This window comes from Nipponia nippon, unplaced genomic scaffold (genome assembly GCF_047370975.1).
Source record: "Nipponia nippon isolate SJK-2023a ecotype South Korea unplaced genomic scaffold, ASM4737097v1 scaffold_9, whole genome shotgun sequence".
Lineage (NCBI taxonomy): Eukaryota > Metazoa > Chordata > Aves > Pelecaniformes > Threskiornithidae > Nipponia > Nipponia nippon.
This window is the reverse complement of record NW_028262413.1, coordinates 36,320,086-36,560,552: the sequence shown is the minus strand read 5'-3', so window position 1 is coordinate 36,560,552 and position 240,467 is coordinate 36,320,086. Positions and strand designations below refer to the sequence as shown.

The 240,467-nt window shown below is 38.1% G+C and overlaps 1 long non-coding RNA gene across 3 annotated transcripts; it reads right to left on the bottom strand.

Moving 5' to 3' along the window:
* Positions 1-51,357: 51,357 nt before the first annotated feature.
* On the bottom strand, positions 51,358-237,851 carry LOC148050275 (uncharacterized). 3 transcript variants are annotated; one of them, XR_015701330.1, is made up of 5 exons: positions 237,787-237,851; positions 203,650-203,737; positions 82,482-82,559; positions 56,319-56,473; positions 51,358-51,476 (listed from the first exon to the last, which is right to left on the bottom strand). It is a non-coding gene; the product is annotated as an uncharacterized LOC148050275 (long non-coding RNA). The 3 variants fall into 3 exon arrangements; XR_015701329.1 differs by lacking the exon at positions 51,358-51,476 and adding an exon at positions 56,077-56,184; XR_015701331.1 differs by lacking the exons at positions 51,358-51,476; positions 56,319-56,473; positions 82,482-82,559 and adding an exon at positions 178,937-179,558.
* Positions 237,852-240,467: the final 2,616 nt, after the last annotated feature.

The window sequence follows — 240,467 nt, the reverse complement described above, 5'->3', positions numbered from 1 at the left end:
ACTGTGTATAAACGCATATATACATACAGCTATATGTATACATACATATGTGTGTACATAAGTATAAATGTACTGGTGTGTGTATATATATTCATACAGTATGCCAAATGGAGAAGATGAAGGAAGATGCTCTTAGAAAGGTCAAGCCACTTGTTTGGCTGAGAATGTGCAAAAATCAATCTACCAGTGCAACTCTCTGGATCTAGGAGCCTAGTCTGGCAAATACTCAGTACGTGTGTTTTTAGTAGGCACCTGCAGTCAGTACTTTTCAGATGGGGCTTCTGAGTCCAACAATGCAATCCTGTATTCAGCAGTAGTCTTAAAACTTATTGAAATATATTAAAAATTATTAATTTACAAACGTGATCAACTCTGAGACTTAGACACTCATTTTGCCCCTAACTTCATATCTTCTATGGGTTAAACTTCATTTTATGCAAATAGAGAGGAAAAAAGAATTGGTTCTTTTCTAATAGAGGGAACATGCCACCATGGGGAACCTTTGGGAAGTTTCTGTAGAGGAACCTGCTTTCATTTCCTGGTGTTCATCTGCTACGAATTTGGGGATAGAAGATCCCCTATATTCATTCATAAACTGTTTTATGAATGACTCCACAGTACTTGTGGTGACAGCTGGAGGTGAAAAATGCTTGCCAGGAGATTCCTTCCTTTGAATACAATTTACAAAGGGAGCCATATGCAACCCAATAACAGAGGGCAAGGCAAACCCTAATCTTCCTTAGGAAGACGACATCTCTTCATCTGCACAAAAACCAAAGGGAAAAAAAAAAAATCTTAGGCAAGAGATTTAATTCTTTCTTGCTTTTCAGAGAGATTTTCCAGAAATCATTCCAAGCAAATCAAAAGCATTTTATGCTGACTGCTCAGTGAATGTAATTATTGGTGGAGTCTCTGTACTCAGCTAATTATTCCACCATCTTTAAGCAAGCTGGGGAACTCGGTGCTGCATTCACCATAGTGCTCAGGAAAATTCTTGAAATTTTGCACGGCTTCCTCTGCATTGTGTGATGCAGAAAAAAAGACAGACTTTTTCCCTTCTGCTAAGAGATGACAAGATGTATGCTGCATGTGGCACCAATTAATTTTTACCATAGAGAACCACATAATCGTTCACAGTTAAATGCTGAGTCCTAAATGTGAACTCATTCAATTTCTAGGAGGCTGCTGTCTGCATACTGTAATGCATGCACACACTCAGTAATCTCTGAAAAATTTCCCTTTTGTATTTTCTTATATTGTTCATTTTGTTAAAAGAGCAATGATTTAAATATCTTTATATTTTGTTGATAAAACTATTTATCAAAGCTTCTTATAGGTAAAAACATGAAAGTTTATTAACAACAAAGGATTAGGAAAAAAACCCATGGTTTCTGTCTTTCAGTTTATCTTAAGGAATCATCCATGCTTGCATTTTCATTGTTACTTTTCAATTTTCAATTTATTCAGCTGGATTACCATGGTTTTTTATAGGGGCCTTTTCCTTAATAACAGAGGTCAAAATGACAAAGTAGAGTTTCGTCAAAATGACAAAGTAGAGTTTCTCTTCATTTATGAAAAATATAAACAGATACATTTCCTAGGTGGTTAAAAGTCTATCCGAGTTCATCCCTGTGATTCTCCTTCACTTTCACATGGCATATCTCAGTGGTCGCTATTACTGATTAAAACCGGCCAGACATCTGCCTGGAACACTAAGAGTGGTCAGTATTTCCTGATCCATTTTTAGCAATTTATGAAAAACAATGAACCAGACAGCTCATTTTGAGAGGTGAAGCTTTCAAGAAGGTGTCAATGTAAAACTTTGCACTGTTTCAAGTTAGAAAAGGAAGATGCATTAAACCAACACATGAAGGATATTTCATTTACAAATTCTTCATTTCTGACTGACTTAAAAAAAACAGGCCTGAGAATAACATGGTAGTTGCAAGAGGCCGGTGAGGTCAACAGGAAAGATGATGCCAATGCAGAGTTTGAAGACCAGAATATCGAGGTAGTACGTAGACTGAAGGGGTTCAAGTATAACTACTCTGCAAACAAGAGTCACCTTAACATATTAGGTGCAACATGACAAGATGCTCAAACAGGCAAGATGACTACATTAGAAATGGATAGATTCTTTTTTCAGCATAAGCTTCTGAAAGTTGAAGTATGGCAAAGTGACAGCAGACAGATAAGGCCTTGCTATGCCAGAACCCTTCCCAGCCCAGAGCAGTTTTCAGCTGCTGTCATCTGCCATTGTTTGACATGGCAGAAATCAGTTGAAAAAGTAATTATTTGTGTCAGCTTGGGTGAAAGGAAGAAGAATGTCCACAACAGACAAGGATTTTAAATAGCCTACTTCATCATAATACTGTGAACATATACATATGTGTATATGTACATCTATTTTAAGTGATTCAGGGCAAAAACTGGAAGTCACAACCATGGTATAAATCATCCACCTTAACAATCTGTGTTACGTATAATGAAGCACTATCAGCTCCGTTAAACTGTAATTGAGGTGACTTAGGAAAGTCTTTCTAATTCCTAGCTGTCTATTTACATGAATCCAACCCCAAAAGCACAATAGGGCACACTGGAGGGTTTGACTATGTATCTCAAGGAAGCCATTTTACAGTTCTTGGTACACTGTTACACTTCAGGTGACTGAATCTGAAGTTAGGTACTGGGAACTTTAAGCTGAGTTACACTAATTAAAGCCGCTTCTTTCTTTTAAATTCATGGAATACTGCGTATGTGCTTTTAATGATGGTGTTAAAGTCAGCTTGAGCTCAGTAGGCAAGCTGGTAGTTTATCATGCATCTGAAGCCGTCATATTAAACAAATGAGCATTAAACACATTAAACAAATGAGCCACAAGATCTGCGCATAAGTATAATGCAGTACTTCATAATGAGGGGATTTTGTTTTATTTTGTTTTCATTTAGTCATTGAAAGAAGCACAGGATTTCTTAATATTTGTCTTCTGTTTTGATAAGCTCACTGCCCTCTGTGAACAGCAATGTCATCCAAACACACCGTATCCAACGTATTATTCACACCACAGTCAAATACGCAACAAACGTCAGAAAAGGTTGCTTTTTTTCCCACCACACTACTTAATTTGTGGACTTTTATTTTCCTAATAAACTTTTTTCCTGGCTGAATGTATCACTTGCGTAAGTACAGCCTTCCTCAACTTGAGAATTCTTGAAAAAGACCCCACATCAGTCCAAAATCTTTTGCATCCTTTGCAGGCACAGCCAAATAAGAGGTCAATGCTATAAGTGGCTTCAAATTGTCACAGTACCTTCTCATATTTCTCATATATGCCTTTCCATTTCTAGCCAACATTCTCCCTCTATAGTGCTTGCAAGAAACTGTAGCATGTGTGTACTGGCCCAGTCCGACTACTACCATGGGAGAACTCTTCTCCAGCCTGGCATGTCTTTTATTTCCTGCATACTGTGGATGTACGTCAGTGAGGATACAAGGCAAATCCACAGAATTGCAAGTCAGAGTCTATACAGGCATTAGGTAACACAAGCCCCACTGATTACTGCATTAGCGTTACACCAAAGCTGTGCTTAGTCCCTTTCTCTGAACAAGAGAATATTATTACAAGAAGAGCTCTGTGCAAGACTCAGACTGACCTTGGCCTATCAATTTTGGCTGTAACATGTCTCAAGCTGAAATGGGAGCTTATCTCTGAGCATTAAACAGAGAACAAATGATTTTTTTTTCTCTTAATTATTTATAGACCATTGTCCGTTTCCCTTTTTAGTGTCAGTGTGGATGTTTGGATTATTACAGTCAATGTTACTAGAACTGCTATATTGTCTCACAGCAATGCAAGAACTTGGGGATATCAGTTTATTGTGTGCCTGTTTGATCTCTGCATACAAGGCACCTTCTCCCCTTACTTTTATATAAAAAAAAAAGGGGGGGGGGGGAGGGAGGGTTGTTTATAACAGGAAAAAAAATACCTCTTTCTTGGACATAAACACAGGGTAATGACCCCAGACCAAAAGAAATGGAAGAAAGTGGTAAAAGTCTTTTGTGTTACTATAGTTTATGAGACAGTAAGAGAGGAGGGTTACAAGATTAGAAACCTAAATCACATGAGAAATATGTTACAACTGTACCATTCTCTACTTCCGTTACAGTCATGGAGCTCTATAATAACTTCATTTTATCCTGTATTTACAGAGACATAATGACTTAGTCTGTGTAGGAGAGTCAAGAAATCATTACAAAGGGGCAAGTATCAGAAATTGATGAAGATCATGCATAAACCTGGCAGACTAAATAGATGCTTAACTACAATTTGGTGAGAGCTTGGGGACATATTAAGGAAAATCTAGGGAGCAACTCATCAGCAGGGAAGGGTTCAACCATATGGTGACTTTGCATTGAAACAGACACCAAAATGCCTAATGCTGTTAAGAGCAAGAGGATTATTTTGTCGTTTAACTGACTATGCATTATCTTCTCAGAAAGAACCAGCATAAGAACATTTTTAGGGATGGAACCAGAGCTGGATATACGAGGACAAGGATGGAAAATGGGATGTGGGAAATCTGAATATTCGAGCCTGTGGCAATTACTTAATTCTCTCCTGCAAGTAGGCTGACAGAGATGATACCTGGAGGAAAACAGATCTGAAATGTAGTGGTGGTAGTAGATGGGTTAGGAAATCTCCATTCTCAGGTATGCTGTTCTGTTTCTTGCTATACTTTTCATCTTCTCCTACTCATGGTTCCTTACCATAAATAGTGATAGAGCATGCAAAAGGAGGAAGCTCAGCTGGGTTGGGCCAATTTTTGACCAAAACTATACTCCTATGCAATTAGCATATACTGGGCAGCCTAACACCTTGTCCACACACGACTGTCACCCCTCCTTGCTCAGCCACATAAGCTATCTTTTCAGAAAAGTAACATGCTTCCACAACTTCTATCAACCTGGTCTAATCCCATCTTTCCCCTTCAAGGCCCAGCTTGTCTCCGATGCCCTCTGTCTTGTATTAGTACAAAGGTGTTAAAAATAACATCAAATCACGGTATTTTACACCAGTGTATCAGTAAATCATGGGGTTTGGTGAGCCTGTTCTACACTTATGCTTCCCCACCAGGCATGCACAGGACGAAGGCTGTGTCCACCAGTGAGCATTTCCTCAGGTCCCTCTGTGGCAGTTGGCTGAAAACTGCAGTAGGCTTCAGCTGCCCCTCCGGCACCTCCGTAGCACTCCCTGCTCCAGTCACTCAGAAGAGAGGCAGGAGGCTGGCTTGCAGCTGCAGCATGCTTTGAGAGGAGAGCACTTCAGAAACTTTTAGGAAATATCAATGAGCATTTTCAGAAATACTAACAAGTGCTCAATGAAGCTGACAGTGGATCTTCCTCCATTCCACAACTGAAAAAAATAAAGTCAATCTAACATTGCTTAAGGTTATACAAAATTTCATCTTTGTTATCTAATACTCCCTCCTCACACACATCCACGAGAAGGTTATTTCATAAATGAAAATACCATATTTGTCCATCACAATAGAAAAATGCAACAAGAATGGTACTTTTTAGAATAGCCTGTATCCTGAAGTCTTACTACATCCTCAAAGAAAAAGAAAAAAAGAAATTAAGTAACAGGAGTTAACAAGCAGTTTTGTTTTGTTTTTTTCTTTCAGCAAAGGTCGGCAATCCCACAGCAGCAAATTAATCCCAATTAGTAATGATATTTTGTCTTGATATATCATGACACTTTTGATTTACTGTGTTTCCAGGATGCAGGCAGCAAATGTTAATGATTCAGTTTGCTGGGAATTTATACTCCTGCTCATTTCCCATTTGCTGATCAGTTGCAGCTCGTCAAGAGTTGGCTGCTTCAACTAATGAACTGACGGCCTCACAGGAATAATGGTGTGTTCTGCAAGCTTCATTTTTTTTTTTCATGCCATCTGCAAAAATGCAGGTTCCTCTCTGAAAAAAATATTCCTGGCAGCCAGGAAGGAGTGATTATGATCATATAAATGTCACTTGTAATTTGTATTTCACTTGTTTAATAGTGTTACAACTAAATGACGGTTTCTATAGAGAAGAAAATTAATTATAGTAAATTCAGCATTTTTAGGGGAAACTCATGAAGGGAAGCATACCTAGTTTTGTTCATTTCTATAAAATATTCTGATAGAAATTATGTATTTTTACATTATGATTTATCTGCCCAGCTGGTCTAGTTTGAATTAGAGCTACACAGAATGTTTCTCTGGAGGCCTGTGCAGGCAGGAAACATCACTTTTCTTATACACGGTAAATGCAAACCCCATTCAAACCTATTGCAAATGTTTTACCAAAGGTGTGGGGAAATCTTCAATACTTACAGCAATAAAAGTTTTATGACAGATTATTCTGTGAAATGGTTTGTTATCTAATTGCTGCTTACTGAGAAAGTTTGATAAACACCTTGCTGAACCTATTAAAAGAAAGGTCACTGCAATTTTCACACAGACTTCATACCACACTATGCTTGCATTTAAACAGTACTTAAATCAGCAATAACAAAGAAGTTTAGGCACCTACATCCCTGATAACCTAGCTTTAGTGAAATGGAAAACCTCCAACTACGTGATGTTACAAAAAGACCAGATTTTTTTACTACTACAGAAGAACTCAGTGAAGTTCTTACAGATTGCACCAGAATGAAATCTGCTCTGAGCTCCAGAAGGAGCCTGCATTCTTTCTTTAAGTCTAAATTGTTTATTCTACAGATTTCACCCCAAAGCACAACAGAATTAGGAGTCACTTTCCCATGGCATTTCATGAATATGAGAAGGGAACTGCCTTCAAACTTTCAAAATTAATTTCTTCATATGTTAACACAGCTAGATGGAAACTTTGTATGGAAAGTAAATGAAAAAGTAGCATCTTTTTAAAGCTCATTAGAAGAAAGATGGTAAAAAAAAACATCTGATGAGCTTTTTTCCCCCTTCTCCAAAAAAAAAAAAATTCCTGCATGCAGCCAAAAACAATACAGTGTTGCTGCACTGCTATAAACAACTAATTACAAAGTACTGATCTGCACAGTCTGTGTCTTGAAGCTGATCAAATAGCCCAAACACCAGTTTGTCTGCATTAGGCAAAGTGACTGTCAGTTAAGGGTGCACAGTGTTGCTTTGGCCCTGCAGTGATACTTGGCTGAAGGCTGTCTGGGTTTAAGGAGAGAGAGGCAGTGAGAGGAGGGCTTCCATAAAGAAGGTGCTAGCAAAGGAAGGAAATGTCAGAAATACAGCACTTGCTAGAAAGACAACTTAAAACCTCTATAGTGTGGAACTAACATCAAGACAGTTGCAAAATTATAAATAACAACTTCAAGTAATGCAAGCCATGAAGCAGCTTGAGCTGCTGGGATCCCGCAAGCAGATGGCCTGACACATTCAAAATGTGCATCCTTCAGAGAATATGCAAAGCTTCAGAAAAAGGATATCTGCAATCATAGTTTTTCTGTGAAATGATTGCTCTGACTGCTTTACTGAAGATTGATGTGCAGTGCAGATCAAGTCTGATAAAGATGCACTTGATATGCTTTAGGACAACAGTTCCTTATCTTCACCATGTAATGCCATATCTGGCAAAGCCCTGGCTAGCATAAGATGCCCTCCAATCAGCTCTACTCACCTTAACCCATAGCGAAGGTTGAGCCGCTGCAAATCCTGGTCTCATAACCAGACCAAGTTCTGCTGGGAGTTTCCTCCCTTCCCTCCCCCATCAGAATTTCAGGCAATGTCAAACCACTGCAACAGTACAGTTTACACTAAGGCATCCACTATAGATTGTTCCAAACAATGTGTTCATCCTCAGCACAGGGGCTGGAGAAAATACTGCTGTGTGCATATGTGTGTAAAAAAGTTTTAAACCATGTGTAAGAGAATGGGAGGTTGGTTTTATAGTCCCTCATGGAATGAGGGTGGGGGGTTGTCATTAAAAGAGAAAGAACAGAAAATATTAAACGACATGCATCTCATAGTATTCAGGAAACATTTCCTTTGAAATAATTGTACAAGATCAGTCCTTCAATATGTACAAGCAGAAAGCTCAGGAACGGAGATAATATTATGGATGTAGACACACTATATGGAGTATGCTATATTGCTTATGTAGGTAGTGTTAAAATCTCTGCAAAGGGACCATGGGATGGCAGTAGTTAACACATTTTGAAAATCTTTTTTCCCCCTCTTTTTTTACCATGTGCTGAAAACCAGACTGGAGCTAGTCACACCCAAGATCAATTACAGGACATGGTTCTCTTTCAGGACATACTACAAACCTTACAGAAAACTTAGTTCATAGCTTGCTTTCCCCCCCACCCCTCTTTCTTTTAAAAGAAAAAAAAAGAAAAAAAAAAGGAAAGAAAAAGTAAAGAAAGATTTTTGTCTACTAGTATTCCAGCTTTCCATGTTTAGAAGCTAAACACCAAAAATAACAAAAACGTATGTAACTTTAGAAACTCCAGCTCTAAGTATAACAAATTGAAAATACAGGGACTATATAGACCTTGGTACGCACTGTATCTAAAGAGATCATTCATGAGAATGAAACAAAAAAAAAAAACCAACAAAAAAAAACCCCAAAAAAACCCAAACCAAAAACCGAACAGGCCTTTGACAAAATGTTTTTTCTTGGATTGGCAATTTAAGGAAAGGTGTCCAGAATATAAAATATATCCATTTAAAAACAGTGTACATTATTTACCATTTAGACCCCCCCCCAAACCACTTAATTTTTTTTTAAACTTGCAAAAAACTGTAAGATAAAGTAGTTTCTGTGTAATTCCTGACCTATCTTGTGCAATAAAAAGCTGCCAATATTCCTTTTTGCTCTCTGCCTTTGAGGAGAAAATTCAATTCAATTTTTAATGTAAAATGTTTAAATGTCTTAATGGAAATAACAACTTAAGAGTGTGAAATACCCTTTAAAACAATTTAAATTAAATATCATTGTCCTTCCTTCAAGGCATTACCTTTAATTGATTTAATCTTAATTTGTTTCTTCCTAGCACAGTAATTGCCATTGATTCCAATTAATATTCAGCTGGCCTTTCTCTATAAATAATTACTGGCCAACTTATTTCTTTCAGATCAGACTTTCTTTTGCTGTGGCCATTATTTGTGGCTCTGGGATATTATATTGGAAGTGCAGGAGCACTTGCATTCCGAGGCTGGGTAAGACTTCAGCTATGGCAACACCTACTACTTTCATGAGCTTACACCCAGGTATAACACAAAGATCTAAGCAAGATGATGTGCATAGCCTCTCTGCACAATGAATCCAGAGGGTACTTACACAAGAGCAGAATTCATAAGGCCCAGACCACTGCAGAGCACAGCTTGAGAGGAGGCAATAAGCTTTGAAGAGAGGAGTTTGTCTTAAATTTTGCCCTTTCTACACAGAGAGATACTGGCCTTGGAGAGGTACTGGTGTCAAATTGGCATTCCAAGCCCTGAATCCTCTTGCCATACCAGTGCATAAAACAGCCTGTTTAAAAAGATTGAGTAGGAGTCAGGGAATGAGATGGTCCTGTTTATTTCCCATTCAGTGGCACTGTAGTTAGAGCACTTGCCAGGATAAGGGAGACCTGGTTTCAACCTGAAGGGACTCAAGACCATGTCTGTCAAAGTGGATACACCATACTCCAGCTTTTGCTTCTCAGCAGTCCACTGTCTCAGGACCTGTCTCAGCTCTTCACACTCCATCCTGGCCATATGTCATAAAATCTGACTAATCAGTGAATTGTATTCTCCTCATGTGTAAAATTACTCCCCGCATGCACCAGTCCTTTTGCCAGTCATGTACAGGAAGATATGCCAAAACCCCTTCCCAAACCTTCAGAAGGTGCCAAGCTTCTCTGGCCTGCTGCTCAGTGGAAACAGTTCTTCTGCTTGGTGGCAGCTTCACTGTACATATGCATGCAGGGTTGCTAACGTATTTAGAATTAGCCACAGAAATTATTATACTTTTGGACCTTGGGTGACTGGAGCACACAGGATTGAGGTGTTTCCAACACACTCTGCATTTCTATTCCTGCCCATGAAAGCCTTTTTATTGCTAACATTTCAATGTTTTTCTCCCTTATTCAATTCTTACTCATCCTCTGACCCCAGATCTCCTATGTATCCTGGCAGACAGGTCTCATGTCCTAGCTATTCATTCAGTACTTTTACCATTACCATTAAGTTTTCAAGATTTTGTCCAGTTCCTCCATTTCAGTAAAATTGAGTCAACCCTCTGGTTTTAGATTATTCCATTTTTTTTGAGCAAACTGCAATATAGGACATTAAAATAACCAAACCAAAACAACACACTTGTTGATTTTGGACACAACAACATTGATTTTGGACACAAGATTATGAAAAAAAATCATAAAATGTGCTGCATTGATTAGTTGCGCTATAACATGTAGATTTTGGCTTTCAAGTAAGGTTACCCGGCAACTCTCTTCTGAATGTCTGTTTAGAGTGAAGACATAAGCACTCCCTTGTTAGTGTAAATTATTTGCTGTGCTTGCTGATGCTTTTTTCATTTGTCCTAACAAGGATGAGCTGAGCATCTTTTATAAAGCAGTTATGTGTTAAATAATAATACAGAAAAAACCCCAACCAACCAACAAAAAAACCCAACAAAACCCACCAAACAAACCAACAAAAAAAAAAACAAACCACAAAACCAAACCAAAACCAAAAAGATGAACAGGCAACTGAGGTGAAGTCTCATATCAAGAAGGGCTCATATAGAAAAGGCTGGATCTTCACCTGGTATAAACCAGCATAATTCCACTGGCTTCCCAAGAGCCACAGGTGAGGATCTGACCAGGAAAATATGCATCCAGTACTCTGAGGGCTTTACAAATGAAAGGTTACAACTTTGCTAGTCAGATCACAGGTCTGCATCTTTATTATTATTTCACAGGGTTCTTGTAGCATCAGCAAAACCCAAAATAGAAGCAGAATAAGGAAAATGGATTGAGCAGAAAGTTTTAGGCAATGCAACTGGTAGAATAGCCATGCCATTTCTAGGAAACAGCTTAAATTTGGAAAATAGTCTCTCAGGTTTTAAAACTAAGGTATGGGGGGGATGGTGCGAGGACCCCTGCTCCAACGCAGCCTGAGTGCAACAGCATCTCTGAGAACAGTTGCAGTGCCAGCTCAGTTTGAACTTGAAAACACTGTCAAGAACAAAGCTATTAGGAGAGGTGTGTCAGGTAAGATTCACATCGTGTGCCCCAAGTAAAGCTGATAGTGACGGTGCCACCATTGCCTCTCTGACCTTAATGACACTGAGACTGGTAATAACGGAGAGACAGACTGTTATCCCCAACAGAGCAAACAATTATGGTGGCATGTAAGGTTGGGTATAATTTACCAGCACAGGAATGATCTGCTAGTGATCTGATATGATGTCAGTGACTGAGTTTGTCCACACGGGGATGCTCAGGAGAGTTAATCCAATTTACCCATAGAACTTGTTTAACAACTGTTTGGGTTGGGTTATTTTTTGTTTGTTTGTTTTTTGTTTGTTTGGGTTTTTGTTTGTTTGTTTGTTTTTTGTGGGTTTTGGAGTTTGGTTTGGTTTTGTTCTTTTACAATACTGGTATGGACTTTCATTCAGATGTGAAACAATCAATTCAGTTTTTGCCTAACTCATTACCACAATGAAATTAAGGCCAGTTTAACTGACATTAAGCTGGAGTAGCTAAGATTTAATTAATACAATGATAATCACATATTAACTCTGATTAATCTAGAAAAACATTGGTTTGACCATCTGGGTCTCCATGAAATCCTTGCCTTCTTCTCTGCACTGTTAACTGGAGAATTTGCTCCTCTACCTGCTCATTTTGGAGAGAACCTTTCCAGCTCCCTAAGTCTGGCACATGGGGACAGGGAGAGTAAGAACAGACCTATAGCACTTCAAGAGTTGTGGATGGATTACTGACGTGGATAAAGTGGCTTCAGCCCTACTGCTAGCAACCAGAGGAAGGCTTGGAGCATATCCTGTCCACTAACTCTTCTGAAATCCTGGTGTTACCAAATGTCATGGACAAAAAGAGCACCAGGATTCCTCTTCACATGTTCCATGCATTTTAATAGACTCTGAATAGACAAAGATTTAATATCATAAATGAAAAGTGCCTCTTTTTCTTGTGCTCTAGCTGACTCCATCTTATTAAAATATCTTATATAACTTCTGGCAATATGTATAATATACAGAACAATTATAATGGCTATAGATAACTTTCTTATTTTGAAGACAAATTTCTACTATCACCTGCATTTTCATAGTGCCTAGAATATAATATGTCATAGTCCAGGTCTAAGGATGGTATAGAGTAGGACTTCATTGTGCTAGGGTCTAAACTAATAAACAGTCCAGTTTCTTTACCCAAAGACATTTCAGCTTAAGTCCTCATTCATTTCCTCTTATTTCCTCATATCCTCAGCTGGGATAGAGTTAATTTTCTTCCTAGTAGCTGGTATAGGGCTGTGTTTTGAATTTAGGATGAGAATAACGTTGATAGCACACTGATGTTTTAGTTGTTGCTAAGCAGTGCTTACACTAATCAAGGACTTCTCAGCTTCCCATGCTCTGCCAGGTGCACAAGAAACTGGGAGGGAGCACAGCCAGGACAGCTGACCCAGACCAGCCAAAGGGCTATTCCATACCATATGACGTCATGCTCAGTATATAAGCTGGGGGAAGAAGAAGGAAGGGGGGATGTTCAGCATGATGGTGTTTGTCTTCCCAAGTAACCATTACGCTTGATGGAGCCCTGCTGTCCTGGAGATGGCTGAACACCTGCCTGCCAATGGGAAGTAGTGAACAAATTCCTGCTTTGCTTGCGTGTGTGGCTTTTGCTTACCTATTAAACTATGTTTATCTCAACTCCTGAGTTTTCTCACTTTTACTCTTCTGATTGTCTCCCCCATCCCATTGTGGGGGAGAGAGCAAGGAGCTGTGCGGTGCTTAGTTGCTGGCTGGGATTAAACCATGACACCTCTCTAAGCAGTAATTCTCATTCTGTCCTTAGAGCAACCCATTGGGTTTTCATTTCTGCTTCTAGTCTGCTATGTGACCTTTGTCACTCTGTGCCAAACTCACCTACATGGACATTGTGATCTCCTTACTGCCACGATTGCGTGGGGCCAACTTTCTGCCAGGTTTGCAAATGGCAAGTGCTTTGCATGGAATTATATGGATATAGCATCAAGAAATTGCAAGTTCCACAAATGAAGGAGGGAATCCTACTTCTTAGACCTCTAGAATTTCTGCAGCAAGAAACATTTAAGTCTGGGCTATCTACAGCACTCACATTTACAGAAACTGAGGAGTTCCAACCATATTTCGTAACTATGACATATCTATTATTTCAGCTCAGAAATTCAGGTTGAAAGGCTAAATCCAACACAAGAAATTCTAGTCAGATGACAGGCCCATCTAGCTAGAAAATGCACCTTCAAATTGACAGGTCACTTGTCACCCAAAGAAAGATAAGTAGATCAGAAAAAAGATTTACTGCCTGCAGTGATGAACAGAAAAAAAATATACCCAAGGATGCCTCAATTGTAAGTGTCATCAGGGAGAAGAAAAAAAAGTCCTTTCCCAATCATGCTCTCTCATGTTATTTTCCATCTGATGTATGCAAGCTAGCTAAATTCTCCCAGGACTACATTTGTGGCATTACTGAGGTAAGGCGGGACAGAAATCACTGTCTGAGGTAGAGGAAGCAACCAACTTCTATTTGAGTCTCACACTCCCTGAAACAGGGATGTTGGGGTTTCTTTCAATGTACCTTAATCAAACTGACCAATCTTTGAGATGATAACCATGGTATGGGGCGAAAGCACAACTTCGAAAAATAATTAGAATCCATAGAGAGAGCAGAAGATTAATAGAGCAGAGTTTGCCTTATAAAGAAAAATCACACATGCGTTTACTTGTGCTTCAGATTTCCCTCTGGAAGCTCTCACTTAGAAAGAGACAGCTGTGACATGAACTAGACATCTCTATGCCCAAGCCAACTGGAGATTATAAAGTATTTTTCATGGTCTTGTACAATTTGTTCCCTGGAAGAAGAGGAAGTATATCAAATTAGTCATGATTTGGGAAATTCTAAGGTCTTTCATAGATTATAACAGGCTGGGGCTCAAAGTCCTTTTACTGTATTTCTTTTCTGAACAAGTTTCTAATGAAACTAACCGACCAAAGTATCTGCAGATTGTGTACCAGAAATCCTCCATTTCCTAGCTGATTGCTCCAGAACCTGCCGAGCTTGTGGGTAGACAACTCATTGTAATACCTGCAATCATTTGTCTTCTGAACATTCACATCATCATTTTTGATTCTTAGCTGTGCTAATTCTTAATAATAGGCATAAAGTGAGTTATAATGATACTTCTTCATAGCAAAAAAATTAAAATGGGTGGGATTCTGGGTAACCAGTGGTACCCTAGCACAATGAAATCTTATTTCAATATAAGTAGGTAGAGAGACAATAGTGCTAGGGTCAGAATATTGCTTGTTATGAAATACATCCAACTTATTTATATGAAACAATTTCATTCCCTCCTCTCCTACCCCCAAAATAACTGATGCAAGCAAACGTGAATATGAAATAAGATGATGTGATTCTTTGGAATCATTTCAGGAAATTGCAAATGTTTCTGAAATGAAAAATCCTTGCAAAGTCAATCAGCTGTTGCTGGGAGGTCAGCAGGGAGCTGTGCTGTGTCAGCCTGTTTGCACAGTGGTGCCAGGAGATGCAATAATGCACCGACAGACCAGGTTTAATCACAAGGGTCTTTATTAAAAAAAAAACCAAAAAAAACCAAAAAAAAACCCAACCCAACCAAAACCAAACAACAACAAAAATCACAATTATTTCAGACTTGCAACAGATTTTCTGAGGTATTTTCTCATTGGAAAGTTAAGCTAAGCAATGATTCCATGGCAGTCCTGTCATCTGTTTTATATTTTATCATAATCTACTGCCCAAAATTATTGCATTTAAATTTCTTGCTCCTGCTCATCTTAAGATCAATAGTAAATCTACCACTGACTTCAAGAAAGCAAGAGGAGGCATTAAATATGCCTTTTGTTTTATGTGTGCAGTGTATTCAAACTAAACCTATGGTTTCTAAATTTTAGAAGTTTTCAAACATTTTACATACTGGGATCCAAATGCAATTTATATGAATAGGAATAGACTCACAATCTGTTTTCTTTCAGGCACACAAAGGGCTAAATAATAATTCCAGGAGAAGAAAACAAAACAAAACAACTTTCAAAAGCAAAAGAGACAGCACCAATTAAAACAACATGGATGTAGAGACATAGGTACATAAGAACAAGAGAGCAGAAAAAAATGAAATTAAACAGTATTCAAAAGCAAACAAATTTGAATGTAGGTAAGATTTGCTGGAAAAGTATCTCCGACTCATCACTGAAAAGGGAATAAATAGATTGCCTCTGACCAATCCTGTACTGCCTAGTTCCCTTTGGTAATCTTGTATGGCAAAGTGTTACCCATCAAAGTGAAAGGGTTGCTGGAGCAATTCAAGGTATCTATTGATAAAAACAAACAAACAAAAAACCCACAGCTCCCTAACCTATGCTGAACCATGCACAGAGCACTAAAAGAATTGATGCTGATGAGACAGTCACATGTAGAAATCCTACCACAAACGAATTACGTTGAGTTTAGATACAGAATCCTTTGAAGCAACAGAGAAACAAATATTCCTTCATCTTACCCCATCCATAGTCTGTGGAATATAAGAAGAAATGCCTGGAAGCTAATTAATATTGGCAGCTAAGCTATTCAAGCCTGATAAAAGGAAGAAATTTGCCTAAGATAATATAGCCTAGTAGAGTCAATATAGGTGGTAATCTTTCCCCTTCTAAGACGTCCTGAGGCATGAATGCCTTTCAGTGCTGATACTGAACAACGAATAAGCCATATAGCACTCATAGACAGTAACATCACTGGAGCAAGGACCATCCACTACTCTGTATTTGTATAGTGCTTAACAATACAATTTTATTCTTGTCAATTCTTAGTCACAGTAAGCGCAATAAATAATGTTATAGAAAATTGGGACTAATGTTCTTGGCAAAGTAGACATTATGTAATCCTATATTGACAAAGGTAAATTGATCCGTATGTTTAAAGAGAAATACATACATTCCCTAGGAAGGCTGCTATTAAGATAAGTAGCTTGAACATTAAGCAGTCTAGATTCTAACCCGGTGAGCAAAATGGTTTCGGTCCAGAAACAGAAGACTAAAGGTTCAACAGCTGAAACAGCAAGGACTTTGTTCTGTTATTCATTATAAGGGCAAGCATTTATAGTACAAACTGCCTCAAAACTAAGGCCAAATAGAAAGGGGCACACATAACTAAACTTGTGTAATAATTTTACAGTATCAGCTTCATAATAAGGACTGGGACATGCAATAACCTGTAGCCACATAAAACAAAACAGTCCTGTTGGGGAAGCGTTACTGTTCCCACCAAACTGGTGATCAGAAAAAGCCATAAAAAGGGAGGAAGAAAAAGAATTCCCCAAACAAAAACAGGTCTCCCAGTTTCTCAGTGGCTTGCCAGTTTGCATTCCTGGATACCTGCACAGTGGTTAGAGACCAACAGCCTACCATTCGGGAACACCCACCTCATCTCTATACAGCAATTTTCCCTCTCAAGTCTCGCACGTTCCAAATCTGAGTTCATCAGCAAACTTGATTTGTACCTCATTCCAACCATCAAGGTCTATGATGGAACAAATTTGGAACTAGTGAGAGCAAAATCAAGAAAAGTATGATTTCTGAAAGACATAATTCAAGCAAAAAAGCCATAAGAACATCTGAAAACTTGATGAAAGTCTAATGGGAGAAGGAAGCTCTTCCCTCTGGTATTTTCACAGCTCTAAGTGAAACTCGGCAGCTTTGGAACATCCAGCTAGCATGCCAAGTTCTTCCAGATATCCCCTGACTGCATTACTAAAGAGAAAGAGCTATCACCTAATCATTACTTTTAGAGAAGTTACCCTAGTTTCAGAGGAATACAGTTTCATGGATGTTGTCATTCATCTCCACACAGCCAGGAATAATCTCTCATAGGAGAAATTATTAAACACATAATTTGACCTTCTGTTTGTTTGTTTACTAGAATTGAATTACTTTGCTTCCCTCAAAATTCGCAAAAGCAGGAACTTTATGAACTGTGGTCCTTGGAAGCACATTTAACTTGCAATCACATTAGAAATTTGAAGAACCAAAGCCATCCAATTCAGGCAAAAGAATGCATAGGTGACTAAAGCAGTTATCAAATACAGCACATAATTTAAGAATATAAGCAAAAAGATGAAAATAAATTCAAGAGGCAGATCAGTTTGGAAAAAAAAATAATCAAAATCTATAATGATACATGGATAAAAAAACAAGGAATAAATAATAGAGCTCTTTGTAATTCCTTTACTCAAGCCTTACTGTAAAAGCTTGTAAGGAAAATGAATATTTCTGGAAGCAGGCATCTCTCACCATGGTTTACAGTTTCCTTTATCACCTAAAATGGGATCAAGAATGGCTTCAACTGACTGATAGAAGTGTTTTACCTCTTCTGAAAATATCTACTACTCAGACACTTTCTGCATGTAGATTCCGTTCACTTCAGCATATACAAAGCTCACAAATAAATCATTTATTTATTTTCTCTTAGTGATGGGTAAGTTCAAAGAGTACCGAGAGAGCAGACAGGTGAGAATAAAAAAAACCCCAGCATTTTCCAAGTACATAGGTCTGGACCACAGATTTAAGGTTCACAGTCATAATGCTGCTGAAAGGCCTGTATCATGTGAAAGGAACAGAATCTGGAGCACAGACTAGATGGTGCTAACAGCTTCCCTCCCTCCCCCCCCCGCCTCAGTAGGATTATTTTTCATTCTATGGACCACCTCTTGATTAGCAAAGTCTTTTTATGCATTTGAGATGAGACTGACTTACTCTTCATGTTCTGCCCCAATTCTGAGATCTTTTCTTAATATCCTACAAACGATTATCATCCATGCTCTGACTTGGAAACTTGTAAACAAAGATGATTGTCACCTGTGCAACATTTAACTCTTAGTTGCTTCACATGGTTGCAGAGAAGCAGGCAGGCAGCTGTGACAGGTCTGAAACAGAAGGCAGCAAGAAAGATAGAACACAGTGTCATGCTTGACAAAGGGCAGCAGGAGATTTCCAAGCTGTCCAAATTCTGGAAGAATTAATTGTACCTTCTTGTTATCTGAACTTTGGAAATATCACCGGGTACCGAAAATCTAGCAAAGACAAGAGACCTCCCACTATTTTTCTTCAGCCTAAACAGAAGAACAACAAGCTATTTAATGAAAAAATACTTGAAATGTTATACCTGTGGCAGTGGGAAGAGTGTGAGGGAAAGAGAAAGAAAAATGTTAGTTGCAAAAGCCTGCAATTGAACTTCATCTTTTGCTAAGATCGTTGAAGACCCTAGCTACACACCTAAGCAGCTTGATCCTCAGTTCATGTAGAAGAGGATCAGTGGCACTGTAAAATTCAGCTCTGGTAAGGAGCTAGTCTAATTACTGCACTTTTACAGAAAAACGGCGACAAAATTAGAAATTGAGAAAAATCATACCAAGGTGCTAGGAGAGGGATGCCAGTGCTGCCTTCTTACCAGTGGAACACATCTTTCAAACGGGTCTTGCTGAATTTAGGGTTCCACTCAAAGGGAGAGCCTCAGCTATAGTGTAGTATGACAGCACTTCTCTTACTCCTGAACCCATATATTGGGTGAATCTGAAGTTAGATAAGCAGTGCAAGATGCAAGCATTTCAACTGAGGTGGAAGAAACTGAGTAAATCTAGCACTTTGTGTACTGTAGGGGGTTGCTTGATACTCTCTTTTAGTATGAATGCTGACACTATGTTCATTGAAGGCACAATTTCATATCTAACTTTAATATTCTTACTAAAATGATGATTTTCACACTTTTACTTCTAAAGTTATTTTTTCCTAATCTCACTGAAAAGAGGATAATAATAAAAAAAATGTTAGCAGCCATTGCAGTGTTTAGTACAGGGGTGTTTTTTTGATGTGGTGATGTTTTGTTTTTGTTTTTTATTTTGTTTGTTTGTTTGTTTTTTAAACTTAACACCCTGAAAAATCACCAGGGAATTTGAAGCCATAAACCCAGACAATACATTTGGACATGGAAAGAAAGGAGAGAAAAAAAAATACCTGAAATCTCTCATGATAAAGTTTTCCATTCCCAACAAATTGATCCATTTCAAACCTGTTGATGTTGTGGGGTACAAAGCTAATGCCCAGCAGGGCTGTTGTCAGCATTAGGAGAGGCTATGACTTAGGGTGCCCAGAAGAGACCAACAACAACAACAACAAAAAAACCCACAAAACCCAAAACAATAAAAACAAACAAACAAAAAGTAAAATGTGAAAACAGATAGGATGAAAATTGCTCATAGAGACTGTAGAAAGATGGCAAGGATGAGTGAAGAAAACTTTCAAATTAAGAAAAAGATTCAACAGCTTGAATCTGCTACTGCAAATATCATCCCCCATCCCTCTCCCTTGGGAGGGCATAATTTTTAATTTCTTTAGCCAAATCCCGTTACTCAGCAGTTATCATGTTTTGAGCTCTCCCCAGGAGATGGGGGAACAGGCATTTCACACTATTGGTCCAATCCATTTCTGGGCAGACTTGCCAGCCACTGTGGTTTCTGGGATTCATGCCAGCAGGGATAAGTCTGCTTGTCAGTATAAATCCCATGTATACATAGGCCATAAACTTGTGCCAGCTTTTGTTTGTTTGTTTGTTTGCCCTTCCATCCCAATTCAATGAAGCTCTCCTATTATCTAGTGTTTTTTTCCTTTTACATTGAATTGTCCTTAGAAACCACAAGGGTTTATAAGTTCAGGGAAAGAGGAAGAAAAATATAGCATGGATTTGAACTGGTTTTGCAGACCCTGTGAAATTCAGCAATAGTTCAGGAGGTTTGAAAACCCCCAAACTCCACAGGAATCCCTCATTCCTACTCAGGATACAAAACTGACAGAGCTGCATTTTATTGGTTGCTACCCTCACCTGGTGCAATTTTTCTTTGTTAGACTTTTCCAGAGGACTGGGGTGGTGTTTTTTGGTGCCAGAAGCTGGGTTTTGTACTTGCCACCCACACAGAAGAATCAGTTTTCATATGGTATTTATGCCACTTTTGCGTGACATATGTTTGCATGTCTCACTCCCAGAATGGGAAGTCTCAGGCAGTGGGTAGGAGGAGGAACAGCAGGCCAAAGCCTTCTGCTTTTGAGTGGAAAAGAAGAGTTATGAAGCTCCAAACAGTTTCACTTTTGCTTTTCTGAAGAAAAGGATAAACAAGGGCAAAGTATAAAGAAGGAAGAGGCAGTGGTGAGTAGGAGGACTTTATGTATATATGTCTCTGTGTGCATGTGTGTATGCACACATATGCTTATATATACACACACACACTCCCATCTTATGAATAAGAGGCCAGTCTCGAGAACCCAAGATTTCTTTAACTCCTGAATGTTACAGAGGTATGAATAAAAGGAAAAAAAACATCCAAACAAAGCGACAGCAATTGCACTAGAAATGATTCAAAGCCAGATTCACTGCTGATTGCAGTAAGCTCATAGAAGTAGCTCTCTGCTTTCTCAGAGCCATTTTAACTGCACCAACTTTTCTTTTTTTGCAATCCAATGGTGGGGGGGATAAATAAGGAAAAAAAAAAAAGATTCTTCACAGAAAAATGAACAGCCTGTTTTTTCCACAAAAACAGTTAAACAACTATTTTTGAGTTGTTTCAAGTAAATGCAGCTTTGGTCATTTCATTCCAGTTGTTAAAAGAAAATTTAAATGTTATTGAAGGTGGTTTATGCAATGCACCACCCTTCCTGAGCACTTCTGGCACAAGGCCCAATGGCATAAACGCATACATACACATTTAATGTTATTACTCTGAATCACTCTTCCAGCACAACTATTCATATCAGTAAGGCTAGACAGTGTAAGTGTTTACAGGGTGACTGGAGGGTCACTCTATTCCCCACACCAACCAAATCTAAAGGAAACTTATCAGATTTACAGACCTGTCCCTTGATATTTTTGTGCCTTACATTGCGACTTATGCTATAGCGATAACTGGATTTCATAGGAGAGCTGTGATGATAAATAGCTGAGTTACTGTGATGCCCAAGAAATTGATGTGGTGGGTCACATGAGCTTTGAAGATATCTCAGACATGCAAGTTTCACTAGACCTGCAATAACAACAGTATTTGAAGTCCTTTCGTAATTGGAATTGCCCTCTGTTGGAGTTCTCTTCGTACGTTATTCAAATTTTGTACTAAAAGATTTTCTCAAAATATCCATTGTCTTTAAGACAACAGAGTCTTTTTTTTGTTTAGTAAATTACATATTTTGATGTTCTTTTCAACAGAAATAGAGGGTATTCATTTAAATTCACCCCAAATTACCATCAAAAGACTGAAGCTTGTGAAATTGAAGCATTGGTTTTGTGGCAAAACTCTTCATACTGTTAGCATTTAACCACCTATCAGTTGCAAAGACATGTAGGAAAGAAGAGGTGGGTAAATTAAAGGTTTGAGAAGGATTACTAAGGAGGACTCGGAGCCAAACTCTTCAAACTTTACTCTGTCAAACTCCTAGTAAATGGCAATTACACTCATGTAGGGAAGGCAGGGGAAAGGGGCTTCGTGATGGGTACAAGGCACAAGAATAAGCAGGGAGCAAGAGCATATAATGGAAGTTTTCTGTGACAGGGAACACCATTGCTGAAAGTGGAAATACAACTGCATTCAGTGTCTTGAGGTCAGCATGAAAAAGCCTCAGAGAACATATTTGTAAGAGCAGAAAGGTTTGTGTTACAAATCAGATGTACTGGGAAAGCTTCCTACTATCCCCCTGCAAATCATCAGCAAGCCAGTAGGGGAAGAGGAGAAGCAATCAAGTTCTTGGTATATATCAGTGATAAGAACATCTGTGGAGTGAGTTGATAGCCACTATTTCCTTCCTAGCCACCTGCGCCATGAGTGTCATAGAGGCATGTGATGGGCCAGGCCCACAGAAGAACTGTGTATCACTTGCCACAACCTAATATTTTAGAAATATTTGGAAGAGTGAAAGCATCCAGTAGGGACTGTCTAGGAATTGATATGGAATAAATGCCATTCCAGCTCAGCTCTTGCTTTGCAAAATATTTAATCTAGGATGTTTCTGTGGCTGATCTGTGCCACTTGTGTCAAGATAGCATTATTCACTAAAGCTCTACCCACCATTGATCCCCACAGATCTTTTACAGGCAGACTCTATCTCTGTGGAGTGAAGGGGAAAGTGGGGAATTTCAGAGCAAGGCCAGAGTACACAGCTATGCGTGCCTGGCATTCACATAACTTAAAAAGCTGAGGATGGTGATACTGAAGAAAAAAGGAAGAATGATGTTGGGAGACATGAGAATTAATTTCAAAAGGGAAGAGGACATAACAGTTATAGCTGGTTCATGACATAGATGGAAAATGATGGCAGCCCAGTGGAGAACCTGTTTACTTAATAAGCTTGCTCCATCATTTCTTCCCCTACCCATCACACTGCTCCTTAATCTCTCCAAATCCCTCTATCCAGGGATTCTTTCTCTCCCATTTCCTCTCTGCTACATGCTTAAAATCCTCTCTCTGTATTTTTTATCCTCTTTCTCACCTTAACTTGGAGCATTTTATACTACAGCTTTTTCACTGCAATCACAGATAAGCAGGGGAAGATAATACTGTTTTTGAGTGTTTTGTTCACCAGGGCATCTTCCAGCAAAGTACAGTTCCATGGACTGGCTAGTGAAGTCTGTGCACCTCAATACAATAGCAAAAATTATTCTACTACTCCACAGATTATGGATAGGAGAACATCTCAGATGCTTTTTTACCAGTGTCCTATATCAATACCTTTTCTGGTTTAAAGTCTATTCAATGATTTTTTTTTTTCCCTCCTATCCAGCTGTAGCAAGATCGGGTTTGTGCCATTATCAGTCTCAGATTTGCAAGCTCTCCATTTGCAAATGAGCATTTCAAATGAGTGGGAGGTATGTTAGGTAGGGTGAGGACAATATCTTCCTTTCTAGTCGAGAGCTTGCCAACAGAAGCATATGTAGGTTGGGCTCATTCCAAAAGTCTCTTGAGCATATGGAACACCAGTTTACACTGCACTCAGACCTCCCGCTCGATTTGGTATGTTGGCAGAGCTCCCACCACAAGCACCTCATTTCACAGTCAAAATTCTTTCTGCCATTATGGCTATTAGTCAAAGCAGCCATAATTCATGTGCGATACCAGGAACATATTTTTGTTCTACGATTAGTGATGCAGGGAGTTATAGACATCCAAGTTTAAATTACAAAGTGTAGTGAAGGGGTGTTGCCACTGCTTTTTATTTTATGATGGTGCAGACAACATTAACTTCGACTTTGCTGGCATAAGTGAATCCAAGAGGCAAGCATGGGCATGAAGCTCACTCCAGGCAGGTGCTGAAACTTTGGAAGTGAACTGCAATGTGATCTATTTCAAAGCCTTTAATAAATGAAGCTAAACTGTTCTCAATGACACCAAACTTGGAAAAGCACAAGGCACAATTGGCAGATGGGTACATTCTCCAATCTGTCCGAAACTGCCATCCAGCATTTAATCTGGAGTCTGTATATTACACATGCTGAACTGACCTTGAAGTCACTTGGTTTTCCTTAGAGTAATAGATAGGAATGAGCTAATGCTAGGGTGTGAGGTGGGGCATTCATACCTGAATCCCTTTTTTCTAATTGGCTTTTCTCTCTATGACTGTTCACTCTCTTTTGATGGCTTTCAAAATGTAAAGCGTTGAAAAATATTACTCCAGGGTTGAATTTCATCCCACAATTTCATCTCTGCACAGTGAAGTCCCTATCTGCAGTTACTGCAAATGAGCATTCCCACATGAAATCAGTGTTGATGTACTCCAAATGAGAATCTGCAGCAATCTGCATCACACAGTTCCATATCCTGAAGAATAACCCATTAGGTTAAAGAAAGAATATCTTTAAAGAATCAAGGTAACATCGATTGCACTTATGATTTTTTCCTATGAATTCTTCATATTGTAGCCTGCCATGTCTCAGGAAGGGCATCAGCTCACTACACTCTGGGCTGGTACTGCCGTTACAGTCTTCCTTTGTGTTACAGAAGGCATCCTGGTGTCTGTGTTTTGAAAGACTGAAACTGTTTTCACAGCGCAGGTTATGGCAAACAATACACAAGTAGGAAATGCTGAGGAAAAACATCTCTCCCAAGATTTAGGATTATGCCCTCTCCACCTTCCAAAGATTGTGGATATGTTTGTTATTGGTTCCTGTTTTCCTATAATCACTGGTTTTGCAGGCTTTTCCCATTGTCTCCTTTATTTTACCCTCTTCTGGTGCTACAAAAACAGCAGTCCCAAGCTTCTATCCCTTTTTCTTTCAGTTATTCTAATGTAGAAAGTGCAAACGGTAAAGGTTATGTTTTCTGGATTGCAGGAAACTATCAGACTGCTTTGGCCTTGGTCTCATGGCCATAAAAAGCTGGTAGGGGAAAGTGAATTCACATGAAAATACTTCAGATTGAAATAACCCAGATTTTTGTATGGGCAAGACTGCAGCATGGTTTTTCTTTACCTGTTTTACTCGTCTAGTTTCACCGTTACCCTCTGTCACATGAAAGATTCTGTGTTTTACTACTGTCTCTTTCCTTTCCCTAATTACATTGAAATCCTGAGACTGCAAATGTCCAACTTTGTCTTTTATTACTTTCTCTGTCTCTCTTTTAAAAAAAAATAAATTCAAAGTACGAAAGGTTTCAGAAGTTCATGAATAAAATAGCATTTTGTACTCTGTTCCTAAGAGGTTTACAAGATCTTGCAAAAAAACATTAATGAATTAAGACTTATTAGAATACTGTGAGTGGTGCAGTGTGATCCAGTCCTTCAGTTAGGAGATAATAGCTTGGAGAAATAGCTCACTATATTTTCCTATGTCTCTTTGGGCAAATCATTTAGTACCAGGCCCATAAAGATACAGAGGCAATTAATTCTCCATTGAAACATATGGTAAGTTAGACACCAAAATAGAAGCTCAGTGTTTAAAGACCTCTGTGGATCTCAGACAGTTCATGTGTAAAAGGCAAAAATCCAAAAGTTGCAGGTAATGGGAACAAACGCATGAATAAATGAATAAGAGACACTCACAACATAGGGCACACATAGGTTCCCACTACCAAAAGCAAAGAAAGGAATCATATCCCATTCCCAGAAGGCAGAAGCAAAGCCAAGAGAATCAAGCCATTACAATACAGGTTTGGAAAGCCCATTGTTTTGGAAAACACAGTAGTCTCCTGCTTCTTTATCAGGTGCTTATAAGATGTGTGTGATATCTCTATAACTAATGATCATTTCTCTAACTTTTTTCTGTTCAGTAAAACATGTTCTTTTAAAATTTATTATATACTAACCAACTGCATGCATTTGCCATTTAGAAGTGTCAAGGAAAAAAAAAAAAAGTAGAAATAGTCCTTGGTGTCAGCACAAAAGGACTACACACCCCTCTGGCCTTTCACCCAGACAAACGGAGTAGCATTACATTCCAGCTCTTCCCTGTGAAATGCTAACTGTTTCTACAGCAGGAAGTCTTCTCAGTCAGGTAAAGTAAGCCAGGAGATAACCGTTACGTAGCTATGTATGCCACCAACCCCATAATGTTTAAGTGGCTGCAAAAACAAAGAGGCAGGGTGGAGGACCAGTAAAAAGAGAAACAATTCTAACTCAGGTTTGATGGAATAATTTGTAGAATCTGGGGCAACTGGATCATTTTATTACATTTTCCTTTTTCATTATAATTATCATTTCTGAAAATGGGCTGTGCTTGCTGCTCTCCAAGCTCCTATCATATCACAGTGAGACATTTATGAACTAAGGAAAATAGGCAACGCATCCGATCCAAACAAAAGAAAATGAGCAGAAAATTGAAACGCCAAGGCTGTGTGGGCAGCCTGTTTTGGTTGATGATAAGATGGTTTCTTTGAAACACTTTCTTTTGCTGTGTTACAACAAGATTTGTTCCATATGTGTCCTATCGGACCTTTAACACCTCCCAGCCACCCCCCGCGCCCGCCCCCCCGCCCCCCCCGCACACACAAATTAGGTTATTTCTCTCTTTTTACTTGCTGTACTTTATGTTAAGGATGTTGCATGTAAGCACAATCAATACAGCTTGTGATGAGGGAGTAAAAGGCATATTTAAAAGCTGTGCTTATTATTGGACTTTGTGCAGTACAGACAAGGACAATACAGGTGACAGGAGACTACTGCATTAGCTAGGTACTTGCGCTGGTTTTATCTAGACAGTTTATATATAAAGCACAAGGCACCTCCGAGTCTGCAGTTTTCTTGTTTTACGCTGAAGTCTTGCATTTTGCTCTATTAGCGACCTAGCCTTTTTACTTAACACCATACAATATGTTTTCAGAACACTGAAGTTAAAGCTTGAAGTGAAAATCTCTAGCTCATGTTTCTATTCACACCTACAAACACACACAACCCTAGCTGCTAGAATTGGCACGATTCACTACAGAGTTATTGGCCCTCTAGAGAAGAAGAAAGTGGAAATTGTCTTGCTGTCAGCTTTACATCCAAGGTTTTGGACACAGCAGAAACGTATACAACTGTTAACTCCTCTGGCCTGCTGCCCTTACCAACAGCAGTTCCTCTGACTGAAAAGGTGGTTTCTTTGAGGTCACAGCAAAGCAAAGTCTGGCTTTGTATTGCCCAGGCACTACTAAAAAACTTTAGGAGAACACTGTCCTTCAAATTCCTCTGTTCTTTAAGAACTAAGAAATAAAAATACAAGCCCATTCCATAACAGTATGTAATAATAAGCTACAACAATATTTGTATAGTGATTTGCAAGGAATTGGAAAATCAAAATATTTGTCTAAGTGCCAACAGCTATCTTGCAACCTCACTGTCTAAAGGCTTTCTGGGCCTTCTCTTGTTCCATAGCCTGTTTTTTTTTTGTTCCATGTTTGTACAGTTCTTCGCACAGTGGGATCTAGTTGAGTAACAAGGGCTTACAGGTGCTACTGCAGTACAAATAGTAAGTAATGATAAAGTGCTTACACAGATTAGATTTATTGAACTTGTAAATATAGTCTGTTCTGTACAGTCTGTTCTGTACCAGAACTAACTTGGGAGTCAATATCTGAAGAATAGTCCCACCGGAGCTTCTATATTTTATCTATTAGAGCATCTTATCCTTCAGATGCGATCAGTCTTTCATGGGAGAAAACTCCCAAATAAGTTCAAACTTCTTTTGATTTTTTTTTTTAAACTATCACATTATAATTGCCGTAATGTTCCCTAGTGCCTGCCATTTTGCACTCTAATGATACTTCTCAAGTGATCAAAGGCACAAAGCTAAGTACACCCTCTGGGGAAAGGAATGTGTTTCCCAGCTTCCTGCACTGCACCTTTTAGTCCCCTGTTGTCTTTTATTATTGAAATCAGCCATTAGAACAGTCTATGCTGCTTTGAACATCATCTCGTACAGTGGCATGAGATTATTATTTTTTCTAAAAAACATTCAAAAAAGTGAGAGAGTAAAAATTTACTTATAAAATGAAAAGGCTGCAACTCCCATCTTCCTAACAGATGCTTGTGTGGATGCATTCATTTCCACCTACTTTTAAACCACAATTGAGTCATTTTCCTACAGCTTCGTAAAATAGGCATACACGGCATATGCATGCATGAGTGTGGGTGGGTGGGTGCGCGTGTTTGCATGGGCATGTGTTGTGTTGTTATAAAAACAAGGAATGGAAAGCAAAAACATGCAGTGGCAAAGCGCTACACTTCACATGGTCGTCATATTGTATGCAGTGGTCGCTAGATAACTCCCTATCATTTCAGTATTCTGCAAAGTGACATTGACAACTAATGATATCAAGATGAACTCTGCACAGCTCTCTGCAGCTGATTCGCACAGAGAAGACAGTCCGACTCATCAGACCTGTGAAGCTGTCAAGCTAAAGCACAGGCCCAGTTCTCAATATGCACAGATCAATGTAGTTTCATCCTTTTCAAGTGAGATGCACAAGCTCACTCCAGAGAAGTACAAGCTGGACATGTCTCTCCTACCATTTAACCAATAAGCTGTAGCTGAAATCTATCCTAATTGGCCTTACACACTATCTTACAGTTTAGCCCCAGTTTGATATTTCATTCTGGAAGGGGATAAACCTACACAACAATCTCATTGAAATCTCCTACACAGCAGCAAACATATTGGGACTAAGGTAACTGAGGAACTCTACCAAAGGGAGCCAAAAAACCCCAATCACTCACACACAACCAAAAAAAGCCCTAAAAACCACATCAGTATTTAAAAAATAGCCCTGCATCATCACCATTCTTTACAGGTTAGGAAGTACTTACTGTATACGTTATTTTATACAGGCATAGTCTATTTTATTCTGACTAATCCTTTGAAAATTCTCAGCTGTGAAAGTTAGGCAAATATACTTCTCATAGTCCATTAAAGAACAGCCTAAGGAGATTAGTCTTAAAACACTAATTATTTTCTCCTGTGGAAACTGGGGAATAGCCAAACAACAGACTATTAATACAACACCCTAACACTAGCAAATGTTCATGATGAAGCTGAAAATATTATTATTTTTTGCATAGTTCCAGTATGTCTTCATTTGTCACACTGATCACAAAAGTCAATAAATCAGAAAAGCTAGTAGAATCCCTGTACATAAGAACTAAAAGCTGTAGCCCCTTTGACCCCGGGCACTTTGTGTTACCAGAATTCTTGACTATAAATACAAGGCTGTGACAGCATCAGTGAGCTTTGTAGCTTCCCTATGGACACTGGCATAGCAATATGTAACATGAAGACATTATTCAGCACCTGTGAGAATTATAGCTCAAAGGAAAGACTAGAAAAAAATAGACCAAAATGCACTTAAACAGGATTAGGTAAGGGAGAGAATCCAGGGCACTTTGCAATCATAGGCTGGTAACCTTCATTAATCACAAGGGCAGAAATGCACAGCAGAAGATGAATTGTTTATGAAACCAAAACTTGATCAAAATGTTAAATAATATATAACTGTAGCACACTCAATACCAAACCAGCATAAGATGCATATGATTCTATAGACTATTTGTGAGAAGATAAAAGAAAATTATGTCCCACTGGAGACTTCTGAAAATTAACAAGACTTTTGAGTACTCCCATAGCTGAGAGGGTTTCTTCTTTTTTTTTTTTTTTTTATTTTACAAGGTGGATTGCAAGTGTGCTTGAGCAAAATGCACAGTCATTTTTATACTCTGCAGACTAAAATCCATTGGTGTGAGATGTAAGGAGATAAACCAGGTTGTAGCCAAGAACCGCCAATCAAAATGGGACAATGTGTGCGAGCACTAGTGCATTTCCACAGGATTATAAATCTCCACAGTATTTCACTGCAGGTCTTTGCTGTTGTTTTCTCTCTTGTATTTCAGTATGACTCATTATAAAACCAATAAACTATCTAAACAAACCAAAAAATATAAAAGCAATTTTCTTTAGTCTGTGTTGTTTCACAGCACCTTACAACTACCTTTTTTTTTTTTTTTACCCATTTTGTCCTTTTCCCTTCAATAACTATGCCCCCTCCCTTTTTTTAGCAGTACTTTCAATTAAACTGAAATCAGCTGGGCTTCTTGTTCTGCTGGTTGCTTCATTATTTACCTATCACCACTGATAACACTTCTAAAACAACTCTGGAAGCAGAGTTTCTTCAGTTTGTAAATACCTTATGTTAATCTAGTCTTTGTGAGTGATGCTTTGAGGTTGCTAAAGGACTTTAGGCATAGAAACAGCAGATAAAATACAAGTAACAATAATACAGCTTCCCCCACCCCCCCCGCCCTCTTGCCAATATACCTCACACCTGACCTAAGAGGTTGATTTTCTATGGTACATTGAATGCTTCACTAGCAAAGGCCAGCAAGGGTGCCAAATGTTACATGGAAAGCAGTCCACAGAAAAATTGACTGATACTCCAAAACCTCATTTCACTTAAACCACTCAGTAACAATCAACTGATAACAACCTTTAGTCATTACTGTTCTTGTCCCAGAGTTGAATAAGCATCTGCTTCAAATCAGACACTAAATCCACTTTCTAGTCAACAGATCAATTTGAGGTCCTCCACTGAAAGTGCACAGGATTAAAACACACCATATGCAGTCAGCGTTTGCTAGAAAATATTCAAAATAACAATTCTAGTGAAAACTGCTTTACAAGATGAAACTTTAAAAACATGATAACTCAATATCGCTATTTATGTCCTGTAAAAAGTACACAGTTATAACTCATTCATGAGGTGCTACCTGGTATGCCAAGTCTTTATAGAAATACTACGCGAGAAGGGATCAACTTTTGCCCCAAACACAGAAAATTTCACAACAAGAGCTAAAAAGTCTTACCAAAAAGGAGCAGCAGTGTTGAAACCAGCTTTGAAACAAGCCTTTGAGAACTACAGCTGCTTGTCTCTGCCAAATTTAAAGGTACAGCCCACACAGAGGCACACTGGGTAAATCATATCTGTTCTGTTAATGATTCCAATTATATCAAGGATGGATCCTATAGTGAGGAATTTCACTTTCAGACAGCTTTTTAAAGCAAGCGTTCATTTCAGGTGTTTAAAAAAACTGCCTTAGTATTGGGAACTTTTAAAATTCTGTTCCTATCCCAAGAGTGAAGCTACAAATTAGCCACTGCTAAAACTCCAGACTTGCCCCTGGCTGCCTCCTGATGGATGTAAATTTATTACAAGACCTAGTAAATTACAGCCTCTTTGAGTATCTGTAAACAAGATCTTTTTTATTGCCCTAATTGCTCAATAAGGAGTGGAGGAAAAGGATTAACCCTGCCACACTCCTCCTCTGTGCTGGCCAGCTGTAGATTGCAAAGCATCCTGCAGCTCTGTACAGAATAAGCCTCTGTACCGAGTGCAAAGAGAGTGAGGGAAAATGCAGTGGGATGGCTGCAGAGTACATGGGCTTTGATGTCAGGGGCAAGAATGATTGTAGGCACCTGTGAAGATGATAGGAATATTACAGGCAGGTGAGGGGACATTGTACCAAAACCTGCAAAGGCATAAGACTTAATATTCAAGGACAAAAAAATCAAAACAGAAGTGTCATTTAAATGTCCTAGAGTATGCTAAACATCTGGATATAGCTAGCAGATATGGCACAAGACCCAGGGGAAACCCACACATTTCTGAGATGAGAGTTGGCAGCCAAACGACTCCATCTAGGGCTCATAAAACACCACTGGAAACCTACATTTGGGCAACGGAATCTCATACAAGGAGCCTTGGAGAGACAATGTGGCTCTCCGTGTAGAGATATGAGGTTTGGTCTTGTCTGCAAGTTATGTCTTGATCTGAAGGCAGCTCTTTGTTGGACTATACATGGGTGACAGGCATGTGGACTAGGAAGTCAACGGCAGCAGCAGCATCCCTTGTTTGCTACTGGCCGCAGAAACAGCAGTGCCTTTGTCTTCCATGCACACATGTACACATTTTATATGTACTCATGAATTTTTTTTCCCTTCATTGGCCATAGAGTCAAATCTAAAGAGAAGAAGTTTGAAAGTTGGAACTGGATGATTGAATTAGAGGGGATGAGGAGGAATTGAGGAGTAAAAGTGACCTTCTTACTGACAATCCAAAAAATTGCCATATTTACTCAGCTCAGCAGAGCAAATGATGGTAAAAAGCAGACCAGATCCTCCACCAGAGCATAGCAGCACCACTCCACTGACTCCAATACACTTTAACATAATAGTCATGTAGCTGGACTCTAACGGATTGCAGCCACATTACACCACTAAGGATCTTTACCTGGACAGAAAGACTAAAACACTGACCAATTTAACAGTCTTAGTTTCATTTTATCCTGATTTTGCTCCAGTGTCTTCAAACATACAAAACTGCTGACAACCTGTACAGTGTATTTTGCAACACAGTATTAATAGACTTATACAATCTATCAGACATTAAGACAGGCATGTTATACTGATAAATACATTAACCAAAATTAAAGTGACACCAGTAGTATATGGGAAAGAAAAACAGCTGTGTTCTAGGTTGGAAAAATAGCTGGAAAGGCAGAGGGAAATCACTGTGCAAGAGAGGTCACGCAAGGCCAACTGTCTCTGGGTAATATCCCACTAGACAACGGCAGACTAAGGAGGTACTTTGAGACATAAAAGAGACGCCTGCCTCTCCCCAGCCGCAACACCTGGCAAACAGGAATTACAAGCACAGCTGACTTTTCTGTTTTGCTTTGATGTATGGCACCTTTCTCCCAAAATGGGGTCCAGTCAAACTCATACCTCATTTTAAGTATGAGGGTGGGTGAAAGAATTGTTTGTGGTACTTATGAAACATTCCATTAGCCCTAATGTGAAATATTTTGCAGTGGTTTAAGGCTTTGTTTAAACTTTGACTTGTGTCAATTTTTCAACAAAAACCCAAACCAAAAATCCCAAAATACTTCTTTTAAAACATTTCAGCTTTTCCATATGCTAATCAGTTTGTGGCTTAAACTATTCTCTGAATTCAAATTGAAACTAGTAGGAGTTTGATCTCCTCAATATTCAACTGTCTCTGAATTTACTATTCGTCAAGAAAAACAATCACTAGGATTTTGTTACCAAGAAACCTAAAGGAGAGGAGTGACACAGCAGTCATAGGAATTGAATGCTGTAGGAGTGAAAAGAAAGAGAGATTTATAACAAAAAATATTGACAAGCATGACACGTGCTAGTCCCCCTGGCATCAAGAAACAAGAAGGGGGAGACAAAAGCCATGTGCAAATTAGGTACAAGGTAGCCATCATTTCAGATTATATCAAGAAAAATAGTTCACACTAAATAACAGAAGGACTTGCTAGGAAAATTAAAAGGTATATAACACAAAGAATGGATTGGAGATAATAGCATCACTCTGAGAATTATATTCATTTAATTTGCATGAAATCCTGAAACATCCCAGCCTGGCCTCACTGGGATAGACTTTTATACTGATGGTCAGCAGATACTTATATTGCCAAGGGTACAGCTGCAAAAAAAGGAATTAGTTGTAATTCATGCTTCCTCTTCATTCTGATAAATATAACCAGTGGGTTAATAACTTGAATTTTACCTGTGTAGACTTTGAGTTTTCCTGTTCTGCTTCAGTAGATAGTGCCAATGATAGCAGAAGCTCATTTCTAGAAGTCAGGTACTTTGTGTAAGCACCTAAATACTTAGAGGTATTTGGAGCTTGTGAAATGCCGAGGATGTTCAGTGTGCAGGTGGAAATGCTGCAAGGACATCTTATTCCACAGTATTTTGTCATACTAGATGCTGCCAAAGCGGCGCCGAAGCAGCGCGGGGATGGAGGCACATAGCTTGTTTTGCTGAAGATTTGGCCTGTTCTTCATTCACTGAAACCCCCACAAATTCATGGGCTTTAATACTGTGTCCTTGTCCCAAATTTCCCTTCCTGCTGTTAAAACACCTCATTTGTTTGTGTTAGGTGTCCTCAGATGGCCTGCTCTTGCAGGTAAACACACGACTGGCGCAGTCCCTGCTGGACGAGGCTGACCGCGCCGCGTAGCCGAGCTGCAGGGCTGGGGGGCACAGGGACGGGCCACCACGCAGCATGGCCACAGCACTGGGAGAGTTTCTCTGTGACCCACTGCTATGGCAGGCAAAAGGGCAGGTTTAATTCATTCCTTGCCCACCAGATCAGGAGGGACACCGCCAGCCCTGCTGGTGGTGACGCGGAGGGGAGGCCTGTGTGCTACCCTGTGCTGCGCCAGGGAACCCTCTGGGGAGAAGGGGCCAGGAGGAGACATGTCCTCTGGGTGCAACAGTGCTTCACTGGCTTCAGGACCCCTGGGGCACCTCACACTTTCCTGACATTATTGGGGTGCAGGTCACCATGTTGTCCTGGTGGAGCCCGTGGGCCCCCGAGAGCCTTCCAAAAGAGAGAGAGCGGCCGCCATCAGGGCCCAGTGGAGGCGCTGGGGCAGCGGGAGCCGCCTGTGGCTGCAGGCGGTGCCCTTCCCGCCTGCAGGGTACAGCTCAGGGGGGCAAAGCCCCACTTGAAATGCAGCGTCCGCCTCAGCCCCAGGAAAGCGCTGAGGGGCACTGACTGAACTCAACATCACGGGTCAGGTAGAGAGGTGCTTTGCAATTTGTTTTGAGTCTCACAGAGCCTGTATCACCTGCCAGGGCTGTTTCACCTCCTGAGAAATCGTCTTGCAGCTTATTTTTGTGCTCTTATACAACATCACCTGAGGGCCTAGAAATCTTTCCTGAGGCAGTTTTGCCTGACAAGGCCAGTTGACCCAGGCTGGGGCCTGTCTTGGAGCAGCAGGGGGCTGCCTGATAACCGAGCGGGATCGTGCGTGTTATCATTTACCACATCTTTGCCTAGCAGTGCAGCCACGATTTACGCAGATGCAATAGGAACAGAAACACTCCTCTGGCCGTGACTTATGTGCTCCAATGCCCACAACCTTGCTGCAACCGTGGGCAGAGGAGGGTGGGGTGACAGCGCAGCACAGAGCAGGGACACTTTGGCGAGGTGAAGGAAGGGCCGTGGTGACGTCCTCACCAACGTGACACTGCTGGGAGCAGCTGATGTGCCAGCTCCAGTCTCCGATTAGCGCTTCCCTGGCCCAGATGGCGTGGGGAAGAGCAGATGCTCTGTGATTCCTTGTGCTCCCAGAGAGGGTCATCTCTTCTACATGCTTCTGGGTCTGGGGAGAAAAGGTGACCCCAACTGGGGCCTGTTCTACTGCTGGCAGCAGACCAGCGGCTGCTCTCTGGATCTGCTCTGCTGACTCAAGTTTCAAGCAAAGCAGTACTAATTTGTTTCGTCTCCTGATGATCAGTCTCATTACGCATGCCGCTCTCCTCTTAACTTCCTTGAGCTGTGTTTTACAACACAAGGGCCCAAATCCCTTTCTGCCCCTTTTGTGTATGTGTACATACACATCTTTCCAACTAGACAGGTGCTGATTTAGCAGAGCTGGGAGTGAAGAAGAGGAAAGGGAGAGGAGATGGGCCTTCAATGCAAGCTGGTGTACCCCAGCTTGTCTTTCTTGGGCCAGAACTCACAGAACAGAAACTACAAAAGACTCTGAGAGTGATCTAACCCTGTCCCTAGGCCAAATCACATGATTATCTCTTTTGCTGTGCCCAAGAGTCATTTATCTGACGTGATCTTAAATGCATCTGATATTCCATTCCCTGCAAGATCCCCAGGTAACCAGTTTTAGTGCTTACTTATTTTTATTGTTGGAAGATGTTTCCCTATGTCTAAATTCCCTTGCAAGAATGACACATTAGTCCTTTTGCCATTCACAGGAGTTGTGGAGAAGAGTTTAATTCCTTTATTTTTACAGCTTACAGTAAAATGCTGGTCGTGTCTGTGTGGTCAGCCATCAGAGTGCCTTGGGTACTCAGACCCAGGGCCGCATGTACAGGCTAGCTGTGTCCTGACTGTGTGGCAACTACCCTCCCATGCCTCTGGTTTCTCCAGCATGGACAAACGTACTCAAACCTCTCTCAGGGGCAGCTCCTGCTGCTGCCACAACACAACAGCAACAAATACAGAGAAAGTGTTACCTGGGACCCCAAGGATGCATATCTCTTGCTCTGTATATGTCATGCAAAATGGCAGAATTCATTTCCATGGAAGACAGTCATTACTATGTATTTTCCAAAAGTCTATGGATTAATCTCATCCTCTTGGTCTATGTACAAAGGTGCATCTGTAAATATTGCTCAAGACAGCACTCTTTATCTTCATAGTAGTAAAGCTGCTGTGATTTAATAAAGTTTTCTTTAATTTTATGAACATTTAATATAACTCCTTTACAAATTTTGTGTATGTATAGTGTGATACTGCAAACTCCAGCAATTTACGCACCCTCGTTGTGCAATCATTTTTTAGATAGTTTTAAAATTGAATAGAAACACTTTATCCATATGATGGAGGTACATATATTATGGCTGTAGTCCTTTTTGCTGAAAGCTTATGGCTGAGAAAAGTCACAGAAAGGTTTGGTAACTGGACACATGTTTAATAAATGTAAAGTATTGCTATTAAATAAGATAGTTATCCATGCTATATTTTAAGTACTTTTTATAGGAGCGGTCTGTAGTAATTTATATAGATATAGCTTTCAAATGTCTGGTTTTGTTATTAAATAATAACAAAAAATCCTCTTACATAAAAAGTCAGTTACCTGCAGGAAGAGGTTTCTATTAACCTATATAGAAAGCAGAAGGTCTAAGGCCATACTCCTGTGAAAGATCATCAGCTTCAGTACAGTGCTACTTGTCTGCTTTCATGTCATCATCTAGTGGGAGAAGAAATGCAGTGATATTTTCCTGACCCACTCAAAGGGTGTGTTGACCTGACATGTATTGGTGAGCAGGACTTTGGAGGACTGTATGAAAGTGTCCCAATAGAAGTACATTGTTTAGAGGAAAGTTACTTTAAGAACACATGTGGGAATCTTCAGATCCTATATGCCAAGGAATAATCTGCTCTGAATTTAAAAAAAAAAAAAAAAAAAAAAGGTGAGTTTATTGCCTGGAAATTTATGAACCATTAAAAATTAAAGTTGACCAGCCACTTTAATTTTCTTCCTTAATTTGGCTACACCTAAACTCAAGAACCCCTAGCCTTTCCTTAAATACTGCAACTCATCAGCCTGTGAAATAATTAGGCTGAATTTTCTGTGAATGTCAGTGGCATATTTTTTTCTTGAATCACGAGTAGTGAATAAGTACACATAAACATTTCTGTGCTGTGGCTTGTTTTAGCAGTTAAAAGTGTGGTTTGAGAAAAAACTCTTAAAATGCTCACCTAAATACAGTGCTGAAATAGCTTCTAGAGATTTTTTTAATTACTTTTCACTTGTGTTTTGATGAAGCTCAGCTAAAAGTTGGGACCCATGCATAGCCCAATGTCTTTGCTCTGTGTACGTGAAAGCAAAACAACATGCAAAGGCTGTTCCTAGGGGCTGAACTCCCCAGCAGTCCTAATGGCCCACATAAGCCCTCTAAAAATGGCTTGAAATGGGTTTGAATAGCACATATGTTTCTTTCTGGCTGTTCGTGAAGTAGTACACTTCACTGAAAATCAAATTCAACTATGCAATTTTGAATAATTGTAGATATTACCAGCAAAAAAACCATTCTAAGCCCGCAGATCTCATTTGCCTGTTTAAGGTTCCACTTGCCTCTTTGCCCATGGGTGCATTTCATTCAGAAAATGAATTGCAAGTAACTATTAATATTGGCTTCAGAAGCCCAGATTTAAGACCTAAACCCATCCAAACAAAGTGTAATACTATCATTTGACAGATAGTGTTACAGACTAAATTTTGTGAATACTCACACTGCCAAGAATGCTTGGTAGAAATTGTATGTTTGTGAGTAACACTGAATGCGACATCTGGGGAACTTGTATATAATTTGCAGTGAAGCAAGGTCATATCAGTCAGTTAATCGCTTTCCTCTAATCACTATTGTCATGGTTTGTACCATTTCTGATAATCTTTCAGTATTGTAACAGTCACAAGTGCTGGACTAGAGCATGACTATTTAGTGCACAGGAAACTGGTGCACAGAAAGAGAGAGATGTGCGCACGCATATGCAAACAATTTCTCATTAAAATCAATATTGGAACCCCTGTTATTAAATCTGAGTATCAAAATACACTCAAGGCACGTTTCTGCAATTGCAAGCAGCAAAATTGTTCACAGGGTGCAATGAAACTACTAGGAACATCACTAGTATTGATTAATGCAATATGACTGAGGGCAGAAATTAAGCTGGGGATAGGGGTCTCCATTAAAAATGTTTATTGCCAAGTGCTCATGTATCACTTCAGTTCCTCTGCAGATCTGAAAAAAAAAAACCCAAACATTATAACCTTCTTCAGGGAAAAAGACAGACGTTTAGCTGACGTATCCATCAGAGAAATTTTACTTCCTTTCTTTACTTCAATCTTATTTAGGGTGCTAAGAGTGCTAATAAAACCTGAGAGAAGTACCAGTTTGGGAAAATAGTTAAGTACATGCTTAACACAAAGCAACACTTTAAGCAAAATATATGCTTTTCCAGTCAGCTCTGTTCCGGATTCAGTGGCCTGAATCTCAGACTGGGAAAATCAGATCTGTTATGATATTTCAAGTTGGATATATAAAAACTGTGCCAATCCCCCACCGGTATTCTCCCTACCCCACTAAATTCATTAACTTAGCCAGCAGCTCCACCAGGTTATAATCAATTCAGGAAAACATCCTGTAATGAAGAACAGAGAATGTATGGACACCATCCACTCATCATGCTACTCTCCAAGTTTGACAGCAACTTCAGAGCCTGATTGTCTTACAAAGGGTTTTCAGAATGACCCACTTTGTTCTGCGTTACTCTGTGGGTATCTACAGCTGCTCCAAGGTTTCTTGGTTTTATACCCATCTCTTTCCCTTGCTGTTCCAGGCTCATCCAAATGAAAAACCCAGATCTGAGCCTAAAATTTTACAGCATTTAAACATTAGTAGAACTAAGATGGGACTCCACTCTATAAAAATCAAAACACAGTTCCTGGGTTTTTGTTTGTTTGTTTGTTTGTTTGTTTGTTTGTTTGTTTGTTTGTTTTTATGAGACCCATTGAGTTGTATCAGCTTTGTAATAAACTTGCTATGTTTTCCTTTGTTGCTAGCCAGAGCCAGAAGGAAGGGCAAGAATTAGGAAGAACTCTGGTGAATCTTTCTCTGAACTCCAGTAAGATCTGGGTTTGGTTCTTACGTGTTCCTTACTCCTATGGAGTCCTTTGACTCTAAACACAGGGATTTGCTTCTCTTTAGTGATTTGTACTTTCTTTTCATGTTAAGTTTTGTCTAAGGGTTGTTCTAAATTGCATGAAATAGAGTGATGGGCCTAGGAAGAAGAACATGTAGCTAAATCTATGGAGGAATAATTTCTGGCATTAAAGAGAAATTTCTGGATCATTATCAGATAATAGAGACAGTAGGATGCTATTGGCACAATACATATATAAAGAACTTAAGATGGAGTATCCAGGAAAAGCTCCCTATGCCCTTGCACTGATAAGCAATTACTGGTGCAGTGGCACAGTCCCTACTCACATCTCACTGATGAAAAAATTCCATTTCACTGCCTCCAAGGGAAAACTGTACACAATTTTGTGTGGACTCCTGTCTCCATCTCTGGCAGGCATACCAAAATCTGCATCACTATAACCCATACTCATACATATCCCAAGAAAACAAGAGATCAGTTAAACCAGGACAGGAAAGCCCAGAAACTTGCCAGTGCAATAGTCTGCACACTGCTACTTACCTATCCTAATCCATCTTAGCAGAAAGGTTTGCTATCTGGTAAGGGTCTTGGCTTACATTCAGCAAATGTGTTTCTTCAGTCCAAAGCCAGTAGCATTAACCACAATTCCAGTTTTCCTCTCACGGTTCTAACACAAACATGCACACACACACACACACAAACAGGGTGAAATTTTCTTTTTTTTTTTTTTTTTTCACATCCCTGAAAACAAAATAATCTCTTAATGTGCCTTTATTTGTTAATGTGTTAACAGAATCAGTAAATATGTACCAGGACACCGTTAGTCCATAGATACTGCCTGATGTTAGTGCACAAGCCCCCAGTGCTTGTAGCAAGTATGGCAGAGCAAGGAACAACTAAAAAGCTGGAAAAACAGCAAAGGAAGCAAAGTATGTGCGAGTGAATGAGAGTGAGAGAAAAATCCACAGTCAGGCCAGAATTCTGCTTGCCAAAAACAAGCTAAGAGATCTATTTCCAAAAGAAATGAGTCAAACCAGGGAAACAAAAATAATAATGCTGTGTGAAACTTAAAGCAGCAGCTGCTATCTGAGAGAAAACATGAGATGAGTTAGAAGACACAAAAGATTAGTCTTTTTTTGGTTTTCAAATTATTACGTTTGTGAAGCTTTTGGCTCAAAAATGTTTGACCTAATCACATCTGTTTTAACAACTTAAATGAGAGGCCCAGCAGCTGTAGCTGGCAAAAGAATCTCCAAATCTGCAGACACCATTCCAATATTTGGGCTCTTGTCTGAACAATCTAGGGATAACATAAACTCTATACCCTAAAATTTCCTATGCTGCGCATAACCACTTACAGACTGATGCTGCAGCCATCCTGCAAACAAGCCTGCTTCTAAATTCAGCTGTTCCTTGGCTTAGCCTCTGGAAATGGAAACCCATTACTCTGATGAATGTAAATTTATTTCATATTCTTGCAAACAATCAACTGAAGCCTCTTTGTCTACACCCAGATACAAAGGCAAACAATGGGTGCTGTAGAAAAGTGAGTGCTGACAAGTTAGAAGACAGCATAGAAAGTCTCGCAAGTAAGGTGAAGCCAATCTGGCTGAGGCTCCAGTGAACAGAGAAAAGATGTTTTGCAGGAGGTTATAATAGCATACAGAAGATTTCTTTTTACTACATAAATACACATATAAAAAGTAAAAAAAGAAAAACCCCATTAATATGGTTACACAAAAATGAACTGGCTAGATGATCTAAGCTATTTTTTTTGTGCCCCTGTAACCTGCTGTGTTTTATTTAGTGAGAATTTCCTGTCTGTCTAATTTTCATTGGCACATCAATTTTCTTGCAGTGCCTGATTCTTTTTCAACATCTGCTGCTCAGTTTGACAGTATTAATTTTGGATTTTTCCCCAGATCAGATTAGTTGAAGATTGTAGTGAACGATGGCAAAAGATCTAAGTTTTCTGTCTGTCTTTTCTCCTCTCCTTATTGAAAAAATGTTTTCTTGAGATTCATAATCATTGCTATTACTGTATCTGATACTGAAAATCATAAAATAGTCAGAGAACTATTACACATACTAATAGAGACAGGTTTTCTTCTCCCTCCAAATTTCTCTCCACCTGTCCATACACACACTTCATTATTCATGGATATTGTATCCATGAGTTGTAAGCATAATCCTCTAAGCATACATGTTGAAAATGTTCAATTTTTCATGTGCGCAAATGCTGAAGCATTATTCTATAAACACTACTGAAGCAGGGGGGTTTGGATGGGGCATAAACCTAACACTTGGCATGCATGTGATGATAGATTGCATATTTTGCATATCTAGAGTCACAGAACACCAAAATAGGAACATACATGCCAGTACATTGTATTATTTTTTTTTGTTATAGTTAGTAGTCGCAGGTGGGTGCTCTGCTCCATTAGCCATGTCTCAAACATAGTCCTTACTCCAAGGAGCACACAATCTCTCTTTAAGGAAAGAGTTGAGGTGGTCTCAGACAGAGTGAAGGGAGATGTTCAGGAAGTAATATTTGTCAGTATGATCAGTGGCAGCATCATACACCAACAACATAATACTATTTTTGTACAGATTATGGAAATTTAGATATTTGAGAAGAACAATGAAGCAACTCTGTGAAATCCCTTTGACCATGTTGCCTGTGTATAAAAAGAACAGAGAAAAAGCACATTGAATGCTCATTTGAAAAGCACAAGGGTTGAACTACCACAAGCCAGCCTGTAGAAGGAAGCAAGGGATGCAGGAAGTGAATGCAAACTGTTCTGGGTGTGTTAGGAGAAGGAAACTAGTCAAGTAGTGCTAAATAAAATAGAGTACCTTCATTACTTGGTGTAAATGAGATATAAGGAACTCTGTGCTGCCCAAATTAAACTCCACTGCCTGCATTCGTCCTGCAAGGATATGGTTAAAGCAACAAGCTAGGAAAACAGTCTTGGCAACAATGTTCTAGATGGATATGGACAGAGAAAAATGCATTAGCAATGCCAGTAAAAAGGATGTTGCAGTAATCAAGATGTGAGATGAAGAGTCTCTGAAAGACCATTTTAGCTGTGTGGGCAAGATTGGAGAGGCTATATCTAAGATTTAAAAAAAAAAAAAAAAAAGAAAAAAGAAAAAAAAAACCCAAACAAAAAACCTTGCAGGATTTAGATATAATGTGACTGTAAGGAGCCAGAAAGCATTACAAGACAAGTATGATACTCCGGTTACTGGCCTAAGTAACAAGCTCGATTGCAGTTTTGTCCATAGTGATTAAAGAAGAACATGACAAGGAGGTAGTTTAGAGAGAAAAATTAAAACTCTGGTTTAGTCTTATTCAGTTCAAGCTGATGGCCAGACAACCAGAAGGCAATGCTAGGAAGACAGACCAATTTTATTTTGAGCAGAATGAGACAGGTCTGGAATACAGAGATAAAGCTGTGAGTTCTCCACAGAGAGACTGAAAATTTAGATTAGGTTCAGAAGGGTTAAATAGTTTATGCACAAATAGTTTCTAAATATCTGCAAGTGATAAGAAGGAGAGGCTCTTTACATTTAAGTGTACCATGTATAAACACAGACACGATGAATGTACATCCCCTCCCCCCAAATCTAGGACCTATATAATTGCATATGCATTTTACTTCATTAATGAGATGCCCTTATTCTAAGCACTGTTGATGCTGCCACTTTTTATAAAGGGGAACAAAATATAGCTGCAGCTTGGTGTAGGTATCTGGTATCCTGATGTGAGGATGTTAGAATAAATCAAGCTGATCTGAAAAATAATCTCTTTGCAGACTAGGAAATCCTGATTAGCATAGAAGCTGCTTTTTGCTCTCACTTATGATCAAACAAATAATAGATATCCATCAAGCTGTTCTTCCTACAGGTTCTGAAAAAGAATTATTTTGTTTTTAAAATACATGGGAGGTGTTCAGATGCTGTTAGTCAGAGACATCTGAGAACTATCGGCTGGTTGTGGGTAATTTATTGCCTGCATTTGGGTATTAGCAAGATCTGTCATTTAGCTTTGTAGAAACCCATATGCTTTCATGAGGCACTTGACTTTTATAGTCATTCCATTTAAAAATCAGCTGTCCTCACTATTTCAGTTCTAGATCTTTTGATCCTTATGCTTTAATGTACTGGACTGTTCAAAGTTAGCAGGGAGCTGTCAAGTGTACAAATGATGTTTTAGCTTGATTAGCTCTGGCTTACCCTCCTTAGCATGAACTACACATAAGTGCATGCAAATATTATTGATTCAGAGTGACTGATCTATAATATTGCTCTGGAGGTGAATTATCACAGACAAAGAGCCAGGAGAACTAAGTGCTCTGTGTAGGCTGCACCATTAACAGCAAGACTTCGGAAGGCTGATTTTTAAACTACACTCTCCCTGGATTTGGGGGATTAACTTCCTCCTCTGACTAGGCACAGACAGGCTCACTTCATAGGAGTAAAGCTCCCATTTACTTATGTAACTTTGTATGAAACATGCATTTTCTCTTCACAGTTGGCACTTTACACATCTGTACATACTACTGATAATGTTTAGACCATCTTCATTATGCCACAGTCACAGCAGATATCTTTGCATTTTGATGACACTGAATGAGCATTCACAGCAAAGGATATGCCTGCTTATATCATCTTAAAGTTGTGACAACTGCTTCTGTTCTACAGCCACTTTCCCACCCATAACTCGTTTGAAAACATGCATTTTTATCTCATCAAGTACTCTAGAAATTAGCTGGTAGATGTTTTTATGTGTATGTGAGTTTTAAGTTTGATACAGAGCAATCCCAAGTTCTTTGCAATCCTTAAACACTGCTGCTGTTCAGTTACCTCTGCTGACCTATCCTGGAATGGGCAAACCAGCCAGCTATAGTTGAAGTCACTTTAAATACATTTCAGAGGCAGAATTTTAACACAGGTGGGAATGGTAGTGCCTCCTATTATTAAGTGTGCTGATGTTTCCCATTTTAACACCCCATTTTCAAATACTGTTTAACTCTGCCAAACTTTAATCATTTGGTCTGAAGTTTTATTTGCCAGGTGATCTGCATCATAGAAAAGCCCATAGGAGAATTATTAATTTTACCTCCAGACCAGGGTCTGGACACGTTGTCAGCCATGAGGAGAGAATAAAGCACTGAACAGCTATTCACATTCACTGCACTAAGAGTGGCTGGGTTCCAGTTGTAAAAATATTACCGTAAATCAAAATGCATATGCCTGAGGAGGAAGTATACAGAATTAAAGCTGGACAGCAACATGGGCTCTGGAAAGCCTGAACACTGGAGTTTCTGTCTCTGCTATTTGTTCTTGGTAATGTTATTTTTGTATGCAATTAAGCACAGGAAATAGTCATCTATGCTTTCTTTGGTAATAGTTTCAGCATCATTTAAAAACTCCTTTTTTTCTGGCTGAAGAAAACATTACTGCAGGAGATATATAACCTAGCAATGTGTCACAGGATGAATGTGAAGGGCTTGCAGCAACACCATTTCATGAGAAACTATGCCATCTGGAGCATTAAATATGGCCATGGCACAACTTCTTTCTAGCAGGTACCTCAAACACAAAGGATCACATTTCCCTGAATCTGGTCATAGCTGACTCCACATTTCTCAGTAAATTGAATGGCCTTTGCTTGCAGCTGTATCTGTGCCGTCATGCAAGGAACAGATTGGCTCTGGCTTGCAACTGTTGGATTATTCCCTGGAGTTGACAAGCATTCCGTCTTAGCCACATGCGCTTTGTTCAGTCTTTCAAAAGCCCTTTAAACTTCCACTGATTAGAGGTGGCTGAACTGCAAACAGAGCTTTGCTCTGGTTTTGATCAGCAAATAGTAGCTCAGGTGCTTCTTTGACTTAAAGTTATACGTAAAAATCTAGTCTGGGAAATTTACAGGATGCGCTTCTATCAGGAGGCATGAAGTACGTACTGCTTTATTTTGGGACACAATGAGATGAGTCATTTTTTGTAAGTGTTCTGGCTCTTTATCTTTGGGATCTGGCTTGAACCTTCCTTTGAAAAGTAAAAATGTAACAATGTTCTCCAATCTATTCTTCCATTTTAGTATCATTAAACTATTAATATTTTAAGTTATTACCATTAAATGCATGCGGAGACACATAAAATGGCAACACAATTTCAAGGAAATACAATTTGGGAACTTTTTTCTGTCTAAAGTTTAGTTTCAGTTTGAGGAGACTGTTTTAACTAATAATCTGTTGAGCTGAATTGTGGACCATTTTAAGAAATATTTCATATTCTGAGATGGCTATGAAAAGCGAAAAGAAGTTAGTTTCCGGGATTTGTTCTTGTGGTAGGTGATGGAAGGAGAGGAGCATACCATGTGTGAATGAATACATTTCTCATGGTTCTCTATCCTGCGGCAATCCAGGATCTGCATGAGAAGCCTGGGCACAGTTAAACGATTGATTCTGTTTTCTGAGACAGCAGAGGTTTCAAAGATTTCCCTATACCATGGACAGCACAGTCAGAACCAGTAATTCCTCTGGAACTGGAGTACAGTTCGAGTGTGGTCATTGTTATATTTATTTATTCACTGGAGGCCATCTTTTGAAAAATCTTTCTTGACACACCGCAGTATATATGGAAAGTTGGAATGCAAAGGACTAAGTGTCTCTTGGAAAAATGACAGGATGCCAAAACACTTGTATTGACAAGCTAAAGACCTGTTGGGAGGTAGGCAGATCATGAAACATCCCATAGTCAAGAAACTCAGGGTTGAAACCCCCTCAGGAATAGTGTTTTTGCCATTCAATTCGGACAATGTTTTGCATTTATTCTGTCTGAAGGGAACTGGATTGTCACAGTATGAAATGCTTTGCCATAATAATGAAGTTTCATACCAATTCTGTTTTCGTTACAAAACATATTTAAAGGGGAACCAGAAAGGTCGCTTAAATTGCATCTGTGAAAGGCCCTAAAAAGTCTCTGGGGTAAAATTCACTCGATCTGTTTAGAATTACACCTATTTACACCTGGCCTGAATTTGCTCCCTGACATCCTTTTCATGTCTGTCTTATTTAAGCAAGCATGAACACTTATTCTCAGCAGGGACCAGTTGACTGTGTCAAAAGCAGGAACAGAATTACTTCATTTTTGTCATTAGACACAAGCCAAAAACATTAGAGATTTTAAAAAAGGTTACTTTTTTGAGAGTTGTTCAGTGTTCTCATTTTCTGATTTGTCTGCAGACAGCAAAAAATGCAATATGAAAGAAGCATAAGTGCTTCTCATGGTATTTTCTGAATGACTGAAATCATGAAGTCTCAGAAATCCTTTGTTTTTGTGAGATTTTCATCATCAAGAAGTCTAGATGGATCAGATAAGCTTCCTGACTTCGGGGTACTTAGCCAGACTGATGAAATGGGTTTGCAGGTAACCCCCTTTCAGACTACAAGCATTTTAGTATTTGTCTGCCTGCCTGCTCATGCATTGATTTTTGCACATCTTGAGTATATAAAATGTGAGCTTTTAGTACAGGCTTGTGCTAAATTGCCATAGTTTCATAAGAGAATAACAAAAGCGAAAGATTTGGCAGTAAGCCTCACTGAAAACTGTTCCCACAGCTCAAGCAATATCATGAGTTGTGAGGACTATTTTAAAGTCATTAATGCAGAATTCAGTGTGCTGTCTAATATAATGTGGTCTCCATGTGATGGAGATGTCTGCCTCAAAGGTTGTGCAGTGTAATATAAAGATATACTGTTGAATTTTTTTAAGACCATTGCTAAGGGAGCTATGAATATTTGCAGTCATCTTGTCTTCTTCAAGTTTCATTGTTTTTTAAAAGATACTTTTACTAAGTATCTGAGGCTATGTTCATTTTGTAATAACAACTATCTCTAAAACAAAGAACTGAGTATGCTTTGCACAAATCTTTCCCAAAAGCAGCTGGAATAATCCTGCAATGATACACATTCAGGAGAAAAACCTGGAAATTGCCAACTGACAGGAGGGACCTATAGGCTAGCAGCCTCCATAAAAGAGCAGGCCCATATAGACCTGAACAATTCTCAGTATGTTTCCAATATTTCCCTTTTCCTGAATTAGTAAAATTAGATATCTTCTGGAGAAGTCGCATATTCTAGACAGTAAATGGGATGACTATGCTTTTGCTTAAATTGGTAGAATGAAATTTACAATCAACGAGACCATTAATACCATCTCTATTCTTTCCATGATTTCCAAAAAATTCCAGCACATATAAGAACAGAATGTAGGCCCACATTATCATCTCTCATAAAAAACCTGCCCGGAGAAGGAAATCTCTGCAATGTTTTCACTGTTCATCTCCCATTGTCTCTGTCACCTATATTAGCACATCTCCAGGAAATGCTGGAAGACTACCACAACTGCATAGACAAAAGACCAGCTCCACGTCATGGCCTCTGTCTACCACAAGTGCACAAAATTAGTGGGGAAAACAATAGATGCTTTGACACCTTCAGGCGTCTCCTGAGGGCTTTTACTACCTCAGGCTGCCATAGTGTTCATGTTGCTAGTTCAGCCTGTTCAGCATTTAAGCAATACTGAAATGGTAGGATACATTTTGCTCGAAACTTTAAAACATGGCCAAGTATTAGCTGTGCTCTTTTTGGCAAACAAACATGTACAGACATTTTCTTTGACTGCTACTTTCTCAAAATCACCATAATTTTCAGCAGTTGCAAAGTAATTAATCCTGCTAGCAACCCCCAACCCTCATTTTCAGAGATAATTAGTGGATAGGGGGGCAGCTAGTCCCTACTATCATAGCTAGAGAAATCCATTGTTCTCAGTCTGCAGCTTACATGGCCAAATGTTTCATGCTAAATTTATCACTGTTGATTACTTGCATGAATGCTCTGGGTGGCCTTCTGGGGATTTTTCTGGACTCTTGCTGGTGTGTTACTTGACAGCCTTACCACAGTAAAACAAAGCTATGATTATACCACTAGTAAACAACTCCTCTTCAAAGAGGAAAAAGAAAATAGGAAGACAAGACACAGAAAGCTACAGAAAATACTGCAAGTCTGTTTCTAGACTCCAGGTCTAATGTTTATTTAGACAATGCTAGAGGCAAAAAGAATTTCTTTGCCCTGCTGTAACTGCTACCCAGAATAAGTGGCTCTGTTCTCGTATTGACACTTTTCCATCCATTTTTCACTGCTGGATAAGATTCTTTGTTATGCTGATATCCAGTACCAATCCTTCCACTACCTTCAAAATGGGGAGTACTGAAATGGTGGAAAGCAGTTTCAAAGGTGTCTACTGAATTCTGGTGTCCAAGTCCTGGATACTGAATTTCAGTGGAAATAAGTGCCTGAATATCTAAGTCTACCTTAATTCTCCTAGTCTATCTTTCTTTCTTATATTTAGCGCTTTCTCTGCATGTGTTGTGCATCTTAACAACTTGTAGTCATTAAGAGAGAGAAATAAGGCAAATCGGTGCTCTGACAACAGAATCCCAAGTCCTAACTACTGTTAATGTTCAGCTATTAAGGGGTTTAACAAAAAAGACAACTTTAAAAACATTCTCTATACCATCACCCATCCTGTTGTTCTGACAACACATCACAGGAGAAAAGCCATTACTACCCAGAATCAACTAGATCTTGTTGCATTAATTTTCAAACTGGAGAAAAAAAAAAATCTATAAGGACACTTCCAGTTCTGCCAATCGATATTGTAGTGTGAGAGTCAGTGTAATATTTTGATAGATAACGGGTCATTCTCACATCTGAAAAATAAATGACATTAATTCTGGGATTAAGTCATCGACAAGACAGAGGTAATCGTATACAGGTAGCATTATGCTAGTTTTATTACCCTGAATCTTTTAAGCCTGCACATATTCAACAATGAAGTAATGCAAAATGGAAAATCCAATTAGCCTACACATATGCTTCTTGAATACCACTACCCCAGCTCTGCATGTAGATGAACAATTGATAGCTTATAAAAGAACTGTCGTCTGCAGCTTTGTAGTCTTGCATTAAGATTTTGTGAAAAGATTAATTTCTTTCATTTACAGGTGATGAAAATATTAGATGTTACATGGGTTAATTTTTTTTTTTATATATAAAACTTAAGCAAACCCATCTAATTTAAGAAATAAGTCTTAACAGTGAGAAAGCTTTAGGAAGGCTAGAACAAGTATGTGATTACCAGTTTTGAAGGAAGTAGAGCAACTAGAAGAAAATTGCAGAAAAACAGCTGCATAATGAAAATCAAATATATCTGTTTAATCTATATACATTGACACTTTATATAGTTGGGTTCAAATTTTGTGAGGCATACAGAAGACATTCTGTAATTTGACAACACGCTGATATCTCTGTAAAGTATCTGACAGTGTGGGTGCATCTTAGAAGGCTTTTTTCAGTCTGTAATGAACAAACTGCAAAATTAAGAGTTGCATAAACCTAAGCTAGTCTGTAGGCTCACAGCATCTCAATGCAAAGACATGTATATTGAGTTTCATAAGGAGCTTCATGTTCAACCTTATGACTGTCAGAGAGAGCAGTCTAAGACCTTTCAGCTTTTGTTTTGCTAGTCCAAAGAAGCTTTCGGCTTTCTTTCATAAGGCAGGCTTCCAAATCCCTGTAACCATTCTTCATACCAGATTTCATTTTCCTGAGCAAGGTTAGCAGAGAACTGTACACACAGTATTTAAGGTCCAATAGCATTAATACTTCCTCACATGTGTGAGAATACGTTGAGCAATACTGCTTAAAATAGAAGCTAAAAATCGTCAATATTGTAAGTCCCGCAGCCTGTCACTGGTGCAGGCTCTATCTTCCTTACAATGAAAACATGCAAAAAACGTCTTCTCTGAACAGACTGTGTCCAGATGAGATGCTCAAAAATACAAACAGCAACCAGACCAACCAGCCTGCATAGAACAAAACCAGCTCATTAGAGGTCAATGAACATAAATTCCTCCTTCCTCTCCAAAGATAAGTCCCAAGGAAATTCCTTCATTTCTTGGTAACTCCCCATGCTCATTTACACTGCCCTAAAAAGATAGGGGAAATATTCCCCAGATTCCTTTACTACTCATACAAAACATGTAGGTCTACAACCTCATACCAACAGGCAGAAAGATGCAAGATTTCTCACTGGACTTTTACAGAACATAGGAAAATAAATACAAGAATTGAACCACTTCTGTTTTCTTGACTGTAAAGGTCACTGTCAGTAAGAATGCATACTACATATAATTTTAACAATAACTTATCATACCACTCTCTTTTAAATTTAGGCAAGTAGAATATATTGTTTATGATTTTATCAGTGATACAGAAAAGATTATGCTTCTGGAAAAGCCTAAAGTTTCCAATATGGTTTTTTTCATCAGGTTCTTTATTTGATTTTAAAACTTTTAAACTGTGTGAAATTCAAATGCAGTATAATTGGGGCTATGAACTGATTTCAGAAAAGAGAACCTCAGTCTTTATAAGATATAAACACTTCTTTCTTCTCTTTATATAAGTTAAAATGACAGATACAGATATGTCCAATTTTCCCATGCTTTGCAGTTTTTACACACACTTAGGATCCAGTATAACTAAGTACACAGACTCTGACTCCAGAGTCTGTTCCCACAGTTCCTAATGCCTGTTTAAATTTAGACCAAAGTTTTAGTGGCCTGTGTGTACTAAACAACCAGGCTCATCATTATAGCAATCCAACTTACTGTCCAGTCCTTCCATTCTTGCTTTCATGAACATAGTCATTACCTTTGCTAGTGTTATGTAATGGTTGAACAATCTGTCCCCAAAAGTCTTAAATAGTAAGCAAAAGTAAAAAAAAAAAAAAAAAAAGTAAGTAAGTAAAGTAAAATTAAGTCTTAAACATGCAGTATCCCATGAACATTCCCCAAACATGACTGTCTCGCCAGAGGAAGTTCTAATGTGTGTTTAGTTTAGAACTAGAAAAACAGCAGATATTATGTGGAATATCTGCACATACAAATATCAGCTGTATTTCAAGAAATCTCATATATCAGAAGACATTTAAAATAGCAGAAAATCTGCTATACTTTGCAGGAGGGAAAAGGAAATCTGGTAGCAACAGGCCTGGGAATTAAAGAACAGCATCAAGGAACATAAAGCACTCCTTACTCACCTGATGAAGAACTGCTGACACTATATCAAAACCCATGTAGAGCTCAGCAAACAAGTGTTGCATAAATTAAGATAAACTGAACTATCAGCTTTCCCATGGAAACTGTTTTATGTGCACTGCCATAGATCTCAGCAAGTGTGCTTAGATGTAGAGAAAGACTTCTTCTCTCATTAGCCATATAAAAGATGAACAAGCCTGGGTTTCTCCAGAACTGTCATATCTTACAACTCATGATTTCTAAAAGGAAAAAAAAAAAGATTTTTTTTTTTTTTTTTTGCCTGTTGTGGCATCTGGAGATATCAGAGACCTGGCTGATGCACAGAGCGACTCCAGAGAACACGTTCAGCAAGTTCTTAGGAAACAAGGTCATTTTTCCATGCATGTACACAAACAGTAGGTACAACATACCCAGAAGAACCACGTTGCATCCAGTGTGCACACATTTTCTGGCCTGAAAATCTCAGAGAGAACCATTGGATTCCCTGTAAAAAGTCAATTTGTTTGGATGTAATCCACCAAACTTTCTTGAATATATTTGTTTAATAGGTAGTGTGGTATTTATAGTCACCACGTCTCAGATAATCAGGAAAATTGACATTGGTACTTTCAAACGTGCTTTTAATTTATTCTCAAAACAAGAGAAAATCAGCTAGGAGTCAAAAGAGATGTCTAAATCAACAGCAGGAGGGCACCTGGCTGGGTTTGGCTGCACCAGTGCACTGTTTTCACAGGAACTAAGATGGGGAATGAAAGAGCACCACAGGACAGAGACACTTTCATTCAAATTCATTCTTACTGAAATGAAAGTGAAGTGCAATTAAAGCTTGGAGTTTCTCCAAGGAGTTCTAAATAACAATACATCTTCCTTTTATTCAGATGTTTAAATAGCTTTCAAAGAAAACTTGATGAACATTTAAAATGTTATTTTTGGGTTTAAAGCCCAAGAGAAATGGGCATATTCCTCTTTGACTTAAATCCTAAAAAAATAAGGAAAATACGTACTTTTTTATTTAAGCACGATTTGGTTTATCCTAGATTAAAACCATCTAACTTTCAGCACTAAATGGAGGGTATGTTAAAAAAGTGTTTTCACCTTATTCTTCCTAGTCAATGAAGAAGTGGCCTTGCAACCAGCCTGAGACCTGCCTACTTTTTGAAAGGGTCCAGTTCCCACCACCAAATACAGAGGGACTACTCCCAACCCACAGTAAAATCAGATATTAGAACTAAGCTAATCTACTTTCACACCTCTCCTGTTCATTTGACTGCTCCAGTGCTTGTCTGGCCCCACAGTGGGCTGGTTCAGGTAGCTAGACCTGTAAAAAATGAATCCTGCCCTCCAAAAAATGAACTTCTTCCTGTCACCTTTGTCTCCCTGAACCAGCTCATACTGCAGCAAGAATGATCATGTCAAACTCAGATCAAGCCTAACAGTATGCCTAGGAACACAGTTAGAATCATAGAACCGTTAAGGTTGGAAAAGACCATTAAGATCATCGAGTCCAACTGTTAACCTAGCACTGCCACGTCCACCACTAAACCATGTCCTCAAGCACCACGTCTACCCTTCTTTTAAATACCTCCAGGGATGGAGACTCAACCACTTCCCTGGGCAGCCTGTTCCAGTGCCTGACTACTCTTGCAGTGAAGGAGTTTTTCCTAATATCCAACCTAAACCTCCCTTGGGGCAGCTTGAGGCTGTTTCCTCTCCTCCTATCCCTTGTTACTAGGGAGAAGAGACCTACCCCCACCTTGCTACAACCTCCTTTCAGGTAGTTGTAGAGAGCAATAAGGTCTCCCCTCAGCCTCCTCTTCTCCAGGCTAAACAACCCCAGTTCCCTCAGCTGCTCCTCATAAGACTTTTTTGTGCTCTAGACCCTTCACCAGCTTCATTGCCCTTTGGATGCGCTCTAGTACGTCAATGTCCTTGTGGTGTGGGACCCAAAACTGAACAGAGTACTTGAGGTGCAGCCTCACCAGTGCCGAGTACAGGGGCACTATCACCTCCCTGGTCCTGCTGGTCACACTATTTTTGATACAGGCCAGGATGCCATTGGCCCTCTTGGCCACCTGGGCACACTGCTGGCTCACGTTCAGCGGGCTGTCAACCAACACCCCCAGGTCCTTTTCTGCCAGGCAGCTCTCCAGCCACTCCTCCCAAAGCCTGTAGCATTGCAGCTGGAGGCACAGGAGAGGAAAAAGGGAGTAAACAGCCCCATTGAGCAGCTTAATTATGATAGGAAACTGACACCTCCTTAAGTGGTTTGAATCCAGTCTAAATGATGGACACTGCATATGTGTGTGCACGTTGTCTCCATCTGTGTACGTATGTATAACTTTATCCCCTAGGTACCTATGAAGATGGATAAGATATTTTTATATGAATATGCTTTTAACCAGGCTTTCCAAATTCATGGTACATATAAGGGAAATCCTTTCTTCCCATTCTTATGTCCCCCAAGGAGGCAGTGGTTCATCTTTCTCCTTAAAGGGATGCTTGCCAATTCTTCTGCTTGTCAAAGTAAGTGATCACCAGATCTCAACTGAATCTTTAATAATTTCCATGAGACATTTTCTAATAGATACATTGTGGGATCTAGCAGGCATGATTGGCTGCAATTCCCCTCGTTGTATATGTACCATTAATATGAACGAATTAAAGAGAACATTAATAATACTTTGCACTTTATCGAGTCCATCCTTCAAGGATCTCAAAGCACTTAGAAAATGTTAAATGATTAAGACTCCTGAAACCATTAAAGATGTAAACAAACATGCTTGTCAGCTAAGACAATGTCTGCTAATTAATTTATTTCTTGTGTTTGGAGAGAACTATTATATCTGATTTATAAACCTCCAAAAATAAAGGTTTGTAATTGAAACACTGACATCTCCTTAATTTCAGTGCAACCAGCAATTAATTTTGTAATTTATTTGCACAAAAAGTTAAGAAGCACTGATCATTGCCTCCTATGTATTATGCTATAGACAGAAATAGCTGAATTTAAACAACGACAAAAAGAAATTAATGCCTTGAACACCAATTAATTGTTCCTCAATTAGGTTATAATGAATGAATCTTGATGCATACAGCAAATCTAAGTTCAGGTCAGACATCTCTCTGGAATTTACATATTGGATAATTGTCTGAAAGGCAATACATACGGTAAATTTTTATCTCTGGAATAGCCAGTTTTCTTTTTGGAATCAACTTGAATAATATTACATAAAAAATATTACATAAAAATATTTCCCATTTTAACACTGTAAGAACATAATTATCTTCTGCCATAGTAATGGTTTGAAATTAAAGAAAAATCATAGGTTTTTTTGGCTTTTCATCTTGACCACATGCAGTTAAATATGTAATGATACCCCCTATAAAATTCTCATATCCAAATAGCAAAGGGAACAGATATATACTATCATATAAGGCAAGAAAAATGTTTTCCTAGCTGTTTTTTCTATTGACGGATTCTAAACAGCTACATCATTTAGATGATTTTTTATTCTTAAATGACAGTGTACAAGGAACCATAACTGGACACAACACATGTACCAGGTATTTTATAAAGAATAAAACAGTGGCCCTCTCCCCCAGAAAGTTTATAATCTAAGCAAAACAAATTACAGTATCTGCAGCTACATTTCAGTTATGTTGGACACCATTTTTTCAGTAACATTTCATAGGCTTTTCATTTGCATATCAAGCCGTGTCACACACAGTGACACACACACACACAGTCACACACAGTGACACGTGTCACACACAGACTTCACAAGTGGACACTTTAAGTGCTAAGCTTGAAAAGTTTAAATGCTAAGTTCACAGACTTTTAATACTTACCTGAAGTTAAAGACTTGTTAAACCTATTTTACAAGGTTTGAGTGTATTTACACATATATTGAACAGTTCAACACCTGATGCAATATTAGTTGCAGTTGGCCTCACTGCTTATAATCTCCTTGGCTCTCTTCATCATTTTAATTACAAGCTCATTTAATTTTTTAAATTTATATAGGATGAATGAAGATGTATAAAAGCTTATGCTATGGCATCAGTCCTCAGGTTCATGTAAACTATGATTACTATGGGCCACCACGCCATAATTAGGAGGCAGCCATTTTATAATCCTTATACTCCCCTGCTCCCTAAGACTACAAAGGTTCATTGCAGTACTATACATAATACAGAGTATCTTAGGGTTTCTTTGAATTACAGCTGCCTGAAGTATTTCCCAGAACCTTCCTTGTGTTGCTATCAAGCCTAAAGCTAGATTTAGTGACTCAGATTTGGGAACAACTCCAAATTATTACTATATAGTTGGCTTGAGAGCACTCAGGGCCTCTTCTCACCTTTCTGCCACCAGAGAAAGGAAAAGGTTTAAGGAAATACAAAGATGTCACTGCTGAAATGGTCCTTAACTTTAAGGATGTCACAGCATAAGAGAAGCAAATGCAGACTCCCTACGTGTTCTCAAACGGTGCTGGGATCTTGCCTTCACAGAGTATCTCCTAACACTCACAAGTGGGAAGGTAAACTTGGCACCCTATGGTCTGGATTTTTGAAGACCTCTGTCTAGAATGGACTTGTTTATAACAAAAAAAGTTTTTATAACAAGTCTATGCAACTCTTCACAAAAAAATATTTCTTTTGAATATGCAATTCACTTTCTTAAACACTTTAAATAGATTTTTATTCTTATTGTCACTGGAAATGAAAGTAAAATGCCACAGTTGCAACACGGAAGACAGTTCATAGTTTAAAGGAAAGAGAACACTTCGTGGTGTTTCGGTCAAGTCCTACGTTTTGTTTAGCTTGGTAGTCTTTGCTATGGCCCATTTAGCTTTGAAAGAGCTCAGCTTCTGATCTCTATACCATTCTCAGCATACACCTTGATCCTGTATCAATTCATAGAAGGACCTTTCATCTTACTAACAGAATCTGGGATGAGAGCAGACACAGATATGTAAAGTACCAAAGGCAACTTCCATGTGCTGACACACTGCTAAATGTTGCTTAGCGACACATAGCTCTTCAGCATAAAAATATGCCAAAATCATTCAAAGAGAACTCACCTTGTATGCTGCAAAAAGGAAGAGCTGGCAGCCCTTCAGGAGCACAGGGCTCTTCAAACTTTCTTTGCAGTTCTCTCTTTTTTTTCTTTCTTCTCTCCAGTACAGTGTCCATGCTCCAAGTTCTCTTGAAAAGAGTTTCTCCATCTGCCATTCAACTAAAAAAAAAAAAAAAGATGACAAAAATCTACCTCGAACACTTTTCCCATTGAGATTTGTTTGTGAGAAAGGAGCAACGTGCCTAAACCTCGAACTGCCTGCTTTGAAACCATTTCCAACTCACATAAGGCTTAAAGCAAGTATTCCCATGCTAGAAAGAAATCTAACATACTCACAGTTCATACACTATAGCTCTGGTCCACTTTTTCATCAGACTGATAGAAAGGCTTCAAATGGACTAACACAAGGTGCTTGAATTTTGGGTTATGTCTTCATGTAGGAGTGCATGTTACCTGATGACTTTAAGGAGAAAGTTAAATTTCTCTGATAGTATGTCCTTATGTAAAGAAAGTAATGCCCATACACTTGCAGTACATGCTGCAGTTATGTTGTAGACAGCCCACTTGCAGGGAATATAGGGTACTCACTTTCAGGGCTTAAAGTATGAGGTCTTTGTACTATTTCGGCTTGGACATCTCATTAGCAGTACCAGCATTGTGCCCCACTGCTCCACATGTATTTTCGGCAACCTGCTTTCTATAGTGATGTGATAACATGGTAGGGTCTCAGCCAGATTTTAACACACTCTGCAAATTAAGAAATTTTTAAATACTAAATGTATAAATCATTTTAGTCTTTTAAAATACAATATCCAGCTTGTCAGGTTTCCAGATCTGTTCTGAAAACCATATCTGTGTGTCAGTAAAATATATTAGTCTAATGGCATATTAATGTGGCATCAGTGGGAGACACCCAATTACGACGTCTCATACAGTTTGCTTCATCTCTTGCTGTGTATGGCTAATGAACAAGGACAGGAACTTTCGGAGAAAGAGGGGAGAAGATTATCATTTTCCAAATCTGGCCCTCAGCAATTGTGGTCATCTGTGAAATTACTTTTTCTGTAAGCAGAAAATTCTGCCTTTGGATATTTAACAGAAGAGTGATGGAAAATGGAAACTGCTTCCTTTGTGAATCAGGATAGCAGTATTTAAAATGAAATCATTAATAAAGAATCAATGATATATAGAGGCCCAACTTCATTCCAGAAAGCATGAATACTTTATTGACTGTTAGATTTTTAAAAGAATCCTGGCTGTACTTCGCACATTATTCACAAAACCTTTTGCTCTGTAATTTGGATGATTGCTATATAGAAATTGGAGAACAAATCTGAATGGTTTAAGGGTGTAATATAGTGCAGGCAGATACTTTCTCCTCCAAGCTACCTGCTCAGAGCTACTCAGGTTAGCTCTGGCTGAAAATTGTTACCCTGTTGTTAAGTGACCTGTGGAGGGAATCATTGTCGATCCATCTGAGGTCTCAGCAGATAAAAGCCTGCAGCACAACATAACTGTGTTGGTGAGAACCCTCTCCAGTCTCCTGTTTGCCCTACTAAAAGAAGGCGGAGATCAGCAAAGAGCTGGCACTGCCACTGAGCCAGGTAATACATGTTACTAATTTCTGATAGCTTTCCTGATTCAGAAAAGGCAAAAAAAAAAAAAAAAAATCATTCTTCAATATTTTTGTTATATTAAGCAGGCCAATAAACCACTGAGCTATCTAGAAAATCTACCCATGCTGTTACTTGCAAGTGCTTTTATATTATGCAATTAGTGCTTAATATGACACTTTTTCATACATAGTGGAAGAGGGATTTGGTTTTACGTTTGCAGTCTCATCACCTGAAGGTCAGCTCTGGACTTTTTTGCTAATGGGATATTTGTTAACAGCAGAAAAAGCAGTAGCCTCTAAAAAGAAATCAACTGGTGTGGAGCCATGCATGAATTAACAGAACATATATTGACCTTACTTCACCCCATTTTTTCCACTGCCATGTGTGTCTATTTTCTCTCCTAAACAGACCATCCATCCCATTAGTCAAATGGTGTAAACAATTTTCTTGACAACAAAAAATTTATCATACATCTATCAAAAAGAAACTCTAATGTACCAACTACTATCTCAGTTGAATGTGCCTTTTTCTTAACTTTATTTTAGCTGATGTAACTCTGGCAAAAATACCCATATATTCAAACAACCTGACTGGTGGAGGGACCTACACTATTGCTGCTATAGGTCCAGGAAATTTCACCTGGGCAAGAATAATTACACACAAGTAGGAGGGATGCTCCTCTGGCAATGCAGAATTACTCTACGGTCAGCCACCTCACCATGGCACAGCTATTCTACACAAGACATTTTTAAAGGTTTACAAATTAAACTTAAAGAAAGCTTACAGTGTAATTACTGAAGAGAAAGAGGACACAAAGGGAGGGAGGAAGGAATCTTTCTAAATGCCTGTAAACTCCTTAGGGGGCTAATCTTCAGAGAAGGGAGGCATCAGAAATCAAATCTGATGAGTAACTTTCTCAGTCCAGACAGCACTGAAATACCATCTGACACAGATATCCAGCTTAGCCCCCACTTATGTTTAATGGTTAGATAATCATGGATCATAAGTTTAGTTTTAATAACAACCACAGCAGACGCTTTATTAGCAGATTTTGCACGCTACACGGTTGTCATTTGTCATTATGGTGATTTTCTGGTTTAAATATTGCATCAATTTGTTTCTCCCCCCCCCCCCCCCCCAATTAATGAAGTCAGATATATCTCAGTATTCTGCCTTCATTCTGATTCTCTAGTACTATGAGTAGCTACTTTGGCTATTTAGGAGTTTTCTGGCCTGAGCAAATCTTCTAACACATAACAGCTACTAGCTTACAAGGCTTCTAAGAATCAGCAGGAGTAGCATCTTCTTCAGGGCAACTGAAAAATTGCTCACATTTAGTCGATTTTCTTAGGCCTTCTGCAATCAAGGCAAATTCTCTGGCAAATGCCCTGATTGATAAGTAGAGCATAGGGTGAAAAAACCCACCTACCCACAAACTGCCCACATTGTTTAGTACGCACGTTGCACTAGTAGCTCTGAAAAAAGAGGAGGCACTGCCCTAAAATAAGGCTAAAACACAGACTTTTTCTAGAGCAGGCATCAGGTGTAAAATATACAATTGGTTTTTTTTGCATCCCCCATAGTTTTACTGTCCTGATAAAGAGTTACAGGAGACAGAGGGCCTTTCTTGACCCTATACATCAAAGTCACAGGTGCTGCAGTGTGTATATGCTGGCAGACCCTATACAGTATGGAATTTTGCTTAAGCCAGAATTGTGCAGGTTGACCAGAATTGGTTGTGGTCAATAAGGGCATAGCATTGAAGAAGCCAATGATATTTAAGATATGAAATGAGGTTTTAGGTAAATCACTTAGCCTCTTTGTGGGTCTCTTCTGAATAACAGCATGTTACTATTTGTAAAGCATTTTCAAGTATATCAGCAAAATGGCTGATATATATGTTTATTACCATTGTACCAGCACCTGCTAGGCATTATTTGAGTGGAAACATTAGAAAGCTACTACAAATACCCACTTAAAAAATAAACACTTCTTTTCTTTTGAAATTTCTCCTCAAACTCAGCATCAGTCCTGTACTGTTACCTTATTTTTCTCAATCTGAAGCTGTCTGAGAGCACAGGCAACTGGTTAAATTTAACTTGAACTTTAAACAGAATAACATTAGTGTGTTTTCCAGCTGTTTGTTCCCTTTAGAAGAAAAGCACTGTGGGTGGATGCTGTATCAGGAAGGGAGTGAAGTAGGCTGTTCCACACCAAGAACCAATTTGTGGGAAGCTCTGGTATAACATCAACAGCATTTTTTCTTTTTTCTAGCATCCAAGATTTTGGTAAACGGTTTTGTAAAGTAACTGTTAGAATTAATGCACAACAATATTTCAGAAGTTAATGGTGAGTACAGAGTATTAGAGTGTACTTCAATTTTTATTGTTGCTTTGCAAATATTCTTACCAAAGACCTGACTGTCAAAAAAAGACAACTGATTGTAAAGTGGAACCTGTTCCAGTACCTTCTCTGATCACAAAACAAATGCTAATCTGGCAGGCTCCCTGATGCAGCAACAAGGTTAGAAAATTAAATCTCTGCACTGAGGAGTCCACCCTTTCACACAACCATGTAACTGTGAGGGAGGGCTGGTACCTGGAAGGGATATTATTACCTTCTCTTGTTTCTATGACCATTACTGCAGCCTAAAGAAGATCTTGTGGTCCTTTTATCCTTTCAGCACACCATTCACAGGGCTCCTCTGTAGATGTGCATGGTCTGCTGGATAATAAATCTCCCCTCTCAAGGAATCTTCACAGAGCAAGGAGGAATTCCCAATCTTGCACTTGGTTATATTGCTAGTCAGGCATCCTAGTCGAGAATGATGCTAGAAAATTTGACCTTTAGTGCTCACATCATGCTTATTTTAGTCACTGTCAGAGCTAAAGTTTGGCATCTCCATGGTGGAAACAAGCAACTGCCTGAAGGACAGCTGTTACCTTGCAAAAAGAGCACATCTGCAAGCCACAGAGTTTATACCAAATTTAAAAGCAAGATCAGCAAAGTGGTTTGGCAAGGCTGTCTCCTAACAATTTGGTTCGAACTCAGAATTCAGATGGCAATGATCTGAGATCAGTAGCTTTTTGTTTTCCACAGTCCTAGAACTGATTTTACATTTCAAAAACGAATCACTAAAAGACTCCTTTTTTTCTGTTCCGTGTCCTTCTGCCACATGATCTCTTAAGGAGATAAATTAGAAGACAGAACTTTGGCAGTTCTTATTAAACAAGTTTGACAAATACATTTAAGCAAGTAGCAAATTCAGAGAGCTGTAATACTGATTCTAGGAAACAAGCCCACAGTGCTTGCAGGCTAAAAAAGATATTACATGTGTATGTGACGCAGGCATGAATGTATGCCTGAGAAATCAGGAGGTAGATACAGTGATCAATAACCATCTAGACTCAGCAGATTTAGAAACTCCTTGGTTACTACAGGGTTTGTAAGGTCCCAAGAGATCAGTATTCATTCAAATGGTGGGTTACGAAGGTATGCCAGTTTTCACTACATATTGTTGAAAACATGGGGCATAAGAGATTTCCAGGATGGCAAGTTTATCTAACAGAGAACATGTAATTAACAAACTGTAGTGATTTCAAGTTCTACATTTAAATGTATTTAAATGCAACATTTCAGAACCTTTAATGGTTAAGGAAATGGCTCATGGAAACCAGGAAAAAATGCATGCTCTGAATATTTGGAAAAAAATAATCTTCATTTAAAATGCCTTTTTGCCAAATGTTCATGACCTTCAGTTCAGAATTTGCTTGTGGTTGCATTTGTGCAAGTGAAAACTACACATTCGAATATCTATTAAAAGCTAACTTGAGAGAGTCACAAACTATTTGAACATTACATATAGGTACTATATTTTAAATGCTTTACAATTCTAATGTAGCTGTCAAATTTAGAGTAGGATCTTATTTGTACCACATCCTTTAGCACTTTTGTCAGGAAAATATATTATTCTCAACCCCCAGAAAAGACTTGTGAATTTTTGGGTTTGTTCCCTCTGGCCATAGAGAAGTCAATAGTACTAAGTTAATTGCTCCTGCTGGTCTTCCTATTCCTTTAGCCGAAGTTTACACACACTGTAAAATTGCTGTAGTGCAAAAGCATGACAACTGAGTCAACTAACTGAAAAGTTTCACAGCTCTTGCTCAAATTAAACGTAGGTTATGTCCATACACAGATAATATGTGCCAATCTGGGCCCTTAGGCAGAGATTGAAAACAATCCCTTAACTGCATACCTGTGTGTTTTACACTAATCTCTGTATTTGGGCAAAAAACATATCTTGAGTAATTTGTTTGCTCGTAAAAATCCAGAGATGTGTTCTCGCTATTTGATTTGAATACTACTATTTTGGTTGCCTGTAACATTCTCACTATTAGAGAACAGTACAGCTATAGGATGGCTTCTCTATGCAAACTGAAAGTTGTGGACAGGCAATGGTGAGGAGAAGGTAAAAGCGTTGAAAAACTGATTTTTTTTCCACTGGCAGCTAGTTACTGATCCCATCAAGAAGTAGATAGAGCAGACAGCAGTTGTGTAAAAATTGACCAAAGTGGGAGCAGACTTCTCAGCTCTGTCTTGGAGTAGTGTGTCTCTAAGCAGTTGTCTATCAGTGTAGCTTCAGAGCTGTAGTTTTGCTTCAGTTTTATACTTGAGATTGAATGATAGCTACTTTTTTTTCTTCTTTCTTTTTTTCTTGGTAGAGAGAAACTTTAATTATGAAAGCTTGAAACCTCTCACCAGATTGGGAATCCAGATGATGGGGCTTCTAATACCCTTATCCAGGCATTTGAGAACAAAACAAGATAACAAATTTGTCTTGTAAAGCTTCTCTCTTCAGAAGCCTTCCAAAAAGAGGCTTCACTTTTAGATTATCCCTGCTGAAAGGAGAAGGTGTCTGTAATTGCTTCTTCACATTTTATATCTGCACCTTGGAAGGGCCAGGTGCCTTTTCCAAAACAATTTTTCAGGATTAAAATGACAGTAGCTGCAAATTTATTCAGTAAACAAACCACCTCCTTTTTCAAGCACTTAGAATAAAACCATTAGCGTACCTGCTTAAATCTAGCTCATTTCAAAGCATTTCCAACATACACAGGAATCAACAGCAACCTCTGCTACATTAATCATCTGATTTCTTGGAGGATATCCTGCTTTGGAATACATCTCCTTTTGGCATTCTCTGAGTGTACTGTACTTTCTTGCATCTCTAAAGTGAGTAGTTCAGAGACGATGAAACACAGTTTTCATTTCTATAACGAAAAATCTTTATAATGCTTTCCACTACTGTACATCAGCTCCTGCAAGAATAATTCAGAATAGCTTTGGGATTTTTCCCCTCCACACTGGATGAATATATGAGCCCCGCAGTTATGTTGGAGGCCAAATGGCTACTGATACCTGCCAAGATAGGATACAAATGAAGATACGTACAAATTAATGGGTTTGGTAGCAAATCTATGATTCATAAAAAGGAGAACACCCTGTCCTGTTGTGCTGAGGGGCATGTACCTATTTTCTCCGCCTATTTAGCTACATTCTGTTCCCTGCTGCCTTTATGGTACATGCACCAGTTGGGGATCTAGCTCCTGGCACTTGCCTACATCACTAGCTGTTACCTCTACAGCACAAAGAGACTGAAGAGATTAACATGTAATGTATTGAATGCCAATTTGAAATGACACAACAGGCTTACTTGCTGAACTAGACAGAATTAGAGTATGACTTTTGCGCTCAAAGCTCAGGGACCAAAATCGCTTCTGATCTAACTTCACTGAAGTTAGAAGGGGCATAAAGATTTATGCGTTGGCCATATTCCTTTAATTAGGGTCTCCTTAAGGTTAATGCAGAAATATCTTCACTACATTACTTCATAATACTCATTTTGGCTGCTTTCTAATTTGGAGTACAGTTGGTAGCAGTTGACAGGACAGTAACAGTGGACTGAACATGTGGCAGCTGCTTTCCTCAAGCCAGCCCTAGATTCTGACTACTAATTTAAAACACTCCTTTATTATTACCTAAGATGCTGATACTTGTTTACTATCTTATTATCTCAGCAGTTAGAAAACAAGATGTCATATAATTAATTAATGGTTCCCAAAATCTCATAATTATGATTTACTAGTACTTCTCAATGCACTCGTCTGTCTGCTGATGCAAGCATCTGCAGGTCAAATAGTTGTCAGAAAATATCTAATTATATTCTTTCCCATGAGGAAGAAAATCTTTAAATTTAATTAAAAGACCTTAACTCCAGTCCTGTACATTAGGGTCTTCTTCCCATTGGATTTTCTTCTGTGTGACTTACAGTGATAGGCTTAACATTTGTATTAGCAGTAGCTCTCATCTGTGGGTCTGCTTTTTGCCCAGCATTGGATGAAGGACAATTTGATCAAATGATTCTCTTTCTCACCACCACATCTTGCTATTTCACTTCCACAAAAAAAACTAATAAACAATCTGAACTTTAAAGTTCATTTCTGCAACTTGTGCCAGTATGTCTCACACTCCAGGTAGCGAAAGTCTCACTCACAACATTTGGTTTGACATATTAATCAACATAGTGGCAAAGGTCCCAGGAAAATCATGAAAGAAGAGTAAAAGTGTTAAGGAAAATGCTCAGCTAGAGCTGATTTGGGCATGTGGTGTAGGCTGGGCTAAATAGGTTATGAAACAAAAATACTCTTCCTACTCCTTCACATGTTTTCAAAGGAAGGAAAAAATAAATCATCTTAGTATTTCCATAAAGTTGGAATAAACAATCGTATAAATCTATATAGTTTTTGCTCTGGTGTAATCATGCGTTAATTACTAAAAGTATGTTTAGCACTACTGATTCTTTGCTGAGAAGACAGATTTATCCAGAAAATCTGGATATTAGCAAAAAAGAAGTGTTTAAGATGGTTCTGTAATATCCACACTTACTGTAATACCCAGATTATGAAATCTAAAAGGGAATAATTTTCCTGCAGTTCATTGTAATGACTTCAAAGCAGTTGTACTATTGTTACAGAGCAGAGTTTCACCCAGTATTCTTAACTACCAAATTTCTCTTTCTTAGGGCTGTTAGAGATAGATTGCTGTAAATTCTTTTACGTTGTTCAAAATTGACAGCTAGCATTATATAATTGATAATAATAGTACAAATGCAATTTTGTCCTATCATCTGTTTTGCTCTTCAGATCTATACCCAGATTAAAGCAGATACTTTAGAAGCAGAGATAATAGAATGTTTCCATTCAAACCTCTTTATGGACAAGAAAACCTTCATGATAACTGTTTTGTAAGAACTTTCCCAATTAAAAAAAAAAAACAAACTTGGTTTAAGAAACCAGATTTTTTAAAATATAAAACAATGAAGGAAAACAATCTTTCTTGAAAATGTTCATAGGAAATACTGCTTTCTAACCAGATGCACATAAAAGGAAGTAGTGGAAATATAAAGCAAATACTCTTCCTCACTAACGACAGCAGATTCTACAGCCAGGATGATCCATTTTGACAAAAAGCTGAGTCTTACTTGCCACTATTTGAACCACTCATTACTTTCCTGGGCATGTGTGTAGAAAGACTTCTGCAAGGTGCTGAGTCACAAAAAGGGCTAAACATAGAGAACTAAACACCTGTAATCCTGACTGGTCCAAAGCAGTTTGCTTTCAAGAAGGTTAGAAGGTCATCTTTCTTCTGCCTTCTGCTCTTGAAGATCAGTAAAAAGCTTTGCTGATACAACAAAAGGGGACAAAGACTTCTGTCAAACAAGCACTGAGGTACTGAGTCTACTGATGTCCTTTCAGGTGACAGGTAGGAAGAATTCAACTATGTATGGTCCAGCAGTGCTCCTCAAACTTCTACTTCTGAACTACTTTGTAGAGAAAGCTCAGAGATGTGAATTTTTTATCATAGGGCCTTCACCTTAGAGGCAAAATGACATGGCATAGTGGAAAAGTCCACAAGCACAGTGGAAAGAATGCTGAAAGAATAACAGCAACCACAGTAAAAAGGCGGATTTTCTCTAGGTGGCAATACAGTGCGATTAATGGAAAGGAAGAAGGCGGCTCCCCACCTTCTATAACTCACAGGATAGACACTTAGATCAAAGTCACTCCTGGTATAACACTGAAATAACACTGGGGAAAAAGTTAGACTGTAAATCTTAATATCATGGCCTGTTATGATGATGACTAATTTATTCTAGATTGAAGACAAGGGGTTATAAAAACAAATTTATGGCCACTGTTTTTATTATAATTAATTTTCTCCACAGTGAAAGCATAGTGATTTGGAAAAAAATGACCTTTTCAGAAGTGCCTTATTTAATGGCCCATTGTTGCATTATGGTGCCTGGCTGCATCCAATATTTACATAGTAAGAGAGCAGAGTTCTTGTGCTCAGGGAAGGGATGATTTCATCAGCCACAGCATATCTGGATGATTCAACATCCCAGAAGTTTTTTTTCTTTCTTTTAAATATCCATTTTGCCCACATACAGATAAGGTTGGACATGTCTGATGTGAAAGCAAGAATTACATCTAAAACTGCCTGCTTATGTTTAAATTAATTAAGTAATATTTGTTTCTTCAGCAAGTGTGTGGCTGCACCAAACCAGCCTGGCGGGGAACACTAATTACCCTGCTAAGCCCCTCTGCTCTCAGGCCCTGAATAATCCCTGTATTCAAATAAAGGGTGATTACTGCTGAGTCTTACTGGCATCATACTAGCTCTGCCCCCGATAAAAAAGAAAAGTGAGTATCTCACAGTACTCAGGTGAGCAGAAAAAGATAAAGTTACAATATTTTTGTGGATTGCTTCTTTTAGTTTCCAATAACCTTGACTCCCTTTCTCCCTTCTGCTGCCCAAGAACAGACTCTTCCTTAAGGGATTTGTGCTTTCTAATGATGATGAGATGCTCTAAAAAACCTGAGAACATCTTAAAAATAATCTTCAGACTAGTAGCTCTTTCCTTATAACAGGCGGGACTGTGTGATAACGAAAAGCTCTGTTGAAATATGTTGAGATACTGATATATTAAGATAATATGTTGAGATATTTCTTATAACTATACATAAATGGCTATAATTTTTTTTTTAAACATGGATAAAATTATACTAAACATGTGGATTGGCTTGTAGTATTTCCTCCCTGCAATCTATAGCTTCTTTCTTCTAAAACGGTAATAATTTCAGGGTTGTAAATGTAATTTTAATCTGGTAGCACAATTCTAGTGTTTGCAGACACTGTCAAAGAGGTAGCTCACTGTAATTACTTCCTCAATCATTCTCCATGAACGAAGCACTCCAGGCAATGCTAAAACTCTGCTTAATCACTGGAAATAACATAAATTTTAAAACAAAATTGTATTAGACTGCCATCTTTATAACTAATTTCCCAATAGTTCCATTTCCTACTGAATTTCAAATTGTGCTTACATAAAGAAACCCAAAAGTATCAGGTTTTTATATGAAGCAGAAAAGAAATGTTGCACTTTAGGAGTTTTATTAAAACTCCTTCTGAATGAAATTATGCCAGTCTCCTAGCTATAAATTTTTGCAGTGGAGAGAACAGGGTTAATGGGTTAAATTAGAAGTGACAGTAAGCAACAAAAATGGCTAGAGAATGGATGGATCTGAAAAATGTTAAAAGACAGCAAACATAAAACAATTTAGATTTGATGATTCCTGGCTCAAAGTAACACCTAAACCTCAGACCCTTGCTCTTTCAACCGCAAGCGTTCATCTAGTGCCTGATGTTAGACCACATCACAATCTAAATGCTACAAACCAAGTCTGTGGAAATTCTATTTCAAATAGATAGATGCCAAACCACAAATTTCTAGGCCTCTGAAGTGTTAGTTTGTTAGAAAATAAGATCCTAGATGTCCCAAGAAAATGGTTTGAGCCAATTAACATCAGTTCCATGATAAATCTTTGGCCTCAGTAAATAATAAAGATTAATCTTCACTGCCTTTAGATAAATAATCAACAGCTAAAATCATCATCAGTTCTTTGGTCTGAACTTCATCTCATAGATATGACTTCCATTCAAATTAGCATTGTGCCACAGTATTTCCAGCTTCTTTCCTTGCCTTCAACTTAATGTTAACATACATTCAGGAAAGAAATAAACACCAATCAGAACTTAAAGAAATAAAAAAGAGCAAATAGTTCCCAGTCAGTTTTCCTGTTATGACTATATGGACTGTTTAATCAAATATATAAAATATTATTGGCTATACTTAAAGGTTTCTAAATATCAAAAAGTTAGTAAAAAGTTCTAAAAGATAAAGATAGGAAAAACCCACACGGCAGGTGGAAATCTTATTCTAATCTAGGTAAAAAAGAAATATTTGCTGTGCATACAGATTTTTGAGTCAGGAACCAGACTGCAAGACAGTTCTATTCTCTGAGTTCTATTCTCCACCTAGTCTGATGCCAATTAATTTCCAGCTCCATTTTGCTGTTAATTAGGGCTGTTCAGACTCCAAGTTTTCCAGGATGCAGATTGCCAGTAACCATGTGATCATGCAAATGAGGCTCTGCTACTAATGCTGCAAGTTAGGTTGGAACAAAAATAACAACAGTTTGTAAGTTTACAATTTTAATATAACCTTAGTAGAAACAATTAGAAGGAGATAAAGTGAAATCATCTGGGTTTTGAATGGCAGGACAGTGCCAGTTTTCGTACATATAGTAACTAAGAATCTGTTTTTCTTAAAGTTATCAGAAACCTCATGCTTTTGCGGTGAGTCAATGATGTAAACAATAATTCATCTCTTCCCAAGGTAGATTTTTGGCTTTCTATGAAGAGGAAATCAGAATCCAAAGTTTCATGTTTCTTATCAAGCTACTTTGTGAAGAAAGAAACCAAAGAAAATAGGGAATTGCAATTCTAAATAATAAACAGAAACAGTCAGCTATGTACTATCCTCAGAAAGTACTGCATTAGAGCAGGAAAATAAACTTCTTTTTTCAGTCAAAGAATGATGAGTTTACCTACAGATTTTTGCAATAGGAGATAGCCCTGGTTATGCTGTGGTATCTAATAGTAAGCACTGGCTGTTAACAATGAATTACAATTTTCTCAGAGCACCAATCAAAGTTCGATTGCTATACTATGAAAGTGAAGTACTAAGTTCTGTGTCTTTTGGAAACACACATCATTTGAAGTTTATGAGAACCCAGTGTCTGGATGTTTTCCCTGTCTTTCCTGAGTAAAATACCTTATGATTAGATATAAGCTGGTTGTTACCAACTATCCTCTCTTTGCTGATCTGATCTCAGGATGACACTTTTGCCATTGGGCTTCCTTATTGCATTTGAATTCAAACAGTGACAGGCGAATGCTAACCATATGGACTGCAGAGAGGGCTATACTGAATATTCAAAGCATTTAATTTTTTTACCTCATCCACTCTATATTTACTTGTTAGTCAAGCTGACGCTGCTTTTAAAGTCAATATGTTAAAGAGCAGTTTCAGATACTGTTCCTATCACATTATCCCCTGAAGTTTTAAAAATATTTTTCTCTTCACTATTGCCATATTAGAAAAGTAACTGAATAAATTCCAAGGTGGGACACTTGTTCAAACAAATGGGAGAGAATTCAAATGTTAGACATTACGGAACATGCCTGAGGAGGGTCAAAAGCATGAAATAATTTGCAAAGCCTGACAAATGCTTTTCCGTTGGATGATGCTCAGTTGAGACATCTTCCACAATGGTGTCTGTTACAAACATAATGCTGAAGTCGACATGTCTTTTTGTTTGTTTGGTTTTTTTTCATTACAATGCTTTTCCTGTTTGAACTCTAGTCAACAGGATCCAGGGGAAGATCCTTTTTCTACTGTAACGTAACAGCTTCATTTTTCTAGTTAGAAAGTGAAAAGAAAAACTACTGTGAACATCTGTCAGAAATCACCATGGTTATTATCATCATAAAAAAAAAAAAAAAGAAAAAAGATGACCAGCACTTGAAAATGTATAAAACCCCTTTTACTTCCAAAGAAACAAAGGCAGCTCTAAATACTCATTTTCCAAGGGCAGTATAAAATCTTCATTAATATGTGGGTCAAATCCAGGGCACTGAATGAGGATTTTGAAATTCTACTCAGCAAAGCTATTGCATGATACCATCACAAAGCAAACTGATTCAAAAGGAGATCAAATATCAGCTTTGTTTTTATGGACTCTCAAAGTTCATATGAGATGGGAACAACCAACTGAGTTTCAATGCAAGAATTTCTTGTGCATTTCCTCATATTCAGCCTTTCATAAGCCTGCGGGACAGATTCCTTCTTTACACCCTCTCTGAACCATTCATCTACTTTTGCTTCACATCTGTCTTAATGGAAGGATGCATCTACCACCAAGACTTTTATAAATAGCAGCACTTAAATCCAAGATGAGCACAATTCACACTGCTGTAGTCAATGGGAGTATGTCTCTAAGGCATTGTAACCTGTGTGTAAAAGTGTGTTTTAGGCTGAAATCTGGCATGCATGGATTTTATGAAAATGGGAATCAGTGGTTCTTTGAGAGGACAATTAGATCAAACAAGTAGTGGGTTTATGCTTAGCCAGACAGACTGCAATCTCAGAAACACCAGCTTTTCAAGTTACCATTTTTTTGCTAAGTGATTACTGTCTAGCATGCACAATATCCATTAACAGAAACTCAGTTCATATTCATGTAGAAGGCAACACCCCCAGGCATACTGTTAACGAACAGAAAAACAGGAGGTTCTAGACTTGGACTAAGTAGCACTTCCACACATGAAACAGTAGAATTACCAAAATGAGAAGTTTCCAGAAGTAAATTATCCAGTTTTCTTATCTGGATATGCTTTGCTAAAATGAGACCATAAGGTAAGTTTAGAGAAGGGACACAGTTGCTCAAAATTACTGTTGCCTAAAACCCTAGTATGCCAGCCAGGTATCCAGGGATAACTGTACGTACTTACTGTGTTGAAGACTACAAAAGTCTAGGGGATAGGAAAAAACAAGCATTCAAAAGATATCCCCAGTTGTTTCTGTAAAGTTACTTGCTCTGTGGTGCTGCTGGAATAGCGCAAAGTGATGTGATAGGTCACAGCAGCCAGTCCACTACCTGTCTGTAAGAGTTTTTACACTATTAATTAGAATATTTCTTCAGTAACCTTACTGTATCAACATGTAAACACATGACCTTAATTTCCACCACAAGGCATATTGTTCTTTTTATATTCTTTTATACTTTTATTCTTTTATGCCTTAAAAGAGATAACAGGCTAACAAGCACAGCAGATGCATCTAAGAAATGTTAATCTTCCTACTAACTCTCACAAAAGCAAAGAAATTGCATGTTAAGGTTAAAAACCTGAGCTATAAACACAGACTTACTTATGCACATGAGTAACTTATATTTTAGCAGAGAAGTGAATGTACCATCCTCAATTTTATATTCCTTTTTTTTATTACATAGATAATGCTGAAGACAAAGGGAGACTTATAACACATTTTTTTAAAATTATTTTTTCTATTTCTCAGGTTTCTCTGAAACCTCCCCTTTTCCTATGTGCCGTTGTAGATGACACCATAATAACATGGGACCAGCAACAATTATCATCTCTTCATTCTGCCCCTCTAGCATGCTTGGAGTCCAGGCCTGCAGTTTTTTTGTACCAAAGTTAGAGAGAAACCTCCCAGAGTCCCACTGAAGCCAATACAACTATTTAGGACTGCAAGTATTACTCAGCTTCCTACCGTTGTATCTACCAAAGATAGAATTGGATCTTTAGGCCTTAATTTAATGATTTAATTTCTATTCAGGGAAGTGCTTAAGAACGTATTTCCTTTGGTGAATTATTGCATGTTCTTCACAGTATGGAACTGCTGACAATAACGGTGTCTTTCTCTCCTGAAATCTGAAATGTTTGTCTCTGCAGCTGCTTTCTTTATATTGCAAAGACACCCAACATGTACGTCCCTAGGAGCTTTCTACTTTGTTCCTTTCAAGAAGGACAGTCTATGAGCTTAGTATGGATAAGTCAAATAAATATTATTCAACCAAGACTAGAATATACGTCTCCTGGTTTTCTTTCCTCTCCTAGCCACAAACTGCCATGCAATTTCTCCATTATTTTCACCAGTACTCTTATTATACCTCTGCTTCTAACACTTCTGCTGATGGTTCAATAGCCTGACTGTCCAGAAATCATTCATGTCAGACATCATGCAGTGTTGATGTTAGTACCTAAAGGAAGAATACCTCCTTCTCCAATGCCCATCAGTTTTCATTTAATGCATTGTGAAACTCTCTTGTCCTTTCCCAGAAAGGAAAATGGAGCATAACTGGAGCCTGTCAAATCTGTTTCTTGTGGTCACCACTGTCACCACTGCAGGTGGTGAACAGCAGTGTTGAGTGGGGGGAACAGGGAATGGCGTACTTACACTGAGCCTCTTAGGAATCCTCCTGTTTGCCCACTTGGGCAACAGTATCAGCATGTAAGTATTGCTCCGCTGCCTAGCTAGGGCAGAGGGCTGATCCCACAGCAAATCAGACACACCACTGACCACAGCCTTAAGTATCTGAACCATGTGCTCCCAGGAATATCAACAGGCTGTCTCATCTAACCTACCGAAGACCCAAGTCCACACAGACAAAAAAAAAAGCACACCTCCAAACGCAAAGCCTAACAGCGATTATATGTGTAACTACCCTGCTTTACACAAAACCTGCTGCTGTGTCAGGACTCTGACCTGGTTGCTCTCGTTGAATCAGAATTAGAGAGGATCAGAAGCTGCCTGCTGAGCTCTGACACAAGGCTCCTCTCCTCTTGGCATCCTCTGTTTCTGAAAGTTAATAAAAGAAACCTACTTATTATTTGGCAGTAATTAGTCCTTAAAAGTGCTTTGCAAATACAGCTAATTGATTAAGTAGCCTGTGCAATAGCATCAAAACACTAGTTTTAATTAACATCCTTAAAACCTGCAGTTCATACAGAGTAAAAGAAACCTTTTTCATCAGCCAGGTGTACAAATGAGGGAGAGTAAGGGAGGAAAAAAAAGATTCATTTCTCAGTGAGCTTTCTATGCTAATTCTGTAGCCTTTTCTATCACCCCATGTAAGGTTTTTATTTCATACTAAAAAAACCCTTTTTTTTCCTAAAAAAAAAATTGCTTATATTAACAAAAAAGACATTCTCCGTCTTGGTTCCAAATCTTAATCTCAAACTCCCCTACCTTTATTTCATAGGGATCCAATGCCTCTAAAAGCTGTGCCTGCAGGTGACACCTGCCCTACCCAGGGATCTGGCATCACCAACTGTCTGCAGAAAGATCCCACAACATCTGCAGACAATTTAAGTCATCCTGGTTTCCAGCTCAGGTCATCCCTTTCTCTGTGTGCATCTAATCAAACAGAACAGTCTTTCCTGTCTTAAACTCTAAGATACCTGTGTTTGGGATTGCTAATATAACCAATGCTGATATTTCACACCAAGGGGGGGGGGTGGATTTGACTGTAATCCCATTATGTAAGCCTGTTATATGTTTAAAGTTCTGGGCATGAAAGAAGGTTTGTTAATTGTGCATCAGTATGACTTCACCACAAAGTGCAGCAGTAACCTCTTAACTCAGGCTCAGCAGCTTACAGCTTAATCGACAGCAGGGCTCAGACTGGTCTCAGTATCCCAACACTGGAGTGGGGGAAGAGAGAGAGACTGGGTTCTATTTTTCAGATTGGAGAATACCTCCCATCAGAAGACATACATGCAGTCTACATGCCAAACGAGAATGTTTTGACTCTGCAGTCCAAGAAGTAGTATGAAATTTGGTATTCAAATGTGTATTTCTTTGCGTGTTTTAAAGGCAAAGTAAATAGGTTGCTGATAACACAGAAGAGTCTCTTCCAGTACAGAAATGGAAGCAATAGCGAAGGATAAACAAGGGTGTCTTTAGGCTGAACTTGTATTTCCCTGATCCATGGCTAGTTGTGTATTTGCCTGTCCATCTGGTGTAAATTAAAGCAACCATGAGGGTCTATTACTGACTGTGGTACTTCTGCTCTCTATACCTGTAGATAGCCATACTTGGTACTGGTTAGTCAAACAAGATGCATTGGAAGTGGCCTGAACAGACACAGCATAACCCATAAGATCTAATGGATCTCAGGAACAGTTTGTTTGCTCATTAAAACTTGCCTTGCCTACTGAGACTGCCCCACAACATGCAAATTAAAATGGAGATGACAAGAGCTGGCACTTGGTGATGAAAATTTGAACATTGGCACCACTGATATCTTTTTTTTTAAATTACACTTTAGAGAGAAGGCATCTAACAAATAAATGTAATTTTCTATTTTCACTCTTTGCACCAGTATTTGCAGGAACACTGAAGTCATTAATTCAGCACAATTCCTTTTGAAGGCAATAGTGTCCTTTTCATTTTTCCTCATGGGCAAAAAGTAAAATACTAACCTACTGTGTATACTTCTCTAGAATGAAGTCCTGCACATACTCCTCTTGAGATTTACAGTGTATACATGAAGAGTTAGAAATGGTAATAGAGAAAATGTGCCTATATTTTCCTATACAGATTTAAATCTTTCCTTTAGAGACATTTAAATCCTAGTAAATTGCCCCTTGCATATGAAGCTTTCTTTTTAAATCTTAAGCAAATTCCACTGCTTCTCTATTGCATAATGAAATAGCCAATCATGCTGAGGAGGTGATGTTAAGCTTGCCTGAGCTTGCAGCAATGGTTGAGAACATTTCATACTTCAGAAATGCCATAAAATCCTTCATCACAAAAATTCAATTTTTTATAATCCCCAGGAGTCTCTAGGCTGTATCTAACATTAAACTCCCAAAACAAGAAACCAAGCCCAGACATGTTCACCTCCCATTCTAGCCTCCACCTTCATTTAGCTTTTTAAATTAAATATATTTCTTTTTTTTTTTCATTGTTTTTTTTTGAAATCTATCCCAGTGGAAAATATATACATGCACACAATATACGAAATTGATCCTTTCTCTTCTGCAAATGGATATCTAGTCCCAGTTTTGCCTGGGAAATAATTAACAGAGGATCAAGCTTTGTCTTCTAGGTTGTCTAAAAAAGAACCTTTTCAAAAGACAGCACTCTATTTTTTTAAACAGAATAAATTAAGTAAGAATAGGATATTCTACGTGTAATATTCACTCCAAACAGCCATCACTGAAGTTCCTAAGCTGTGATAGTTTATTTCAGATGTATTTACTTTAATTGGCTTACAATAGCTTTTCCTATCACGCAGCACTCCATTCTGACAAGCAGTGCATACAATTGTTGTTGCAATTTTGTTGCTATGTAAGCCCATACTCAATTCCTAGGAGCACGAGGTATTTAAAAGACATGAAGATGTGGCACTTAGGGACATGGTTTAGTGGTGGACTTGGCAGTGTTAGGTTTACAGTTGGACTCTATGATCTTAAAGGTCTTTTCCAACCTGAATGATTGTATGATTCTATGTTTGTCTTGGTCTGTGCAATCACAGAACACATGAAGTGAAGAAATGCATGTGAAGAATAGATTGACTCTGAAGACCTGAACACAGTAAAATATTTGAGACTTGCACCTAGATACATAAGGTGTAGATTTGAAAGAAGTTCATTTAACATTACATCAGCAGCTGCCATTCTTTGACATTCCAGTTACCGGCAGTCCATGTAGTTCTCAGTTGTGAAGGAATGGAGGAAACAAAGCAGTATTTAGCCACTGGTAGTGTTCATCTGCCAAATGAGGCTGCCCATTGGCAGCGGAAATAAACACTTCCAGTGGAGCAGATCTCATTCAGTGAATGATCTTGTTTCAGAGAAGGACTGTACATGAGACATCCAGAGCCTACTGCTTCTGCCTTCGTTCAGGGGGAAAAAAAATCACTCTCCTTAGCTAAGAAGTTTTACTCCCTTCTTGTTCCATACCTTCCTACGTAATTTTCCTCTGTCCTCCTTTCTTTTCATACAACATATATACTAGTAGCGGTTGTTGTCAGACTTTTCCAGATAAGAAACTGGCCAAATGATTTTCACCCAAGGAGGAACAGACCTTTATCTTAATTCAGTCAGAATAATGATTAGTAATATTGTAAACACACATAAATTGTTCCTGTGTCCACAGAGACTAAAGTTATTTTATAAAACAAAACTGAATACAGTACTATTTATAGCAGTAGTTAAATTATAATTATTGATATTTACGTTTTATTTCTTGGCAAAGAGAACGTGCTTGACAGCAATACAATGTCATTTATTAGACATTTCTCAGAGGAGTTCAGAAATTTACTATTTGTTGTTTTTATAATCTTCTGGAGAGGTCATCTTGTTGAAGAAAGAACCCTCCCTGAAAAAAAGGAAAATGCTTTTGCATGCTGAATACCTTCAACTCTGAGGTAGCATGAGCCAATAGTCCCTTGTCCAATTCCTCTCCAATTCCAAAGTGTACTGTGAGGTCAACTGAAAACTGGCTGAATGACCAGGCCCAGAGGCTTGTGATCAGTTGATCAAAGTCCAACTGGAAGGAAGACTCCCAGGGGTCAATACTGTCTCACATCTTCATTAATGACCTGGACAATGGGGCAGAGTGCACCCTCAGCAAGTTTGCAACAGTATCTTGGCTGCATTTGGAAGAGCACTGCCAAGGTCAAGGAAGGTGATCCTTTCTCTCTGCTTGGCACTGGTGAGGCTTCATCTGGAGTACTACATCCAGTTCTGGGCTCTCAAGTATGATTTTGCACAATATTTCCTCTCAGTCATAACAGTCATAAGGTCACATTTATTAGTTGATTTTAGGGGACTTTAATTTCCCTCCAAAAACTTCAAACAATCATTATAACATAACAAGTCTATAGCAGGTCCTCAAGAAAAGCCCTAACTGTGTACAAAATATGGCTGAACCCTAGTTCTTCTCTGACATCTCCATCAGACAGATCAAAGTAACTTATCAGTTCAGTGGTTCTGCTACTATTAAGCTTCTACCTTTTCCTGTCTGTCTTTGTGTTTCTTATTTTTTCCTATTTAACCCCCTCTGCTCTTCCCAAATTGCCAGCCAAAGCCTGGTTCCAGTAAAACACCTCCTTGCCCACCAGTGCCGCAAAATTTGCCTACAACTGAGGTCTTCCACAAAAACTGGGCCTTTGCCATCACACAGCCACATGAACAAGGAAGAAGGGCACCAGGGATGACTCTGAAGAAGAACTCTTCATGTTCTTGCCCTGTGCATTTACATTTTGTCAGCCACTGTTCGCCTGTGTGCATGTGTGTGTCACTCTCAGCCGTGACAGAGCAGCAGCACCAGCAAAAAGAAGACTGGCAAGAGGTGGCATCAACCAGCTGCTAAGCATGAATCTTGAATATCAAATGTCAGTCGTAGATAGGCCATGAATAAACGATGTGCTGTAGTCAATTTTTCATTTGGAAACCACCCAGTATTTTCAAATACTTAACATATGCACAGTGCCAAGGATGAGAATGTATATTTTATGTTCACAGGATCCTTCTCAACTACTCAACACTTCCTTTCTGAAGAAAGATTGATACCACGTCTGGAAAAGGAGAAGAGATGAAATATGTTGTCTGAAAGGGGCATATCCTAGCAACTTGCCTTCATGTTGCTGGTCTACCTGGCTGAATAAAATAGCTCACTACAGTTTTCATCAGTGCTGACGTCATGTTTAAGCAAAAGTGGCTTGGTATCTCTGGGGTTTGGTAATTGGATTTGGAGCCTTTAACCTCCTGGTCACAGGGTCAGATCCAACTCCAATTCACAGAGTCTGAAAAACATTAGTATCACAGATCTGTTTGATGGCATATATGAAATGAATGTGTGGCTTCAGCCCAGTTGCTAGTGGGAATGAGTCCCTTGTCGACCCTTTCAGCAGAAAAGCAGGGGATTAAATGAGTAAGGAACACAAGTTAGCTTTTTACCCAAAAGGGTGGTCTCTGGTCAGAGTTGAGACAATTTATCTGGTGAGTTTTACTTCTGCTTGCTCTGCACTAGTCTTTATGAGTATAAAATTTCATGCCTGAGGTCTACATATTCCAGAACTTTTAGGGCTCTTACATTTATTTTGGATAAAAGAAAAAAAGAATGAAATCCACGTCCAACTTTCCTTTAAAAATTTGTTCAGCTCAGCTGCATTTGATTCCAGTTTTTCAGAAATCTCAGCAGGCCAGAAGTGACCAGCAGCACTGTAGAGAGGATCTGGTTAGGATGCCTATATACAGAGGTGGTTGTGCCTTGCATGAAACTGGACTAAAACTGTTACCAGCGCAGAATCCGTAGCCTCTTATGAGATCTTTGGCTTATAGAAAGCAGAACATCAATTTAAACAAAAAAAAAAAAAAAAAAAAGTGACTCTATAAACATTTATCTAACTGTTACACACTCTTACACTCAAGTAGTTCTCAACCTGTGCTAGATTCTCCAGCTATGACTGTGGCACATACAGACAACACTTGCTAACAGGGAAGGAAAGCGTGGGTAGCTGATGAACCTGGCTCTCTCTTGTCAGTAATAATAGCTTTAATCATGAAATGTTTACAGTAAACACTAAACCCACATAACTTGCTTTTTTTAGCAGATTTTAAAGCCAGTCCTGGTTCCTAAAAAGTCAGGGGGTTGTAAGCTTTTCAAAACAGATGCTAAAAGTCAAACCTTTAGTCCTCAGCACTTAAACAAAAAACAAAAAAAAACCAACCCCGTAGATTAAATTCTTAAATTTCACCATACTTTCGTGTACATTTCAGCCTTTTGAAAACCAAAGTTCAAAGAATATGGAGAGAAAGACAGAGGAATTAAAATAAAATAAAGTAAAACAAAAACAAAAACAAAAACAAAACAAACAAACTCAGAGATGCAGAGGCAAGGTTTCAAAAGACTTACAAAGCACTAAAAATTATTTACCTCTTGCTTTACAAATCATTCACTGAATCCCAAATCCAGACAAAACATTCGCAGAATCCCAAATGCAGTTCACGTGCGTTTTAATATTTGTTCAGTGTGAATTTTTTATAATCAGTTTTGAGTTTATTTGTATTGTGTTTGTTTCTCATAAAGCATTTGTTCTTCTGTTTCTTTTTACATGACTGGCACTCTCCTAGTGTAAATGACTGGACTGACATTTATTGGATTGGGCTTCACACAGAGCACCTGTGAGCAATATGTTGTGTGTTTGACTTTCCTATACAGCCCTAGTAATTTTAATTGGTTTTGGCATGTTTTTCCTGCCATATACTGTAACTTGACCTTTGCAAATATTCATTTCATTCTGATGCTTATGAAATGGAGTAAATTAATATTCCAGAAGAATGAAGTCCTCTGTTTAGTCACAGAAATAGATACAGAAAATGTAGTTGCAGCACAATATTTTTTTTCAACCAGAGTTTCCTAGTGGTATAACTATAGAGTAATGTACTTGCCTGTAGAGCATAAACCCCATGGGGGTAGAAAGTGTCCCAAAAGAAAAATATAGGAATATTAAAAAAAAAAAAATCTCTATCTCAGTTTTTAGAAACACAACTTCTGATATCTTATTTTTTTTCTACTCAAGCTTATAGCATTGTTGTAGATGCTACTAGAGAACACTTAGCACTTCTATTATATAGTAAAATTTTTTTTTAAAAAAAGAGTACAGTAATTTTTGCAAAGCCTTGTGAATTGGGCTAATTAGTTATTCTTACTTTTTCTGAGGTAAAACTGAGGTACTAAGTTTTCCCCAAGACTCAGAATGGGCTAGGAATAGACAAGGGATTTGAAGCCAACAGTTCTTGAGCTCTGTTCTCATGGAAAATAATTAGACAACACTGCCTTACAAATGGCGAAAGATATGCAACAGCACTACTTCAGAACTAGTGGAGAGGAAGAATTTCCTTAAGGAATTATGTACACCATGCCAGGTATATCAATCCTATCTAGTGTGTCACTCTAACAATGAGAATAGGCAAATATTTCAATGCCAGAGAGTAGGGTGTTGTCAGCAAAAACATTCCAGTTATTGGGTGTGATGATTTTACATACCTGTGACTTCAAATTATCTAAGCTGGTCAAATTTTTAGTTGCATGAACACAATGAGAGTTTGAGGTTTTTACAGTATTTTCAATTCTTATCTTCTATATGGTAATTGAGCTCTGGACTCCTTTTCAATTAGAGGGACAATACTAGAAGACACTAATTAAAAGCTGTACACATCTCATCAACGAGTAGTTTGACCAATAATGTATTATTTATTAAACATCATCACTAGTTGGTACAGCACTAAAATAGGTCCACATTTTGTAACAACAATGACAACCTGGTGACATAGTACTTACTAACAGACACTGCTAATGAGGTTTGGCAGGGATTGTTTTCCTCCAAGGTTTACAAGCTACCAGCCGCAGGCCTGTGTTAAGGATTTCACCACTTAGACTTTCCAAAAGGACACAATATAAAGGAAAATGGGATCAGACTGCAAAGTGCTTATGGTAAATGAAAGAGCTATGAGAACTCACGTGGCGTCATTCTTCAAAAGGCTAGGGTTATTTTATATCCACAATAAGGCCACTTTATAATGCCACAGCATCTAGAGGTGCCTTAGACTAAATGAGAATTTGACCCACGATGCTTAGCTCATGAAAATTCAAAGGCAGTTACTTGTTACTACTCATTTAGCAAGACTTCTGGGTATGAATGCAGTGCATGTTAGATAGCTGAGTAGCCCATAATAGCTAATAGCCCATCAGCACCAAATAATCAACAGGAAAGAAATACTGTGAGCTGGATCTTTACCTGGTGTAAACTGACATAACTGAGGACAGTGGAAGGCAGCTGAGTCACACTGGCTAATAAGCTTATAGCATACAATCCAAACAAAGAAAATCTTTTGTAGTTTGCAGTAATTATTACATCTGTATGTTTGTCTCCTCTTTAAAACCATAAAATAAATTGAAAAATACTAACATCAGCTTTAAAACAGTAGCAGAATTAGGCCCAGGACTATGACCTTTTCTTCCTACACAGCTGTATTCAGTAAAATGGGATCTATTGGTTTCATTTCCCCAGCACAGCATTCAGACAACCCTTCAGGCAGAATTATTGCTTCTATTAAAATGTGTACCATCTTCTAACTCTTTCCATTTTTTCAGCTTAATATGAAACAATTGAGAGTTATATCAGTACATTAGAAAAGAATTATCATTATCAGCATCCTCAGAAGTCCTGATTAATGTAACTATCTCTTTCCTCTAACTAAAGATGCCACAGGAGGTACTAGTCCTCCTTGAACAATTATATAATTTAAACTTTGTAGAGTGCACATTTTTTCTCAAAGTGGTCAATAACTCCTAGCTGAGTAAAAGCATTCCTTTCAATTAATACAAGTTTCTAAGTAAACTTACACATAGAACAAAAATTACAACTGACTTGGATTCTAAAGCTACCTGCTTACAACAGTATATCCCATTTACTACACCTACTACACTAACATATTCTCTTAAATCTACACTGGTGAATGCTGTGGAACAAATTTCCTTCCTCACTAAAACAGACACAGGGGTATCATCTATACATATGTACCCACAGAGATGCAGTTCCTGCACCATGGCAACAGCTTCATAAAAGTGGGAAGATGAGGAATTCAGACCCAAAATAACATGGACAACAAAGCAGGTCTCCAGAGACACTGCCGGCCCACAGCTCCTTAAGTAGCCCACATAGAAGCTTCTCATCTGAAGAGCACAATGTGAGAGACCATTGATGCAGGATTCCCCTCACTCCTTGCATCCCAGAAGTCCTGTTCACATAATGCTGGGCTTCTAAGGGTGTATTATTCCACAAGACAGCTTTCACAGGCTGAAAGGAAACCTTGGAGCCTTCTAATAATGTCCAAAGAAGTTTAAAGCCTAGTGACATCCACCCACATTCCTAGCCACATCAAGAGAAAAAGTTTGTAGTTGGCACTGTTGTGGCTCATTTTCAGTTTTGAAAATGCCCAAAATTGAGAAAATTCTTTAGTTTTTGCACTAAGCCCCTGTGAACTATGTATACTAGTATTATATCATCTATGTAGATACGTGGACAGGTAGAACAAGTATACTCATATGTGTGGGAATGGCAGTGTTAAAAAGAAAATAAATAACCCTGCCCAACTGAACTTTCATTGTATTTAGCAAGGGACATTTTCCTCTGATACATGTGTGAGAGGTTGGATGGAAAGTCAGTGTTATTAGATTTTATACTTTTGTAGAGACCCTGTCATCAGGGCCTAATCTCTTTGTTTCTCTTCTACTTTCTTCAGGGGAAAAAAATGGATATTTAAAGTTCGGTTGAATTTGTGTGCTGGGGGACTTGGTTATTTGGTATAAATGTGATCCACTCCCACCTTTCCCCTTCTGACTCTCTTTTCTGTTCTGTACTTTTTCCAATTTGGGACCCCAGTGACTGAAGCAAGCGCCAAATTACCAGCCTGAGGCTAAACTATAACAGCAGCAAAATTCCAATTTTAAAAATCTGATTGAAGAATGTGGAGCTTTATCTACATACCAGTGTGTGTGTGGAACAGGAAGGTTTTCTTCTTTCTTCTCTTAGCCTTGCGAGCAAGCAGAGAATCCACTGAAAATACTGAAATGAGATCATATAAGCTGATAAGAAAACTCATAAAAGAACAAACTGTGAGTCTGTGTAACTGCAGCAGTACCTCCGAGTCAAATTCCCTATGACAAGACATAAAAGGTCACATTTCCAGAGAGTCCTCTCTGTGTATATGCAGTGGCAATGTGTCTGCTGCTACCGTGAGTGCACACAACGTCTGTATGCAAGGACTGAGGGGATGCTACACCTGAGGTCCTTCACATTCTGCTCCTTTCACATTAGAGGTCTCTACTTAGGCTTTTCAGCAGCCTCCTCTAGTTACAGGGTCACTAGCTTCCCATTTTCCCTTGTGGGATCCCAGGTAGCATGTTCCATTAATTTGATCTCACTCTGGATGAAACTGTTGCATCTCATTTTGTTACATGATGTTAACAGAGTGAAATCAACTGCCTGTGACTAGAAGCTCATCCAGAAATCCAGAATAGTCCCTCCAAATAGGCACACTATCTGTGCAAATATACACAAAATCAGGGAGCAAGGACCCGTGACATCCTTCTGAAAGGCCTATACCTAGCCACTTCTGCCCAAGTTTAGAAAAGACCATCTCTGTCACACACATTGCCTCAGCTCCACGGTCCATGGCGCTGCTGAACGTTTCACTTCTCTAAACGCTAACAACCCAAAACCTGCTGCATAGCTCACCTTGGCAAGGGAGTTTCATGTATTGGTGCGCTTTTGAACCTAGTCTTTTGCACTATATCAACAGATCTATCCCAAAGATTCGTGATTGGCATTTCTTGGTAAATACTGACTGATATTGCTGGAGACAGGCGAGCTCTAAGACTTGTGCTGAAACAGGAATGCTTCTTTTGTATGATCTGAGAAAGATACTAGCAGCATAGGAGACAAGCAATTCGGCTCTTATTCTCTTTGCCTCTCTAAACAAACTTCCATACTCCGTGTTAAAGTACGTAGTGTATATTATATCTCTTTTCATTAAGCATCACATTCAAACACTGTCATCTCACCTACCATTTATCTCAAGGACACTGGTATCATCCCGAGTTACTTCCTTCTCTTTCATTGTTTCATCTGTTGTCAGCTCCCCTTTCCTGACACCACTCCTGTATTTAACTTTGTGCTGTCAGTAAAATAAGCAGATATACCAAGGAAAATATACTGTGCCACTGATACAGTACAGACATCTCCTCTGTGCTACACACAGTGGCTATATACACATGTAATTCTAAGCACATAAATAGCTTCTTTCTTTCTCTTCTGCCAAAATGTGCTTATAAGCTTCTATTTTTACAAATACACATGGATTCACTAAAGGACTAAGACCCATTTATTTGCACTGTTTACTGCAGCAGATAGTTACTCCAGCTACCTCCTATCCTGAGCGTAGCTGAATCCAGTCCTGGTTACAGGGCTGTTTTTTTAAAAGGTGGCTCAAAACTTTATTTTAGTCCTCATCACCAGGCTAAACAGTGCATGGGACTTACATGCCACTTCAAAATATTTCTTATTAGGGATGTTTGAGCTCATTTAAACTAATGTTAATAACCACTGGGAGGCCCTGAGTTTGAAGGTTTGATTTCTAAGTAAACTGTCCTTGGTTTGAGCTCCATTTGGAAGAGATTGCTGGGAAAGGATCAGAAAAAGGGTAAATAACACAAGGAAAACAGGCTGTAAAACTGAGTTAGAGAGAAAAGACTGGAGGAAAAAACACTATACAGCTATTCTCATGCCATACACAAAGACTACCAGGTAAGTTTTATAAAGAACTCAGCTAGCTGAGCACAATTGTGGTCTTAAAAATATGCAATTCAGAGTCAAAAGCAGAGTTTGGCATTGTTTTTTTCCCTCCAAACTGAAACACTTTTTGAAAAGATGTAAAGTTCCAGAAAAAGATAGCAATAGGGGAGCTTCCTTAAATGGCTTGTGACTGCTGAGAGAATGGCCCTTTGACAGTCGTCTTTTCAGGTCTTTCCTGCTATCACAGAATGCTAGTTATCAGAAGTTTACATGATCTTGAAACTTAAATACCTTTCTCAAGAAGAACAATTTGGAGACTTATAACATTCAGGTAAGATAATCCAAACCAGTGCTTACTAAATACCTTTATACCTTTGCAATTTGATGATAATTCTGTCCTAAAAAGACTTCTGCATGTGGCAAGTCTGTTATAGATGACATTTGGATTAGAGAAAGTCATAGCTAGTTGGTTAGATACATGCAAGTATACTATTAAAAATATGTAATTGATCATTTAGATCATCAGTCAAGAAGTGATCAATGATATGGACATGACCTTCACCCGCTCTGGTGAAGAACTTCTAAAAGGGAATGACTGTCATCTTCAGCCTTGAGTCTGATAAAATATTTTTTTACACATAAATTGTAACTTCACTCCAAGTATCAGCCCTATAATGACCTTCTCCCATGCCTTGTGCATAGGGCAATTTGCTGCAAACTTCGTTTTCGTGGCCATTGCCATTACACGCACCAACGCTTGCTTTAGTACAAGCCATTCACACTACTGGTGCAGAAGACTGCAATTTCACATTTCACTGCATAGGAGCAGGAACAGTGGCAGACCGGACAGGGACCCTACAAGATCATCATGACAACCAAAGATGAGCTAGGCAAGGAGCAACTGTGGAAAACGCATTACTATTCAAAAGAGCCTTTTACCTGCATTAATTTAGACATGTACAGAATCAAAAGGCTCCAGCATGATAAGGGCAGAATCAATGGAAACTACTTTTTCATTTAAAATGAAACTATTGTTGCTTTAAGAGGCGGATCTATTTTTAACCTTGTCCACTCAGTTCTATTAAAAGATTATCTAAACAACAAGATATAGAGCAGTTCTATATGGCTTAAAATGCTTCATATCAGACTGCAGATTGGAGATTCATGTGTCGAGTTATTGGGAAGGGCAGGGGGTTATTTCTCTTAGTCATAATGTAAATGTAAAGAAGAAAATCCAGTAGCATTTAGGGAGGGGAAGAGAAGGAGAAAAAGCAAGAAGGAGTAATTGGGGTCACATCCACTGAGCACAGAGACATTTCCAGAACAGAGTCCAAGTGAGTCACAGGCAGCATGAGTGAAAAGAGGGGGGCAAGTGATAAAGTAGAACTCGTGTGGCCTTTTAAAGCTTTTCTGGCAGAACAAGAAAAGTAATTACATATTGTCTCAGCAAACATCCGTGGCACCACCTGGTGTATTCTCAGTGAAATCCCAAGAAGGGATTTTTCATCTTAACCTTGATAAATGCTGTGCTGGTACCAACTCCTTTGCATTATACACATTTTTGAGAAGGTATCAGCCTGGGAACACTGTTTGAAACATAAACCCTCTGAGAAATGCAAGTGATGGAAGTCAGCTGAAGACTGCTGGGTAACCAGAGCTCAAAAAGAGAGAGAAGAGAAAAAGGCCTCGGTTCCACAGACTGCTAAAACTGATTCTGACTCCATGAAGTCATAAGCATATAAAATCTTCCAGAGCTTGGAAAAGAGAGGGTGATGAAGAATCTCCCTGCTGTCTCAGCCAGCACCATCATTCCTAAGGCATCATTGTGCCTTGTTCCTGGCTGTGTGCAGCACAGCTTCTTCCTTGCTTTGCCTACAGCCTTTGTCAAAATTGACATGCCTTTTCCCACAAGGATTTAACAACCTCCTACATAGGGTCCAAAATATATTAATTGCTTCATTAAGTAATGACAGTTCCTGCACTCCTGAAACACTGCTACTATCAAAAGTGTTCTTCTGATGGCATGTCCTAGCCTCCGATAACCTATCCCCACATAAATGTTTATGAATCCTGAGCTTTTTGTGCTGGGTCCTAGCCCATGAAAACATCTTTTACAATCCTAATTACCCTGACTGAGGCATCCAGTCTGAGTCCAACCTGCTGTCTGCTCTTTTCTCTTTAATTGGGTGGGAACCCATAGATTAAAGATGTCAACTGCTGCTTGCTCATGTCATCAAACAAGTCTGCAACTGGTTTGTAAAGGCTGATTCCTGCGTAATAACCATGCAGTGATACTTCTTTGGACAGAACAGACATGATGGTATCAGTGTACTGAAATTAGCACGTAGTCCATTTTCCACGGATCACTTATAACCTGATTTATTTAGGCTTTGTGTTGGTGGGGTATACGTATATATGTACATATCTATACAATATATATGTAAATTGAACATTTTACTATAGTGGCACATCTAAGACCTTTCACTAAGGTAAGTCAGATACTACAGGTATTGTTAATGGAGTTTAATAGACTTCGTCATACTTATGCAATTTAAAAAAAAAATCTAAATTTTAATGCCTTTTATGATGTTCTAGAACTTTTACTAAACTTACTGCTAGTTGAAGTCTGTATCTTTACAGTTTATTTCAACTGCAGAAATCACAGCATAATAATGTTTGCAGAAGTAAATGTGGGATGGCAATTTTGACTATATATGTTATACAGTCAACAGCAAAGAGCACATTATCAACACAAGAATTTTTGTGAACTTTCTCATTAAGCAAGACATCAGTTAAAGCTCTCAGTTTTGAACATGTGTACACACTGTTTTCCACCACACACCAGCAGGGACCGATGTTTTGGACAATTTGGCTACTTCCTTACTCACAAAAACCTTATATCAGGGGTATCAAATTTTAAGCCTCAAACAGTTGACTGGCTTCTGTGTTTGAGACACGCATGTGTGTATGCAGACATACATACATACATATATAAAATGTACTTCTTTAAATAAGTATTTATTTATGAACACGTGAATTGGTGAATGAGGTCACTCAGATGTTTGCCAGCATGAATATTTTTGGTAGCATTCTTAGGCTTGAAAGTAAACAATAGTGCCTTATTAGAACTCCAGCAGACACGTTATTGCAAACATTTGAGTGAGTTTTTGCACATGGACAAGATTGAAATATTGCATTTTGTTACAAAATGCAAAATTACAAAGGAGGTAGTTGCAAAGAACTTGCCAATTTCTGAAGTACAGGATCCATTTTTCATCCTCAAATTTTATTCCAGCTCCCATACTAAAGGAAAAAAAAAACAAACACTGCAAGTGGGACATTGGTAAAAGAGGTGTTATAGGAAGAATAAAAAGAGAATTTTCCTGATGGATTCCTTAATCATGTACAAGTCACTGGTGAACAATAAAATACAGTGAAGATTGCTGTAGAAATTAGGTCTTGACCTGAGTTGTTGAAAAATAGTTCAAAGCAAATTGAAAACATAAATGGATTTGTGGGGTTTTTTTCAAACAATATTTCAGAATAATGAAGACAAAGTCTGTGTCATACCAAAGGCTAACATTAAAATCGGTGTTAACACCTCTATAAAAAATACATAAATCGCTCCATATCTAGAATGTTGCATATAATGTACAATAATGCTACAAGAGACTAACATACACAAAAAAAAAAACTTTTCAGCTTAAAGGATGTTCAGGTCATCATGACACCTGCCAGTCAAATCAAAGACATTCAGAGTTAAGATTGGCATTCTGTGCATTATCTTTTGTGCTTGGGACCTCAGGAGTGTGTATAGAAACTATGGGATGAGCTTAGCTGAACACTGCGTTACATGCTGAACCTGATTTTAATCACTTTTACACTTTCTTTTATAGTTCTACAGATCTACTTGGCTGATTTCTCCACTTAATACTAGCATACACCTGCAATTGCTCTCCTAACATTGCTGAATACCTCCAGTTTCAGTGGACTGAGGCCAGAATTTGATTCATAGAAGTTATTTGGATTATACCTTATTTGAAACAAGAGCATAAGCAGAATTACATCCATAGCCTCTGTGCTTCCAACTAGTCAGAAAACAAAATCAGTGTTTCTGCTGCATGAACATAGCTACAGTTTCACCCAAACAGTTGAATGAATTGATGGTGAGGTTTTTGTTGTTTTTTTCTTTATTTTTTTTTTCTCAAAAGCTGTTCCTTTTAAATGAAACTATCATTTATGAAAGGTGATAGGTTCATAGTTATGGGATCAAACCAGGACTCAAATTTAACTCCATCCTATAGGTAGAGAGAAGGTAGCAGTACTGCCCTTCCCACAGACTCTTTCATTGTGTGCTAATTTGCTGTATTTTTACACCCACATTAATGTTCATAGTCGGTGAAAAGTAGAAACGTATTTTTAATGAGAATTATTATAATAAATGGTATCCTTTCCAGTGGATTTAACCATGGGTCTGCAAAGGTCAAGTGCTATTGTAATACTTCACTTTACCTAGCGACATAATTTCTGATTCCTGGGTATATACCAGACTCAGGCTGGCATCTAAGTACTCAATCCACCCATCACTTTGCAGGTGCTTCAGCCCCCAGCATCTCTTTATTTTAGTCATGAAAACACTTGTCTACAGAGCAATCATTCATTCTTAGACTGACATTGCTGCATCAAGCAATTTATATTAGCCAATGCTGTAATGACATTTCTTAGACTTGTATTTTATGGGCATTTCTTTTTTGGAATTTGTGAGAGAGAGAGGACTAAGCTGACTGGTTAAATTATTGGACTGTCCTCTAAATACTCATCTTTCCAAAATGTCTTAAACAATACTTTAATCAATACATAAGTAAACCAGTTTCATTTGCAAGAAAATTCCCATGGACATTAGCTACTATCCCTGTGCAACAGCTTATTTTCAAAGCTGAATATGCTGGTAGTTAACAGAACAATACTCTAGAAAACATGCAACCTGCATTTATTTAGCATTTTGCTGTTTTTATCTAGTTTAATAGTAAGAGATATAAAATAAAGCGTCTTGCACACATGTGTCCTAGATATCATGTTATCTAGCAGAGCCTAAAGTAGCAAGATATGGCAAAGTTTGCATTGGGAACCAGAGCTACATATCCTGGGTCAATGTCAGTCATTGCAATGGGCTGTTGTGAAGTTCAGCACATTGCTCTTTGCAAGGAATTTAGCCTTTTGCTAACCCTTTCAAAAGCAAACCCCAACCTTCCCTTAAAAACAGAATCAGAAGACTAATGCATCACACAATTGAGAGAGTAAACTGGAGGCTTGTGATTTTATGGAATAAGAAAAGATTTATTATGATTTTATTGCTTGTTATTTCCATCTGCAGCTATTAGACATAAAGAGGGTAGACTATAAATGGAACTGAAGTTATGTCCTTGATCTAAATGGAAAGAGAATGGGGCCAATTATGGTTGAAGATGTCATCACAAATAGCTGTGAAGGATGAGAAAGGGGTTTGAATATGAAACAGCCCCCCCAGAAAAAATGGATACGGTCAGTAGCTGTCCATCTATTACACATCACAGGCAAGTCATGTGGGTTTGTGCTCTAGCAGAGATGCACAGGCAAGAGCACACTGACTCCCATTCTTTGCCTCTACAAGGGCAATGGGTCCAGGCTCTTACTCCCCTCTCACACTTATTTTATTTCATCTGCATCTTCCCTGATTTACATTGGAAAATACAAGTTGAATTAGGAGCCTTCAGTACTACTGACGAACTGATTACTCCAGTAAAAAATTTCCGTTTGCCCCACACCCAAATGAAAAGCAAGATCAGGCTCTCTGTTGGTATGATGAAAATTGGAATAGGAAAGAAGGTCTGGGCTCATGGTAAAGCTTTTCAAATACAAGCTGCCTTTAAGTCCTATTGAACTCTACTTCTAAATGCCAGCATCTTATTGTATGAAAGCAGTCTGCATCCAAAACAAGGGCAGTCAAGTAGAAACCAGACCTTTTGTAGGTCTTTCCCTGCTGTCCCCTTGTTCTCTTACACATGTTTCTCTATTACTGGACATCTTTTCTTTTTCTCCCCATGATTTTTTGGGGGTTTATTCTTGTACTACCTCATCGTCTTTTCTTTTCTTGTACAATGCCACAGCTGTTCTTGTCCCACTAGTGGCTCTGGCCATTGTGCCTGTACATTTCTTCCCTCTTCTAGTACAAACAGTGGTAAGTTTTAACAGACACAACTACACTGTTTATTCCCCCTGTTTCTCTCTGCTTTTATACAACTACAGGCAGCAGGAAACAAAACAGAGGGCTTTTGTCATGTGCATCGTTCAGTCAGCCAGTCCTACAAGATCCTATATGGAGGGTTTGATATACCAGTCCTGGAAATTCTGCTCTAACTATTGAAGGGAGAGGTACTGCTGCAGTACAGACTTGTCCTCTAGTGGCACCTGAAATGTTTTTTTGGCTGGTACATTCTATTTAATTGGTATGGACCCATGGGGACCCATCTGAGCTATTTTTATACATATTTCAGGCAATAAATCTAACACAACTTTCTGAGATTAATGTTTGTAAAAATGTGGATGACTTGGGCTTTTACTCAGGCTACCCAAAGCTCACAATACTAAATTGAAAACCATAATGACTGCTGTGAGCATTCTTCATTGAAACTCTCTTTCATTGTAGCTAAGGATCATATCTTCCCTCTATTAATAATTAAGCCACTACTGAAATTCTCAAGTTGAGGATCCAGCAGCAGGCAAGCCAGCATTGGATGGACAAAGGTATATGTACCATTACTTTGACAGAGATAAATCCTTGTTTGAAATATTAATTTGAAAAGGATCACAGTGCAACAGATTCACACTGACTCAGCCCATATTTTAATAGATCTATCCCAACAGTAGCACGTGCCAGAAGGAGAGGGAAAACATAAACCAAGCTATTCTAAAAATAAATAAGACCTTGATTTTTAATAGCACCAAAAGGCTTTAAATTGACATTGATGCCCTCTCCACCTTCAGTACTGCTGAGTTCACGGAACTACCGTATACAAACTTTAAATGTACAATGAACATTTTAAAAAAAATCTACAGGGAATAATGTTTGTTCTGTCAGCTCTTCATGCGTTGTTTTGTGGCATCCACAAATAATGAATTATTAGAGAACAAACACAAAAAATAATTGACTTTAAAGCATAAACAGCTGCACTTAATTCTGGAGGAGTTCCCAAAATAGTTGCTTTGAAATCCCTCTGCTTTTTCCTGATAAATATGTTACAGAATCATGAAACAAAGCCTGCAAACAAATTATGACTACTTATCTCTTGTGTCATTCTCTTTTGCATGCTTTATTCTGCCCTGTTAGTTTGGCATTGTTGCCTAGGTGCAGTACTGTATCATTTGTTTTTATGAAGTAATTACAGTTGGAAATAAGTTTTGTAAACCTGATTTGCATCCCTCCAAAACCCTCATAAATTCATAACAGCCTAAACATTTCTGATTTAGCTCTGGGGCCACAGAACGCGTTTTCTACCACATTTGATTTGGACAGTAAGTCTCTGATCTGATAACCCAGTTACACCAAATTATATATCCTTTGACAAAAATCCAAGTGGCCCTCAGATTCCTTGCCTCATTTGTTTAGATACTTGAAGTTTTCATTCAGGCTGCTATGTTGGATGAATAACTGGTTCTGCCTATTTTTCACAGGCTTTTTTAACTGCTGAAAAAGGAGAAAACTTAAGATCTAATATATTGCTACAGTTCTCTACTGTAAACTTTTAGTAAACTGAAATTAGATGATACAAGCAAAGGCCAAAATTTAAATGGAGTCAATAAAAATCAGTGGATTAACAGTGATCCTGAACTGAATCACCATCTAGTTGATTCACCAAGCTAATACAGCCAGTCACCAAATGATATGGTTATACAGCACAGTCAGTTCTGACAAATGTGCAAATACTCTCCTATAGAATTTAAGGAGGCATTGTCCATTTAAACCTAAGTCCCAATTACAGCATCCTACTTACAGCAAAGTAATCAGTTCAACCAGTTGAATCTTTTTTTAATAGAAAGCATCCTGTTTTATATCTGAGCCCTCAAAGGATGCATAAAGTCCTGAAGTTCACACACATTTAGCAGCTAGCTGTTTTGTAATTCTCTGGCATACTGAATTTGGATACAATATCTGTAATAATCATGTTTATTTTAATGACATTTTCTCTACCATTGAGATGACCACATTATTTCTTTTAGGTTTAGATATAAGGAAAAAGAAAAATTACCATGGCACGCTTGAGGCAATGGGAGAAAGGTAATGCACACTGGGCTCACCCATAACACACCAAATCTCTTCTCACCGAGCACCAAGAAGGCGCTCACACTACATTAACCTTGCCATCACAAAAAGACTTTGGCAAATATAGCAAAGTGTCTTTACACATCTGCCTGTAAGAGTTTTTCAGCAGTCACCATAAAAAGTAGAATCTTTTAAAATGTAATTGCATAGCACTTGGGTAGCCACTCTTCTTATTGTCACATAAAGGTAGTTAACAAATGTCAGATAAAAAGCCAGACAAAGAAACCCACTTAGCATTCTTCACTGAGGTTCAGGTCCCACCACAACCATTTTACAACAGCCAATAATCTAAGTGTTGTTTAGACAAAGAACTAGCAAGTCTCTTTATTAAAACCATACTTAGTCAGACATCATGATTAGAGCATTTCTGTGACAAGAGCAAAGGTCAGTGTGGTGACATCAGGATACAAATCATTGCTCTGATACAAACAACACTGATGATAAAACAGCCTGGTGTCAACACCTTCATCAAACCTCAGCAAACCTCTTGCAAGGAGGGAAAACGGCAGACTGAAATGGATAAAATTACGGTCAAACATCTGCCTTGTTTCAAAGTCCAACATTATCAGTGCATTTTCTGTATTCCTTAAAGGTCTTCTTTTTAATTCTAAATGCCTTAATGTCTTGGACCCTATGAACAACACTTAGAATTTAAACTGAACTCCTCGTATGCTTCAAATTACAAAAATCCTTACACATTTTGCTGGATTAGGGTTCCTGGAAGCTCACATGCATCCTAACCACTGAGCATGCAGCAGACATCTTAAATATAGAGACTTAATCTAAAACCAGACTGAGTCAAAATCAAAACCAAACTAAACAAAACTAATACCTAACCAGCATAATCCACTGAATGCAAAAGGATTTGAAAATCAGCCCATATAATTTCAATGTTCTCCAAGCTTTAAACTGGATCTACCCAAATCCCCGAGATGTAAAAAAAAAAACCCAAATATCTCTCAAGGCATTTCACAAGCACATGCTGCAAAAATACTTGGAGCCAGAAGTCCATTACATTGCAGATAGAGGTAGTCAAAATTCTAGACAGAAAGATTTTCCACAAGAGAGTAAATTAAAAAATTTTGGAATTGTATTAGGGTGTGTCATTAATCATATTGGCAAATCAATTAAACTTTTTGTTAAGATAAGTTCAGTCTTCTGATATTTAAATAACACTTAAAATATTTTGTGTATTATGATTACTACTACAGTATTGAAGCATTATTATTATTACAATGTCTTATAACTGAATGCAGTTTTAAAAGTTGAATCAGACAGTATTGTTTTGACTTTGCTGAAACATTTTGATACAACTGAATGAAAATATAATTTCAATTTATCCCAAAACAAAATTTCAGGTTTTGCACTACACTGTTTTTCTTTCACTTTCCTGTTCAGAAGAGGAATTCTACTTTCCAACTACTTTTGGGGAGGTGGGAATAATGATAAATCCTCTGAAAGCAGGAGAGGAGAGTGATGGGAGGTGACTTTGTCAAAATCTTCCAATAACTGTAAGTTATCATGGCAAAAATTACTTTCCTTCCTATTTTCTATTGTGCCGTCACACTCAATGCCATTTTTTATTTTTCACGTTAGGAGTTTCCAAGCTAGGATGCTGTACATGAAGGCAGACGACGTAGAGTACAAGGGAGAAGATGTCAAGGCAATCTGGTTCAATAAATTATACACCTTCTCCCTACAAACCTTGTCTTACCTGAGTAAACCACCACAGCACTACTGCTGGTGATGTACATGGCTGACACATTCAGTTAAGACAAATGGAGTCTATAGCCATCTTGCCAATAACCCTGACACCCAGATGAATGGTCTCTGGCAGTTTGGATCTGAGACATGGAGCTCCTTTCCTCTCAGCAACAGTGGCCCTCTCCTCTCTTGTTCCCATACAGACACCTTCACCAGCTTCAACTCAAAATGATGACCCCTGCACTAATCAGTTTCAGGTGATAAGGTACTACCCCTTTCAGATAAAGTAGTTCTTGGCTTCCTACAAAATTACTTCCACTTTGCTTATACCATGGATGCCGTTCCAGCATGTATGTGTAACAAGAAGAAAAACTTACTTTAAAGATGTACAAGCACTGCTTTTTTTATATACAATTACTTTATAATGATAGTCCAATTATGAGCTCGGTATGTATGACATACATATGTATGACATAAAATCTCACGAGGTAAAATCTTACAGTTTTGGCCAACTGAAGAATCATAAGGCACCCCAGCTAGGATTTTTCTGAATGGATACCTAATTTTTCTGAATAGATACTTAAATTTTATTTAAGTTCTGAAAACTCCCACAGATAGGGAAAATAGGCTGGTCATTAGCTAGAGAAAAAGAATTGGGTAAGAATCTAGGTAGCACGTAGCATTGCTTTTACGCAGAAAGAGAATAAATTAGGTTAGTTTGCACTTTCTCTGGCTTCCAGACAATAGATTCTACAGGAGAACTGAGGATAATTTGTCTAGAATATATTATTCATATACAATGATGATGTATTAAAATAATAATGTTGTTATGGTCTAAGGATCCAAACAAAGAAGGTATGTAGGGAGATTTAATATCTTTTTATTAGACTGACATATTTAGAAGAAAACAGACAAGATTTCAGAACCCCACGACCACCTCCAGTGATCTGAGGAACTGTATGCCAAAAAATCTGTCTGTTTTTCCCTTAACTATATCAGTTAGGCAAACAAAAGATATTAACCTTCCTTATAAACCTTGTTTCACTTAAAATAGTGAAAAATTGTGCTCACATGGGTTTACGCTTAGATATGGAAATGGTGAGAACAAAGAGAAGAAATAAGGTTAAGAGCAGGGAGATTTTTCAAACAATTTATGCTAATATCCTCCTAACTTCCAACACGAGCTTCCAGCAAAGCTGTATTACTTTCAGTCAAATAAAATTACTCATGTGGAGACTAAGTAAATTCAGTGACTTGCTTTTTTCAAACTGGCTTTGTATTTTATGCCTGTAAAAGATTTCAATTACCCATTAAGTGAAAACAGCTGATTTGAGGGCACACTGTATCAGCTAACCAGTCCTGTCAATAATACTTAGGTAATTTTGCAAAATTATTTATTTTTGTTAAGCGATGGAGATGTACATAACAGCTTCCTTTGAAGAAACAAAAGCAGCACAGTACTTGCCTACTTACCCAAGTACAGACTCTGCTTTTCCAAGAATCACTGACGTATAATTTCAAGGTGTTTTAGTTATTGTGAATGCTTGGGTAATTTATGTTCCTGAGATATCATAGTGAATGTTATCCTGACCTTGCAAGGACATCTAAAGTGCTTGCGCTGATGGAATATCTTAGAATAAGACTGATTGGACACTTAATAGGCATGGCTGCCTTGCAACTATGTGTCCTGTAAAACGTGTGCACTTTCATTGCCATGATGTTTGACACATCATACCAGGAAGCAACCAGCTCTTTAGGCTCACATCTAAACTACAGACCTCACGCCCAGTTGAGAGGGAGACAGGCTGCAGCAGGTAGCCCTGTTTCTCTAAACAAGGAAAAGTATGTGCGCATGGAATCACCTCTCAGAAATGGAGGAGAATGGGAAAAGCCTAATTGCTTACTGTCTACTTTGACAGACCTTAAAGAGAGAGACAGACAGACATCAACTTGGATGTTGATAATATTAAATACAGGATCCTTCAGAGTACTCTTTACAATTTCTGTGCTACAAATGGAGATGAATATATAGCATAATATTTTTAAATCACCCTCAAATACAGATCAGTGGTGAAGTTTAAGCATCAACACATTTCTGGAAGTAAGAACAACTCCTTAACCTGGTCAGATTTTGCTTTTACAATAAATATCATGTAAATGCCCTCAATAGGAACCATGAAGAAGGAAAGATCAGGGCTTGGTGTATGTTGCTATATGCTACTACTGTCAGACAATGTATACATGGCTTGATTTTAAAGTATTGAGGGTTGGCTGGCTAGGGACCAAAATACCACACTGCTTGGCTCTAGCTGATATTTGTTGAAGACAGAATCCAGAATTCATATAGAAATGTCAGCACTATTTTTTCTTCAGTGTCTGTGCATCTGGCGTCATTTAAGTGATGTTAAAAAAAAAAAAAATCCCATTTTCCCTTCTTTAAAAGGAGAGAATGTATCAGGCCAGCAGTTTGCAGTATTTGCATTAATTAAACAATTTTAAGGAGAAGAGCTTTACTATAAATAGCATTGCTGAAATAATCTGAATCAGTTGTCACCCACATAATAAGGATGTTCCTATTTATGTTTTTATCCAGACATCTAAACTGCTGCCAACTCTTTTTTTATTCATTTTTAAAGTAATACTGATGAAAAGAAGAAAAGAAAAGGGTTGTGTTAGATGAACATCAATGACAACATCACTACGTCCCATTAGAAAACAATTAAATCAGAGGACTTGCAGGTAGTTTAAGTAGGGTAGAACACAAGGGAATTCTAGTTCTCCTGCAATCAAACCTTGAGGCTCCCCAAACCTTCAATGGACTCAAATCAAGGCCACCTGACTTGACCACTCCTGAGCAACTCTGGAAAGCTCCAGTCTTGTCAGTTCAGAAGTCTTCCATTAAATGCCCATCTTCAGCATCTACCTGACCAGCAGCACTTGCCTCTACCTCTCTCATTATCAGTATTTAAAGACCCTCCCTTAACCCAGCATTAACAATATAGCGCAAATTTTCAATCAGGCTTCTTAACAAGCCTCCTGAAAGGGCTGCCAGTCCTGCTAATCCAACAGTTAGGCTTGTCAAAACATGGTAACTTTGGACTGTAAGTCCCCCATCATGCACCTGAATGGGCTCATTTTGCTGGGAAAGACAACGAAGTCTTTCTAATTGACAAAAAGGGGGAGGAAGAGAAATCCCACAAACACAAATCATTGAAACCCACACAAGTGAAAAATTCAAGCTGATCTAGGCACAAGCACCAAACGGAGCTATTGACATGAAAGAATCGCCCAGAATGAGATCACGCTGCATTGCGATCTCATTGTAGTCAAGATGTGAATAGTGTGTGTTTGAGCTATGCCTGAGGCTGGGTTTGTATGTGTCAGTGAAAGAGATTGAAAGAGCAAAGGCCACGAATCAAGCATTAAATACTGAAAACAAACTTTTCTTTCTCCATCTTTCAAGAATCTCTGAAAATGACTGGAAAAAAAAGAAAAAAAGCTGGGTGCAGATGCAGAAGGATATTGGAATTAGGCAGAATAGCCCTGAGATGGGTGCACAGACTGCATATGAGACCATGAAATTCTGGTTTGTAGCAGCACAGATTATTCCTGACAGGTACACATGTAGTGCATGTTATAAATTGTATGGGATGGAAGGGGGTTTAAAGGCCCTGTCTGGGTCAGGGGACACACACTCATGAACACCACTGACCCCAGCCTTCATCTCAGAAGAACCCTGCAGTTCCAGCAGTACAGCAGCCTCTCTCAGGTTTATAAAAAGCTCCTGTTGCTAAGTGCAGGCTTGCTGGCAGACATCTATACGCACCATTTGCCAAAAGGTGTCTTTTCCTCTTTTGACTTATTCAAACTTCTGTAAATTACCAGCTAAAACTGCCCTGCTTTTCACAGGTTTTAATTAAGATTGCTTTCTCCCTGCAGGAAGAGAAATATTGAAAATAGCCTGAAAAATGAGTCCCCTTGTTGCCAGGTGAGTTTCTCCAAACACACCCAGCCTTGCTAATGAAGTGAAACTCTTATCGTCACTTCAGGTGGTAGCTAATTAGTATATTTTCTTAATTAAAATGCTTTTCCTATCGAGGTTTTCTTCAAGAAGGCCAAGGAGGGCATTTTGTTGCTATGACCACTGAAAATCAAAATGTCCTATCAGAGGAAAGGGACATCTGCTCTGGGATTCAAAACCTGCTAGAAACTTGCTGGGAACAATGTGTGCAAGTCTGCAACAGCAACCAAATTGATTCAAATACCAAATAAGAGCTTCAAAACCAAAGGATTTAAACTACAGAGGGACAGAACCTCATAAACCAAGCCACAGGAGAGGTGCCACTCGAGCTATGTCTTATGTGGATATTATAACACACACGTCAGATTGATGCACAATTTTATAAAAGTTCAGGGCTGTTTAGTTTAATTTCTACTTAAAAATAATTTTAAACTCTGAAAACTTTCTCTCCACTGCTTTTAACATCTACAGATCTTTAAATAATCAACTGTTGGAAACTGATTCATGGCTTTGTAATTAGCACGTTACCTGAGCTCTCATAAATGTTAACGTTGCCACAGGTCTTTAAAAATCCAAATGGTTTGTTTTGGCAGGTGGGGTGTGTGCTTGACTAGCCTGTTTGGCAGCTCAGTTTTGCTGATCAGTTATTGGTTAGGACTTTTAACAGGATGCATTTAAAGGCTGGGAGAGCTGGGAAGGGGTCTCATTTGGGGGCTACTGAATTAAGGGCTGAAAGAGGATGGTTTTGGTATATTTTTACTGCATTCAGCTTCTGGATCTTCAGTGACTCTTCCCCCCCACACACCATTTCTCGCTGGAATAAATGTGTACAGAACTATTCTCAAACTTTCAGCTGAGCACAAAAAAATAAAAAATATGTGAACTCCAGCATTTTGAATCATTTGTAGGAAGAAATGTAACAGCATTTTCCCTTTTTTCTTGTTTTCCTCTCACTGGTCTTCAGATAACATAGAAACTCAAGTCTTTCAAATGCTTCAAGTTACTTGAAGGTACCTTGAAAGAGTCTCATGCTGCTTTTACCAAGTTTGACTCTCCCTCTGATTCCTGCAGAATGGGAAGTAGGAGAATGTCACTCTGCTTCCATCTGTCTCATTGTATCTGAGAGTGCAGAAAGGAGCTGTCACACCGGCAGCTCTCCATCACAGCACTGAGCTGGGGTCACAGCTGTCTTTCACCTATTAAAGATAATTCTAGGCTTTGTCTGCAGTGTGGAGTGTTTCCTTCCCCTTTCTTTTTAGGTGTAATGTATAACGTTGTCAAAGAGCTAAATATACTGCAAGTTCTCACAAGAAACAGAGAAGTGTCAGGGACTGAATACTTTCACACTGACTTTATAATAAGTTTCTGGGTTTTTTTAATAACAATTTGATCGCTTGCAGAAGCAGTTAATTTTCCCCTCTGGTGCAGTAGCTCAGGGCTGTGAATCAATTTGTTCTTGCACAGACATAGGTGAAATCCTGGCCCTACTGAAAAATCCTAGTCCAATGGGAGTTTGTGACTGACATCTCGGGAGGGCAGAAGCTATGACTTTCCTTGAATGTTAAAAGATGAGGGGATTTGGTTGAATTCCAAATGCGTGAAAAACCTTACAGGTCATGGAAGGATTATTGACTTTACCAATATTGGGAAAGGACTGTTGAAAAGTGGAATATCTTCAAGACAGAAATTCCCACTTTCTAAGGAGAAATTAATAGTTCTGTCAGAGCGAGAAGTAAAGTATCCATTAGAAAGCAATATATTGGTTAAAAAAAGGGAAAGTTATTCATTTAAACAAAACATAAACAAATTTGCAACCAGGACCCTAAACAACTGCATGTCTTTCACCTTTAGTCCTGGCAGAATGATGATGATTTTTAGCAAGAGGAATTATGAGACTTGCAAGCTGAGCTGCCCAGCCTTCCACACCTGTAGTAGGAAGCCTGAGAAATAGCAAGAGGCCTGAGTGTCAGCCCTTCAGGCTCCCTGCAGCATTGCTGGGAAGCTCTGCATTCCACGATAGAGATGTAGCTTACAACAATGATAGCCAGGTCCTTCCACGATTATGTGCCAAACTGCGTTTCTCTTCTTCCAATTAGGGATTACAAATTTGCAATTGAAACTTACAGTCAGATGTGTCTCCTGAATCAGCAGGGAATGCCTGAAAGCAGACTGTGCCTCTTCAGCACGGGAAAGAGACAACATTGAAGGATATGAGAGGTCTATAAAGTCCTGCTCTGAACGGTGAAGGGTAGATAAGAATTTCTGGTTCCAAATACCTATTCCAGTGCCAGAGCCAGTGGTCAACAAGTGAACCTATTCAGACCCTTGTTCAAAACAAACGAAAAGATGGGTAGTAGAGGGGGAAAAAAGCAATTCTTTTAAGTTGTTAAAGTCAACACTTATATTCCTTTTATGAAGTCATGTCTCACATTTATTATAGAAGCCTTCTATTTCCCAAGTTCAGTTCCTTGCTCCTCCTCTCTGCGTCATTATCTTCCCACATAATTCTTCAATATAATCCTGCCACAGTGTTCCAAAGAATTTGCAATTAAACTAAATAGTCATACATAAGGCACTCTCTGCTACTTGTGTGATACATCTGTGCTGTATAACAACAGCCTTCCCTAGAACAGGGTTTCAGAATTGCCTGTGATAACAGTAGTAAGGAACTGGCTCGCCTCTGAATTTATAGCAAAGCATGCAACAGATGAGTGAAGGAGTTCATGAGGATACATGCTGAATGACGAGCATGTGTATGCTTGATACCACCTGTCGTGTGGAAGCAAACCTACTAAAGCTCTGCGTTGCTGCAAGCCCTGAGCATAGTAGGGGTGTTTCAGTTCAAGGGTAGACACCTCCTGCTCTGCATCAGTTTTGTGATCCTGCAGGCACTTCTGAGCACCTTAGTACTGTGATTGCTGTGACATCGTAGTCACTCAGCCACAGAGATGCAGCATGGCAGGTGGACAGAGCCCAGGACATTCAGCCTACATAACCAAAACTGTGCACAGAGATGCGCAGGCCCCCAGATAATATGATCATAAAGTGATCAGCTGGCTTCGTGCATTCCAGACCCCTCTCTTTATTCAGCATGCACCTTGTGCAATAAGCGATGCTAAACAAGATGCCGACTGCGTCAGGGCCTCTGGTACTAATCTTCCATTAATAAGTAAGTTGTTATTTACCAGGAGAGGGGTCCTCATTAACAGAAGGTATAGAAAGATCTAGATCTAGACCATTCCTAGGAATTCAGCCGGTACTAGAAACTGGGAGCTGCTGCTTCTCACAGGCGTCCATCACACAATACTGCAGCCTGTGCTCAGATTGACATGACCTTGAAAGACTTCAGTGCCATGTCTTTGGCATCCCTGCTGCTGCCCTGCTAGACAGGACTTACCTGGAATAACTGTTGGTCTGCTCTGTTTTGTTCAACATATACAAAGAGCAGATGTAGGCCTGGGTCTGGGTCTAGCACCAGGTGTGCCCTTGAGTGAACCATCTTCCCTGCACAACTAGTGGCTGTACGTTCCTACCAATGCAAATGGTGCATCGTTATTGAAAAGCCTTCTCAGAAGCTGCTTCTCACCACCTGCAAGTCCACCAGCTCCTCTGGATTTGGCCGCAGTTCTCTTTTCGGCTCATGAACGCTACACTGGTTAAAATGCTACGCTAATACTGCTTTCCATCTGCCCAGGGGAATCTCCAACCAATTCCATGTCCCTGTATAATCGGATCTTGGTTTGGATAAGTTATGGATCTTGTTCAAAACTGTGCTGATCAGTACATTTACATACATCATTCAAATATACGTACCAGGCCTTAAATTTGCATCTGTAAGGAGAGGTTTTTTCCCCAAGGTGTTTAAAGGGCACTACGGAAAGCTCATTTGCTAAGGTCTTTAGGACTATTTGAAAAATTCTATACGTAGAGTTAGAAGTGAGAAATATTTTTAAAAGATCCACTGGAAGTCAGGTCCGGAAGACCCTCACCCCGCAAAACCAGTACACTTAAATCTAGTTGATGCCTTTCTAAATCTCTGAACAGAAATAAACAAAAGTATTATGCAAAAAGACATACAGGAAGAACTGAAATATTGCTAATAACTAGCTTATTTGTATAAAAATTGCATGCTATTACCTGGCATTTCTTAAATACATACTAAAGACTACACTACACAACAAATGCACAAATAGAGCATATCAGAATCTAAAATTTCCCTGTTGGAGCGTGTAATTTTGAACTTCACCACCAAAGGATTTTTTCTAGAGGAGCTCCAAGGAGTACATTAATATGCTTTGATTTTAACATGATGAGTGTTTGGAATGAAAAACACATTATTCTGTTTTCTCCTTTATGGAAGGGAATTATACTTAAAAGTGTGGCTTTTCTCTCTGTATTTGAAATAAACAAAATCAGTATTTCTCAGGAATCCTAAAGGTACTTCTCTCACACAAAATCTGTAACCACAACTTACAGACGATACATCTGTTAATTGCAAGTTCTATTTTTGACAGATGTTCGATATATAATAATGATCTGCTGCTTTGACTAATCCAGCCAAATCAACAGCTTTAGACAGAATTCAAAGGCTATTTCAGGGAACTCCGCCAACGTTTATTTCACTGGATTTAAAAAAAAAAAAACAACAAAAGCCTGTCTTCCATCCTCATAAATCTAAGTTTACAGAAAGTAAAATATGAATTGTCACACTCTTTCCATAATCAAGCTGACCAGGGCTACGTTAAATAAATAAATAAATGGACAAAATACGTCTAACATTATTGCCCATGGGTTCAATATTTACCAGTTTATGTACCATCTGAGCTGTTTCCTGTAATCAGCCAGGCACATGGCACTTTTATTCTCAAGAGACATTATCACCATGACAACTTTATCAGAATAAATTATGAAACACAACACTTGGGGCACGCAGAATTTGGGCACAGGTTTGGAATATTATTTTGTTAGTTATTCTTTTATCAACACTCTAAGTGCTCACTGGAGAGGAGGAAATTAAAAAAAAAAACCCTACAAACGATGACTATTGAAATAACGATAAAAAATGTAAAAACTTTACAAAGAGAAAAGGAATAAAGTCATTAGGCTGAAAAATGGGCAATCAAAGAAGCTATTGCGCGCAGCAGATGGAAAAGCAGCAGGTGCCATAGTGCGATGGGACCTTGCTTCCCATCATGCACACTCTACAATGATGCAGGCTGACAGGGAAGGGAATTAATGTGTCGGAGCAGGTACTTTCTGTCCATTAGCTGATTCTCAATACATCTACACAGACTGCTACCTCTAGCTCTTTGATAAAAAGACTAACAATCCATTGTTCAAAAAGTTGTATGAAAAAGGACAATGTTGTGTGACCTGCCTGTCACTGTCCAGATTAACAGAGTGCAAGTGACCAAGTAAACATTTCCGCACCTCAAACTGGGATTAGAGATTTCAGCCTATGAATAAATTATTTGAATGCAGATGTTTAGAATACATTAAGGTAGAGCACATTGGACAGGCTCCACTGGGGGGAAATACTGATGAATAGAATTTTAAAGCCCATATGAACTCTGGCAAACAACAAAAGCAGTGTGCAAAGCACGATAACACACCCACACCTATGTTATATCTGGGAAAATCCCTTGTTACATGAAGGACAATTTGTGTACTACAAACTCCATTACTCTGGTGGCCCATGATACATCAGCATATTCTAGTTGGTTTGCATTCCTCATTTCCATCACAAATGACAAAAAATATGACCATAAAAATAAAAACCAAATCAACACAGATAGTCTTAAAAGGTTTCAATTTGTTCAAGTCAGTCAGTCCCCTTCACTGGCCATCTGTCCTTTTTATTGCTAAGTTCAAGGATGTCTAGAATGATAAGTACAATTACTTCTGGCAGCAAAACAATGACAGCTTTGAAGTCCTTGCTTCTGACACAGCATTTCCAAAGAGGCAAATGCTGCTGGAAGCACCAGGTTTGCCCTGATTGGAACAAACTGCAAATTTATTTCTGCAAACAAAAGGAATCTCTAAGAGGGCCCCATTAGTATTTTTCAGTGACTACAAGAATAAAAATCAAAGTGTGTAACTCTGCGGTATTTAATATGAATTTGGCAAAATCATATGCCAGGTTTCTGTCTGACACCAAGGTGGAAGATTTCCATGCATCAAAATATTTTCTTCTGTAATTTATAGCAGTCTGTGAGTACACTGTGCTTCGAAAATGTTTTATTTCTCAATATGATAAGCAAACAAAACATTAATGATGTCAGAACCCTGCTGCTATTTCCAGTTGCTTACGTTACATTTTTCTTTGTAATGATCACAATTAAAAAAAACCAAATCAAAACAAAACAAAAACGAAACAGATAGAAAAAGGAAATCACTCACCAACAGTAGAAAAGGTGGAAAATTCATGCAGGTTAGAGAATATATCTTTTGCACACAACTTGCTATTGTGCAAAGAACCAACAGCAGCTGTAGTTAAAATGGAGTGTCAATTCTTATTTTAATTCCTTGGATTTTTAAAATGTATTTTATAAACATATATTTAGCGTTCTTCCTCCCCACCCACCCGCCCCAGTTTTGTTGTTTGTGGTATATCATTACACTCTAGAGCTAAGAATTATCTTCTTTTAATTATTTCAGCTTCTCAAAAAGTAAGGACTATTACTTTTGGAAAACATCCTTCAGAATCCTCTTAGTTTATTGCATTCATAATTACAGCAAATAATGAGATATCATTTACAGGCATATTTTACTCTTTAGAAGAGAACAAGCAGAAGACCCATTAGGCATGCTTAGGCCTTTCAAAATGATCTACTAGACATGTGCAATAGCCACTTTTTGAAGTCCTTGCTTAAAACTGTAAGATGGCCTCTTTTTTTTTTTTTTTTTTTTAAATTTAAAATTTGGTTTAGGATATCAAAATACCACCAGAAATGGTCCACTTGTTTTGCACTGATAACACAGGATATGACTTTAGGAAGTTTTAAATGAATAAAGCATAAGCAGGACTAGCCAAAGTATTATTTTAGAAATCGGGGGTACAGCCAGGGCAACCGTCACACCTGACTTATTCTAGTGGCATTTGAGATCCAATATAAGAATAAGAATTAACATTAAGATGGAACATAGTCAGATGGGTCATAGCAATTCCATAAACTGGCACACACATAATTAGAGACTGTTTCTGCCTCAAGTAAATCTGTCCATTTAAAAGGAAGGTGGGAGAAGTAGATGAGACCAGAGAGAAATAAATATCAGCTATGTGAAAAAGTCTTACCTAAAAGCTTAGGCACAAAGTTAAGTCCCAATATGCTTTTGCATCAGCTGTTAAAGCAAAAGATCCCTGGCCATTCAAATCTTGGAAATACCCCAAACAAACATACTGTATCACATTTAACCCACTCAGGTGCCTCCGATTAATCTGACAATGTAGTTTCAACTGTGCAAGGCCCTGCTGTACTAATATTTATGGTGTTAAACTAAAGAGCCCAATGTTTTCCCAGAGTCCTAAGGGATGTACCTTAAAGCCTAAACATGATATACTTATTTCTATACCTTCTATTTCTACCAGCTGCCATTTAAATGCAAATTCCTGGATAAATTTCCAATCAGGACCTGTAAGAAATATTTCTAGTAGCATTTGGCATGATTGATTTGAGTTCTATAACACTGCCTTCTCACAGGGATTATCCATTTTGCAGCCTACTTTGCAGCAAGATGGAATGACAGAGACCAAGAAGGAAGGATGCATACAAAATGCCTGCTAACCAGCAGGGCTAATGGGAGCATTTAATCCTAAACCTATATCAGGGTTCATTTTGCAGTTACACACAGCAGCGGACCAAAAAGAAATTGTAAAGATCTTTTCCTTAGCTTGTGGGTTAAGAGGTTCTTGCAATTGCTTTTTTGACCATTAAAAAGCCAGTTAAGATGTACTCTGCCTGCAAATGCTGCATGTTAACAAACACGGTGTCTTGTTACTCCCAGCAGTTCAGGATGCAGTAACATTAACACTGACATATTTGTATGTAGCATGGCCTCCACTCTATATGCTCATTTACAATCTAATCACATGTTCACTTAAAAAAAAAAAAGTCTCTCTGTGAAATGGATAAAATACTATTACTAAATGATATGCGTAATCATTCAGTGCCGTTACTACTGAAAGGTGATATTGCAGTGACATTGAGAAAATTGGATCTATTCTTCATACAATTATATAGCTACACTTTCACTCTAATGCCATTCTAATTGGAAAGGAGCACTGAAATGTGAAACTGGGTGCATTTCAATATCTAATTATCACTCAGGAACTCATTCTCAAAATAGTTTTCTGGAAAAGACAGTTGCCAAGAATGCTATTTTAATTCTTAAGTCTTCACTGGCATTCTTACAGAAAACATCTTTTGTTCACTATTTCTCTGTATTTCAGCTATGCCACTAAAAAAAAAAGACAGACAATAAATATATACAAATGTAATGTGGTCTTGCTTGAATGGAAAAGCACTTGCATTTACCACTCTGCCAGTCAAGTAACTGTGAGCGAGATATGCTTCCTGGGGCAAGAGCTCTAAAGAGTTAAGAGATAAAAACAACAACAAATTAAATTTAAAAAGCAATAGCATTTTTTTTACATTAAAAAATTGCTAGATACAACAATAAAAGAAGTCATTTGACTTATTGTAGGTAAAATCAACAGAAATTATGGTATAGAGCCGTTACAGTGTTTTAACAAGGTTCTTTCCAATTGATGTTTCTCCCTCAGGATTTAACCTGTTGACAATCAAACGCAATTTAATTTTGATAACAGAATATCTTTGGGGTAATTTTGTAATGAAAATATTCTAAAGAGCCAACCAAACATGAAACACGACAGTTTTGGGGCTGAGTCTGGGTCCTGTTTTTGAAAGGAATAGAAGCTTTTACACAGTGACACCCATATTGCCAAAACCAAAAGGATGCCCTGCCTGCTTGTGTAAATTGACAGCATTCACCTGCTAAAAGCCTCCTTGTAACAAATCCAACAAACAACAGCCAGAGATAGATGAGTCTTAAGATGCTGAAAGATCTGAAGAGCTCCAGAGCTCTCCGTTTCAAGATTAGGCTAAAATTCCTAATTTTCCCTGCAAGTTAAGTTTATTCTTCCTGCCTCCACATTCTCTCCTCAAAAGCACAATTCAATCTAAAAATAAAATTATTTTCATTACCTAATGAAAAGGCTGTATCAGGAGGTGACAGGAAGAACAACTTTGAGAAATTAAGTTACCAACACCAGGCATCCCAAATACAGTCTAAACATGCTTCTTTCTGACTAATGCTGACCGGTAATTACACAGTCTTTAAAGACAGGGAGCACTGCAAAAAGCTTCTCCAAAGATCATTACTGTGTATCATCTTGTCCAGCACAAAAGGGGGGGGAGCGGAAATGAAGCCACTAATTTCTGCAGGTTGAATAAACATCCATATCGGCAGCCAAGCAGCTCATCATCAATAGTGTAAAAAGAGATCTTTAGTCTGCTTTTTATACAGGTGCCTGTTCATACATCCCAGTAGGAGCTTTACATTTATCACAGCCATATGACGCTGCTGAATCATGTTCAGTCAGTATAGGCCTGATCTTCTTCTACAGATCTGTCATTCTTGCGCTCAAATAGTATTCCTACCAGAAAGGAAAACATTTTGCTTTACTGTATTTAATTATACCTTTTGTTTGTTTGTTTTGAAGTGTTTCTCTAGCTTGTTAACATCATTCTAAAGAGCCAACCAACCCTGCGACAGATTTGAAGCTCATCCTCACTTGGTCTTACCTGCAAACTTAATAAGCATACTAGTAGCCCCCAACCCTGTGCAGACTGTCTGGAAGGCCTGCTGATTCCTGTTCAATAAAGCCATTAATAACTACTCTTCAATTACAGTTGCTCTAGAGCTTTACATATGGCTTCTGGAACCTCATTCACCTTCTCTAAGTTCCCGTACAGAACTACAAATGGCTCCAAGACTCTCTAACCGGTGCTCTAAGTGCCCTAGAGAAAATGTCTGCAGGCCTAAATATTTTTAAAATATCCACTAGATAGAAGGCCTACAGATCAGGTTAGGATCTATCCTGACTTCTTTCGTATTAGTTTTGATCATATGATTAAAACACATTTTGCTGAAAACCAAGGCAAAAAGTAGATTTCAGCCTTTTATGCAGTGTCTGCTACTATCTCTCCTTCCCTGTTAAGCAGTGAAATAACTGATTTCTTGGTTACTGGAATGCACAGTGTTTTCTTCTAATATTTTATGCTCCTGGCTGATTGGTTCTTCTTAGCCTTTCTCGTATTTTCCCAACATACTTTTGCTACCCTTTGACAGCCATTCTTAGCAATTTGACCTACTTTCAACTTTCTATACAATTCCTTCTTGAGGTTTAAGTCCTTGAAGAGTTCATGATTTAGCTGACCTCCACATGAGGATAGCTAGTGTCTGTGGCCTTACCAGAAAGTCTCTCAGAAACTGCCCATTCTCTTGAATGTCTTTTCTCTTGCTCTGACACAGTATCTATATCAGTAACCTAAGGATATTAAGTATCCCTTCTCTAAGTCCAGTATTTTTAATTTGTTCTTATCTCTCTGTCATCTTCTGTATCAGAAACGTCAATATTTCATAAACTTTGTCAGGCACCCCACATTTCACTTTTGCATTTTTACCTGTTTGCCTTTAATTGTCACAATGCAATCCACGAGCCTCCCTTTAACTCTTTCTTCACTCCTGAAAACGTGAAAACTCTCTGCAAAACATTTTAAGCAGATATTGGGCCATCTGGATTCCTTTCCAGCAGATAGGTGGGTAGCTCATGACCCACATTACTGCACAACAGCATTGTCAGAACCCTTGGCTTACTATTCTTTTGATCATTAGAAATAAAAAATATTAAGAGACCTGATGGAAATCTCTGGATCTATCTCTTGCTACATTCTGCTCATCAGAGCAGTGTGTACTAAATATCCTTATGTAATTAATCATTACATCCATTTCGTCCCGATAGCTTCATTTCCTTGCCTCAATTTTTTTTTTATTTAATAACTCCTCTTTGATATACAAGGCAAAACTTCCTTTGTCTTTCCTCCTGAACAATTCATGTCTATCTATATTATTATTATGATACATGTAAAAACTTCTGATTCCTCATTGTTACTTCCATAATCCTTGCATTATAGTACTCAAGACACATGCCCTTGGCATATGACATAAGGGCTATCAGAAGCACCAAGGATTTGAAGGATACCTTAAAAATAACTACTAAAGACTCAATATTCTTCTCTGTCCTAGCGTATAATGAAATGATAATGGTGCTTTGCTGTGGCTAGCCAGAAGGAGAATGTTACTGACAGATGGATGCCAAAAGAAAAGAGCTAAAAACAACTAACAGTCCTAAACTGATGAAAAAGATTTAAGAATCACAGTCTGTTGCCTAAGTTCAGGCTGCTGACTGATTCTAATGAACACTGTTCAGCCATATTTTTGGATTGTGTATAATCAGTTCTTGAAAAAGAAAAACTCCAAACCCCACTGCAACTTGATATTTTTACTATTCTTCTTATACAATACACGTCAAGTAATTTATCCTATTAAAAACCTTTAGGATTTTAAAGGGGATGCACAAATTAAATAATCACTTTCTTCATATGAGATCTGATTTTTCATGGAGATTAGAATTGTGGATCTGTGGAGGACAGAATACAAAATGAAATAGAAGAGTACCTCATCTTTTTTGGATAATAAGAATGCATTGCTAAATAAATATAGAACCATATTTCTCATTTCTTTGCAAAGTTTAAAAATAAGCCCTTAAAGGTAATATAACCTTAAGCTATATGGATTAACCTTTTCCAGGTGTAGGAACCACCAGCTAAAAGATAGAGGGAGTGAAATTCATATTCTAGCAAAAAGCCAGAAATAAACTCCTGCACTTCAATGCACCCTAGAAAGCCTGTTCTGACCATCCACATTAGGCTGAATTTCATTTTAAGAGGGTTTCATGGAGTAAGATAACAGAGTTATCACTTGCCAGCAGGGGTAAGATTTGTTTCACTTAGCATTAGACATCTCCTATGCAGGCACCTACAGTTAAGCTAATCAGACCAGGATCTCTTTACAGCTCAACTTGGAAATATCTGCACATTTTAAAGGATCAATTCATCTGACCTATTTTAGATGTCCACTTCTGAATGAGGTAAACCATGCCCCTAATGCACCTATTGACTATAAAGGGAATCTAGACAACTAGCTCATTTTCGACAGCTACTTTTGTCCAGACTAATCCCACCCTTGCTACCACTGTAGTCCAGGGTTATCTCAGAACCTACAAGAAAATAAGGACATAAAAGACTCTGGAAGAACAAAGATAGATTAAAAGCAAAGACAAAAATATAGAGGAATCTGAAAGATACCATTACCCTCTCTCACAGCGAAGATTTTCTAATAATTCAAGAGCAATATGTCACATTCTCTGAATTCCAGATTACAGAGGTAGTTCCAGCATTCCTTTTTCAACAATGCTTTTCCAACATTCCATTTGTATACCCCAATCTTTTCTTGCAGCAGGAATACCACAGTAGAGGGTTTTAATCACACAGTACTTATTTCAATCCGAAAATTGGTTTGAAGCCCTACTAGACATCAAAACCTTAAGAGAATTTCTCTTCTATTAAAAAAAAATATATTTTTTTTAAAGTAATGCAACAACGACCTTGGAGCCATGGATACCTTTAAATGTTTGTCAACAATATTCAGCAATTTAGTCATTGATTTTCAATCAAAGTATATATCTTTTCTGTACTTACAATAACTATTCAATAAATAAATGGAGAAGATGACAAACTAGTTTCCCAATACACTCTATATATAAATACACCAACATAAACTGAAGTCTATTTTTATCTGTGGCATACAAACAATATTAATATTGCCACTGCATATAATCTTTAGTCTGCCTTTATTCCAACACAGAAATTCAAGTGAGAACATTTTACCAGGACTTGCTAAAGAGGTATTATAATGCTTGATAAAATATTTGTTACTGCTAATAGAAGAAAGAAAACCTCAGGAACATCTGATAGCTCACCCACTTGCAAATTTTTTGCACTCATCTACTTTTTCCTGCATTGACTCACACTAGAGCTAAAAATATTTTCTCTCAGTTTTAACTGGCTACTGGAAACTCAGTCAATAACATCTACAATAAAATGCTGTACTAAAACATAAGGGTGCTGATGAAGCTTAAATTATTTTTGTTTCATCAGAGCCATACTGTAAATAGCAAAGCCAACTGATTTGCAGTATTTGTCTCAGAATTTTGCTTTAGCAAAATTACCTTGTTGCTAGAGGTGATCAATGCACTCCCACAAACCTGCATAAATACCCACTGATTATACAGCAACCAAAAAAGAGGGAAGTAAAGCATTGGTACTATTCTTACTTATCATAGACTCACTAGCCTGCAGATTATGGAGATGCTCTGCCTGTATCAAGTTAGGCAATGTTAACATGAGCTTCTTTAGAAAGAGATTTTCCCGTGAAGTTTCAATGAACAAAAAAGCTAAGGGGCTTTGACTTGACAACAACATATTGATATCTTTATTCATCTTCTTTGTTTCACATATCCTCTGGGCATCTCTGGAAATATCAGCCCTCCCCTCGGGATTCATATCACTGCACTGTAAAATCCAGTGTACCCCCCATCACCTTAATAGGTCTAGACTCAACTATTAACTGCTTTAGCCCAAAGGAAGACAGGAGGTTTAACAACCTCATATGTTACACGAAGAAATCTGCTTAGAGACAGATTAGCTACATTGGTACATTTCCATTTCCTGCTGCCTCTTCTGATTGCAACAACGCACCCTTTTCACCAAAGTGGAGAACATCCCTCCAAGCTCTATATAGGTATAAACTACCTGAACTGAAGCAACTAGGAGATGAAAGCATATTTAAGAAATCAGCCAGGAAAGACCAGTTTGCTTTCTGATTTAATTACGTAAGTTGCATTACTTGCTGTAGCACTCTATTAATACTAAGATCATTCAGCAGAAGTACAGCCATAACAGGATTTTCATTTATTTTATACATCTAGACTAACTGTGCTCTGACATTTTGCCAGCGCAAACCAGTCCCCTCAAAATTTATGCAAATCCAAACCTGTGCATTAAACATACCCAAATAATTCATGTTAAGAGCAACATTACAGGAGAAAATAATATCCATATTATTGTCTCAGTATCAGTTACCTCCATACAGATGTTGACAGCAAGCTTCTGAACTCTTGATATTCCTATGTAATAATGACTTTTCATTAACTATCTAGGGAACGCTGCAAGCACTCCTGTTCAAAAGTAGAACACGAGTAACACCATACAGCCAGAATATAATTTTGAAAATTCTGAACCTGCATAATCAGAGAAAGTAGGCTGGCTGTACAGCCACAGGCCTCATAAAAACAAAAACTCTTAAATATCAGTATTTAATTTTTAAGATTACCTCATAATCTTGTACACAATATTTCTAAGCCTGAAGGGCCAAAAGCTGTGAGGTTATTTACTGAGCGATACCTTTGCAGAAACTTACTCTCATCTGCCTCAAATGCTTCACAAGTGGTTGGAAGCAAAAGGGAATCAGCTGTTCACCATTAATCATTGCAAGAAGTAACTGCAAGCTCATAAATAGCATATAAACCATTTTTACTGATGTGGTTAAGATAAGTAGCATAGGACAATGACTTAAGGCTCCCTTTCACCTCCTAAAATATTCTGAGGGTGGTAACTGAATATCAACACTCCTCAAGTTTAGCTACGCTATACTGGCCCTTCCCTTGACAATATTGTATTTTACTCAGCTAGCCTGCCTCCTTTGAACCTTGCTCATGAAGAAATTGCAAAGAAGATGGGCAATATATAAGAAAGTCTTAAATCATAATTATAAGACCACAGAAAAATGCCAATCATTCCACATTACAGCAGTTTTAGGATGGTTTCAAGCAGATGCCTATATTGTTAAAAAACGTTTATGTTTTATTCTCCTTTTTTTTTTTACTAGGTGCGAACATCTTTTGTGTATCTACGAGTCTCAACGGTGATATTAACATCTCATTTCTTCCTATGTTACAGACCTGTTACAGCTCTCTTCTATATAGACAATGACCTCTGTATACCCTGAAAGTCACAGGTTAAATCTATTTATAATTGAAGTGGAATGAATATTTCACAGAAATGTATCTTTCAAGAAACTTTGTCTCTTTTTCTTTTTATCGAATATCAATGGAAGATTTTAATCTTTTAATTAAAAAATGTTTGAGTGTATTTACCATCTAGGCAGTTTTGCTTAGTCAAGCATTTTCATATACTTTCTGTTCCCTGACTCAGTAACTGTGTTAGTGAAGCATTCTTTTCAAAATATGGTTGCCAGAACAGGATACTGCTGAAGGGACCTGGAAAACACAGACATTTCTGAGGATGCTTAACACAAAAAAGACGCAATTGTTAGGGAAAACTTAATGTAAGGAAGGTTTAAATACAATTTAAGTAAATTCTTCTGAAAAGTCAAATGAATATTCCCTTTTCTTCCATTATTATCATGGCATTATTAATACTACTTTTCCTGTGTTATTTTTTACTAGAATATCTGTATTCCCAAAAAGTTGCTGAATTGTTCTAAAACAATACAATTAATGTATTAAAGACCTATTCACAGACCTCATTCTGTATGAAAAGAGTAAATTAAATACTTCCATATGTTTACTGGAGCCAGATATTTTAGCTTTTAATAGGAAAAACATCTGCTAAAATTGAGCCAGTATTAAGCACTACTGTATTACTGCTTATAAGACATATAATTTATCTATCGTTATTTATCCTCCTTGCTCAAGTACAAAGTGACCTTGAAGACCTATTCTGTAGTTCCAAGGAGTTTTTCATAGTTTTTCTGTGAAACAATAAATAGCAAATTACAGTGACATGTTGAATTTGGAATGGCCCCCCAATAGATTGAACTGTCTCTTTACATGTAACTTGGCAATTGTTACCTGTTTTCAGCCTCAGGTCAGTCCTTAAAAAAAAAAAAATTCTGTAAGATAGCAATGAGGTTTTGGATAATCCTATCCGTACTTTAGGGAACAGAACTTCAGAAACAGCTTGCCTAGAACTTCCAACTTCCTCCTCCTGGAGAAAGAGAACTAGAAAATTTCTAAAACTGTGAGCTATTGAAATTGAAAGACAGTATCTGTAAAAAGGATAAAGTATGTGCTACAATGCATGTGTAGCCTCTAGAACATATAAGATAATATTGAACCTGATAATTCATCATTAAGGTAGTAAAAAAACCCCAAACAAACAAACAAAAAAAAAACCCAAAACCATGATATGAGAGTCACTCAGTACAAAACAGCAAAAAACTCAGACAACTTTAATAAGGCTGTAAAAGTGCGTTATAGTAATTAATAAGGAAAACATCAGCTATTTGGGACTGAGGTAATGAGTAAACTATTTCATAATAATTAGCCTCAGTTTTTTGAGCTGATAACGCCCTAACGAAAGGTCAATATAAACCAGCATTTGGTCTGAGGCACCATTTGTGTTCTTAGGCTCCTACATTCTCCTGCCAAGAAAAAGCAGATCCCTCCAGGTGTCAGGTTTTCAATTCATGTCAGCTCTTGTGTCAGCTGCACATATTAGGTTCACTCATTGCACCTGAACACCAAGCTGAAACATGTGTAACATTCACACTGATTTCCTAATAAAGGGTATGGCAGGTGATTCATGTTTGCTTACTTTGCATCTGAATTTAGTGCAGCAATGTCCACAGCAGCTCCTATAAACACCAGATTTACATATCAGCTACACAAGAGAAACTATTTGTTGTTAGTAAAAGAATGAAAATTTAGACTTGTTACAGCTCATTTTCAGACACTTTCCAACCTACTTTAATAGGCATCACTATCCTGAAGAGTATAATATGTACAGTCAAATGTTTCTCAGTAAAGTTTAGCCTGTACAGTTGAAAGACATAGGGAGTTTTGGGGTCAAAATCATCTGGACAGTATGTTTCATTGCCTATCGTGTCTTCCCATCAATATTCATCCTTTCTGAAAACAGTTTTTAGTTGCACTGACAAACCAGCTATTAACAGTTGGGGCATTAGCTTTGTTCTCGCAGGTTTTCTGTTATCCAGCTGTTCTTTCCTTATTTTGCCTATTGGTTTTGGACCTGAATTCTTTGCAGACATTGTTCTTTCCTTTGATTAAAAAAAGCAATGTAAAACAGTAAAACACAGCCCTGTAATTTGTGCAACTGTCACTGATACTTCACTCATTCAGGTACTGAAAGATAACCTTTTTGTCAGAGGTACAGGGGAACAAGCCCTTTACCACTGTAAATAAATATAGTTCATTAAATTTGATTAATTTATATTGATTGATACTTAGACTACTCCTTCCAAACCAAAACAATTATAAAAATCCATTAAAATAATATTCAAGAGAATCAGTAAAAATTAAATCTCAGCTAATTGTGGGGAACCCATCAAGGATGCTCTCAAAGCAAGTCAGACAACATAAATAAGTACATGGAAATAATCTGGTCTTTTTTTTTGCTTGTGATGGTTCAAAAAAATTGGACAGCTTTGCTTCATCAGGAAATGCTGAAATAGTACCACTGGAACTATCTTTTCTCTATGGGAAGCTGCTGCTTGCCTTTAGGAAACCTAGATGCTATGAGATGCAAAATGAAGAAAGGGAATTGATTCACATTTGTCTATGAGGATAGAAATCCTGCCAATTAAAGAGTATAAACTGAAGAGGAATTTTACTGTCCCTTTAAGCCAACTTCAAGCATTTACATTTCAGGCTATCTGTAAATGCACATTAGATATGGTTTCCTGAGCTTTTCTTAACAGGAAAATTAAAAAATATTAGTTCCTGTATTTTACTCCATGGACATTTCTGTTGTACTGCAGGTCCCGGTGCAATGCTTCAAGATCATTGATGAGTCAGTGGTACTGATGCTTATACAGGTACCAAGAAGCTTTACTAAGCTAGTGCTTAGGACAATGTGTGCACTTTGGATGACAGTGGACAGCCACAGAATAACTGACATGGCTCTCTTACGGTGGCCTCTCTCTCATCATTGATTTTTACCTCAGTGTCTCAAGCAAATGCTTTTTATTTAGATTTTCAAATATGGTCAGTCTCATTTAGCATTCCTCACCTTATGGAAATAATATTTATTTCTCTTAACAGTGGTCTCTACAGACTAAATACAGAAAACTGAGCTTCATTGTTCTGTTATTTACATTCATATCGTGTTGTTTTGTTTCTATGACCATGCAAACCTCACTCCAATTCCTTGTTCCCGCCAATTCTGGAGTTAGTGCAGATTGAGATCTGTTTCGCCTTCCACTAGGTTTGCTGATGGAAGTGGCAACCTGGAAATCAGGAATTCTGAAGCTGCTGCTTAACTTAGGAGATGTTATGACATGACTATTAGTTATTCCAGCCTCACTTTTTCAGAGTTGCTTATGGGATTTTCTGAAAGATGCAATGAGGTTGTAGCTAAAATTGCCAAAAATTTGCCCTGTTTCTGGGTGGCTATCTTCTTCCTCCTTTATATTCTGTGACAACTATGGGACCATTTCTGTTTTCCAACTATAACTCATTGTAGTCTCATTGTAGATAACTAAAACTAGCAGAAGTGTCCATCAAAGACACATTTCTGGCTCAGGAAGGCCCAGAGACACAAGTTGTTGGAGACTAAGAGAATATTCTGGGAAAGCATCTCTGTGTGCTTCTCTTCTCCTTATTGTGCATCTGCTACTAGTAAATCAGAGACAGTATATGGGGCTACACAAAGGTTGGCCATACTTATATAGTGAGAGGACAAGCAAATATAGGATAGTTTGCCTCATGCTAATTTATATCTCTAGCTCTTTTTTTTTTTTTTTTTTCTGCTTACAAATGCAATGCACTTATTGGCATCAGGTAGCTGATGCTTTTATTAACTTGACTGGACAGCACCTCTGCACACCTAATGACAGAATTTAAATCTTTCTTTGTTTCAGAAATCATGTAAAGTAATATCCCTGTTTGCTGGCTTCAAATGACATAATTTAACATTCATCAGTGTTCCTATCCCAGCTCATACTCTAGCCATTTCAAAGTTATGGTTATGCTCTTCTAATTACATTGCTTATGTCAGGGACAATAAATTCATTTGTTTTGAATAATTTAGTGTTCAAACCTTACCAAGCTCTTCATATCAATATTGAGTACCACAATTAGTAGACTTTCATTGCTAACACTTTTGGTAGTGACAAATTTTCTCTTCTTTTCAATTTCTTTAACTCTGATGCTAATCGATCTGCTAATGGAATTACGACCCTTCAATGGGACAGGATCACTTCAGAGATGCTGTATGAGACTCTTCTGGATGGTTTCAGTTGTGGCTCAGTCTAGGTAACTGGCAAAGAATGTTTTCCACAAAGAATATGCTATAAAAACCCTTAGTGCTCATTTTTAATGAAGAATTGCCTTCTTTGAAGGCAGCTGCTATCCCAACCAGTTACTTATTTTAAAAATAATAGTAATAAAAATTTTAATTCTTATGATTTTTCAGTCTAATTTTCAGCTAGGAGTCTTCACTTATATATGGGCAACTCTATTCTTGTAAATACAAGTGAGCATAACTTTGAAGTACCAGTTCCTGCATGATGGATTTGTTACTCTAGAAATTTCATGCTCTCTTCATTGAGAAAGTCTGTTGCATTAATTGGCATGCCTGACACAACAACAGTGTGCAGGCAGGGGTGCATGTTTTAAGTTATGCTCCCATAAGTACAGGCTGGACAGAATTTTAAAGGAGTTCCAGAGTAAATGAGTTACAAGTCTGATTTAAATTAAAATACTGTAAGGGCTCTATTCTGCTCCATCCGTGCATGCAGTACAATGGTTTCGGGGGAAGACAGGCTATTAACTGCTTTTGTCTTGTTCCAGGACTTTGGCCTTACTCAAGAGCAGACTGCAGTTTTCAGATGGTAACTGATCTTTACAGCACGCACGTAAGACTATAAGGCAGTTTGGAACTGCTTCTCACATAGACTACACTGGCAGAGATGCACCTCCTTGACTTTGAGAAGTTATCTCATTTTCCATCACTGTAGCTGAGGAGGGTATCAGAGCCTGCCTGCCCTTCACTGTCCCCTTACTCTCTCACATAGTTCTTACAGGATCCTGCTGTCTGTTAGAACTCTTGGGTAAAGGCAGCAAAACAATGCTTTTACAGGGGTATTTGAGTAGCTGTAAATTCTCCCACAAACCAAACTAAGCCTTGATTAACAGCATTTTTAAACTCGGGAAATACTTGCAGGAAAATCAAAATTCCAGGTCCAAACCTCTGTAAGGACTCTCCCTTCCCTGTATCACAGCCCTCCTGGCTTGACCTACTTTCATTTCAGTCTGTCAGACTCAAGCTACTTGTAATGTCTTGCCCTGACTTAGCTGTCGTGAAGTTCATTTTGATCATGTTACCTCTTGGATTAAGAAGCTTCATCGACCTTTTTCTTTTTTTGGAGAGCAGGGATATAATTTAAAAGTTTTACTTAGTATGTTCAATGTACTTTAGGCCTCTCATCCATGTTATTTATGGGAACAGATCGATGCCTATGTTCCATCTTGGAGCTTGTGCTCAGCCTTAGATTACTGTCTGTCTTGACTCCTTGTCATTCTCTGTTAAAATTCAAGCATTTTTCATTTTGGTTTCTGTACATTCTGATTCTTGCCAGGAACCTAAACCAGCAACCGCTGTACATCAAAAATGTTAACATTAGATATGCTTAATTGTTTTGCTGAACTGGGACTTCAGTTTCTGTGCAACCTCATGATATATCTGAACTAGCAGGTACTGCAGGCCAGCAGAAGTGCTTCTGTAAAGTGAAGCAGCTGTTCCAAGGATTTAATGTTGCACTACATGTTTCAGAGATTTACTTTGGACCAGGTTTAGTCTGGTCCCATGGATTTAATTCTCATTAGCAATTGGAGTGAATTAGGTACATTTCTGGAACACTTTTTCAGCCTGGTTTCCTTGGAGTGAAATCTGAGTTCACCCCAAGGCCATCCTCTGATGCAAACCAAAGCATGCTAAACAGGGACAATCAGGCAATTCCTCTTCTGAGCCAAACTGAAACACTAATGCAGATGCACTTTCGGACTCCCCGGTGTAGGAAAGAATCATTACTATTTCTTTTTCCTATGTTTTTCCAAATTTACTCCATGCAGGTGAAGATTTCAAAAGTGATTATTATACTATTAACTTAATACAGTGATTGGGCTCTTAAGCTCACAGGCTGTTTTTAATACACGTAATGCAATGCCAGACAGACACTGTCGTCAGTTACAAAATGGTAAAACACTTAGCACAAACTGAAATTATAAGACCTTCTCCAGGATCTTCCTTCAATGGCTACTATTTAGATTTAATAGACACTGCAGAATTGGCTATTTGGATACACCATTAGAGAGACGAACTTCACCTCGTGTAACGTGTCGGAGTTTATGGGAAATGGAAGTAATGCAGCAATGGCAATTAATAGTGGCAATGTTAGTCTTTTCAGAACCACCCAGTAATCCGTGGCCCACTGTACATTTTAAGCAGCTTGACAATGACTTTCCATGTATCCCCAAATATTTAATTACTTGTTGCATATGTTCACAGTGTTGTCAAAACCACATAACTCCAATTCCCCATCATTTGCACATGCCTGGAACTCAGTCTTAATCTCACAGATGTGTAAATCAGGAGAAAATATGAAGAATCTATTAACATTGCATCTTCATCAATATCAACCAATTAACTGCCTGAAGGAGAAACACAAGCACCTGTATTTGGAAAGGGGGAGAGGAGAAGTAGCATATTTATTCTATTACCGGAATAATGAGTGAAATAAAGCAAGAACACAAGAAAAGATAGATAAGTTGAGACTTTCTTTTTTCTTCCTTACTCAATAGCAATATCTGCCATCAAGGCATCAAATTTTCCAATTGGTATGTTTTGGGTTTGGTCAGAAAAATAGTGAATATGATGGCTGGAGGGTTTATCTGACAATAGCACAATCACTTTTTGCTACCTCTTAGGCTACTGACTGCTAAAATAATATAGGTTTTGTTCAATAAAATGCACGTTTCTATATATTCAGTATATGTACATCATGACTCATACAGGAAAACCTCGATGTTTAGTTATGTAACATATACAGATGGTATAACCCTTTACACAACAAAACCTTCTAAGTACTCTTCAGGTTTCTAAAGAGAACTGTGATATAATTTGGTTTTTTGAGCTGTTGGCCTGAAATAATGGGCAGCTCCCTAATCCCCTCCCTTACAGGGCAGTGTTTCTGCTTTCTTTATGCCTGCCTGAAACAGGCAGGATAAGGTTGTCCACTAAAGAAGGAGATGACGTTTATAGATTAGCCAGAGAGAACTGTGATTATGGTCCTTCCTCCATTCTTTGAGAGATTCTGCTCATCCTGTATCCAGCACACTGAGCTGGTGCTCGCACATCCTGATATTTGTACGGTTTCACTGGTGGATTAGCATATGTCTTTCCAGTCATTATTCTCTGTCCTTTTCCCCCTTACACTGCTTCAGAGTTAAGCATAATTTATTAAAGCCAGTGTGTTTCAACTGTAATAATGATTGTGAATACCACAATTTCAGGGGTTCTAGCTTGAGACATTTCTGAGAGGCCTGACTCTCTGAAACAGTTATAATAATATTCACCCTCAGCTATCACAGCTTTATAAATGCCTCATGGTAGAAAGCCAAAAACTGAAACAAATCAAGTCACTAATCATATTTTTTTAAGATCTTGCTGTAATTTCTTAGGCCAAATCACAAAATCATTACTCAGGTAAAACTTATTGGAATGGACATAAAGACTGACTGTAGAAAAATCAATAAGAGAACAATTCACAATCCATGTATAGGGTAAGGAGCGAGTTCTTTAAAGTATGTGATTTTAATTGGACTCTCAAATGATGTAAGTAATGATTTTGGAAGAAGATACAAAGCTATTGGGAATAACACGATAGCAGAAACCCACTACAATTTAAGATGCCAGCATGCCCACACCATACTGCAAGCATGAGAGATAGGATGAATTGCTTTAAGACTAAGACTGATGAGAAGGAAGTGACATTTCAGTATGATTCATCACTTATTGAATTTTATTGAGTGGTGGGCTGCTCATTCTGAAAGTCTTCAGCTCTGAGAAGAAAAAAATATTTGAAGAGAAACATTCCACTCCCCAGTTTTCATATGAGCTCAATACAGCAAAATCATCCAAGATAACTGGAAACTGGCCATACTGTTATGTTACTTGATGGCAATGTGTTATGGTGAGTGTGTATATAAGCACATCATTTGCATAAACATGCTATTCACATAACCGGGTGATGTGTGTATATAGATACATACACACACAGATCAATAATCAACTAAAGGATTTTCAGAATGTGTAGTCCAATCTGCATTGCAGAAATTGTTAAGAATTGTTCCAACGCATCATTCTGTAATGTGAGATTTATGGTGCTCTAAATCCCATTTATACTTTTATCTGAATCAGCCTGCTCATCCCTTGCCGCTCTGCCTTCCCAAATCAAATTCAGCCAGTTCTCCCTAGCTCTGTCTGAATGTTTCCTTTGATTGAGTGATGTTATTTCTAGAAAAAACACTCAAATCAATTTAATGCAAATTCCTTTTCACGTCCTGGTTGACCCATCAGGACATCGACAATAATAGATTGAAGTAGTTACTTCCCGAGGCAGATGAGTCATTGAGTGCTTGGTAATCAATTTTCATCGTTGTGACTGCATAATCTGTCTTTGAGGTTCTGTTACATATCGTGACTAGAATGCCACAGAATCCCAGATTGCCTGATACAGAAAATGAATGGTAAGGCATCAGCCATTCAGCCATTTCAAATTGCACAAACAACCACAACAGATTTACATCTAATATAGAAAGGGTCTAGCTGTTCTCATGCACACCAGTAAAAGACAGGAGTAAATCCAGGCGAACTGATGGTGGTGTACTAGTTGAAATCCACAACAGCTAAGATCAGAAATTCATCCTTTGGGGATATGCCAGTTTAATACTGTTGTGAAATCAGAAGCAACTCACTGCATTCAACGATCTCATCTTTGCAAAAATCCGTTTCATTGCTCCTAAACTGAGAGCTGTGTAATCAAAACCAAGTGAATGAGTTTTGATCTACTATAGAAAAGGCGTGGATTCATTTATGAAAACTTAGATGAGATAACTGGGGCTTTAGATCACCTAATCAAATATGTTATGGCTATACATATGCTTACTCTGTACATAGACCTGCAATGTTTCATAGCATCCAACCTACATCTCATACAGGACATTTCAGATGGTGATATTGCATTATAATGACTGCATAGTTTATAATCATTCAGAAAGATCACCAGGAATGTGTGTTTCTAGCACAATGGCAAGAAGAAATGCCAAACTCTACTGCCATAAGGTATCCTGCAAAAAATGTTCCTGCACCACAGGATGCAGGACTAACTAAGCTGAAGTCAATAGGATGAATGATGATTGTGATTCTCCTCATGCTGTGGTGTTACCACTGAATTCAGGTTACTTCATAATTAGACTGTGTAGGTAACAACCAAAACCAGGGCAAAGTACGTCTTGCAGATTTTATGTACCATTTTAAGGCAAGAACTTTAGTTCTTAAGATTCATATCAGTTTGACAACTTCTTCAGTTTTGTTACATGCTCCTCATTCTCTCTGGTGTGTCTTTGCTAAGCAACACTTGAAAGGTTTGATATTGTTTGACACTGTAGCTTTCTGATAGGGAAACGTCACTCTTCCTAACCAATTCTTTGTTTATGAGAAGTGCACTAGCCTATGAAGTAATTTGAGGGGCAAACTCCATTAAGTGTGGAGGTCTAACATGCAGTGCAACAGTCACCACCTCCTGCAAGAAATGTAACAAAACCAACCACAGAATCAGAGAAAGTTCTGAGTTTAAGCTGGTCCATAAACGTTACTACACAAAAAGTCTATGCTTCGGTATGAATAAATCTGATTTACCGCAGCAGCTTCCTAACGATCTTCAAGGCACAGGCATGCAAAAACTACCTTCTTACCAGAGAAGAAACAGTTTCATTAGCATTTGGGGAAAGATTCTTTCTAACGGTTAAACTGGTTGATTTTTTAGCAGCTATATACATCTAAACAGGAAAAATTTCTACTACGGAAAAACTGGGAGGAAGTATTTCTCGTATATTAGCAAACATAAGTGAGACAGATGTTTTAAGCTAAAGCAATACAGGAATGTCCCTGTCCAAAACACAGCATACTACTACTGCCATGCATAGTAATGAAATATCCCTTAACTGTAGCACTCACAAGGTTCTGTGGTTCAGAAGCATCCTAAGTGATACACACAGAAATACCTGGATGTGGCATGCTTCATGTCCAGAAAAATAAGCTTTTGGGGCTCCCACCTGAAGTAACTTCTGCTATCGTATTTTGTTGATGATGCTTAAAGAGCAAAAACACCCACTGCTCCTTAGCGTACCCTAGGCTCCCAGAGCAAACGGTGGGTCTTTTGGCCCACTAACTAATGAACAACTGCCTCATGCAGCAGCACACAAAATAAATAGCACTATTTGACTGCTCCAGTGTGGTCAAGAGTACACCAGCATTATTCTACCTTACCAGTTCTCCAGCGTATCCTAAATCTTGTACCCTGAAAGCAACTGCAGCCTCTTCCAATTAGAGGTTTCTTGTCTGGTTTTGGTTCCAGTTTAGATCCCACAGCAGTTGCAGTAATAGAAATACTGCAACAGAAGTACCAGGGTGTACCTCCGAGTCCTGAGAGCTACTGCTCTCCTAAGTGCCATGGCTTGTGCAGGGTTTGAGATCAAGCTACTTGGAATACCAGCAGCTGTTTGATAACTAAGTACAGATTCACCATGCCTGAGGGCTAATCTCTTTAGCACTAATATACAATTAGAGGGCTTGGACCTGCCCCCCATTCTCATTCACAGTGCACCCTTAAGGATCTTACCAACAATAACTCTTGCAAATCAGCTATAGAAACAGAGAGAGGAATTTTGGTAGAACACCCTGTCATAAATGGACAGAGTTATGAACTAGCTGCTCCCTGTAAAGATGATCAAAGGCCCTGTATCTCTGCTAACCAATGCTGCTTGTTCAATGTCTGTGTATAATTCTCCCTAATATAGAAAAACTTAGAGTAGTCATGATCCAGTCTGTGGTAATTTGTGTCCAAGTGAACATGTATTACCAGCATGATCACAGGATTGAGCTCTGATATTTCACATCACATAACAGAATGTCTGGTAATTATCAATGAAGTGGCTAAGACCAATAGAGAACCTTTCCTAAAAGAAAAACACATATAGAGATTCTGGAAAGCAGAGCCACAGACACACACTTAATAATAGCACCTACCTTAACTACAAGTACAGTACCTTTTGATCATGATTATTATCTCCACAGGTAGCTGCTCTTTTGCCTTCCTGATTTTCGATATTGTGCCACTAAAATACACTCTCAAACAGGTAGCTTTTTGTTTTTTAAGACAGTTGCTACAATAAAAGAAAGAAAGATGAAAAGTGATTTGCATTGTTTGGAAAAAAGATTCTAGCAACACCAGTACTTTGCCCTTAAGTCCTGCTGTAATACAAACTCTCCTCACATTTTTCCTTTTATCTGAAGATCTCAAAGCAATCGACAAACTATGTGCTCCATCCTTTGAAGCTGATGACAGTGGACACAGGAACACAAAAATGAAGTGAAAAAAAGTGTTATCTGCATTCTGACTTGGCCGTGGGAAAGGCAACTATAATCCCAGATGTATGAACAGAAGAATTTTAAGTGAAGATGGGGAATCATTAAAGCTAATGTTAATGACACCACCAAGATCTGAGCTGGAAACAATGTATACAACTCTGAGAACGCTTAAAGTAGAAAGATAAACTGGATCACATGCAGGGAAGTGCTTTTAGGATGACCTGAGCAGTGGAGAACTTGTTTTATGAGAATTAACAAAACAGCCTGGACACTGGGAGGGAAAAGGACATTTTTAACTATAAGCAAGACTAGCACAACAAGAAATAAGAATAAATCAACCACAATAAATTTAGGCTGGAAATAGTAAGATTGTTTCTGAGCAGTCAGATTCTGAAACAGCTTTCTGATGCTACTGCTAGGCTTTTGGTAAGACAAGGCTTACATATTTATGAAGGTAGCAATATCACGTAGTTCTCTGTGATGGGAGGAGTCTGTGTTTTCTTGTCCTGTGCCAATACATGATCATGTAAAAGTAGCAGCTTCTAACTTGGCAAGCCCCCCTCAAGGTTTTAACACCAAAGTGCAGCACTTAACTCTAGAAGGAGCCTCCTCCTTTTAACTCCGCCAAGCCAGAGCACTTTTGAAGGGAGAACGTATTTTTTCTACCTCTTCTTCATTTTGTGACCATATCTATCTAGTCTCCAAGGGCAGTGGGAAATATCAGCACCTTAGTGCACGATTTTAACAAGGGAATTCACAGGGTGTTCTGCATGTTGTTCTCAGCTCAATGTAGAGGTAATAATGCACAACTTTAAATTGATAAAGCCAGATCTGTAAGAGCACATCCAACTTCCTTTTTGAAACAAGCTCTCATATTAAATACAGAAAAACAGCAGGAAATGTTTAGGCCTTTAAGAAATCAGAATACATGATACATTATTTCCTTTAGACTGAGCCAGCCTAAAGATGTATAGCAAAAATTTCTGAAGAGTGTAGAAAAAATACCCTGTTTGAAAGTTAATTTTAAAGGCATTGATTTTGGTCCAATCTGTTAGACAACGTTAATACTAAACAGCACTTAAGTAACTCTGGGTACACATAATAATTTGCCCATACCCACAAAAAATCTTGTTAAAAACATTTCATTCAATAATTGTTAGAAAGCTCTACTCTTCTAACTGGTCTGTAAAAATAACATTACAGAAGATAAATAGCAAATAAGAAATAGTCAAAGTTTACTGATCACAACCCATAGGCTGAAAATTATCTGTCCAGACAAGCAAGGAAATATTAAAAAATAACAAATGCACTATCAGAAAGTAAAGATAATTTACTGAAATATTTGCAAACCAAAAAGTACTATATTCATAATAATTTATAATAAATATCTTTCCTATTCTACTTTTTAATTATAATAACTTACTGTAATTGACATGAATAATCTCAGTTCTGAATTAATATAATTCATCTCTACAGTGACACATTAGTTAAAGAGCAACATTAAGCACAAAGTCCCATGAATGTAACCATAGTTGCAGTGGAGCGGAATGTAACTAACCTTTACATAGTTCAGATGCAGATGCACAAAGGTTATAACACCTGCCACTTACAAAGTACTTGTAGCTGGTCTTGGGAAATTGGGTTTCCTGTAGATACCTGGCTGATTATTCTGAATCTGCATATATACACATACATCATGTTGAATATAATTTTTAGTACTTACAGCAATGCTTCATAAGACTGCACATCATCTGATGTAAGCAAGCATTACAGATCTGTTTTAAATATATTCACCTTTCTGGTTCCTCTCTCCTTAGTCCCTTGGTACTTTGAGGAGGACACCTCCTCTGCTCCAGTCCAGGAGACTGCATTCTCAATGAACGTTCATGCACCAAGAACTCATGGCAAAGGCAGAACCCTGACTATGCAGAAGCAGAGATTATACCTTCTGCAAGGGTTCTCTGAGGCTCTGCAAGGAGATGTGCTTTCCAGCTTCAGTGCAGCTCACAGCAGCCTGCTGCAAGTGTGAGTGATTCAGGCCTAGCAGAGGCTATGTGGTGGGTAGGGTGCTGGTTGCTTGCATCTTGGTTAGTGTGCAAGATTAGTTGGGACATTAATACTAGTCAAGCAACTGCTACAAACGTGTTGTGCTTAGATGTATTTTTAACAGGGCAATCGAGATGAGGCTAGCTCTTAGTCGACCTTCAGCACACACAGATTGAGAATGTTCTCTTGAAACATCCCATCCAAAAATTTGAAAGGATAGGCATGCATGTTGCCAATTTTTTTCAAATATTCCGTAAAGAGCAAACAAGGTTCAGGGAAGACATCATCTGTCTAGAGGGCCTGGGGTACTGATGACAGGAAGAACCTGATCCATTAGGGGCAAGTCTTGAAGAAACAGATTTTGATTTAGCCACAATCATGGAAAGACCATGGTTCACAAGCTAACTACAGAAATTAGCTCTGTAATGACAACTAAATGCCATCATATTCAGCATCCTTGCAGATGGAAAAGCCAAAAAAAAAAAAAAATCTCTATCAGTGACACTTCGGCCCTTTAACAGTTATATAACAGAGAGAAGGCTCATTAATGAGAACATCTGAAAGTGAAATTCTTGCAAACAGCACAGACATTGTTTAAAGATATCATATTAGAGTCTCAGAGTAAATGCATGTCAGGCGTTAGAGACTGAAAGGACTACCAAATTAAGCTAGCAGATTTTAATAGCTGAGTAAGGGGAATTATTAGCAGTAAATGAACATTCATCAGAAAAGTAAAAAACATATGTAAATGCAAATACAAAAAAAGCCTAAATTCTGGCAAGTTAAATGTAAAATTTTTAAAGCAGGTGAGAGATTTTGGGGGACAACTTATTGCAGGCAAAAAGCTAGTAATAAAAGCTTTTCTAAATACAATGGAAGGAGGAAGCCTGCCAGAGAGTTGCTGTGATCAACAGATAATCAAGGCAGGAAAAGGCATCCTGCCATTCCCAAAGAAAATCTACTTTTTGCACCTGTGTTCACTGATGACAGCATCTGAACATTCCCACACCAGTATGGTGAGTCTGAGAGAACATTTCAATAAGAAAGTTTTACGAGGGGTAGAAAAACGAAAAAAAAAAAGAAAAAAAAAAAAACCCAAACCTGAAGGGTAACAAATTTCCAGGACCAGAGGATACTCACCTAGAAGGTGAAAAGTAACTACAAGAACTAATCTCTGTAGCATATGGTTACTGCCCACAACCAAAACCTTTCTTGTTCCTGCAAAGGAAGGCTTCCAAATTCTATGACACAAAATCACATTGCTTGGATATTTCTTATCAAATTAGCCCCCTTGACGGCAATGCACAACTGCCCTGTGAGTGGGACTTTTACACACCACTTCAGAATGAATGCAGTGGAGCAGAATGCACTTATTTTACTGCACTGACAAAAGCTGTTGTTGGAGAGGTGCAGCATGTATTGATCACTTTTTCATTTTTAGAATGGTGATGGTAAATTGCTACAATCAGTACAGTACAGCAATTTTTATTTACCATTAGCAGTCTAAGCAAAAGCCAAATATCAAATGGACACAGGAACTGAAAAAAAAATAGTCAATATAAGAAAAGAGCTCATTTCCAACGGTGTCACATACCACACTATTGAATGACACGTTCTGTGCAGTACTCGGCATAGCAGAGAAAAGTATCGAAGAGACTGCTGCATAGCAGCAGCTGGCAAACATTCCTGGCTATTATACCTCCTTGTTCTTAATAGACAATTCCTCAGAATCACACTTGAAAGCTGGCACCAAAAGTCTGAGGTTTTTGTCCAGGTATTGTGGGTTTTAGTGCTCTCAATCTGGTATTTTTGTGAAAACAAAATATTCCCTCTAAATAAAGGTAAATAAATATAATAGCGCTCATGAAGGCAGGAGAGACATGATGATAGATTTTTTCAACATTGCTCTTTGACGCCACATTTGGGTTCAAGTGACAGAATCAAAACAGAGTTCAGTACACAGCCCATACTAGGAAGGTGGAAACGGTGTGCTTTCTCATGTATAAATATATTCCTCTTCTAAAACGATTACAATTTTTCTCTTTCAAATTAAACGTGAAAGAAGTAAAAAGCCAGGATAGCACATGTGAATATAATTTAAAATCTGGATCAGAACAGAGGGGAATTGCTAAAGTATATGCCATTAACTCAACTGAAGTTCTGTGGAAGAAGGTATCCTCAGCAGTTTGCAAACTTAGAATATTTGAAATAATGTGGTTGGTTTACTAGAGTCCTCAATTATACCACTTGCTGTTGTACATAAAAATATCAGACTCATTTTCATTGGTAAAGCTTTAATGGAAAGGGGAAAGGGGCTGCAAAAAGCACCAGGATTTATTTTCAGGTTTTCCTAATTAAAATGTAGTGAGGCAAAGTATTTGATATCTGAGCTTCTGTCCCTCTGAGGATATTTTGCTTCTAATGCATTTAGAATGTTAAAAAATATATACATATATATCCTTAATGTTTAAAATAGCAATACTACATACTGAAAATCTAATCATTCTCTTATTCCTTGTTGGAAAACATCAGTGCCAAAGCCTAGCTAAATATGCAACTTAATTGTCAGATCTTGCCCATCAAACTGAATATAACAATTCTAGTTTAGCAAAGGTAAAAAGGCATAAATATATGTTTCTATTTGCTTTTATTTTCCCCTAACCCCAGAATTATTGTACATAAGAAATTTGTACACATGCTTCTATTTGTGTGCATGTCCTTCACTCTTGGGCTTTCCTCTCACAGGACTGAAAATTGAACTGTTTCTATGCTCTTTGCAGAATGTCATGAAAGATTATAGAATAAGAGATGCATAGATGGCTGAATATACTTAGTTCCTATGAGAATGTTCATAAACTGCTAAAAACAAGCCCCAGAGCAAGACGAAGTTACAAGTAGTATAAAAAAATATTTTTCTTTGGAAGAGCTTACTGGTATTATCATGATAACAGCATGTAAACAGAGGTATTTAGACACAGCATTAAAATTATGAACACACCATTTGCTTTGGTGACTCTGTCATATCACCTGAGCAATACAGAGAGGAAAAAGGGCAATCCATTTATTTAGTTCAACTGTAAATGATGATCTTAGTAGCATTCTTAGGGGTTGGTTTTAGTTTTTATGGCTCTATGCTTTGTTCTGAGTGAACATATTAGAGTAACGAAATATCTCTGCAGTAACACTGAAACATGTGGTCAGTAGAAAGCACAATCCCAAGCAAGATAATGGGATTTCTCTTAACTTGATTTGCCACAAATGTAGTTAACATGCCAGCATTCTCCTTGCCGAGATGCTACTATTTATGTTTTGGTGGCTAATTAACACAGTCACGTAGAGGTATATAATGCTGCCAGCTCAGCTACCATTCCACATAAATCTAATTTGGCCTTGAAGAGTGTTGCTAGTTCTATGGATATGAGGAATTGTCTGACAAACAGCACAACAGCCTAATGCATCTGGCAAAACGTGAAGTTCTGCATCCCATTTGGTGCCTGGTACAGCAGAGAAAGGAAGAACAGTAGTCACCGCAGCTAACAAATCAATGTCTTTCACAAATGTTCCTCTGGCCATGGCAATTCAGCAATAATACAAAAATAAGAGATTGAAAGGATATGAAACCTATAAAAAAAAGATTTTAAATTGATTTTGAAAGTTTCTGAACTAGGCATCAGAATGGATGGTCTGTGTTGAGGCAAATGCTTAGTCTAACTCTTAAAACTCTGTGTAGAGAGTGACATTTCAATTTTCCTCAGCTTTTCGAAGCTTGATTTTACAGCTCCAGAACTCAGTCTTTGAGAATCACCTTCTAGCAGTTATAATAAAGTATACAGAGCAAGGATATGGGCAACACTACTAAAGAGGCACTAATCCTTACCCTCTATGAAAAACAATCTGAAATCAGACTCCATCCTTAGGAGAGAAATAATAAGAATACTAAACATGGCTAGGAATGAACTATTTTTCAGAGAGCAAATAGGAGCTGAAATTTTTCTACTAATGCACAGTATCACCAGAAAGCCATGTGACTTAAAAGCATTTCACAAGCAAACAAAATTAAGCAGAAATAAAAACATCATATAAAAAAAAATTAAACTGCCTTAGAACAGAATGATAGCAAAAGTAATTTGAGGGCGCTTTAATTCCACTGAACTACCAGATCCCGTTGAAAAATTGCACTGGTGTTGGAATTTCTCCTTTTAATTAGTTCCTGCATCCTTGCTTACAACTGTAACAGCACAAGGTTTGAGGGCCTCAGCAGAATTCAGCTCATAAAATTCTATTCAAGCTCACACCAACATAATTTATGGCCAAACCCTGTGCCATAAAGAACATAATGTTAATGATCTTAGAATCTGTTAGGCCTCTGGAACAACTGGGAATTACAACTCTGTCTGCATACACATTGGAAACCCCCCAAGATTACAGCCTGAAAAATGAACTTCTGTCATGTTTCACAATCCAATTAAATATATCAGTGTCTCAAGGGCCAACAGTTAGGTCTCAGAATAACAGTCAGGCACAGACAGGAAGACACAAGAGTATCAGTGTCCTAGCCTGGTCCATCCTGAAATCAGACCTTACAAAGATGACACTTCATCCTTCTAAACAGGACAGTAAAATGGGAACAATTTGTGGAAAAAGGCATTTACCACAGGTAAAATCCTCTCACAGACAACCTTCAATTTGTGGTCTGTTATAAAAATTCTGGAAACCAACAGTGAGATTCACTCAGGTCCTTTTTATTGCCTTAGTACCACCATGCGTTAGCTACCAGTGTTCATTCTAGGATTTTATCTGAAGACCCTTTATCTATTAAGTGCCTGTCACCCATATATAGAAAGCCTGCCCGAGCACTGTGGATGCCACTCCACTTTGCTGCTGCTTAAGTACTTTGCAGTGCTCCCCCAAGGGCTTAATGCACTGGCTGTGTCGCTTTCCTCAATAGTAGCAGCTGGAGAGAAGTAATAGAGCACGAACATCATAAAATATATTGAGAGAGTAGAACATAATGCATAAAAAACGACAGTTTGCCATAACTAGCTGATCATTAATAATTTCTTAGTATACGTTAGGTAGCAACAGAACATGGAAATGTTTCAAACAATACACAGAGAAAACCTGAAAATACCAGGTATGCAGTGACCTTATCACGTTGTCTATGAATAGGGATGCAGACCTAGCCAGTAACTTAAGAGGCATTGCAGATTGTCGAGTGAAACCAGAAGTGCTAGGTTGAGTACGACAAATGCCATGGTTCCATAGCACATGTGATCAATCTGATTTCACACCCCATACATGTCCTTTGCTTCTGCACTGAAAAGCACTGACAGTCCAAAACACCTGCTGCTCAGCAGGTAAGGACATGGTGTTTATAGTTGAAATAAAGAGCAGTGTTACAAGTCACTGGAAGTGCACCTTGTCTCACCCTTTAGTAGATTTACAGGAGAGAAGCTCCCTTTGCTTCTGAGTTAATTAAGTTTTTGCTGTTTTGTTTTGATTTCTTTAAACACAGATGAAGGAAGTTGGTAGAGCCTGGTGGTAGCTGATAAGACCCATTTCAATATGATTTCTCTTTCAAAAACAATATGTCATAGATAAAAGGCTGTAGTTTGGGGTATAAGATTTCCCTTCATGTGCTAGGACAAAGCAGTTCACATCATAACAAAGTCCTAGTCACTGGGTGAGTCTGTAATTTTTTCATCATCATCATTAGCTATTCTTAATTTCAGCAGTACATATCAGCTTCACTTCTTTAACTGACAGAAAGGTAATAGTTTTATGAACCCAATAAAACATGTTTGTTTACAGCTTATGGATCCAGATGCAACTGTTGGCTTATCACCTCTGTTCAAGCATTTTAAGATCCAATAAATTTCTCCAGACCAAACTTCTGTAGTGTTGCACAGGGATCAAATTAAGTGAGCTTGTCACTAGTTGGCCTTGTCATCTGCACACAGCTTGGCAAGATCACTGCACGCATTCAGTCCAGTTCACAGTAGCTTTTATGACAAAAGTACAAGAAAAGATCAAACAATTTATGTGACAAGCAGATTAATACAGGAAGATGTGAGCAGCTGATGGCAGCACAACAGGGGAACTTAAAGCACTACAATCAATAGCTAGTGACAGAAGTTCACAGTTTTAAAGTACAAATAAAGACAGCATTTCATGATCTATCTCCTCTCCTGTTTTCCCAGTCCCAAAGGATTTGCATTTGGCAAAGATCTCCCTGACGTTTTCTCTGTTACTCAGTATCAAACCTTTCCGACTCCTAAAATCAATCCATGTACCAATGTTCTCCAGAGCTTCTGAACTTCCTAAAGAGCTCTGTGCACTGGGATTCTTCTTCTTCAACTTGTCTTACCACTTCTCTCCCACATTCTGGTTCTTGGTATCTAGGTCAACAACCAGGAAACTACATCCTCAAGGACTCCAGAAGCTGTGAAGCATGCTGTAATAATTGTCTGGAAAATCACCTAAAAGATACTTGAATGCATTCCTACCACTGAAAATTTTCATATGTTTGTTCTGTAGAGTTTTCAGTTTTGGAAATTCTGTTGAAGAAAAAAATTATATGGTGGCAGGATCGTGTTTTAAAAATAAGAAAAATGATGTAAACATCTGTCATTCTGAAAGAACAGATAAATGTGCCAAACTCAAAATTTAATTTAATTTTAATTTAATTTTTACTTTAATTAAATTCAAACCAAACATCACACAAGATCTGAAACAGCTCAAGATTTAAAATACTATTAGAAAATATTCAATTATTTTTGCCAAAGTCAGTCATTGAAATCTCTTCAAAAAGTACATGAAATCCTAATTCTCTTGCATTACTAGCTAAGGTGAAATCAGTTAAAGTTTTCTCTTATGAGACTTACAAGCTAAGAAGTAGCAGATAATCATCTGAATTTTTAGGTACTCAGCCTGAAAAAAATATGAAATTCACCTAAAGCTACTTCTTACATTTCTCATATGATTGTACCTGTCAAGGATTTGAACTTGCACAATCAAAGTACTTTCCTATCACAGGTCATTTTGTTCCTCAAAGACAGACCCTCATTTTTTTTTTTTTTCCTGGAGAAGAGGTCTTCAATATTTACAGTTTTTAAAGACCAGCTATGCACTTATAGAAAGCATTAAAGCCTTATAGAACATCACTTTATAGCTGCATGTACTGTCATCAACAAAAGAACACCTGTCAGAAAAAAAACAACTCTATCTTTTCCCCCAAACCATGAGAGAGTAATTTTCAATGTAAATGAGACCTGAATATTTTGCTCTTGCCTGGCAAGAATCTCACATGAAAAGCAAATGAAGCAAAAAAGACTGACACTATTACTCACCAAAAATAGAAACGTCTCAGATGCTCAAACGTTTCCTTAGGATAAACTACAAAAAGGCAAGATAATTAAAAAAATATATATCTCTGCCTTTTTTCTACTGAGCTAAGACAAGAATATTCTTGACATGAAAACTGTGAATCTTAGCCTTATGACTTAAATGCTTGAAGGCAATACGTATCCTTTTCACCTATATTTGGAAAATGCCTAGAAAATGCCTATGCTACCAAAACACAGTCAAGTCTTCAAATGGTAGCAGTAATTGCTTGAATGAGAGAACACTTAAGCAGAGCTACAATGAAACGAAGCATATGCTCGTGTGCTTGGCTGAACAGGGGCTAGCAATTACAGGACATTACAAGGCAGGCCCCAGGAGGGCAAGGCATGCAGTATTTTCAGTTCAAGGTAGGCAATGCTTGCATCATAGTTCCGCTATTGGGAATCAGTATAACATAACCTCAACCATCATTAATAATGACTCAGGGAACAATGTTGCTAAGTCTCTTGGTTGCAAGAAGAAGCTACAAAAACATGACACTGACTACCACAAGAAACAGAGGCGATGCAAGAGATCCACAAATGCATGATTTTTATGAAGTGTTATAATATTTAAAACGATTCTAATTTTTGGGGGGACTTGACTCATGATTTCTGAATGTGGTGAAGCTGGCAGTTGGCACAGAAGTCTGTGCATGACAGCCCTGATGGATTGCTGTTGTTATTACCCACCCAGCACATCAGTATACCAGTGTGCGAAGAAATAACAACAGCCTTTCCCTGCCCAAAAGAGGCACAGGAAAAGTGAGTGAGTTTTAAACCACAAGAAATTTGAGAGGAGAAATGAAGCTTTCGGAGAAAATTGGATATATAAGGATCATATGCATGTAAGCATGTGCATGTGTGTATGTATATATATATATATATCTCACACTATCTATATCAAAATAATATCATGCATGCCAAGTTAAGAAACGAAAGATTAAGTAATGGAAGGAAGCAAAGGTTTCCTTTGCAGCTGAAAACAGGGAAATATCAGTTTTCCAGAACTTTAAGCTGTACACAAGCTAAAGCATTTTTGGCAGTATAGTTTATAGTATCATTTCCAATGACAAAGATGGAGAAAGCCATCATTATTCCATAGAAATTTCTACACCTTTTATTAAAGATTTTATTCTAGAGCCAGAATCAGTGGCACAACCCAGTGATTTCCAGACTGGTAGAGGCAAAACTGGAGAAAAGATTGATTTTGAGAGGACAATATATTTGGCAATATCTTCAGCAGCACACTCCTGCTAAGCCTCAGGCCAGTTTTCTGATGATGTTTTTCTCTGTGAAGGGCAGTACATAAAAATAAATTGTATTATATTCATATCCAGAAAAGTAAAGACAAAGTATATGTTGCAGTCTCACCATGACTCCGAATTTTTGAGGATTCAGAAAAACTGAAGTGATAGCTATAGATATTCTTCTATTTTTTAAATCCCAGAGTGCTATTTTGAGGCAATTCTGGAGTGTATCTAGTGGTTTATTCTTTTCAAACACATAGGGTAGAACCACAAAAAAAATTATAAAGCTTAAAAAATGTAAGTGGCAGAGCCTCACAGGGAAAAAGATTGAGGAGGTTCACACTGAAATTTCAATTTTGCTCCAAATACGTTCAGAGGATTCTTGGAATAGTTCTACCAGGCAACTTCACTTTATTTAGGTGTGTGGTATGGTTTCCCTTTCTCCCTAGTTATTACCTGAGAAATTTTCTTCTGAACTGACCATTAGGACCATATCTCAGAGAAGAAAACTAAGCAATGGAGTTGCTAAATAACTTTCTTCTGATTCACTTCCGTATTTAGGGTCCCAATGTGTCAAAAATAAAAGTGCATGTGCTGATACTAAGGCATACAGATAACCCCCAGAACTCAGCAGAACTGTTCACATGTCTGAAGGTATGTATGTAAATAAGCATTTGCAGGCTTGGCTCATTATTACTGTAACACTTTCTGAACTGAGAAAGATTAGTTCACTAAATTGAAAAAAGAAGTAATGGGCTGAAAAGTAGAGAGATTCAAATGAAATTGTTTCAGTGCCCACTGCAGTTATTGGAAAGACTCACATTGACTCCAATAGGTATTACTTGGGATCATATTTTCAAGTGTCTCAAAGATTACTCAGGCTTGAAAAAAAAAAAAAAATTACTGACTTCTAAGGACAGATTCAGCAATTTGTGTTAGGACACCAGCAAACTTTTCCATTTAAGTTATAATTCAGCAAAAGAATTGTTTTCTGTAACATAAAAACAAAAAATATAAATGTATCTGTACACACACACACGTAATGAATAATGATTCAAATTAAAATTTCCAGATTCCAGAAACAAATTCTATCACTTTTTTGTAAGCTGACATGGAATTTTCTCTGACCTCTCGGTCTGTAGCTATTACTTTGTTAATGATAAATACATACACAAAAAAATCCAACTGAATCTATATGGCTTGTAGAATCTCCTTAGGCAGAAAAGTACATACATGTCACCTATATTTGTAGGAGTCCAGTTATAAAGGGTTTTTAAGGTTTTTTTCTCCTCTCCAAAGCACTGGTTCCTCAGAAAGTTACAGTAAAAACTTTGAACTCACACAATGCAGTAGCAAGCTCAGGGCCTGAGGCATTGTTTTAGCAAAGTAACCATATCCTTATCCACAAGAACATGGAGAATTAAGTTTTGATGTGCACATAAATTTATTGCTGCTGTGAGTCTAAGTTTGAAGTAAATACTTTAATCCCTCTATTCTAGAAGCTACGTTTGTAATAGTAAGGCATTAAGACTGACTTGCTTTCCTGAAAAATCTCAGTTTAAACTTTATAAGACATCAAGAGAGGAATTGTTCCACGGAGGGGATTACACATCCTTGGCTCTCCTGACCCCAATGGCTGTCTTAGTAGTAAGTAATTGGTAAAGCTAAGAAAATGTATGACTATTTTTTGAGCTTGATCATTTTGACATGGAAACCCACCTCAGAAACTGTTATACAAAGTTATATTTTAAAAAAGAAACCCCATTTTAAAAAGAAAATAATTATTAAGTCTAGTTTTTCACTAATCAAGCTGTATATACGTTTTCTTACTCACTGGAAAAATGCATAAAAAATGATTCCCCATTAGTCTTCAGTTAAAACAGTTAGCGTTCTGCATTTGCATAAATGGGGTCAGCTCTTGGTTATAAAACATATGGGATAACTTCAGTAAAGCAAACGGATAGCAAAATATATCTAAATTAGGATATCAGAGCATTTTCACTGCATTCATCTGACAAATAAGTTTCTATAAAGAATAAAGGTCACTTCAACAGCAGCAGGCAGATAAGCAGGCTGTTACCTTTGGACACATGGGGTATGGCGCTGTGCTGCAGCAAGGGATGCATTTTGCTCTCAAACAATTGATGGCTGACTGTTTTTGCTTTATACAGTGTGGCTGTCGGGTCCCAGCAGCACTGGTTGCTAGTTACATTTTTCTACTATACAGATTAAACTGATAAATGTTTCTGAGATCTGCCTCCAAGTATTTCAGCTAAAAAGACATGCCAAAAAGTCATAACAGTTGGTATCTCATGTATTTGACTGTTACCTGACTATGTTCATTGGACAAATGACTTCTGTCTCTCTCGAAGTAGGATAAAGATGTTAGCAGGAAAAGCAAGTCCAAAGGGTGGAGGCTGTGGATAGGACAAGTCCTAGGGCCTTTAGCAGAAACAAAAGAGAACAGTACTAACAGGAGCATAGTTCTTACCTATTTGTATACCACATTCTGAGACTTTTGTGTTAGAAACAACTAAACTGTGAATTTGAAGGAATGGTTTCATTTGTAACCACATTGTGCAAAGCATAAAACCCCAATGGTGCCAGATGTGCTTCAGGGGAAGGAGTCAGTTGGATTTAATACTGCAACTTGCAACTTTGTGACAAATAAACTGTGGCAAAGATCCCAGAATTTATCAGAAAGACTCCATCCAGAAAGCCTCTGCTTTGTGACAAGAAATCTGGACATCTCCTGCTTAACACTGCGCCTTTCTGCAAGAACTGAACTACCTTCAGGGGCTACCCAAGTTGTGGATCAGCAGATGAGCGCTGTGGGAAAGCAGACTCTCTGCCCTCACAGTGAGGGACAGAGCCATGCAGAGAGCATGACTGAAGCAGCTCACAGAGAAAACAGCAGCGGGGAACCTAGCGATGAATGCAAGCAGTGCGAGCAGCCAAGACGGGGCACAGCCAGCAGGAATGGGAGCAGTTAACAACAAACTCATCTGGTGGGGACTGATGGGAAAGCTGACGGGAAGCAACAAGAGGCGATGGTTAATGAGAAATACCAGGATTATAAAAATTCTGGAGAGGCCTCCTGCAATGTGTGCTATGCCTTTTATTTGGTTATTTGCCATTTAGCATATCAGCATTGTGTGCTCTATTAACAGGTTAGGCTGGTCACTGGGAGAAAGGCTGCTTGGTCATCTTCAACTGACTGCTGTCCCTTCAGAAAGGAAAGGGAGAGGAAGAATGTGGTATGTCTTCCCAGAGAGAAATTCAAGCATGTTGGACTGCTGTGACATCTTCTGGAGCACACAGCAGGTCAGGTGGAGAAGGCGGGGGGCAGGGGAGGGATACAGTAAATAAGGCTATGGTAAGAATGTGCCTTAAAGAGCAGACATGGCCAAAACCAAGGGGATCGAAAGAAAGATACTTTCCCTAGAGACCCACAGGGGTCCTTGGAGAGTTTGTTGCAGCACAGGCAGACATCAAAAGGCTTCCAACTTAGGATAGAAAGTGGGGGATCACCCCAATATGTCAGTGGACAGGACTCTCACTGAGAGAAGGTAGAAGGAAAACTGTTTACGAAACTTATTTTCCTCTGGCTCAGCCAATCTGAGGTTCTTTTACCTCATCACAGCATATCTCTCATGAAACAGTGTTTTAGAGACCCACCAGTCCTGCTGGTTTGAGCTCCGCTCTAAGAGGCAATGCTTCAGCTGATCCAGGGTTTGGTGCCACCTCCCTCACCAGCCTTTTAAAGGTCACAGAAACTCAACACCCCTCTCAGAGACAACCTGTGAGTGTGCCGTAACTGGAGAAGAGAGACTACTAGCTTACTAGCTGTTGGGGGTCTGGTGTTTGTCTTGTGGCAACTCTTCATGACATGATCTCATGTCATGTTCCTTTTGCTTAACTCATCAACTGCATCAACTCATTTGATTAACTCATCACTTGTGAGTGAGAAAGTATCACTTAGACAACACTGAGACAATTAGATTCAATTTCCCAGGTTTCTGGATAGCGCTTGTATCTTCGTGGGTTGTTACTTAGGAAGGACCTCCAGATGCTCCCATTGCAGCCAGTCAATACCTGGCAGAAGGGTTACATTTACATAGCATTTATTGACTTTTGTAAAGCTCTTAGAAAGCTATGCATGGAAAGCAATATGAGGAAAAAAACTCGTATATTTCCCTGAATCAAAATAATACCTAATGGAGAGGAAAAAAGGACCAAAAATAGTAGCTTCACCCAAGCCTTTTCCATGAACTGAGGCACAGGTTCAAAACTGAAATTCCTTAGGCCAATATAACATTATTCTTCTTCCCCCAAGCTAGGAGATGTGCTTTTTATCCTTTAAAGAGGCCACTAGCTGTACATATTGATAAATGTTTCCTTCTCCAGCCCAAGGAAGATTTTAAACTTTCAGGGGATTACAGGATTTTATATTGTTAGTGGATAAACCTAATCTTCTGCTACCCATGTCCTGGAATCCCTAAAAATGAAAAAAAGAAACCAAGGATTAAAAGCTAGTGGTATTACAGCTGTCAACATATCAGCCTTAATTTTTCAAAAGCTTTCACATAGGTACACTGATGTGTCTGGAGTCTTTTGCTGAAAGTACTTGATCAGTTTCACACTGATAAGATAACCAAAAGTTTCTTTATTTTTATAAGTATAGCACATCCTTGTAAATACACTGGATTCACTTTAAATTCTTCCTTCTCCCCTAAGTCATAGGTATTTGGAAAGATATGGTCATTCAGGATGGAAAGGCACTCAAAGGCATCCTGGTAAGTACTGTTATTACAATATTGACTGGTAGTTTGGTATGTCATAGCATCCTGACAGTTAGTGAAAAGGGGAAAATGAAAAATGTGTTGTGAGGCACTGATTACTTTTTTCCCCATAATGTCGAAGTGGTGAAATAAATCCTCAAATTAGCAAATCACAGTGCTTCATTTCTTGTGCTTCAGAGCTCCTTGATTCTGCAGGGAGGTAGAACAGCTGTGAGCTACTGGGACTCTCCCAAGCTGATGTTAACATTTACACTGTATGTTATGACATGACTGTGGCCAAAAAAAACCAACAGGGTGAAAGTTGATGTGAGAAGTAATGTTGTTCTCAGCCTTCTGGGAATTGTGACTGTGACAGAAGAAAATCTTTAAAGAGGGGAAGGCCAGGATATACTTTTTACTGCTTTCATTATTTTTTTTCTTATTTCAAGACTCAAGTTCATATCAAGAAGAAAAGAACTTAAAGAGATGAGAATTCTTGAAGTGTTGCGATCCCACAGTTCTTAGATTGTCAGAGAGGTACATTAGAAAACAAGCCAGCTTCATGGCCTATATACTCTAGTCCAGATTTCTGACACTGTTTCAGGGGATATCTACCTAAAATGGGTATATTCATGTCCCCAGATAAAAGCAGTGGACATAATCTATACACAACATGCACAGCTGCATGCTGTACCCACAGTGGCAGAAATTTGCATCCCTACAAATTATTCCTATAGCGTGTGGCTGAGCATTAAAACATAACCTCCTTAATGGCCATTAAGGTCAGGGGTGGTTTAGTGAAGCCTGTCCTAAAAGTCCAGCAAGTAAGCATGCTTATCTCAGCTGCAAACAATTGGACACCCTGTAGCTGCACACGGAACCATTTGATATCTGAGGGAAAGGAGAGAGGAATCAAGAAAAAAGCAGTAATGAGTGGGCAGGGAAGCAGGCCTATATAGGTTCTATTAGCTCCAAAATATTTGCAGAATACATCAGTAACTAATTCAGCTACCCATGGGAGAAAGCTTAAGAATTATATAGATTCATTGATCCCACTGCAGGCACAGCACCAAGGCACCTTGGGGCAGCTGAGAAAATACAGAACCTTTTCTCAGTGACCCTATGTAGTGAATAATCATCCACCTCCAGTGCAGAGAAGGCAAAATTTCCCTCTTTCCTCCACCCACCCCTAGGCAAAAAAACTCCTAGGCAGCTACCTAAATGGAGTATTGAAGTTTCCTCTCACATACTCAAGTTATTCTTGGATAAATCAGAGGAAAGTGCTCAAATAGAGCTGTGTGGGGAGGAAAAAAGAAAACAGACTTTGGAAAAATCTTCACATCTCTCTTTTACATTGATCCAAGAAGCTAACAGGCAATTAACTACTGCAGTGGTACACTGCCACCTAGAAGAAGCACTTCAAGACATCACAGACATCCCATCTGATTTTTAAAGAGCAAAGATCCCATCACACTGGCCAGATCTTTGCAGCTTGACCTTTGAATATTAAGTTGTCGCCAATGCACATACGTACCAGAAAAATGCTTAGTCCAGTGAGAGACATTATAATTGAAAGAAGATACGGACTGATGCCAGAAACGTACAATGCCTTTCCTATTAAAAAGTTAACCTACATTGATTTACTGTATGTGCATATCTTGCTATTGTGATAATAAATTGACAAAAGAGCCTTTGAAAATAGTCAAAGAAGATAAACTTCCTATGGAGGTTTCTGTCTGTGAAAGCCCTTTCAGAAATATAAAAGTGTAATTAAGAAAACAAGGAATTCAACAGCAAAATATCATCTTAGAGAATCAGAATGTTATTCCACATTTGCTGTTCACAAAGGCTAACCAGTACTGCCTTGCTATTGTTTTTTTTCCCCTAATATCACTGTTCTTTAAACTAAGCACCCTGTGGCATGATCAGTCCATCTCAGCCAGGGGAAGCAGTCATGCAGCCAGGGGGAGTTCAAGATTTGACCTTTGGTCTATGGAGCACATAAAGAGCACATTGCCATCTCCATACTGATGTGAAATAGGCTACAAGTCTACCAATAGTGTTTTTTCCTCATATAATCAGCAAGACATGCATCACATAATTAGCAAGGAAAAAAAAAAGAAATCTAACTACATTATGCCACCAAAACCTCCCTGATCAGCTGATACGTCTAAAGATGAGAGGTTTGATCAGTCCACTGCAACAGAAGGCTTTGATTTTCACTGCTTAAGATATTTCAAACAAAAACCTGGACTTCCCGGGAACATACACACAGCCTTAACCTCAATTCAAATACAAGCACAATGAACTCCTGATCAGAAACAGCAAATGACTGAAAAGTCTGGACCTGTCCACAACACAATCTCAAGCAGTTTCATAGCATATATAATGGTTGTGTCTCAACTAGGAGTTCCATTTCACTCTGCTTTGAATGCCTCCCTGTGCAACTGAACAACTTAGTATTTGCATTTAGTTTAATCTATGTTGTCAATTTCATTAATGAATGAATTCTCCCTGTGAAACAACAGAAACCTTTTGTCTTATGTTTGCAGTTGGTCGCTTAATTAAAAGATTAAATAAACTTTAACCAAGGCCCTCAAATAATCTAAAACAACGAATAATTTTTTTTTTTAAGTATTTTCTATTAAACCAAAGAATGTGGAAGGTTGCCATTTCTTATTCACCATCACTTACTACTGCATGAGCATTCAGTCTTTGTTTATCCCTATAAAATCTCTGCAAAAACACAATATACTCTGTGTACAGACTAGATAATACAAAAAAATCTCCCTATGAATATTTACACCAACACAGCAAATACGTTAGTGTCACTCACATATTCAAGGTATTCCATTACTAAGTGCTGTCTAATCTGGGAATTATGCCACAAACTAGTCTTTCATCATATAATAATAAATTCAAAGGAACTCTGAGATGAAATGTTTTATCAGAAACAATGATGATTATGCTGAACAGTGCAACAAACCATTCACTAGTAATTCTGATAGCGGGAATAAGGAATGCTTACATGGTTTCTGAACAATGCAGATTGTCTTTTAGAATGGATGAGCTGCTCTGGCTAAAACAGTTCTTTCCACCATACTATTGCATAAAAACATAAAAACACAGAGCTCCAGGGGGCTTTGAGAGGTCATTTGCACTGCACTGATCGCTGCACTGCCCAAGGCAGGATCTGTTATACTTCTATCATTCCTAAAACACTTTCCCATCTCATTCTTAGAGAACTCCAACAACTGAAACTTCAAAACTCCCCAAACAGTACATTATTATCTTTGCTTTAGAAAGCATTCCCGAAAGAATCTTTCTTGCTGTGATTTGTCTATTACTTGTTATAGTCACCACAGACTTGTACATAAACTTTTTCATTTTGCAATAACCTTTATGTATGTAATTATAATCATGCCCCGCTCAGACTCCTCTTCAACCTAAAAATCCTGAAATTTTAAAATCTTTCTTCACATTTCATGTTTTTAGACAAATCTTGCTTCCCTTTAGGCCCTCTATAAATGGTGGTACAAATCTTCCTTGAAATTTCTTGTCTCCAGACTGGAGAACAGTAGAAGGTTTGTAATGCGTATAGTATAGCCATAGTCTCTTCATTCAAGGCTAGTAAAACGTATGGTTTAGATATGCTCTTTCCATTCCAGAATTGTGTTTGATCTTTTTGCAACAGTACAAGACCCCTGATTCTTGAGCAGTTTATAAACTCATAATCCCATCGCTTTTTTCGGGGGGGGGGGGTGGGGGGTGGGGTGGAATCCTCATAAATCAGTGGCTCCTCCTCTTATATTTGTGTTGTTGATTACTTCTGTGTAAATGGGATAACACAGCATGATTTATCCCTATTGAATTTCATCCTATCTTTTCAGACCATTCTTTCTTCGACTGAATAAGATAATCCTGAATTTTAATCTTTTCTAGGCTATTCCTTCCACACCGTTGCTTCTTTCCAGCAAATCTTATAAACTTACTCCCTGTTCCATTGCTCAGGTCTTTCATTACATCATTATTCATTACATTTCACTGAATAAAACCAAACCAAGGCATTGTGAGACTGGATTTCAACCAATACTTCCTTAATTTTGACCATGAACTATTCTTTGGTAACTATTCTATGGTTACCTTATCCAAACAGTTTTTCACCGCTTGTTATATTTCAGATACTTATACAACAGGACTAGAATATTGCTCATGGGCTCCTTTCCTTGTGCCCCCCTTTCATTTTAATGAGAGGTTTTACGTTTCTTCTTTTTTTCTAGTCTTCTAGTACCTCACTCTTTTTCTGTTACTCTTAAAAGTTAAGTGATGGTCTGAGGCTGCAGTGGTATTCCTGTTCTAGACTAGATCTCACACCTTTCTGTCTATGCAAAAGGAAAAGTCATTTAAGTGTTGCTAGTTTTCAGTCTCCTATCAATGGTAGCCGTCTGTTCTGTAAATACACTAGAGCACGAGGAAGGCTCCTGTATTTATAGAATGGCTTCTGAGTATGTGTAATACTGAGTTCCAGGGGGAGCAGGCCACCACAGAGTTATGTGGGGAGGTGTTAAGGACTGGAGGCAGAGGGAGAGATTACAAGTTCTTACTTTTGATAGCACATTTCTTCTTTTTTCCTCCCTCCCTCTAATAATTTGCCTTTGGGAGGATGCACAGTAAAAAACTCTAGGTGTTTCATCAAGGAGTTTTTCTGACCCTCTGCCCTTTTGCCACAGAAATCCCCATTGAAAATGACAGCATGATCCCTGTTCAGTGAGCAATAGCAGCACCTATTCAACAAAAATATAAGCAGACTGGTAATTAGGGCAAATTTTCTCATGTACCCTCTCTTTCTCTGTGCAAATTGCCAGTAGCTATTAAAAATATTCTGGTTTGTTAAATCTGAGTAGTAAACATCTGTCGAAGAAAAGGTATCTCTTTAATAACCGTTGGGTTATTTTTTCTTTTCCCCTCAAATGGGCTAACCTTTCAGTATTTTTAAGAGGCACTGGAGGTTGTTTACCAAGAAACTGCAGGGAAGAAGGGTGCTTTCATTTTTATGTCCAAATATTTCATGTGAACTCTGTACCCCTTTCATACTCTTTATTCTATTAAACTACCTATTAGTGCATCTCAGCCTAAAACAACCTCAATCTAGTTCTATCTATAGTATAAAACCTTTGAGACTAGAGAGGAGTGAAACGTGAGTCCTGCATCAACAGTTCAGACTCCAGCAATACAAACTCATACCTGAAGACAAGCATCGTATCATTTATCTGTTACATTCTTGACAGAAAAACAAATGAAAACCAAACGTAATGCCTACCCAGACTCCCCACCACTGCATTCTTTGGGCTTTGAGTGTGTTGTAATAGAGAATTAACCTACCAAATTGTAGAAAAATTGGGCCACAGAGTGCTCAGAAATTTAAACTGCATAGAGTACAATAATCCATGGGCATGTTGAAAGGATGAAGTCTGAATGAGAACATTGCATTATTTATAAGCTAATTATGAACATACATATTTTTTATCTCTGCACTGTGACCTGGGGCTCAGGCGCCAAGGAGCCTGAAAAGACATGATGGCTCAGAATGGAATTAGCTTTAAAAAGAGCATTTTCATAGCTTCAGGTCTTTTTATGAGCATCAACAAGGCTAAGAAAAGGAACATGAGCAGAGTGAAGCCACTAGAGGAACTTTTCTTTCCAATGAAGCAAAGGTTTAGAAAAGAGACCGCACCCTCAAACATTAATCCATGCTTGAGGACAGCAATAAATAACAATAAAGAGTGAAGCAGTGCTCAACACTTGAAACATGTATTTCTCTAACACACAAACTGCAGCTGACAGATGGGGTATCCAGATCCCTAGATTTTGATTCTTTGCCTCTTACAGACAACTCATCAAGTTTCTTGATGAAGATTTTGTGGCACAACACAGTTGTGCACCTTTTTCGGGTACACACTGTCTACCCTCACATTTGGAGTGACGCAGCCTCAGACACATGCTTGAAATCATCACATCTCATCTGAGAGGAAGCAACCACCTAGTATCCCTTATATAAGTGATCTTTTACTTTTTTTACTTTTTCATTATGCATGCTTCTGTTAGTAATGATGCTCTGCTGAGGTACTCAGTAAGATGAAAAGATAGCTGTATTCAGAGGATGAAAAGGAACTGGAGAATATGTTGCCTACAGAAGCACAGAAAAAAATACAATAATGGCTGTAACACATGGCTAGAGGCCTGTTCTGGACAGAGCAGCCTCTGACACAGACTTACATAGTCCTAAACACCAGACCTAGAATGTGTTGTTTAGGTAATATCACAACATAGCCTTGGCACTCTTCAGATTCTTCTCCTGTACTTCCTAAAGTACGCAAGGTCTTTGTTCTTGAAATTTTGTGCAATTTCATAAGGAAACTGTGTGGAAAACAACTTTTTTTTTGAAAGACCTTAGAAAAATCTGTGACACTTAAAAAAACCACATACATACTATCATATCCTGCAGTTTCTTCAGTCAGCTGCTAAAAGCCTAAGAAATACTGCAACCCTTTACATGAGGAATTAAGAGAAATCAGGCAGGTATTCCAACCCTTACACTTGCCTATTCCCAGACTACGTATCTTGTCCCACACTATAATCCTGAAGGCCATCAGTAGGATGAATATGGCTACAGCTCTAGTATCGTTGCTTTTTTTTTCATATACAGCAACCATGGGTCACTTCTTCACCACCCGTTTACAAGAAAACATACAGAACTGGTTGCTATTGGCCAGCTACCAATTGCAAAATTAAAAACCTGTGTGCAAAACGGGCACAACTGCATCAGCCACTGCTGAGCTATATGCAAACCTGCCAAATAATAGCCACCTCACTTGGGCTGAACTGGGATGGATCAGAGCCAATATCAAAAGCATAGTTAAGAAGCCATTTTTTTCTCATTGAATGAGTTCCTCTTCAATCACCACTTAAAAACAATTTATACAAAACATAGGACATAGAATAAACAAAACCATACAGCCAAAGACTAGAAAAACTTCTCCCTTCAGTACAGTCATACCTCAGACAAAACTACTAATTTGAAACAGCAATATGCCCTCAGAGCAAAAAAGTATCTTAGACATGTATTTATTAGTATTAATAAATTAAACAACGTGCACCCTACAGACGCTTTGAAGCATTAGAGTATGGATAAGACTGAAAGAAAAAAAAAAAAACAACTTCATTTTGCCTATATCTATTTTTTGTTTTAACAGAGATTATTTTCTTTCCTCTATTTTTTTCAGGAAATTTTGGGTTTTTACATTCAAGTTGCAGAAGCCAGAGACAAAAAGCCACCTTTTTATGTGAGATGTTTTATTTTAAGAAAAAATGATTGAGATTTCTGGTGGAAATAACTCCTGAACACATCTGACTAGGCTATGCAAGAATCAGTGAAGTTATGCCCCAAAGTGTCCATCACTAGATTATAACAACTGCATGATTCCCATCAAATTTTTCTTAATTTCTTTTCAGGCAAATAATAGTTTGGGGTTTGGTTTGGTTTTTGTTGTTTTTTTTTTTTTTTTTGGGCGGGGGGGGTTAAAGTCAAGAGTGTTTAGGTTACACTGTCTGTTTCAGCAGGACAAGCCCCAAGCCAAAATTTGTCTCAGCATCTGTAAGCTTTTATTTCTAGACAATATCACAATACATTTCTTTTCTGAGTAACGCCCAGAACTGCTTTTTGTAATGGCAATAAAAGTCACCAAACTTTTTGTTTGCCCTATGGACCAATAAGATGAATTACACCAATAATTCAAAGCACTGTTGCTTCCTGCTACCTCAATCACAATCAGATAAGAATAGGCAAAAGTCATAAGAATTCTATCTGGAATTCTACTGTCAGCTTTTATCTCATTGCTTGACAACCATTTGCAGGAACTTTTTTCTTCAAACACGTCCTCTTTTTCCCTCTTTGATTGTAGAATTTTCAGAAAGACCTTTCATCATTAATCCACTTTTTAACAATAATAATTGCAACTAACTTTTCCTAAAATGTGTTCTGTGGCCATCTTTATTCTTTACATGAAATGTGCCCTTCTTAAAAAACAGCCATGCATTCCTCCAAGGAGAAGATAGCAGATTTTGTAACTCTGCCTCTGGAGAAGGGGACACAGTTTTCAGCGACCACCACTGCCACTCCCTGCCCAAAAGAACACAGGCAAGTCATGCAGCGATGCCATGCTTTATTTCCTTATGTGTGACATGAGGTCAAGTAATTGCTTCTTCTTACAGAATCTGATATATATTAACTAATGGGTATGAAATAACTCATATTGCATAAAACACCACAGAAAAAGTCCTGGTTTGTTTCTCAGTCTATTAGGTGCGTAGAGTACTACAGTATGTACTACATTCTTATGCCTCCCTCTGCCTGAGCAGTACACTCTAGTTCCTGATAGAGATTCTCCACATTACCTAAAGTCTAAAAAAAAAAAAAAAAAAAAAAAAAAAAAGTCTCTGTGTTTGTTTTAATGACATTCGTGAAATCTAATATATGGTAAGATTTGCAATAGGAATAACATTAGAATAACAATCCTCTTGCATGAAAATTCCTCCAGGTTTTACTATTTATTGTTTAATGAAAAGAGCAGTGACTCCCTCTATAGGGGAAAGCTATCCCAATAGGACTGCACCAATTAAGCCTCATCCTCCATCTTTGTTTCTTAATCTGAGGGTGTTATTTTGCACCACTGATTTTTAAGCAGAAATCTCCACTGAGTTCAGTGGCTCAGGGTATTTAAACTAACCCTGGACTCTGCTTTAATCTACTTTCTTTCCTGCTTCTTTAGCATGGGGAGAAAATTGTTGGTTTTATGTCTGTATTGACTACGTTTTAAGAGATTAAATTAACAAGACCCCACACAAGTACCAAGAGTTATTATTTTTACTGCTTTAAAGATAAACCTTCTTGATGTGTTGGTTTTCCATAAAATGTCACAGTGGTAGACAAAGTGCAGTTCAGCTGTGTTGTGGGGGAGAAAGCAGGATGCAGCAGACTCGGAGTGAGTACTAATACACTGGGAAAACTAAGAGTCTATTGAAACCAACCTAGAAATGTGGTTTCTTTCCAACCCTATGTATTGCTTTTCATTTACTTTGTAGTCAGGGCACATGAGAATTTGTTTGAAGGATGTTTACTGTACTTTTGCAAGCTCCTATGTGTGATGCAGTGGTTTTCACTCAAATATAAATCTTCTGGCTGTCTACAGAGACTTTGGGACTACTGGGATACACACACACACACACAGAAGCAATTGCTTCTTACTGAAGAAAATTAGAAATGTCATTTTTTAGAGTATTTGTTTTTTCTACAGAAGAAAAAGGTTTCTACGACCTCATCCAATTAACTTTGTAAGAAAGAAAACATTCCTATAGCTCCACCGGCTGTTTCTTGTAATTCTCCTTAACGGCTTCCTCATTCCCCAGCCATGCCAAAGTATATCCCATGTCTTGTCCTGTGGGTCCAAGGTTTCAAGTCATTTTGATGGACTTCAGTCATGAATTGGTGTGGCCTGTGTCATTTAGATTTGATTCTACCTTATCCCCAATGAAGAGACAAGGCTGAAAGGGCCTGGGTTTTACATGGTCTGATACTTGTTTATCAGCTCAGCTGAAGGCACCCTTCAGCTGAGCAATTAAATTAGGGATCAGGAGCAAATATCTTCTTGCCACCTTGGAAACTAAACCTTGTAATACATTTTAGAAAATAGTACAGCCGTGTTCATGGGCCAAAAAAAGCATAAATATATAGATTCAAAAAGAATTTTTATGGATGCTGGAACAATGTGGAGGAATCAGACACAATTTCAAGCAGATTGCGTTGCTCTAATGTTCTCACAGTAACAGCGAGAATGAATTACCCTGAAAAAAGCCAAAAACTTACAATAGTTACCAGTAACTTTCCTGAGGTAGTTCTGCTTAATTCACTCTCCAATTCCTCCTCTACACACAAATCTAACAATTGTTGAGGCTTTGGGGCTGCAGGGACATACACATAGGGAAGACAAATATACTCTTTGCTTTAGAAGAACTACTTTCAGAAGCAGAATGAGACACTCGTTACGACATATGCCCACTCTGATCCCATGCAAATCAATGGCAGATTCTACTGATTTCATTGGGAGCAAGCTGGGGGTGCCTTATGATACTTCAAAAGGACAAACTGTGAAAGATCAAGAATCAGCTTATCATAAAACAGTGTTTATCTTAACTGTAGTAGGCCTCAGTCTTCACATTGGCTAAGGATCTTATTGCATCCTTGACTGCATGTCTCTCCATTGCATTATGCCAGTCATCTATGCAAAAAGAGCTGGTAAGTTGACTGTTCCCCCATGAGCTATTTTGGGAGCTAAGATGTCTTGAAAATGTTCTGTTACCACATCTTCGGATACTTCTTCAAGACACTTTAAGCTATATAAAGGTGAGATAATTTTAACAACAAATATTTCATCTCCTAATAGTAACTGATACAGCATCTAGTTATATAGATCATCATTAACTAAAACTGGATTAACATTAATCACAAACCACAATTTTCTGTGTTTTCATGTAGGACTCTGCTCAAGAGAGCTGTTTTAGATGAACTGTAGTCAAGCAAGTTCGCTGTCACTTGGTGATATAATAGCATCTAGTCAGCACTAGATACAGTGAATAATGCTGCAGGCACTGATGCCTTACCACCTTCTGAATTGAGCACCGATGTTATTACACTTTGTTCTAATATAGACTTTAGGGAAACAATACAGAGACCATTATTTCTGAGACTATAAACACAGCAAGAACAGAAGGCTGGAATTGCTTGATACACCCTTAAAGTCAAGGGTCCTACAGCAAATCCATAATACAGCTATTGTTCCAAGTTTTATAACTAGTAGCTGATAGTAAAGGTGTTGTTAAGAACTGGTTTTCCTTGCTAAAGAGCTTCAAAATACAACCAGTCTTCTACTGTCCCACCTGCTCAGAAAAACAATGCCCATATTTCAATAGGAGCTTCCACATGAGAAGTTCAAAGTACTTGCAGAGCTTAATTTGTCACACTTAATTGCTCACTAGCCTAGTTAAATATCTCACTGTCCTAGTAAATGTCTCACTGTGCTAGTAAGACAGTGAGATATTACCCTGATCTTAGACAGAGGGAAAGCAGGACATTAAACAGGATGTTGTAAAAGTGATGAAACTTGAAGAGAACCCAGATCTCCTTGTTAAAGCTAGCTAAAACCTAGAATTCCCACTATACAGAGAAACTTCAAATTTTTATTCATTTAAATAATAATAATAATAAATCCTGTCCTACTCTACTTCCCAAATGCCTAAGGATTTTAATATGTTTCATCATATTGTATTTAAATTTTAACTTTCCCCATTTTAATAGTACTGTCTTGGTATAATGATATGACATGCCCTTATTTTTCTATTGCTTTAGGTCCACGAAAGCAGCTACCTCCTAATATAGACTGAATATTTTTCCTGAAGAAAGTGTTTCTGTTGGTGTTGTAGTGAAACTGATACTGACAGTTACTAAACATTACTACTATAGATATGTCAAGAAATAATTTAAAGTAGTTTTAAATAGAGAAACTCAGGCTGCAGAGCTAATTATAATAATTAAACCAGACAGGCATTCAGAAGAAATGAAACTTTCAAATAAGGCTTGAAACAGTTAGGGTCACAAAAGGTGACAAGGACTACTGGAGAAAGATACCAGTGTACAAGCCAAGTGTAGGGTCTTGGGAATGTCTCTGAAAGGAGCTGTTTACAAACAGCCAAGCAATACCCTGGGAGAAACATCTGCTTTGCCAGCAGCAAGCTCTCAGTAGGGAAGATGAGACTGCAAGTAGCATATAGTTTTCACACTTTGTGTAAACATGGGTATAATAACCACTCACTCATAACTGTCTCTTCCTTTTTCAGTCCTCAGGAAGCGGTAGTCACACTACTTGTCTGCAGCTGACCCAAGTCACAGAGCAAAGCCCTCTCCACATGCTTTTCTGCAAAACTTTCACATGAAGAAATGTACAGCTACAAGTTTTTTTGTTTTTCTTTTTATTCTTTATCTTGGGGATTGATCTCCTGAGAAAAGGAACACATTCAGTATAAGGCATCTCAGGTGTTTTCCTGCTGGTAAATACATAGCCCATCATTTCTAAGAAAACCCATGTGATGTTGGGAAGGAACATCTTGTTACAATATAAAAACCACAGCCATAAACAATGGCACTTTCTCAAACCAGCAGGATCCATCCCAGCTCCAGTTCAAAATCCCTACCAGAGTGCCTGAATTTTCACTTTGTACAGCACTGCATAACATATTAAGCACTACAGAGGAATTAATGACCCAGGCTTTGAGAGCAACATATTAACATCCATTTCTTCAAATACTCTATTCTCTTCAGTGAGTCAACAAGAAAGTTTAAGTTATTCCTCCATTCTTGCCTGCCTGCCTTCTGAGAGGTAGAATTGCAATTTAAAACACAGCTCATAAATTCTAAGTTACCTATAGCTGTGCCCTAGAAAGGTGACACATGCTTCACTTCTAGCTGCTTTTCTAGGTCTGTAACATCAGGATGGACCAAGATCTCTCGTAAGGGTTTTCCTTGTAAATTAAGCTTCAATTCTTTACAGGACTGTTAAGAGCCATACAAGTTTTGGTACACATCCAAAATATATTACCTGTCTGTTCCGCATTATGAATCCTTCCTCTGTGTTGCACTCTGTGAGTTCAGGCATGCAGCTCACCTGCAAAGCAAACTTTCTTTCCAGTTTCAGAGCATGGGATTTCTTGCTGATTCTGGCCCCTTGCAGCTGAGTTACTCTGCCCTGCTCCTTGACTTGGTCAGTCAGTCTCTCTCTCTTTCTACCCCCCAACCTGCTTTTCCCTTTGGAGAAAAAACCACAACAATGTATTCAAAACATGAAATACACATATATGTAGGTTCTCTTACACTTTACCCACTAATCTACTGCATAACAACAGCAAATTTAAATAGGGACTATTTCTACTGCTGGCTTCCCCCAGTAGTATTTTCCTCTCCCCTTCCAATTCTAATGCCCCCACTAGCTGTACCTGTCCCTTTCCTCATTCCCACTCACTGCCTAACCAAAAAGTCCATAGTCTGAGGCCTGCTACAAACAACATTCAAACCTGAGCTCAGAACTCTGATGTCTTGTAGGTAACCTTGAAAACACCTTCCAGGAGATTCAGTCTCACAAAGTAAAGATTCCCAGTTTTTTCACTGGGAATGCTCATGTTGCTCCTGAGAATTCACATCACAAATCTCGAAGTTTCAATGTTCACCTCTGCGAGCCTTGTACAGTAAGACTCATAAAGCACAAGAATGATGGATAAATCTTCTTTTCAAATAAATTAACTGAAAATATCCTAAAACATTTCATAAGCTGGATTTTCTGTCTAATGCAGCATAATGCACAGTCATTTGGAATGACCTGGACACTGATCCTCACTTTGGAGTGGCTGCATCAGTCCCAGCATACACAGTAAAATCTTCCTATCACATTGCAAGAGTTTCAACAAACAGAGCAGAAACTTGCAAACGTGGATTCAAGACACACAAATAAAGTTTTGTTTATCAAATGACAGATGTCTCAAAATTGCATCCTTTTTAGTAACGAGCAATTGAACATTGTTACAGGACATAGTTTTGTCAATCATTGGATGCTATTAATGTTAGTGTGACTAATGAATAATTTAAACCTTTTTTTAAGCTATTCTGCTGCAGGAAGATTTAGAGACCCTCTTTTTCTTTTAAATGATATGAAGCAAAAGTAACTTGGACATATAATGCAATCAGTTTTATAATTGACAAGCATGATTACATTTTTGCAATAAAATATATGCCAGTACCGCAGCAAATTATTGCCTAATGCCATATGAATCTGGCATTAATGAAGAAATTGAAAAATAAACAGCAGCAGCAGCTTTAAGTACAAAAATCATCAATGCGTATTTGAGACTAATGTGACTAAGAACAACATGATGTGTTAACACAGATTGCTTCTTGGTTCAGCATTTCTCATTTTCATACAGCTTACAAGCTTGCACAGGTTGTTTTTTACTGAATAGCGAACCTAGTTTAGAGATGTTACATGCCCGTTCTATTTTCTAAATGGAGCAACATTTGTATTCTTGGGATTATATTCTATTAGTGCAGGCAGATGAATTTTTCAAACTTGTTTGTCCTGGGATTAGAGGAACATAAGTTTGCAATATTTTAAAGCCATCTACACATTTTGAAATTAAGTGAAAGCCTGCAGAATTAGAAAAGGTTCAAAAGGAATAAAGAAAGGTTCTTCTGGCCGAATGGAAAAAGATTAGACATTATGTGACCAATGACCAGTTCTTAGCCATATTGTTTCAAAACTAGAAAATGACTGTCATGGGTTCAGAAGTGATTTAGTGTAGAAGCATCAGTCTGTCCTTTTGGTTATTGGGAACATACATAAAAACTGTTGGATTACCTGTGAAAAATATCCCACATACCTTACTAAAACTTCTCAGGAGGTAGACAATTTCATACCTATCCAAAAATATAACTCCTCCCCCAAGAGCAGTGTCATATTCACTAAACAGTGAACTCAGAGTTTTCAAGGGCTTCATCTGAAGTGCCTCAGAACTCATTTAGACAATTTTATCCCACCTCCTAATAATGCAAGCTGACATAGACCATTTCAGATGCCCTTTGGACTAATGCCCAGCTGGCTACATATCTCCCAGCAGGCCAAGCACTGCCCAAGGAGTGTCCACATTGCAACACAGGACATTGCCAAGTCATGCTACCCTAGAATATCTTCTATAGCCAAACAGATTTTAAAAGCAAGCTGGCGTAGAGGAGTCTGGTCACACAGTGATTAATCAGCTGCTTCCCAACTGATGCCATGCAGGCTGCCTTTTACAGATCACAGAGACTATACCCCCAAGAGAAAAGCAGGCAACTGCTACACCTGTATTTTTTGCAGGCTAACAAAAATGCCAAAACCAGGCAATTAGCTTTTGCGTGGGTTTCTTTGAATCCCATGTTGCTGTGTGTATACATTAACTATATATTTATTATACATAATTTCATACATTATAAATGTATAATACATTAGATATATACATAAATAGGAATAGGAGCACAAATACGAGTTTCCTGCCATCCAGCTGACAGTTCTAATTAGTAGATTCATCCTCTCTCTCTTCCCATTCCTCTCCCCTCAAGCCAGAAAATATCAAATTAATAACACAGTCTTGGTTTCAAAAGAAGATACTGAAGGACACCACCCCAAAATACTTCACAACTAAGGCACTCCTCCATACTGGAGGAGACTGAGATTCAAGTCCCTGGCCTAATATTCCTTTCCAGGCAAATACTTACACCAGTGGACAGTTTTCTAAAATGGATAAAGAAACTTCCTTCTTGGCATGGGTGGTGTTTGCTTTTTAATCAGAGAGAGCTGACTTTATCCACCTAAAGATGATTGACTCTTGAGACCTAAGAAGAGAGAACCACTTCTGTCTTGCCTAGACCCAAGCTTTGTTCTATTGTCAAGCAATACAGGACTGCTCCTCTTTTAACATTCCCTAAAGCTTTAATGTTCAGTCTCTTCTTGCGTGTATGAGTCATATTACTCCTCCTTACCTGAAGTGAGGGTTTCATGCAAAAGAGCATACAAGTCCTTGTGTGGATTTAGCCTTTCATTGTGCTCTAAATCATTTCCCCTTTCAGCCTTAAAGGCATTTAGACTGTTTGTATTTTGAATGAGACTGTTTCTTGCTACACTGTGCATGGTATCTTGCTTCATGAGGTCCCATGGTCATGACCAGCTGCTACGCTGATATGTGCAATTTCTGTTCAGAGAGGTTCACACAATAATTTCTTCAAAGCAGTCTTCGCAAACATACGTATATTAATGGATCCTTCTGCCAATACAAATTCAGCCTCACAAAGAACTTAAGCAGTTCTGTAACACTCAAGTCATTCATGTGTCTCTGACGGTGTCACTGCACTGGTACCAATCTCCTGTATTTGAACACTCCCAAATTACAGGTCCTGGTGAAGAGAGACTGTGTTTATCCAAAGAACATTTATTTCTTTTCCCTGTCCCCTGCTGATCCATATCTACACTTATCAGGAAGTACTACTCCTGGGAGCCACAGACTAGTTCAGCTTGCATGGCCCATCTACTCACAGAGATCTCGGCAGCTGGAGTAACAGTTTCAGAAATACATAGCTGCCTGTTGGGAATTGAACTGAGACCGCAAACTCATTTTCCACAGGGCAAACAAACACTGAGTGACAGCAACCAAGTAATGTAAAATTCACAGGGCACAGATCACAGAATGTCTCAGAAAGAGTTTAACATATTTGGTCTCATGAGACTTTGCACCTTCAAATTGCACTTCAGTTGAAATACAATGCTACTTTCACATTTGAAACAGATGCAAAAGTTAAATACCTTGCATTTCATATAAAAAAATTAACTCAGAAAAGATAGACTCGTGCTTAAAAATGGGCTACTTTTTCAGTGAAAAAAATTTCTTTTGAACACAAGGTGCACTTTCAGAGGGTACTTCATATTACAGAGCAGATGAAGCATTTTACCCTAGTTGTGCAAATCCTTAGACAAATCCTTAACCTCATGTGCATGATTCATTCTCCAAAGTCTGTCTCATGAATGTTAAACATGCATTGCTAGAAATTCCTAATGATATACTTTAAAATCTTGCTGATCTTTTGCACAATACTACTGATCATGCTGATAGGTAGCAATGGCAAGTTTTCTTTTAAGATCTCACCTGTAAATATTACAGTTGGTTTTGCAATATTTCTGCAGGAAGACATGGAACAAAAGATTTAAAAAAGATGACCAGAGATCTAGAAAATGAGTCACAGAGAAAAACTGAAAGAACAGTATAACTTAGTCCAGAGAAGAAAATATTAAAGCGAGAGATGATAGTAATCTTCAAATATAATTAGAGCCCATTACACGCAGGAAGCTAACACTGTTCCCATGTCCACTGGGACTAGGACAGAAAGTAATCAATTTATGTTGCGCATCATATTTAGACTTTAGAAAACTTTCTAATGCTAAATAACCATGAAGTGCAGGACTGTCTGTGGAGTCCACAGAATGTCTGAAAGCAGAAATTTTAAAGATATTTCTGCCTTTGATACAAGCATATAAACTCTAATGTCCCTTCTTCTAATAATATTAAATTCTGTTTTTCCTTGCACTAGTAGAGGGATATATTCCTTAAATTCTATTCTACCACAAGATCTTTCTAAAATTACAGGATATTAGAAAACTATAGGTGACATTAAATAGCAGTTATATGGGTAAGGGGTATGAGCACCTCATGGGTAACAATCTTACATAGATGAAAATTGAACTAAAATTATGCTAATTGAGAATTTGTCCTTATAATTATGAATACTAGGAATATAGGAATACTATGACATTGTGAGATGCCATTTTAGACAAAATTAGATTCTAACTTAATAGGCAGGTTAAAAGTCATTCTTCAAAGGCTCCATATGATCTTAAATTACCTAATAACCTGTACCTGGAAACTGAGCAGGGCGGGGAAGAAAGGTTAGCATGTTTAGACTGCCCAGGGAAGTGGTTGAGTCTCCATCCCTGGAGGTATTTAAAAGACGGGTAGACGTGGTGCTTAGGGACGTGGTTTAGTGGTAGACTTGGCAGTGCTAGGTTAACGGTTGGACTTGATGATCTTAAAGGTCTTTTCCAACCTAAACGATTCTATGATTCTATGTGAATACAAAGATTCAGCTCTTGCTAGTGTCCTAAGCAAGAAAAACTGTGATGTTTTCTTCTTGCTGTACTCACTGCAGATTATGGTATGTATACGCAGCTAAATACAGAACTGAGCATGACCAACATCCCCAGCTGAAGACATGTTAAGAACTGAATCTTGAGAGATATTTCTGGTCTGATCATAGCTGACACTACAGAACTATATAAATACAGTAAAAACTCTACCAGCCAATAACCATTTTCATTGCTGGTATTATGGTTTAATCCAAAATTCATAGCAAACATTAAGGATCCATAGGGCAAGGAAGCAACATTCATCATAAAGCTTACCATTATAATTAGCAAAGGATGGGAGAAAAAAACCCTGTCAATACTGTTCTTCTAAAAGAGGAACAGAAGAACTATGTCAGAAACCTGTCTCTCTCCACTGACAATATAGGGAGTCTGAGCCAGATAACAGATGTCTAAAGTAACACAGGATATCTCTTTCATCTCCACTGTGACTGGATTAGCAAACTGCCTCAAGTCACCCACCTAGATTTTCAAAGTGGTAGGAAATGGACCTGGAGTTCCCTATAAATGAATCTAGTTTCCTCTCCCTATTTAATTTACCTTCTAATAGTCTCATATTGATCACGTACACCTATTTACATTTAAAAAAAAAATAAAACAAGCAGTTTTGTTCATGGAGGCTGTGCTGCTTTTGGCTGAGGTAGAGTTAATTTGCTTCATAGTAGCTGGTACGGGGCTATGTTTTGCATTTGTGCTGGAAACAGCGTTGATAACACAGGGATGGTTTTGTTACTGCTGAGCAGTGCTTACACAGCATCAAGGCCTTTTTTCCTTCTCACCCCACCCACCAGCAAGTGGGCTGGGGGTGCGCAAGATATTGGGAAGGGACACAGTCGGGACAGCTGACCAAAGGGCTATTCCATATGACATCATGCTCAGCAATATAAAGCTGAGGGAAGAAGAAGTGGAGGAGGACATTCAGAGTGATGGCATTTTGTCTTCCCAAGTAACCGTTAACATGTGATGGAGCCCTGTTTTCCTGGAGATGGCTGAACACCTGCCTCCCGATGGGAAGTAGTGAATGAATTCCTTGTTTTGCTTTGCTTGCGTGTGCAGCTTTTGCCTTACTTATTAATTTGTTATTATCTCAACCCACAAGTTTTCTCACTTTTACTCTTCTGATTCACTCCCCCATCCCACCGGCAGGGAGTGAACAAGCGGTTGCGTGGTGCTTAGTTGCCGGCTGGGGTTAAACCACAACAGAAGCCCATATTGCAATGTTGCTGATGTGTTAGTCAGGCAAAACCAATATTTCCAAGGCTGAGTGCAACACATTTTCCAGCTATGTCAAACCAAGGCACTGCCTTCTGCAGATTGCAACCTACTGCCTTAACTTATGTGACATTTCTCCGGTTCACTTCAGTGGACATTCTGCCTGGGACAGGAATAGACAGCTCGGGCAAGCAGGAGGTGTACGCTTCAGTTTTTTTCCATGCAGCATGTATGCCTAACTTTAGCCATGTCTCTAGTCCCAACTAGCTTGACCACGATGATCTCGAATCCATTCTAGTCAATTTTGGGCAAAGAAATTGAAACAGTTTCAGAAGATGTCAAAACATTAGATTTGAAATATCTAAAATACTTTTGACTTTTGGTTTTTGGGTTTTGTTTTTGGTTTTTTTTTAACTACAAAGCAATGTTTTATTTTACAATGTTAAGGGATAGCCATAAAGCACCGTACTGCATTCCAGGTAAATAAAATACTTTGGACAGCCTGGAATGCATTTAGAATAGAGCTGAACTGAAACATTAGTTGCATACACCATCTCAGTGAGACTGTGTACTTCTCAAAGTGGACAGTTTTCTGCCAGCAAAGAAAACAACAAGGTGGGACAAAAAGGACTAAATGGGGTCCTGGCTTGGTTTGTGGAATTTTCTGGGTTTTAGACTTTACCTCAGCTCCACTAAGAGGATTACCGCATGAGATGAGCTTTCCTGTGTGTTTTCATTCTCTTGTTGACATCAAAGACTCCCCAGACATAGAGTGGATGGAAAATGGAAAGAGAACTTGCTCAAAAATATCACAAGAGTTTTGTCCTTTGTTTGACATATGAAGAACTCAGCCCAGACTCCCTGCACAGTCGCCTAGTGGGTGTGGCAGACAGTCTATCAGGGATATTCTTTCTGTTTTCATATTAGCATGGTTAAGGCTTCAGAATTATTTCTTTGGCTTTTTGTCACAGAAGGTAACCATCGACTGTCAGTGAATCACTTGCGTTTCTAAACTCTCTAACCGAACACCACTCCTTTGCTCACTTCTGCAAACTCCCTACTGCGCATGGTTTTACTCCTGTGAGAGCATTTTGTGATTAAAATGCAAGCACCCAACTGTACCACTGTAATTAGTTACAGGCAAACAGGTGTTTCCATCATGCACCCATTTATTCAGGGGCTGAATAATATTTATACCCAAACTCATTTTGGCATAGTAGATCCTGCCTTCATGGAAAAGTTTCTTTTTCTCTTCTATGGAAAAACATCTTAAAAGTTTTTAAAAAATCCATTCAGTCATTTTGTCATTAAAAGTATCAGTTTCAATAAACATTAATAAGAAGTAAAGATACTTATTTTCAGAGCAGAAGACATTTATCCTGTGTCTACATTCTATTCCAATTACACCAAATGCTTAATGAAGTAAATCTAATCACTCCCTGGAACAGACAGTGCTCCCATACACTACTGACAGCTCTCCATCACTAGAAGATTGTAATCTGACAATTTAGAGGAAAGATTTGTTCCAGACTTCAACTACTTAAAAACATTTTATTCATAAAAGTACAAGTTCATGTTACAGATTTTACAAATAACTCAATGTTTCTGTTTGGAGTAAACAGTCCCTTTAGTGTCTTCCAATATACTTTCTTACACCTGCATGTCATTGATCAGCTATGAGATTTAATTCTGGTAAAATTTTTAATTTATCTTTAAAAGCCCTTCAAGTGTCAAGAAATCACTGCTTTCTAACTTTTACTTTCTTTCATTGCCAAGGAGACATTTAAATAACGTATCAAAAATATGCAGCAGTCTTACTGAAGAACACGTTTAACAGACATGTTTCCTGCAGATTTTTTCCCTTTCCCCTGCCAGAAGTATCCTGGTATTTGTTCTGTTTTGCACTGACAGCCTGAATGTGACTGTGGGTTATCAGTTATCATCTGAATGGATGAGACTCAATGTAACCATCACTTGTGTTTGTCAAAGCAACTGTCTGTGGCATTCTGGGGACAAATTTCAACCTTTCTAGTGCTTTGGTGGAAACACTATAGCAATGGGGCTTTCCTATTTTTTCTAATCAACCACAGCAATGAGAAGGGGACAGGGAATGGCTTAAGTTCAAATCATGACATTTCTGATGTTCGTAGAATCTCTGAACTAGGTTTTCATTCTTTGAGCAAAGTATTATCACAGCTGTAAGCCTTCACTGCTTCAACTACAGAACCTACTACAGATCCAGAAATGTCATTGTCTCCAAATTGCTATGGGTTTCTGGAAGCTGTTAGTCTATATAAATAAATATAGAATATATAAACACTGCTTGAAAAACACTGTCTTTTTATCAAAAGTGATGTATCTCTTTCTAGAGTAGCTACATGATGATTCATGGAGACTTTAGTTTTGGTATTTGCTATACACAATAGGAAAGCCTCATGTCTATATATACACCTTATAAAATATACTTGCCACTGGCTTTCTAAAAGTCATGTAAAACCTGTAAATCTAATTTTCTCATGCAAGTCCATGTGTAAGATTTGTACATATGCACGTCTGTTTCACAGTGACCATGTCTTATAGTTGCATACTTCTGAGAATTTACTGTAAGCCACACAACCGAGCTCATTTGTAGTATACTGTCACCAAGGTTAGATTGCAAGTGAATTTACCCTCTCATCTTCAATTTTGAAAAAGAAGCCACAATGAACTAATTCTACTCCAGTACATCCTCTGGTAAGGTGAAGCCTATTTTACCCACCTACAGCTTGAGAAGCTGGGATTCTTAAATTTGACCTAAGAGCAACACCAATTCATTCAGGAAAGCTGGACAGTATGGAAGTACCAACAAGTAAGAGTCTTCCTGCTAGCACTCTGCCTGCAACTCTCCCAGAGTATTCTTAATGATTGCTGGGTCCGCATCACACCAGCTGCATCATCAGCTATTCCTCCACTGGTTGGTTTGCTGCCCTCCAGCCTGCATTGACAGCCCAAGAGAGAGAAGCCTTGTGTGTCAGATGTGCAGCAGCCAGCAGGCAAAGAGCATTCCAGCTCATCTGCTCAGCCTCTAATGCCTGGCATATCACATCTGGTGCAATTAAATGGCATAAGGAAGCCTTGTACTGCTCTTCAAGACAAAAATCACCTGTAGAGTGCACTGCCACTAAACTACAACCCAGTCCTTCTAAAATGGAAGTCAGAGGGAGCTCCCATTCACTTAACTGGCCGTAGCAGGTTGGAGCATTTTTAATCTGTAAGGTGAATTTAAGCTTCAGAAAATCGGTTGAAATTCATAATATCTAAATTAATAGAGAGAAATAATTTTCAATGTATGGTAGGTTATGCCTTTCCCTCTCTTTACCATTTTTTGTAAACCATTGTGATGTGTCACTGGGGTATTTACTGCTTAGTTATGTATGTCTAACCTCTTTGAGGAAGAAGTTTAGTTGTCAGGCAGCAAATATCAAGGGGGCTGATAACAATTTCCTTTTAACTAGAAATTGACAGTCTGTATTAGTGTCTGCTTTGAGACTAGCAAGTTAAAACCCACCTGCAGTCAAGAAGGAGGGACTCTTAAAAAGTTCCCAGCAGCATAAGCTAATTTTCATTAAATCAGCATTGTTGAAATTAAAATGCTAAATACTTTCTATGCAACGGTGACATTCTCATTATGTTCACTACTTCTCTTTCTTTAGGAGAAAAAAAATGTTTATGTGTAAAGTGGTGCTTAGAAAACGTTCAGGATTGGCAGCTGCAAGGAGTAAGGCCCTTTATTTACAGACAAGAAAGATAGCATATGAAGAGTAGCAACAAAAGCTGTCCCACTACATCTTCTCAATTACAATCCCACCTGTTGGCACCTTCCCAAATTTCAGCCACTGCTCTAAGCCTGGTCATACCTTGATTTTGGGTAACATTTCGAGAGCAAATGCCCATCTTTGTGGCAGATTGCTGCAGTCCCTATCAGCAGCTAGCTGATGAGTACCAGAACCAGGATAAACTTCCACCGCAGACCAGTGCACAGAACTGCCTATGTGGAAAGTAAGTATTTCTTAAAGAATTAGGTCATTTCAAGTTCATTTTTAGATAATTATTCACTAGATGAAAGAATACTGCTGATACACAGATGACCCCAATTATATTTCTGTTAATGAATAAAGGAACTCTATAACTACTTCCTACTATTCCGCACTCAGACAAACACTGATTTTGGCAAGAACAGAAGTTTGATTATGTGAGCATTATATTCTGTATCCTTTGCTTGGCTATTAAAATTATAAAACCACACAATCCAGTACTACTTCCAAATACAATTCTCACAGACAAAGAAAATATTTGGACACAAACTCAGAATCATCCCATACCAGCATGAATGTGGAAATTTAATGAGTGATCTGGGCACACATGCACACACTTTCCTGCTACAATTTCCAGCTTGGATATGGAGGTCCTCTTCCCTTTGTTCCTCCCTAGTGTAGCCATAAGAGTCAAAGAGAGTGGAAGATGGAAGCCTAACTGCCTGACAAGAAACCCGTAGCTGTGTAAACAACTGTGAATATAAGAAAGCTATCAACTGATCCCAAACTAATCCCAACAATGAGCTGAGCAGCTGTCACTGCCTAACTTAAGACTCCTTAAAGAGGACTAAAGCAAGAACTGGAACAGCCGGAGGATGAGAAGCAAGTGCTGAAGTAAATGGAAGAGCTACCAGCCTCAAATAAAGAAAAAACAAAGAAATCAACCAGAACAAGGAACTGGTGGAGACCCAGAACAAATAAAAGCTCTCTTTGAAAGTGTGCAGTCTCTACAGCTCCCAAGATATCTGGCTAACTGACCAGTAAGAGCTTGCAAACAAGGACTACATATCACTGTTTAGTTTATTTTTCAGTTGTTTATGTACCCCATTAAACTAGTTCATTAGAGGACAGATTGTCTTCGTATTGTTTGCTGCTCACATTTATCACTTTGGTAACATGTTGGTATGTAGAAAATAAACAATCTTCTGACTTAACAACATGGTCAGTGACTCTGCCACACTTCTGCATGCTGCTTTGCACGAATCTGGATGCAATACTTGTATTCCTCAATCCCTTTTTATACAGCTTAAATAATTAATAGCAGGAATAGCTAAGGCCGATCTACCTGGGCCACGTACTGAACTCTCCTATTAGAGAAAGTGTCTGAAAAGCTCAAGAGCGAGACTGAAGAATAATTAAAATATTTGGAATACCTTAAATGTGTGTGTGTGTCCATACCAAAATAAAATAAATACGAAAGTAACATTTTCTTTTCACACACTTAGATTTTTTTGAAGCCTAGTTTTGAAACAAAATCTGTTTCAAACAAAATCTTAACTGTTTCAAAATATTCAAAACAAAATGTCAAATAATTTTTTTTTTTACTTTCTGACTCCTTCTGTTCAGCTGATGCTATTTCCACTTTCAGTTTGAATTTTCAGTTTACTTTTGCCACACTCACTGCATTTTTACATTAAAAAATGCAATCCCTTATGCCTATATCTTACTAAGACACCCTCTGTATTTCAAAGCAAGAACTCCAAGGCCTTTGAAACAAGGGACACATATTTAGGTATGTAGGGAGAAGGATAACATCTATGGGAAAGGTATCTTTTACCCTAACAAATTTATTGTGTCTCATACAACAGACACTGACAGAAGACCTTAACATAGAGTCAGTAGTATGTGTGAAAAAGAAGAATACTGAATAGAAGATTACTGAGACATAGCAGACTGATTATTGAAGCATTCTGCCTGCTATCATCTGAAATATCAATAGAAAGCTCAATGCTACTGACAGGATGGTTTAGTAAAATTTTCCCTAGACTAGTACAGCAAGAATTCACTGGAGAACTTTTGAATTAATAATAGAGCAGTTAGCTCAATGATCTAAAAAGTATAATATATGAAAATTTTCCAGAAAAATAAATTTTGAATGCAAACTGTAGCAGAAAAGTAAACTATAAAAGGAAATGAGGGTTTTTTTCAGGGTGACTATGTATTGCAAGTACTTTCACAGAACTAAGGAAGTATTATCTTGTTACAAATTACCCAGAAGAGCAAGAAACTCATAATAAATAAAGAAACCACCAATACACGGCTCAATGAGAGGATAAGGTAGTCTTGATAGTTCTGAAAAGATGAAATTATTTACCCAGAACCTGGAAGGAGAAAAACAACAACAACAACAAAAAACAAACTTAAAAAACCCACAAAAACCACACAGATTTCCTGAAAAACTAAACAAGCATCTGAGTCAATGCAAGTTTAAAATAAAGGATTAAGGGCTTAATCCAATGCCTACTAAAATCCATGGAAGTCTTTAAAAGGTCTTAGATTGAGCCCTAAGAGACAGGGAACTGAGGTTAGTGGCTCAGCTTATTTATCTTGCAGCATTTTGACTTGCAGCTGCCTGCCTCTTTCTATATCTGCCTGAATCTTTCACACAGCCCTACTTTTTACCACTTGTCTCCTCAAAAACACCTAGCTCTATTATGGAGAAGAAAGTATAGGAAAATAGGATGCGTACTACAGACCAAGTGGCTAGGCTGGATATGGCAACTTGGAAAATTACAGAATTCATCATTAGGATGGACAAAATAGTTCTTATAAAAAATTAGCCCAAACCTCCTCTAGAAACTCAAACCAGATGAGTCCAAGATGGGCTTTTCTCTCCCACCTGAGCATCCTGGGTTCTCAGGCACACCGAGCCTCATCAAGCTGAGTAAGAGCATGTGCCAAGCAAGAGGCAATTATTTTGCTCTAATCCTACAAAGTAGAACTATCTAGCACCTGTTTACACTTCCATGCTTCCACTAGTCAGCATTTAGTCTTGACCATACTGTCTATTTTGCACATGGACTTAACACTGAGCACACCTGCACCAGGTGGGTCTGTGAAGACAATGTAATAAAAACATGGGAGCTACCAGTATAGTTCTCCATATACTCTACATGCTCTATGGTTTTGATTTTGTACTGAATTCTATGCAAGTTCCTTTGCATTCCTGTAGCATGGTCCACAAAAGAACTGTACACAAATGGTTGCATAAGGGTACAGTGCCCAACAAGGACCAGGCCAGCCCTTCCACGGGAAATGTCACATATATAGTGCTTTCTGATACAAGTGGATTGAGCAAGTCCATTGATAATAAGCTGTTAGAGAAATTGTACTTCTAGACCTGACAAGCCACTATAAAACTGAAAAATCTTACGAAACAAAGCATTGTGAAATCTTGTGAAACAAAGCCATGGAAAAATGCACAAAAAACGTATTTTTCACAAATCAGAGTCCTCAGTACATCTCTAGCACTATGTTCTATCAGAAAGGACATAAAGTGGCACCTGTATTGATACTCCAAAGCAAAACAAGACCTGACATCACAGGAAAGAACCTGAACAACTTGATTCACAACCACATTACTCCCAATTCATAACTGTGTAACTCTATCGCTTTAAAGGGAATTTATGCCAGCATAAAACTGGAGTAACATAGCAGTAAATTACTCAGAATTTAATATTCATGCTGGTTCAGCTCAATTTTATTTAGTGCAGGTGTTCACTTAAATTTGATGATAGGATCTGGGGGGAGGGGATAGTCTGTAGTTAATTCATTTCTACTACCTAGTGGTCTCAAGTCACTACAACACTGGTCCTGTTTCTGTGTACTTCAAAGATTGCTGAATATCTATTTTCTTTTGTCTACAACCTACAATGCCTTCACTTAACCACATTTTTTTTCTTCACTACATTTATAGTATCTCAAAAGCAGCAGCAAAGGGTACTAATATAATAATTAAAAGACCACACAGAGGTAGCATAAAAATAAAAAAAATAAAAATAAAAAAACGGGAGAGAAGCATGCAAAGAGCTCACAGGAGAGAACAAAGACACAACAACAGGCAGCAGCAGCTTTAACCTGACTGCCAGTTTTCTATAGTGCAATCAAATCCATTGTGTGCAAGCCACAGGTGCACAGCACATGGAACAGACAAAAATGCAATGGGGAGTGATGACAGTTAACTTCTGAGCCCACGCTATATTCATCTCAACATTCATTTGTGCATCTGTTGTGCTGAATTTTAGTCTTTAATTTCTTTTTTTTTTTTTTTTCTTCTGATTTCAGAGACATTTGAGCAGCTGAGAAACTGTAGCAAAAATGCAGTATGGTAGAGAGGGTCCTGGGCTTTAGGACGAAGAAATCTATTCGGGAACCTGAAACGTGAAGACAATCTCTGTGTTTATCAGCCAGGTAACCCACCAGTTGTGACTCTGGTGATGGTGGATATTGCCCGTTCAGCTGCAAAGCAACTGCCAGGTAAGAAGTTCATCAACTCAATTATCAATTGAAGTGTAACAATACAAATATGTATTTTTGTGTAGAGTGCAAAAAAAGGCCATATGGGAAAATTATCAGATGCATAATAATAACAAATGGTATTATTATTATAATGGTTGATTTCACTGTTTATCACAAACCAGGTCAGTATGGATTACACTTGGATGATGGTCTTTTGATCTCAGATGTTTTCCCCATCAATAGGGCACTTTTTGAAATTAGATGCAGGCTGACCTCTTATTCTTTGTTTTCATCACTCTCCAATCAGTGGGAGGAAATTAGCCCCCTGGGAACATTTGATTCACATCGGCTCACTGTGTTATTTCAGCTGTGAAAGATGCTAATGAGCTAATATCAACTTTCCTAGTGGAAAATACACATATGTCGCTTTAAATTTTTGGCCAGGAACCAGCATTTCATCATTTTAGGCAAGGTCTATCATTACGCTGCAGCAAAAGAAAAAAACCCAACAAATTAAAGACAGGTTCAATCCACCTAAAGGGCAGAATCTCATGCAGTCTCCTTCCAACAGGTAATGTAGATCAGCAGACACATAATTTGCTGTGGAAATTAGTTGTCAGATTATGTTCTGTGTTTTCCCATTTGGACAGAACAAGGCAACATCCCAAGAAGCTTTGAGGATAATTAATTTCTCAAAGGAAAAAACATCACTGAAAGGTTTCACGTGCTCTTGAGGAACTCACCTGTGACCAACAGACAAACAAACAAGTGGCCTAATGAAGGGCAAGGGCACACAAAAGACAGAACTTTACAATTATGAGTTTTCAGTTTCAGGGGTGAATCCCCATCTTTCACACATACAAATAGAAAAATCAGCTCACCCTAAAATAGCAAGGAAACTTGCAGGCTTTTGGAAGAAAAACAATTTCAGGTTGACCACACTGGTGTATTTTTTTTATTCTTGGGAAGAACTTCTGATGAGGTTTAAGATAATAAACCCCCCGTTCCTTTTTTTCCCTACCACAATTGTCACTTTGGGGGAAATTTAAGTCAGCTCTGCTACAAAAAGTTTTGTAAAGTCTTTCACAAAAGTTGTAACGCTTTCAACTTTTCCAAAATAAAACATTTCATTTAGAAAAGAGGACATTCCATCATTTATTAAATCTATTTTTTAATAAAATACCAATTTGAGCCTGAATCTTCAACAATTTTGAGGTTTCAGTTACTAAGTTGGTTTTTTTTCCAATAAGTACACTGATCTTCCTCAGATAATATTTTTAATTTTAGAAGAGGTCTGTAGCACAATACTACTTGCAAAGTAAAGTATTGATGCTTTGGCATGGACTATTTTGAGACAAAGAAATTGCTAAGTTTTCAAGATTTTAAGCAAGGTTTAGGCCTTTTCTTTCTTATTTTTTACCAGCCAACTACCTATCACACATTCTGCATCTCATAAACCCCTCTGGAAAGACTGAAATACAAGCATGTGAAAGCAGAAAAAGAAGTTATTTCACCTACCAGAACAAGAGTGACATAAAAAAAAACTTGAGGGTGATTTTTCTCCCAAGACACAAGGACAAGCTTCTTTATTTCTAGCACTTAAAAGCAACAACTAACAAAGATCAATTATCTGACTAGATCTGACCAAAACATTTCATTGGATGTACCAAAAATTAAAACTTATCTTTTTTTTCCTCCTTTTTTATTACTGTGCAATTTTTCAAGACTTCTTCATCTTTGAAAAATAAGCCTATAATTTGTCTGCCTGTCACTCTTTCTCTAAAAGCAGTGAATTAGCTTTCAAGAGTTACAAAGATGCAAATTAAACAAAATAGGGAAAAATTACCACCTGTAGTATCATTTGATACACTGAAAACCAGAAAATTTTAAATTCCTATAAAAACACTGAAAGTTCAAATTTTAAAAATTTACAGACATCATACCCAAATGCTTCTACTTCACTGAAGCAATATAAATAAATGTTTTGGGTTTGTTTGGGCTTTTTGGTTGGTTTTTGTTGTTATGTTTTTAAACAGACATTCATTTCTACACTGGTCTTAGTTATTTGAGCAATTACGCAGCTGGCTGAAGATTGGTTCAAATCATAATATTTGAATCCAGATTTTTGTAAAGTTTGAAAGGATTTGGAGCTGGGATTTTTGTTCAGTCCTTTGGTGCTGATATTGGAACTGTCAGCCTCTCCAGACTTTCATTTTTTGCCTATTTCTAACATTAAAAAAATTATTTTAATACTTATTTCAGTTTATTTTTTCCAGGGCCTTACTTCATAAGAATAATTTATACTTTCCAGACAATCTAATATTAAGACTCTGAAAGGAATGAATGAGATTAGTCCATCTGCCTGAGCTCTGTAGCTACTACATAAGACACTGATTGTCATTACTGAAAAGGCAAATCATTCTTTGTCTCTTAACTACTTTTGAAGCTTCCTAGAACTCTGTCTGTTGACTACATAAATAGCAAATACATCATCCAGCACTCTCAAACCAGCTAAGTACAATGCCGTATGAATCACTGCTGATCCTTTCATATACCATTTGCTTTATTGAGTGTGAATGGATCCAGAAAGAAGAGAGAAAAATCCACAAATCTACTTACAAATTATGTTTCCCTTGTTTCAGTGCATTCTCTTCATTTTCAGCTCTTGGTTTTCTATTATTTCTCTTTCTCTGTGCTATCATAGTGATACTAAACGCTGATGAGATGATAGCTAGTGGTTCAAATTCAAACCTGGTTTCTGCTTAATCTTTCGAAAACCAGTTAAAGAGTTGGTCAGAAGTCATTCAGACACCTCTCTGAGAAATTTTTAAAAAACTATAGTGATTTAAAGCCATGTTGCTTTATGTTTAGTAGCTTCTGAAAAACAATTAGGGAAAGAGAAATTAGGAGTTTCTCGTTCTATGGTTATATCTTCCTTTATTTACAAGCAAAATCACTTCAGTGATTGCAGTACCAATAGACACTACATGGTTCCAGGATGCAACAATCCTAAACACAGTGTCCAAAGCACTGGGAATGAACACTGCATTTTTGACTGTATACTGATGCACGATGCAACTAGGGCCACAGTCTGGATATTCAATGTGTGGTTATCGAACATGAACACAGAATTCTGCCTATGTACCTGTATACGGTGTAACAAGAGCCATAGACAAAATAAATAAAGAACACTGATAAGACGTTATGGATGTGTTGGTGGCAGATGCCTGTTGTTTGACTCTTCAGAATAATTTCTGGCAAAGCAGCAGCTCTTCCTAAACAAAATCTCTCCACCTTATCCAGCATCCCTAGACACCATAAAACCAGACAAATCCACTTACAAATATTCTTATTCTAAAATTCTTTAACCAAGAAAAAAATACCTTTTTACTACTCCATTATTTTTTATTGGCTGTTTCTAAAATAAGCATGAGCCTGAACGTGTATATTACATCATTGTTATACTGCCATATCAATTCCACTTTATTCATGAATATCAATACAAATGGCTCAGAACTTGGCACAGAGATGCTTTGCTCATAAATCAGTGTGCTTTTTCTATGACTTCAGTCATCCCATGTCCTTTTTTATTTAATTTCACTTCTATTTTGAATTCTGCACTCTCTCCCCTGCACAGAAGAACACTTTGTATAAGAAACAAAGATAAATTGATTAATCATAGCAATTACTCATCTATACATTAGGCACTTTTATCACATAAATACAAATAAAAGTGACAGTGTCTCTGGCCTTCTTTCATCAATAGGACATATGAACACCATTATTAATTTTGTGATAATAGTCTGAGGTGTTCTTCAGGACACTTCTGAAATATACAGACTGAAATCTTGGACACCTTGAAATCATCAGGACTTTTGGCAATAAAGTCAACTGAGTTGGAATTTCATCCTTAATCTTTACTCTGCCAGCTATCATTATAACATGAACATACATGCTTTCAAGGATTCTGTTTAGTGTCTCTAACAAAGAATGTCTTCTAATTTTGAAATTATAGTAGCATGACCCTGTCTTTTTTCAGATTTGTACAAACATGTAATGGAAATAATCACTGTTCGGACAAGTTTCAAATAGATGTTTCCAAGTAAAGGAAAAACACTAATCATTCCCATTAATTACATATTAAAAAATGAGATTTTTTTTTCTTTTAAATTACACAGGTCAAAGAACAAGCATGAATCCAGACTTCTAGTATCTTTGTCTCATGCCCTCAACTGCCAGCATTGTTCCTCCACTCTGCCTCTATACTCTTTCAGTATTTTCAGTTGTTATTTTCACAATGCACTGTGCCATACACCACCTAATGCAAACACATACAATGTAACATTTCTAATTACACTTACAGTTAATGCTGACAGAATCACATTGCTGCAGTTCTGATTAGTGCTAAGATCAAAAGATTACTTCCTCACACCCCACCTGTTTTGCCTATGGCATAGCTCTTAGCAATCATGGAATCTAGTACTGAGTATAAGCTTATTTGCACTGTATCTATATTACTTGTTTGAGTGAAACGTGTTTTTGCTTGCAGATTGAAGAGGCAGCTAAAGTTTTGTGGAGCTGTATTTATTACTTTCTCCATTGGTTCAAAAAGGTTTTAGAGCTTTTTATGGTGCTAAAGCATTCAGTATTTTCTGTAAAAGTCTTTGCTGCTAGAGCTTATCTGCCTATCCCAGTAATAAAGTCTGACTTGCACATTAAGAAAGGCTAGAATTTCAAAGACTACCAAGTCAATGGGGCCCATGCACAAATAGCTGAAGGCAGGCTCTAGGCCCTCAAAGATTTCATTAGAATTTTGCATTGAGCTCTGAAAACAACTGTGGGCAAGATTTCACTCAAAAAGGCACAAGAATATAAAGTGTATTCCAAAACAGTTATTTTTGCCTGTGTCAAGATGGGTTAAGTGCCACATGCTACTATACATCACCTTTGCCAAACGTTTCTGCAGGGTTTTCATCATCTCCAAGAGACACTTAATCAGGCTATGAGCCACTCCCATGGAGGCTCTGTTTTCAAGGATTTCTCTTAAATGAAGGTTCAAATGACTTCAATGGGAACCTTAATAAGCCCTGTGGAGTTAACGGGAAGACTGAGATAAATATAGGAAATAATTATCTGCAAGTCTTCTAGTCAGTTCCCAAACACTTTTTATTCAGCTGTACCTGAACTTTCATTTGTTTCTTTTGTCAGAAATGCAGATGTGAGTTTTTGTTCAAAACATATTGGACATTAGTTATTCTTCATTTCATATTTCAGACATGAAAGGGGGACTTAGAGAGGAATATGGTTATCTGTCATTAGTAATGATTTTGCTGCTCTTTAGTGTAAAAAGTTTCTGTCTTCCACAAGCAGAGGAAAAATAAGTGAGCCTTACCATAACTGGTTACTTGTTATAAATAAAAAGTAGCTTCTAAATAAAGCAAATATCTAACAATCAATCCACAGAGGGAAGAAAGTGCTTTTCAAATTATTACAAACAATCAAAATCAAAGTCTGCTTTTGGATACTTCACGAATAGAAAACAGGCTTAATTTATCAGAAAATTGTTGGTTTAATAACAATTTACCTACCTCTTGTGCCCAATAAGTAGCACAATCTTAAAACATATGATTATTTATGTCCCCTAAACCACAGGCTACTTAAAAATAATTTTTATGTAACATAACTGTTTCTTACTCTGCAGAGCAAGTGAGAAATAAAATTTCTGCAGAATTGTACATTGAATATATTCCTTTTATGGTATCTGCAATCAGACAGCCATATAGTTATCATCCCTTTTTATGTTTCAGTTAACTGTTGAAAGCCCACAAAACAATATACATTTTACTTTACCATTGCACTGAAAATGGATGAACGCTGTTTGTAATGCAAGTATAAGACACACTGGCACAAGACCATAATAAATCTCAACCGATATGAAAACAAGATGATCTTAAACCCTTTATCCTAATAAGACTTTCTGAGCATTAAATAGCAACTCTAATCCCTTAGTCATTAATTTTCCTATGTTACAAATCTGGATGTAATTAAGAACAACGCATTGTGCCTATGTGGTGAAGAAAATGTCATGGTGACGTGATTGATTATGTTTATTTAAACCGGAGATGTCTGACACTTTCCAGTAATACTTCATTCAATTTTATTACTATTTTATGCATCGAGATAAGCTTTTAATTTCCCCTGTTGTGACCCACTTAAATAAAACTTAGGAAGAACTGGAGAAGCATTACATGAAAGAATATTGCTGTAGTTTTGTGGGTCTCTGGGCTATACAAGACTATTGAAAATAAAATTAGGTTTAATATTTTCACTTACTATAACTATTGTCAAGGATTTAGTTAGAAAGCCAAGTCTAAACTTTAACTATAGAACACCTAATACATACCTTATAAATTGCTAATCAGAAGAAGAATTAGACTGAATAAAATAGATAATATATCCTATTTTATTACATAGCCTTTCACTGCAGTAGCAGTAAGCTTATTACTTTATACATATTTTTTTGTTTGCTTGTTTAAATATGAAAGATAATTTTCCCCATAGACATTGTGAGACAACAATAAAACTGAAAGTGCAAGGCAATCTTTTTTCTTTCTTCCTTTCACTCCTAATCAGAGAGTAGTTAAAAATCTCCTCATGCAACATTTGACAGTATTAACTAACCTGTAAATGTAGAAATTTACCAAACAACAGGGACAACAGCACAGAAGACGAACTTAAGAGAAATACCTTTTAAAAGTATCTTGCCGCCTTCATAAACGTTAGAGATAAGAGTAAGAAGAATTGTTTATATCTAGTATTTCTGCATAAACTTAACAAATTCCCCTTTAAAATACCCAGTACTCCTTTGTGTAGAAGCATTCAAAGAACAATTGCCAAGATTGTGGGTACCAAGGGACCGTGTATACCATCTGTAAAGATGAAACAAAATTTAATGAGAAATCACGGCTTAAGGGTATAACTTTCCAGCTGATTCTGAGGGGCCAGTCTAAGCCTGCACACTTCCAAAACAGCAGTCCCAGTGTCCACCCACTATACATTCCTGTTGACTGCCTTGTGGCTGCACAGAGACCTAAGGCAGGGACCTATTTCACCAGAAATGCCTTTCTGAGGCATTATTTTCCTGTCAGATTGGATCAATATGTATAAGTGCTACTGCCGACCAAAGGCTGACAGTGGAAATACACAGTAAAGGGCAGCAAGGGGAATATTGCCTTCCCATAACAACATCACCCCAACAGCAAAGCTTAGAAAAATTAACCTGGAAAGAGTGAAGCATCTACTGTTGACCATATCTGAAATATGAGAGAAGGAAAAGGTGGATAGAGAGAAAGAAATGATAGTTAACTTTGCATGAAAAAGGTGTACTTTGAATTTTAAACTGCAGTTCTTCAGATGTGCATCATTTAGACAGAGCACATCACTCAGATGACTCTTATTCTACCATATCTCCCAGCATGAATGGCATTCTTCAAGAGATGAAACAATCAAAAGGTGAAAAGCATGATTTGTTTTCATTACCAAAATTGTATTTATAATCACAGCCAAAGAAACACTATGAAATGTCATTTTCTCACTATTCTGTTGGGGCAGGTCTGACTCTACCTCTTCTTCATATGTGCAACACTCCACTCTTGAATTCTGACCTGTGTCAAGGAACTGCAAACCAGGCCATAAAATCTACTGATACATATTTTAAATAGGTTATATTCTTTTCAGATTTATTTTGTCATTCATCATGAGCACAGTGTACCTAGCAGTAGGGTGGCCTTATAAGCAGTAAATTGAGTGAAATTAGCATTTGAATCGATGCTACGTGAAGATAACAGCCTGCAATAATCCCATTTAACAGCTGTTAATTGTCTGCTATAAACCACAGTTCAGCAAATTTTGATCACACAACTGAAATACCTCACTAATATGAATGAAGAAAATACGCCAGCTGATACACAGAAAAAAATGTTTGGAGATGCACATCTTAAATTTATCGTAAGTATAGATTTCATGCAGATACCGTATCTCCTAACTACATGTAAATCATAAAACATTGCCTGTATGCAAATATTGCCAAAAAAGATTATACAGAAATGGTTTCTTTGCTTATTTATAGGGAAATACTAGGCTTGTATGTCTTAATAGCAAAGAGCATTCTTCAAAGTTATGATCATGTTGTTAAGAACATGTTTATGTTTCTGTGTGTTGCCCACATCCATGTGGCCAAAGACATTAGCAGTCCATCGGTAATACCATTTTTTTCCTACCACAGGGAGACTTCCAAGGTAATGAAAAGCCATAGTTCCAGCTGCAGGACAAAGAGATACTTCTCCCTCTTAACACATTCTACTCACATCCATTGCACAATCGAAACACACACTCGAAGAACGTTTTATTCTGGAAGTCAGATCATCTTACGGAAGAAGGTTAAACTTCATAAACAGTGTTTAATCTTTTATCTGTAGCCAAGCAAGAATTGAAACCTATTGGCTAAAAAAAAAAAAAAAAAAAAAATCAGAGACTAAGCATTAAGATATCCTGGCAATCAATGTGTCTATTATAAGGACTCATATTCAACAAAATGGGAAAGATATTTTCTTGTCAGACATCCGAGATAGAAGGAATCCATGGCTGTATGTTTCAAATGCTGCAGAGATAGGTGGCAAAATATCTATAGCTAATTAGTCTTTTTCTAAGAATGAGTAGATATAAATACTTCATCTTCCAGCTTCATATCTTCTCTCCTGCAGCTCAGCTGAAAAGGAACTAGTATCATGGTAGTACGTTGTGGAGGTGGAGGTAATTAAGAGGACTTTCTCCAATGCTTTGCTGGTAACAAGGATTTTACAGCACTGATGGTTGGTTTCCAAAAAGACTAGATGTCAAGGCATATATAGATTAGACATAAGGAAGAAATTCTTCACTATGAAAGTGGTGAGGCACTGGAACAGGTTGCCCAGGGAAGCTGTGGATGCCCCATCCCTGGAAGTGTTCAAGGCCAGGTTGGATGGCGCTTTGAGCAATCTGGTTTAGTGGAAGGTGTCCCTGCCCATGGCAGGGGGGCTGGAACTAGATGATCTGTAAGGTCCCTTCCAACCCAACCCAATCTATGATTCTCTATCAAATTTTTCTGCTCAAAAAGCCTATGACCAGCTTAGAAGGCTGAAGGTTGTACTTTACTCTTTCATTTATCCAAGAGAACATGGTTCAGAGACAAAAGTGACAACTGTGATGTTCATTAATTAATCAGCACTCAGACAATTGATGGGGTGTACTTTCCATAGCAGTCTTCCCAGGAAGTTAGACTTTTCTTTTATTCCTCCTTCGATTCTCAATATATGAGCTTTTCAAGATCTTCTTACCCTTGCTAAAAAAATGAAATGTGGAATGGGGTCATCTAGATCACTCATATTCTTGTGGAAGCTTCCCTTTCTCCTGAAAGTGTCCTCAAAGTCTCTCTCAATTGTCTTGTCCCGTTCTGTTCCAAAGACTGTGCCGTTATAATCACACCAATGGCTTCCATACGTATTTTTAGTCAATAGGATGCTATCATAATATTTTTTTCCTTTTTTTTAATATTTCCTCACATAGTTCTTTCATTATAGTCTTAGTAGTCAAGGCCTCAATCTTGGATTGCATTCATTCAACTTCTAATGTATTTTTTTCTTTAGAATTCCAACAACATAATTTCTGGCACAACATTTGACTTCAGCACTTACATCCAATTTAAAGTTAATAACTGTCCCATTTATGTTCAGACTGGTAGTCTATTAATCACCTGCTACAATGGCGTCCACTGATTTAATAACGGAATTCCTCTGAGCTAAAGAAGCCCTTTAACTAACCCGTACACACTCTACCAACATTTGCAGGCTTCTGCAAAGTAATGTGATCTATTGCAGCTCCTCAAACTTTTTCTCATTGCCAAAAATTGCCTCATTATAGGCTGTTTCCAGAGTATGAACAGCATCATTGGTTGGGATATTTTGAGAGTTTTTTACCTGAGGAGCAAAAAGTTAGGACAGTTTGAATATGAGCTCTGCTTATCTCACTCACTTCTCTAGTATTTTAGATTCTCTTGGGGAACTCTCTCCACACAGAAGTCTGTCTTTCCCTGCTGTCCTTTAATTTCCCTAACAAAAGGTAATTCTGACTTCTTTCATATAGTTAGCCTCTGACTCTTATAACAATGCAGTGTCTTGTCAGAGATTGTTTGATTGACCAGTCTGCAAGACTATCTTTTTTGTCATAAAGTTCTTTCTGTTTTCAATTTTACATTTGCATTTCTTTTGAACAAACAGATTATGAAAAGTAAATTATAATAATTATGAAAAGCAAAGGAACTGTTTCTCCAAACTTTGTTAACAGTCCTGTACTTCTGTATCAGGGCTTCCTTCTGTGCAGAATTAAAAGTGATGCAAACTTGATTTAATTTGTGTTACTCCTGATATCACACACTGTTAGTTAATTACCCAGATCATCCTTCAGTGCACCTGTTTTAGTAAGAAATAGAGGATAAAATTTCATTTTTCATTTATTGTGAGAATTTATTAAGCATAGTTTTCCTATGAGAGTGAAAAATTTCTTATACTGACCAAACCAGAAGTGAGAATACTAAGTGACTGCCCTCAAGTGAAAGCCACCCCCTTCATTTATACGAACATAATTTTGGCAAGCTCAGCATAGCTGACTTATGGACAGATCCGGCCATGACTTCAGTTGATGCATCACGGGCTCACAAGAAAGTGGAACCTTTTGACGAGTAAGCATGTGTCATTAAAGAGCTCAGCAACGTATACTTAAGATACAAATTCAACTGTCAGTCGCAGTTCAAGGCTTGTATACTGCTAAATATATTTATTGCTCCAAATGTGTTCAGAATGTTGTTTCAGCACAGTCACACCAAGTTTCTCCAAGCTCAAATTGCATCTGAGGTTGTGATACTGATGTTGTTTTGCATTTAAAGGAGAAGGATTGCAAGGCAAAGTGCAAGGAAGGTATCCCTTCTTGCTTCTTTTAGAATGAGTGACTCTTTGAGGCTGTCACGTGTTAGTGTACCACAAGGGTCTTCCTGCTCATGAAGTCTGGCTGCTTCCCAAACCTCGATGAATCATCCCCTCAGCTAGCCAGGCACAGATATATTTCTGGAGTAGAGTTGCTTCATGCATTTTCCAACTAGGAGACTGGGCCCAGCTATCACAGGGCTTTAACTGTACAATCTTGAGGAACCAACAGCACCATTTTTTCACTGATCTCAGTTGTGAAGTCCGAGAGATGGATTCCTCATCTGTAACTCGGGAACCAGGCTGTCCTTTCTGCCAGCATCCTCCATTTTAAAAACTTTCTGCCTGTCTTACCCAGGTTAGATTTCTACATCTCCTTCTGGTTGCTTTCCTTGAGTCACTTCCTTTAAAATCTGCCCACCAAGGAGAGAAAGGAAGATTGCTGACTAAGGCTGATATCTAGTACCTGGAGGTTTCTCTTTGCCTTTTAGATTAAGAATGAGGTATGAGCCACTGCAGATTTCCTGTAGATGGATTGAACACAAATTTTAACTCTTACTTAAATACAGATCATTCAGGATGTAGCATCATAGCTGACTGCGGTCAGTCCGAAAATCAAATAAGAAACATCTGTTACAGTGCTGATTTGACATACTGAGGAGCCATACTAATGCTAGCGGAAGGGGAGTAGACAGGAATCTGCGGCCAGAGATAGATGGTGGAGAGGATAAGATGGGATTTCCCATCTCACTGGCAACACAGTCTTAAATTGACTAATGCAGGATCAGAGAGGGGAGCATTAAGGAAAGTAGTTAATGTAAAAATATAATATTGTGCCCCAACATTTTTCACTGTAATACATGGACAATCAGAGACTCTATCATAACATTTTTCTAGGCAAGGAAAATATACTAAATTATACAAAAGAAAGAACATTAGTAAAGCTACAAAGTCAAGTACCCAGAAACGAAGACAAACCACTTTTTGTTGGAACAGAAGTAGGTTAGAAGCATTGTTATGCTTTAACTATTTTGCTTCTTGGTTAGGTTTGTGTCTAAGTTTCCTGTATCCAGTTCAGATCCCATATACTTTTCTCAGAATTCCCAAGGCAGGATGTATGCTGCATGAGGAGAGAGAAAACACTTTCTATAAACAGTTATATTTATAAATACAATATGACTTCTCTTGTATGGGTTATTTTTAGACCATCAGTAATCAATATGCACTAGTTGGTGTGGACATATGGACAAGAAACTGCGGATTAATCTAAGAATGGTGGTAAAGCACATCTACTACTCACACACTATCAAAAACTGAGAGGGCATTCTCACACAGCTTCTTCATGATTGGAAAGGGAGGAGGTAATTCATTGCAAATCAGCTGATGTGTTATCACATACAGTCACGCCTTGGCTTCTCCCAAGGTTACTTGTTTATGTACGTGCCTTTCCACTACCTCAGATTAAGTTCATCCAGGAGGAGGCAGTACAGATACATAAAGTCAGTCTACTAAGGAGAGCCAGAATGAAAAGGCAGCTATTTTAACCATCCTCCAGGGGTTTGGGGCAGACCCATTAAATCAGGGAAATGAATACAGCAAACTATTTCATCTCACTGATGCATGCAGTAGATGGCCCGAGTATGTTAATTACTGCCTTTGGCAGAATATATTTCCAGAAATGTTAACACAGAATCTGGAAATGTCTCCTGGCACCACAACAGCATTTTCAGATACCATACTCAGATGTGAAGCATTAGGAAAAGCTACAGGAAAAAAACCCAGAAAGTATCATGTCCACCACATCCTGACAAAGCGCTATAAACCTAGAAAAATTTTCCACTACCAGCTAATCACATTACATTACAGGAGAGACATTCTGTACCATCACCTATAGTACTTATGTGCAAAACCAGAAGTTAGTCCCTTGACACTCTTGTTAGACCCTGGAGGCACACTTACCTCACTTCAGTTTCCACCAATAAAGTCCTTAAAATTTCAGCCACTGAACAAGCACAGTGCACCTGAGGCTGCTCAATGCTAAGCTGCTTATTGTTTCTCCCATGCCAAGGATGAAAACAGTATTCATAGGTTAGGTTGTTTACTATCCAACCTCCCTGTAGGGCCAAAACCATTAGGCAGGCAGGCCTTTTGCAACCCACTTTCTGTATTTGCCGCATTTCCAAAACTCACAGAATTAAGGTTCCTTTCTTTTAATGCTGGAGATGGAAACCAAACCCAGGTCTCCCGTCTCTCAGAGGATGAGGTTAATAAGATATTTATTGGATCCAGAGAGAAGTGCAGACTTTTAGGGAGTTCAACTGTGCTGCAGGTGACTGGAGATCTGACTCCAGAGATTATTATTCATAGAGCATCAAACAGCTTCAACAGAAAAGACTGGAAGAGATAAACCTCAAAATATTTTATAGGGAGACTTTTAATGATAAATGACAATAAACTAAATGCCAATGAGCTAATTGCATATTAAAAAAAAAAAATCTCTCTTTTTCTAATTATTCATTAATTTCAACTCACATATAATTTTAAGAGAGAATATATATGCATTGCAAAATGCACAGCACGCATGATTCCCGTTTAGGTTTTACTATTTTAACAGTAAACTGATATTGTTAAACTCATTAAACTGTACTTAGTTCCTATCTGTTTCTCCATAATGCCTTCTAATTTACAGCAGCTCAATAAGATCATAATCACGGCCATTTTGCTTGAATAAAACGGATTTAAGAAATAGGAAATTATCTCCCATGACAGTGAAAAAATTAACCCACATCAACACTAGTGGCTTGAGAGATCTATACAATCTGAGAGTCCTGTAACCTAGGCAGGTATACAACTCTAATCTTGTGGAGGTTACAATGATCCTGACAGAAAGGCTGCAATATGACCTGGTAGCGTACTTGCAAAGGGAGCATGGAGAGAAGAGTATATAATAGAAGTGCTGACACTGTCTTAACCATTGCAGAGAACGAGTAAAATAGTCCCTTGAAACACCACCATGCTGCATGTCTACCAAACTGAATAGACAGTCTTCAAGTCAGCAGCATTAAGAGGTAACTTTTAGATAAATTCTATTTGAGTACTAGTCAGAACTACAAACAAGAGAACCCTTCCTGAAGATCCTCTCCTTCCCACCCGTATTTTGACTCCTAGCTGCACTTGTGTCTTTTAAGTTCCTTCTGTTCAAGTACTGATAAGTACTTGTTGCAAAGCAATAACAATAAATGCAGAAAATAATTAACCTATTTAGCTTGATACTGCATCACAGCATAAAGTCAATTGGCCATGGAAATTTTATCTGAAAGTTCCAAAGCAGCGCTGGCTTTGGAAACAACATCAAGATAGATTCAGGCAGCAACAGAGACCATCATACCGGCACCATTATGCAAAGTTATTAGGGGAACATGCTTTGGTATGTAACTCAATCAGATACTTCTGATGAAGAAACTCATTTAAAAAGATCACAACCAAGCTCTCTTGAACATTCAGTTAAATAATGGGTGGTTTTCTTCAGCTTCTGCCAAGAGAAAGGAAAAATAGGGTAGTTTTGAAAGTATAGGTCATCTGTAAAGAAACATTGACTGTTCTAGCTGCAGACTAGACTATTTTAACCTTTCATTTTTTTCCAGCAAGTCCCAAGCACTTATCTGAAAATATGCCATGCTATTTGCAGAGGTTAACTCCCCCATCTTTGGTTACTCAATATTTGTTAATTATAACGACTACTATATCCTCCTTAGTGGAAATAACAAAGTACAGGCTGTCCAGACATAACTTCTTCCAGATTTGTTTACTTGAAAATCTTATTGTTTTAAAGAGGAAGTCTGCTCAGTGCAGGTATTTCCTCCTAAAGTTTCACATGCTTTTTCTCAAATCAAAGTACTTTTAAACATTAAACATTTGAGCCACATTTGGTAGTTATGTCATATCAGTCAAGGAGGCAGTACAGATCCAGAGAAAGTTAGATTTAAATGAGAATATACCTTTGAAGCATACCTGGTCTAGGGTTCATATTGACATTTGGCAACAGTAAAATTAATTACAAATTAAAGCAGTAGTAATATCCTGATCAAGCTCTTCATCCAGGATGTCAGTGTCCCTTCTGGACACTGACATTTCACCAAATGACAACTACAAAGCACAAGAATGTTCCAGCATTCACATTATTTCCATAAATGTGGAGATTTCCACTTCTGAGGTTCCTGTTTTGAGTGTAGGCTTTGGAGATACAGTATTGAATTGTACGGAAATAGCCAAATGATCTCATATCAAATCATACTCATTTTGCCTAGACTGATAACAGAATTTAAAACTCTTTAATTCCATATACACAATCATTAACTTCATCAGTTAAAAAAAAAAAAAATAGTTACCTACTTAATCTTCCTAAGGAAAAAGCATACTAAAGCAAATAGACACAATCTCAACAGAATCTGAATTATTTCGAACAAAATATCCTGCTAAAGGATAATATTCGTGTCCTTACCCTTTATGTGCACTCTATTAAGTGGAATGAACAATATGCAAAAGTGTATGATTCCTTTTCTCAGTTAAATTATACCAGTTTTATAAATGTTTCTATCACCCAGTCAAAAGGGAATTTTGAAATTGCTGGTCACTACTATTACAAACGCATGTCTTTAGATACTTGCGGTGGATTTTGTCCTAAGACACCATTTTATTAAGCTAAAGGATAGATCTGTAACATCTGTATGTAAACATATGCCTTCCACTCACTAGTAAACTTGGTTCACACTTTTCTATTACCTAATGGGCATCTGGATGACTTTTGATGTCAGATTCAATTTCAATTGTAGCAGTTGTAGCTCTTTCAATAGGTGAAATTAACCATGCAGGCTAAGCTCAGCTTGAATTTTGAAGTACACTATTAGAAGGTGTTAGCAACGACAGCCTAATCAGCACAGCCTTCAACTATGGGTAGTTAATCTTAAAGTGTTGACTGAATAAAAGCCAAGGTTGACTCTATCCTAATATGTTTGCACACAGTCAAAGATATCTGTAAATTTTAGCTACAAAAAAAAAAACCCACAGAAAAACAAATTAAGGATGAAGAAATATCTAAGAAAATTGTTTCTTTTCAGAGAAGCATACATGCGTAGCCAGTAGGATGTGTACAAGCAACAGAAATACATCTGGTTTTTACGCTTTAATCAATGTGGATGAGAGAGATAAATTCAGCTGAAATTGTCCAACCCAAGTAGACATGATCCAAGACATTGTGGATATTTCAGGTTGTTTGCAAGATGGAAATCTTGCAGGGCATATTTTTTAAAGACTTTGTGTTGAGAGAAAGTAGAATGGAAAAGAAAAGGAGAAGACATGCGGTGTAACAACTTCAAGGTCTAATACTACATTCAGATGAAATCCCAAATTATTATCAGAACTTCCTTGAAATATTTATTTTTATTTCATTTGTGGTTACTTACTTCATCTCATGGTTATTTCTTTAAAAATTTGGAAATCAGCAATCATAGCAAGGCTGCTGAATTTTGAATGTAAGGAAATAGTCCGAGATATTTCCCATATCAGGACTAACTCCTCATTTATTTTCCTATTTAAGAGAGCATTGCTCTGCATGCAAATGGGCTGATGCTTACAGCAGCGTTTCACTGATAGAATATCAGCATATGTTATGAATACTGATGAAATTCATATTCTCTTATAATGTAGCACTGCATTTTTCCAATTCCATTGTTAGGTGCCTTCTGATTCTAGCACAGGACTTGTATATATGCCTTTTCTAACATTCATTACAGTCAGTCTCTCTCTCTCTCTCCTGATATCTTCAATTATATTCAGCCCTTATTTCAAAATGGAATCCCAATATTGTCAGGCTCACTTTAAAGGGCATTTTAATAATACTCAGGTTGTGTATAGAACTGTTAAAGGTAAAAACAAAGTAAATGAGATTTAGATAAGATTATCATATTTTCAAGGATTCTCAAGGGATTGGGGATGCTGGATTGCCCTTAGTTACAATGCAAATCTAACACCCAAATTCCTTCCATGAGACTGAAAACTTTAGACTAATGTACAAAAGCAGGAACACTTGAAATTAAAGTTGACCTGCTGCAGTAGCTGGCCTCTGATCTTTTGTATCTTGGCTCATTAAGAAATTTACAAACCTTGCATCATCAAATATATTTGCTCTGCAATTTCCAAGACATGGCAAAGCTGAGTTTAAAAACTCTGTGGCACTCAATTAGAAATTACTTCAATTTCTGGGTTTGCTTCTGAAGTACAACATTACCTAAGCATATTATTTTATGTTTAATTTAATTCATTTTTATAATGAAAGCATAACTGTTTTGGGAACATTTCAGTTTATATTGTAATAGTTTCTGCATAGATCTGCACTAAGACTGATTTTCTGCTGTAATCACACATTTTAAGATTCAAGAGAATTGTATTAAAAATGACCTGAGATTGTTCTAGTACTATATTCTAGTTTTCAAATGGTTTTAATATTGCAAATTCACTATTTTTTCAAAAGGTATTGAAGTAAGATTAAAAATAGAATTAAAAATAAATTTGTTGTGCATAAACACTGAAGTTACTGTGCAAATATTTCCTTACTTTTCATCCTTATATTTAGTAAAAGACTTCTGGTATAATTTTGTGTTTTCAATAAAAAAAGTTTACACTTCATGGAGGTGCATATAAATTCATACAGAAACAGGTAAAATAATCTTTTTCTAAGTATGCAATGCAATACAGTCATCTGCATCTATCTGCATTGGCTTAAAAATCATAAGCTTTAAAACAATCTTCTGCCTTCTGCTTTTAATAATTATGGCTGAAGTTTATCATGAAGGCCTGAAGTTCAGCTTGTTCAAAAATAAGCAAGAAACTCACGTATTCACGTGACTCTATAGTTCAGACCTTTAGTTTTAAATAAAAGCACAGTATCTTGAGACTCTCAATAAAACCACAGATATGAGCGGCTGTGGATATGTAATAAATCACGAAGCGTCTATGCTGTTCTTGATCCACTGTTGACACTTGCAGTGTTTTAATTCTGAACAAGGAAAACTATATAATCTTTGGGGCTCAGACGTGTCATGCATGCATCACCTCCACTTCTGTTCCTCTCAATATGGAAAGAGGGTCTCTGAAAGATAAAGCTTTATGCAGAAGTAAGCCACGTAAGGGACACATCTCCATTACGATGCCCTCTGACTACAGGATATTTCTGAGATCACAGACCAGAACACTATTTCCTGTACGATCCCAGCAAGGTACATTCAGTACAACCCCTTTAGAGTAACGGCAAAGTCAGAATTCCAGCACCAAAATTAAAATCTCGCATTGCTTTAGCAAAAGGAATAACTTGAGTAGTAGTTAGCAAGGGGTCAGTTTTTTCCTACGTGTCCCTCAGCACCTTCTGAAAGGTGATCCTACAAGTGTTATTACATCCTTGTGAGTAAAAATTCACCTCTCGTGTCAGAGTTTTAGCTATCTACTTCAGGGGCTGTTAAACCTGCTTTTTGGCAAACAAACCAATTCCAGTTTAATGTTTACTAAAATTTATGACACTGTTCCCCTAAGCTCAAGAACTTGGAATGTTCTTTCCTTCTCTGCTAGCAAGGATGCTGTATTAGAAAGTACGAACAAGTCAGTGTTTCACACAGAGTAACTGAGCATTGCTACTGTGACTGGATACTGAGAAAGGGAATAAAAATACTTTGAGACTCAAGCAACAGCTCCTGAAGTCACTCTTTTCTGTTTCTCTGTGGTGTGAAGTAGGAGCTACTTCCCTGCACAGTTCAAGGTCTGGGAGAAAGAAATAAAATAAAGTTAAAAGCTCAAGCATGTTCTAGCCTGGTCCCCTCATCTGAAAAAGAGCTGTGGGAACTGCAGCCAAGTCACGGTGTAGCCACTTTGCATCTTTCCCAATCACCAAGATCTTTTTACTATTTTTAAAATGTTTGAATTTTATTTTTTTTCAGTTTACCTTTTTAGAAGTAACTGCACCTTTACATGCACACACAAAGAGAAGTATCCCAGTCTTTTAGTAGCCAGATGACCTTCTGCCCACCTATGCATATATAGACAGAACGCTACAATTTCCCATAAAACCAGTCTGTGTGTTTCCAGCTGGATATAAGTACATTAAATGCCAGGCTTACTCTTTCCTCCCACTCACACAAAACCTCTTTCTTCCATTTTACTATCTATTATCCCAATTATGACCTTTTATTATAAAAATGTTCTTGAGGGTTTTTTTTTTATTCTATACCCACATGACCAGCTGTAGGAAGAATATTTTCATCATCTTTCAATAGGACATGTGGGTGCTATAAAAATAAATGTGCTGTGGTTATGAGAAAGTTCAAATTATTGTTGGCTTTTTAGGTAATTTTTTAAAAAATTTTATTAGTATCATCTCTAGTTTTAGCACTAGGTTGAAAGCTATTCCTATGGTGCATACGCAAAGCCTCATCAATTTTGACAGTATGGCTATGCAAATATTCTCCCTTCAAGTACCTTAATGAATAATTAATATTGTGCTTAGAGATCTAGCTGAAAGCACCAATCAGAGGGTCCAAATAAATTGGATCGGTGTTGAAGAAATTGTTCCCTATGCTCATCAAAAAGATTACTGTTTCTTTTAGAGAATAGCTTTAACAATATGAAATAAAGCCCTCTTGGAATAACCTGCTGATATCTGCATGAATAATCAGACCAGCTATAACTTATCTGTCATAGTGCTGGCTGGTTTTGAAAGACATCTTCAGAAAAGGTATTGTTTTGTAATGACAGAAATCAAACTGATTTGGGGAAAGTAACAATCTCTTTTTGTCTTACTTTTCCTTCATCTTTGAAATAGATACTTCCAGCATGCCAGTCTGAAATGAAAAACAAGTGACAAAAGCCATTATTTTACCGCAGGAAGGACAGAAAGTAGCCTGCCAGAAGCTGTCTTATATCAAAATAATTTTATTTTTTGCTTAAAAAATATTAGCGCTCTCTGTGTTTATACCCTTCAAACAATTTGGGTTTCAACGTGGCTCATGAATGATACACTTCATAAAACGGATGCATGTTGGACATACTGATACTGTGCATAGTGTTTCCACGCTAAACACTGCTCTGATTGAAAAAACAGGAAGCATTAAGGGGGCATATTGGAAGACATAGCTGTCACCAAAAGACACGGGAGGCATTTTTTGTTTCCCTGACAATAATTACCAGATACAATTACCAGCAGTGAGAAGTAACTCACTCCTACCTAAAGACAGTGAAACCTTTATAGAATCTCTTATTTTTAAAAACATATTGAAAGCAATTCTACATAATTTCAGATAAATCCTGACATTCTGGCTCTGTAGCAATTTTTCTAAGTTAGTGTGTGCAATCAAATGTAGAATGTTTCAAAACCAAAAAAGAGCGTTTCTCCTTATCTGATTAAAGGGGGTTTTTTAGTCTTGTGAAAGGTGATCAGAGAAAAAATGTCAGGTTTTCTGCCCTCCCCCCACAATGAAAAAGCTCACCAGCCTCAAAAAAGTTCAATACTTCATCTCATGTAGTATACAAGCCTGTCGCCCTCATGAACTTGCCGTTTGCTGCTCACCCTGTGTTACCATTTAGTTGGATCCAGGAAATTCCAGATTCTGATCCCAGGTACTTGCTTTTTAAGTGTCCAGTGTAGGAAAGGTTCTCTGTTCAGAAGAGGTGTTAAAACAACACTGAATTAAAGCATAAGTTTTAGAGCATCTGGGAGCATACAGCCTGTGCCCCTTCCGGAAAAACACTAAAACAATTTAAGGAAACAGAGCTGGGATCCATTTATGCAGATGGACATCTGCATCCATGAAGCTGTTGCAAAGCCATACAAGTCTCAGCCCACTACATAAGTATATAAAGTTGACAGAGCACTTGAGTAGAATTACTACAGTAAGTCACACTGGAGTAAAACCTATCTTCCATCACCGTCACGTATTGCTTATGCATTCAACACTAGTGTAGTTACATTAATTGGGCTTTCCCACCACCAGAAGCAAGTAGCTACTGTTAATGTTTTAGCCATCTCTTTGCACAACACTTAACTCGGGCATTAAAATATAGGTTAAAAAAACCAACAGAAGTAAAATTTTAAAAAATGGCATTTCTGATGTGTAAAAAGAATTCTATACCTCCTGCAAGACCAACAAATTAGCGTGACAAATGATGGATGGCCACTCCATACTGCCTGTGTTTACTGTACTGTATCACCATTACACAAACATCTGTGCTTGAAAACTTTGCTCTTCTATCGTGGGAAAGCACGTCTATCACCAAAATGAAAAATTGACCTGGCTTATGGAAGCAGCTGGTTTGTTTCTATGCATACACAATTGCTGAATGGGAGACAGCAGCTGAATAACCCTTAAAGAATTTTTAAAACTAATATATCTGGTATTTCAGTTTCTTTTGTTATGCACTTTCTGACCATTCTACAATTATGTCTTTATAGCTCATTAAAAAAGGAGCTTTAAGGCTCCTAAAAAGGCTTTAAGGATGCTATTGGAACACCTGTGACAACACACAGAATCATAGAATCATTTAGGTTGGAAAAAAACTTTAAGATTATCAAGTTCAACCATTAACCCAGGACTGCTAAGTCTACCACTAAACCACACCCCTAAGCACCACATCTACCCATCTTTTGAATACCTCCAGGGATAGGGACTCAACTGCTTCCCTGGGCAGCCTATTCCAATGTTTAACAACACTTTCAGTGAATAGATTTTTTCCTAATATCCAATCTAAACCTCTCCTGGCACAACTTGAGGCCATTTCCTCTTGTCCTAATAATTATAAAAGTATATATAAGAGTTTAAAGGCACTAGATACCATTGCAATCACCAAAGTTCTCACAGGTGTCTAGTAACTCAATGTCTGGCAGGGTATACATCTAAACAGACATTTGGTCTTAAATCAAAGTTTTCAAAGTAGTTAGGAGGGAAGAAGACCTCACATAAAAGAATTAAAAACATGACCTAACTTACTGGAAATCACAGAGATATGCCAAACTGTATCTAATACATAAATTGGCTAAACTGTGTTTTTTTAACAATGTTGGAAAACTACAAGCAGATTTAACTTTGCCTATCAGCAAGTCTTTGGTAATATGCCCAACCCAGAAATTTAGATTATAAGAGAAAAAAAGTTAGAACCAAGCCCAAACACACGTCAGCACTCAAGTGGTGCAGACCACCACTATTTTAACAATTCACGTTAATAAGTTTTGGAAAATTACTGGAGCATGGAGAATTTTTGTTGGTCAGATACAAAGATAACTGGTACACTTTACCTTCTTTTATGCCTAACATCAGTGAGAGGTACTGGCAAGAATTAACCAAAAAGTAGTGAAAATAAATTAACATAAGGGGACAAAGCCTTGATTTTGACTGTTTCCAATGTTTATTGCCATGCTTAGAGTTCATAGAGTCATTTTGGCACTTTCTAGTCCTAATGAAACTTCAGCTTCAATTCCTCTTTGTCAATTTAACTCATAAAATGTAAAGCATCCTTGATTTATGCATCCTCATCCATAATCATTGCTGAAAAATGTAAATATTTTGTTGATGGCTGTCTGTGTTGATGATCAAATGAGACACTGAAAATGACATCGTATTGTCACTGCCAGACCAACGTACCCTAGAAAAGGCAGCAAATAAATTGTTTTCACTGCAACAAAGTGTGACAAGAAAAAAAACTAAAGGGGAACAGAAGTATGCAGGCATTGGTTTTATGAAATACCTCAACTATTGAATGAATTGTTTAAGGCTAAAATCTTCACATCTAAGGAACAATGCCAAGATTAGTATATGATCAGAACGCTACACTGATATAAGATTAAAATACCATACCAGGTTCAAAAGCAACATTGCACCCATTCCACAGTGCAAGAGTTAGCAGGGCCACTCTTGTCTAGTTCTGTGGCTTTACATTCAAGAGGACATCTAAATACATCTGATGGAGTTTTTTTGAGGAAAAGCAGAACTGCATAACAATGAAATTAACAGGTTCAGTAACAGAGCAACACTTGCTCCTGACAAGTCATCAAAGCCAGGCAAGCTGAAAGCATCTTGCTCAACTTCATTCTTAGGCACACCTTCCCCCTTTACAACTCAGCCTTCATGCAAATAAACATGCCTTTAGAAAAAAGAGTACAGTCATGAATTTAGCGAAACAAAGCCTAAAACCTTTGTTTTGACCAAAATTAAAAGTTCAGTTTGCTTACTTTGTGAGCATTTTAAAATCCATTTATTTCACCTTTTTTTTTTTCCCCTTTTTGAGTTAGGTCATCATTCAAACAAACAAAAAACCAAGTAGAGTAAATAAAGTCATTTTGAAAACGTCCAATGCATTTTCCAAAAAACAAAAGGCAAACATTTTTTACACAACAACAAAATAATCCCCAAACCCCTCTTCTTTTCAAGCCTTAGATTGAGGTGCTCTTTTCCAGGCACCATGGCATTCTTCATTCAACCTGTCTTTACGAATAGATGTCTGTAGTATTATGGTAGGACTGCTAGTTTGATTAGACTACCTATGCACATAAACCAATGTCTTAGTGCTGCTTCACATCCAAGGACAGCCTACCAATACACCAGCTCCTCCAAACACAATGGCCCCAGCCAACACAGAGATCCAAGTTGCCCACCCTTCCCATTCCAGTCTCCTCACTTTCTGCCTTCCACTTTTGTCAGCTGCTACTGTCATTTTGCAGCCACTGTGGTGATGCGCTACTCTGTTATATCTCACGCACATTTTCGTCTTTTGGTCAAACTTCACAGGCGTGTACATGGCTTCATATATCTCCCTGAGCAGGCAAGAAAGCTGCCGGAATCCATGATCTTCTTTCAGATGTATGCATTATTGGCAGAAAATCCCCTCTAAATGATCCCCTATTAAATGGCCTTCATTATCATATACTGTTGCTCTGCTCACAGTTGCATTTTCCCTAGGGAGTACACAGGACACCAGTTTCCCCTAGAAGTTGTCTAAGAAAGAGTAACAAGTCTTGAATCTGTAACTAAAGTCACATGCTAAGGCCTGTAAATTCTCTGAAGTTGTGAAAAACATTCTAGAAGAGATGCTATCCTGAAAGACAGCAGAGCAAGGGAGAATTTTTGTTATTTATTTATTGGCCAGTTATGCTGAGTTTGTACCTTTTGGTGAATATGCTTTAGCTTTGCTTATCCTATCACAGAAATTTATTTAGTTATTCCAGAATCAATCCAGTCATATCCCTCCCTTGCAAGCCACTAAGAGCCAAGAATGCAGCCCTGGCATTCAATGTAACCCTGGAGGCATGAATAAGATCCTAACAGATCATGTCAGTGCACTGCCCTCTGAAAGTAAACAAAGCAAGCAATACATCTTAGGGAAATGAGAAAGAGAGAGAGAGGAGAGAGAAGGGACAGACAGAGGGGAGAGAGGAAGGAGAGAAAAGAGGGAGAGGGAAGAGAGGGAAGAGAGAGAAGAAGAGAGAAGAAGAAAGAGAAAAGAAGAAAAAAAGAAAAAAGAAAAGAAGCCAAAACTCAGAAACAGTACAAAAGTACACCCCCAAAACACTGGTGGGAGTTTTGTGTTAAGAGTTCCAGCCTAGAAGACACCTTGCCTCATTGAAATGTCCTTACCTGCACACGCTAAATGCATGTTTGAAACCCTTTGAATATGAAAGATCCTGATTTTGAATGACACTCATCATCATACTGTATTTAGAATCATAGAATTGTTAAGGTTGGGAAAGACCCTTAAGATCATCAAGTCCAACCATTAACCTAGCACTGCCAAGTCCACCACTAAACTACGTCCTCAAGCACCACGTCTACCCTTCTTTTAAATACCTCCAGGGATGGAGACTCAACCACTTCCCTGGGCAGCCTGTTCCAGTGCCTGACTACCCTTTCAGTGAAGAACTTTTTCCTAATATCCAACCTCAACTTCCCCTGGCACAACTTGACGCCATTTCCTCTCATCCTATCCCTTGTTACTTGGGAGAAGAGACTGACCCCCACCTCGCTACAACCTCCTTTCAGGTAGTTACAGAGAGCAATAAGGTCTCCCCGCAGCCTCCTTTTCTCCAGGCTAAACAACCCCAGTTCCCTCAGCCGCTCCTCATAAGACTTGTGCTCCAGACCCTTCACCAACTTCGTTGCCCTTCTTTGGACACACTCCAGCACCTTGATGTCCTTCTTGTAGCGAGGGGCCCAAAACTGAACACAGTACTCGAGGTGCGGCCTCACCAGTGCTGAGTACAGGGGCACTATCACCTCCCTGGTCCTGCTGGCCACACTATTCTTGATACAGGCCAGGATGCCATTGGCCCTCTTGGCCACCTGAGCACACTGCTGGCTCATGTTCAGGCGGCTGTCAACCAACACCCCCAGGTCCTTTTCTGCCAGGCAGCTCTCCAGCCACTCCTCCCAAAGCCTGTAGCATTGCATGGGGTTGTTGTGACCCAAGTGCAAGACCCAGCACTGAGCCTTGTTGAATCTCATGCAGTTGGCCCCAGTCCGGCCTGTCCAGGTCCCTCTGTAGGGCCTTCCTACCCTCCAGCAGATCAACACTTCCACCCAACTTGGTGTCACCTGCAAACTTACTGAGGGTGCACTCATCCCCTCATCCAGATCTTCAATGAAGATATTGAACAGGACCGGCCCCAGCACTGAGCCCTGGGGAACACCACTCGTGACCGGCCGCCAACTGGATTTGACTCCATTCACCACCACTCTCTGGGCTCGGCTGTCCAGCCAGTTTTTAACCCAGCGCAGAGTGCACCCATCCAAGCCGTGAGCAGCCAGCTTCTCCAGGAGAATGCTGTGGGAGACAGTGTCAAAGGCCTTACTAAAGTCCAAGTAGGCAACATCCACAGCCTTCCCCTCATCCACTAAGCGGGTCACCTTGTCATAGAAGGAGACCAGGTTAGCGAAACAGGACCTCCCCCTTTCATAAACCCATGCTAGCTGGGCCTGATCCCCCAGTTGTCCCACACGTGCTGCGTAATGGCACTCAAGATGATTTGTTCCATGACCTTTCCCAGCACCAAGATCAGGCTGACAGGCCTGTAGTTCCCCGGATCCTCCTTCCGACCCTTCTTGTAAAGGGGCGTCACGTTTGCTAGCTTCCAGTCATCCCAGACCTCCCCGGTTGACCAGGACTGCTGACAAATAATGGAGAGTGGATTGGCCAGCTCCTCTGCCAGCTCCCTCAGTATCCTCGGGTGGATCCCATCTGGGCCCATGGACTTGTGTGCATCCAGGTGGAGGAGCAGGTCAGTGACTGTCACCTCTTCAACAACTGGGGCTTCACTCTGCATCCTATCTCCATCTCCCAGCTCAGGGGCCTGAAAAACCCGAGGATGACCAGTCTGACTATTAAAGACTGAGGCAAAGAAGGCATTAAGTACCTCAGTCTTCTCCTCATCCTTTGTGGCAAAGTTTCCCTCTGCATCCAACAAAGGAGGGAGATTCTCCCTGGCCCTCCTTTTGTCGCTGATATATTTATAAAAACTTTTTTTGTTATCTTTAGTGGCGGTCGCCAGTTTAAGTTCCAGCTGCGCCTTCGCCTTTCTGATCTTCTCCCTGCATATCCTCACAACATCCTTGTAGTCCTCCTGAGTCACCTGCCCCTTCTTCCAAAGGTGGTAAGCTCTTCTTTTTTTTTGAGTTCTAGCCAAAGCTGTCTGTTCAGCCAAGCCAATCTTCTCCCCCGCCTGCTCATCTTACAGCACATGGGGACAGCCTGCTCCTGTGTCTTTAAGACTTCCTTCTTGAATAACATCCAGCCTTCCTGGACTCCTTTGCCCTTCAGGACTGCCTCCCAAGGGACTCTGTTAACCAGACTCCTAAACAATCCAAAGTCTGCCCTTCTGAAGTTCAGGATAGTGGTTTTGCTGACCCCCTTCCTTACTTCTCCAAGAATCGAAAACTCTATCTTGTCATGGTCGCTGAGCCCAAGACAGCCTCCGACCACCACATCACCTACCAGGTGTTCTCTGTTCATAAACAGCAGGTCCAGCAGGGCACCTCTCCTGGTTTGCTCACTTACCAGCTGCGTCAGGAAGTTATCTCCCACACACTCCAGGAATCTCCAAGACTGCTTTCCTCTCTGCTGTGTTGTATTTCCAGCAGATATCTGGTAAGTTGAAGTCTCCCACGAGAACAAGGGTTAGAGGTTGTGAGACTTCAGCCAACCACTTGTAGAATACTTTGTCTGTTTCCTCATCCTGGTTGGGTGGTTATAACAGACTCCCACCAGGATATCTGCCTTATTAGCTTTCCGTCTGATCTTTACCCATAAGCACTCAACCTTATCATTACCTTCGTTGAGCTCTAGACATTAAAACACTCTAATGTACAAGGCTACCCTACCACCTCTCCTTCCTTGCCTATCCCTTCTAAAGAGCTTGTAGCCATCCATTGCAGCACTCCAGTTGTGTGAGTCATCCCACCATGTTTCCGTGATGGCGACCACATCATAGTTTTCCTGCCGCACAATGGCTTCCAGCTCCTCCTGTTTATTGCCCATGCTGTGTGCATTGGTGTAAATGCACTTCAGTTGGGCTATTGATCTCTTCTCCAACACAGGCATGCCACCCCTAGGCTCATCCCTAGCAAGCTTGGTTTTATCCCCTTCCCCCTTCGCATCTAGTTTAAAGCTCTCTCAACGAGGCCTGCTAACTCCTGGGCCAGGATCCTTTTCCCCCTTTGTGACAAGTGAACCCCATCTGTCTCCAGCAGGCCTGGTGCCATGTAAACTGTCCCATGGTTGAAAAACCCAAAATTCCACCTCTGGCACCAGCTTCTGAGCCATGTGTTAATGAGGTGGGTCGTCCTGTTCCTTTCTGTACGCCTCCTGGCTACTGAAGGGATGGAGGAAAACACTACCTGCACTCCTGATCCTTCAAGTAATCGCCCCAGTTCTCTAAAGTCCCTTTTGATCATCTTTGTGCCTCTGACAGCTGCCTCATCACTGCCAACCTGAACAACCAACAGTGGATAATAATCGGATGATTTTACCAGCCTAGGGAGCTTCCTAGTAATGTCTCTTACCCTTGCCCCAGGGAGGCAGCAGACTTCTCTATGGGATGGGTCCAGTCGGCAGGTCAGGCCCGCTGTTCTCCTCAGAAGGGAATCGCCTATGACAATTACCCTTCTTTTTTTCTTACCAGTGGCCGTTGTAATGCGTGGGGCTGACTGGTTCCCCCTGGTCAACCCCTTGGATAGATCACTGTCCACATCTTCATCCTCCTGGCCCTCAAATTCCAGAGCCTTGTACCTATTGTGTAAGGGCACCTGGGAGGGCGAGGTAGGCCAGGAAAGGATTCGCCTGCTGCGCTGAGCCGGGATCTGTTTCCATCCTCCTCTGTCTCTTAGGTCCCCTTCTTCTGCCTGGTGGCAAGAGGGTAGGGGAGCCTTTCCTCTTGATGCCTCCATTTGGTGTGCTTGTCTCAGGGATGGTAGGGAGTGGCTCCACCAGTCTATCTCCCTCTCTTCTGCACAGAATGTGCAGCATCTTCTGGAAGAGCAGCTTAACAAGATCAGTGCAATTATAAATTTCTGTGCCATGGAACTAAGGTTGTTTTGCATTACATTAATTTATTTTTTAATGTGTTTTGCTCCTTTGCTTCCTCTGCAGACATAGATCACATTCTAGTTATTTTCTGCAAAGGGTTCATTATATTGAGCTTAATAACTCAGAGAACCTGGCAATTTTAGTAGCAAATATTTTTAATTCTTAAGCATAGCATAAGTGAATATATGCGTTTCCCAATACATGCATTCCTTCAAAAAAGTCAAAATACCAAGCGCCGATCTGCACTTGAATGTATTTTTCCTTCCTCTCTCTCATTGTATCTTTGCTCTCTACATGACACAAAAGAATAGGCAGAAACTACACAGGAACAGCTGATTTCTAATAACCGCGTTTACTAGCTAGGTACAAATATGCACGCCTAGGTCTGTATGTGTGCTGCTGTTCTGGCTGACTTCTGGTAACTACTGCAACAAAACACAGCTCCCAAACTATTTAAAAGTCCCCCAGACTATTTTAGCACTCAATTCCCATTCATTCAATAATGTAAAATGCCACAATATTTCAAAGCACTGGAGTCAGAACTGGTCTTATCGCTTGCACTACAAAACACATACAGAAAATTATTCCAATCCATGATAGTAGCACAACAGTTCCCAGTGACACATGCAGTTATTTTGCATAGGTCCTTAAGCTACCTTAAGCTTAGACGATTAATTTTATTTTAAAAGACAAATGGACGTAGTATGTAGTTAACATTTAATTTTTCCTAGAAATACAAATCCTGACAAACTTTGTCAACAAAGATTTCTCTGGTCATCAGACAAAAAAAGGCAAACAGGAACACCTGCCCAAAAATTGCAGCTGGGACTACCAGGCAAGGAGGCATGTGAGGCTCCAGAGTTCCAAACGTTTAAATTTACAGCTCCCACCCTCCATATGAACATTTTTGCCACTAGGTCCAGACTACTCTGGGTTCTTTACTCTTAATTTTTCACATGAAACTTTCCTACTAATAAGAACATTTTCAAAAAGCTTTGTTGAGGAAGAAAAACAGCTCTACACAAGAAATACTAAGAATCTCAGGGTTTTCTTAGTACATATCATACAATTGCTGTTTAGAATGCACTTGATATCACATAATAATCATATTTTACAAGGGAAGAAGAAAGTTAACTGGCTAAAGGGGAAAACCCCATGGCATTATTTGTAGTGTCAATTCTAGATGATATTTTTTGTATCTTCACTCTTCTTTGTCCACGTGGACCAAATTTCCTGATCTCTTTTAATGCTCTTTCAACTATTTTTAACAAAAAAAGGGTATCGCATCTAACCTAAGGACACCTACATCCAAACATGCTTCTGTGGAGGCATTGCTGTCCAGAGACAAACAGATTTAACTCCAATGCCTTCAAAAATACAGTGAGAGAGACAGAGAATGGCAAAATTTAATCCTCTCTGAGGTTAATTCCGTGTGAGCAGTACCATCCATTGTCTGTACATTGCCTCATCTAACGTAGCTTACTGTACTGTCTGCAGGTTTGCCCTTCTGTCATGCTTATTGTGTTTCCCTAAAGCTGGTTCAAGTTGCTTACGATCAGACTTACTGTGTCTTTTCCTTAACTGGTGAAAAGAGCACGCTCACAAACAAGACAACATTCAGTTTTCCCTTTTTATAAACTGCATGAAATATTAACAAAAGCTACTTTTACTGCAAAAAACAATGTCTTTTTACAAACTCCCTTGTATCTTCATATGCTGTTTCTCCAACCTTAGATTTTATTTCTACCAGCTGTTGCCCTAGTGATTTTGCAGATGGCTATACGGGCAGATGGACTGGAAGTTCATGCTATAAACATGCAGCAAAGGAGAATCCATGGGTTTGCACTGCTTCAGTTACCAGGATCTGCAGAGATGTCAAAGACATGTTATTCCCCATTTGGCAATATGCTTTGATTGCTAATTAATGCAAACAGCTTGTTGTCTACAGTAATACACAATTACTTCTCAGTGACCAAATGGCTTACAACAATTTCAACAAGCAGTTCAGGAGCCAAAAGCATTCCATAAATAAGATGCTGACACTAAGCTTGTGTACTTTTATTTAAAGATGTAATATTATAGCCATCTGGAAAACTGTTTATTTAATAACATCCAGCAACATGGGACTTGCCACCTGTTAATTGGCAAGTTATCAGCAAAACAGGTAGCCAAAGGCATGAGTGGATCCAGCATTCAGGGCTAGGGAGGAAGACAGAGACAGTGACTGACTTACAACAGCTTCTTTTTGGGCCACTCAATTTTTGAAAAAACAGTCCCATTTCTATGGCAAGTCATCACGGAATGAATCCAAGCACTGGAAAGGTATTTTACTATCTCAGTGAGAAACAGACCTCTTCTTTCCATCTTTCTTGAATAAAGCAGAGAAGCCTTTGGTTAGAGTTTCCAAAACGAATGCATGAGAAAAGCCTAAAGCTTGGACTTACTGCAAGTTCTGCAGACCTACCAGTGATGCCATTTATTGAAAACACGGGTGGCTCTTCCTCTCCAGTACTCATCAATCTATAGCAGTATAAAGAGACACTCAAACAAGCTTGACAATTTAGAGCAACTCCATGAGGTGGGATGTGAATGCTAATTAACTTCCTAGAAATTTTTCCCCTGAGGCCAAACACTTTCTGAAATGGCCTTCTTGTAGTAAACACATCTGAAAACAATCCTTTCAGGCTCTTGATTCATGTTCTGTGCTCACAGCCCAAACACTGTTCCAAGCACAGAAATCTTTTTACAGAACTAGATGGCCAGAAAAAGGGATACAGCACAGAACAGAGCATAAACTGGATTTTCCGTTTGATAAATACATATTTAAGGTCTAACATATATTGCATCTGTACAGAAATTTTGTCTGCAACCAAGTTAGAGGAAAGAAACCCTGCCAGGATTTTAGGTTACATTTCTAAGTAGGGTTTAAGTCATTAGAGAACACACCAACCAACAGCTTCTCTTTGCATTCCCATCGTGCCACTTCAGTCTTTAAGCTCTAAAAACAAATCATATCAACAGTAAACAGCAGTAAACAAGGCAACATTATTGTGTCCAGAGTTGTCTATCTTGTCTCCCAACAAAAACCCCCTCACTACAACAAAAGCACCTTTCCTACGCTCCTGTAGCTGCTTGGACAAAATTGCGCTGGAATACTCTAGCTAAGGAAATACACCTACTGTCAAAGAAACTTTCTCTAGAGCCAATGCAGACCCCTCTGGTATTGGTAACGAGTAGTGCAAGAATAGACCAAGTGTAGTTATTTTACTACCACAGCATCTAACTCCTGTCTTAGGCCAGATGATGGCATGATGGGATACTGCAAAGTAAGCTTGGTCACCACTGATGTTTGGCATTACAGAAGGAGCACAGGTGCAGAAGATGACTTGCATTTTCCTTGTAGAGTTGTGTATAAAAATACAATACATATATTTTAATTACATATTATTTTCCCTCTGATACACTGAAACTTAAATGCTGGAATTTATTAGACTTCTTGTTCTGAACACAGAATGTGAAAGTAGATAGCTGAAAAAAATAAATGATCAGTTTGGAGATATTTACTTTGAATATTAACATCATACTAGAAGATGTTTAAGACTTCAGAGTAGACAAAAATGCTGGAGGCCCTTCTTTCTATAGATCATCTTACATTTGCATATTAACAGTAAATCTGTCTAATGGCTGCCATGCTTCTTTAATCCTGCATTGTCTGAGATTCACAAATACTTTCTGCTTCCAGGATCGCTGCCCGTGATAGTAACTATGACAGTACCTAGCACATCTGAACGGAGTTAAAGGTACTAGTACTATCCATGAGAGAACAGGTTCAAGACAGAATCAGAAAAAGCTGCTATAACGAGGTAGTGTGTGTAGAAATAAACTTCAGTTGTTATCCTACAGGATTTTTTTTAGTGTGTTGAAACTCCTGTTATCTTAAAGGCTTCCCAATAATGAGACAGAAATCAGACACAAAAATAAAAAAGAAACCAAACCATGCTAAATTGAAGCAACACTAATATTTGCTTTATATGCCTTTTTTCCTGCAAACCTAAAAAACTTCTAATATTTTCCTTATTATTATTTCACACATACTATAAAACATCTTGGATCACAATGTTAAGTGCATACATGTATTTTTAAAAGTAAAAATGCACTCATAACTATATTCATAGCATAAAGAAATAAGAGAAATCTCGGGGGGAAAAAAAATCATAAAAATAATACAAAGCTAATTCACACAATTCTCCAGCTTTGCAATAAGGCATATCTTAGAATTACTGGGTACCATCAAATTGAATTTTCAGTACATGAACTGTTCACCAGTCCTTACTCTGAACTAAATGTCTAAAGAATCGACTATCTTAGAGTTCTCTCCCCTTCACAAATGCACACGAAAAAAACAGCAAAGAAGAAAATATTCTTCACATAAGTTTTCAGTAATATTACACAAAGCAGTTTTTACAAGGGGAGCCAACACAGATTTTTAAAACCCATCAGGGTTTGAAACATGCCACAAATAGCAGAAGACTGTCATAATGCTGCAACTCTGGAACTGCTACCCTCTAAAAAATTTCTGTATTAACATATTCTTTTTTAAACGCAGATTAAATATTGCATTTTCTATACAACTAAATATTGCAATTTCTATACAATTATCTATAGAGCACTCATGCCTGTAAAATGAAATTTGGAAATGTTTTTTTTAACTGTCCCATGCTATGAATGAACTGGATACCAAATTATGATATGAGGAGATACAGAGATCACATGGGAGAGATTTCAGCTGAATACCTTCCCAATGTTAATGTCACATCAGATAGGTAAGGTAAGCGTAAAGAGGAAGCAATACCTGATTTAATTGTGGCACATTCTCAATATCATGACAGAGTCAAGTAGTTCTGACCTGTATATATTCTTTTTCACACACTTTTCTACAATAAACATCTGAACAAAAGTTTGTATCCATAGTTCATGGAGGATCACTTTTCCTCTCATGGATTTTTCATTTGTTATTAAACAGTGCTTTTCAACTCATGGTAGAAGCACTTTTCCACTGCTTGTAACTGTTGACTGCTGTCTGTCAGCCAGCAGAGCTGAAATGTTAACATGCAATTTATGTAACCAATCTCTTAGTACTAGTGAACAATAGTCAAACATACAGTCCAAGAGAAATCCACCACTTTGTGAAACTGTATTTGCACAGAGTATGAGTTAATTATCATTACAGTAATTAAAAAAAATCTAAAACCAAAATGTATTTGTTTATCATTTCTGGGCAGAAAGAAGTGGCACATGTGGCAAGTGAAAAATGAGGATCAAGTTATGATTCCACAGCTTTAAAGAAATAGGCCTTACTGAAAAAGAACAGGTACCAAAGTAAATGTTGTTTTCATAGTGCAATGTTCAAATGTATCACTTGCACAAAGCAGAACAAAACTTTTCCTGCAATTTCTAACCTTCCTCATTTCATTCATGAGCAAGGCAATCTGAGATGCTGCTGACATATAGGAATTAAGTTCTGAATCTCTAACCCAAATAATGCCATGTATAGTTTTGAAGATGCACCCACCTGTAGTGGCATAAAACATCTGCAAGACATACAAACACCAGTTTGCAGGGTTCAGTCACGCACAAATCTGTACTACACGCACAGCTGTAGCTTTAAAATACCACTCAAACAATCATCACAAGGGGAGACAGGACAACGCTGCATCCTACAAAGGAGACAATCTGCTTAATGTAATTCTAATCCTAACCTGATTCCTTACCTGCTTCTCTCTACAGCCATAAATGCTTTCTCCATTTCTTGTTAATAGCCCCAATCTGAGCACCATTTTTCACCTGTTACTGATGCCTTCATCAATATCTCCCTTCTACTGCAAGTACTACATTTGCAGTTACCCTGTCAGTGGAACTGCATTTTTCCTCACCACCCTTTTGTTAAAAGCATTATTCCCTCCCTTGCTGTGTCTCATTTAAACATTCAAACTGACAGTCTGTTAGGTGTTCTGGTGGCAGCTTCTTAAGAGATTGAGGCCTTTTGTGTGTCAGCCCCCTGACACACAATCTACATGTAGCAGGGAGGTGACAGACACAAAGAATCTCTTTTTAAAATTAGAGAGAGCAAGAGAGAGATTTGCACAGAGTAAGTGAAACTGTTCTGAAAACATGGCTCCTCTGGAAACAGGGTTGTGAGCTCTCTCAGCATAAGGCAGCTGCTTCGATTGCCCACACAATCAGCCCATCAGGCAGTTCAAGGGGTGATGGATCTAAAGCAGGTGTGGAGGAGTTTTAACTTTAAATGTCCTTCTTGTGTCTGAAGACATTAACATTGTGATAAGAGTTCCCTGTCATTTCTCTGTGCTGCTAGTGCTGCTTCTGCAGATGGCAGAAATCAGAAACATCACTCAAATTATCAAAAACTGGAGGAGAAAGAAAGTGTTTGGATGCCATGACAAGGCCAGCAAACTGTATGCAATAATCCTTATTGAGTAGTATGAAATTGATCTATTCTTACTTTGATAATGTAGAACTTGGGTGGCTTACTCTCATTACCTATTTCTGCAGGTAACAAACACAGGACAGATAGACTGTACTGAAGGAGCTTTTACTTCCTTATATTAACAGTACATAATGATACAAACAAGAACAATGACGCCAACAACTCCATAAAAGCCATTCTTGTTGATGGTAATAATGTCTTGACCTTCCCAAATTTATGATCATTGCTATTATTACCTTTTAAGACCATCCTACAATGACTGTTTATCTTTGTCCATGCATTATCAAAAATTTGCCCTTCAGCTGTTTCTATTAATAGCTCTATTCACCTAGATAAAGGAATTAAGAAACTCAGTTAAATGTACTCTTTATCTAACTCAGATGTCTACTCACCCATCTACACAAAGCCCAGATGTTGGACGTAATGGATGAAATTCATAGTTTCACTCCTATAACAGATGTCACAGCAGCCAACTTTTCCCTATACAGGAAGAAAGAGCACTGATTAAAATAAAATTAAAAAAAAAAAAAAAATCAAAAAGGGCTGGAAGTCCCAGACTCAGCCTACTTCCGTCTCAGAATACAATTGGAAAATTATGCACTACTGATCCTATTTCAGAAATGTAAATGATATTTTGAAACCTACACTGGAACTTACTCTAACATTTACTATTGCAGTATTTACTATTACGAAGCAAATTCTTACAAAATCAATCATACAGAAAAAGCCTGTCGTAACCATTCAATACATAAAAAGAAAGATATCACGTATTTGTTGTTGATCTTTACCTTCCCTGGCTTTTTTTTCCCCCCCTTCTCTCCTCAGTGGAAAAGGGGGATCACCAAGGGATAGGGGACAGAAAGCATTCTGCTTTCTCCCCTTCCTCTCCGTTTGTTTGTCTCTCTCTTACTACATTCTTTCCTCATACACTGAACGGCCATTTTTCTGTTAAAGGCATTTCTTTCCTACTGCTGAAAAATCACACTGAAAGCTCCTGTCTTGTCTGAAATAAGTTATTCTGTCTTTTTTCTGGGCAACTGTAGGGTTCATTCTCACAAATATGTGTCTTCCATTTATCTTGTTCACTGAATTTGCTGCCATTTCAGTACAATTATTATTATTTGGTTCTTAACAGAAATTCAGTTCCTTATTACTCTTATTTTCACATGGGCCCTTACTGGCCCCAAAATTCATCTCAATACTACATTCTACAATGGATTTGCTTTTCCTACAACTTCTTAATAAGTATCAAAGTCTCACATCAACGTAAAACTGTAGATCATACTGTCAACTTAAATATATATCTGCAGTTCAGGATTCTCCGAAAGTGATTCAGAACTAATCAAGAGATTTAAATCAACATCAATATATTCCAGCTCCTTAATTTACCCGATCCCTCCAGCCATTATTTTTAATTAATGTTTCTATACACTTATACAAAAGTTGTTGATATCTGTGATTGCCAACTACTATGTAAGACGTTATCAGCCTACAGCCCATTTTATAAAGTTATAATTTTACTGGTGAAGTATGCCATTCATCTTGCTTCTCTATTAAATTCTTTACCATTTTGAACACCATGTCTTCCATCTCTCTCAAGAAACATTCAATTTTATGAATTATGAGCCACAGTTGTTATATCTTAATAATTTTAATAGGCACTCTAATTTCTTTCAATCCAGACTTTTTCTTTGAAATACTTCCCTTTCTTAAGGCTTTTAATAACCACTCCTATATTTTAATACCCCTACTTTCTGCTGAGCTAGCAATTTCTTGTTATTCTCACATGGACTGGGTGAAAATAATGAAAAATAATCTACTATGAGACAAACATAATTGTGTAATAGGCATTAAATAAGTTATTCAAGGATTATTATTCAATCCCTTCTACGGCTCTATGCTTTATTACAATTTAGTCTGTTTCAGAAAAGAAGAATCAGTGCTTTCAAGAAACAATAATCAAGAAACAGACTGTAAAATCTGCTTTAAACAAATTTGTGGGTTTTATCTACCTTGTCTTAGATTCATTCATTTCAATAATTTAAGTAATCACTGAAAGCATTACACAATTTCTTGTCTTTAAATCTGTAAGCATCCATGTGAGGGCTTTAAAAATTTGAGATTGATTGCTCTGTTGAAAAAAAAAAGGATTTTATCACTTATTGTTGTATAAATTAAAAAACAGTACTTAAATTCCAGTATACTGCACATTTCATCAAAAAAGTCAGCACTGTACATTCTTCAGGCAGAAAGTCACTGCACTAATGGCTCCAGCCACTACTGAAAATTCTGAGATCGGTAGTCAATGGACAATATAAAATGGGACAGTCTGATTTTAAAGACTTCCAGTTAAACTGAATTACTCAAAAAAGCTTTGAATTATTTTTGAGACAGTTATCCAACTAGATGCAGGTCTAAAGCTCTTTCCATAGCCAAAAGCCAAGACTTGTATTATGCAACACCTTAGTTATCTATAATGTGTATCATGCTGAGCCATTCATCCAAGAATATCCTTTGCCTCCTTTAGGGTGAGAGGTAATTTAACCTCTGTACTAGCTCATTTCTCCCAAGATTGCCAGTCTTGTGAGAAATTACAAGATTAGCTTTACAATGAGAACAAATGTGCATTAGGCAGAGGAATTTAACCCCACCTTCACCCTAAGGCTGATATACAACACTAAAAGACCAGAGTTTTTCTCCTAACCTATTGCAGTTTGATAAGGTGAAGTATCTTATTCGCTATTAAAAGGTAAAATATAAGTATTCTAGGTTCAGTAGTGGAGGCTTAAATACCTTATTGACAACCTTTTATTCCCTTAATATACTATTTCATTGTAATGGCCAAAATTTTTATGCAGGAATTCACTCTGGGAGTCAACTTGTGTAATTCAATATCCTTCTGTACTGATGTGTTATTTCCAACCTTGTGTAATACTGTATCTCTCTCCAAATCCTCTTTTGAGAACATAATTGGTCATTCATTCGGTGACAACAAATCAGTCTCATACACAAAAGCCTTAGTACAGATACACATTGTTGTACAGTTAGAACTTCAATGTGCTTTTAAAACAAATGTATGCAACATAGGACAGTATTTTCACAGTGCTGAAAAGACCTAACAATGCGAGTCAAACATTAACAGGTTTGTGCCATTGTGCTATCACTAATATAAAGTACTGAGTAAACCAAGTTTACTTGACATTGTTCAGTTGATTTTTGTACTTAGTTATAGTCGTTAGTATTATTACTAGCAAGTGCTTGGCTATGACTACACAACGAGGAAATATTGTTGACTAGGCATAGGACACTATGAATTAAAGTCCTTTCTTTACAGGATTGAATAAAGCTCCCTATGTACTGCAAAGCATCATCCTGAATCACGTATAAAGTGTCAAAGGTCTCATTCCTGGTGTTAATTCGAGGGAAGACTGAAGTAACAGTTTTGGATCTCTACACATATAGGGGGAAAAAATGACTTCAACTAAATTTAAGTGTTTTTCTAACCCCAGGGACTTCAAGGGTGAACAAGTATAGAATTCCTACCCATGTCTACTTAAGACTTTGGTATTTTTATTCCATCACATATGAGCTGAGCAGCCTTTGACTCAAAAATGAAAGAATGCTTCAATACAGCAAACCAGTACTGAATTTAGGTGAATGAGATGATCAAAATGAAAATGAAATCAAAGATACAGATTTATTCTCTGGTTGTTCAAGCTAAATGCAACTCAGTCTCAAGTCACTTGATGAGATTTGTTCAAAGACTGATTACATCTCAGCTAATCAGAAATAACAAACACAATATACCAAGTTTAAATCATCATTCTAACTAGGTCAGCAGAGAACAGGTGAGCAGCCCAAATGCCACAGGAATTATCACACGAAACAATGTTAGGGAAATGATAAGGAGTTTAGAAGTCAGAGGGTATCTTTTCTGCATATAAATAAACAGAAGATCAAAATCCTGACCTATGATTTTCTGATTCACAACATTCACAACACTTGGAATTTGATCTTATGCTAGTTGAATATGAAAAGGATTTTTCTGACATTTTCCATAAACTGTGGTTCATTTCAGAAAGACTGGAGTTATTTGAATTTTTATTTTTCTCCTGTTAATGGTTTCCAACCCATTGGCAAAGAACATTCCTGGACTATTTGGCCCTATGGAAAACCCAAGAAAACCATGCAGATTTCTGACAGAAAGCAATCTGCCTTGAGACAGAAGTTCAACACCTCTGATATGCACAATTTTCACAAAATTGCTTTACTTCGATCAATCAGTGTTTGTTAATAAAAGCATGTTTTGTCCCAAAATTCCAAATCAGAAAGGGACTGGGCATTTGCCATACTCCATTTACATATAAAATGTTCCGTGTTTTAAAACAGAAAACTGCCTTACAGTAAAGTCTTCAAAATTTGTCTATTATTACCATGGCATCTAACATTTCACCTTGATAATATATGATTGTCCATAAAACTTACTAAACCAAAACACTAGTGCTCACAAAGGAGCATTCAGATTCACCTCTCTGTGTTTTCTTTCTTGTCTTCCTAGCCCTCTGATGTTTCTCTTAATTAGTTTGCCAGAAAAGCAACTTTCTGCTTGCTATTCATCAGTACCCACAAATACTCTGTAAATTACTAATTCAAAATCCTCAGTACAGATTTGTACTGTCAACATATCTTCCAAAAGCTAAGGCATGGTGGGAACACATTGTACCAGGCATCATAATCATCTTCATGAATAGAGGACACTCACAATTTTAGACAAGTCCTAAGTTCCTTTACATTCTTCTCAGTGTGCCAGGTGGCCTCTCTAACAAGTACCATGCATAGACATTGACAGAAACTGGCAACATAATGAGGGAATAAATAAATAAATAAATAAATCTTTATTTCCTTTGAATGCAAAACTCCAGTGCGTAATTTTAGTTTCCTGTACAAAATCTCTAGCATCAAGAATTATTTTATTGTCACTGATAATTATTGCCACTGATAATTATGGTCAAGGAGCCAGAAAACAATCTACAGAGAGCCATGAGTTCACCATGCAAACCTCTAGGCAGATAATACTTTAAGGCATAGGAAAAGCAAATTCCCTCTAATTTGGCAGTGCTGTCACTCATGTCATGTTATGACACACACTATGCCAGTTTGGTACTAACAGTCAAATGAGGCAAGTATATTCTAAACAAGATACATCAGCTTTAGAGAAGTAGCACAGAACAAAGGGAATCCGCACAGTAGTTGCGGGGAGTTCAGAGTACAGTGAGTGTTCTATATTAATAATATATCTTTCTACATTTCACCAGTCCTATTCAGTCTTTCATGTCTCAAATGTTACCTGCTTGCCACATCAGCCTAGTGGTTGGCAGCCGCCTTATACACACCAAACCTGACACTGAAATCTCCCTATTTGCATCCATCCTCCCAGTCATGTAGACCTGCTTCCTTTTGGCTTTCCTTTTCCCGCAGTGCTGAAATCTGGAAAACACTTCTCTGCTCTTTCTCTTTTTATGGTTCAATTACTGAAGCACACTCTCATGCCTCTTAACCTAACTTCTTTGCCTCTGATAATCTCAATAACCTCTGTGCATACCGCATTGTTCCTCCACTCTGCCCAAATTCCATAGCTCAGTTTTCGGTTACCACTATCACCATGTTTCATGCCTGCTGACATCTTCCAGTGGTGCAATATCAGAACTGATATTCAAGGTTAACTGGGGTTACAGATAAACTATGAAACATCTGACCAGAAGAACATTAGAACTGATATATGGAATTAAAGTATTTCTTGAGTTTGCTTGGTCAGTTCAGAATTTATCATCATCTTAAGATTCTACACTTTCAAAATTAGTAGCTTTCTGTGGGGGTTTGGTGGCGAAAAGCTGAACTGATAACTACATGGTTTCATATTCTTGATGGAACAGAAATCTGCCAAGTTCCATTTCTTCAATTTTCAGACAAATAAAAAACAATCAAAGCTCCTGAATAATAAAAAATCAAACAAAACCGAACAAAAACCACAGGAAAATATTTATTCCACATCTTCAGCCCATCTTAGAAAGTAAGATATCCCCTTTTGCACGAGCTCTGCATTGGTGCTGGACACAAGCTACTCGGGGATCAAATGACCAGGGCTGACACTAGAGCTATGAAATGATGGTGGCCTCATTCTCATTCTCTCTGGAATTTGGATGCAAGACAGAATTAACAAGAAACTACACCAATTACCTGGCTCCCTTCTCAAGACAGTCTTGTTTGGACATGACTTGTTCTACTTTAATTTTAATCTTTTTTTTTTTATCATCCTTTCCTTAGGTTTATCTGAAACATTACCCAATAGTGAGATTAACCATTGGAATGTGCTGAATTCACATTTAACACACTTGAAAACAGATTTGACTTTGCAAAAAGCTGAGCTATGACTGACATTTTTGTATCCGCTCTTATCGTGACAGAACTTATTAAAACAATCTAAAATAACACTTTAAAAGAATAAAGAACTGAACAACTCTTTTGCAACCCCTAATCAATTTGTAATTAAATCCACACAGCATACCAGCTATAATTTAGTTACGCTTTCCTATGTGTTCTTGCCAGTGAAATAAACAGATTATTTACGTGTCTATAGAGATTGTGTGCATCCAGTTTCTTCTGTCCCAAAGCAAAATAGTCACTCCTTTCTCCCTTTTCTGCTAATGGAGAATTGTATGTGATACCTTTCATTCCATATGAGTCTATGCAGAAAACTGACTAAATTTGAGGAAGTGTAATCTTTATTCATTAGTGGGAATGGAAAGATTGTATCCATGAATCTCTCACTCTTCTCACAAATGCAGAGTGCACAATAGGGGCTAATAATGAAATAATTAAACACACAAACAATCATTACGCTAACACCTAGCACTGCAGCCACTCTTTCTCTATGACTATTTCCAATAGAGTAGTCTTGAATCTTTCCTGTAAACAGCAGAGCAATATCTTGTGTGGAGCTATATGTTCATGTTCCTTATGCCTTTTAGTACAAATACACACAGTGTAATAATCTTTTTATAGAAATAAATTTGATTTGGGTTTTTTTTCCTCAGACTGTTAAGAAACAAAGAATGGCACCACCTAAAGGTACTGCAGGTTTTCTATGAAGGCTTAAGTCCAGATACTTAACACTGAGTCTGCCATTCATCTAGTGCTAAATCTACGCTGTAAATTACTGTCACAATCTCAAAAAGTGAGAATTATAGAAATGAACACATCAGAAACACTGAATTTCTGGGTCTGCAGTGATACTTTCTAAAGTTATAAGCAACAGCATAATAAAATCACAAGAAGGGAAAATGGAGCCAGAGTTCAAGTTAAAAAAAAAATGCAAAATTTTCACAGGAAGATTAGACATTAGTCTACATTACCCAAGAATGAGATGTGTTCTTTATCATTTAGAGCCTTTACCTCAAGATATAACTCAGCCCTGTCTAATAGGTATGCTCTAGTCAAACCACTGAGCTAGCCACAAGTACCAATGGGTAAAATCTATCTATAGGGTTGTGGAGAACATTGGCCTAGATATAAAGGTCCCTTGTGGTCTTAAAAGTTTGGGATTCATGTTATTGTTGCAGATAAAGTCACAACACATAGTGGTATTTGGTTCAACATGCAACTTCTCTGTAAAGTGAACCTGAACTTCTCATCTCCGAGTCTACACTGCTCTTTCATGGTAAGAAACCTAACAGTAAGTTTCAACACACCCAGCTCATAAGAATAAATGATGCATCACATTCTTTCCAGTGCTGTGGTGTATTCAAAAAATGTAGTAACACAAAGGCATTTTATAGCTATTGAAAAAATAACATCATCTTCTCTGCCACTGTAGGAATTCTCCACACATGATGAACAAATCTGTAGTTCAGTGAAATCAATAGAATTATTACTACTCATCTCATTACATCCATGAATACATCTGTTTGACCTGCTCCTGACAAAAATCCAAAACTTTATAATATAATCTGAGGCACATTCAGCCCATGCTAAACAAACCACCCCCCTCCTATTTAAATTTAAAATAAAACTCAGTTGTCTATCATCTGATTTTAAAAGCAGATACAAGCACTCTTTAGCATCACACTGCTAACACAAGTCCACTGTCATACACTTGGATTGTAACGGTTAGTTTGCATTATGTCAGTGCCTGTTTTATTGGAAGCATTTGACTACCAATGACACCATATCATGAGCAGTAAGGCATCGCATCCACTGAGATACTATGTAAAGCCAGCAGAATTTTTCGCTTTTTTTCTGAGATGGAAGTGCCGCCTCTAGCACTCACATCAACACCATAGCAAATCCCAGTCAGCACTGGAACAGGTTGCCCAGAGAAGGTGTGGATGCCCCATCCCTGGAAGTGTTCAAGGCCAGGTTGGGTGGGATTTTGAGCAACCTGGTCTAGTGGAAGGTGTCCCTGCCTATGGCAGGGGGGTTAGAACTAGACAATCTTTAAGGTCACTTCCAATCCAAACCATTCTGTGATTCTGTGATAAGTATGTGAACGTATGTCTATATGCACATGAAAGATTACTTCTTATTTCTGAAGATTTATCCACAGCATCCATTAAAAAAACAAAACAAAACAAAACCCAACCAAAAACAACAGAAGTGGTCCAGCAGTTTAACACCAGACTTTGGGGGTGGGCGACATCTTTCCTTTCAGACTGTAGGAACATCATGGGGTCAATAGAATTTTTTTCTCCAGTTCCTTGGCCTTACAATAGCACACTTGCTATTGCTACATCAATAGAGGCGTGTCCTGCTGTCTCTTTTATTTTTATTTAAATTAACATGCAACAGTTGGCAATGCACACAAAACCCAGTAGTTTACAGAAGCACTATCTCATCCAAAAATACCAATAATGCCAGGACCTAAGAGTGGCTCTATCTTTACTTCTCATTACTATGCTTAAAACCCATAGCACAAATAATATCTGAGATCGCAGAGAAAATGTACTGTGCATATTCAATGCAAGTTAAGGATGGAGAGAGAGCTTCAGTGCTACATAGCTTTGCTTCAACCAGTTTAAGTTAGATAATTAATACACAATCTTGGAAAAGATTATATGTTTAGTAATAAACCCCAACTTTCATTAAGGGGATTATTGTATTTTCTATCTCTGCATCTACTGCTTCATTCAGCAAGGGAAATAAAATTAGCTCTGTGAGAGGATTGCCTCTCTTTAGTTGCACAGGTAATTAAGTATGAAGGAAAAAAAGTATAACAATTTTTAAGTTATTTTAAAAAAATTTTCCTGATTTGCTACCATCAGCTCTCACTAGAGAGTGACATTTTGGCATGCCAGAAAGAAACAGCAGACACAAAGAAACACAGATAGGAACGAGAATTCTTCGTTGTTAGTTTAACAGCTTGAAAACGAGAGGGTGATCCCATACAGCTATACGCAGTGTCTCACCTTTCCAGAACTCCTCAGTACCCTACAGGTTTGAGGCCATTGGAAGATACGCAATTCTACAGATATCACAAGAAATCTTTCCTTACGACAATCTTCACCGAATGGCAGCATTCATACTACAAGTGACACTTTGGAAGCACGAGGATTGCCAGAAAAGACTTATATGAGGGAAGTTGCAGAGCAGACAAGATTTCATTGAGAAGTTCCTGCCCAAAAGAGGCGGAAAGACTTTTAAGATGGTTTTGTTTTATTTTTCTTATTTCCTAAAGAAAAAAAAAAAAGAAAGAAAATAAACAGCAGAAATGCATCCATAGATAAGTAGGAGACACACTAAAGTTAAACTGTTTTTTAAATGCAAACAAAAATACAGGAGCTACAAGGAAATGCATCTAAACTCTCTCTGTAAATGGACAGTGAAGCTTTCATATGCCTTGAATTATTACTTCCTTTGTGCAAAATCTGCCTCACTGCTGGGGCAATCACTGTTCTTTTAAACACAGCAGCATGGCTGGAGTTTCTGAAAATCTCTTAAAGAGCAAAGGAAAACATGGAATTGTGAAAATCTTATTTAGAGAGCATTCTCTTAAGAGTAGTAGCTTATCTTTACACAGCAATAGAAATACTGAATAATTGCAAGAGACATTAGAGTTAAACAAGTTCCTGTTAATTCCTGAATGCAGTATGGATCAGATTCACTCCTGCTAGCGTGGGGGTGTGCAAAAAGTACCTACAAGAGGGAATTCATCACAGTGAAAAATAATACTGCCATCTGTGCTCCCTCAGGGCTTCAGCTTTCATTTCATGCCAGAGGCTCCATCACAGTCTTACAGGCAGAGGGTGTCTTGTGGAGGTGATGAATCAATACATTTTCCAGCTTCCCAGGCTAAACTCTGTCTCCAGCACCCAGATGGGTGTATCTCCAGGTCCTGCCAGCTGCTGCTGACTGCTACGTCCACTACCAGCTGAGACTACACCCTCTGGCACCTCTCCTACCTGCTTCATCCAGCTGGTGGATATCCTTCATTTCCCTACACTGCCTAACTCTACAGCAGAGGTGACATTAACGGATTACACAGGAGACTCATCCAGTGCTTCTCCAGAGATTGCAACCCATAATTCAACAGTACTTGATTTAAACCAAGAGCAACACATGAGTCAGATTCATAACCTAACTCATGTGTTCTGTATAATAAATAGACTAGGCACAAGGCTGGTAGCCAGCAGCTCATAAATTTGAGTACCACCTCTGATGCCTTGGAATTTACAGAAGTTTTGGATGCGTTTACCCCATGTAAGTGGGAAAGCCATATTTAGAACTCAAATAATTTTATTTGTTGGATTATGTTAGACATATAAATCCCTATTTAGTTCTCTGTGATGTGTCATATCTACAGAAACACACACAACAAGCCAGAAGTCCATTAAAACCAGTGAATACTAGAAGTTTCCAAACAACTTTTGATGAAGATCCCAGCGTAACAGTCCTTGCCTTCCTCAGTTTCCCTGTCTGTAAGATAAGGTAGTGTATGGATACTGAGTGAAACTTTTAGTACTATGGAATTTCGCCATTATTCAATAAACATTTTTTTGTGGTTTGGGATTTTTTTGCTTGGTTCTTTGGTTGGATTTTTTTTTTTTAAACAGAGAATCTTTTCTGCAGGCAAAGGTTAGTATTAGCCGTTAGATTTAACTGCAGCATTAGACACTTTACCTTGGATTCTCAGATTAGATGTCTACATTTACACATGTATTTTCCACCTGTGGTCACTATATTAAGTGGACTGATTTAAGAAAGTGTAGGGGTTGCCAGTCCTTGGCTGGTTTGTGGAACTAGCTCACATACCCACTGAATATTGTGTGAGCATGCAAATCAAATAGCGTTATTTCACATTTGTGTTGTGCTCACTTTAGTAAACCCTGAAACACCATGCAGTCTTCCCCTTTAAACCATAACTCCATTTTCGTATTAAAGTTAACACTTCAAAAACAGTGTTCTCATTCAGTCTGAACACTTCATAATTACATTTTTCTAAAAAGCTGTAATAAACTTTATTTAAGCAAGTGCTTCCTGTTTTATTGCCAACCCCAAACATTGTTCATTTGCAAGCACAAAGTGTCCTCTTGACACGATAATGAAAGTGCATTCATACATGTCAGCTGGAGCAATTATGTACTCCAGATTTATACGCAACAAGTATTATTCAGTCTTTTCTGCTGACATTTTCAAACATGACATGCATATTAAAATTAACACCAAAAGTGTGAACATAGTTCACTTTAACTGCAAATTTCCCAAATCTCTCAGAAATTTGGGCAAGAAGAACGAGAATAGACAAAATCTTTTTATAAACAGGCCATCTAATTCCATAACATATTCAGACAGATTTGCTCTTGTTCAATTACCTCTCTAGTACCTAATACAGGAAGAAACAAAGAAAGAAAGAATCAGAAAAGAGCCCTGGGCCTGTATTAAGACATACCAGTGTCTCTAGTGGGCACACAGGGTGCATCTCTGTTCCTTTCACTTGAGCAATCTCCGTTTCCAGAACCACTTAGTCTAGTCTTCAGCAACACTCCTTGCCTGGGCTTGCAGCCCCACTAGTGCAGGCTTGGATGGGAACTGCTAAATGTCTCTGGAAAGGCAGATTGCATCCTACTGCTTGGAGCACAGACTTTGCTGGAATAATGCTGACTTACTGAAAGAAAAAAAAAAAAAAAAAAAAAAAGTGATTACTTTGAAATTGGATTTTAAAGTATACTTCCCTACACCCCTGAGCCACTTTAAATGTATTTCATCCTCAGAAGAGTCACAGAAGAAAACTTGGATGATTTGTTTCCTTTTAATTTTTGTCTTTCTTCCAATGCCTCCAACTCTCAAGAAAGAAACCAAAATTAATGGAAAACCACTACTTCCTTGAGAGAAAAAATAAACACCCAACTTTATAGAAAGCAAAACACAAGTACATCAGCCAGGCTGCTTTAGATGGAACTCACAGTTATAGCATCAGTTTACAGCATCTACTTTCCCACTTGACATGTGACTAATGGTACCTTTGATTTCCTGTTTTACAGAGCTGCTATGAGGATCACCCATCATCTACAAAGCACTCTGTGAACCTGAAGAGAGATACATAGGAAAATTGCCAGCCTTCTGTTCAGTGCATGTGGAATGACAGACTAGGGTGTGCTTGCTACCAAAATGCATTCTTGCAGGACAGAATCTAACAGCAGATAGTAGAACTTAGAAATGCTTATCTCTTCTTCATCTTGCCCATCCTCTAGACCCAAACAAAACAAAGTAACCTGAGAAATCTCAGTCTTACTTAAAATAGCCAGCATATTGTTTAATCATGACACTACACCACCATGAAGCAAGAACTGGTTTATCTTCAAGGAACAAAGAAACAGGGATTCTCTTTGTAACAGATCATGAGAACTAAAAATTCAACCACTAACCATAACAGACCTGCTATAGTACACAGGTCTTCAAGAAGCTTAATAAGACCCAACTTTTTTTGGTACAGGGTCAGTAAAATATCTTATTGATATAGCAGTTAAGGCTCAAAAACATTATAAGAAATAAAAAAAACTAAAATAATTTATACAGAACTGTGTTACTGCAAGAATAACTGGCTGAGTGACAATAATGGAAGAAATCTCAGGTGAGAAAGATAATAAACCCGGTCCTAAAGTCATTACCGGTAAATCTACTTATATACCAATGAAAGCATAATGTTCAAGCAGCAGGCTCAGTCATAAACTATAGCCCTGCTCTGCCATTCAGTTAGACCCACTTCTGACATTTCTTCCGCTGAAGCAATCCCACACACATGCAGCAGGTTTAACACTTCTAGAACCCCAGCGGTTTGGTACATTCAAGACATGACACAAGAGCAAGTTCCTGTCCCCTCCCAGAAAACAACACAGCCCAGAGAAGGCTCCTAGATCAATTCATGCAGCACAGCCCTGCTGCCCTCTTGTTCCTGAGGTAACCTGGGAGCAGACAGAAAGCAAATACCAAGGTCCAAGACAAAGATAAGCAGCGGAGCACAGCAAAGCACCTGATTTCCAGCCTGACTCTATCAATTCCTCTTCATTGATTACATTTAGGATTCATCCTTGGATTAGTGTGCTGCAAAGTGGTCTCTGAGTTGGACTGAAGGCATTTTCATCTTACCTTTGCAGAAAATTCTTCCTGAAAGAATTTTATATTTTCTTTTTTAGGCAGCAGGCTTCAGTTCCAGCCACTCCTTAGTGCTGAGTTATGACCCTTAGTTGTATTAATTTTAACTCTTTTTCTATTTTAACCTATGTTTCCATTCTCAGTGGAAGCAAACTTTGAAAATTGCAATTAGGATTGCAGGTGGAAAATGAAAAAGAATTAGCACTTAAAATGTAATGCTTAATTTCCTCTATGGGAACTCCAGAGGCACAAGTAATGGTTCATTGGAAACAAGTCATTAAGCCAAACATCTAAGGACAAAAATAATCTACAAAGCTCCTGACTTCTTACGAGCTCTTTTACAACAAGATTTGGCTTTGGAACAATTTACAGACTCTTTAGTGTTGTCTGCAATTACTCTCTTTGTCAAAATCATTGTGAGAAGCAAGACAGTGAGAAAAAAAAAGATACAACATGCACACACACATGTATGAATACCCTACCTGAAATAATTATGTATCTGTCAAGGAATTGACTTTATCTTTCTGATTTTATAACATCCTATTTTTTTCAAGTATAACTGGGAGTAAGAAAGTGATGGAGAGTGCAAATCAGAGGTATAAGAAATGTCTCCAATTTTGCTATACAGATCTTACACATCTGTGGGTCACACATTATCTATGAAATTAGACTAACCCAATAGAACCAGCTTGATAGATGTCACACAAGGCACAATGGAGAAGTGTCATTTATTTCCAGTGTGTCCTACTTGAAGAAAGGAGCTCTGCTTATCTTGAGGAAAATGAAGAACAGTTGCATGGATATGTCTAGAACCATTAGCACTTATTAGCAAACTACTACCTCAGGATTTGGTTTGGGGAAAGCATACAGCTCAAGGGAATTAAAAAAAATCCAACAGCTTCAATATATGAAAAATCTTTATTTGTATTTAATTTGAAAAATAATAAAAGCCATTATTAAATTAGTAATAGTAAATGTTCTGGTTTTGGCTAGAATAGAGTTAATTTTCTCTATAGTAGCTAGTATGGGGCTATGTTTTGTATTTGTGCTGGAAACAGCGTTGATAACACAGGGATGTTTCAGTTACAGCTGAGCAGTGCTTACACAGCATCAAGGCCTTTTTTGCTTCTCACCCCACCAGCAAGTGGGCTGGGGGTGCACAAGATATTGGGAAGGGACACAGTCGGGACAGCTGACCCCAGCTGACCAAAGGGCTATTCCATATGACATCATGCTCAGCAATATAAAGCTGAGGGAAGAAGAAGTGTAGGGGGACATTCAGAGTGACGGCATTTTGTCTTCCCAAGTAACCGTTACATGTAATGGAGCCCTGTTTTCCTGGAGATGGCTGAACACCTGCCTGCCAATGAGAAGCAGTGAATGAATTCCTCGTTTTGCTTTGCTTGCATGTGTGGCTTTTCCTTTACTTATTAAACTGTTTTTATCTCAACCCACAAATTTTCACACTTTTACTCTTCTGATTCTCTCCCCCATCCATGGGTGAGTGATTGGCTGTGTGGTGTTTAGTTGCCACCTGGGGTTAAACCACAACAATAACAAGTAGAAAATGACACAGAATTAAGCTACTTTGCCAGAAATTGGCCAAGTCTAAAATACATAACGACGTTCACTCAAAGTCACTGATGTAATACTGCAGAACATGACTAGAATGAAGTATTAATGGTCTCAACTATGGAGCCATTGGGTACCTACTCTTTATATTGAGTAGGAAGTGCAAAGGTCTTTGCCTATCTGAAAAGCAGATCACATCCATTGGCAGTGATTTCTATCATCTTCATACACTACACAGTGCTGAATAGAGAACTGCACCTCTCGCAATGGATGTATGAAGAAATAATGGCTCCCTAAGTGTATTTATTTACATCTGCTGCAGATGAGCTGTAGGTTTGTTACAACGCTAACCATATCTCACTATCATTGTAACAATTCTCAGCTGTCAGCCAGAATAATTTTTTTTCCAGTTGGTAGATGCACATTCCGATGACTTATCCACTGTACCATCAGTATACTCCATGGAAGAAAAGCTTTTAATGAAGTTTTCCTAAAGACGACAAGAAGCAAGTCCCAAAAAAAATGAAAGCTCAGTCCTCATGTATTGTTTTGATTTCTATTTCTGAGTAAATATTTGTACCACCACAGACTGGAGCATCTAAGCACCAAACTCTCTTGTTTGTCAATAGGTCAGCTCTATGTACACAGAGCCACAATGCAAGGTCCCCTGGGCGGTCTTTGAAATGACCATAAACCGATATAGAGACGACATTCATAGAAAAAGAATTTTGTGTAGAAGAAATTTATACATAATAGATTTGTGATTGGAAGTATTTTTCACGAGGGACTTAGATTTGTCCTTAATTTTGTGATTTTCACTATGCTAGAGGCCCCTGACAATATCGTCTTTTCAATTAAGGTTGTTGTTTTTTCAAACATATTTCTTCCCCGGCCAACTTATCTGTAGAGGTACAGTCAGACTAGTCGGAAATCTTAAGTTTTTGCAATATATTCATATTTCATTTGAAAAACTAAGATCAAAAGTATGCTGATAAAAAAATAATGTATCTGCAGGCATAAAATAACTATATTAGATACTCTAAGTATAACAGCAAACCTGAGAAGAGTTGTCTTTTCTCCCATGCAGATTAACACTTTACAGGATCCAGCAAGTCATTAACTTTATATAATACATGAGACTGCACACTTCGAAGCACATTAGAACCTAAAATTATTGTTTATAAAATAAGATGCCCTAGACATAAACTCATGCTCATGCACCATGCAGTATAAGTTCAGTGAAACCTGTGAATCTAGGACATGATAGAGCTACCATACGCATGCATCGCCAGTAGGCCACAGAGTTAGCTCACTTCACCATAACAGTAACAGCTTTGCAGATGATAGTTCTGTAGAGTGTGCTCAGAGCAGACCAGCTACTCTTCATGAACAATAGAAGGCATTCGAGCAGAAACTAGGCGACTCCAAGATTTCCAGACATCCCCTAACCTACAGCCAGAGAAAAACAGCATGCACCATGCTGCAAGATTCTTGGAAATCCTGGTCAAATATTGTCAAACTGAAAATCCCATGCTAGTAGAATTTTCCACGTTAAGAGTCATAGAATCGTTAAGGTTGGAAAAGACCCTTAAGATCATCAAGTCCAACCGTTAACCTAGCACTGCCAAGTCCACCACTAAACCACGTCTACCCTTCTTTTAAATACCTCCAGGGATGGAGACTCAACCACTTCCCTGGGCAGCCTGTTCCAATGCCTGACTACCCTTTCAGTGAAGAACTTTTTCCTAATATCCAACCTAAACTTCCCCTGGCACAGCTTGAGGCCGTTTCCTCTCATCCTATCCCTTGTTACTTGGGAGAAGAGACCAACCCCCACCTTGCTACAACCTCCTTTCAGGTAGGTGTAGAGAGCAATAAGGTCTCCCTTCAGCCTCCTTTTCTCCAGGCTAAACAACCCCAGTTCCCTCAGCCGCTCCCCATAGACCCTTCACCAACTTCATTGCCCTTCTCTGGACACGCTCCAGCACCTTGATGTCCTTCTTGTAGCGAGGGGCCCAAAACTGAACACAGTACTCGACGTGCAGCCTCACCAGTGCCAAGTAGAGGGGCACTATCACCTCCCTGGTCCTGCTGGCCACACTATTGCTGATACAAGCCAGGATGCCATTGGCCCTCTTGGCCACCTGAGCACACTGCTGGCTCATGTTCAGCCAGCTGCTGACCAACACCCCCAGGTCCTTTTCTGCCAGGCAGCTCTCCAGCCACTCCTCCCCTAGCCTGTAGCATTGCATGGGGTTGTTGTGACTGAAGTGCAGGACAGCTTACATTCCATCAAATGGCATGAAAAGCAGATAAAAGCAGACAGACCTTTCCAGTAACCCTTTAAGCTACGGGGGTTTTTTAAGATGATTTGTCCCTGAAGAAATCCTTAGCTTTTCTTTCCCCCATCCCCTTTTCAAAATCCTTTATGCTCGGCTCAAGGCAAAAGGCAAAGGATCACTAATCAGAGCAAAACTGCTGCAGTTGTATGGAAGACGTGGATGGTAAAATACGGTTGACTTGAAGTATATTGAGATGGGACAGCAGGAAATGAGAAACATTCCACCTGTCCGTTTCTTGAATCACTTGGCTCTTCACAAAGCTTTCTTCATGATTTCTTTATTATGTTGTTCTTTTTGCCTTTGTATTCCCTAGTGGAGAGACATTTCTAGGTTCATTTCAGTAATGTCAAAATAATTGAATCAAAACCAAGAACAAAGTATTACAAAGAGCTGTGTCTTGACGAATTTATTATTAGAGTAATTGATAAGAGTTCTTAAATTTCCCAATAGACCCCTCAAGTTCAAAAACCAAGCAGAAGGCATATAGAAAAACACACATAATAATATTAATACTGTCTTCACCTTTCCCAAGCGCTCACCCTTATCATGTATAAATCTACACAGAAGGGACTGGAGCAGATGCTTATTGTTTTACATTGTTATCAAGTCAATTATTCTACCCTAAAGCCTGGTTTCAACTACTGTAAATCAGAAGTGATTCCACTAAAAACAGCGGTGCCATGCTCATGTGAAACTGAGAAAGGAGAAACAGGGCTCCTGGCCTTGAGAAAGTTGAAGTGGATTATGCCTACATGGTACTAATTGCATTCTTTCATATAGTTTGCTTTTACAAAAGTTAATGAGACTCCAGTTGCAGATCTGCTGGCAAAAATTGATGTAGAACACCATTTAGACAATAGTCCAAAATATACTAATAAATTGTTGGTCTTACAAATGACATGAGGAAACTCATTGCCAGTTTCAACACCTACAAGGAAAGAGAGTAATATTTAAAGGCTATCTGTGCACTTGATTATATTTACTTTTAAAACTTATAATCCCTGGAAAATTCGAGATGGAAAAGGAAATCTCAATTCTCAACTATTTGTTAAAAATAGCAAAAAGATAAAACAAGATTCTCTCTGTAATTTAGTGTCACACATCAGAAACCTTGTAGAAATTTCTCTGACATTCTCATGTGCTGAGACAATATAAGTTTATTGTTATGTCAGATGAATTAGTTACACACGGTCAAAATATACTATGTCAGTTGTCTAAATTTAGGATATTGGCCTGTAGCAGATTTTAGTTAAAACAAATGTGCTATACAATTCTGCCTTTGCAACAAAATTATGGATGAAGAGGCCAGGACATACATAATTCACTTTCTATTAAGAGATTTTTTTTTTTTTTTAGCTGCCTAGTACAGTATTTCTAAGACAGACCGCAAAATGGTGTTTAGAGGATTGGGAAAGGCATTGTGTTTTGAAAAAATACACTCACGATACTTGAAATGAAGACTTACATTTTGTTTCATCAAAGCTTTAAGGAGAGAGAGATTTTATTTAATTAATTTTTTTTCTGCATAATGGCATATTCATTTGGGACTTCTGCATGTAGCTATATTCATGTTATGCACTATATTACCATTTGCCATGCAGACTGAAACAGAACAGGTTTTTGAGAGAGTTTATACAGGGGTGCAACAATGTAGCCTGGCTTCTTGGCTTTAGCAGCCTAAATAGCAGCACATCCCAAGTCAAGCTGTAGAGCCTAATGGCAGAGTGATAATTTATGCCTACGCATATTTTCATGTCTTTTTTCTGGATACTCTGCAGCATACAGTGCTTTACAGCACATTTTAAGAGAAGGAATAGAAGTAGTAAAAATAAATAAATGAAAAATTGGATAAAATGCTGGCCATATTTATGGAAATAGATCATATTGATGACAAAGTCCCAACAGATTCTGTGTTAAGGGAATGGATTCTGTAATTATGGGAGACTCACTCCAGGCTTTCACAAAGACATTTGAAATTCAGCCATTAGTATGGCGCTATCACAAAAAACGCTAGCGTAGTTCTAAAATATATTAGGAGATATACTCCCAATATAGATAGAAAAAGATTGAGATTAACATACTAAGCACGGGTGAAACTAGATCTGAAATCCAGACTGCCTGCAATCCTAGCTACCCAGATTTAAGCAAGAAAAACTAATGCAGAACTGGAACAGAGAAGGGGCTCCAGGTGTTTTATCACCTGCCTTAAGAGAGAAAACTAAAATAGCTGGTAAAAAACCAAACTTCCCTTCTTAGTTCAGTTTCATTACATATACAAGTATGAACAGAGACACGGTTGTAATCTGAAAAAGTAAGTTTAAATTGAACAACATGAGAACTGTCGCTCTAGATAATTGGTTTATCATAAACGTGGCTCCTAAAATGTGGGGGTAAGCTTCTTAATTACAGTCCTTTTATCACTCAGAATTTGAAGTTTTGTTTCTTTAATTTTAACCTGATTGTAAACGTATCATCTGGAGACTTACCTCTCTGCTTTGGGGCTTATTGAATTCTGACACTTCATTTCGCAAAGGAACCCAGCACTCATGGCACATCTTGGCTTTATCCCTTCTCTTTCATTATAAAATGGTATTCGGCATTACCTTTTGCAAACCATGATCTTTTGCACATCTGTTTCATAATTATAACAAACTTTCTAGCCCCTTGGCTGACAAGCAACATTACAGGCCTGTCAGGTTTCTGGTGATAATGTCTTATTCTACTATGCCATAGGAAAAGCTGTCCTTTGAGGATCAGAAATGTACAATATGCATTGCTTCAATGTGTAAAGATAAGATTAAACTACAAGGAAGGCAATTAAATGCTTAGATCATATTAATAAAAGCATTTCCTGTGTTTACCCTGGTGTTATCATTCCCTACAACATTGAGCGGTATATTTGTTTTGCCAACTAAAACATGAGCTGAAAACTCAAAAAGGGATTAAGGAACTGTTTTTCAAAGAACACAGTCCAAACTACTTTTGTTCAGTGTTTTTTTACCCTGACATAATGAAAAATTCTGCACTTTAGAGGGCAGATCTCTGTAAAGAAGAAATGTCAATCTGCCTACAAAAAAAATCAACATGGACTAAACTCCTTTGAACTTTGTGGTTTCTGATAAAAACTGCAGCTCACTTTATAGCACTAATGGTTTATTATTTCTCTTCATAAAATCATATTAACTTATCAATACAAATCATATTTATTTACCTTCATTTGGCCATCACACCCTATAATTAACCAAGTGACACTGTTTGATGGAAATCAGAACCTCTCCAAGCTTAATAATTTTGTTTAGTACTAAACAAAGTAAATTTATATAATATCACTGCCCAGAGGCCACAACCAGAAATGGCACTATAATGTACCTGGCACTGCTCAAATGTAGAGACAGTTATGGTTTGGGGTTTTTTGTTTGGTTTTTTTTTGGTGTTTTTTTTTTTTTTTAAGATTCAAGAAATCTTTTTGTTCACTAATACCTGTGATATTAGTCATGTAGCTTCCAAAGCAATAAAGGCAAGAAATTAGCTGGAAATATCTCTTTGACTGGGTTAAAAGTTTGGAGGTTTTTGACTTAGTAGCCATGGGCATGTTACCTAGCAATATTTCAGAAAAGAAATGAGAGAGACTGGAAAAAGACAATTCACTATACTGGGGAGAAAACAATTCAAAAGAGTGGTGGAAACCCAAAAGGCTTGCATACTGTTGCACAGAGCTACCCCATCGCAATTTTATCGTATGCAAAAATGGTGTGGCAAACTGGAGCAATATCTGCAGACAGCACCTGATAAAACAGAGAAGGCTGAGCTTCTTCACTCACAATAGCAAGTTAGACCTATGCCAAATCTGCTATGGTCTTTCCAGTATAACACTTTTGTTTCTGAGCATCGGTCATACCGTTGAAAAAAGCTGATGATTTACAGAGGTCACTTGTCTCGGGGAAAAAAAGGACTAGCTCTTCGTTATATTTTTTTCACATTGACTAGCACAACAAGCCCTATTGCCTATCACAGTGCAAATAATACTAAGGCTAATTAATAACCACAACTGACTTGTTTAATAAATATTTAAGCCTGTAAATTAGTCTCCAAGGGGAGTGTGGTCCACTGTTTGAGATATTTTAAGGTAGGATGCATAAAATACAAGAAAATATTCTGTGGGGAATAAGCCTATATTTACAGGAACATCAACTAGATGATCTATTAAGGCTGCTTCATGTCCAGTAGATAAGTCAATTTACATGAAAGTTAAAAATGAGGAGTTTACTCAGTCTTAGAGAGTTTTCTGTTTCTGCTGAATTGTTAATACTGTTTTACAGCAGAAACAATTTGAGCGTTTTGTTCTTCCTTTTTTTTTTTTTTAAGCAGAAAATGGACTAAGTATTAGAAAGACTGTACTGAGTTTCTTTTATATTATGCGGAATGAGGCAAGGGAAAGGAAAAAGGTTATGGGCCAAAACATCCCATTCTTGGAAGGCAATACTTAATTTTTGGCAGACATTTGAAAGTGTCTAATAAACCTAATTATCACACATATATATGTATATATACAAGTACAATTGCATTCAAAGTGAGAGAAAATGGAACACAATCTTGTGAAACATGCAGGTATAATGATGCTATGTTACAGAAATGCCTGCCTATTAAGATCTAGACCTTATGAGAAAGAATTCCTGTTTGTTGTTAGTATCAACAAAATATAAACACAATATACTGTTCTTTTATCATGTTGGTTTTCTATGCTTAATGCAAGCAGTAATTTTTTCCTCTTTCTTTCCCTAGAATCACAGAGCAATATTTCCTAAGCAGTTACCTACTGACAAGGAATTACATCCAATTGTGTAACAGCAAAAACATAGAAGACTATTCCTCTATGAAAAGAAAGATTTTAAATTGTTGTTGTTGCAAGATTTTTAATGTGTTGCACATAAATCCATATATGCAATTACAGCCGCAGTGTGGCCACATGATAACTTGATTAGAACTTTGATTAAAGGAATTAAAACAATCAAACTCTATGATGAGAGACACTGCAAGGAATGCCTTCATCAAATCTCCATTTCCATGTGCTGGCAACCTTAGCACCAGAGCTCTGCCAAGGCCATGCAGTTGTATAACACACTGACAGTATCTCCATTAAAATTAGGATCTTCAAGCTGTGTTAAGGAGTGGCATCCATTTCCATGGCAAGGAAATGAGATTTCCTTGGTGAGCTTTAGCACATGCTGGTATTCCTCTAGTGAGGATAATACATTATCTTCCAGAGACCAGGACTGGTGGCAGGATTCATAAAGCCCTTGCCCTCCTTCTACTTTGCAGAGGCTCACCTTCCACAACTTACAGACATGAAAGTAGTAATTAATTAGAGCATAATTCTTTCAAGCCTACCTCCATTTTTATTTTGCTACTATGCTGAAAATGTACAGATCTCTACCATGTTACTACTTTGGCAATCGAGCGAGAAGTTGCTGCACTTACGAACTGAACTAACATCAACCACTTTGAAATCCTAGCCCTCTAAAGCTTAAATGGGCTTCCACTTCTGCAAATTAAGAACCATAACAAGTTGATTAGTTAATTAATGCTTGCTCAGAGGAGAAATAGTTACACATTTCTTTAAGTTCAGTACAGACTGTTAGACCAAAATCACTTTGAGAAAAATAGGGCACAGATAAAGATCTCTTGATGTTGAGCAGAAAAAAATGAAACTGATATTATTTTCATCATCATAGAATCATCATATAATGTTTTGGGACAGAAGTGACCTTTAACGGTCATCTAGTCCAACCCCCCTGTAATTGGCAGGGACATCTACAGCCAGATCAGGTTGCACAGAGCCCCATCCAGCCTGGCCTTGAATGTTTCCAGGGATGGGGCATCTACCACCTCTTTGGACAATCTGTTCCAGTGCTTCATCACCCTCGTTGTAAAAAATTTCTTCCTTATAGCTAGTCTGAATCTACCCTCTTTTAGTTTAAAACCATTACCCCTTGTCCTATCGCTACTGGTCCTGCTAAAAAGTCTGTCCCCATCTTTCTTATTAGCCTCCTTTAAGTGTTGAAAGGCTGCAATAACATCTCCCCGCAGCCTTCTCTTCTCCAGGCTGAACAACCCCAGCTCTTTCAGCCTTTCCTCATAGGAGAGGTGTTTTAAACAGTACAAAGTCAATATAAAGAAACATTTTAATAAACCTGAACCCCTTAACCTACAAGGTAGAGAACACAGTCCAGCAAGTTTCATGAGCTGGAAAACCAGAGGAGTACATAGAATATACAATTGCCAAGGTGCTTTCTGTGAGAGTGAAAAAACCAAACCATGTTTGAACAGGTATGTTGCTTCTGTCCATATATACTCTTGTTCAGAGTTTACTTGTAAAACCAGATTTGCACAGTCGCCAGCAAATCAAAACCATACATGATACCTACTGGAGAAACACTGAATGTTCAGCCTGCTCTGCCAGCTAAGATCATATTCAGAGTCATTAAATGCCTCACAAAGTGAACACAGCAAATACAATTCCTTAGTTTGGTCACATGCAAAAGAGAAGTATAATGACCTACATCAACAGTTGGCATTGCTAGTCAATAGCTGGCAGTGGCTTTAACTTGCTTTGGTACAGGTATCAGATTTAACAACTCTTTCTTCTATAAATACACAGAAGAGCCCTGGCGTTTCTATATCAGTCATTAATGGAGCTAAGCCTGACGTCAATTATCACAGAAGACTGAGAGAAAGCAGCCTTACTTTTCTTCTGCCACAAGCTTTGTGTAATCTTAAGCCCCTCTTCTGAAATTGAAGGAACATATTTCAGATATTTAAGAGATTTCAATTTGCATCACACAGTGAATGCAAGACCTATACCTGTGGTAAGGTACCTAAAAAATTTCAGGAGCAGAAAGAGCTCACTGCCTGGGGCTTTTGTTGAGAGCAAGCACATTTCCTGCAGTTTGTCAAGAAACTTAAATACTTGAGTAAGATTAGCTATGGACAGAAAATTAAAATATTTATATCATGCAACACAGTGTATATAGTCCTACACTTCCCTTTGGAGCTCAGCAAGCCCATAGCTATGTGTCCCCCAGTTTCTGGAATGCTTTTAAAAAGTCATTGCTACTCCCAACTTTATTTTTTTAAAAAAGAGAGCAATTTAGTGTCTTCCAGTTTTCATTTGAAGATAAATTTCAAAATGAAAATGGATCACAGGGTTTGTAAGACTGCCAAGATTAGTTTTCCTGAAAATTATTGCTTATTTGTGGTTTCTCTCACTCCCTGTTAACTTAGGATGCTTATTCAAGTTTGGAGGGTGGGGGTTAACGAATAATCTTGAGTGGCTCTCCTCAGCATTTAAAAGTCATTTGAGAATGTCTGATTGGAATGATTGTAACTGAGATTAGTCCTCAGCTGACAAGAAATAAAACGAAAAGGACAAATTGTTCAGGAATATAAAGGAGACATGCCAGAGAGTATTTGCCTTGTTTCTACATAAAGCAGCGCATACTCTCCTGGGCACTGACGTAGTGAATCTCTGCGAATTATTATAGTAAACAATAGCTTTTAGATCAATTCTGCTCTCATTCACAACCTACATTCAAGATGAGGGTTTGTTCTGCTGCTTTTAAAAGTGTTTTCTTTACAAATTTTAGAAGTGGCTGCACATACAAACCTCTTGAAAAGATAGATTTGTATGAGTAATTCCAGTCACCAACTTGGAAATTTCCCCCCATGAGGAAATGAGAATGCACATCATGTGATATATGACTACATTTATATACTACAGAGCCTGAACAACTAAGTTGTTCATTTTGTTAATTTTTCTCTTGCTTCCATTTTTTGTGGGGTGGCAAATGTTCTGTCAGCCATTATCTTGAGAAAAATTGTAATTGATGGGTTCATTTTCATTTATGCCTAAGGAATTTTCACATTATTGTAAGCTGGAAAATATTAGATAATTAACATTGGTGATAAAATTGCATTCATACTGATTACCCCGTTCCACGTATATGCTTAATTGTCAACATTGCAATAGTTTTAACTGCAAATAGACATCGTCCATTAGCCAACCAGACTGCTCAATGAGAAAAACACAGACATTTTAGCTGTTATTTGGAGGATGAGAAGAGCATAATTATCATTTAAATAGGCAGTTTTACTTTTCTTATCCACTTGGAATCCCCACCCCCCCCAAAGTACTTGTCTTCAATATCTGGGGACAAAGAAACAACATTGTTTACAAAATAGTCATACCGAAGTCTCCTAACGCACTGTCCATCCAGAACTGTCACAGTGTTTTATAAAGATAGAAAAATATATTCATTTCCCTTTTTGGAAAGGGGGAAACAAACACAGAGAGGAGAAACAATTTGCCAGGTGGTGACAGGGTATATCTTGAGTAACTGGACAAACCTTACCAAGGAGAGCTGAAAGAGAGAGCAAACTCACTCCCCAGATGCACATGCAAAAGAAATCTTTCCTACATAGGTCACGTCTATTTCAAGCAGAATAGGAAGATGGGGGTCTCTCTACTGCACTGTTTCTTCTGCCTTGGATTCTAGTTACTAATATCAAAGAAAAAATAAGATCTATAGAGCTCCTTGTGATCCCTTTGAGTGCAAATTTTCTGATTGGACTTGACATCCTGTTCTTCAATAAGGTGGGTGACAAATACAGGGATTCTTTTGGCAGACAGGCTGACAAAAGAACTCCATCTTTGGTGCATGCTTCTATAGGCTCTCCCTCTGGTCAGTCTAATGCTGCCTGATTTTCAGCAGCACTTCTTCCTTCACTGTAGGACCTCCTTCAAATCTCGGAAGCCTGATCTGACTCCAATGACCTGAAAAGTCCCAACAGAGTCTGAATCAGTCCCCTAAACGCAAAGCATTTTCACCCCAGTGCATTCAGTCCTAGTCCCTCTACAGGTTCAGGTTAACGACAGAATTATATTCCAAGGTATTGAGCATTTGTGTTCACTCAGTGTAGTGTTTCAGCCTGCTCTATCACCAGTGTTATTTCCCTAGATGGTTGTTTCATATTTTATTAAAAATGACAGCTCTGTTATTAACAAGAAAAAAATATAGCATGAAAGAAAAATACAAGTACTAACTTTAAGAGCCAGGTGCTGAAGGATGTGAAAGTTTTATCTGGTGACACATAGGAAATGGCTGGATCTGTAAAATAATTTCTACTCGAACGGTTTATTAAAACTGACACCGGTACAACAATTAGTACCAATTATTTTGTCAGTCTATTCCATTCAAAGAGAGAAAGTTAGTAGCAAAAAACATACTTGAAACCTAAAAGTAGCTAAAGACCAATTTACTAAGGGTTACCTGATTGGTCAAGAGTTTGGTAAGGATGTAGGAAGGATTTTTTTTCCAGATTACTAGTTCAAACCCATACCTGATACTAATCACAGAAATAAATACCAGCAGGTATTTTATGGTAGCTTGTATGACATTAGTTCATAGGCCAGATTCTCTAGTGGCCAGATGTCCCTATCAAAAAAACATAATTTTAATTGTTACTTGTCAACAGATCATACTATCTACTTCCCAAGCCAAAAAGTAACCCTTTGGGAAACTGTGCAGTGGGATAAGGTAGAAGCTCATTCTCCCAATCAGACTGTTTATGTAATTAGTTTTTTTTTTTTTATTAGAAGTCATAAAAAGAGATTTACAAGATGTCTTCATTGTAAAGTCAACTTGAATGTAACCCTAACTGAGTTTACATCTGCATGCAGAACTCTCAACTTTTAGTCCGAGATCCTCAGATCAAAGTGGTGCAGAAAATCAAAGCTGCTCTGCAGAATGAATGTGGTGAGCATCTTTAGAGCACCATTAACCTCCTAATACCTCCCTCCTGTTCCCAGTACAAATATACAATAACCCCCCATCTACACTCTGCAGAAGAATTAATCTCACAATTCAGTTTCCTACAGGATTTCCCAGACTGGGACATCTAATCCTAATATTTAATGATGTAGCATTGGCACATGAAAATTAAACTACCTAGGATGCCTTAGACTATTGCATTGGTGCCATCCTGCCTCCTTGCATTAGCTCCAACAAATCATGGTACATCAGACTCTGAATAAATGCCTGGAAACTCTAGACAAATTAGAATAGTTCCTCATGTTTTGCTTGGACAAATTATTTGTGCAGAAATGATGAGGATGCCCAGCAAAACTAAAGATATAGTAGACTTATCACACAGCAAAACTTACTTTCGTAATGAAATGGGCATGATCATACATACCAAATTACTAATATTGACAGAGTTTCCCTTTGGGAAGGGTTCAGAATTCATCTTCATGATTCAGAAGAGTGTCTTCACATGAGCTATACTAGCATAACTATCGCAACACAGCCATATTAATAGAGTAATGCCTACGTTTCCTTATCTAGTTAGCTAAGTAGTAAGCTGTGCTAATGGGTGAGAAAGTACCATTAAAAGGTAGCAATTCAAATGTTATTTCATACTCTGCCTTTTCTTACCTCAAAGTACACTAACACAAGAGGAGAAACTTAAGAACAATTGACAGCAGTTTTAACCTGAGTGATGACATATTTTGAATCACTCTTTTTACTTTCAGTGACAAAGAACACGTTATGTTTGGCAAGGAGGGGTATACTTCCATTTTAACTTTCCCAATTGCTTCCTAGATGCAAAGAATGGAGAAGGATCAGCCACCCTTACAAGCTGCATGATTTTAATTTAATTTACCAAGGCTTCTTCCATATTTGTAAATATACTTATTAATTTCAGGCCTTCTGATAATACAGGAACTGCATTGGGAGTAAAAAAACCCAAACTCTTCTTATCGCATAGATAGATTCATAAGCAGTGAGTCAAAAGGTTTATAACTATATGATTCACGGGCTAATAAAGCTTTTGGTGCCAGAAGTTACATTTTGTGCTTGGGTCAAGCCTGTTAAGTCTATTAAGGTCTCAGATGCCTCCTGTATGGACCACCAGGGCCCAAAAGAAATATCAAAAGCTACTGACCTCAGGTTACTTCTGTGTTTAATACACATCTTACAGATACATGAGTCTAGGAGTAGTGCTGCCCCTGTAGGGGAGGGACAAAAAAAAAAAAAAAGCTATTTCAAATTTGAACAAACACAGAATAAAAAGTTACCTTATTTTGATATACAGGAACTTGAAGCAATACGTTTTTACAATTCTCATTTACAGAATGTAAAGCCAGAAGAAACCATTAGGTCATACAGGCTGATCTCATGTACATCACAGACCATTAAATCTTACCCACCTATTCCTGCACTGAGCCAAATAACTTGTACGTGATTAAAGCAAGATTTTCAATCCTGCTTTGGAAATATCAATGGAGAATCCACCAGACCCCAGAGCTTCAACTGCCTGTTCCAATGCTTAATAGCTCCCTCCCCCTTATATATTTTATATTCAGCATCCAACCTGAATCTGTCTAGTTTCAGCTCTCAATGACTCCTTATTTAACCGTTTTCTGCTGGATTAAAAAAAATTTTCACTCATGCAGAAATTATATAGTGTAACTAAGGTATCTCAAAATTAAATCTCTAATGGTACAGCATTTTCTCCAGTCCTCAAATTGTTTTAACATATCTTTTTCTCTTCAGTTGCAATAACCTTTGACCACCACCAGAACCGAGCACCTTTTCTAATGCTGTTTGTAGAAAAGGTCATTCTGTTTGCCTCTCTACCTAAAAACAGTCACAATGAAACAAGCTCAAGTCATCTCCATTCTGACAAAAGCAGGCAGCCAAAGATCATATTATGTACATATGCCTCTGAATTGTTACATACGCACTACACAGGAGATTCAGTTATTTGAGCATTTGATTATGTCAACCTGTGCACATAACTTTACACATAATGAATAGAAATGTATCTGTTCCTCAGATGCTACAGACTAGCTGAAACTAGTTTCATAAAGTTAGACAGGAAAGATGGTACTTGATTAGGAACAAGAAAAACAGAAAATAAGCTACAGCTAAGGAAAAACCCACAAAGGATTCAAAGGAAATGCTGGAGAGAAGGAAGCAACCAAACCAAGGAACAAAACAAAAAAGCCTGAGAACCACTTTTAAGGACAGGACTTGAGAAGGACATTAAATTAAGGCCACAATCTCATTAGCATTCAACACTTCTGCTTGCTCTTGGGAATGTCCTCAAGATCAAACAAACAAGATTGCACAAGCACACAATCAAAGCACAGATGTTTGCCTTGACCACAAAGCAACTACCATGACATACTGATCTTTTAAAATGCCTCTGACACCAATCAAAAATATAATTTAATAGGTCCAGATTGCACTTTTGTAAATATTACCATCTGAAAATTTTCATGAAAGAAGATGAAAAACAATGGAAACTTATTTCAAAGCAGAAAATCAGAACTTGAGAAATGCATTGTTATGAAATGAAACATCAACCAGGTTTCACTCACACAGGCTGAGAAGCCTTAAAAAGCCAAGTAGCATTCTAGAGAAACAGACTTAAATTCTAGGATACAGGACAGTTGGGATCAGGTTGTTGCCACAGCTAAAGGAAACAGTCTGAATTAATTGCTTCTGGAAGCCTCATTTAGATCATCCTCCAGCCTATTTAGAAACACTACCACCAACCCGCAAATTGCAAGTAAAATTAATTTAAGTACAAATAAGGGTAACCAAGAATGTTAGATGGAACATGACAATGCAACATGTAAATATAAACATACTTTCCAAAGAAATAAATACATCTTTACAAAACCAGGAACAAGTTAACAGACTCTAGCACTTGATCAATACATCCAAAATTTCAAGACTTGCCTAAATGCATACTTTTCAAGTGAATATTATGCAAAACAAGCCATTCCTACTCAGCAATGCAAAACTTGACAGGGCAGCAAACATAACCATTTTTTTAACTCACATCTGCATTTCCTTCTTCCCTTTATTTCAAACTCTGCATTTATATCACAACAGGCCTTCAGTGAGCAGTTTGATGCAACACCAAGTATTGTTACTGCTGCGATTCAAAAGCTAGAAGCTCCTCACTGTACACCAACTGATAAATACTATTTAATGCTGCAAACATCTACATCCATTTGCATCATAACAGAACCACATTTTTCTAAAGAGAAAATGGTTATTTGGAGTTGGAGGGCAGAATGACAATAAAACTTCTGGGGATTTAAAAACAAACCTGATTAAATAAAAAATAAAACTATTGGGATCTTTTCTAGAATTCCTTAAACCTGTAGCATAATTTTTATATATAAATATATATGGCTTTATCTTAGATTTTAACTACACTTGGAACTCTGCCACCAACCTGTTAAAAAGAGACTTCTAAAGCAAAGGGTGATGGCAGAAGAACTTATTGCTGATTGAATCTCCCATTAACCATTCTCCCAGCAGGTATGGTTAGGAGCACTTCCGAGATATTCTTGTGCACTTTAGGATTTCTCTGGCCTGAAAGTTCAATGCAAAAAGAAGTGGTATGTTCTCATGCCTCAACCCCTAATTGAGTTTGCATACGAACGCAAATCTCCTGTTTGGAAATCTAAAGTAACAATCTAGTGACTCGTGTGTGGAAGAAATTGAAAGCAGTAACCGACTCCTGTAGATCACGATTTCAAAAACACTGTTAAAAGACTGCAGCTAACAAAATCGAACCACACAGGCATTTGTGAAAAGCAACATTAGTCCAAGTGGTCAGTGTGCATCATTCTTAGGAAATACTACATGTGCTGTGTATGCCAGGCACGCTGGAGCAACCTCAGTCTTTGGCAGGCCTTGCAGTCTTTCCCAGAGGATACAAACCACCAAGTATTTGGAAGCATTCATTAACCTTAAGTGTCTTGTTTATTGTATTGGTTGCTCAACTCGGGACATCTTGTAACTAATTTCCTGAAGCACTTCAGACCTTATCACTTGACCAACAGTAAAGGATTGCCTGTGACAGCGATTACAAAACCTCTCTGATCTTGCTAAGTTCCCTCAAAGGTAGTATACTATTCAGTGCCAACCAGAGTGACAATCTTCTGTGAGAAGGCTGAGGGAGACTTTGTGCTGGATATTAAGGCCTGATCTACATAGATTTTTGTCCTCCAACAAGTTTTCTTAGGAATACAGTTCCTCAGGTTGTGAACAGAACTGCTCTTTCAGGTGTATCTGGAGCAAATAAACTTGCTTCCAGTTTGCAGCAGAACAACTTTCTAATTTACTTCAGGTTAGGTCAGCCAGTTTATCAAACAGGTTATAGTCCCTGCGTCTGCTAAGTTTACTTTGGTGGAAACACATTACAGAGATTTGCAGGCAATTTTGAAGAGGCAGCAGAGGGCTGTGATGATCAGCCAGGTGCAATAACTTTCTTCTCCACATAGTTCTGAGTGCACCAGTGAAGATGGCTTGAGCTAATGAAGCTGGCACTGATTAGAGCAAATTAAGGCACTTTCCCCACCTGTGCCATGAAAACAAATATATTCAACCTCTCCAGGTGAACCTGGACAAAGATGCATGCTTGCAGCCTAATTGAAGAATAACTATATCTGCACACCCTGCCATGATGGTTTGAATTTTTAATCACTGAACATTGTAATGCTATTTCTGCAATGCCCCACTTTTTCTGTGACTCGTCAGCCTGTCCTGTGCACTTGCCATGCTGTAAGAGTATAGACTCCCTCCCTGCTCCCTTACAGCACATTCCCTCACACTGCAAGGCTCCCATCCTCATGTCTTTCCAGACAAGTCTGCCATAGGACCTTGACAGTACTGAATTTGAATACTGTCCTGATGAGTACTCATGGGTTGGATGAATTGTTGATATTATTTGGAGACAAGATGGATTTGCAACAGTACATTGAAATATAAGCTTTAATAAAGAAAACAGTAATTGTGTCCCTATAATTTCACTGATTACAGAACACAGCTTGCAGCTCTCTAAATTATAGTTTACAGAGATGGTATCCCGAATCTTTTAATCTCTGTGCTTCTTTCTAAGCACCCATTCATATGACTTCTCCCTCCACAGCAGAATATGAATTTTGCAGTACTGGTTTTTACATAATCTGAGACAAGCTGTCCTATAGTCTTGAAGTAAACAGAAAATTATTTTTCATTAAAAGGCACGTTCTTAGGGTAGATCACTCTCTATGGGAGGCTCAGCCAGTTGCAGTCTGTCAGAGCCTTATACTGTTCTACCATCTTTGATTTAGTCAGGTGAATCTCATTAATCTAATAAGTAAGTATCATGCAAAAATATTTGGTGCTTTGCAACAGTATAAATTTAATAACAGTGTTGTCCAATTATGAATTAAGAAGAAATTAGCAAAGACATTACTAACTGTGCATTTAGCCACATCAATAGTGGAGTTAAAAACACAGTGAAGGAATCCAACCTGTATTTCCTTATTTAAAGCATTAAATACAGTACTGTTCTAAGGTTATTTAATGCATGCAGTTGATATAAATATTGTTCTTCTACAAATCCATTTGCTCTATAAAGAGACAAGGCAGCAGCATTAAAATAAAGCCCTTCTTTATCTTTTATTTTGAACTACAAACACTTTCTGAATTCTGATAGTTACATTTTTTTTGTTTGTTTTTAAAGTCACATCCCTTCTTTGGATGGATGAAAGCCTTTCCCTGCCTGGAAAGACTTTTATCAGGAAATACAGACTAAATAGTCCATGCTTCACTCATCACTTGTGGTAGCCAAATAAATTACAAAGTGACATCAATCCAAAGAGCTTGCAAAATATGAACGCTTTGGTAGATATTCCCTGTCTCTTAAGGCAAAGTTTGTTTCTTCTTTCTTTAAATAATTACCGTTATTAGAGATTTTGCATTTTCTCCTAACCAATAAAGCAATGCTACTACTGAAAGATGTAGTTACGTCTTCCTTCTACCATTTATTCTGCCTCTGCATTGTTCCTTCTTTCCTCCCATAAAAAAAAATAAAAACAAAAAAAACCCCAAAACCCCAAACCCCCAAAAAACCCTTATGTAACAAAACAAATCAAAATAAAAATGAGAAATTTTTCCTATATGTGCCTTTCTTGAGGCACATACTAACTTTCAAATGTCCATGGGTTAGAGATAGCCAGCTTCCTCCCACTTCATCAAGCTCCTGGATTAAGCTGCTTGCAGTGCCTCAAGAAGGGTAACACTTAAGTAATTACCTTTCAATAAATTTTCTCGCATTTTTTTAACAGCTTCTACAACTATTACAGACCCCTACCAAGTGTACTAACTGCCACAGTGACCTTTTTCCCCCCCGGAGAGAAAAAAAAAATTGTCAAGCCAATCAAGGAAAAATAGTTTATAGTGATAGATGTTTCCATTAAATGGCTCCTTAGACTTGTGTTATCATATTTCTGAGATCTGACACAAAGACAGAAAAATAAAAAGCTTTACTGTCCACCATGAAACAGAAATACTACTCCGATTTCAAAACCACACTAATTTCTTAATTATATGGGCAGATACCCAAAATGGTTATATACATCAATTTATGGTAGGGGCTATTGGTCACAGAAAGAGAGATGCTTTCTTACAGGTCCCAAGTCCTACATTTTGGTTTCATGCAGCCAGTCACATCTTCAGACTCATCACCTGGCTAAAGACCTTCTGGAGATTAGCAGGAGAGCTTTTACAATGTACCGCACCTAGAGTTTTTCAACATCTTCTATTTCAGTAGCAATAAGAATTCACCATCCCTACTCTCTTCAGCAAGATTTCTGCTTAAAAAATGTTGTACCAGAGCTCCCTGGATAACAAAGTTCAATTAAAATTAGATGCATTGTTTCAATTTTAAGGCTCATTCAGTCTCTAGGCTCAATTAAGCCCTTGGTCTTTCCACTGAGAATCATTTTAGAGTTTTCAAATTATTTTATCATAGTTTCCTAAATACATCCCCAAACTACAGTCATTACAACATGAAAACCAAACAAGGATAAGATTTTAATAAAACATTCAAAAAAAAGCTTACATGCTGGTAAATTAGTCCATCCCAAGTAGCACCACATATTAGCAATACAATCAGGCACAGCCCTGTTGCTATCTGTTTTTCCCAGTGCTCTCTTTGCTTCCTATATAGAGGCAGAACCACTCCCACCACCCATCTGTTTATTAAACACACTCATTAACTCAGCATCTGTAGCTTGTTAACACAGCTCCTGCTACAATGGCAAAGCAGGTTCTTGTTCTAAACTATACAAGGTTTTAACTTTCTCACTCATTCAATCATTGGTTCCAGCCAATGATTCAGACAGAAGAAATATCAGCAGACATAGAAAATTCCATGGAGTCACTTACTAAAGCAGCTGATCTATGACATTTCAGGAATGTCTTGAAAGATACAAACCAGACTGGTACAATGATCTACTCTTATTATACTGTTTAACTCTATGACTTCTAAAATCTGAGGGGTTTTTTGCTGTTTATAAAAAAGTATGTGTTTATCCAAATAGATGTTTTTCAGTGAACCAAGCTGTTACACAAACTTTTCTTTTTAAAATAACTCTTTAATTCCACCTCAAACTATAAATATTTAGAATTGTTATTTTAATAAATTTAAATTGTAAATTAGAGCTTTGTTTTGAAAACGTAAAAAAAAAGTTACATTATTGGAATATTTTTGGAGGACTATGTTTGGACTGCAACACGAAACAAATTAATCTGCATTTTTAGTAAAAAGATCAGCCAAAAATACTTATGGGGTCATCTCCATGATACAGAGCAGGTATCTTATAACAGAAAAACAGACTGAATGACTTCACGCATCTTCTATGATATTGAAGTAATTCTGTTGTGCATTAACTTGCTTTCCACCTGCACTTCTTTCTGTTGATGCAATCTCAAAACAAAATTCAAATACAGGCTGCATTTTTGGGGAGAAGCAAAGGTCAACAGAGGCACTGACATTCTGTATACTATTTGCTTGTGTCAGGGAGATGGGTTCATTCAGCTCTCAGTGTCTACATACCATTTGTATTAGTGCTAATAAGAGCTAGAAGCACGTCTGGAGGAGGAAGTCCTTTTTTTTTTACTTTCATTGGTCTATGAGATTTTAAAGAAAAGCATTTTTCATTAATCAAATATTTAAACAGAGGTGTGCACAAACATTTTTAATAGGTTATTTTACGGTTTTACACTTTTGTTTAGTAATAAATAGCTCAATACGTGCAAATGCACAATGGTAATGTTTGTGGCTGGTAATGAATTGTATCTATGGAATTTCAAACAACATCTACTTACACGTAAATAATTAAATTATGCATAAGAAAATTATAGCTAATATATATTACTATATAAAATACAGCTAATAGACACTACTCAATCCTTTAGATGAATAGCATTTGCTGTCAGTAAAATCTAAGAGACCAAGCAATGCTAATTAAATTTACTACTTTTAAGTCTTTAAAAAGGCAGAAGGAGTCAAGTAAGTTTAAAACATATTTTAATATATGCACAGTTATCTCCGAAACATTTATATAGTCTGTATGGCCTTGCCAAAAAACATGATTTGCTTTTATGTCCCATATTGACATTTATCACTCAGGCCATCCCAGCTATATATTTTGGGATATCTGCCACAGGATTGTTTATTCAGTTGAGAAGGCCAAATACTGCGTTAAAATCAGTTGGACAGTACCTCAGCTATTCATATGGATACCTCATGGTGGAAGCAGCTCAGCATATCTGAACACCTTCCCAGGAAGCTGTACGTTTTCTTTGCCCATTTTTTTTTCCTCGAGGACATTGACCATTTCCAGATAGTGCCCTTGGAGATATCTCAGCAAATAAAACAGAGAAAAGCCACATAGCCTCATGCTCCCATCACAGTCTGTCTCACAGTCCCTGTCAGCCAGAAAGCCCCACAAGGGTCAAGAAGTGTTGTTGACACCTCTGTGCAGCCCCTTACTCAGAAATTTGCTTAAAGCTGACAGCTCCAGTTGGGCAAACAAAAAATATTTCATAGACAAAAATTCCATCAAAGGCAAAGTCAATTGCCTGCAGAAGGCTAAGATATTTAGAGTGACAATTAAGTATGAGATAAAGATCACCAGCAGAAGAAAAAGGAAGTGACATACATGTGAAATGTAAGAAACGTTCACTGCAGACTTATGACTGAAAGGAACAGGCATGGCTTGATCAGCAGAGTTAGAGGAGGTTGATTTAAATGGGGGATAACAAGAGGTCTAATACAATAATAATAGTATACGGTGATATGAAATAGCTGCACTTCACAAAATGCACCACATTTCACCAAGTTTACTTACAGCAGTTAAATCACAGACACCTCTCAATGTACACTTTTGATACATTTCAATGCTGTGCAAAAATCTTTATCCCAGAACAAGTTAGCAGCAACTGACCTGTGCGGAAATGCTGAGCCAGTACCTCAGAACCTCCTTCAGTTCAGCAGCATCTCCTGTTCCTTCCTTTCTTCCCAATTTACTAACATGGCATATGCGTGAAAAAAAAACACGCAGGTCTGATGTGGTTGCTCGTTTTTATGCAAAACTCCAGAACACTCTAAAGAGAGCAAAGATAGGAACGTGCTCCTGCCGGGAATATTTTATAACTATGAACCTTTCTGTTTCCCCATCTCTTTCTATATTATTACACTCAGTTTTGAACTGCTTAATTTCTGTACTGAACAGGAAA